The sequence below is a fragment of the Zootoca vivipara genome, chromosome 4, assembly GCF_963506605.1.
Source record: "Zootoca vivipara chromosome 4, rZooViv1.1, whole genome shotgun sequence".
Classification (NCBI taxonomy): Eukaryota; Metazoa; Chordata; class Lepidosauria; order Squamata; family Lacertidae; genus Zootoca; species Zootoca vivipara.
The window spans coordinates 49,368,531-49,656,888 of NC_083279.1; the positions used below are offsets into that span (position 1 = coordinate 49,368,531).

The window sequence follows — 288,358 nt, forward strand, 5'->3', positions numbered from 1 at the left end:
TACAGAGTTTCATTTATATACATATGTACAAGACAGAGCAACAAAAAGCATGACTGTTTTATCCCGAATCAGAATCCGGAAGCACCGCCCTTCGTGACTTCCACCCACGGAACACACTTGGCGTTCGGAATCTCCTCCTCTCTGTGCGCCTCTTTTCACCCCTCCGTTGTTGGGGTGATGGGGCTGGTGGAGAACCCACCCCACTGGAACTGCCCAGCTGGGGGGCTGGGGCTGTCTCCTCTGGCACCTCCCCTTCCTGTGCTCTGGTCCGAACCTCCAACGCTTCCTTCTGAGGACCTTCCCTCCTCAGCATCCTCAAGGCTCTGCACTGCTTCCTGAGGGTCAGCACCACCTCCTGTGGACGGCTCCGCAGCACTGCCATCCTTGGCTCTTACTGCATCAGAGAGCCCTTGTCCCCACTTCCTGGATTCTCCGCTGACCCCTGGTGGTCCCCTGACATTGCGTTACCATTTTTATTTCGATTGACTTGTTTACTGACCCAACAGTTGTACAGAGAAAACAGGCATGACTACATGTATGTTCATAGGGGTCTTGATAGTGCTCAAGCACATGACTTTTGTGCAGCATCCACACAATGCCATCCCATATTACTATGGTCCTGTTTAATCTGGATTTACGACTTCCATGGAAAATCTGGAAAGTTTATCCCCCTGCTTGGAAAAACAGCAAATCCCATTAAAACGAGCCAGCATGTCGATGAGGGCAACATCACTTGGATGCTGTACAAATCCCTCAGCATCCACAATAAATGACGATATGAAAACGCCCTAAGCTGCATAGGAAATGTGCCAATCAAAATTATCTGGAGAGCTTTGTGGCAATGTGGCGATAAAAACATGAGTCTCCCATGTCCAAGGCCAACACGCTGTGGTTGGAGACAGACACTTCTTCTTCTTCTTTTAAGGAGTTGTTGGTGATTTGAAAGAGGAGCCACTGCATATGGTGTGTGTATTCATCCATCTTTTACCTCTGGTGAACTTGGGTTTGTTTTTTTTGGTTTTTTTAAAAGATTCAGAAACCTGCTGGGGTAAAGTGTGTGTGTGTGTGTGTGTGTGTGTGTGTGTGTGTGTGTACTACAATAAGGGAAGTGATGCTTCTCTTAAACCCCTTTCAGCTTAGAAAACATTGTCTATCATCAGCTATATTTGTGGTGGCAATTTCTCCTTTTTTTAGGTAAATCAGATTGTGTTGTTGTTGTTGTTGTTGTTGTCATCGTCTTTGAGCATAATCATGAAATATTAGTCCACTCCTGGAGCAAAATAAAAGGCAGGCCTCAACGAGAGATGGGCAAATCTGTCAATTTCAGTTTCTCTCCATTTCTCTCTCACACACAGACACACAGACACAGACACAGACACAGACACACACACACACACACACACACACACACACACACACACATCTTGTGTTCCCCTTGCCACATTTCCATGCTGGAGTACTATTCTGTAAGTACTCCTGAACACTCATCAACACTTTAGTGTGCATTACTCCTAATACTCACCATTTTTGAATGCAAATTTTCCACACACACACACACACACACACACACACACACACAAGCAATTTACCTTAACAGAATGCATTTTTGTGTTTTCCTTAATGTATTAATTTATGCACACTATCCCATAATATACGCATTTCTTGGTTGGAGAACTGCATTGCATAATTTGAGAAAGGGTGCATTTTGAGGGACGGCTGTGCTTCAGTTCGCATACTGTTTCAGAAAGGGAGAACAAGGGAAGTTTGCATCAAAACAGGACCTACATTTCTCCCTTCCCACTGGCCTTGATGCAAAGCTCTTATCTTTTCTCATCTCACCTGCCCCTGCTCCGAGAAAGCAGATACAGAAAGGGAAAGAGAGAACATTGAAATGGGAGCACTCCAGAGGAATTACATCAGTGTAACCTCTGTGGTACGTTCCGTGTGTTGTTTTTATTCTCAAAATCAATAAACACTTTAGGGAAGAGAAGGAGAAGAAAGGAACCATACAGTAGTACACACAGTGTGTGGTGCTGGCACATTAAGCCAAGAGAGACGGAACCTGCAAAAAGCACGATGAACAAGTGAGTTATTTGTGCGGCCACGTGATCCAAAATGGAAGACATGTGTCACGCTACAGATCTGTGTGACTTGGCAGGCAGGCACCAGACAGGAGCTGCGGGGCCTCCTGGGTTTTCCACCACCCTTCATATTCTTGGCTGTCATCTTAATCCTCTTTTAAAAACCCACCCTTTCCAGCGATTTGATTCCCTAACATCTTTTTTTCATCTCTCGGAGCAGCCAGAAAGAGAAGCATCCTGTGCAGCTGAAAGCTGTTCGTATCCAGAATGGCAGAATAAGACGCACTCGGGAGGAGAAGCCTTGGCCGCTCTTGGCTCATGCCACCGGCCAAGAATGTGTCCAATGTGCATTGCCCTCACTAGCCCACACAGCAAGAGTCCATGATGGATCACCCCTTGAACTTGGATGTTCACATGCTCCTCCTTGCTAGCATTTAATTATGATGAGAAAATGTCATACTCTCTATGTGCCGATCTGAACATTGGCTCACAGCTAGATCTTATAGTAAGTGTCCCTATAGAATATTAACTGTGTGCAGGCACGAGTGCACGCACTGTGGCTTTCTTTGAGAAAACACCACATCTTGACTAAATCTTATTTTACTTCTTTGGCAGAATATCTTATTCTAACTGCCTTTCTCTGGTGTTTGTCGGATTTGCTATTAGCAGAGACTCGGTTCCCCCCTCTTTCATGAAGCAAGAAAACCTCACTAATCGAGTAGTCTCCATGCTGTGTTCTGAGAAGCACCAGAAGAGGTCCTTCTATTCTCTAATAGAGAATAGAAAGAAAGGCCCTCAAAGAAAGGCCCAGTAATGCCAGGCAATATTCTATGAAGCAAAGGCAGATCTAGGGCAGAGCAACCGGTTCCGCTGCTCTGGGTGCCGCAACTATGATCTACAGTTAATTGGGCAGAATGGAAGGCAAGAGATGGGATGTGCAGAATTCTGGCCTCGCATAGAGTGCTGCTGAAATTGGAAAAAACAAAGTCTGCCCCTGTGTGAAGGATACCCAATCTATAGTTGCAACTTGCCAATTGCCCCGGCTCCCACTCACGGACACTGTACTTGAGCTCTCAGCTTGGTTTTTGCCAAACGCTTTATTCCAAAATTCACCACACTGCCCAAACGTAGATCAGGCTACAGGTTACACAGTTCAGAAATTCACAGCAGAGTTCTAAGGTATGTAGCTAGGAAGGGGTGCCAACTTGAATAAAATAGGGGGGCAGGTAAGCCCCACCCCACATGATGCAGCACACACACACATGATTTGAATGGCAATGCCCATCAACTTTTTTTGGGGGGGGCAGCCTACTCAAATATTTTATTGGGGGACCGAAGGGACCTCGACCCCTTGGAGTTGGCTCCGATGTGGCGAAGTGTAAGCGAAGACCATATCCCAACACTTGACATGTCCCCTTGAGCTCACCTTTTGAAGAGTGGGGTGGGTGTGCAAAGAAAAGCTATGAAATCCCTGTTTCTTCACCTTGTCAGTTCATTTCAGTCAGAAAGAGGCAACCTGGAGCAGTAGGGTCACTTCTGAGGGTTTCAGGGCCAAACCAGATGAGATGCCCATCCCCGCCTCTTTCGAAAGACCCTTTACAAAGTGTAAGTAATCATGTATGGCCTCATATGGGTTAGGACCCTGGGGCCCTGGTGTAGGGGTAGGTGGGGTCTAATCTTCCCCCTTCCCTCAGGTCCTCAATCCAGATCAGACTGCATGCACCTGGTACTTGCATCAAATGGGAGCTTCTTAGAAACCAGTTTTAAAAAGCAGGGTCAGGGCCCCCAATTCAGACCAGGACCCACCCACCCCTTCCCACCAGCATCTTGATCTGAATCAGGGAGGCCCATACTTACTTTTAAAAAGCTGTTCACAAAATGGCTAATTGAATGAATGGCGTTGTGTCTAATTTGCCCTCGGTGCACAAGGAGGCTGGTAATGGAAAAGGCATTTCCTCTGGTAAGTTGGACCCAGACTGTTTAGGGCTTAAAGCTTAAACACAACACTGCTTGGATCTGGAAACAAGCTGGGAGCTAACTTTGCTGTTTTAGTACAGGAGTTAACAAGCTCTTTTCATCTCACTTCCAAAGCTGCAGAGCAAGAGGCCACGTTTTGTGGTAACTGAAATTCCCCGATAGTCTTCAGAAGGTAGTCCCACAAAGAGTGAGTTGCTGTGGTCTTCTGTGGAGACTATCAAGCCACAAAGCACCATGGCCAGATTGTCGTTCTCTAGGAGAATGGAAGCGGGTGGTGCTAAACCACTGAGTTTCTTGGGCTCGCTGATCAGAAGGTCGGCGTTTCGAATCTGCATGGCGGGGTGAGTTCCGTTGCTCTGTCCCAGCTTCTGCCAACCTAGCAGTTCGAAAGCAGTGTAAGTAGATAAATAGGTACCACTGTGGCAGGAAGGTAAATGGCATTTCCGTTCACTCCGGCTTCTGTCACAGTGTCCCGTTGTGCCAGAAGTGGTTTAGTCATGCTGGCCACATGACGGAAAGCTGTCTGTGGACATACACTGGCTCCTTCGGCCTGAAAGCGAGATGAGTGCTGCAACCCCAGAGTCACCTTTGACTGGACTTAACCGTCTAGGGGCCCTTTGCCTTTACCTTTTACAGTACCATTCTTTAGGAGTGGCTATAGGTGGCAAACTGGCCTAAGCTGATGAAAACAAACCCTGCTTGTCACAGCACTCTCAGAATAATGCTGGGTCAAGCCCCAACCCTAAGTTATGCACCTAATTCTTTGGGGGGAAGGGTGACCCCATCCTACAGAGGGGAATCACCACCTCCTAGATCAATTGGGCCCATCACATCTTTGTTTCATTTTGTCTGGGTGGAATTCCTCACCACCACCTTTGTAGGACAGCAGGATGGACAGCGTAGTTAGGTGGTAACACACCTATAGCATTATGGAAACCTCTTGAATTCATCAGCCTTAGGAGAGACAGGACATCATTACTGGCCCACCATCCTGCAGGAGCTACCCATCACCATAATGTATGTGGAGTATTATAAAAACACCATCTAGTTGCTGAATATTAATATGATTTTGGGAAATGGTTCCTTTCATCTTGATCCTGAAGAACCAAGAAGCATCCCTATGTTACAGTCATAAAATACACATAAAGGTAAAGGGACCCCTGACCATTAGGTCCAGTCGTGATCGACTCTGGGGTTGCGGCGCTCATCTCACGTTATTGGTCGAGGGAGCCGGTGTACAGCTTCCAGGTCATGTGGCCAGCATGACTAAGCCACTTCTGGTGAACCAGAGCAGCACATGGAAACACCGTTTACCTTCCCGCTGTAGTGGTACCTATTTATCTACTTGCACTATGATGTGCTTTTGAACTGCTAGGTTGGCAGGAGCTGGGACCGAGCAACGGGAGCTCACCCCATCGCAGGGATTCAAACCTCCGACCTTCTGATCGGCAAGCCCTAGGCTCTGTGGTTTAACCCACAGCACCACCTGTGTCCTTAAAATACACATAGCAGTGAACAAAATACATAAAAGCTGTCTTAAATGTAGCTACGAATCTCCATTTCAATTCATATCAGATCCTCCAAAAGCTTACAAAAATTCCTCTGGTATAACTCTTCACAAAAGCTCAGCCAGTGTCTGTCAAAAAAGAAAGGCCTTTCTTTGGAGTTTAATTGCTTAGATTGAAACATCACAAAGCACGCTTCCTTGGGAAGGACATTCCACAGTCTTGATAAGACCCTTATGCTGTTGTTTCATCACATTTGATTGGGCCAATGGCCATAGGTTTCTCATATTTAAAGTTGAAATGTCCCCTTAGGGACTTTACATGAGAAGTAACAGAATCATTCCTATGAAGCACTTTGCACAATTTAGGCTACACACATCACCAACTTACAAAGCAGCTAGGTCTCTCACCCACCACTGTGTTTAAGTTGAATTTGCCCATTGCTCTGCACATCAGCAAGGGTTGAGGTGTACTGAAGACACCTGCTATATGTACACACCAGGGAGCAGAGATTGCATGGGAATGTCTTCTCCTGGGGGAATTGCCTCACCAATTTCCTTGCCCCATCTCTGCCCCTGGAAATCCAGAAGGGAAGAAAGGTTTCTCCAATGTAGGCACACTTGGGATTCAATGCAACTTGAATAAGAACACCGTGTTCAAGTTGGATTGAAGCTGGCTTGAGGAAAGCCACATCAAAATGCAGTACCTCACTAGAAACTACAGGATAGCTCTGGATCCTGGATAACATTATGTGTAAAGGTAAAGGTAAAGGGACCCCTGACCATTAGGTCCAGTACATGGATTAAAAAATGAGCACTGGGAGCACACTGGAGCCAGAGGAAATGGTAATGTGTATGAAGTCTAAGACTGCAAGCCTAATTATCCTTCCCAGGAAGAAAGTTCCACTGAATGCAGCAGGACATATTCCTGACCAAGCTGATGGTCTGTTACCAAAAAATATAGTAATGTTTGGACACTAAGGTTGTGCTCCTATCCACACTTACTTGGAAGTAAGCCTCCTGAAAAGTAAGCAGGGCACTGCAAGTAACGAGAGCATACTTTTGAGTAAATATGCATTGAATTAAATGACATAGCTGCAATACTAGATGATCATATACAAGCATGGGAGAAGCACATACATACCTAAGGTGACCACTTCTGCAGTGTCAAGAAATAGAGTACAGAAATATCCCTAATTTGCATAAAATGTGCATATGTTAATCTATATGTATTTATCACCATCGTTATTGTTTACTGAAATTATATACCGATTTATACCTGCAGGTCCCAGGGCAGATCACAGGATAAAGGTGCAAGCAGCAGACTTAGAAATCATAGGTAATGTCCAGTCATTTGTGTGATAAATCTATTGAAATCAATGGCAAGTCATTTAAGTTCATCATTTTCAGTTGTTCAGATGTTCAACAATGGGCCGAGGACAGAACCCTGTGGCACCCCACTTGTTACTCGGATGATGATGAGCCATTAGTGAATACTCTTTGGGTTCAGTCAGTCCAGGGGCAGAGGAAGGGGGTTGCAATGGGTGCAGGTCGCCCCGGGTGCCACCACTGAGGGGGGTGACAAAATGCTGGGCGGCACTCACCGCGGGGCCTGCAGCGCGCCCGAGCCACACGTCTCTCCTGCGCTGCCCAAACGGTCCATCTGCTGCCTCCCCCCCAGCTGTAGGGTGGCAGAGTGGGAAGAGGCAGATTCTGGAGGCCCCGCGGCTTGCCCCGCCCCTTTGGATGGCTTGCTCCGCCCCTGTGTGTGCTGCCTCAGGTGCCTGAGCAGCTTCCTCCGCCACTGTGTCAGTCTACCTAACAGTCACCTCCTCCAGTCCACATTTTATTAGCATCAGGGACTTTGTCAAAAGCCTTACTTTTGATATACTACATCCACAGCATTCCTCTGATACATCAAGCTTCTAAGTAAGTCGAGAGAGAGAGAGAGAGAGAGAGAGAGAGAGAGAGAGAGAGAGAGAGAGAGAGAGAGAGAGAGAGAGAGAGATTCGTCTGGCATGTCTTGTTTTTGAGAAACCCATGCTGGGTCTTAGTAATCACAGCATCCTTTTCTAAGTGCTCACAGGCCAACCGTTTAATTATCTGTTCTAGGACTTTTCCTGGTACCTACATCAAGCTGACCAGTTGGTAGTTACCTGGGTCTTTGTTTTGAAAGCTTTTCCTGCAGCTGATTACCAAGCTGAATGGGCAACTCACTTCCTCATTTAGGTAAAACCTGCTTGCCTTTTTAACCAAGTGATCAACTGCAATGAAAACTTTCAAGACACCTCATGCTTACATTCCTCATGCCCGCACAAATGGCTGGTCTTGGATTGCAGCCTCAGTGTCTAAATATTATTCTGATTTCTGGTCTTGAATCTGAGGCCGATCCTAAATATGTCAACTTCAAGGGAATTTATAAGCAGCCTAATTGTGTGCAAGATTTCAGCCAAGAGCAGAAAAGACTTTTCAGTTCTGTCCGCAACATCTGAAGTCTTGGCTTTTCATTTAGAAATGCTTGAATTCAAATGTGCTTCATGCTCATCTATTAAAAGTTGAGTTTAAAAGACTCTGAATGTTTGCTGGATCTTTGGCTCTTCCTCGGAGTGGATTCCAAATAACAGAAAAAAGAATAAAACTTAAACAATGTTTACGCTTTGATGCCTTTTTTTAAATGCAAACATAGAGCAGGAAGCCCCATTACAATTCTCCCCTCTGAGACAAATAATCCAAACCCAACTCCGCAAGATTTGTAACACTATGATCTGCCAGATTTGTAGTGTAGTTTAGAAGCACATTTTATAAAAGTGTGAACTGGTGTTTCATGAAACCCCTGGGATGTTTCATTTTTATATATGTGTAGAGTAATACTGGACGAGCCTTTTGAGCTGGCAGTCTGCTGTTGAAAGGCCTTTTCTAACTCTCATAATAGTGCCTTTATATGAGTGTATTTGCAAAAATATGTTTAAAAACTACACTGTGTAAAAAAGAAAAATCAAAGAGCTATAGTTTTAATCTTTTTTTAAAAAAAATCTAATAATGAAATTTGAAATCCTTCTTTTTAAAAAAATGATTTCTGAACATGAGAGGTAGCAAAAATTTTTAAGGACAATGGGGTAGATTTAGCTGTAGCTGCAACCTTCAAACAGAGGAACCTAGCATGTCCCCATCAGCAAAAGCCCTTTGCAAGGTCTTCCACTTGCCTGCCTGTGCGCCACCTGTGCCCTCTGAAATTGTCTTGGGGGGTCAGGAAAACCCCCGGAATGGCATACTGGGGAAGGAGAGGGAATAATCACTCCGCTTGGCAAGCGGATGGAACATTCAGAAGAGAAAGACACTGAATTCCAGAGAAAATCTGAAAATTTTCAATAGTTCAGGAGCAGCTAAAAATAAAAAAAATTAAATAAAAGAAATTGGGTGAATTAATATATATTTTGGCAACTAACTGTGGACTCCTAACCTATAAAATGGCTGTGAAAATCCTATGATGGGGGTGGTAGCTTATTCTTTTTATAGAGAAAATAATAAACTAGTAGGAAGTCTGGGTGAATGGATCATTTCTCTGCTCCACCCAGCTCTGTAGTGTCAACACCAGTTGGCAGCAGCTCTCCAGAGCTTGAGAGAATGGACATTCCCAGCCCTACCAGGACATGCCAGGGATTGAACTGGGGGCCTTCTGCATGCAAAGCAGATGCTCTATCCCTGAGCTATGGCCCTTCCCCTTCTTTCCCAACAAAGATGGCCACAAGAAGGAGTTCCAGAGCACCTTACTGTAGGAGAGCTAAGTCTATGTCCATAAAAAGGCACTTTGAAAAGCTTCTTTTTTCTTTTGGTTTGCCTTATTTGTTACTAGCTCTGTCCTGCATATGCCCAGAAGATAAGATAGAATTAATAAGATTTGTTAAAAATGACTTAGCCATGGGCAGCAATATTATTACAGGAAGTGGTATATTTCCTGTGGTGGCTCCATCTCCCATGCCCCTGCCTTTTGAAGAGGAAAGGACTGAAAATAATTTAAGGTATACCATAAGGAACTCATTAATAGATTCATCTACATTGCTATGATAATATTTCCTTCATCATATGGCTCACATTGACATCCCATCACCAACACCACCTTTCACTAACAGGGTATTTAAGTTTTAGGCTCATATGTTTACGTATTTTAATTTATAAACCAACCCTAGTCCCAATTAGCCTTTATTTTTTAGGGGGGGGGGCTGCCTTTTATCACCTACTGGTTAGGTTTTCTCCTCTTTTCCTAAGGCAAGAAGGAGAGGGAAATTGGTCTAGAGCAGGCATCCCCAAAATGCGGCCCTCCAGATGTTTTGGCCTACAACCCCCATGATCCCTAGCTAACAGGACCAGTGGTCGGGGAAGATGGGAATTGTAGTCCAAAACATCTGGAGGGCCGAAGTTTGAGGGTGCCTGGTCTAGAGCAAAGGGGAAGGCGATTAGGAACTAGGTCTGTGAAAAGTTGGGAGAAAGACCCAACCAGTGATACAAGGACCAGTTCAGAGGAGGATTCTTCAAATTCTTGGGTAGTGACCAAGACACCAACAGAGAAGATGTCAGACAATCCCACCCCAATCCAACTGAAATAACACATGTGTAAGATGCAGATCTTACAGGCTAAACCAGGCATAGGCAAACTCGGCCCTCCAGATGTTTTGGAACTACAACTCCCATCATCCCTAGCTAACAGTGGTCAGGGATGATGGGAGTTGTAGTCCCAAAACATCTGGAGGGCCGAGTTTGCCTATGCCTGGGCTAAACCCATTGTCCCTGAGGGACAAGCTGTACCTTTTGTATGTTTAGCACATATGAGGAGGGATGCATATACATATTGATGTAAACATGCATTGTTCCTCCATGAGTGGGACCCCACACAGGTTCCCCTCTTATGTCAAGGGGCACTAATTGTGCATGTTCTGGAGGAGGGGGGAGTAAGAAGGGCTTCAGCTGAGGCAGCGGCCTCATCCACAAAGCTTGGATGTTCGCGTAGAGCAGAGGTGCACAGCCTGCAGCCCTCTAGGTGTTGTTGGACTACAACTCCCATCATCCCTGATCACTGGCTATGTTGCTGGGGCTGATGGGAGTTGTAGTCCAGAAACATCTGGACGGCTGCAGGTTGTGTACCCCTGGCGTTGAACTTTATTTCATAGACTTCTAGAGTTGGAAGGGAACCTGAGGGCCATCTGGTCCAAACCCCGGCAATGCAGGAATCTTTTGTCCACTATGGGGTCTTGAAACCATGACCCTGAGATTAAGCCTTTCATGCTTTACCAACTGAGCTGAAGAACCTGGAGGGACTGAGTTCTTAATGCCTCTCCACTTCAAATGGAGCTGAAGGGCATTCTAACGGAACTAAATTTAGGAAACATATTTAGTTTTAACTAAAAGCTAAAGGACCATTACATGAACTGGACCAAGTACTGAGATAAGTACTCCAGTGGCCCTTCTCCAGGTACCCTGCCATCTGAGGCAAGGAACAGAGATAGGACCTCTGTTCCCCTTTTAGCTCTGGGCTAAAAAAGTTTTTGGGCTAAAAAAGTTTTTTAAAAAAGTTTTTCAGTGCACACATGTTTAGAAAGCTGGTTTTGTTCCTATATTTAAATTTATCTGTTCTATCTTTCATTGCAAGCCACCCTGAGAGTGCAAATTGAATGGAAAGGAGGGTGTTAAAACATATACATGTACAGTATGTAGTGTATGTATGAGTGAATAGAGCAGTGATCCTCAAATCCACGGGCTCAGAGGTGGGGAACTTCAGGCCTGGGGGCCAAATGCCACTCTCTAAGGTTCTCTGTCTGGCCCGCAGGACACTCCCTAGTCACACCTGCTCCCTAAGCCATGCCTCTCACCAATGGGTTTCCATGACTTTCATGAGTGTTTTAGCCTGGCTAGACTATATCCTTGATAGGGATGGGTGAATCTGTCACTTCCAGTTCTTTCAGTTTCTCAATTCCCCAGTCTTAAGTTCACCTCCCTGCATTTCCACCAATGTGCTGTATTATTGCTGTCAGGAGGGCTGTTCTTGAGCTATAGCAGTATGAAAAATGTTCAGGATTTCAGTAGGAAGCGACAGGCATGCACCAAATGGAAATGAAGCTGTATGAGAGCAAAACTTTGCAGGCGTAAACAGTTTTGAAATTAGGATTCCATATAACTGCCCTGATGCCATCACAAACACAAATTGTCACAAATGCGCAATAAAAACAGCGTCCAGAGGGTCCTTCAATCAGCCCCAAGCACCCCTCCCAGTTTCTTCAATTTGGGAATTTTATAACTAGTAACCTTAATTTTGTATGTTTCACTGCGGGGCAAATAGCAAGGGAGGGATGTTTTATATCATGAAAGCATCACAGGGAAAGAGTTAAATATTGCCAGCACTTCTCCCCAGTCTGATCCCTACTACTACACAGTTAATTACAAAATCATCATCATCACCACTACCACCATTGAGAGCAACAGCAAACCAAAATCCAAGGGAGACCTGGCCATACATCTCCCACTACTCTACTAAAATGGTCGCATTTAGTGAGAAATTCAGTGTCTGGTGACAAACAAGGGTTATTTTAATTGTAAGTGTATGCTTTTGTTCACATCTTCTTCTTTTTTGCTCTAGTCTTATAGTAATTCTTTTTTTTTTACATTCCCTGTCTTATGTAAATTGGAATAGGTTTGGAGTTTTTATCTGACTCATTTTATTTTCATTTCTAATAAGCCATTTTCAGAGTGACTATCTGCTATATTTATAAATTATTATTTTTAGTAGTAGTAGTAGTAATAGTAGTCGTCGTAGAACTTTTTTTTATACAAAAATGCAATTTACTTTACCAACATATTGGGAGAAATGCATTTTAAAACACAAGACAGTGGGGGAGGGAGGAGAGAAAGGACTTTAGTTGTAAAATGTCAGTTTCTGAAATGTTCCAGTTATGTGCAAACTGCCTGTGTAGCTGTAGTTCACAATTGCCATCTGAACATCTATTTTTCCAAGCATTTAAGAGGAGTGATGTGTACATTTTTCATGTGTAATTAGGCAGTGTAATGTGATCCCCTTCTGCAGTCAAGCTGCCATGTGCTGTAGCCTCACTGAATAGCTTCCAGATTTCAACCCAATCTCTTCTGTCTAGACTCTACGTTGCTGGTTCTCCCCCCTCTGCCTGCCCCCTCCCTGCCTTCTGAGCCTAAAACAGGCTCCAATACAAAATGCCAAAACCAGAAGTTTTTTTTTGTCCGTCTTTCTCATAAAGATTTGGGACAGATCTCCCAGGCCCAGACAAGGGCTGGATCCCAGACTTCTTAAGACACGTGTCATCTGAAACTGACATTAAAGACTCTGCAAGCTTTTCAGCAGGTCATGCACGCACAAACAATGGCTTTAAAAATATAGTTTTCATTAAAAAGTGAGTATTTTTAGAGAGGTGTGGTTCAGTTCAGATGAAAAAGGAGGGGGTATGAATGGAGAGGGAGGGAGAGACTGGGGAGAGAGAGAGAGAGAGAGAGAGAGAGAGAGAGAGAGAGAGAGAGAGAGAGAGAGAGACTGAAACATTATTTACACTGCTGTAGAATTTATAAGGCTGCTTTGGGGACTGAAGGAAAATGAAACAATAGATGCTGTCCAAAGACCAGGTGCATCTCATGCAGAAAGTGTTTATAATCAGGGCACAGTACAGCTGATTTGAACAAGAAAGAAGTCTCTATGGAAAACCTTCCAACTTTATTATACTTCCAAACATACACAGTATGTAACTTTAACAGTAAATTTTATCCCTGGGGAGGGGGAAAAAGATTTAAAAATGATTTCACAGATCACTGGGGGCAGTTTTTGACATGGCAGCAACAGTTTGCTGCTGACTTATAGGCTTTCTTTTTCCCAGCATCTTTTATTCCAGCCGTGTCATTTATTTCCTCTAACGAAGAGATGCATGTATGCTGCAGGAGCAAAAGTTTTATTTATTTGAAATTGGATACTCCACATTGTTGCTTAGGCTCAAGGTGTCTTGCAAACATTAACAACTATCAAATACAATGTAACCCAATGAAATTCAGTTATTTCTCGGAACTGTCTTTCCCCCCATGTTTATCCCAAATCCTTGTTACAGTTTGAAATGTCGCAATGGCCATGACTCCCAAAACCACAGTCATATGTTGTTGCTTGTTTGTTTTCATTTTGGAAAACCAAACGGTGCAACCTTCTCTGTTTTCTTTTTGCCACTCATGAGCAGGGGTGGGGCACAACTTTTTATTTCCATTCGCTATAATGTTGCACTGGTCTATATGTTCATTACAACTGCAAAATTAGCCAGTTTCCAGGCTTTATACCTGGCCATAGTTGGCCATAGTTGCACATTGGACTGTGCATTGATGAGGTTCGAAACCTTTTGCCATGTTTTACTTGGAGGTAAGTCGCACACATAAAGGTAGTCTAAATATTGCCTTTACATTAAAGTTCCCCATCACCAACTTCCCACGTGCTCTAGACTACTCACAGTTCTACAGGTGTGGAGGCAGAACAATATAGCCATAGGCTGTACAACTCAACTCTCTAATGCTCTCTTAGGGAAGCTAACCTGGTACCTTTTCAGCTTAAGTCTCTTCTGTTCTCCCAGGCATTTTAAGACCTGGTTTTAGATCACTGTGGTCCAGTTGGCAGTTTTGATGTATTTGATGGCTTTTTTAGTCTGTGCTGTTTTTTGTTTTTTTTTACAGTGCTTGCTTTATTGTGCTGGGTTTCAATGCTTGTTGCCTCTTTATGGTGGTTTATTGTGATGTTCTTCTCTTTTATGTGTGTGACACTCAGAGAAATTATTTTATGAGACATTTCAAATATAATAAACAAGCAAATGTATGCTCAATTCGAATCCCCTCCTCTATCATGACTGGAGGAGTGTGGAGAGAGTTGATGTCTGAGGCTGTTCAGTCCAGTGGTTGCAATGGGTGTGGTTTTAGCCAGCTTCCTTACATGTTTTTGAACCAGCAAAGTGGGTGGAACCAGCCCTTGAGGAAGCATTCCAGCACAAATCTTAACTCAACCACTCCCCCCCCCAACCAACCACGCTCCATATTTGGCCAATGCAAACCTCATGCTAACATTTCATGACCACATAGCAAACTTTTCCAGTAGGGGGCCGGTCCACTGTCCCTCAGACCTTGTGGGGGGCCGGACTATATTTTGAAAAAAATATATGAAGAAATTCCTATGCCCCACAAATAACCCAGAGATGCATTTTAAATAAAAGGACACATTCTACTTATGTAAAAACACCAGGCAGGCCCCACAAATAACCCAGAGATGCATTTTAAATAAAAGGACACATTCTACTCATGTAAAAACATGCTGATTCCCAGACCGTCCGCGGGCCGGATTAAGAAGGCGTTTGGGCTGCATCCGGCCCCCGGGCCTTAGTTTGGGGACCCCTGACATAGGTCTATGGTGACTTGAAGTTACTTCAGCATGACATTGTTGTGCCATCATCCAATTGCATCAAATGATTTTGTTGTAATCCTATTCTGCTTTGCTGACAGGAGAGGAAAGGGTCACACAACTGGTTGCTTTCAGTTCAAACTGGCTTATTCACAGGTATTTACATTTCAGCTGTTGCAGTGTTCTAATTTCTCATGTTAGTCCCTTTCTTCTCTTCACAGCCCTTAAATTCTTTTCTTTGAAATTAAGCGTCTCAGGTATGCAGACATATCCATCTGGTCTGTGTTATTTCTTGCTGTTTTCTACCCAAGCCTTTGGTTTTATCATCATTTATTTCCAGGTTAATTCTTCTGTTCTGGGAGAAATATTGAGAAACTCCCCGTCTTCTGCTTCCAAACAGATTTCTGCCCCCTCCCCTGTGAAATGAAGATTATTCTTCTAATCTGCCACATTTTCCATCCAAAGCATTCTTCATCTTGAAAGATAGCATGATCCCCGTTGCCTCTGTTCATATGAGTCTCTTCTCATGCTTCTGAGAGCCTTCTTGCTCTATCTCTGACAAGCAGTCCAGCTAGTGGGAAAGAAAGAACTGGCCTTTCCCATCTCGACATCCAGGTTATAGGAATACTCTCCTGAATGGGGTTTGGCTGGGCCCCATTTTTAAAGGAGCATGAAACACAGCTACAATTCTTCTGATACAGTAACTTTCCACTGCAGGGAATTTTTCGTGGGGGAAGGGAGAGCATTATATGCATCCTTTTATACGAAATGGCACAGCCCCTCCATCTTGCTATGCAATTTATTTGCTTATTAAATATTGCATGTACTGTATTGTTATACTGTAATTTTTGAGACAATATTAGGGTAGAAATAATTTAATTATCCTTGGTAGAGAAAGTACATATCATGGGTTATATCCAGACTAGGTAGACCTATCAAAACCAACTTAAGTTAATCATATGCTCTCCAGATGTTTTGGACTACAAATTGTATCAGCCCTTGCCAGGATATGGTGATGATGGGAGTTGTAGTCCAAAATATCTGGACACCAGGTAGCAAAGACTGGCCTAACCAACAACATTCCTGCAATTACTAAAAAAAAAGGGGGGTATTTGTTTTGCTATTACATTGCAGTTAAAGTGAGAGATCAATTGACTTGTACTTGATTTAATTCTGGTGCAATCTGAAATGGATGGTTAACTTGTTTTATTTACAGCTGCCTGTCTTATTTGGAGAGTGCCATATTTTTGTTCTCTGTGCAAGCTCGTCATTGACTGCAACAAAGTATTCATTTGTTATCTAAAAATGTTAATTTGAAAAACAAAGTGTCAGTTCAATCCGGGGTCCAATGGCTGGATAAAATGTCCTCCTTGTCACACTGCAGTGTGAACACAGTAAGAACCAATTTATTGAACTTATTTTGGTGGTGGTTTAATTCCTCTGTTCCTCAGAGCTCTTACCAAGCCTGGAGGCTATGGTGCCAACATACCATGAAAAGAGTTCTTTTCATGATGATGATGATGATAATTTATTTATACCCCACCCATCTGGCTGGGTTTCCCCAGCCACTCTGGGTGGCTTCCAACAAAATATTAAAATACAATGGTCTATTAAACATTAAAAGCTTCCCTAAACATGAGATCTGTATTCTTGTTTTGATCACTAAGGAATCTTATGACAATTTAGATAAATCTCAGCCAAACATCAGAATTATCAGGCTGTTCCCTGGATTAAATGTCTCATACTTTTGAGGCTTTTCTACCATAAGTTTGAGACTGATCCAGACCGCTAGTGGATTCAGAAAGAATATATCTATTCACACCCACTGAGGTTCTTTTTTTACTTGAAAAAAGTCCCACTGAAATCAGTGGGATTCACTCCCAGATAAGTGTGTATTGGGTTACAACCTAGCAGCACATTATTATTTAGGTCTACTCAGAAACAACTCCCACTGAGTTCATTGGGACTTACTCCCAGGTAAGTGTGTACAGAGTGCAGCATAAGAGCTCCTTCCAGAGAGAAAAAAACATGTTATTCCGTTCCTGTCAAAGCAGCTTGGAGAAACTACTCAAATGTCCAACTCGTGTCAAAAAGGTTGTGAGCAGAGAAAGGGATGTGTCAATCTACTCTTCTCTGCTTTGGTTTAAAATGTCATTTTAAAAACTAGGGAATCTTTTTAATGAATGCTATCCAAATGTGTGATAGGTGACATTAGCAGGACTGTCAGATTTTCATACAATTGCTGGATTCTAGTTATTTCCACAGAGGAAATGTTCATTTCTTTGATTTTGATGGTGAAGGCAACTGCTGGAATGGTTATCTTACATGTAGAAAACAGACTCACCCCTTTCCCCTCACGAAAGCATGTTTGTCTTTTCAAATCATGATATGAGAGTTGGTGCTTTGTTTTCTTGGTAGTGCAATCTTTACAACTGATAGTTAATGCTTCAGGATTGTATTAAAGATACAAGGACTTGTATTAAAGATAGCTAATACTTTGGGCTTATATTAAATATGCTCTTTCAAAACCATTCTTTTTTCATAACCAGTATACAGATTTTTCTGAATTCTTCCTAAAGCAACAAATATGAGAATGATAAGAGAAACTGCATAGATATTCCTCTGAGTTTAGCAACTTTCTCTTTAGCCTTGAAGAGCCATCTTGCTACATATTAAGCAAAGAGAGGTAAAGCTGAAAGAGCAGTGAAACTTAGGTGAAGTATTTTCACCTAAAATATCGCTGTCCAATGTGGGAGGGGGCAACCCTGCTTTTTTTATATAGCAAACTTTAAGAATATTAGAAAAATGCTCCCATGTTTCTCATTAATCTTTCTGCAATGCTAAAACAAGCACCATCATCCTGAATCGGCTATTTCTTTCAGGCCTGTGGGCTTTAATGGGTACCCTGAACTCTCCCATCCTTAATCTTTCCAATAGCAGCTGGCAGGTTTGCACAATTTACTTGGCAGTGTGTTAGCAGATAGGGCTGAACACGCAATATACTGAAATTTCAGCCCGGCCCAAGGAAACAATTTAACAAATGGTTGTTGTTGTTTAGTCATTTAGTTGTGTCCGACTCTTCATGACCCCATGGACCAGAGCATGCCAGGCACTCCTGTCTTCCACTGCCTCCCGCAGTTTGGTCAGACTCATGTTCGTAGCTTTGAGAACACTGTCCAACCATCTCATCCTCTGTCGTCCCCTTCTCCTTGTGCCCTCCATCTTTCCCAACATCAGGGTCTTTTCCATGGAGTCTTCTCTTCTCATGAGGTGGACAAAGTACTGGAGCCTCAGCTTCAGGATCTGTCCTTCCAGTGAGCACTCAGGGCTGATTTTCTTAAGAATGGATAGTTTGTACTAATCACCTTGATGTTGCTGTTTTTTTTATACTGAGAATCTTTCCTGATCAGGACTGGATATAAATGCATAACAACTAACAAACGTGAATCCAGATTAAATATAATTTCAGCAACAGTTCCCTAGCCTCTCACTTTCCATTCTACAGTACTCAATTCACTATGTCAAAGTTGTGATGCCCTGCAGTGCCCCCTAGGCTCAAAACCCAGTATGGAGGAACTGGCCGTGCTGTCCTAAATCTGCCTTTGATTGCATTATGTCTTACAGGGTGATTTTAAACATAAAACGAAAACTATGAATCCAATAATATTGACTTCCTAGAACAATGATTGGCAACCTTTTGAGCTTGGTGTGTCAAAATTCGCCAAAAAACCGAGCATAACCATAATTTTACAATATTTATAGTTTAAATAACAACAATGTATAATTGTTTCCCCTTTTAAAAAAAGGCCGGCCATCAGGTTTGCGGGGTGGGGGGTGGGGTCCAGCAGCTCCCCGGTTGCTGAACTGGTGGCCCCCAGTGTCCGGCCGGTGGCGGTTTCGGTGGCTCGGGAGCCCATCCGGCAGCTCCCGCAGCGCTGGTCACTTTCAGGAGCTCCGCGGCTCCATGTTGACCGCCATCTTGCCTCGCTGGAAGTCCACAAGGCCCCCAGAGATGTGTCACCTGCAGCATTCCACCGCCGGCTGGAAGTAAGGTCTCGGCATGCAGCTGCGTGTCACCAAAAATAGCTATATGTGTCAGTGCTGACACGCGTGTCATAGGTTCGCCATCACTGTCCTAGAAAGTATGCATACAGCTGGAGCTTTAGTGGAAGCACACAACTAGTTATCACACATAATGGTATACTGATTCTCTTGGTTAAAATAATAAATATGTTTGTGATTCCCCTCGCCTCCGCAAAAAAATAAAAATTTGTTTCCTTGATTTATCCTGCGTAAATTTGTCACTAGAGCTCAGTGACAGATGTACAATGTGTTTCATATTGTCTTCTTTTTGCACACCATGCTAGTTGATAGGGGTTATGCATTAGGCAATTTTATGGAGCCCGTTGTGGTCGCCATGTGTTACTGGGAACTACTGTGTTACTGGGAACTACTTGCCAAATGTTTTAGACCAGGCATCCCCAAACTGCGGCCCTCCAGATGTTTTGGCCTACAACTCCCATGATCCCTAGCTAACAGGACCAGTGGTCGGGGAAGATGGGAACTGTAGTCCAAAACATCTGGAGGGCCGAAGTTTGGGGATGCCTGTTTTAGACAAAATCACGAACCTTTGCATTGAATTGTCTTTATCAAAATCTGCACTTAATGCCCTACAGATGATACTTCTAGACCAAAGTGGAACAATCTCAATGGTTAGATCAGACCGATGTAAGAATGACATGTCCTGAAGGGAATTTACTTTTGTGTTTTGGTGTGATGGCCAAAACAACAAACAATACAAATTATAGCAAACATAAGATGTGTCTGCTGGATCAGGCTAATGGCCCTTCTAGTCCAGCATCCTGTTCTCACAGGCTTGTGGGAAGCTTGCAAGCTGCACATGAGTGCAAGAGCACTCTGCTCAGCTGTGATCCACTGCAACTGGTATTCAGAGGCACATTAGATTACTTTGCATTTTCCACATTCTCCGCCCCCTCCCTGCAACTTCATGGTTTGGCTCACATGCCTGAGTTGCCTGGAGTGATTTGCTCTTCAGGCATATTTATTGTGATACACCTTTTCTTAGCTTCTGGCATGCTGTTGCTTGGATTTCACTGAGTGGGTGCAAACTAGGTTAGTTCTTACTGGAGATCAGTGCAATTTACGTCAAACTTTTACCAGTGATTTAAATGGGAACCAAGTATAATCTCCAGAGCAATCCTACTGAAGAACTAGGGAGGCACAGAGCAGTGGATATTTCTTTCTTATTTTCACTGGGCCATGAGGGGTCTGAGGATTAGACCCCTTGCAGGGTTCGTGGAGCTTTGAATCTGAAGAAGCCAATATCTCCAATCCTTTGCTACCACTGGAAGGAGAACCAGAGGCAATAACTTCTCATCTGCCATGACAAAGCTAGACCACAGTGGACACTGCTGACCAATGGTAGCAGAGAAGAAATGAATGCACTGCCCTGCACCCTTCCCACAGGGAGATTAGGATTACCCTCTATTTAACCTTGAATACAATACAGAGTGTCAATTGTGTGACTTGATTTTCTGGCTTTAATTTACACATGATGTCTTCTCCCATTCCAGGTTTGTCAGCACAGTCCCAAAGCCTCCAGAGTTTACCTTCAAACATTATCCAGCTCATTTTGTCATTGTTTTCCTCAATATTTTCCATTTAGAATCTGGGATGAAATGTTGCCAACGTCAGCGTGTCTCCAGCAGAATGTCCCAAATATATTTTCCAATGGTAAGGATCTCTGATAGAAGGGCCGAGAAAGACTTTGGAGAGCTGCTGCCAGTCAGAGCTGAAAAGGCATGGCTTACAGAGATCAGGAGTAAGACAGCTCCTACCTTTAGGCTTTCAATCTAATAGACATGACACATGAGGGGAAATAAATGGGGTGAGGAAGGGAAATAAAGTAAGCATAGGTACCAGTTTTTAAATTTAACAATTTTTATAGCAACCAGCTGGGATGGAAATGGTGCAGGTAGCCTGATGGAATAGCTGCCACTAGGGGACAGTTGAAGGAGGATCAAAAGCAAGGAGTCTCTCAAGAGAAGTGCTCAAATAGCGCTGCTTTTACTTCGTCTGCAGCCTGATAGAATGGCTGCTTTTAGGTAAAACTCCACAATCCCCTGATCAGCGAGAATTCCCAATAAAGTGCAAGTAGGTTTGGTTTCTTCTGGAAACGTAAACATGGGATTTATGGCATTTTTGCAATATTTTCTTTATTTACAAAGTAAAGTGTAAGCAGAGTCAAACAGCAGGCACTTCTACAAGGCACAAGGGTCTCTGCCCCACATCAGATCCCCAGAAAGAAGGCCTGCACTTTCACTAAAATCACTTATCCCCCACCCTCACCCTTCTTTCTCCGAAACAGCTGCTGCTTCACTTACATACACAGTGGTACCTCAGGTTAAGAATTTAATTAGTTCTGGAGGTCTGTTCTTAACCTGAAACTGTTCTTAACCTGAGGTACCACTTAACCTGCCACCATGCCACTGCTGCATGATTTCTGTTCTCATCCTGAAGCAAATTTCTTAACCTGAGGTACTATTTCTGGGTTAGCGGAGTCTGCAACTTGGAGCGTCTGTAACCTGAAGCGTCTGTAACTCAAGGTACCACTGTACCTTACATCAGCCCCCTCCTCTTAGCTAGTAGAGAAGCTCATTTCTAAAGGCCCTGACAGCTACTAAGATTAATATAAGGAGAGACCCTCTTGTTAGAAGGGAACTCTTCTAACAGTTAGCTCCCATGAAGAAACATAAACTGACCATTCTGAAGAATTAGACTAAGGAATCCATAGCCCAGAGTCATCACCTATTTAACAGAGTGCAAGAAATTAGGTGCCATATGGCTTCGTGTTGATTACATGACTTTAAACCAATGCCTTGCCTTGAATAGATGGTGGATCTGGTAGTTTGACTGGAAGCTAGTAGTTTTCAGGACTGGATCTCATGTGCAGCTACCATTAAATTCCTATGGCAGAAGGAGACAATGTGTAAATTGCCCTCATCTGCTTTCTGGGCATCTATCCAGTTTGAAAGGATGCCTCAAGGAGAAACTGGGGCTCCAGCTACATTTCAACAACTGATGGAGAAAGTTGTGGGAGCATGAAACGCCTTGAAGTACTTGTGTATCTTGAAGACTCAATAGTATTTGGTAGGACAATAGAAGAACATGAGATCTGTTTGATGAAAGTTCTCAATTGTTTGGGAGCAATGCACCATGCCAGTCTAAATGGCCATGGTGCAGTATAAAGACTATTTCGAGACAAGCCATCCTGCTGCATTCACAAGCAGAAAACTGTCTGGCTCAGAATGAAGCTGTGTCCAGTACATCAACAATAACTTTTTACATTGAAATGGTCATTGTTGGATGAGGTTCATGATCCTCTGTATGGGGACAGATTTACTGTGTGTAAAGATCTACTCATATGCATTTTACACATGCCAAACTCAATCCCATGGGACATTGATCCCATGCTGCTTGGTTGACATAGAGGTTTAATCTTTAGTATTGTGCTGGCAGGAACAACATAGGTATCTGAAGGAGTGTGCATGCACACGAAAGCTTATACCCAGAACAAACTTAGTTGGTCTCTAAAGCATACCTGCCAAGTTCCTGCCAGAAACATAAGGGATCGGCAGACTGGAAGTAGTGCTGCCGCCATTTTGGAACTGGGCGGAGCATGCTCAGAAGCGACTTTTGATGCTGCTCTGCCCAGTTCCAAAATGGCCACCGCGCCGGAAATCGCTTCTGTGCATGTCCAGAGACTCCAGACATGTGCAGAAGGAGCCTCCCCCGGCTGGTAAGTAAACCGAAAAATGGGGGTTTCCCGGGGAATACGGGAGACTTGGCAGCTATGCTCTAAGGTGCTACTGGACAAATTTTTTTATTTATTTTGACTGCGACAGACCAACACGGCTACCTACCTAAACATAGGTGTTGTTACTTTATCTTCTTGTTGTTTAGTCGTTTAGTCGTGTCCGACTCTTCGTGACCCCATGGACCAGAGCATGCCAGGAACTCCTGTCTTCCACTGCCTCCTGCAGTTTGGTCAGACTCATGTTCGTAGTTTCGAGAAAACTGTCCAACCATCTCATCCTCTGTCGTCCCCTTCTCTTTGTGCCCTCCATCTTTCCCAACATCAGGGTCTTTTCCAGGGAGTCTTCTCTTCTCATGAGGTGGCCAAAGTATTGGAGCCTCAGCTTCAGGATCTGTCCTTCCAGTGAGCACTACTTTATCTTAGCAAACACTTAATGGAGACATGGTGGTTTCTTGGACTGAGGAAACCATTGAAGGAATCAATGTGCTCTGTCAATCAATGAGAGTAGCAGGAATAGTTAATCAGCTGGCGCTTCTCCAGGGCAGTTGCTCAATCTTGTACTTCTGCCGCTAGACATTAAGATGAATAATCTACCTTATTTGAAGAAAGAAGATTTGCAGCATGTGCAACCAAAGGACTGTAACCCTGCTGATGCTTGGTGAACAAATCAAATCAAAAGTGCATCCCATGCTATAAAATTTAAGCATCCTCATGGAGGACTCTTTCTAAGGGAATAGGGTAGGCTAATTTTAAAATATGATTTACATCATCACTAAGATTTCAATGCCCAGTATCATCATGAAGGCTGTGCATTCCACAGTGGCACTAATTAGATTTCAGGAACGATACCTTGGCAGTTTATACCAGAAAGATATGGAGGTCTCGTACACCCCAGGTAGTGTGGTTGCTGACCTTGAGCCAGACATCTTGGAGAGTGAAGTCAAATGGGCCTTAGAAAGCACTGCTAATAACAAAGCCAGTGGAAGTGATGATATTCCAGCTGAACTATTTAAAATTTTAAAAGATGATGCTGTTAAGGTGCTACACCCAATATGCCAGCAAGTTTGGAAAACTCAGCAATGGCCAGAGGATTGGAGAAGATCAGTCTACATCCCAATTCCAAAGAAGGGCAGTGCCAAAGAATGCTCCAACTACCGCACAATTGCGCTCATTTCGCACGCTAGCAAGGTTATGCTTAAAATTCTACAAGGCAGGCTTAGGCAGTATGTGGACCGAGAACTCCCAGAAGTGCAAGCTGGATTTCGAAAGGGCAGAGGAACCAGAGACCAAATAGCAAACATGCGCTGGATTATGGAGAAAGCTAGAGAGTTCCAGAAAAACGTCTACTGCTTCATTGACTATGCAAAAGCCTTTGACTGTGTCGACCACAGCAAACTATGGCAAGTTCTTAAAGAAATGGGAGTGCCTGATCACCTCATCGGTCTCCTGAGAAATCTCTATGTGGGACAAGAAGCTACAGTTAGAACTGGATATGGAACAACTGGTTGGTTCAAAATTGGGAAAGGAGTACGACAAGGTTGTATATTGTCTCCCTGCTTATTTAACTTATATGCAGAATTCATCATGCGAAAGGCTGGACTAGATGAATCCCAAGCAGGAATTAAGATTGCCGGAAGAAATATCAACAACCTCAGATATGCAGATGACACAACCTTGATGGTAGAAAGTGAGGAGGAATTAAAGAACCTTTTAATGAGGGTGAAAGAGGAGAGCGCAAAATATGGTCTGAAGCTGAACATCAAAAAAACCAAGATCATGGCCACTGGTCCCATCACCTCCTGGCAAATAGAAGGGGAAGAAATGGAGGCAGTGAGAGATTTTACTTTCTTGGGCTCCTTGATCACTGCAGATGGTGACAGCAGTCACGAAATTAAAAGACGCCTGCTTCTTGGGAGAAAAGCAATGACAAACCTAGACAGCATCTTAAAAAGCAGAGACATCACCTTGCCGACAAAGGTCCGTATAGTTAAAGCTATGGTTTTCCCAGTAGTGATGTATGGAAGTGAGAGCTGGACCATAAAGAAGGCTGATCGCCGAAGAATTGATGCTTTTGAATTATGGTGCTGGAGGAGACTCTTGAGAGTCCCATGGACTGCTAGAAGATCAAACCTATCCATTCTTAAGGAAATCAGCCCTGAGTGCTCCCTGGAAGGACAGATCGTGAAGCTGAGGCTCCAATACTTTGGCCACCTCATGAGAAGAGAAGAATCCTTGGAAAAGACCCTGATGTTGGGAAAGATTGAGGGCACTAGGAGAAGGGGACGACAGAGGACAAGATGGTTGGACAGTGTTCTCGAAGCTACGAACATGAGTTTGACCAAACTACGGGAGGCAGTGCAAGACAGGAGTGCCTGGCGTGCTATGGTCCATGGGGTCACGAAGAGTCGGACACGACTAAATGACTAAACAACAACAAACAACAACAACCTTGGCAGTATTGTCACTGTGTAATGCAAAGCCTTCATGGTGACTCTAGATAGTTAGGTGAGAGCTGAGAGCAGAATGGGGACACAAGGTGGACAAACTGCTGTTATTTCTCCTATTCCCAATTAGGTAGCACACCCACACCATCTCCAAACTAAAATGACTGACCAGAGCTCTGTGCAGAAGGCAGCATTTATTTCATTTCTTTCCATTTGATCATTTGCTCTCCTCTTGAAGGAATGGTTTTGAGGCAGAAAAAAAGATGTTAGCTTATAAGAAAATAGCACAATTTATCCATGCCCTCCATCTCCCTTACTCTCCTGAAGTCACTTTGAATTAGATTTGCTTTTTATAAAGGTCTTTTGATTTGTGTGTATGTGTGACTGTGCTTTTCTCATTTGAGGGAACTGGAAAGGGTGAAATTCTGATCCTGCAAGAAATCAAGGGGATTTTAAAGTAATTGAGTATAGTGTCGTGTGTGTGTGTGTGTGTGTGTGTGTGTGTGTGTGTGTGTGCATAAGGATTTCACCTAAAGGGTTATGATCGCCCAGCATTTATTTAAAAAAGAAAGGAAGGAAGGAAGGAAAAAGGTCTCTCCAGAAGATGTTTTATATTAATTTAAGTATTTGTTACTGGATAATGTCAGGCTCTCTCTCAATGAAATGTCTTGCGTGGGCTGCCACACCTGCTAAATATAACCCCCTCTTTCTTTTGAAATTCTATAAAGAGGCCTTTAAAGGTTTACATCCTCCAATCTGGAGGTTTAATTGCTTCATTTATAGTTTTTTTTAAAAGGCCTTGTAAATTTCAGAATTTTGGATATTTCAAAGATGAAGCGGCTGTTCAATGAGGGCATGAGGACTGAAATTTGAAACAATTCACTGTGTTAAATAGAGCATTGATTCTATTATGAAGAGGGGGGGCAGGGGGGGAGCTCCTGTTTCTCATTCTATGAGTTCTTTGGGTGGATATTTTGTGCACTGATTTTATTGCTTATGGGCAAGTTCAATATGAATAAGTCGCATGGGCTCACCATGGTAAGTGCACACTAGGGAGGAAGTGATAGATTCTGTTTTATATAAGGTAGTTGAGAACGATTACATGCACTAATATACTTTAATCTACATAAACCATAAATCTAATATAAAGCAGACACCCCCAAAACAATTTTATTAACAGAAAGCAGGGCAAAACCTGAAAGTATATGATAATTTTCTACTTACCTTAAATCTTTGTCCAGAAAGAATAACCATAGCTGTTGATTAGATTGACATATAGAAAAATATATATAATATATGACATTCACAAGCAGTAAGTGTGATCTTTCTCTTTCTAGGGAACAGGCTGCCTCTGAGACTGCTTAACTACCCTGCATCAGCAAGGTGCCATTTGGAAGTTTAATCTGCCATATGTTGGAGTATGAGATTCATCGATTGCCACCACAACCTTTGGGGGCCTGTGAATGCATTTGCAAACTGGAGAAACTATTGTGGACACCAGTCTAATTTCAGCAGAGGAGAGGACCATGTGGGCACCAGGAAAAGCCTCTGGGCACTACGCTGGTGACCCCTGGCCTAACCTTAAGCTGGTGACCCCTGACCTAAACTTAAGCTGGCAAGACCTCCTACATCAGGACAGTTAAACCCATGGCAGTCAGAGGTGCTATGTCTCCCTTGCCAATACAGGCTCACTGTAACATCCAAGTAGGTCAACCAATGGTTCCAGAGAGCAATGAAAACAGAGCATTCAGAAGTCCAAATGGAAAGGCCAACAGTTACAGAGAGATCCCCTAATCTAGAATAGCTACTCACAAGCAACAGCAAGCCACCCAACAATGACACAAGCACAGGGACCAGATCCTGCTATGAATCCAGGTGCCGACTCTGACCCCACTCAGGTAACACCAAATTAGCCATTACATCGTGGGTTCATTCACCTGCTCACCTTCCAACATGATATATACTATCATCTGTCAGCAGTGCCTTTCTGCATTCAACACAGTACAAAGAGGTCTCTCTCTCTCTCTCTCTCTCTCTCTCTCTCTCTCTCTCTCTCTCTCTCTCTCTCTCTCTCTCTCTCTCTCTCTCTCTCCATGCACATACACACAGAGACGTAAATCTGAAATCAGAAAGGACAATATTCAGAAACCATTTCCACCTCCCAGAACCCTCTTTTGCTGATGTGACAGTGGCCATTCTCAGCCTACTGCACTAATAAGTCTTCAGTAGACTACCCATTAGAAACATTAGGTACTTTACTTGGCTTAAGGAAAATGGGATTGTTTTACAACATAATCTTATACAGTGTATACATGATAGCATGTATGCTTATTCATAAGTATCATTCAGCTCAACGGAGCTTATGCCCAAGAAAGATGATCACAGCCATTGTTTGCTTGCTTGCATTTTTTAGATGGTGTTATTTTATAATGGAAAGGCAAGACATAAGAGCCAAATAAATGTATTTTTAAAATACAGTATGTTGCATTTTCTGTTTTTGGTCTTTGGTTTTCATTGTGGTTTTATGTGGTTGAAGCTGCTTTGTGAGGGCTTGGACCTTACAGGGTTTTATTTTTTTATTAAAAAAACACACACCAAACAATTGAATATATAACACACTGATTATTATATTGTCAGGACAATCATCTAGCCTATGGCTGCAGTTCGGGCTGATTTCTACTTGGTGCCATTTAGGCTTGCATTGCTTGTAGTGCCTTCATATTTGAGCACCCCAGTGTATTGGTATGCCATCCACAAAATATCAACATAGAGCCTTCTAGGGCAACTTGATTTGGCTTTAAGGAAAGCTATCTGACAATTTGAAGGTTGTCATTATTCAGTGTCAAACACCTGTTCTTTCTATGTCACATATAAACTTGAGCTCATCTAGTGAACTTACCCTATTAGATTGGGAGAAAAAATGTGTGAAAAAAATATAAATCCTGCTTTTAGAACTGCTAGTGCATAAAGAAGATAACAAGGGCCAGACAAGCTGTGTACACTGGCGACCTGCTATAATATATACAGGATTCCCACCCACAGCCTTTTGTAGTATGGAAAATCGATGTGGAGAAATTTGCTCTTATTCAAATCCTTGCATGTTTCAGCACCATAGTGGCACACTAAATTGATCTTCCAGATGTTGCTGGTGCACATTGCACATTACAGGTGCTTCGGATCAACTCTGGTGCACAGTAAATACCGTAGCTAGCATATATGAGGAAGCTATATTGGGGCAAAATTGAGATCATTCATGTGGTTTGTCCTTTGTGAGACAAGGCTGTTGCCAGAAAGTAATACTGTCAATTGGTATAGGCAGAATTACTCAGAATTAGATCTGTTCTAGGGAGTGCCTAAAAATCACTACTTGTAGAGGCACTTAATCCCCCCACCCCTTTAGAAACAGGAAATGGAGCCCTGAAGGCTTTTGAACTAGAGAGAATGGGGAGGGGGTATACAGCCCTCTGCCTGACCCAGACTTGGGGGTCTATGTGTGCCTGCTTTTTTTTTTTTAAAGAAAACCTCTCTTTTTTCTGTTATTTTGGCAGACTTTTTGGAATGTCTGGGAGCTAAGGGCTTTGCTTCATGGAGCAGAATTCTGAAGCAAGAAAAAGAGAAAGTTATAGACTAAACCACAGAAATGTAAACATGTCTGCAGCTAAAATAACTCCACTTTCATTGAAAACACTCCTCGCTCACAATCAGACTTCTGTGTGCTATGCTCAATAAAAGTGCGTTAATAGCAACCAATTAATACATTATGTAACTCTGCTTTTTTATTCATTTTTTATTTTTTAAGAGAGCCCAAGACACTTTTAGCCGCTCGTTTTTTAATTAAGAGAGTACTCGAGTTTCTTCTTTGCTTGCTCGCCCTCGCGTCTGCCTGGACTGTCAGCTGGGATTCGTAGCAGAAGGAGGGGGAGAAAAAAGAAGAAGAAGAAGAAGGAAGGTAGCTTTCAGGGCTTCAGCCCAGGAGAAGCAACACATGAATGGGGTTTGGTGACGAAAACGGTCCTGAAAAGGGAAATGCGATGGCAACGATCGTGGGAGAAGAGGCATCACGGTAAGATCGCAGCCTGCACGGCTTTTCTTTCCCTAGTACTGGAGCTGATCTGGGAGTGGTGGTGGTTAAAATCGGACCGATCCCAGACGTTCTCACAGGGCACGATTGGCGCACTTAGTTGTTTACAACTCGAGCTTTCTCGGCGCGCTGCTGCATTTCCCTACCCTGCGTTGAACCCACGCTGAGATCTTTTCTGGACCTCAGGTCGTCGCTCCGGAGGCGTTTTCTGTCTAGGATCCGGCCGGGTCGTGTTTGAAAACCCTCCTCCAGCTGGATCTTCCTTAGCACGTTTACTCAGAAGTAAACCCCAAGAGCGCTCGGTCCCTCTTGAAGGGAGCATCTCTCAGCACCAAACGGTGCCCGGGCATCTTTTGCCTAGAACATTTAAAATCTATACAGCTCCTGCCCAGAACTCTGTAGCAAAAAACAAAACAAACAAACAAAAAACTCTAGGTTAGGTCCGTGGCTAGGCAGGGAGAAAGTTCTTCAAACTCTTGAAAAGTTGGCGCTTTCCCCTCTCGCCTCTCCATCTGAAGCCTTCTCTCTTCCAGTCACGTCGGTCCGTCCTTCCCACCGATGGAGCTTTAAAATCAATAACCATGGATGGTTGGCTATGGAGCGATCTCTGAGAGGGCGCGTGCTTTGTTTTTGAAGCGATCTTCCTGCCGTGGGCGACCTAAGGCGAACTGGGCCACGCCGCGCACCTTCCCCCCGTGGCGCCCTGTGCCGAGCGCGCTCTTCCCTCAGCCGCCTCCGCTCCCACGTGCGAGCCAAGGATCCCCTTCCCCTCTCGCCACAAAAATGGTGGGGACCGAGAGCCCCTCGCCGCTGGCGGGCGCGCGGCAAGCCACCTCCCACCGGAGCCCATGGCCAGAGTCCCGTGGATGTGGAGGGAGCCGCCGGCTCGCGCAGCCTACGCTAAGTCAACACAGGCGCCGCCGTCGCCTAGCGCGTGTGGCGCGCTCACTTCTGCCGCTTGCTTCTGCCTCAGGAAGCCTGACAGGCCGCCCTTGCTGAGGGAATCTGTCGGACCGCGGCGCTCGAGCGGGGGGGGGGGGGGAGGTGGGACGCTCGCCGAGCTATGATTGGAGGCTGCCGGCGGCTCTCTGAGGCCGGAGACGCCACACGGGGCTGAGCCCTGACGCGAGTCAGCGCGGCCGGGCGGAGTGGGGGGGGGGAGACGTCGTGAGAGGGGGGACGGGACTTCCCCAACTCCTCCGTCAGCCTTTCTTTCCCGCCAGTCCCGGTGCCGGACGCTGTTGCTGCGGGCGCGCTCCCTCCGCTTCGGGGCGGGAGGTAAGTTCTTTCCCGTGTGGGGAGCGAGCGAGTGGCCGTAGGTAGGTGGCGGGAGAGAGGAAGGGAGTGGGCGCCTGCGCAAGGCTAAAGCGAAGTGTGAGGGCGGGGGGGGGGGTAGGGTGGCTGCGCTCGGCGGGCAACTTCTGGGCGCGCTTCCTCGGCTCGCCAGCCGCCCTCGGCTGCCGCCGCCGCCTCCGCAATGGGAGGAAGGAAGAAGCTCAGCGGGCACCTCGGACGCCCCGCCGACCCAGTCCAGCCTCGGAGCGCCAAGGCTGGAGGTGGCTGGAGTGCCTCGACGGCGGCGACTGTCTTCGAGGCACGGAGATGTCAGTCTAGGATAGCTCAGTCGGTCGAGCTTGAGACTCTTAATCTTGGGGTCGCGGGTTCGAGCCCCACGTTGAACAAGAAGGATTCCTGCATTGCAGGCAGATGACCCTCGTGGTCCCTTCCAACTCTACGATTTTTGGCTGGCTGGGTTCCTGCTTGGACCTTTCCCGATGAGTCGGAGGGTTTGTCTTTATTTGAGGAGGGGGAAGGGAGAGGAGCTCTGCACATGCTCAGAAGTACCCCGGACGCTTATTTCTTCACAGACTGTATTAGCACTGAAAAGAACCAGGACAGTTTTGTGGCTTCTTGAAATCCTAGCACGATTCTGAATGGGGTTGTGTCCTGCAATCCCCTTCCTCAGATGCATCTGAAAGGAGGGCCTGGAGCTCAGCCCCAACGCAGTGTAGGGACCTGCTTTTGGCTTCCAGAGATTTTCTGGAATACTGAATTCCGAATATATGAAGAAGTGTGCATGCACATGAAAGCTCATACCAATGACAAACTTAGTTGGTCTCTAAGGTGCTACTGGAAGGAATTTATTTATTTTGTTTCAACTACGGCAGACCAACACAGCTACCTACCTGTAACCCGAATATAGCAAGGCATCTTTCAGGATGCGCGCGCGCGTGTGTAGCTCTTGCCCTAGATGCAGGACCCGAAGGGAAGAGGCAGGCTCTGGGGCAAGAGAAGGAAAGAACAGGACAGGGGCAGCATTGTGGTCTGGCAGAAGGTCCTGGTGGTCTCACAGCTCAAGGAATATAGGAGACAATACTTTTTGTGTGTGCTACTGTGCTGAATCCTAAAAGCAGTTGCTAGCTGCCTCTGAGGACATACTTGGATGGCTTGTGCTCTTCTTCTGTAGGACAAAATTAAGCATGACCACATGTTGTTGTTGTTTTAACCATACCTTCTCCTCTGCCCTTTCTCTCTTGGTAGTGCCGCTTGCTGAAGTACTTCTTAAAAGTTACCTGCAGAAGTCAGACTTAAAAAAAAATCATCTGAATGTAGTTAAGCCAAAAGGCACTGTACACATGTTTGGGCAACATCCAAGGCAGCTGTGAAAAACACACAGTTTACACATTCATTTTGCCACATGTGAAGTGCTAAAGAACATCCTGCACTTTTGAAGTTACTACCTGGTTTTTCTTATTAGTTCCCTCTGTGCCCCAATCTCACCCCCTTTTCCCTCAGCCATAATTTTTTTTCTTGGCTTGGCTCTACCTTCCTCTAAACTAATTCTTAAAAGTTTATTTGATGCTAAAGTGGAGAATGCTGTATGATATTGAGGATACTTACATTTACTTGCCTTAGTTCTTAAAACAGTATTTTTATTTTTTTCAGTTCTACATTTTGCTTATTTTATTTTCAGGATGGCTGCTGCATTTGAAACTACATATTCGGTCAGGATCTTTTGTCACTTAGGTCTGAATGAGTCAAATTAATCATTTACATTTAAATTCATTCATTTCAGTTATTTCATTTCAGACCCACCGCCACTCTTACTCCCCTTCTGCATCTCTCATATTGTACATAATAAACGCATACATGCACACACACTTTGTAGGTAACTACAAGACATCATTCAATTAACGGATACAATGGTGCCTTTTAAAATCTGCACAACCCCCTGTCCAAGGTAAAAAGACTCTTAGTTTTGTTCTCCAGCTTTTAAGTGTTTGAAGTAATATAATGAATAAGGGTCAGATTTGGGTTTGGTAAAAGGCTCAGATTTGGTTTCGCAAATGGCACACTCAGATACAGGAAATTAATTTCTGTGATCAGGTGATTGTCAAGTAAATATAAATCATTTTATCAGATGCTCTCAGTATGTGGTAAAATAAGCAAAGGCTCCTCTCTATTCATGATTGTATTAACTAGGAACCCCAAGTACTGTAATTGCTGTGTTTAAAACGAAAAAATAATAATTCTGGTTTAAATAGCATTCTGTGGAGTTAACAAAACCTTCAGTGTCGGAATAGTGGTTTGTGTGCTGCATTGTTTTCATGTAGTTTGGAGCCCCACCAGGGAAAGTGGAACAGTTAGGTCTATAGACTGCACATGGAGAACTGTCACATTCCTGAGTTTTAACCCTATAAGCACACATATATGGTTTGTTTGAAGCAACAGACAAAGAGCGCTTTGAGTTCAGATAAAGAACCAACCCTAAACTCCATTAAGATGTTTTTACCTGGTTTGTGAATATACTGTTATTAACTTAGGTGCAATTATGTTTTGCTTTAGAATCCATCTTATCATTGGCACGACATGATACAAAGATTATTATTTTTTTGACATCTTTGTGCATTTAAAAGAAATGAATGTAGCGGTTACTAGCTAGCTAATACTTTAAAACATGACAATTCTTTTATTGTCATAATAGGCAGTAATGGGCAGCAAGGTAGCATTGTTTGGGTCACTTTATTTAAACTCAGTGTGGGAAAATATACTTATGAAGGATTCATTGAATGGGGGAAAAGTTCAAATAGTATTTCATAGATTACGTTGAATAGCTCTTTGCTCCCCCAAATCAAACAAATTCCATAGTATTGCAAGAACTGTATGAATGATCTGTCATGGTTAGTTTTATACATAATTAGCTATTTATCTGAGGGTTTTGCTGTTTTTCAAGGTACTCAGTTTTGTTATTTTTTGCTGTCTTGTTTAATCACTTTGGACCTTAATATATTTCTTTATATATCTTTAGCAGGATTTCAGTTCTTTCCTGTGTTGAAACACTGTGAGAAGAGTTTGTATTTATTTTTTTTAATGGTTAAATATAACTGCAGATCAGTGACATGTTATAAAAGCAAAATACATACTGTATAGACACAAAGTTTGCCATTAATATTGTTGTTGGAAATATGTTACTTTATCTTAGCAGTGGGAAAAAGTCAATCAGTATTATAAATAAATAAATAAAAAATAAATAAAAAATAAATAAATGCACATTCAGACTTTGCTTCTTATTAGCTTCATTTTAATCAGAGTGATCTCCTGTGATAGTGATTATGACATTGTTCTATGAAATCTGTGCGTATCCTTTACCAATCAATTGAAACTTGCCACAGTTAAAGATTTATTTGTTTTACTGTAGCACTGTATTTTAACTGATAAAAAGTAACACTCACAGCACAGTCCTATATATGTCCTATTGTACATGTCTACCCAGAAGAGGTACTGTATAAGATTGCAGTCTTACAACCCAAACCTAAGCATGTCTGTTCAGAAGTAAGTCCTGCTAAATTCAATGGGACTTACTCTTGGGTAAACTGGTTTTGGATTGCATCCTAAATTTGTTGACATTCTGAATGCATCCCGAAAAAGAAATGCAATATGTTTACATCATTAATTGAGTTAACTGAGAGTTTTCTCTTTCTGTAGAAGCGTGTATATATAAATAATGTATTGATAGCACCTCATTTTTCAAGTAATCTACATTTGTAGCCTAACGGGTTTGAATTAGAAATCTGGAAAATATATAGTAGATGAGGCAGTCGACAAAAGCTATAATTAACTTTTAAAATTTAAAATAGGGTTTTGCACTTGACCAGTCAATAATGATTTGCTCACTTGGTCAAATCTGGTGAAATAATGGTCACGTATTTGTGTTATGAGAGTTACAAAGAAAATAATCAACAGGTTTTCTACATGCACAGATTACAGAAAGCAAATTAGATAGGTAATTAGAAATTACTGTTAAATTAATTTGAAAAAGTTGAAATGAATTATTTTATTATAAATTTATTCTGCTCTTCCTGCAACCCCCTCAGGGTGGCATACATCACCCACCCCACAATGACCATGTGAGACTTACAGTGGTACCTTTGGTTAAGAACTTACCTGTAATTTGTTCCAGAGGTCCGTTCTTAACCTGAAACTGTTCTTAACCTGAAGCACCACTTTAGCTAATGGGGCCTCCTGCTGCCGCTGGGCCGCTGGAGCACGATTTCTGTTCTCATCCTGAAGCAAAGTTCTTAACCTGAGGTACTATTTCTGGGTTAGCGGAGTTTGTAACCTGAAGCATTTGTAACCTGGAGCGTTTGTAACCTGAGGTATTAGGCTGAGAGTTTGTGACTAGTCCAATTTCACCTAATGCGTTTCGTGGCTAATTAAGGTTTAGAACCTGGTCTTTCTAGGCTTGGTCTGGAATATTGTTCATTAGACAGTGATGTTTGCCAGTGACGACTTTTTGTGTTCCTTTCTGGAGGTGCCTTTCAGGTAGCCCAGGGATGGGGGGAACTTGTGCCTCCCTCCATATGTTGTTAGATTCCAACTTCTGTGGCCAATGTTCAGGGGTGATGATGGGTGCTGTAGACCATCAACAACTGCAAATCCACAGCTCTCCCACCCCTTATTTAGGCAATGGAAGAAACATTTCTGTGCTACTAACTTTGCACTTTGTTGTAGCAGGGCCTTGGTATAAGCTGCCTTCACCCCTGCCTTTACTAAAAGATAAAACCATCATGGAAGTTAGCTTCCACCTATGGTGTAGATTCTACACAGTAGCATTCTTGCAAGTTATACAGTATTTGATGGTTGTCCAATATTTTCAATTGACCAGTCAACGGCTACCATGCTAACCCTACTTTAAAAAACTATACTCCCAAAATGCAAAAGAAAACTAGAGTTTTGCTGAGTGCACGCCCACCCCACCCCGATTTTGTTGTCCTGGTCAGGGAATGCAAAAGGGGGGGGGGAGATTTCAGAGGTTTTTAAGGGGGACAAAATGTGGGTCTTACAGGCAATGGCAGCAATAGCTCTTCTTAGTGGTAGCTGCTGGCTGCCAGCTTCCATCTTGGAAAATAATAGTAGCTACCACCCAGCAGCAACTGGGGAAAGTTATTCATGCTGCCACAAATCTGACAGCAGCAGCAGAAGCACATTTGTTGCTGAAAGTTTTCATCGGATAAATTTTGCTTCATCCGTATGAAGGGGGGAAAGGGTATTTTAGTTGACGCTGTTGATCTCTTTTTTGTTATTTGCATGTCAAAATTAATGGTTACTGATCACCTTTCAGAGATGAGCATATATGCACAATTCCCTAATAATGAAGAATAAATGCAGGTTAAGAACCTTGCTCCATCGTATTATGATCCTCAAACTATAGAGTAGCACCTCCAACCCTCTTGGATCTGTGTAGTAGGTTAACGGTCAGAAACCTTGACCATGCAGCAGACCATGGACATTCATGTGGCTTTTTTTTTTTGAAATTGCATATATGGCATTATCTGCAATATTGGACACAATAGGCCAAATCCAGCTTCCTCCTAATCCTTTAGTATATGCCTCATTGACCTCAATGGTTTAGTTCCACAGTGTAGATTTTTATACCATGCAGTTTATGGAATTCTTCACATCTGCTTAATTCAAGTAGGTTTTAGCGTTCATAAAATAAACACTGGCAGGATATTCCTACCATGTAGTATAAAGATATTTGTCCATAACTTGAGAGTTCATTCAGTGATGCTTTAATTCTATGATAATTTATTCTGTGGTTTACCTTTATATCAGGGAAATTATACTGGGTGCAGAGCCACTCTGGTGACCCTATCTTACTGTAGCTCCAATTCTAGATACCTAAGAAAGGCAGAGCAATTCAGTGATGCACATCAAAAACTCCCTAGAAGTTCTCTTTGTGTGCTGCCCATGAACTCATATTTCATTTGGCATTCTGTGAAAAGGCAGAAAAGAACAAAATTTAATAAGTTACTGGTAGCATAGTAAGACTATTGTAGGTATAGTGTTGGCAGCCTAAAATTACTTGGCTAAATATACATGCAAGTTAAAAAGCAGGGAATTGGGTGGGGGTGGGGAAATGAAAGGGCATATATCTAAATAGGGTTTTCTGGATGTATTTGTTGTGAGCTGCATTTTAACTTCTTCTATTTATACTTTTGTAGTGGTATGTATGTGTATAACCTGGAAAGTTTGATTGAATACAAGAAATAGTAATTTGACAATGAAAGCCGGGGGGAGGGGTTCATCTCTGGACTCAAGTTTGTTCTGAGAGCCAATTGTCACAAATGTGTACTTATAATGAAAAATAAAATATCCCCTTGGGTCTGGCATTTTTCACATTGACCGGAGAACTAAAAGGATACTTGATCTAGAATAAACATGAGTGGCTTTGCCAAAGGTTTGGGCCCCATACCATATCTGAATGAAGGCAACCCCCCCCCCCCCCAATTAATTTCAGTGGAATTTCCTCTGTTTGGGATTGTGCCCTAAAGGGTCCCCCCTCCAAAAAAAAAAAAAAAAAAGAGAGAGAGCCTTATATTATTACCACATTTTCTGTGTCAGTGTTTTTCTTCTTCTTTTTAAAGTGGATATTTGTTACTGGAAATATGTTGCATTTGAATTCTGCTTGTATCAGATAGATCTCTTTCTCAGCATAACCTGATTCCAAGAAGAAAACCCCTCAAGCTTATGGCCCCGATCCAGAGCACCAGGCAGCGAGCTCTGCATGCACAACAGGGCTTTTGAGTTTGTTCTTTCTGACAACGCACCCTCCCCCCCCCCGTGGCACCTGACAAGCTGGTCCTGAAAACTCAGGGAACTTCAGAAGTGTCCTTTGAGACACAGGCCAAGGAACTGCTGTAGGGGGTTGTGGGGGGTGGGGTGGACTGAGGGGTGGTGACAAACTCCAACACACTCTTTAAAAAGGGCTTCCAGGGTAGAAGCCTTGCTAGTTCTGTTGTACAAAACTGAACTCTTTATTTTATATGATGCATATAAGTGGGTTCCTTCAGATTTATGAGACACTCTTTGTGTAAGGAAATTTTTCCACCTGTACATTGCTTGTGTACTTACAGCTTTAGCACAACAACTAAAGACTGCAATCCGAAATGCATTTAATAGGGAGTGAGCACCATTGAACACAGGAGGACCTACACTTCTGAGCAAGTATGCATAGAATTGCATTGCTAAGCAAACTGCTGAAAGGCAAACCATGGAACACTGATGCAGGTGATGAACCCCCAGACTTTTCAATAACATTTTGAATCCCTGCACATTAGAACTAGCTTCCTCAGGTCAGGCTTACGATTAATCAAGCTCTTGTAGGCTTCATCAGCCACATATCTTTCAGTCTGCCCCAAACACTTTTAGGTGCTCTGCATCTCAGTGTATCTGGCCATTGGAAATAGGTACCGGTATTTAAATCTGGATTATATGGATCTGGATGGAACATAGCTAACCCATTTTTTAAATAAAAAAATAGTTGCTCCATGTACCATCTATTATTAATTAAATAATTAATTATATTTGTAGACCTGCCCATATAGTGATCCCAGAGCAGTTTCCAGAATATTATAAAATAAACAACAGTTACATTTAAAACTATTTGAAAGAGTTGCCAGAATTTTCTTTCCAAAAATACTGGGTAGAACTGTGGGCAGAACAAAGACAAAACCTTGCAGGGCAGAGACTGAACATGGGTTTGATAGCAGAAAATCTTGGTCAAACTAGATCAGATGTTTAGACCCTTCAGAAAAACGACAAGGATCATTTAAAAAAAAGTTTTGGGGAGACAGGAAGCACATCTGCTGAATATTTATTAGTTTCTTTCAAGTGTTCCTGAAAATAGATAGCTGCAACCCATGGCTTGCTTGAATAGAATAATCTTTGGAAGGTCAGCAATGCTTGAAGGACAGCAATGGACAGTTGGAGTGAAGCTGTGGTGCTACTGTCAAGAATTTCCTTTTCTGATCTTTATGAAATAGCAACTTATAAGGCACTTTTGTTGAACTCATAATAGAGACAAACTGTTGGTTTAAAGGTTTATGAATGGGACAGTTCTCCATAGGTACAAATGTTATTCAGGATTGCAGGGTGCTGCATATGTACTGGTCAGGTCTTGTGACCTAAAGGTCTGTATCAAATGCTGGAATTTCCGTGCAGCCAATCAAACGTCTTCCTGTTCTATTCTCTTCAGTCCCCCTATGCCCTCAAAAACAGTTCTTGAGAGTTGAGAGATGCTCTAGAGCAGAGTGCATGAGTGAGTGCTTGTGTATGTTGTTGTTGTTGTTATTATTTATTGAATTTATATATCGCCCTATACCCGGAGGTCTCAGGGTGGTTCACAGAATAAAATGTGTGTGTATTGGGCGGGGACTGGGAGGGGGGGGTGAAAGAGAAACTGGAAGATCCATTGCACCAGCAAAAACCACTGGTGCAGCATTGGGTATAAACCAATGTGTTTCATTACAATGTACAGAGCAGTTTCAAAATCCGAAGCAACTGAACTTAAAATAATGGCGTGCTTTCTTAAAAGGGCTTATTTCTTATTTGTGGCTGTGTGTCAGTTGGCTTAATTGGCTTAAAACATAGCTACATCATTCCTTTTCTCAAATCAGATTGATGCTGTTTTGGGGGGAAATTCATCAAAATACAGTATTTCCTAAGAAATGACAGGTATAGATATAGGACAGGTATGGATTGTGGCAAATGTTGTGGGTACACTGTTTTCCACACCAGTGGTGGGACTGCACTGTGCACAGCCCCAGACTGGTCAGAGCTGTGCCTCTAGTTTATCTTTCAGGGTTTCATTTGGTTGGTTCAAAAAACTTAATTCTTGAGTTCAAAATCAGATAAAGGAGAACTACTACAATGTTTTTTTTAAAATGAAGCCAATAGCTCTTTTATGCACATTCATCCTGTCTTCAGCAAGGGACAGAAGTAGCAGAAGTAGCTTCCAGGTTTGGGATTCCCTTCCTAGATTGAAACTGCAGGCTGGATTTGGATGTGCACCTGGATATTCACATAGTGATGTGCATTTTAATGCAAGGTGTCCTGTGTAACGAGGCCTCGTTTCATAAAATGATAGAATTGCAGAGCTGAAAGTGATTCCAAGGGTTATCTAGTAAAGTTCAACCGCCTGCACTACAGGAATCCTGCCCACAGTGTTGTATCTTCAGTATAGGTCTTCAGTATGGGAGGTTGTATTACCCATGAGATTCTGTGGAGCATGTTTCTCACGTAAAGAAATAAATACAGTGATGTTGTCCATGGCCATGATGTGGTCATTTAGTCTTGTGCCCCAGCTGAGTATCCCCTCAGCAGAGCCCATGTTCCTTTCTTAACCAGCATTGGCAAATAAAATGGAAATTGCAGTGACTTGACTATATATACCCTGTTTCTCCTAAAATAAGACATACCCATAAAATAAGCCATAGCAGGATTTCTAAGCATTTGCACAATATAAGCCATACCCCGAAAATAAGACATAGTGATAGGCGCCCCTACTGGAGGGCCCCAGGGAAGAGGCAAGGCTGGACGTGTAATAAAAAATAAGACATCCCCTGAAAATAAGCCACTGTGGGGGGTTTTTAAGAAAAAATAAATATAAGACGGTGTCTTATTTTCGGAGAAACATGGATACACAATATACACTAGCAGATATTGCTTAGTAATACTAGTTTTGAAGTATTTAGAAACTTACCATTTTATCTAATGCAGCAATTGCATTTAATTATTCAGTAGAAGCAGTATGCATAGTGCATTGCCACCATTCAGACCTTTGTGAAATATGTCTTGTGAAATACCACAGCGGGGTAAGTGATGGGCCAGTGCTATGATCGATAAATAACTGAGCATCATTCACCTGCCATTTTGTGTGTTTCAAACACCACTGAGCCAGTTGCTTATGTGGTCAATATAGTTTTACTATGCTACCACTGGTGAAATGAAGAACAATAGTAGGCAAAAATTATGGAAAAAAACAGCTCTATTTTAATATAAAAAAAGGAGAGAAATAGGCACACTTATGCAGGAAGCACAACCAACATGCCATAAGTTCAACTTGGATGATCTAAGTTGTTTATTACAACACAAGTTTTTGAAGGCAGAAGCACACTTCATGAAAATCATGAGGTTGACGAAAGTGTGTGTGTCTGTGTATGGTGGTATTCAGCTAAGTTTTACTCAAAGTAGACCTTTTAAAATTAATGGATCTAACATAGTCATGTTCATTCATTTCAGTTTGTCTGCTTTGCGTAAAACTTAGTTGCATACCACTGTATTTAAAAAGCCTGCTATTTTGCAGAGAATTTGTAATGGCAGATGACTTTGTGGCCTTATTCAGGCCCACTTGTTTTACTGCTGCTGATTATATTGCTTTATTTAGCTTTTACACATATTTTTAATATTGATGTTCAGGGCCGTTTTAAGCATATTGGGCACCCGGGCGCCGTGGTGCGAAGATCGCTCCGGAGCCTGGGCGCCCTGTTTCCCACCGCGGCTGTCTGGCAGGCGCAGCCGCGCGGCGCCCCCCTGGCGGCCCTGTGCCACCCAGCCTTGCCTTAGAGCCGGCCCTGTTGATGTTATGTTGCCTTGCAGATGTAACTATATCAAATAGAAACAAACTATTATATGTATGGATATAGGTACAGAGGTGTGTGTGGGGGGGAGACCAAATTAATAAAGTGAGACCTAAAAGATAACAGAAATGCAAAGAATATATCCTGCTTTCTGAGGTGTGAGACATGGAGTAGGTGTCTCTCAGTGATTTCCCTGTAATAATTTTTTTTTGTCCAGGTCTCTCTCTCATAAAAGGGTGATTTATTTAGTTAGCTGCCTTGCAAACGCAAACTGGGAATCGAATGCCGAGTTGTGTGCTTTTTGGCTCATGCAACATCACCGGGAGTAAAGATTTTGCAACAGCAACTTAGCTAACAAGTCTCTTGATGATGCGTTAGACTGAATAGAGGCCATCCAGCTCTCTCTCTCTCTCTCTCTCTCTCCTGTTTTGGTACTGCAGGGCTAAAAAGGAATGAAAAGTAATAAAGACCTATTTTGAGCACTAAAATAAGCAGACATGACTCAGAATACTTGCAGTGAATAGAGTGGTGAAGTAAAAAGGTGCCATTTTTACACAGTCATTTTTCTGACCATAATGGCCTTTTAAACTCTTACTAAAATAGCATATTTGCTCAGGCACTTTTCTTGGAAAACTGAGTAAAACGGAAGGGGAAAACCTTGCAGGATCTGAGCATTTTATTTTCAAAGTTTGATACAAGTTGTGCAAAAGAGACCAATTTGGGGTGTGAGTGTGTCAATTTGAGTACCCTTGACAAAATTAATATTTCCTTTGTATCTATTTTGGGCAACAGTAGTTAGATTTGGAATTGTTCACTGAATTCCATCTGCATTCCATGCCCCATATGGAAAAGAGAGTATACAGTGGCCATGATATGAAATTGAAAATATGCAGTGACTTGGTCTAATTTTAGCATTAATTGGGAAGTGCAGAGCAGAATCCATATGCACAAACTTTGAGGAAATGGCACCCCATGACTTGATGCAACCAATCATGATGCTTGATTAAAGGAACCTTCGAGACATCGAGACCTCTCCCATCTTGAAGGAGCAAACACCCCCTTCCATCACAGGTCTTCATTAGCACTGGCACAACAGGCCTTGAAGGACTGGTAAGGAGGCACTGCATTTGGTGTCAGTGCTTAGGAATTTCTAACAATTCATTCTAATGCAGACCAGAAAATTCCACTTTGGGTGGATTTTTTCTCTACAGGTGGATAGCTCAATGAAAACATTGATCCAGGCTGCATTCAGACAGCACTTTATCCTGTCTTCCTGATGTTTCTTTGCCTAATTTTTTTTTTGTATCTTATGTGATCTTTCACAGGACATAACAGCCACTTCTGGAAATCTAGTGGAAGTTTAGTACTCATTTCCATGTTGGTTGTTTCCAGAAAAAATCCACTTGCAGCCCCATTAACTCAGAAAATTGTGGGAGTTTTGTTCTATAATTTCCCCACAGTTTTCATTATCACACCATCACTGCTCACATGATGACATTTGGAGTGGTATCCCAGCATGCAGTTCTTTCCCACTGCTGAAAATTTAGTGTGACATGGGGTGGGTGGGACTCTTGTTATCATCTATCCTCTTGCTTTTATGACTTGGTTTGTTCACTGCTAGATTGTTGGTCACTGTTATGAGGTGGACTTCAAGTTCTACATTTGGATTTGATCTTGTGCTGCATTTCCCAAGCATCAACTTTCTGCCAGTGTCATGATAGTACCTTAACCATTTTTCTAGCCATACCTGTTAAAGGGGTATACAACCATGCTACAAATATAGACATGTTTCTAGCTCCCTCTGCAGCAATAATAATAATAATAATAATAATAATAATAATAATAATAATAATAATAATTTATTTATACCCTACCCATCCGAGTGGGTTTCCTCAGCCACTCTGGGCGGCTCCCAACAGATTAAAAACAGAACAAAACATCAAATATTAAAAACTTCCCTAAACAGGGCTGCCTTCAGATGTCTTCTAAAAGTCAGATAGTTGTTTATTTCCTTGGCATCTGATGAGAGGGCATTCCACAGGGCGGCACCACTACCAAGAAGGCCCTCTGCCTGGTTCCCTGTAACCTCACATCTCACAGCGAGGGAACTGCCAGAAGGCCCTCAGAGCTGGACCTCAGTATCCGGGCAGAATGATGGGGGTGGAGCTGCTCCTTAAGGTATACTGGGCCAAGGCCGTTTAGGGCTTTAAAGGTCAGCACCAACACTTTGAATTGTGCTCGGAAACGTACTAGGAGTCAATGTAGGTCTTTCAGGACTAGTGTTATATGGTCTCAGCAGCCACTTCCAGTCACCAGTCTAGCTGCCACATTCTGTATTAGTTGTAGTTTCCGGGTCACCTTCAAAGGTAGTCCCATGTAGAGCGCATTGCAGTAGTCCAAGCGGGAGATAACTAGAACATGCACCACTCTGGCGAGGCAGTCCACAGGCAGGTTGGGTCTCAGCCTGTGTACCAGATGGAGCTGGTAGACAGCTGCCCTGGACATAGAATTGACCTGCGCCTCCATGGACAGCTGTGAGTCCAAAATGACTCCCAGAGTCCCAGGCTGTGCAACCCCCTCCATGTAAAGCATGAGTCAAGTTTATGAAGGGTGAACTCCTATACACCTGATTTCTGTTACTTACAAGTATGATTTTGGCTTAGCTTCTGCTGGATATCCAGCCTAGAATTATAAAGTAGATTTATGTGTGTGTGTGTTGCAAGATGTTTCAATATACTGGATATAGCAATATAACATTTGCTAGTGTTATGGTCTGTTCTGGAAGCACCTTCAACAATGTTGGTGTCTTTAAGAGTGAGAGCTGAGACTTGCAATTGACATGCTTATGTGATATGTTTAGTGTAACTCAACTCTACGTGGGGCTGCCCTTGAAACTGACCCAGAAACTTCAGAGGGTGCAGAATGCCGCGGTGAGACTAATCACAGGGTCCTCGCCATGGGAGCACATTCATCCGGTGCTATACCAGCTGCACTGGCTCCCGGTGTGGAGCACAGGATCAAGTTTAAGGTGCTGGTTTAAACCTTTAAAGCCCTATACGGCCTAGGACCCTTGTTCCTATGGGACCGCCTCTCCTGGTATGCCCCATGGAGGACCTTAAGGTCTGCAAATAATAACACCCTGAAGATCCCAGGCCCCAGGGAGATTAGGCTGGCCTCGACCAGAGCCAGGGCTTTTTTGGCCGTGACCCTGGCCTGGTGGAATGGTCTCTCACAAGAGACCAGGGCCCTGCAGGATTTGACATCTTTCCACAGGGCCTGCAAGAGGGAGCTGTTCCGCCAGGCCTTTGGTTGTGGTTCAGTCTGATTCTTTTCTTTCTGTATAACAACAAGCATTAAAGAGGCCTCCTAGCCCACTCACAGGTCCTTTATAAGACCAGCAGTAACAGTTGGCCCTGGAGAATATTGACCACTCTCAATTTTACCCGTGGACTGCCATCTGTCCAGATTTTAATTTGCTCTTAATATATCTTAATTTTAAGATATATTTTAATTAATTGATTGCCTGTTTTTATGTTCTTATGTTCTTTGTATACTGTAAAATAAAAAAATTCCTTCAGTAGCACCTTAAAGACCAACTAAGTTTTTATTTTGGTATGAGCTTTCGTGTGCATGCACACTTCTTCAGATACAGTGAAATGATACTGTGTATACTTTGTATACTGTGTTAGTTTCCCGGCTCTGGCTGGGGAGGGTGGGGTACAAATAAAAATTAATTAGTTTTATTATTATATTATTAGTGCTGCCACTTTAAATTCCAAATGTGAAAGTCTTAATGTTTGAGTGATCTCCCTACATAAAAACTTCATACACATATAAGACCAGCATGCCAGGGTAAAACCTAACCCAGTACCATCTTCCCTGACATGCCTGTTTTGGATATGGAAGGAGCTTAATTAACCAACTAAATAATTGGAGGAGCATTCAAACACAGAGTGAAGCAATACAGTCCATCAACAAATAGAGGAATACTTTCACAGAGTCTACCTAAAATGCTCAGTGTGATCTCTGGTGGATGGGAAGGATGAGGCAGCAGTACTGCAGCACATTCTATGTATTCCACGTGGCTGCTGTCTCATTTAAATGCACTTCTGTGTGTGCCTGCTCATACATGTGCAGTGTTGGCAGTGGTAGTGGCTGGCACAGAGGGCTGGTGTGCACTCCTAAGAGCTGTATGACTACCACTTACCAATACGGTGTGTGGATGCAGCAGAATGGTGGTGCAGTCAGGACTATGCAGGCACACAGCCGGGGAATACTCCACATGTGCACCCACACAGCCACAACCTTGCCACTGCTCTCCTTACAATGCTGCTTGCCATAATGATCTGAGGGCAGGATAGGGCTGTGGCAAGGTTGTAGCTATGTGGGTTCACTGGCGGGAGCATCAGATTGGCTCTGCTGGTGTGTCCACACAGCTCTAACCATGCCACTAACCTCCCCTGCTTGTCCTGGTAAGCAGCAGCTGTTCTGCCCCACCACACTGGCCACTCCTGGTAGCAAGCTTTCTATACTATAGATGGCTTAACACACTAGATGCATATGGGCTAACATACCCTTCTGCCAGTGCTAGGCATTGTATTCTTAGTTATATTGTCCCTTAGTCTCTGCATTTAGAACTGTTTTAAATTTCCCTTTGTAGATCTGATAGGCCACAGAGCTTTCTATTATTATGAATCTGTTGGTTGTGCCTGTCTGGTACATCTAATGGTGTTTAGACCTCTTCTCTTCAGAAGAAAATAATAACCCACTTGGCCTTGTACTCTGCCACTCCCAAGTTGTAGCTTGAAGGGCTTGACTTTGCATTGTCTTTTCCCTTTGTCCATACCTTCTCTTTTATCTTAGTTAGTGTTGTGATGTGGGGTTCGTGATTTCAGCTCTCTTGACATAATATGCTGGAGAGAGTTCTCTAGTAACACTTCTTTATTAAAGCAAACAAGACTAAGCTCTGAGGAGAGGAAAGCTACATTTATAGGGACGGGGAACTAGCTAGAAAGGGATACATTTTGGAGGGAACAATATCAGGCAATCACAGTGCTGCCTTTTGGAGGAAACCAATAAGACAGAGGATCCAAATACAGCAGCTTGAAATGAACCAATAGTAGCTGTACCTTCTGGAACCAAAAGGCAGTTACTTTACCCTAGTGCAAATACATACAATAGTAATACAGATATAAAATCCTTTGACTCAATACACAACAGCCTTCTCTTAATCCTTCTACAGCTAATATTTTATCACCTGCATTGATGTGCCACTTGCTATTCGAGTTGTGCTTGTTATTGCTAAAGTTGAAGATTAGTTTACCTGAAAATGTGGCCTTGGTGTGAGTTTAGCTGACTAGATGGACTTAAAACCTAAGGGATTTTGAGACCAGAACACACATTGAAGGTGCCTTCAAACAAGACAGTGGGCATGTGGAATGTTTATACCTGCAGGGCAACAGGTTGCAGAAAACTGGATAAATGCTTTGATGTGGCCAGAAAAGAAAGAGATGGAAAGAGACTGACCTTCCATGACCATTTCCATATTTCTCTTATTTTATAAGCACACATAGAAACTTTCTTTTCCCCATTTTTCTAGCAGCAGAATGGGAACAGAATCTGTAGAGCTACTCAGCAGGTTAAATGGATATCATGCTATGTATATAGCTAAAGGCTTTGCTGGGCTTCAGAAAATATTGGATCAATCCCCTACAAATCACTGCCAATTTCATTAGGTTTTATTAAGTTTAATAAAGAACCCAGAGTCCATACACCCAAAGGGCATAGGGTTCATACATCTTGATGAATCCAACATGAAAATATAAAGTGGAAATGTAATAATTTCACCAAATATATTTGACTAAGTAGGGACAGAGGTATTTCAACAGTGTCTTGGATAGTTACTGCAGGACATTATATGCTATTCTCATAGTATTTTTTCTCTAGACGCAGATGTGAACTGGAGTGTTTTCTTAGGCTATCTGTGCTTATAATACATACACAGCCGGCATTATTGATGGTTTTATGCAGCTGTGTTAAATTGAATCTTATATTTTATATTTTTGTAAAAATAGAAACTTTCCCTCTTTTAAAATTGCTGTTGTGCCTTTTATTCAAAATGAAAATCAATCTAAGAAAAAACACATTGGGGTAAATGATGAGAGAAATAGAGCAATACAGGGTGAATTATTGCTCTCTGAACAGTACTCAAATGAAATGGAAACATAGATGCTTACAGATGGAGGCTTTTTCATGAAACACAGCATATGGTTCTACATCAAAAAATAAGAGTCCTAATAAAGACGTCCTTGCTTGTACTGGTGTGCTGTACATCGACTATGTTGCACCAGGATGTCTCTGCCCAGCAGATGGTCAGCACTGTGAGTTTTGACAGTGTATCTGTTATGGAGGGTGGGTAAAATAACTTCAATCAGTCCTTCTCCCTTCCAGACAAGGGGATTGATGCTTTAAGAACTGAGAGGTAGGGTGCTGACACTTCCAGACTGTTGCTATTTTCAATCATATACCAGTAAATTCAGATTGTGCAATTAAAGTTGATTAGGTGTTCTTGCCAAACAAACTTGTGTGCCAAAAGAGGGAAAAGAAAATTGGACTTTTTGTGATAAGGAAAAGTGGACGCTGGAAAGTGTGGGATAAGATTGCTTGATGCAACACTGTCTAACTTCCCTGTAAACAAATTGGAACAAACGCTCAATAAATAGAAGACATTTTCTAACCTCCCCACAAGCTTTATGTAAATTGAGATGAATGCTCACTAGATACGTTATGAAAGCAACCTTATGGACCTAGTTCAGTATGACACAATGTGAGTGTAGATGTGGCCTTGATGTGGTTAATTGCACTTCCTTTCCTCAAACAGCACTGTTTCGTTAAAAACTGTATGTGGAAAAATGTTTCAGCGCAAAGCTTTCCCCTGTGTTGGGGACTGCCTATATCCCCTCCCACCCATATTTTTAAATAGCAGGGGAGGAGATTGTTCAGTGCTTTCATTGTTTGTGATGCTAATTTTTCAAGAGTTGTGAGGTGGTCAGGCGGAAGAAGGGAAAAACAACAAGATATCGAGACTTATAGAATATATGACTTATATGATGCAGGTGGTTTCATGATACATTTTTTAAAGTCAAGTGTTACTTGTTAATTTGTTACTTTCAAACTAATTACCGGTATTACCTCTAGCCACAATTTTATTTACCTCAGTTGGTAGCAGAAGGGGAGGAAGAAACCACTGTTGCCAGGATCAAACCTATTTCATGGCAATCATAGTGTGCCCTTTGGACATCAGAGCAATCAACAACTTTAGCTAGAATTGGGTGCCAATGCCTTTAGCTCATATGTGTTTCTAGCCTAAAGAGCTAAAGTAGGGATAGGAAACCTTAGACCTGGACCCCAAATATGGCATTTAAGGCTCTCTGTTTGGTGCCCAAGACTCCTACTTGGCCATACCCCCTCATAACTAATATCTGTAATATTATGTGGCCCCTTGAAGGTTCCTCACAAGGAAATTTGACCCTGAGGTCAGAAATGGTTCTCTACCCCTGAGCTAAAGGATCTAATCAGAGGTGTGGTTCCTTTTGGTGGAAAGCTGTTGGGGGCCGCAGTCCAGTAGCAAGAGGGGCCAGAGCCACATACAGCCATACATCCTTAATACAGACAGAGCTATTTCTTATGGAAACAGAGGCATCCATTTAATTCCTAGTAGCACCACTCAGATTTCACCTTCCATTTTCTCCAGAGACTTTTTAAACAAAGTTTATTTTAAAGACTTTCCAACACCCTTTATTTATCTTGACTGTATAAAAGGCAAAAATAGCTCAATAATTCAAGAAGAAGAATGCAAATAATGCTAATGCACAGCTGAGCTGTAAACCCTGCCTTACAGCTATTCAAAACTTCAAACTTCAAAATGCAATTGCCTCTTGAAAATTGCATACATGCAGTTACAACATTCAGTGGCAACTTTTTGTTTTTTGTTTGTTTTCATTTGCAAGAAACATGGCTACCTCTCTGCTGGAAAATTCTTTTTCTGCTTTGAACTTCTTGCGATGGAAGGAGCTGCAATTGCCTAGTGAAAAAGAAAGACAAAGTGAAAGTTCTGATCCACCTCTTAAAGAAAACTGTTATGTGTTAGTTTGGCGTTTACCAGCAAATCCCATATTTGTATTTCTGTTCAGAATTAATTTAGACTTGGGAATGCCTTGGCTTATTAGTTCCATCATCCAATAAGAATCATCAGATGGAAATGTTACTGAGTATAAGCATGTGCACTTTGGAAATGCTGACAAATAAATTGTGGAAAGAAAGTTGACCAGTGTTCACAAAAAGGATAATTCACAGTCTCACAGTGCTAGAACTTGGGGCTGTCCAATGAAGCTGGATTTTGGAAGATTCATGACAAATAAAAGGAAGAACTGAGTGTTGGAGCACCCTAAAGACAAACAGATTTATTGTTATATAAATTCCATGGACCAGGGCTCACATCATCAGGTGCATGAACTGCTGGAGTCAGTTGACAGATATATACAGTATATATAGGGGTGGGTGGGTATGTATAGTGAGTCCAAGAATAAAATACAATGCAAATAAACGTGGAGTATGTCTGTGACATACATTGCAAATCCAAATTGTATTCAGTCCTAGAAGATAATACCAATATATTTAATGACATTTCCTACCTGCTCTTAAGCACAAGGTCCCAGGATAGATTACAACTCAGTAATATAGTATTGAAATCAGTTTTTAAAATTACATTAAAAACATATCAGAAAAGAGCAGAAAAAATAGGATAGGTCCTAAAAGTGTATCTCAAGTGGCCCAGGGAAAAAAGGCACATATTCAACATATGCCAAAACCTATACATTCATGGTTCCAGACATAGCTCTCACACAGCTTATGAACACCCTAAAGAGACTTGCAACCAGTGCACCTGTTTTGAAACCTTAAATGGAAACCTAGCCAGTAATGTGCTGCTGTGTTAAACTGGACCAGTGGAAGTTTCTGTGTTGTCTTCATGGCAAGTTCCATATAGAGTGTATTGGTAGATTTTCAACCCTGATTAATCAGGTTTAAATCTGTGTGCAGTCTAGATTTCAGCTGGGTTGACCCTGGGTCTGATTGGGGCTACTCAGAAGCATTGGATTGAGCTGTGAATTGGGGGCCCATGCACAACCCCAGTGTTCTCGTGCTGGTTTCAGAATATTCTCATATTTATATCAGACTTAAGTGTATTTGTTTTCTTTAGTAAAAAAAAAAAAAAGAGAGAGAGAGAGAGAGAGAGAGAGAGAGAGAGATTGGAGTCTAGGACCCTTGCTTGCTGTGGGCCTAGTACATTAATACCCATGTTTCTACCTCTTGGTGGCACTGCTGATGGGAGCGTCTTAGCAGGGATGGTGGAGTAGCCCTGCTTTTCTTATACTGCAGCCTAAAGGTTATTTATTGTTGCAATGAAAACCCTTTGATTTGGACAGGCACAAGAAGCAAAGGCCTTTTCAGGCTGATGCTCTATATAATCCGCTCCCTTAGGAGACCCATATGAACTCATAATTAAGCACCTTCTGGTAACAGGTGAAAATTTGACTGTTTAGAGCAGGCATCCCCAAACTTGGCCCTCCAGATGTTTTGGGACTACAACTCCCACCATCTCTAGCTAACAGGGCCAGTGGTCAGGGATGATGGAAATTGTAGTCCCCAAACATCTGGAGGGTCACGTTTGGGGATGCCTGGTTTAGAGGCTTTACTAGTGTGTTTTTTATGCCGATGAGCTGCATATTCTTGACTGCTCTTGTTTGTTTTGACTCTGTTTTGTTTTGATTATTTATGGCTAAACTGTTAGCGACTTTGAGTTTCCTAGTGGATAGAAAATTTTAAAATAAATATAAAGTTTATGGGCCAAGCCACTGTGAATAATATTCATGTCCTATAGGTGTTAGCTTCACAAAAATTACCAAAACTGCTACAACCTTCAGAAAAGGACAGATGTGTCAGCTGTCAAGGATAGCTGTGAATATGAAATTGATAACATGGTTGGGCTTTGTGGCAGAATTTTCATGAGTGCTGAGAAAGTAGATTGTTTTGCTTAAGGACAGCAGGTTGCTTTTCTGAAGGTGTTACAGTTTATCCCAGAAAAATAAAAGCTTATTTACAATGCCACTATTGTCTTTATATTTTGAGAACATAGAATAAAACTCCCTACAAAAGATATTATAAAGCATTTTATAGGGGTTGTGCGTAAGTGACAACAACCACTGCTACTTGCCCCTGAATGAACAAATACAAAGCTGAATTCAATTTGCTGTCATTTACAAATTGTTGAGCAGTGCTTTTGTAGTTTATGATGTCAGGAAAGCACTGGGGTGAATTACAGCCTTCTGTTTACTCAAGAGCTATTTGTTATACAATGTGTTAAAGACATGGTTTGCAAAAAAAGAAACAATTAATGTATTGTTTCTCCCAATGAGAAAAGTGGGGAAATAATGTGTTTCAGTTAAGTGTCTCTGCTCCTATTTCATACTACCTTGCGTTAAAAAGAAGAAGGGGGTATTGCATCTTTAAACTGATTTCCAAGGGCCTTCATTTTTCAGTGCTCTGCAGGAAAGGTTCATAGAGTACATTGAGAAAGATGTTTTTGTCCCCCCCCCCCCGCCGTGGGTTTCTGTCCCAAGAATGCCAATTAAATTATCCCATAAATCCTCCATTATAGGTAGTAAAACCTAATTTTAGATTTCCTGCCCTCTACAGTGTCTTGCTTGATTGCTACCAGTTGGCTAGAAGTGTAACCTGTTAAGCAGACAATTGTAGAGAATTGCCTGTTCCTTTCTTTGCCACATGTGGAGGCTTATTAATTCTAGGGATTTGCTCATAGGTTTCACTGGCAAAATTTACCAATGAGTCTCAAAAAAAAGTTTTGTAGCTCCTCAGCTTGGGCATCTTGTTTTAATGGGGGATATATTTGCTGTAGATACTTACGTCGCAACACATCTCAGATAAAAATATCTCAGTGATAAAAATATTTCCCCGTTATACAGTTCTCATAACCAGCTGTAGTGAGTAAGCACATTTAAACCTCTTTCTAAATTGCTGGCTGCAAAATTAGGTCATACATAGAGTGTCCCACTAAATCTTCCTCTCTACTCCTACTTTTGCAGTTCCATCCAGTCATTCTCCTCCCCCCCCTCCACCCGTCACCCTCTCACTCAGAGAGTGGCATATACGGTATGTGAAGGTCATACAATTTATAAAATAATTTAGAATATACTTTAGAAAATAAAAAGAGAGAGAATGTAAGATCAACGCCACAAGCAGGACATGAGCACAACACTCTGCCACACTAGTCAGAGTTATATCACCTCCAATACAGAAGGTATTATACAGCCATTATGGCTAATAGTCATTGATGGCCTTATCTTGCATGAATTTGTCTAATCTCCTTTAACAGCAATCCAGGTAAGTGGCTCTGTTGTGGAGGCAGCAGTGTTGCTGCTGTCAAGAAGTGTGGAGTAAAGCAAAACAACTACCACTGTACTGATGCATTGCCCAGGCTGTGTTACGGGTAGGAGAGTGCCTTATCCCATCAGCCCAGCCTGATGAAGCCCACTAGGGATTAGCTACGTATGTCTTTTGAGGATGTGAAGATGTGAAAATGTTCCTATATCCATGGAATAATAAAGAAGAGCTGTGATCCAAAGGGCCCTGCATGCACTCTATGGTTTAGTTTTGCATGGAATCTCCAAATTCTTCTCAGAGCATTTGAGAATTTTGAGGAAGATCGTTTTGAATGGAGACTGCTACTGCAGTGTTGCATGGTATATCCCTTGCCTCCCTGGTCACTCCCCAAACTGCTGTTGTGCTAAATCCCAAAATGGCTTTTCTGAACAAAGAGGAAGTTCAAAGTGTAGTTTGGGGTTCTGTGCAGGCAGCTTCTGAGCAAAAAGCTGGAGGCAGCTTCTGAGCAGGAAAAAAAATTAGATGTGCAATTGAAACATGATCCATCTGGCCAAAGCATGCAGACCTATTCATAAGATAGGGTAGAAAGGTAGTTGTTATTATTTTCTTCTGTAGAGACTATGATTACTTCTTACCTACCACAAATTGCTTGGAAAACTTTTTTGTCACTTTGTGCGTGTAAAAAACATTCATCACTACCACCTCTGGTGGTAGTGGTTGCTATGGACTGTTGAAATGACCCAAGAACTGCTGACAGCTTGGATCAATATTTTGAGAGCTGTGAATTCTTAAGCGCAGAATCCTGGCTGCCAGTTTTCTTGGCTGGCTTCTTGGAGCAGCTGTTTTAAGTGATACAAACAGCAAACTTGTATTATTCAGAGCTTTGGAGAACTTGTATTTTTAAACAGACAGTGGAAATAAGTGGCGTTCAATAAAACAGCCAGAGTGAATTGTATTACCATTACTCACATGACTTTTGAATGATACTCAGGAGTTGCATCCAAGCTGAAGGTTAGTAAGCCCTAACCATGGTTAAAACCAGAAAGGGATGTGGGAGATTCCCATTGGAATGAGGAGGAAGCACAAAGCAATGCAGCCTGCTCTTCATCCCTTAGCCTTGTTTAAGAGAATGGGAGTGTTATACCTGCACTGATGTTAGGGGATATTTATTGTGAGGGACTCGAGCAATTGAGCATTTGGAGTTAAGTGAGAGAACCTGGATCTTTGCAGTGATGCACCAGGAGGAATAAGATGGTAGGTAAGGAATTTGCAAAGCTAAGCAGAGTCCAGTATGGTTTCAGATTGGATGGGGCATTGCAGGGAGTTGGACTAGATGACCCCATGGGGTCTCTTACAACTCTACAATTTTATGATTCTAAAAGAATAGCTCTGTGGAAAGGAGAGAATATCCAAAATCAATTCAGCACTGATGGGAGATCTAAACAGTATATGCAAACTAGAATTTATGCCTGCACTGAGTCTGTGGGATATGCTCATTTCTGGATCTGGATCTTTAAACAAGAGAACATACAGCAATGTTTATATTTATTGTTTTATCTATTATCTCATTTATTGCATTGGAATTATTGTATTGCAGCTCACCATGATGAAGGGTGGCTTATGGATATTTTAAACAAATTAAAATAAATATTTGAAGGGGGTTGGGGAGGGAGGTATTCGTGAAGTGCTGTGGCCCTTCAGGAATAACTGTTGAAATCTCTACCCCCTAAATAAGAGGGTTGAGTGAGGTAGACAGAAAAGTGTGGAGGTTTTTTCCTTTTGTAGGTGCTCAATCAGATATTGCAGACTTCATGATTTATTTATTTTTTAAAAAATGTGAAAATATATGCATGTCTAGACACTTGTGTCCTTGGGATGGGACCAGGAATCTAGTTAAATAAATAATGCACTGATGTTTCCTCATAAGATTAAACAATTTTATGCCAGTTACCTTTAGTCATTTTCATTTTTCTTCGAATGCTGTTGCTGTTGGGAATACAGGACTCTCTCCTGTACTGCATGAAATCTGCTTAAACATGATTCAGAGCACATGTATACTATATAATAATCGAGTCTGCAATTGTTGCATGAGAAAACAGTCTCTAAGGTACTTTAAAAAGTGAAACGAGCTTATAATTTTTAGTGTTGCTGGTTCTCTGTTATTAATATATTAGTGAGATTTTCCCCCAAAGGCTCTTATGAGTCACAGCTATTATTACTAAGTGTTGCATGCTCATTTATTTATGCAATGCAATGGTATACTTAAGTATTTTCCACCTAGAAAGCATACATAAAGAGTACATAAAGTTGATTTTCAGAGGTTCAGTTCCATTTTCTACAGGATCTGATTTATAACATGCTAAAGCGGAATTGCAAAGTGGTGAAAGAGGGAGTAAACACTGCTTACTAAAACAAGCTGCACGTTCAGAACCAAATTAAATGATAGAGGTGGATAGCAAGAATTAGCTGGCAAGTTGGCTATCATCATAATGTTATTAGCTGAAGAAACCTAAAGTTGTATATCCACTCATATGGGTCAGGAAAGTGTAGAAGAGAAGGATTTTCAGTTGGATTTTTCAATAGGAAAAAGTAAGCAAATTCAGTGGGATCTAAAAGTGCTTCATTTTGGCTTGTTTACATACTGTATTCAGCAAAATTACTGGCACATGGGGACTGACTATCACACGAAAACTTTATTCTTTGGGGGCAATTTCTGTTAGTGAACATTTTGAGCCCAACAAAGCTCTCCCTCCAACAGAACCAATTGAAACTCAGCTAAAAATGCTGGCACATATCACCAGCTAGTTGTCTGATAAAAGCTGCTCATATTATTTTTATTGTTGACAAAAGCAGAACTCATCATATGCTTACTGGTACAGTCTGCAATACATTAAAATAATATGTTTTGTTGAGTACAGTAGTGTTGTTTTATTTCTATTATCTTCATAAACCTTCCTCTTAGTATCCATAAAGTAATAATTTCTAAAATAGAATACAGTGGTACCTCGTGTTATGAACTTTATTCATTCCGGAGGTCCCTTCTTAACCCAAAACCATTCTTAACCTGAGGCACGCATTTGCTAATGGGGCCTCCCGCTGGTGCCGACACGCGATTTCCGTTCTCATCCTGGGGCAAAGTTCTCAACCCGAGGTATTGCTTCCGGGTAAGCGGAGTTTGTAAGCCGAAGTGAGAACTCTGTGGATTATTATGAATGTGCCATGGATGGGACAATGGTCCTAGTGTGCCACAACTGTGTCACATATAGCAACTCTGAAGTCTGCTGTGGCATTTCTGTCAACAGTTGGGTCCAACTTGCGATACTGTGCATTCCAAAGTCTGTGTTGCTATATGTAACACCCGTCTGTAAACTCCATTTGGACTTCTAATTGTATACTTCTATTTTTTATTTTGAAAGTGTTGATATTGTTATTAAATAACAATGATATTAAATTTTCAATTTTATATGGATATAATATTGCCAATTCCATATGTACATTTGTGTGTACATGCATATATGTATAGTGATACAGTTTCCAAGCATAGTGAAACTGCATACTCTGCCTAGCATGGAAGAGCCCTATGGACCAGCTGCTGCAGATGCATTGAACATCAGATTCAGATGCTCATCTGGTCGCCATTGAATTTAATGGTTGTAAATGGTGATGAACATCCCTATCCAGTATCATTAGCTCCACACAGCAAAGCATGACTGGAGGAGTTGGATTGGTGCCAATGAAATGTAATCAGAAATACTTTGAAACTTGGAACTCTTAGGATATCCATTAGTCTCTGTTATTATGACACTTAAGAACTTGTAGAGTGACCTTTACTTTGCTTCAAAGCAAAAGCCCCACCTCAACAAAGCAGATGGAAACTGTAGCCTTACTTAAATCAAACTGAAAATTGAGTCTCTACTAGTGTAATCCTGGTCATGAGCGCCCCTAAATTCAGTAGGGTTTACTCCAGAGGTCAGCAAACTTTTTCAGCAGGGGGCCGGTCCACTGTCCCTCAGATCTTGTGGGGGGCCGGACTATATTTCGGGGGGGGGGGAATGAACGAATTCCTATGCCCCACAAATAACCCAGAGATGCATTTTAAATAAAAGGACACATTCTACTAATGTAAAAACATGCTGATTCCCAAACTGTTCACGGGCCGGATTTAGAAGGTGATTGGGCCGCATCCGGCCCCCGGGCCTTAGTTTGGGGACCCTGGTTTACTCCATAGTAAGGGCACGTAAGATTGCAGCAGAATACATTTATTAGCTGGAACCAGAGGAAAGCACACTATATGAGTGAATCTCCTTTGCAATTGGCAATCTGAATATAATGCAGTACGGGGAGTAATCAATTAGTATGTATCATTTGTGGACTAAAAACAACAACTTGCTAATTGTATTTGCTGAATTGATTTTCATTCTGGATATGGGATGAATAAGCGAACTTGAGCTATTTCCGCTTCCACTTCTTGGACATCCCTAGCCATTTAATATCTGCTCTGATGTAGACATTTCTTAGGCAGGGAACTTCCCCTACTATGTTGTCATAGATAGTGAGCACCCTTTCAAAGGACAAAGGAATTGACGAGCTGCATTTATACTTATGAAAATAATTATCTTCAAGGCCTTAGATTTTACACATCGAAAAGGAGAGCGATTCTATTCTTCATGTATGAAACTGGTTTAATCTCCTGGCAAGTGGAAATGATGTGAGGCCAAAATTATGCATTTGATCACTGTGAAGTATTTCTAGATATTATTAAGATGTACTGTACTTGAGACAAAATGAGAACAACACAGTAAAGTCCAGAAATCACAGCATTATTTATTGAGGATGACATGTTTTTCCAGCAGACATGGTTTAGGTGTGGACATAACATATTTTTATTTCTGCAATATATACCAGCATTTTATTAATTTTTAAATGGCAATGGGCAAAAACAGCCCTTTTATATACCTCCTCCCATAATTTTTGTAATAAAATGAACACTTATTGAAAATATATTTCCTTTTAAAATATTTGATGTTTGCACAGCTGTTATTTTTTCCCTTTTAAAATCCATTTTAAATGCAGGTGCCAACATCAAAAAATCCAAATAGAAATAAGGAGTTTATGCCAAAGAATAACATGGATAGAAAGCATGAAGTATTATAAATAAAAAGGATTCCAAGAATGTCAGGATTTCTAATGCAGTTTGCTTCAAATATTACAAGGTTCTTCACAATGACACAAGTTTCAAAATAAAACTTTTATTGGTCAAATTGTTGCTATTTTGGTGGCTCAGAGAATTATATTCACTATATTTCCCCAGCCACTCTGGGTGGCTTTCAGACCCAAACTATTATGTCCTTGCTCCAATAGCGAGCCATTTCTGTAAACTGATAAAATAGCTTTAAGATAGGAGGAACTCAGAAAGTAGCTTGTTAGGTTGCGAGAAAGTGATTCCTTCCCCACAGCAGATCCTGAGCTTCTGAGTACAATCATAACCAACAATCTGAAGTATGTTACTAAATAACAGAGAAGTAAATAACAGCATTGCTGCATACAGTTACCTTGATCCAGAGACAGCAAGCCACACAGAGGGACTGCTGTGCAGGACAGAGAAGGGAAACTACAGTCATCTTTACAAAACATCACAGTACACTAGCTGGAACTCTATAGGAGCCTAGGTAGCTGCAAGGCACACAGCCTAGTTTGGGCCAAGTATTAGTAGGCATTTGTTCGAACCAGAGTTCTGTGTTCATTTTGCTTCATAGATGTTGACTAGCTGTAAGTAGGGATGGGGGAGAAATACCATTCAATTCACATTTTCAGCTGAATTTGTTGAATTTACACTTTCTTGGACAATATGAGAACCGAAACACAGGCATCTTTTGTCACACTTACCTGAATTGTGTGATCTAGTTTTCCACTTGAACAGTGCTTACAAAAATGCATGCATTAGGAGAAAGTGTGCATAAAATGGATCTATTCATGAGAATTACATACATATTGCATTATATTAGGGGACATCATTTGCAAAAATGTGTATACTAATCAAAACTGAGCACAACAATGTATTTATTAGGAGAAATTTGCAGTAAAATGCTGTTGAATTTTGATGAGGCTTAAAAATAACAACCTCAGATTGCTGCAGAAATGTGAAGAGCTGCATTTAAGAGTGGCAAAATAAGGCACTGAAATTGAGTGAGGCTTAGAGGATGGTGACAAGAAAGAGGCCTTTTTGGTTGTGGCTCTCCAATTATGGAATGCTGCTCCCAATGAGGCCTGACTGGGGCTGATCTTTTTTTTCATTGCCAGATTTAAACCTATCTCTATTCCCAGACACTTGGTGTTGTGTGACAGGCCAATTACATTAGCTTTTGTCTGGTAATTGTGAATTGGTATTATGCAAAATCCTGGTTTTATTACAGTGGTGTCTTTTAAGCATTTATGACATTTTATTTTGTTTAAATTGTTATGATTTTGCTTTAATTTCTTTTGTATCATTAAAAAAAATTGTAAGTCACAGTGGGACTAATTTTGTGTGAGGCATCTTCTAAATTAAATAATAAATGGGATGCATTTTATTAATCCTAGTAGAATTTATTTCTAAATAAATGGGCCAAGAATAGAAAAAGTATACACAACTGAACAGAAGTGCAGTGCCCATTGGGTACAGCTTTAATTTGATCCAGCCTCCCTCCCTCTCACCCTCTCTCTCTCTCTCTCTCTCTCCCTGGTGTGTGTGGTTGTGTGTGTATTCCCATGGGCTGTGTGGTTTCCCACTAGGAATGCACAAATTTCTTTAACCTCCATTTGGTATCACATTCATGTATATGTGTATCCTGTAACAGGATAAGCATCAGAGATTAATCATTGGTGAACATTTTAGTACAGTATTGAGAGAGACATTTAACTCCTAAAATATGGAAAGCGGTCATTACAGTTAAATGTGTCAGATGTGACTCAACGGTCTCCTTTCCTTTCTTCATTCTTTTAATTTCATTTTAACCACATTTGCAAGTGGTCAGGATTAAAGATATACACTTTGGGGATACTGAGCTTTTTAATGCTATTTTGGGAGATCCAGGAATAGCTGCACTGCATTTCATATGGATGCATAATCCAAGTTATATAGCTTTGAATAAGAATGTGGTCTTCAGGGCGGGGAGGGGGGAGATAGATGAAAGGGTCTAATAATAACCTTTTACAGGTTGTTGCCTAAAGTTCCTACTGTAGGAGAATTGACTTTAGTATCATTTCCTCTCTTAAGATGTGAGGGTTAGAATATAAATAAAGCAATAGATTTATCTAACATGTAGTGTGGAAATTTGACTTCTACGCACACATCCACATTCTGAACAGGGATTTACGGAGCATCTGCTACACAGATGTAGTCATTCAGTGAACCTCTAGGAGCATGGCAAGGTTGCGTAGTTGTATTCATTCACATACATAAATGGGAATACTACTGAATAGCAATTCTTTATCACCTACCTGAAGAGTGTACTAACGATTTCTGAAGGATTTTTTGAAGGATTATCACTATTCACAGATATTGTAAAATGCTTTACTCTATCCTTTTCAGAGGATTCAGTATTTAGTTCACTGTTTATGTAGATAGCCCCAAGAGGTTCAGTATGTCCTAGGACAATGTCTAGATGCAGACATAGTCTAGATGAGGGCTAATAAACAGTGAGTGAATCCAACAAGATGGAGACCCCAGGGATGGATGGTGCCCAAGTCTGAAGATTGGGTTGTGTACCAACTCTGGATGAGATTGCGCTGAGGAGCAGGTGCATAGGTTGGGGTTGCTCCTAGATGCCAAGGTCACTAGAGGCCCAGGTGACTTCCAGGTGACTTCAGTGATGAAGAGAGCATTTCCTAATAAGGCAATTTATCAACTTGCATTTTTGGGCCATCTGAATCTCACTCCCACCCCTCCATCCAGTTAGCGTGAGGAAATAGGCTTCTGTGTATGTGCCTCCTCTTCTGTATGAATGACAAGCATGGCACAGATCGGGTAGCTAGTAGCTTTACCATCAGCAGTAGAAGATTATGGATCATGGCTCATTTGGTAAAGCATGAGACTCTTGATCTTAGGGTCATGGGCTTGAGTCTCACATTGGGCAAGAGATGCCTGTAGTGCAGGGGATTGGACTAGATGACCCTCTGGGTCCCCGTACAATTCTATGATTCTAAAAATAGAGGGACTACTATTCCACAACCTAAAAAGTGACAGGTGCCCCATCACCTTTCTACCAGAAGTACCACCGCTTTTCTTAGTAGTCCCACCTTTTGATATAAATAATATATCACTTGATAGAGGGAGCTGAAGCGCATGCCCATCCATCTTAAAACAAGGGACTAGTATTGTTCATTTAGTACTTGCATGTCTATTTGCAGGCCCAGGTGTGCTTTAAAGGATGGGAACAAAATTGTACAGTATTACTTTTGTTCTCCAAGTTGAATTGTCAGAAACTTTTCATGCTAACAATAGCTGAATTTGTATATGAATTCAGTTATGGTAACCCCCACCTGTCTGAAATACTGTTGGCCAGATTTGCCATGTCACCTGCTATTTGTGAGAGTTAGACCTAAGTCATTTCCTTTACGTGGAACAGACCTTTGTATTCCTGGCAGGCAGGAACAAGGATCCACTTAGTGATGCATGCATTATGGCTGTCTTCTCTCTAGTTTATTATTATTATTATTATTATTATTATTATTATTATTATTATTATTATTATTCCTGAGTAAACATGCATAGGATTGTGCTGATAGTTTGCCCCTTTTGGAAAACTGATTATTTGTTCTGAAGTCTCAACATCAAGCTCTTAACATGGTTGAAAAGATCTGATTGCTAATAGTAGGACGGCTTGTTTGAGGAAGACTGTGGCTGTTAGAAAACTGTTAGAAAACTTTGAGTCTAATGTGATTCCAGCTTAACGTCCTAAAGGCTAAGATCTTTGCTTGCATATTCTGGCTGCAGGTCTCACAGATCTTTAAAAAATAAATAAAAATTAGCCAATGAAAATAAACTGTTTCTTTTGAGTCTAAGAAAATGTCCCACCACTAGTTCCTGTATCATCATTATCTTTTTTATTTTTTCTAGAAGCAAAATATGACCATACAGAGTATCTGTAAAAAACAAAACAAAACCAGTTTTGTTTTGATAGCACCTCTACTTAAGGAAAGTCTTGGAAGGAAAGATTTTTCATCTCCTCCTCCATCATGCAGACCCCCGTGACCTCTGAAAAGCTACACTGGGGTGGTGGTTGGGGGGACCCCATGTGAACTACTGTATGTGGGATTAAGCATGGTGATGGGTTGGTGGAAGGAGGATGGGAACACTTCTTCCACGAGCTTACTTAATGTATTCAAGGTTTCAAGCCCAATTTTGAGTAATTATGCCTTCGTCTTAGGATCCTAGTCACCTAGACTTGGAGAGAAGACCTCAAGAAGCTTGCCTCCTACAGTTCTCTGTCTCAGAGATGCCTTCCCTGCCCCCCCCAATAACTGTGTCCTGAGCCATTCCTTGATCCCTGATTCTCTCCATTGCTGGCTGGGTATCAGGAACAAAAGCACAAGTGGACGGGATTTCACAGGATGAATGTGCTATAAACAGGGTCTATGTTGGGGGGACAGGTTTTCTCAGGAGGAGGAGATGAGACCTATGTAAGCAATAACCCAACTGGAGGTAGTACACCCAGCTGATAACCAGGCAGAGGCTGTGACTATAGAAGTCTCCCAGTCTCCTCTGATCTTTGCAGGACCAACAGTTCCCTTCCCTGATTGATGTGGAAGCTCTGACTAAATTGTTGACTCTGGCTTCTAGCCTCCGTGTTCCATCTCACATTGTCCCGGCAGGCCCACTGACTCTCCAGAGGAGCTTTATGGAGAAGTAGGTGCAGTTGTGTTGGGAAGGAAGGGATGATATGTTTTCCTTTGGTGAACTTCCTTAACTCACCTTAGGATGCAAACCAGTGTGCTGTTCAGAGGTACCACTGTTGCTCCACCTGAAAATGGTTTCAGTTGTTCCCTTTGTAGTGATTGCAAACCTGTTTGCAGACATTTCCAGTAACTCCCGCTTTCCATCTCATGCAGGCTCTGAAGATCTCTGTCAACTTGGGTAAAGAGATTTTCAGCAGCTTGCAGCACCAACTGTCACTTCCAATAGCTTCTTTATTGATTTTCTTTCAGTTGGCCTGTCTCTCAGGGTTCACTGGTTAACATAGCAACCACTGTTACTCATCCAGCTGCCTCCCTCTGACAGGGGTGGGCATGTTCAATTGTGTCTGAAGCCAGGGTTGATGTCATAGTACTGGCAAAACTTGAGGTTTTTCAGACTATTTTCCTCCTAGTGGGCACCTTCTGCCCAAACCTTTTTTCCTTTGTTTTTTGGTTGCATATGATGAGAGAACAGAAAGTGTAGATAGGTAGACCATAAAATAAGCACTCATTTTGAGGCTCACGTGGCTTATTATGTTTGAGACAGATACTATTTCATGTGAAGTACCCTTGTTTAGGTTTGCATAATATGCCAATTTATGACAAATTAGTCCATTTACAGCCACAAATTATGTATTTTATGACTGTGAAGTTAAGAAAGCCAATAATAATCTGGCCCAGGGAATTTCTGGCATACTATCAAGAGCACATATAATATATCTGAGCTCCTGAGGGTTTGTGTAATGGCAAAGTCTGAGTCAGATGAGTACCAGTTTCAGTCGGACTCTGGGTGCAGATCATCAGTTGTGTTGTTTCATGGCTTCATTCATTCTAGAAGGACTTATCTGAGGCTCTCTACTGTGTGTGGGTGTGTGGGGGAGATGTCTAATCCTTTCCGTACACACCAATTCTTCAGCTACCCACTCCTTATACAAAGGTGGCAATTAACCCTCTTGATGGAAAGACAGGCATGGTAAATGGATCTGCCCATTCACCCTAGCGTGGTTTTAGCAGCTTTGCAGAGAAGAGGTTTCAGTCAGGAAAATAATGTGGGAAGAAAAGGTAAAACAGCCCTCTCCACCCATTGCAACAGCATCATTGTTTTGGCGTAGTTTGAGCCCTGCGTTTGTACGCTTTTCAGGTTTCCCCCCTCTTCATTTTGAATAGGTTGAGAGGTCTAGCCATTATCTCCCAGGTTCTGTGTAGTTTGGCCATGTGATTCTAATATTTGATCCTATTTGTTGTTGTCATAACAGCTTACAGGAGCAGGCTATTAGAGCAATCATATAAACATATTGTTAAACACTACCCCAGTCTCCAAGTGATGAGATATTCCAGGGGTTGCAGGTGCTCACTCAGGGTTTGGTTTCTCAGAATGAGGGACAGTGGGGACTGTGGTGTCTTTATGATATGTGGTTTATTTACATATATACAACCTGAGTCTACAATAGAGGGGCTCACAGCATTAACAACCCAAGGAGGTCTTGCTTCTCCCACAGCCACAGTCTTAGATTCAAGCAAAGATCAGGCATGGCTCTGTCTCTCTGGCTTCCAAGACTGCTTCCTCCTGCTTCTACTTATAGCTCAAAGACCTCAACTCTTGCCTTTGTTCTTTCGAACTAACTAACTATCGTATCAGTTGAGGGAGTGGGGCTCCCACCCATTTGTCTTCTGCCATAGAGCCATTTCCTTTGTTAACTTACAGCCTGTACTTAGGGGGTCATTACCAAGAAACTTTTCTAGCTATGCCAGCAATCAAATCTTTGTTGGATCCAGGAATTAGAAGGGACTCAGGCATACAGCTTACCCCACCAAAACTATTAAAACTCATCAAATACATGTTTTCCAGGTGACCTAGGCAAAGTTTCAGGAAACTCAGCAACTTTCATTAGGCTAAGACAGGTTTGTAGGGACATGTATTTATAGTAATAAAGGTAGGAATGAATTTCTTCTGAACCGAGTTGATTTTAAAAAAAGATATTTAGAAAATAAATTATATGTACCTAATAATAGTGTGCATTATTCATCTGTGGGAATATTTGCACATAGTGTGATGACAAAAAATAAACAATTGTTCCTAATTAGGATTTTCTTTGTCACATTGTCACATTTTTTCCAGTGGCTATAAAAATGTTCCACACAACCAAGAAAATGAAATAAAAACCACACAGAAGTGTGCCTAGCTCCTCTTTCAACAGCGTTTTGGCATCATCTGTCAATTCTGGCATTTTCCAATTCATAAACTCTAATATTTTAATGTATGACATTTAAAGAGCTAAAAATAATCACTCTGCAAGAAAGGAACAATGGATAATATTGTTTAAATCCAGAAAAGATTTTGCAGTTAAAAAATAAATTTGGCTAATTTGTGAAGCAATCAATCATTAGAAAAGCAAGATCACATTTTTTGTGTGAAATTTTATATACCCAAAGAAGTCACACCAGTGGTCATATATTTTTTTTTTTGAACATACTTTTTATTAATTTTACAAAATACAAAAAAGCAAAAAAAAAAAGGTACATACTTAAACCCCTTTTCCACCTCCTTCCTACCCACCCACATGGGTCCTCCCCTGCCACAGAAGTATCCCATGTATGTGAACAGTCAGAGATGGTCCATTTTATGCTTGGGTTTCTGTCCTCCCCCCCCTCCCCTGGCCCCAAAGCCCCCCCCTGCCACCAGGGAGCTCCAGCAAACCAGGGCAGTACGCAGGAGGACATCCATCCAACCATCTATTGTCATACCAAAAAAAAAAAAAAGAGAAAAATAGAAATAGGAAAAAAGGGGAAAAAAAAAGAAAGGGCGAAAAAAGAAAAAACAATACAAAACAAAAAAAATTTTTTTCTTGCATTCATAGTTGTAAAACCATATTTTGTGGGCTTCCCCTCCCCCCCCCTTCCCCGGTTTTCATCCCTTTTTTATCATCTGCAACAGTTTCTTACTTTATAAAAATACACCTTTGCATCTTATACAACTTATAAATCAATTGTTAACATTTTCATCTAATATTCAAATCACTGAGAAATCAAACTCCCATTTTCTCTTCCCGTGCCTAATTTTTTGTTTTTTCTCCCTCTATAAGCCTCCATATTTTCACATTTTCCAAAATCCATTCACTTTTAAAACTATAACTATTCTCAATTTAACCTTACATCCCCGATTGCCGGCTTCCCCCCCCAATCCAGCAAATTCCAAAATCAGCAGACCAGTTATAAACCTGTTAATCCATCCTTAATCACAACATCACTTTCCCTTCACCCCACCCCCTGTTTACAGTCTTTTGTCATCCAGGCCACCATACAGGACCCCTGAATTTCTTCTCTTCTCTGCATATTTTTTCCTTCTTCCCTGTGGGCGTTCTGGAGTTCCAATGATACCAATCGTGCCCCCCTCAAAAGCAGGGCACTCCATCCAACTTTTTGTAGAGTAAAGTCATCATTTTTTTTGTGGTGTGCTTCATTTTGTGTTGAATCATCACAATCCTCATCTTCTTCTTTTCCTTCCCCATCATTGTCATTCTCACATTCATCTTTTTCAGCGTCAAAAGCTTCATCTCCTAAAAAATCATATTCCGCCATCACCTCCTGGAATTTTTCCTGTAACTCTTGCCGTCGTGTCTCCTCTTGACATAACTCTATTCTTGTTTCCCACATTAAGGTCAAAACAGACCGCTGGAACTCAGGGGAACACTTTTTTGTTGACATATTTCAGTCCTGCCAAGGTCAAAACTTGTCACGTGGGGTGGAATATGATCACAGTTTATTTTTCGACTCCATTTTAACAAGCTGGCTGCATTCTTCAAGTCTTATTGACAATAAAGTTCGAACTCACATTTCACAAACACTTAAGCCAAAAAAGAAATTCCACAAAGTCCAGAAATACAAAGTGAAGTAAAATTTGACTTATAAAACCTGACAACTCACTGGGTGGTCTGGGCTGCCGGCTCCCGAGTGGAAAGGTTTTTTTCTTAGGCTGTGCCTCTTATTGCAGGGCAGTCATAAACCGCAGTCTCTCTCCCCTTTTCACCCTGCATCAAAGGGGAGATTCTCTTTGATGCCTTTGAGGGATCCTTTGAATTGTAAATCTTCTGTTTATGGCTTCGGGTTTCTATTTACTGTCTCTTTTGTTGCCGTGGGGGGGGGGTGGCTTCCTCTTTTCTCCCCTCTCTCCCAGATCCAAATTGTTTTATAGTAATCCAAATCATGAGGTTACTTACAGTCTTTTCCAATCGTTTTATTTTCGGAAGAATCCAGCGCTCTCCGCCTTCGGCTTGAAGCTTCTCCCTGCTAGAATAACGTTGCCGCTCAAAATGGCCCCCGCGACTTCTACCCTCCTCGCTCCGGAGCTCTTATTAGAGCTAGCCGAAGAGTTGGGGAGTCCGGATTGGGTCTGTGCCGAGCAAATTGCCCTCGGGACGCCCTTCCCGAGGTTCTAAGGGGCGCAGCGTCGCTCTCGCTGCCCTCCCCACTCCTAGCAGAGACGGGCCGTCTCGGAGACGAGACAAAGCCCCGCCGATCGACGCTGGCGCTGAACCCGGAAGCCCACACCAGTGGTCATATAAGCGGGATTTTTGCCTGCACAGTGAATGATTGTCTAAAAACTGTGTTTCCTTTATTCTTTGGGATTAGGTTTGACCTAAGTAAAAGAGAGTTCTCCAAAGATATAAGACTTTGTCACAATAAAGTGATTTGTTTATTATTTTATTTAGAATGTTTAAAAACAGCTTAATATTTAGAAAAATCTCAAAGCAGTACCATATATATGAAATAAAAAATGCAATACATGATACAACAAAAGAGGTCCAACAGGATACTCAAATGTCAGTGGCAACCATAGCCAAAATGCCTGAGTAAACAAACAAACAAACAAAAGGTTTAAGCTGGGTGAAAACACTGAAAATACAAAAATGCTTACCTAATTTGGGGAGGCAGAATAATCCATAGAATAGGAGCCATGGCAGTAAAAGCTGTGCTCTAACTAGCCACCAAATAAATCTGTGGAACACATGGCACCACCGGGAAGGTCTCATCTGACAATCCCAGTAATTGAATCCATCTATGGGGAGAAGGCAATCTCTTAGGGGTCTTGGTACCAAGTTGTTTAGGGCTTTGTAAATTAGTAAGGTAAATTAGTAAGGATGCAGGTGGCGCTGTGGGTTAAAACCACAGAGCCTAGGGCTTGCTGATCAGAAGGTCGGCGGTTCGAATCCCTGCGACGGGGTGAGCTCCCGTTGCTCGGTCCCAGTTCCTGCCAACATAGCAGTTCGAAAGCACGTCAAAGTGCAAGTAAATAAATAGGGGCTGCTACAGTAGGAAGGTAAACGGCGTTTCAGTGTGCTGCTCTGGTTTGCCAGAAGCGGCTTTGTCATGCTAGCCACATGACCTGGAAGCTGTACGCCGGCTCCCTCGGCCAATAATGCAAGATGAGCGCTGCAACCCCAGAGTCAGTCACGACTGGACCCTTTACCTTTACCTTTAAATTAGTAAGAAAAACTTCAACTTTGCTAAGTAGCATATTGGCAGTCCGTGCAATTTTTTAAAATAAGTCGTTACCTGCCAGGCTTTCTGCTGTGTGCTCTGCACCAGCTTCAGCTTCCAGGTCATCCCTCCTTTGTCTCAACCTTAAGGACATGGACATGGACTATGTATGTAGAGACAGCAACAATATATCATTCCCCATAGCACCAGCTGATCGCCCTCCCAATAAGCTCAGACATCTTAGCTTTTGATACTGTACAATTCATCCATGGCTGGCCCCCTGAACACCTTCCAGGCCCCACTCCTTACAAGTCCTGTTTGCACCCTTCTTGAGTGTTTTTCTGGGCAGAAAGGTGTTCTTCAGTACTGACAATGCTTCCTATTTACTTGGAAGATAGAATGGATGGGTGAGCGTGCATAGAAACTTGTTGTTAATTAAATGTATATCCCACTCTAGCTTCCAAAGGATCCCATATATGCAATTTTATGAACACTTTAAGCTAGTATATACATTTTCTATCCCTTACTTGGCTGAAGAACTGCATTGTAAAGGAGGAGTGAATTTCAAAAGATGGCTGTGTTTCAGTTCACTTTTAGAAAGTGCAAATTAGGTTGATTCGCCTTTAAATGAAGTGAATTTAATTTCTTCTCCAGCCCTAGCTGTCATTGGCCTGCATCTCACCCATGTGTTTCCCTGGTAAGAGATGTACCTCCAACTCATTGCTAGAGGGTAGGATACTGAATACAGTGATGACATTTCACACTGGGGAATGCTTGAGGGAGGTTTTGGTTTCTTGAACCCCTTAATCATAAACCTGTGATTTTCACAGGATTTTGGAGGATCCTCCTGAATTCTGCCAATGAGTGAATGAATTATAGAATTATTCTTTGGAAAAAGATAATTGTTTCTAATTTATAAAGTGCTTAGCACAATATTTAGAGAGCTGACATTTGGGTGTTGGTGGAAATACCTATTTTTCACTATTCTATTACATCCTAGTTCCCCTGCTTCACACATTACAACAGAGATAACCTGAATCTGGTTAGTTGGCAAGGCATGGGTACAGACAATTTATGAATTGTCTTGAGTTAGATCAATGGATAAATTAAAATGAAAAGAAAAGAAAAGAATGAACCCAACAGCTCCAGAATTCTGTAAATGGCATGCCAATGTAATTGACATAATCAATATTGATTTTTAATATTTCTATGTACATAGAGCAGTTGGGTTATAAATGGTCTTATATTTCTCTACAAAGTATATTTTAAAAAAATCTTGTACTTACATGATTCTATCTTTTTGGCTCTACAGTTGCCTTGGGGTCTTACCTTCTGGTACATACGCTGGCTGTTAAAGGACATGATTCAAACTGTCCCAGATCCAGTAGCTCATATCAAGGTAAATTTCATGTTTGCTTACAGGTCTCTTGACAGCTGATTACGCATTAGCTAAATGTCTATCCAAAAGTGGTTATGGCAAGAGAAGGCCAGTGAAAGCGGATTGGGGAGATACTACACAGCTTCTGCTCCTCCTCCTGCTACCACGAGAGCTCCTTCTATATCTAATTTGTTCGGTGAGCCAGCCAGGACCTTCTGCCTTAGAACATGCCACCAACTGTGTCAGGGAGAGATCAAAGAAGGCCAAGTAGCTCTCTATGCTACATTACAGTGTCTAATTTTCTCAAGTCACTCATGGTGGCCTTGGCATTCTTTGAGTTTAATGCAGGTGGGAAAATACAATGAGATGAGGAGTTGAAGCAGCTCTGGACCTGCTATGCATATATTTATTTCCCTTCAATAGTGATGGAGCCTTCCAACAACTGCAGCTTATCTGGATGGTGCTGGGATGAGGAAGGGTGGCTGCAAAATTAGAGGTGCACAGATGCACCACTGGGGTGAATCTAGTGCTCCTCCTGATGGATCCATGCAGCCCCAATCTTGCCACTGCCCTGCCCCACCACAGTGTGGTCCAGGTAGTCTACAGCCACGCTAGTGTCTGGAGGGTGTTTCCGTCCCACCACACACCAGCCATTCTCCAGCCCTTCCATCATGCTGGCTTGTAACAAAGAGACAAAAGTGGGGAATAAGCTTTTTTATTTAACCCCCCCCCCCAAACCCAAAACAAACAGGCATGCAACACAACTGACATGGTTTTATCTTCCAAAGCTGTCCCTTAACAAGTGTTTTGAACTATTAAGGCTTTTTTCCTGGAAAGTATGGAGGTTCCAGAAGTTTAGATAGGGTATCAGTTAAATAAACCTCACAGAAAACTCCTGTCTGTGCTTCAGTTTGATAATATTCAAATTGTTAATCCCTATAGATTGAATACAATTTTTGCATACAATTTCACCGCCTACTAGAGTCACTGAATTTGCACATTTGAGTGAGAATTAGAAGATGTTCAAGATGTAGGTCAGGCCAAGCTGCAATTGGAAAAGAAAAATCACTGAGCATTCCTGCCACAAACATCAGTAGAGTTTGTATTTTAGGCAATTTACTTGATATCAGGCAAATGGTCGGGAGCCATGAACAATAGGAATTTTCTTAAGGGTGGGTATGCACTACATTTTGTTGCAGGTCCTGCTTTTGCATTTCCTAATAAAACATGATCCCATTGTCATTTTGCTGCACATTCCTGCATTGTGTCTTCCTTGTGTAACAAGGCACAGCCTGTAAAGTTACAGATACCACTAGAGAAATATTGTGAAAATGTAATAGTGTGATTGAAGCCCATCAGTACAGATTGAATTGAATTTCCTCTCCTTTCTTTGATTTCTTTTGATATTATAGTGCTGAATGTTTGAATGAGTGCATAGTCCTGGTAGGTCTAAACACAATGACTTCTCCTTTAAATGTCACTTTAAAGTGGAAATCTATGTGCTTTTATGTAACATGCATTTTAAAAAACGAGTACTTCCACGTGTTTATAAAACACCGAGCATACTAGATCCTATTCACTTACTTGGAGCTTGTATCACTACAGCTTTTTGAATGAAGATTGGGTTGCTTGTACTGAATCAAGATGTGCATTTTAACAGGGTTTGATTTCGCTAGTAAAGTATGGATCAAACACAAAGGCAGTTTAATGGAAGAACTGTAGGCCTGTTAGAAAAGGAAAGGCTTTGCCATTAGCGTATCTATTTTTCCTTTGAACTTCATTCTTAAAAAGGTAACCAAACCAGAAAATTTCTTAAACTTTTCATAATGAGAAAGAAGACTATAAATGTTTTTTTGGAAAGGTCAGAACTTGCCTTATTCCTTTTGCAAGTGCAATTCTAATTGCAGTTTATGTTGGCTTTCATGTGACTATTTTGTTCTACTGTTCATTAAAAACAAGGAACAAGTAGTGGTAACTATAGAAACACGTTGTACTAATGATAATTCAATGTGATGTTGTTCATTTGTAAAAGAAGGCAAGTTGTACCAAGTTCTATTTTCAGTGATTTGGTGTGGAAAATACTTTTTTAAATGGTACTTTTGGAGAGAAGCAATGCTCAGCATATAGCTAGTCTCTATCATTTGACCCTTCCTTTAGCTTTCTGTGTAAAGGAGGTTTGGTTTGGTTTGGTTGATATTGCTATTGATTAACCAATCCAGTTATCCTAGGTGCTGATGGAAATTTCAGGTTTCATTGAACTAAACAGGGCTTACATCTAAGTGAATATGTTCAGAACTGTGTTGTTGGATGGACTTGGTTCTCAGCAGGTAAAATGGATCATTCTATTGGCAATTTAAGAAATGGAACTGTCCCATGACTTTCTGTGAAGACAAGTCAAGGAATACAGAGTGCTTTGCTGCTTTGAGTCCAAAAGGATTCCATTTGGTTTGTGGGTAATAAGACAAGGGGAGATGGAGAACATTCATTCTGCCAGGTTCTGATATTTAGCTTTAATGAACAATTCTCAAGAATTGTGTTTGAGGGACTGGGGTAATGAAGATATATATTACCTTAGGTTCAGCTTCATTTATTCAAAGGTAAATTAATGGACCAAGTCATATTTATTAAGTTCAGTGGATTTACTCTGAATAAAACTTAGTTGAATGATACTGCCTGTAATTAACTGTGTATATGCGATTTCTACCAAATTATGGACTCCTGGTATATCTCAGAGGCTAGCTACTTCTGTGATAGGAAAACCCAGCAATATGCAATTTTTCAAATCACAGAAGTTGATGATGCAGCCTTATTTTATTCATCCCCTTTAGATGTTAACCTGAATCTCTCTCTCTCACTCACTCTCTCTCTCTCACACACACACAGAGATTTGAGCAGCTACAAGAGCCATTAATATATTGTTGAACACTGAACATATGAGAACTTAGTTTTTTGTGACCAACCAGCCATTACAAATATTTAATTCCTAGTTTTGAATTCTGACCCAGATGCTCAGTAGTACTACAGTGATAATAATACAGTAATAATAAGTTCTTATAACATGAGAAAGGTGTTCATCACCTGAATAAGTTTGTTGAAGACTTTAACAGATTTGGTAGGTTAGATTGCTAAATAATAGTATGGTTGCAGGACTGGCCCAGGATGTTTTGCCGCTTGAGGCAAAAAAGAAAATGCTGCCCCCCACTTCCTCCTCCTCTGCATCCTTCCATTGCTGACACCATTTCCCCTCCAAACTCCCCTCTCCTCCCCTGAAGGAGGTGGGGAAGTAAAAGGGGGCTGGAGAGAAGCAGGTGTCAGCATTTGTCAGAAGAGGCAGTGGCAGCAGCAGCAGTGGCAGCGAGTGGCATGCTTCTTGGAGGCCAGAGTTGCCACCTGAGGCAACTGTCTCACCTGAGCTCCTGGGTAGGCTAGCCCTGCTTGGTTGAGTGATTTATTTAGTTATAAACCATTTACATTTTGTGTTGTCAGTTTTGTGTATGTATAGTACAGAAGCACAATATTTATTGCTGAGAATGAACACTGGAATATTGATTTTTGGACCCTTTTGAAAGAGCAGAAGTGGCAGCCTGGCCATCATTTTGTTTCTGACACCCCCGCCTCTGACCTCATGTCATTCTGGGCCGTTGGGAGGGGGAAATGGTGTCCACTAGAACAAATATTGAGAGAAAATTGAGCAAAGTTGCTTTTTTCTTGCAGGATGATAAAAAGAAAAAAATCTCAGGTTTCATCACAAGAATGCCTTACAAGAAATTTCAGCTCAGCTCTACTTCATTTATCTTTGATTTATTTAAAAGTCTTCTTTTACTGTTATTTAAGTTAATTATGGGCTTATTCTCTCCAAGAAAAAAATCAGTTATGGATCACCATAATGCAAACTAACTTTCTTTATATGACAGCTTGTGTAGCATATGCTTTTATTTTTTTATTTGCTGTTTTTATTTGCTTTTATGAGTAGCAGAATAAAAAGTTTGCAGTATCTAACCCTATACATTGAGTTCAATGGCACTTACTCCCAGGTCTGGATATCCATATTTTAAAGCTAAATAAAATATGCTCAAACTTGACTGATACTGACATGGTTAATTCTGAATACTTATGGAAATAAGAAACATGGGGGGGAAATCAGGGTTGCTCATAAATATGCAGAAAGATTGTTATGCAATCAAATTTTTCATCACAGCGAACAAGTTAAAATGTGTGTCATTCACATTTATTTTGCTTTTAAATTTCTTTTGGTTCTGTGGATTGAAGGAATTTTTAGTAAAATTCCAAGAAGGAAATTATTGAATGCCATTCTGTCTTCTCTCTGTGTGTCAATTAAGACAGAGAAAAAACCAGCACAAAACCCATTGGTTTTTATTTAAGAAGAAGAAGAAGTGGGAAAGAACATTTTCTTTGTTTTATAAGTCAGGTTTTCTGAACAAATCCAAAAATCATTGCCAGCAGCCAGATGGAGAACAGTGCTAATGATGTGTTCAAAGGGCAACATGTTACTTTAATCTTCCCCCTGAATTTGATATGAGTTCGTTTATAGATTTTAATGATTTCTATTAAATATCCAGGGCTGGTGAGCATCCCCCTCGTCCCTTTCCCTGGCCTCCCACTGCTATCTATACAGGAATGGAGGAGCTGAGCTACCACACTAGGTTTCATCTTTACTATGGATGCTGGCATACCATTTAAAAAGCTGCAGAGAAATGCATTCCAAAAGTTTGTTGTCTTCCACGTCCTGTCTATAATAAATGGATAAGCTTTCCATTTTTTTTATGTCCTTATAAATGGTCTTTTTTTAAAAAAAAAGGAAAAAAGAGAAAAGAAAGGATGTTCTGAATTTGTCCCTGCTTAGTTGCATCAATTAGTTGTGGCTGAAATTATCCTTTTTGGATTCATAAACATCCTTTATAGATTGAAGGAATTTTAGTTTTTCATATGGGCTTTTGTTTTGTTTTTACATTTTCCCACTCAGTGAGCCAGTTCGTATGCTGGCCCAACATTGCAACCAATAATTTGCTGTTCTGAGCAGGCCTCATAACAACAAATGGAGTAAAAGCTTTCCTACCAGAGCTGATTTTACAGCAGCCCAACAAGTCACAGTGCTTTTCTGTTTAAAAACACATGTCAGGGACCTCATTGCCATAGGTATAGTTTTGGAGTAGGATTGGATGAGTGGTGCAGAGAACTGGTTGGCCAGAGAAGAGAACATAAATGAATTATAAAACGTGTGCAGGGCTGTCTTAAGCATATGTGGTGCCGGGGTGCAAAGATCCACCTGTCCCCCCTGGTTGCCCAGTCCCAGGCGTGCAGAAGGACAAAGCTGGCTGGCCATCTCAGCGCCTTGCTGGCTCAGTTGCCCCCAAACTCGTGGCACTCTGACTGATGGGCGGGCTCTTCCCTGGACTCAGCTCTCAAGCCACAGACTCTTGGCCTGGCTCCCCTGAGAGCCCGGCGCCCAGGTGCCCTGCACCCCTAGCGCCTATGGGTAAGACAGCCCTGAACATGTGGCTGTGGATTCTGAAGAGGATTTTTTTTTTAATGCTTGATACTTTCATGGGGATGATTGGCTCCAGTTGCCACAATGGACAAACCTCCATTGAAGCGGCCATTACAGATTCCTTCCCAACCTCCATAACGCCATACCCTCCAAGTGTCCCTATTTTCCAGGTACAAAAGCCACCTCAGTTTCTGATTTTATCCTGGAATGTCCCTATTTCCCCTATCAGTGCCACTGCCACTGAGCACGGGGAGGAGGATGAGCTGGTGGTTGTCCTGAGTGGCAGTAGCCGCAGTGGTGGCTACAAAGGAGCATCCCATTACCTTTCCATGGCCTCTCCATGACTGCTGCTGCCAGACTCCTCCCTTAGGCATATCATATTGGTTGCTGGAGAGCGGGCCAGGAGGAGGAGAGGCAGGGCTACCCTGGGCAGGAAGAAAGGGAGAGTAGAATGCAAGGAGTCAGGTTTTTTTTTAATGCTTTGTGTGTCCATGTCTAACCTTGCCCCTTTCTAAAAAATCATTTATTGGTGTTTTTCTTTTTGTAAATCTACCAAAGAACACAGTAAAATAAAATCTGGATCAATGGGTTTTCTCAGGACCGTGGAGGGTGCATGTGGAGGCAGAAATGCTCTGCTGGGGGTGGGTTGTGGAGGGTCAGTTGGGGGAGAGTAAGAAATGTCCCTATTTTCATCTGAGGAATGTTGGAGAGTATGTAATGCCTGATTGACCAACTTTCATTGTTCAGAAGCAGGAAGCAGGTTGCATTGCCATGTCTTGCATGGATTTTGGTCAGAGCTCTAAATCCTCATGAAACTTCAGGTGACTAGGCCCAAAGCATTGTAATGTTGCAAAGCCTAACCCAGAGTGAGAGGGACAGTTCCTCAAGTCCTGACAAACTCACGCTTTACAAGCAAATCCTGTGGAAGAACAAGGAAATCATACTGCTGCTGCATCTAGTGATAGCTGTAGTAATGACTGTTTTGTTTTGTGATTTATTTATTTTTGCTTGCTCAATGATATTCTTGTAATTTTTAATTTTATTTTAATATTCATAAATATGATGTATGTAACGCATGGCCAACCTAGTACACAGTGTATGTGTTCTTGTGGAAATAACCAGAGGCATTGGTTCATTCTAATTTCAGATACCCATAATTTGGGTAGAATAGAGACACTTAACAATATCTTCACCAGATGCTTTGAATCAATGTTCCTTGTATCATAGGCTGGTCACATTTAGAGCAGATAGGAAGAAACACATGTGCAATCTTAATAAATAAAAAGTAAGAAAAAGGACACAGACAGGCAGAAATGTAGACAGAGACAATGTGTCTGTCCTTAGGACCAGCAAAGTAGCAGCCACATTCTCTTCCACATGTGCATTGACTTGTGTGTGTTGTGTTAACCAGATGTTGGGATGGATCCTATATTTGGAACTATGAAGCCAAAATCCTAACAAAATGAAGCCAAATCCCTTCTAACAGAATCAAAGTTCAATACTGAAATTAAGGCCATCATGCTAGATCTTACTAAAACATTTCTCAGTGAAACAATTATGAATGCTCTTTATTTTCGTATTTGCACAGTACATATTTATTGTCTTATTATCAATAGCAGTCAGCATGCTGACTTCCTAGGAAAACAAAAGGTGTTTCTTATGCTTTAGCTTACATTCAATGTTTACCATGAGATGCTTTAGGATAAGCAACAACAAGCTTTTCAACTACACACAGTTTTAAAGCAATCAGATCTACTAGACTGATAAATAAGCTTTTCATCTGGTGCTATAAGAACCATAAATGGAAAAGGTATATGCTTTAGAACTGTATTAGATTTCCTATAGTAGCAATAGTAATTACAAATATTATCCCACATATTGTGGCTATTAATAAAAATATGCTTGAAGTGATGATCAAAGTAAATCACCATCTCTAAAACATGGCACTTATCTAATGAAGCTAAAACTGATGATTTGAGATAATGGGGTGGGGAATTAAACTTTTCAAGGTAGTTCTAATATATCTATGGTTGCAAACCAGTGGTATTTTAAGAGCAAGAACCTTAGATGTCATGTGCATGTACATACAAGTGTTTCAAATGGTCTCCCCTCCACTGATCCATTCCTATAATTTCTGAGCACTATGCTCATTAAGGTACTGTATTATTGATCCTTGCAACACTGTTGAAGTAAAAGGCTAGTTTCACAACAGCAATCATCCCCACTTTGTAGGTGTCCTGCACTGCTACTGGACTGCCAGTTCGAAAATTTTGACAGCATTTAGTGGGCAAATTCCCACAGTATCATTGTCTCACAAAATCTGTGCATCAACATGCAATATTTGCTGCCCATTGATGTCACATTTCATTAGGACCTTCGTAGTGTACTATGGTTAAAGGAATTGCTGCACCAGACTTGAAAGCATTTGTGCTGGCTATTCAGTGCCTAACCAGTAGACAAATTTGAATAAACCTGATCAAATTTAGCTAAACCGATATCTGGTAGGCTTTTCAGGCAACTGTACAGTATAGCTGCAGTAATTCATTTACAGTAATATGCTTGACTGTATGATCACTGGAGTCAAGGGAAATCCAAGCAATGCAAGGTAATTTGAATGCACTTAATGCTGTGGTAAACATTTCCACGTTGAATTGTTAAGCAGCTGCCTTACATTTTTGAATATAGCAAAAGTTGTCAATTTTTAGCTTATTCGCATGTCTTCATAGAGAATGAAGTTTCAAAATCTTTAATGTTTGTGGCATTATTTCAGTCTGGTAGCATTAGGTAGTATTAGAGAAAGATGGTGATTCATTCCTGTATTAAACCCATAACTCATAGTTCTGTAGGCTTTTAAAGATGATTTAAGATATTTTTGGATTTTAAAACATTTGCTATTGATTCATTCTGCTGTGTGTTTCCCCCCATTTTTAATGCTGATTCTGCTGCTGTTTTATTATTGCTGTGGTTTTAGAAAGTGTTAAGATCTTGTCTTCTTTTAAATTCTGGAAGTTGTTCTGAGAGCTCTTGGGCTGAAGAGCAACCTATTAAATTCTCACAATTGATAAGTGAATTGTTAAGTTTTCAAAATTAATGCCATTGTGAGCTATAGAACCTCAGGGGAAATCAGAGCAGAAAAATACAGTGGTACCTCGGGTTACGAACGCTTCAGGTCACGAACGCTTCAAGTTACAAACACTTTAGGTTACAAACTCTGCTAACCCAGAAATAGTACCTCGAGTTAAGAACTTTGCTTCAGGATGAGAACAGAAATCGTGCTCTGGTGGTGCAGCGGCAGCAGGAGGCCCCATTAGCTAAAGTGATGCTTCAGTTTAAGAACGCTTTCAGGTTAAGAACTTACCTCCGGAATGAATTAAGTTCTTAACCAGAGGTACCACTGTAAATGTCCTAATGAGAGATGCAGACTTGTCTCCCCTCCCTTCAGGTTTATGCCAGAGCTGGTAACTGCTATGGATAGGGAAAGTATTTTAAGCAGGGGTGCTCAAAGCTTCAAGCAGTGGTGCTGGAATATTAGCAGATATTGAGGAAGGCACAGATCACTTTAATAAACAAACCTCCCTTCTTAATTCTGCCTGAAATTGGCTGGTACAGGGCAGAAACAACCCAATGCTGCTCCTTGGACCAAGAGTCCTCAGTAGCGTGTTGATTTTTTTTGCCCCACACACCAGCCATTTTTTGAGGTGCCACAACTTTAGCTCTGCCTCTTTAAATCTATAGAGGTGCAAAGTTCCACTGACTTGGCTAGACAGAGTTAAAAGATGCTGTGTTTCAAAAAAAATAAATGACAACTGCAGGGAAATACATATTTATTTATTTTTGCAAGAATTCTTTTTCAGTACACACAACATTACCTTTCATGAAAAGGTAATGTTTGCAAACAACCCAGTCATTTCTGAGGCAAGCATAGAGATGATTGTGTATGCCTAGTATCTTGGATCCCTAATGTGTAATACGCTACATATTGAATTGTTGATAATATATGAGGCATAGCATTCTTGTTTACATGTGGAATAATTTAGATTGTGGCTTTTATCCTGAAAGAATTACTGAGCGTGCTATTAAAGAATGTTTGCAGGAAAAACTGTCCTTCATTAATGAATTGAAACCGATGCCTGGTTGAAATATGGTGAGATATTATAACTTAGGCTGTGCACACACTACCTTTCACTCTGTGTCCAGTGCACTCCGATGTGTTCATTTAGGGAGCGGCACGTGCATAAACGTAGTCACAACCCATACCCATCCTGTCATTTCTTATGAAATACTGCATTTTGATGGCATTTCCCAAACCAGCTTCAATCCAGATTGAGAAAAATAATGGTAATGTAAACACAGCCTGAGTATGTAGTGAAATGGCAATACAGCTACATTCCTAAAATTCTTAAGGACCTAATAGATTTTTTAGAGAAAAAAAAGAAATATTCACAAAATTGCAAACACCACTTTTTTATTCAGTCACTGAGTAATTATTATAGAGCTTGAATAAAGAAGCACCTGAACTGTAGCTCTCCCTAACTGCAGCATTTTACAGGCATCGGATCAAAGATAATAAATAGGAATTTTAACAACCTATTATTTCCTCTTTCGCATTTAGGTTTTTCTGATACTAAAACAACAGTTAAAAAACAACAACTAGTACTGCACTGACCATCTAAATGACTAATATGGCAGAAATATAAGATGGTATCTAATTGGTGTCCCTGTGCACCAAAAGGAAAGCATCTCTCTGTGGAATATGGAGGGAGGCAGTTCCCCCTCTCCCCTTCCTCCCCCCCCCCCACAATATACTTTGCATGGTTGTGTGATCACCTGGGGAAAATTTTGCAGCACACAGGGGGCTGTAGGGGGAGGAAGAATTGCAAAAAAAATGTCCTCCCTCCCTGTTTCACTAATGGGCGCCTTTGGTCAGTGAACAGACACCAACTGGACACACACACACCCCATAAAGAATTGGACTACCACATGTCAGTTTTTCTCTTCTTCCTGGTAATGCCATGTATAATACACATGTATAATGCGTGAGCTGATATTACTTGCTGGTAGGGAAGTGTGCAATGCAGCAGTACCCCTGTACAATATCAGGAAGCAGGAGGGTAAAGAAGCATGGAGTTGCACAGAACCACTATTTATTTGTGCATTGTCTGCTAGTCCTCGACTTTGCAGGATGGATGATCAGCTTGTATCATGTTCGGTATAAAAATGATTTACAATTAGTAATACACACACTTATTTTGCTGTGGAATTTATTGCTCTGATAACCCTGTTTTACCCAGCGTGTTGGATTTACACTGATTTCTCAAATCAGCTTATATTCAAGAACTTTGGCTTAATGGTCTTGTGAATCAAGCCATATAACAGAGGCCTGTTTTAGTGCCTCTGGCTTCAGAAACAGAGGAAAATTGTTCCATAGCCAAAAGTGTGACTGACTTGGCTGAGCAAAGAGTTTCCTCTGTATTCCCTTTTTTTTAAAAGACAGCATGTGGTTATAGTTTAAGATCATTATTTAGTTGAGAGGCAAAACCCTATCAGAAAATGCAAGGATATTTGCATGGTCTGTACAGCTAACATGATCTTTAAGCATTTTATTGCAGGAATACAAATTCTACATTCTATGACAGGTGAAGAAAATTCTGCATAAAAGGAGAGAAAGCTATTGAAATTCTTTTTTCTGAAATGCCTAGCTGCTGTCCATACATGAAAGGTTTTGGGTTTGGCATTTATAGAGTACCAAGTCAATGCTTATCAGTTTCATTGTATCATCTACTGTAATGTGAGGATACCAAGTTGCTGCTAGTGACTGAGGACTTGCTATTTGAATTATTATGATGTTTGGCCTAAACAAAAAGAAAAATGGAGTAGTACTTTGATAATAAGAAGCATATAGGAACATGTATAAAATTCTTTAGATTTGCTCCCTTAATTATGCAATAAAAAAATATAATAACCTGGCAAAATGCATATATTTTAGGAGAGTTGCATTCATAGCAAGATGTCTTAAATGAATTGCAAGTTAAATTGAATTAATACATTAAAGTCGGAATCATCCATTTTGTATTACAATTACTGAAGTGTCTACAACAGAAAATTCAGAATATAACAATTCTAGACAACTTTTTAAAATTAATATCCATTTTGTTTTACAATGCTGTGTTTTATAATTTTGCACATGGAAGAAGATAAAGTTTACTAGGGTCACTATCCCAATGACAGCAGAAGCTCATATTAGTTACCAACATGCTTATTGGTTTGTGCAAGCACACCACTTTGGGATCTACTGCTGGGTGAAATATGCAAAAATAGCCCTTATTTCCCGTGTCAGAAATGACAGGTGAATCTCTAGTAGTGCACACAGAGCTTACATAGATATTGTGGGGTCAAGACTCCTTTAGGGAGAAGAAATAGCCAGAAGTATATTAGAAATGAGCAGCAGCAGAAAAGGTGTGAGGAAGAACAAGCTGGAAAGTTAACTAAAGGCTACAAAGACAACATTACGTTTAAGTGCCCCTAACTTCTGGGCTCTTGACACAATCAAAAAAACTTGTCTTCCTTTCATAGTGCAATCAAGGTAAAGGGACCCCTGACCATTAGGTCCAGTCATGACCGACTCTGGGGTTACGGTGCTCATCTCGCTTTACTGGCCGAGGGAGCCGGCGTACAGCTTCCAGGTCATGTGGCCAGCATGACAAAGCTGTTTCTGGCGGACCAGAGCAGCACACGGAAACACCGTTTACCTTCCCGCTGTACCGGTACCACCTATTTATCTACTTGCACTTTGATGTGCTTTCGAACTGCTAGGTTGGCAGGAACTGGGACTGAGCAATGGGAGCTCACCCCGTCGTGGGGATTCGAACCGCCGACCTTCTGATCGGCAAGCCCTAGACTCAGTGGTTTAACCCACAGCGCCAGGATCAACCTCTTTTTCCCTTTCAGTGAAATTTAGCGATACGTTTGTAAACTGTGCAGGTTGGCTTATAAAAATATTAATACATTAATAACAGCATTATGGGGGGGAACCTTCAAAATATTGAGTTGGTTTTGGATTAGACTTTGTTGGAAACAGCTATTATTTTCTACAAATAACGTAATTATGGACTTCCATTAAAAAAACTAACAAACAAAAAACCCTACTTGGCTCTAAAATTCAGGTTTAATATTTCTAAATTTTGATGTTCACCCTTTCAAAAATGCAAATGAAACAATTTCTCATTGACTTGAATTTCTTGAAGGTTGCATTCATCCATAGTATTGACAGGCTGAAATTAAATTTTCTAAGTATGGCCATTTTTTTCATTCAAACTTTTAGAAATTCCTAAACAAACAACAACCAGAAATTAAAATTTGAAGAGTGATAATCTTCGATTTGTTTCTTCGAAATCAGTCTTTTCAATCAAATCCTCAGAGGCGATGTAATATGGCAGGCACATCCAACTTCCAAGAGACGGCGATTTACTCCCACTATAAATAAACTGGCAGTGATCTACCCGTCAAAGTTGTTGAGCTTTTTTGTGGGGAGGCTGAGCCAAAGCTGTTGAGCTTTTTTTCGGGGGTGGGTGGGGTGGGTGGGGGGGTGGGTTTCAAGGTCAAACGATCAAACAACCTTCGATCGACCGGTAGATCGCAATCGACCTGTTGGACACCCCTGTAATATGGTATGTAGCCTTAAGTTAAAATAGCTTTCCTTGCTGCCTTGGGCTCAATGCCGTCTTCTGTATAATTATGGAATGCGAGCAGGATATAAATTAAGGAAAACAAATAGTAAATGTGGGATCCCCTCCCTGAGTTTCTCTCAGTCCTCGCCCTCCTTCCTCACCACTGGCACCCTCTAATAGAAACTCATAGGGTCACAACTGAGCACACTGTAGCCAAAGCAGCAGCACTAGAAATCAAGAGGGGAGTAATGGACTCCACACCTAGGTTTGCCCGGGGGGGGGGACCCAAGGGGACAAGAAACAACTCACTAAGAACTGAACATGATCAGCATCCACAGAATGTTCTCCCATTTTCTTTCTTTTCCAACTGATGAAGTCGGAGAGTGCAATACCCTGCTTGAGATCCTTAGAACTTGTAGTATCCCGGAGGGGGACATGGTAAGGTGACAAGAGCCCCACATAGGAGCACTTGCGCAAGACGTTGAGGATACTTGCAACTTGTTGTTTTCATCCTCTCTGACCTACTTCTGCCAACTTACAGAACTCTAGTGTGTTTCAGATAATGTCCACAACTACTAACTGCCAGTATAGCTGCTTGATATTCTTCTTGGAAACCATTCAGCCTTCAAAGCTGGCAAGCATACCTTGTGTCATGATGCACATCCTTTCGCTTTGCATAAGTGTTTCTTTTAATGAGGTAGTGCAGTGCAGCTCATTGAAATAGAAAACACATGATATGCCCCAGGCGAAAGAAAGGCAATAACTGCACAGATTTTTGAAACGGACTCGTCATACCACAGGCTACCATTATAACAGAAAAAACAACAAGAATTCTAATATAGCTGTCTGCCCAAATATATTAATTTAAATTGAATGGATTTTATGATATTATAGCTGTGAGGCACAATGTCCTACTTGCAAGCATCTTCAAACCCCTTTTTGGAAGGCTCCCTTAAAATAATCTTGGTTTGCCATTTCGATGGCATGTGCATTTGGGAACTTTCCACCTCAGCTCTCCCAGAAAATAGCTTTTTATCGTTTGGGTGACATTTCATGGGATTAAACCCACAAGTGATGCAAAGGAACCGCTCAGGGTTCCATACTGAAAAGCCTAAATCTTAGTTATACTTTGAGGAATGGAGTAGCTAACTTTTCAGATGACGCTAAATTATTCAGGACAGTGAGAGCTGAAGTGGGCTGCAAAGATCTCTCCAAACTGGGTGAACAGGCAACAAAATGGCAAACGAGATTCAGTGAAAATCAGTGTGAAGTGATGCATGTTTGGGCAAACAAGCCTAACTTTTAAATATACACTGGTGGGATCTGAACTGTCTGTGACTCTCTGTGGTGGGTGGGTGGGTGGGTGGGGTGGGGCTAGTGGTTGCTAGTTACAGTGGATGTGAAAAGGGCTGATTCCATGCTAGGTATTGAAAATAAGACTTTCAGTATCATAGTTTCTTTATGGATACATGGGTAATACAATATAGTTTTCAGAGTGTTCCCTTTTATATTGCAATCTTGCCAAATGTACAGAAAAGTGCAAGTGATAGAGCTTAGAATAGCCTCCCTACAAGGAAAGTAACTGAAGTTTTTTAGTCTAGGGGGGAAAAAAGACTGGAGGGAGTCATCATAGAGATTTATAAAATAATGCATGGTATCTGCACGGTGATTAGGTAAGTTTTCTTCTTGTAGCATTAAAACTCAGGGACCCGTAATGACACTGATGGGCAATTGAATCAGGACGGTGAAACACTTTTTGATGCAATGCATAATTAACATGGAATTTGCTGCCATAATATTTGGGGATGACCATTAGCTTAAAAGGGTTGGTTGGCATCCATCTGTCTTGGGAGACTGGAAATTTGCACCTTCGGGGGTGAAGTCAAACTGTTGGAGAGTTACAGCGCCTGCTGTGGCTGTAGAGACCAATATGGGAGAGATGTGTTTTGTTGCAGCTGGGGCAGATGAAAATGTCTGGTTGTGTACGGTGCACTATGGCACAAATAAACATTTGTGGTATAAAAAGTTGTTGAATTTCAGGAGGAAGTTACAGGATATGCACTGATTGAAAGTAGAGCAGTGCAGCCACCCCAAAACCTTTGCGGGCACAAACACTATTACAAGTGGAATCACGTGTAACTGCCCCAGTAGCATCATGAACACAAATCATGCTGAACGTGCAATAAAAGGGAAATCTGCAGGGGCCCCGTGATTTAGAACATGGCAGCTTCCTGTGTTTATATATGTTCACCTAGAATACTTCTGTACAGTACTCTGTATCCTTTCACTGCCCTGCTGTTGACTCGTTTCTTGTATCTATCCTGAGGCTGAAATGGCATTCCATGAACATCAGCTTTTCATTCTGAGTTCACAAACTTTCCTTCTGAATACAAATATTCTGCATGGCCTCAAGTGCTAAGCACTTGCTTGACAAACACATTCAGTTCCTACTTGCCATCAATCCACTTGGCTTGCAAGTTGAACCAGAGGCTGTCTGCACTAAATATTAAGAAGTTACAGTGGGCTTCTCCATCAGCATTCTTACATCAGGGCCAACTGTTGTAATGTTTTAGTAGCACATTTCTTTAAGTTCAAATGTATTGTGCTAAAGCTAAGTGTCATCAAATCCAGAGACTCGTTGGACATTATCTACAACTTTTCTCTCTCTTGACTTCCCATGTCCTCTGTGCTTGTGTTACTGATCACTAGACCTGCTAGATGAGAGGCTTGGGAAAGTATGTGAATCGGCTGTTCTAAGTAGTGTTGGAGGATACTCAAGCTTGTGTTGGATCTGGGTGTTTTCCAACACAATGTTCTTGTTTATAAGGCCTGCTTGGCTTTTATAAAGCAGCAGCTTCTTTTTTCTATTATTGAGGCCTCGAGCTGTAACTCTGAATGGGCCACGTCCCAAGTAATTTTGAGGGCTTCCAGCAGCCACTGATTTGAGTGAGATCAGTGGAAAGTGCACAGCACACTATCTCGCTCAGGATTTAGTTCATGGTCTTCTGGTTCTAGAAAGGGAGTTTAGCAACACCACAGCACTTGCTGTATCTCTTCAAAACTCAGGAACCACAAAACCCAACCTCTTGGCAACCGATTAAAACCATTTAGCAAATTTTAATGCAATTATGTGGGTTAAGTCAAATATTGCATTCCATGTTTTTCCCTCCTAGAGAGACTTTGAGAGAGCAGGCAAACTTTGCTTTGGCTAGTTAGATTACATTTATAATATTGTGAGAAATGTGTTTGCTTAATAAAACACTGGCATTAACATAGCCTGCAAAAACATAGTTCTTAAAACCTACTTCTGAGCTGCTGCTGCCCCGACTTGGTGCTCATATTGGAGAGCATAGAGATGCTTGCAGCCACAAGGAGTTGCTTGTCTCCTCATTCTTTTGATGGAACTCAACACCTGACACACCCCTGGTATGGCAGGAATCATTAATTCTGCTGTGCTGGAACTCCCTCCTTGTATCTGCCCATCCAGGTAGCCCCAGAGTTCCTGAGCTAGCACAGCAGTGCTGCTCTTGTGGTTTTTAAAAGAAATGAAGTGGTAAGGGACTCTGTTGAAGCTCCTTAACAAAGAATTGCACTCTGGGTTCACAGCAATGCGGCATCCTGTTTATTCCTCTGCAGCTGAAGGGACCTGATAGAAAGAACTGGATTGCAAGAGAAACTGATGCATAATTTTTAAAACCGCCTATTTATGATTTGCATAACAGAAGAGTCAGTGAAAATGACAGAGGGCCAACTTTTTTATTGCAACTCTGCAAGTGGGCGGCAAACAAACAATTTCCTCAGTTCAGACATGATGCTTCTCACTCTCGCTATCTTTTATTAGGCAAAACATGCCATGTTCAAATTTCACGCTTTACTCCCACAGAATGAGAGAGGGTGCACAGAAGCACAAAATGCATACAAGATTGAAAGTTTTCCCCAGAGCATAATGATAGGATATGACCTAAGAGTCACATGCTCACCTCTTTGCCACCATATAATTTATTTTGTTATTTATTTTATTTTTTGCATGCATATCCCAGCTTTCCTCCAAGGAATTCAAGGTGACATACACACTCATCTACCCCCGTCCATTTTATCATTGCATTAACCCTGTGAGGTAGGCTAGGCTGAGAATAAGTGACTGACCTGAAGTGACCCAGTGAGCTTTATGTCCAGCTGGAGATTTGAAACCTGGTCTCCCAGATCCTAGGTCTTTTCAGGGCCAGTGCAATACTGCAGATTATGGCAATAGGCTGGTGCCACACTTATTATACACAAGCACTTATTTATCAGTGGAGAAACTTTCAAGACTGGACCATTTGCATTCACTGTGTAATTTATGAACTGTTTTTCTTAATCCTTCTTTCATTGCCCTGTCCCTAAGACTTGTTACAGCATCAACAGAGGAATCAAGAGAAGTATAGAGTCCCAATCAAGGGAAGTAATAATACTGCTCTATTTTGCCTTGGTCAGAGCACACCTGGCTGCAGTACTGTGTCTAGTTCTGGGCACCACAATTTAAGAAGGATACTGACAAGCTGGAACATGTGCAGAGGAGGGTGACCAAGATGACCAAACCAAGAGTTGGAATATATTTAGATAAGAGGAGACTGAGAGGAGATATGATAGCCTTCTTAAAATATCTAAAGGGCAGTCACATAGATAATGGAGCAGGCTTCTTTTCCCCTTCTCTGGATGGTAGGATCCAAACCAATGGATTTAACTTACATGAAAGGAGATTCCGACTAAACACCAGGAAAAACTTTCTGACGGTGGAACAGGCTCCCACAAGAGGTGGTGGATTCTCCTTCCTTGTAGCTTTTGAAGCAGAGGTTGGATGGCCATCTGCCTTGTATGACATAGTAGACATTCAAACCAAATTAATGAGAATTGGCACTCTGATTACAGTGCTAATAATAAGCAAAATAAACTATGGCAGTACACTGATTTTGCTTTGGTATTTGGCATAGTATGCATCTTTTACAAATCATACACTGCTTAGAACTGGATGGAGAGGAAGCATGAGAAGTGTAGAACCTTGTAACCAGTTGTGCTAGGCAAACCCTGTGTGCCTACTGTTTAGCAGAAGCCTGTTATAATGAACTTGCAGATGATCAGTGGCCAAACAGACTTGCCAAGCACATCAAACGGCTTTGTGTTGTGGAAGCTTCTCTGTATTCCATGGTAGATATAAATGATTTTGGGATCACAGCATATGAAGCCATTGGGAGATGTGACAGATCTGAAACAAATAATGAAATCTGAGTAAAAAGCAAAACAAAAAACAAAAAAAAACACCTAAATATGAGGGATATGGGGAAACTATTTTTTTTTTCTAATTTAGGCTTTGCTCTACTTAGTGCATACTGCTAGGGCTTTTGCTCTGTGGCTGGGGGGAGGGGACTGCAGAACAGATTGCATTCATGGCTCTTCACCTTTAAGCTGCAAATAGGAACCAGCTGCAGAAGCCCCTTACTGGACTGTAATAATTAGGGTACTGCTTCAATGTGGTACTTGAAGATGTAGTTTCACATTACTGCAAAGTAATTGTTTTCTAAAGCTAGCTCAGTGTTTCACAGAGTGGACAGTATGTAAGTGTGTTGCCTGGAATATACACTCCTTTGGAGAGTCAAGTTGAGAAGGAGCAGGAATAAGCCTTCAAGCAGCTCAAATTTAGGTCACGTAATGTGAATATTTTGTGTGTGTCTCAGAATTTGTGATGAAATAATCAGGATTGCTGTTTCACTCATGGTGAAACAGTTGTTAGAATGCTTCACTGCGAAAACCGTTTGTTGGTGACCTGGTGTTGAGTAGAGTGCTGAATATGACCAAATGGATTGGACGCTATAAAACCAGCCTTGGGCCAAAATGGTCTACTTTTATTTATTGGAATCAAATAAGCAGATTTGCTATGACTTCATTTTCCATCAAGATTACTAGGTGCAAATGCTATGAAGTTTGAAGCCAGTTTGTGGTCTCCTGTTCAAATAAGTCAAACGTAGAGCTGTTTTTTGTTGCTTCAGCATCAGAACAGGTTGCTGCGACAGAAAATAGTTTTTAACTATTTGTGTTTGGAAAGAGCACTGCTAAGCATACTTGTAGGAAAGAAAATTGGATCTGCATGTTCATTGCATAAGTTCCACAGCACGTGTGAGGGGGAGAGAGAGTCTTGGTGGCCAAAGGGTGACAGCTTTGAATTATTATGAATGATCTGGATTAGTCCCAGCCTTTCTGGTTCACTAGGATCTATATTCAAATATTTCACATCTGTTTCATGTTTTCAGTCACTAAGAAGTACAAACTGTATACTATCCCAGTATTAGACGTCTGTCTGCTCCCTTAAAGAATTTAGCTTGTTTCAAAATAAATGTGGTTATTCCTGGCCTCCAAATTTGCAGATTAAAGTTATAATCTTATGCAAACGTGGAAGCAAAATAAACTGAATTCATTAAGGTGTTACTTATCTGTAAATATATACATGATCCTGTATGTAAACCACACAAATATGAAAAAGGCAAACCCAGCCAAGATGGGTAAGGTATAAATTATAAAATTATTAGTTTTAGTTTTAGTATTAGTATTAATTTACTGTTAGAGTATCACTAACTTCCATAAAAGATTAAAGGGGACTTGGTCATGGATTGGTAGGAGGAGTCTAGCATGGAGGGATGTGTGTACTTGAAGTCAAAGACAAAAAAAAGATAGGGATGCTGACCCCAAACTTCTTTGCAGAGTGTCTACAGAGCATGGGGGAAATGATAGAGCATGTCATTTGCATATAGAAGGTCCCATATTCACTCCCCCACAATATTTAGGTATGGCTGAGAAAGAGTCTTGTCTGAGACCCTGTAGAGACAACCCTGAGCAAGATGGATCTATGATCTGTGTAAGGCAGCCTTTGCTGTTCTGAAAATGCAAAGGGGAATTAATTGACCCAGAGGGGGCTGGGGGATATGTTGGAAGAAGTCCGTACAGGTTGACTGTGTGTATGGAAGGCAATATTTAGTTTAGCAGAGCAGGCTGAGGGCAAACAATGGAGTCAAATGCCGTTGTGAAATAAGGGAGAATTTATATTCTCAGCCTGTTCCAGTGGCCTAATCACTTCAACTAAATCGTTCATTTTAGAAGAACACTGAGCACCATCTAGTGACTAAAACACATATTCACATTCAGATCCGCAGATTTCAAATTGGCTCCGATTCGGACAATTTCCATTTGAAAATACTTGCCATCTTTCTTCACTATTATGATATACAGACTGTGAGGCTAATCATATTTACTTGTAAGTAAGCACACCTGAAATTACCTTGAAACAGACACATTTAAATGGTTCCATTGTTCAGATCTTAAACTTTATTAAAACTTATTTATGAAGATAACTAGAAGAAAGTTCTTTTTAAAATTTATTTCTTTAGTATCACAGCAAATTATAAATTCTGATACTTTTAAGAAATGCTGAATCACAGTGTTTTTCTGTAAAAAAAAAGCCATTTGTTTAGAATAAAAGAAAAGGGCAGAGAAATAATAACCATGATAATTCACAGAAGTAGCATTATGAAAATAGAGATCCTTTTACTTGAATACAATGTAGTTAAGATAAAGGATTAACCCTGACTTCTTTCCAAAGCCAGTAATATTAAATTTACTTTAACTAATGTAATATGGCTTCATTTAGTTATTAGTAGAGCTTAACAGTAGTTTTTACTGTTAAATTAAACTTCACTTGAACTCTTCTTAGGCAGCATTTTCAGATTGGGGTTCCCAAATGCTGTTAGACTACACAGGACCTTGTCATCTCTGACCATTGGCTAAAGTAGTTTGGGATGATGGGAGTTGTAATCCAACAACATCTGGGGAACCAGAGTTGAAGAACACTGGACTAAACCAACCCCCGTCTACTTTGTCATCTTTCCACAGAGATGTGGGGATTGGACCATACAATTTTGACATGAGGATTGCTCCTCTGTGGAAATACTACAGAGGAGTAGGAAAAGGTTACCTTACCTTACCTTACCTTATATTATATGAACGATAAACCCTCAGGGACAACCTGGAATATGACTGTGTTTGTGAGAACAGCTATACTAGATCTTAAAGCTGTCTAGAAACAATCAAGTGTTTAAGTGGCAGAAGAATCTGACATGTTTGGGGAATAAGCTTGGGGAAAAGAATGGTCTAACTACAAGACAGTATCCAAAGTATGCAAAGAGGCCAACTCTCATGAAGCGGGTTGGACTTGGTCCAACCCTACAGATTCCATTCTACCAGCATTGGGCAGTGGAATGATGAAGTGATACTGGCCCTACTGCCATGCTAACTTCTACCCTGCCTGCTGCAGTCAATAAAATCTGGCCTAATTTCATCCCAACACTCAGTGTCCTTTCTGTTCCTTTGCTGCTCTTCTGGGTCACATAATGCACCTACCAGGGCAAGGATGCAATTATCCTACACATATTTAGCTCGACAGATATGTAAAAAGCCCAGTAGAACTTGTAATATATACACTGCTTTTTGTTTTGTTTCATTTTTGCTGTATTTAACCCCCCCCCAAAAAAGTATGTGAGTGGTCACTTGTATTCTGGCAAAGTATTATAACTGCATGCATTTATTGACATAAAATTAATACCTCCTAAGAAAAAACCCTAAAACAGTTTTGTTTTATTTTTTTATTTTTTTAAAAAAGTTAAATTGTCCCCAGGGGTCACCACATCTTCTGGAAACATTTGAATCTAAACATGCCTTCTCCCTTTAGCAATCTGTCACTAATTGCTTAAAGCCATTTATAAATGGAACTTTGAAAGCATAAACATTTACATTCTTATTTTTAAAAGAATAACACTTTACTCTTTAAAAGTGAATGTATAACTGTTAGACTGTTTTGTTTTGTTTTTTAAAAAAGTTTAATCTCTGAAACATAATAATAAAAAGAAAGGAAAAGACATCTCAGTTTCCAGGCTGGGCTTGAAACTTGATTAGAAAGTAAAATAAAAAAAATTCCTTCAGTAGCACCTTAAAGACCAACTAAGTTTTTATTTTGGTATGAGCTTTCGTGTGCATGCACACTTCGTCAAATACCAGGTGTCAGATACCGAAGTGTGCATGCACACGAAAGCTCATACCAAAATAAAAACTTAGTTGGTCTTTAAGGTGCTACTGAAGGAATTTTTTTTATTTTGCTTTGACTCAGACCAACACGGCTACCTACCTGTAACTTGATTAGAAAGTGTAAAATACAAAAATTAAAATCACCTTGCCGACAAAGGTCCGTATAGTTAAAGCTATGGTTTTCCCAGTAGTGATGTATGGAAGTGAGAGCTGGACCATAAAGAAGGCTGATCGCCGTAGAATTGATGTTTTTGAATTATGGTGCTGGAGGAGACTCCTGAGAGTCCCATGGACTGCAAGAAGATCAAACCTATCCATTCTGAAGGAAATCAGCCCTGAGTGCTCACTGGAAGGACAGATCCTGAAGCTGAGGCTCCAATACTTTGGCCACCTCATGAGAAGAGAAGACTCCCTGGAAAAGACCCTGATGTTGGGAAGGATGGAGGGCAAAAGGAGAAGGGGACGACAGAGGATGGAGATGGTTGGACAGTGTTCTCGAAGCTATGAACATGAGTTTGACCAAACTGTGGGAGGCAGTGGAAGACAGAAGCGCCTGGCGTGCTATGGTCCATGGGGTCACGAAGAGTCGGACACGACTAAACGACTAAACAACAACAACAGAATAGATTAAAAAGAGACTGTGTTTTGCAAGAGGGATTCAGGTGCATACCAGAATTTTAGGCATAAACAATTAAAGTGGATTAAAGACTCTGTAACACTAGAACAACAAAGTAAAGTAAGTGGACTTTTTGCAGTTAAGAAAGTGACAGGAAAATGCACTGAAAAATGTGGCATGAAAGAATAACTAACGGGAAGACATGTAAACACCCTTCAAGCAAATGAGGACAAATGCTAATTGTCGCAAGCAAATAAGAACAAATGGTTAATAAAAACCTGGTACTACCGGTATCTAACCTTCACATAGGGGTGGAAGGATCTGTCAGTTTTGGTTCTCTCAATTTCTCTTGTTTCCAGACTTAAATTCAGTTCTTCACATTACAGCAGCAATTTGTAATTTATTTATTTTTTAAAGAAATCCTCATGAAAATTCACCAGCATTTTAGTGCAAATTTCTCCTAAGTGTCCTGACTCCCATTCATGGATGTACCACCACCACCATTACTATTATTATTATTAATTAATTGGACTATTGGCTGGATTATTGCCAAAATCATTATTCCAGAAGTCACTAAATTGCCCAAACATAGGTTACATTGTATGCAATGAGTGGTTATGTCAGAGCTCAAAGATACAAGGTACAAGCCTAGACATTATCCTAACAGCTGGCATGCCCCCTGAACTCTCCTTTTGAAGACCGGGACAGTCAAAGTCATTCATGCAGTTGGTGTCCCGAGCCTTGGACTGGGCAATCAGGCATGCACTCTTGTGAGAAAGCTTGCACTGGCCCAGCCAGCATTTCATCCTTGGAGACAGGGTAGAGTCGATATGTCCAGTCTCGCCTGAGATAACTCCCTAGAGGTGGGGAATGCATCAATAATGGGAAGTGGTGGTGAATGTCAGGCAGATTCTCCTCTGTGCTTGGGATGTCCAACAGTCCTGAGGAGAGACTTCCTCCTGACAACCCGCTCAGCATACACCTCTTTCAAGCCCACGCACCCAACTTGCCTTTACTCTAAATTAAAAAGCTTCAAATGCTTCAACACTTACTCATTTGGGTTTCCCCTTTTCTGTACCTTTCCCAACTCTACAATATCATTTTGGAGGTGAAGCAATTAGAACTGTACAAAGACAAAAGAGCTCATGCGGTGGTTCAATGAAGAAACATAGGAATGGGGAGCAGGATTCAATGAATCAAGGCAATTTTAAAGGATTTTTTGTGATTTCCCCCCTCTCTCGTGCAGCACCCAGCCGCCATTATTCTGGAGGATTCCCAAAGATGTGAAGCTCACATCTGTCATCATTCCATTGCATCAGTAGAGGGACAGCAACTGGCTACAACTCTCTGTCTTTTATTTCTGGTTTTTAAAAATATGCTTTTATGTTTTGTGCTTTAAAATATTCAATTATTAAAAAATCAGTTATATTAGCTCCGTCAGATACTTTATTTAGAAGTGGAGGGGCAGTTGCATATCCTGAAAAAAATAAATGCAATTCAACAGTAGATACTTTTTAAATATTAAACAATATTTAAACAAACCCCTAGGACTTCTATGTTATTCTGTACCTAAAACAATGAGGAGACAGAGTTCCACTCGAGATTGAAGAGTAAGAATGCATGTTTTTGTTGTTGTAAATATTATGTATGTTCATCTACAAAACTGGAATGGACGTTTTATGTTTTATCTTTAGAGCACAAAAAGTTTCTTTTGAGTTTGGTGAAATTGTCTCAGGTCAAGTATTGTACAATGTTTTGAACTGGGTTTTCTTATCCATTGTGTAGAGATGAAAAGGGTGGAAAATAAACAAACTCCAAGAAATACCATTGTTCCCCATTCTTCCACTTTCTTACTCATCACAGTGAATACAGTTATACTACCTTTTAACTGTTTACAGTTTTCTTGATTTTTATAAATCGGTGATGCTTACTTTTCATAAGGTTTGACTTCTTTCAGTTATCTAGTTTGGTGAAGCTCAGGATCTGTTAAAAAGAAAAAAGAAAAAAACTGAAAATTTTAAAACTTGTTATATAGAAAGCATGACCAAAAATAGAAATTATGTATGAATTTCAAATATTTGGGGCTGACACATTTTTTAAAAAAATCTAAATGCTTGTCTCCATTCCAAATAGTTTGACGGATAATGTATACACTTTTCTTTACTTAAACTCTTTTTTTGTGTTGCCTTAAAACATGGGTTATTTTGTCATTCTAATTCTTTAGCACCGTTTCCATTCAAAGAAGCAAATGGATTCTCAATAAAATATAGAGGCTACTATGAAGGAAGGCTATTATGGGTGAAGTCTGGCTTCGCTCAGGTCTGCCTGCAACGTACAGTGGTACCTTGGGTTACGTACCCGATTCGTTCCGGGGTGCCATTCGTAACCCGAAAAGTACGTAACCCGGATGGCGAATTGCGCAGAACGCTTTTGCACATGCACAGACCATGTGTGCGGCAAAAAATACTTCCGGGTTTGCAGAGTACACAACCCGAAAGTACGTAACCCAAAGCAAACGTAACGCGAGGTATGACTGTATTTAAACCGGCTGCACTTGCATTCAGTGGCACAGTCCCACCTGCCCCACCCTGTACATTTTGGCCCTGCAAGCAGGCAGTGTGTGAATGTGACATTGCTGTGGAGTTACTTAGTCACTGTATTCCGGGCCAGGGAAGAATTTGCCTGCATGCAAATTGGGCCTGTCTGGGGGATTTGCTTACCACTTTATAGCAACTGTCACAACTTGCTAATGGGAAAAAGCATTGGGTTGGACCCGTTGTCTAAGCGAGGTAGTTGGGAAGGAGCCCTATCCCACTATTGATAATCAAAGTATCAGGGCACCCCAATAAAGGGGTCCAGGGGGAAGGTGTCTGTCTGAATGCCCAGACAGGCGCTAATGGGCCATAGAACTCCCTGAATGGCATACTGGAGGGATTGCCCGGTTGTTGTTGTTGTTGTTGCTGTTGTTATTTATATACTGCCCTATACCCAGAGGTATCAAGGCAGTTCACAGAAAAGATCAACATAAACCCACAATATATATAATCAAAATAAAAACAACAACCTAATAACACCCCCCCCAAAAGAGCCACATTTTAAAAGGGCATATTTGATGTGTGTAATGGAGGGATCCATAACCCAGGATTGACCTTGATGTATCCAGCCCACAATCGGGCTGGTTGATGCAGGATGCATACCCAATGCCTATGCCAAAGCCTACTGACATCTGTAATCAATAAAGTTGCAGCCATTTCAATCCCAAGGTGCGGTCTCATCTTCTTCTTTTTTTTACTGCTTCCTGCATCCCAGGCCCAGCAACCTTAGGCTCACTGTGCCTGGGTCTCCAATGCCATCTTCATGCTAATGAAGGGAAAGGCAAGTAAAATTAAGTTTCTTCTGTCTAGAATACACGGCTTGTAACTACGTTAACATCTCAGGGTGGATCGTTATTTTCACACGGAAATAATTCTGTTATACAGTACTTTCACTGTGAGGACAGCTCCATTGTAGCTGCCTATGGTGGCCATGTGTCCCACTTTATAGATGGCAGTCCTCTATTTGAAGACATCCTCTATTACAGGGGTCAGCAAACTTTTTAAGCAGGGGGCCGGTCCACTGTCCCTCAGACCTTGTGGGGGGCCGGACTATATTTTGGAAAAAAATATTAACGAATTCCTATGCCTCACAAATAACCCAGAGATGCATTTTAAATAAAATGCCACTTCCTACTCATGTAAAAACACCAGACAGGCCACACAAATAACCCAGAGATGCATTTTAAATAAAAGGGCACATTCTACTCATGTAAAAACATGCTGATTCCCGGGCCCTCTGCGGGCCAGATTTAGAAGGTGATTGGGCCGCATCTAGCCCCCGGGCCTTAGTTTGGGGAGCCCTGCTATGGTGGCCTTGCGTCCCACTTTATAAATGGCAGTCCTCTATTTGAAGACATCCTCTATTAGAAGGGCTGCCAATGGTGGCCATGTGTCCCACTTTATAGATGGCAGTCCTCTATTTGAAGACATCCTCTATTATTTGAAGGGCTGTTTGGTACAAGTCTGGCTTAACAATAAAGAAGCACAAGAAAGCCCTGAAGCTACCCATTAACATGTGTAGATAGATTAGCATATGAAAACCTGTAGTCTCTATTTTGGTGAGGTGATACATTTCCTATTTTTCTTTTTTGATGATGCAGAAGTGGGAGCAGACTTGCACAGCATGTACTGACACAAGTGTCTGGCATTCAGGATACATTTAGGCTCACTGAATCAGACCAGTGTACACAAAGCGGGTAATGTGTGAGAGAGGTGGAGCCAGCATTCTCTCTCCCCCCCCCCCGGCCTCATGGGAAAGTTTGATTATGATGATGCATGCGAGTCAGAAGATCCAGTGCGCAGTGCTGCTATTCATCAAACACTGGGACACAATCAAGTTGTCCAACTATGGTACATAAGCATTTGAATGGTTAGTACAATTTCCCTTCTGGCATTGCCCCACCCCATCCCCATTCATACACTTTCCTGACATGAGGCCAGCTTTATTGAAAATATGCCTATTAAAACAGATCTGGAAGGCTATAAACAGACAATAGCTATTGAGTTCACCACTACAGCGGCCAAAGGGAGCTGCTTCAGGGTGAGCTGAAAGCAGAGGCTGTAGTGAGTTCAAATTCTACCATACGTGGACTTCCATTCTTTCCCTTTTCAGGGGAAAGGGTCGCAGTGGTAAAGGGCATGCTTTGCACAAAACAGGTCCCAGGTTCAATCCATCACATCTGAAGTTAAAAGAATTTGGTTGCAGCAACTCTGAAAAGCTGCTGCCGTTTGGACGAGATGGACAGACCGTTTGACCTGGTATGAAGGCACTTTCTTATGTAACAGAAAAGTCGGTGTTGTTGGTATGCTTCCGTCCTCTGACATTAGTAGGGTTGCAGCAATTTACCCCGGACCTAAATTTGGCCATAAAAATTTAATGCCCTGGGGAGCCCCATATCAAATTTGGCCCAGTTCATGCGACATCTGCATCCTGCTTCAGTGTGGCACACCATATTTACTGCACATCATATCACACCTGCTGACACTGTCATAGCCAATTGACATTTATAAAAAAATAAAAAATCTTGTAGCTGCATATCGTCAAGAAAAACAACATTGTTTTAGGACCTCTTATCTCTTAGCTCCCAAATATCCTGTTTCTTCAAACTGCAGTAGCCAGGACCAATAGAAACCTCTTCCTGCCACTGGCTGACTTCATTTCCTAGAGTTAGCACAATCTCATCCGCTCTAAATAACTTCATCAAAACTCCTTTCTGGTCAGAGTGAAGCAATAATTATTATTGGTAATTATTAGCGATCAATAACCTAGATCACATTATGGCGAGTACTATTAAGGTAAGAAAGTGAATGCCTTTTTATTAGACTTTTTTCAGAATTGTTTTTTTTTTTAATTTCCTTTCTAAACACCAGTAAGGTAGAATTGGGCAACACCCCCACAGCCACAATAGAGGACAAGTAGATTTCCTTTGTACTGCCTAGTAAATTTCCTTTTTCCTACTCCCTGTCCACAAGCCTTAAAAACTTGAAACTCAGAAAAACTTGGGTGTTTTTTTTAAATTCACCATTCCATGCTCTGGATTATACTTGCAAAGCCCTATTGTGGGAAGAGCTTTTGAATTTTCTTGTTGCCTTCGTTTTTAAAACAAATTTTGGATATGTATCTGAATTGGACCTTGGACTGCTGTAAGGGAACGGGGGAGTAATTGTTGAAAAATTAAGTGATATGTTTTCAGATGCTTTAAAACATTTCCTTTATTTACCATATATGGAAGCAAACATATTTAAATAGAAATTTAAAATTGGATATTGTTGATTTTGTTTTATAGACATTTTATCTAATATTCAACAGCTTTGTCAAATGTCACTGAAATAATGATAGCAATTTAGTTAACTTTTTAGAATGCCTTTTTGGTTGTTGTTGTTTTTAATTTGAAGGTAATAAAAAATTTGTCAAGGTTTATGACTTCAGCCTGAGCATTATTCTTAACTACTTTTAGAACAAACTGTGCAAGGTGACAGTTTTGTGGAGGTTTCAGTTATTTTGTTGTAGAGATAAATAATCAGTTTTTGCCTCTGTAGTAAGAAGTTTTATAGCTCATACATATTGTCATATGGCAATAAGCTAATTGCAGAAGAAACAAGCCCTGTCTAATTAACACCCTGATTACAATGATATAGGATTTATATTGATGAACTCTCTTTAAATGCTTACATACAGAGATCCACTATTTCATTCACAGCATTAACTTTCTTTGTACTTTTCTGAGGCTTTACATAATATATTAGCAACCAAACCAGAATAAACAGCACAATCCTAGCCATGCCTCCTCACTCCTTCTGAATTCAGTGGAGCTTTACTCCCAGGTAAGTGGGGCGAGGGCTGCAGCCTTAGGATATTTAAACTGGTGCTTGGTTTCACAATAATGACTGTTTTACTTGGTTTGTTATTATTTGTTAAATGTTTTGTATCCCCAAGTACTGAAAATACTTTCATGGAGATAATATTAATTGTGCGGTTTGAAAACGCTCTTTTCTAGTCAGGGATGTTTTCATGATTCTGCCTAGAGATCAAAATCCAAATTTGCTTTGCATTGATGCATTGAAAATTAAATGTGTAGAACCCATATAGCAAAAGATGAAAAATTCAAGTATATCAACTTTGCTGTGAGCATCAAGTTTGAAATGAAGATCTGAAGTCTTTTAGGATTAGATCTACAGATGCATAGTTTGATCATGTCAAGACAAACAACTAGCTACAGATGGGATCTTTGATTGGGTCAACTTGTTTAAACTAAGCTTGTCAAATCTGTTTACTATCTCTACATTGTTGTTGCTTTAAAAAAACAACCACAATACACTAGTGCGTATTGTGTTTAAGGTTGATGACATGCTTGCCTGTTTCTTGACATTCAATTTGCTCTTGCTAGCTCCTATTAGTACTATATAGGACCAAACATGTTAACAATTAATCTAACAGTGCAATTGGCATTTTATTAGTCAGTACTTCTGCAAGTGTACTGTCACATGGTTCCGTTCCTTTTCTTTCTTTTCTTTCTTTCTTTCTTTCTTACAAAACTTTGGAGTTATATACCTAAGAGAGGAAAAGTTCTTAATTCCTCAGTAAACATTTTATTTACAGCTGAGATTGCATATAAAATTACACACACGTGTGTTTTGGTTTTACTGATGGTGATGGGATTATGAGGAGAATTAAATGTATTTCTGTTAGTTCAAAATTAATCTGTACAGTACTGTAAGAACTATAATAAGCTATATTCTCAGTTAATAGGCATTATTGTGTGGTTGTTGTTTTGCAAGATAACCTGATGATTATTTCTTCTAAGAAAAGATGAGAATTCTAGTCAATTTGCATTTAAAAAATACAATTTGATCTGTGTCCCAAAAAGTATGGGTATTCCAATTGATACCACTGTGCCTCTATTTACACTAATCTTACCTTCAAAACAAAATCAGTGTGTGTCGTGGTATTCCTTAATAGTCAATTTTTAAAGCCCATTTCAGTACCTAAGGCTAATACGACATAAAAATAATAAACATTGGCTTTATTAGTCAGTATTGACATCAGTTTATATAGGCATGCGAGCACATACATCATGCTTTAAATATGTGCAACCAGACTTTGTCATATAAGCATAAAATAAATTAAGTGTTGAACCACTGATCCTGAAGTAGTTTCATCCATTTCCACCAGGCTTTAGTGGGACTTTTTGCAAACAGTTTGCAAACTGCAGTCTTGCTAACATAATCACTACAGGCATAAAGCCTGGAGTGAGAGTCATATGTATTTTGTGTTTTTGAAGACTATTAACCCCAGTTGTTTTTTATAAGGGTGCAAACTGCTTTGTGGCAGAAGATTACAAAATTGTAATAGTTTTGGGGCGGGGATGTTTTGCCATAATTCAGTATGATGCATGGATTGCACCCCTATTCCATTTATTATATCTTATTCCCATCTCCTTATCCAGATCAATTGGATGTTCTCATTGCCATCTTTACAAGCTAATTTAAAATGTTGGTACAAACAGGGGAGTTTTTGTCTGGTTATCAAACTGGGAAGCTTACAGGCCCTTTTGTTATTATAACACTAATTGCAAGCAGAGGATTAGTATAGTGTACAGATGGCATATATAAACCCAGTGACTCTAGACACCTTGTAATCTGTAAAAGGAACAGAAAGTAATACACATCGAGCTTTCGTTTTCGTTTAACATAAAAGTCAATGTTGCTAGCTGATTAGAGTAAAAATAATTATCCTGATGTTTCTTTTTCCTTATTCAGAAATGGTGGGATGGAGGTTAAAAAAATATATGCCTGCCTTCAATTGGATTTTTTTTTTTCATCAGCAGGCTGTGCTACCTTGCTTCCCTTGGCAGATGCATTTACAGTTTTGTAATAAAACATATTTTAATGAGTACTGCATTTTCTGAAATGGCATACTGAATACACTTGTGGCTAGCTGGCTCAGTTTAAGCCACCCAGTATACCTTGGACCATGTAAATTGCAAGCTTTTAATTGCTAGTTTCCTTTTTTGTGGTTGTTTAGGAAGCTCTGCTATTTGAGATAAAATGTCTACGTAATTGGAATAGTAATGTTTGAGGTTTCAATAGTCGCTAGAGTTGTCTAATTTGACTTCTGCATAATTCCTTTGCTGACAATATCAGTTTATGTAATTCAATCTCAATTACAATAGCAACATTTGTTTATTTCTAGTATAAAAAAGAATGTCTTGTATTTCTTAGATTATATAGCTTATTCAATTAAGGAAAACCAGCCCATTCAGAGAATGGAAAACATTTCTATGAGAAGGTAGGTTTGATTACAATGCAATGGAAGTCAGAAGTATGCAATCCTTTTTGTTTCTCATCCCTTATTTTTGCTAACATCATTGTAGACCGTTTGCATGAAAACTGGAATTAAAGGTTTTCACTCCTTTGCTGTGTAGCTCATCAAATCACTTATGCATATCCTCAACTCTCATCTGGTAAATGGCAGTCCAATTAAAATGCATGAACACAATGGAGAAATAGCTAGTAAAGCTTAAGTGTCACTGAAATATATGGGACTGAGGCACATAGTTAAGAGGCATGTCTTTTTAACATTCTCTGTACTCTACCACTTGGTAAGGTCTTGGACACCCTGGAACTAATTAGCCATGGAACTAATTAGTCATGTGACTACATACTTATTAGGGGTTGGTGAGTGAATATTTCAGAAAGGTACTGCTACCTAGGCGCTTTCTCATTCTGCGTGTCTTCAACCAGGCCTTTGGCTGATTGACATCCGGTGCCCTTTTAAATGTATTGTGGAAGGGTGAGGTTATTGGTTTGTTTATGTTCTTATTTCTGTTGTGTATTTTGTGTTTTTCATTTTGTAATTTTATGTTGTGAACCACCCTGAGACCTACAGGAATAGGGTGGTATACAAATTTAATTCCAGTTCCTCACTCTTCCATTAGATGTGCAATCAACTGATGTTTGCATTGTGTGTAAACTTCTGAGGCCAAGAACCTGTAAGAGTTAAGAACATAAGAAGAGCTGCTGCTGGATCAGTCCAAAGGGCATTCTAAAGCAGCATTGTGTTCTCAGAGTGGCTAAGCCCAAAGCAAGACACTGGCAAAAATAGGCCTCTGCTCAGAAGACAAGTATTACTCATCTACATTGGTTTCTCTGGTTATTGTGCTTAACCTTGTTTAAGCAAAGCTCCCTGTCACCAATGTTCTCTAGACACCAGTGGGGGAGGTGGTGGGGGGATAAAGAAAGAAAGACATGTATGTGCTATGTTCCTTTGCTGGCTTCTCAATACTGCTGGAGCTATGATGTGATTGGCCACACTGGGATCCCTACTACACTATCACAATTTCACTATGCTATCATAACTTTGAGGTATGTCAGCATAGGGAGATTAGCATGCTCAATTAGTGTGACTTTAGGATAGAATACAGATGGACTCATGACCATGTAGCACATGTCTTGGCTTGCTTTGTGAGTCAATCAGACCTACTTTTTCTACAGGAACGAATGGTCTCTGTTTAGGGCTTAAGCAAGTCTGGATTGCCTGTTTGGTATTAGGGGAAGAAAGAGCAGAAAGGGACTAATGCATAGGTGGCATAATGTCTTTTCAGCTCATCCAGAGATAAATTTGCAATTTCAGCAAACAATTCATATAGAAAAATGAATGCTATTCTTCCACATTGCTAGTATTTATGCGCATTGATGTAGTTTTGGCATTGATGTAGTTTTGGCCTTGGACAATAAAAGATGTCAAAATAAGAAAGGTAATTCCTTCCTATGAGTTAAGCTCCAGATAGCAAGGATTGCATTCTAGTGATTGTTAAAAACATAGCAGGCTCCCCTTACTAACAAACACTCTTTTATATCCTCCTTGTTCCTTGTCATATCTAATAGGTAACACACAAAAAATCAAAATAGAATTTATATGCAGTGTCTACACTTCCTACACTTATGTAGTCTATACTTCCTACATAACAAGGTGGGAGCAGACCATAAAAATCTCTGCATCCTTTGTTTTCTGCAAGCTATTGTGCTATATTGTATCAAAAATCTAAGGGCAATGGCTAGCAACACACAATACTGTGAACAATCCACCCTAGTGTAGCTGTTGCCCATGAGTTCTGTAACCCCCATTTCATTGGGCTTTTTCATGAACCTCACTGAGGTGCATGTAGATTTGATGGTAGCAGCTCTCAGAAGATTACTTTCCCATGTCTTTGCTGTCTTAGATCCTCTCTTAAACTTCTAGATGTTGTTAAACAAACAGCTATTCTCTTGAAGAAACGGTGCTAAAAGAAGCATGATTAATGAGACTAATTTGATTAAAAGTGCATCTTGATTGAGTTATTAACCATGTTCAAACAAATGGAATTTGAACACTATCCCCCAAGGGAAATGTAATAGTTTTAAAGGGTCAAATTTGTTTCTTAAAAATTGCATTCATAGGGTAGGATGAAGGCCAAAACTTCCTATTCCCCTTTAATATAGACCAGCTGCAAATCTGGGTCTACTTAAGTATGTACTACACTATATAGCTTAAGGTTAACAGCAATTCAGTCATGCACCGATAAAGACAGCTTAACATGTGTACTTGTGAGCACTGGTGAACTTTGGGCTCTCAAATTTCAATGATGCCCCGTGTGACGCTAAAATTTGGCACTCCTCCTCGCCTCTGGTGTTCCATTCTACAGCCTTGTTTTGGTGATCTTTGTAGCACAGCACCCAGTGGGACTACACCAGTTGCACTACTCTAAAACTGCCTCTGTTTTGAGAGGGAAAGATGCATTTAGAGCAGGCATCCCCAAACTGTGGCCCTCCAGATGTTTTGGCCTACAACTCCCATGATCCCTAGCTAACAGGACCAGTGGTGGAGGAAGATGGGAATTGAAGTCCAAAACATCTGGAGGGCCAAAGTTTGGGGATGCCTGATTTAGAGTAACATCATTAATGAAGACTCAGTACTAATGGTAGCTGCAAATAATTGCCCAGGATTGAACATATGTACTACTGCACCCAGTGCAATGTTATAAAGCAACATTATTTGAGGGCAAAAGTAGATAAACCAGCATAAATTATTCTAATGGCACGTGAGTTGCCAGTGTGGTACACACAGGTGCATTCACCTGAACAGACTTTCCACAGAGTCCCATTCCTTCTGTCCCCCGCCCCCCCCCCTTGGCTGAAATTAGGCTTGAAAGAAGTCTTCCATTAGCTATGGCGGAAAGCCTTGTTGAAACTCAATCACAACATAGGAGGGGCGACCTTGGGGGTCCCAACTGCAGAGGTAACACTTCACTTCCCAGTTACAACCCCGCCTTGCTATAATTAGGCTTGTGAAAGCCTTTTACTGGCTCTTTGAGGGTGGTGATCTTCCAGGAGTTTGCATCATAGCTGCCAAGTTATCCCTTTTTTAAAGGGATTTTCCCTCATGCTGAATAGGCTTCCTCGCGTGAAAAGGGAAAACTTGGCAGCTATGGTTTGCATCTGTGGAGAGATGGATACAGTAACTCTTACTAGTTGTTCTCTCCTTATTATGCTTGGGAGGAGGAAAGCAAAAACAGTTTCCCCAAACCTAATTTCTGGTTTGGGAGAGTAAGTGTGCATGGCTAAAGTGCCCATGGCAATAAAAAATGGGCTCAAAAACTTTGGGCACCCCATTACAGTGTTTGTGCTGGGGAATATGTTTCCATTTCTAGCCAGTTTTCCAGAATGCCCTGAGTAATTTATCCACTTTATGCTTTCTGCAATTCCAAAGGACAGGGGGTGTCTAGATACACTGGTACCTTGGTTCTCAAACTTAATCCGTTCCGGGAGTCTATTCCAAAACCAAAGTGTTCCAAAACCAAGGCACACTTTCCCACAGAAAGTAATGCAAAATGGATTAATCCGTTCCAGACTTTTAAAAACAACCCCTTAAACAGCACTAGTTACAGGTAGGTAGCCGTGTTGGTCTGACATAGTCGAAACAAAAAACAAAACAAAAATCCTTCCAGTAGCACCTTAGAGACCAACTAAGTTTGTCATTGGTATGAGCTTTCATGTGCATGCACACTTCTATCTGAAGAAGGAATTTTTTTATTTTTTGTTTCCCTAAAACAGCAATTTAACATGAATTTTACTATCTAACAAGACCACTGATCCATAAATTGAAAGCAATCAACAATGTACTGTAATCACACAGTCAATCAATCAGTAGCTGAACTGGGTTCCACACAGTCACAAAAACAAAACAAAAAGAGCCGCAAAAAAAAAAATTTCACAAAAAATAATAATAATAAATCTGTTTGAGCATAAATACCGATAAGTCTTGTAGTGCATTTAGTCAATCTTATTGTGGCATATTTTTTGGGACTAGAGTAGGCTTCCTCAGTGTTTGTTGACTTTGCTGCAAAACAAATGAATACGGCTATGCCTCTGGAAGTTGTATGAGCCCAAGGGTCTTTGTGATTCGGGCACCTACATTTTGTAGAGACTTTGATCTATGCATACCGTGTTTCTCATATTATAAGACATGTCTTATATTTATTTTTTCCTCAAAAACACACACTATGGCTTATTTTCAAGGGATGTCTTATTTTTTCCTCCTCCTCCTGCCGTGGCCAGCATTGCTGCTGCGCCTATCACTATGTCTTATTTTTGGGGTATGGCTTATATTCCTTGAATGCTTAAAAATCCTGCTATGGCTTATTTTATGGGTATGTCTTAAAATATGAGAAACAGGGTAGTTTGTTTGCACATCAGTTCAGAGGAATACATGGAGCTTGCAGAGAGGCGAGCAAGCTCAATCCTGCTTAGCTCATGTGCATGCGGACACAGGATTCAAAATAGGAAAATAGCAAGCAGCGCCTGTTCCCCTATGTTGTTTGCCTTCATTCTCCGTTGGTTTTCCGTCCATCTTTGACTGAGTGTTTTGACTGGGCGTCTGGTTGCTTACTACATTTTGCTGCTTTTCAAGAATTGGAACGTACTGATCAGAGTCTTAAAAGTGGTACAGAAAGGCAACACGAAGATTTGGTGCCTAATTACAGTCCTTAACTGAGGGTGGGAAGGAGGGTGAAAGTAAGGGCAAAAAAGACACTTGAGTAACATTCTAAACAATGTGCCGTCACTGGAATGCTGAATGAAAACATCGCATCCTTTTTTATTAGACAGAAAGCAAACAATGCTATGGAATTTGAACAATGCTGTAGAGGTTTGTCGTAAATAAGATACTGTTCTTCATAGGAATTTGCCATTCTTGAGAGACAGTATATATACCGGTGTGTGTGTGTGTGTTTATTGCTGTGGTAAACAGTAAATACGCTGCCACAGCACTTATGATGATAATGAGCCCGTAGACAGATACTTCCTGCCTCCATTTCCTGTTCTGATAGCTCACCAGATCAGGGAGTACCAATAGAGGAAGTTCTTTGAATTGGAACTTCCTCTTCACTAATATCAGGTTGTATTCCTAACCCCACATACCTGAGAGTAAGCATCAATGAATTTAACAGGACTTAATTTTGAGTAGACATAGTTAGGATTATCTTGTAATTCATTGAAAGGCTGTTCAGAAAGGTCCAAAAGAAACTTCTCACTTCTTTAGATTTAGAGCACAAAACTGGAAACTTTTGTTGATCTGTAGCAATTTTTAAAAAATTATTATTAACTGATTTAGAGCCAGCTTTTAGGGCACAGCTGCCCTCCCAAGGAAAAACAAACATAGAAAAATATCCCACTAAAAACCAAACCACATAAGACCCCCTAAAAACTGAGCAGCAGTAATTAATACAATAATGGTAATTGATTTTAAAAAACAGTTAATAAAAACAGTAGCAATTAATTAAAAGCTAATAATAATAATAATAAGCATTTATTAAACGTTCCCAAAAATAGAGCCATGTGGAATAGACTTCGACAGACTTGGGGGCCTAGAACAATGTACAATGACTGATATTTTACTGATGTTGTATATGATTATGTTTATAAAATGCTTTTTGCTTCTGTAGTTTGGTATTAATGTATTTAGAGAAATTATGTTAAACTCGATGTTAGTGCTGCTCAGAGTAAACCCACTGAAATTATTGGAAATTACTAATTTAGGCCCATTAATTACACTGGGTTTACTCTGAGTAGGACTAACATTGGCTACAACTCACTTTTCTTTTATTTCCCTGAGAGAAAGAAATATGAAAAACATTTAAACTTAGGTAAAAAAGCAGTAAACTCAGATTCTGTAAAGTGAACACAATATTTGTTACTAAATGTTCTCATGTCTGCTGTATAATACTTGTCTGCACCACAGAACAAGGAATTCAGCTTGATTGTGTCTAAATTTGGCACTCAGTAAGGATAAAACCAAATTAGAAAGTGGTTCTTCATTAAACTTTTTATTTTCAAATTAGAAATAATTCACTTTTAGTAGCTGATGGGCTGAGCAATTTTAATGGTGTTTTTCATTATGCTGTTTGTGTAATATAAAATAATTATTCTAATGCTTTTGTTTAATATACATTATAGTCTTATTATTTTTTTGTTCAACATCTGGTGACCATTTTTGGGGAAGAGTGGTATAGAAATTCGCTCTTAAAGAAAGAAGAAAAGAAAATCCAATAGTTTGAGACCAAATCATGAAGATACATTTATTTAGACAGCACAACAAATAGAGATTGGAGTCATGTCAAAATGTTTGTAATTCTCAATGCATGTACAGCAGGGAGTATGCTTAAGATAGATCATGTTGGTAACCTCAAGTATGTTCCAGGAAAGTATATACCAACCTCAGCCCACTTTAAGCTGGTGGTAAGTACTTTCATGACCAATATATGCCTGACTATATCAGCCGACGGGTTTTTAAAAAGTACAACGAGTTTTAAGTTTGTCATACACATTGTTAGTCATGCTCATAGTAGACCCATTAATGGGCATTTCAATGGGTCTACTCTGAGAAAAGTTTGGTTGCATACAAGCCACAATTTGCAAAACACTCCCAGGATCACTTTAAATTTCCCTCTGGGACTTAACTGTTAGTAACCTGCTGCACATAGCAGTAGTCATGGTATTGAAATGTGACTGCATAGTATACACAGAAACAGGGGTTGCCTTTAATGTTGTTTATAACAGTTGGGCAGAACTTGTCAGGTGAAGGTTAATTGCACTCCAGTTAAAGCAGTTCTCTGCACAGATGGGTTATCAGGGCTGAACACTCATTACAAGATTAATCTCATTTCCGACAAGACTTCCCTTTCCTTCAACTGATTTTGCTCAGGCATTGGACCTGTCATCAGCCGTTAAGAGAAGGGTGGATTACCTCTGGGATATTTAATGCTTGTGTGCCATGAAACAATACAAAATGTGTGTCATATCGGCAAAGAACATCTTTAGGAGACAGCACATTTTCATAGCATTGTGAAGGTCGAGATTCATAAACAACTGAAACAATTGCAGTGCTTTGAATTAGCTCTTTTAATGAACCCAGGTTTAAGCAGATTCATCTTGAGATCTCCTTTCAGATGTCAGTGCTGTTCAAAACAGATTGTGGATTTATGAGTTTCGCTCAAAATATTTTGCCCTGATAGCTCACAAAAACCGTCGAACTATCCATTTTTGGAAAATGGAAAGCAGAACAGTTTCCGTTAAAAGTTGTTTTGGCCAGAAGCAGTTGTATAAATATGGAAATGTAAGGATGCCCAAGTTCATGCAAGCATGATTAAAAGGCACAGGAGCAACACTTGGGGAAATCGCACTCTGAAGAACTAAAGGAGCCTCTACATTATCTTGCACACCTGCTTCTTGAGTTTTATTTTCAAACTAGGTAGGCTTCTGTTTTCTCCACAGGCTGAATATATAACCCAAAAGCAATGTTGGCCAGAAAAGTAATGAGTAAAATAGACAAAACTCTCTCTCTCTCTCTCTCTCTCTCTCTCTCTCTCTCTCTCTCTCTCTCTCTCTCTCTCTCTCTCTCTCTCTCTCTCTCTCTCTCTCTCTCTCTCTCTCTCTCTCTCTCTCTCTCTCTCTCTCTCTCTCAGCTTCAGTCCCACCACCACCATGCCTATGTGCAATAAGGGAGACAATAATACTGACTTGACTGACAAGGTCATTGTTAGGATTAGAACTAAATAAAACAATATGCAAGGGGTGGGAAATCTTTGGCGCTCCAAATGTTGCTGAACTATGACTCCCAGGAGACCCAGCAAGTGTGGCCAGCAAACAGGGTCAATGTGAGCTGTAGTTCAGCAACATCAGGGGGCCAAACGCTCCACCCCCTGTAATATTCAAATGTTAAGTATTGTTATTTAACAAACCATCATAGATCAGTTTGCAATGCAGAAACAGCCCCAGAAAGAAGAAAGGTGAACTTTTTAAAAACAGCTTTTAGAGTTTAGTCTTCAGGCATCTTATTTCAATATGTGCTTTAATTTAGACACATATTTTCATGATTTTTTAAAAGCAGAATTCCTGAAAACAAAGCACCATAATCCTAAACCTGGTTCTGTAGTCTTCTTCTTCTTCTTCTTCTTCTCTGATCTCTCGTAACTTCCAATATTTCTTCGATGAAAATAGGGGTGTCCCATTCCATAATGATCATTTTACTATTTATACGCCACACATCTTATTGGGTTGCCCCAGCACTCTGGCCAGCTTCCAACATACATAAAAACATAATAAAACATTAAACATTTAAAAAACTTCTTCATACAGGATTGCCTTCAGGCGGCTTGGGGGTTGGATAACTCCATATCCTCCAACATTTTTCCAATGAAAATAGGGACATACTAAGGAAAAGCGGGACATTCCGCGATCAAATCAGAAACCGGGATGGCTTCTCTAAATCAGGGAGGTCCCTGGAAAATAGAAACACTTGGAGGGTCTGGCCTGCACATTCAATAGTGGGGGGTGCTTGCCCAGATTGAATATACTTAGAAACATACCATATTTTTAATATTACTTAGGTTGCAATACCCTAACCATTTACCTGGGAGCAAGCACCACTGAATGGAATACAACTTCTGAGGTGGCAGGTATAACATTGCATGGTTAATGTGCTTAGAATTAGAATGCCAGTCTCCCTATCACAGTGGTTTTGAACCAGTGTGCCGTGGCACCCTGGGGTGCCTTGAATAGCGGTCAGAGGTGCCACTGGCAGTACAGACCTCCATACCTCCTCCCTTTCCTCCCTCCTCTGATGCCCTCTCACACCAATGGCCCTGGCTACAAGATCTCGAGGCGAATGTTGGCTCTGGGGCCAACCAGGGGGTGCTGGTTGCCAGGAGCCGAGGCATCCTCAGAGTAAGCAGGCAAGTGGGTGAGGACCCCTGAGGAGAGGGGAGGGGAGAGGACGCTGGGGGATCCTTCTACAAGAGAGGGTGACCAAAAAGGGGTGAAGGACAGAAGGAGGGTAGGCAAGGGGTGACATAACTAGGCTGCTGTGACTCAGAGTGTGTTTCCTCACACAGAAAGATTGTAGTTGGTCAAGGGAGCCATGGACTCTAAAAAGGTTGAAAACCTCTGTCCTATCGTATTAAATCCTGAACACTGGCATTTATAGAAATATAGCAAAATAATAACAATAGCAATAATAATATCATTAGCTATACAGTCCTAGAAAAGTCAAATCATCCATGCTAATAATATAAATGTACATAATTTTATGGGTAAAATGGGGAAGGAAAACATTGCCCTGAAATCACTGATTTCATAGGTCTAGTTGATCAGCTACCTATATGAGAAAAATTGCAGGGGAAGCTTCAGGCAAGAGTAATCTATTACAGCAAATGCAAAGGGATTTGAAAGGGACTTCAAATGACATCTAGTCCTGCTGGTGCAGGGAATCCACTCATAGCCTCCTTGATATGGGGGGGGGCATCCAACAGCTGCTTAATAACTTCTAATGAAGGAGAATGCACCACCTGAAAAGGTACTGTATTCTGCTTCACCATCAAACAGCTCATACTACCATAGAAGAACACATAGCCTTATCTGGAGCTAAGTTTATTTTGGGCATTCTGATATAACCAAAATAACACAACTTGGCAAAGATCCTGCCTGCTCTGTAACTTCCATGAAACTTCAGTAAATTCCAAAACAGAAAACAAAATATTAATAATACCAATCAACAGGCTAGCAAGTATGTTTACACAGTACTTCCTGTCGTGACCTCTAGCCAGCAACTGTTATTTGCTTCTGTAAGAAGCCTTTCCATTGACTTTAAAGGGTTCTGGATCTCGCAAGGACAAAAGGGTAATAAGAGGAGAATTCTAGGCCGTGCCTATGGTCAGCTGCCTATAAATTATTGTGAATACAATGGAAACAAAGATGTCAGACCACAGCAGTCCACTGAAAACCTATTTATTGAATCAAAGTCAAGAATACCCTGGGTTATTCCAGGACACGCCAACAGATTTTTTATCATTTCCAAAATAGTGTTAAAGGCTCAAATCTTATCCTCATAAGCTCTGCATGTGAATTCCATATTGATTGTTCAATAGTGGCACTTTGCACAATTTTGGAAGCCGTGTTCTTTAAGGCTGCTTCCCCAGAAATGGAAATCTACCCTCTGGGCAAGTCGTGGAACAATAAGCCCCATCTCCATACCACACAAACATACACTTATACACTGGTCAGTTTTCGCACCATGCTAAACCAAACCATGGCTATGTGTGAAAGAGCAAATGTGCTGGTGCACATTTAGAAAATTGCATTTGCTTCTTCCCCAGGCCAACTGTGACCGTGGGTTAAGCTATGGTTAGATATACAGTAGTGCTATGTCCAAACTCAGACCAGTTTTTAATTTTGATTACATATCCTGCCCTTCCAAAGGACCCCAGGGTGGCAAACACATAAATGCTAAAACAACTAAAACAGGCATCCCCAAACTGCGGCCCTCCAGATGTTTTGGCCTACAACTCCCATGATCCCTAGCTAACAGGACCAGTGGTCGGGGAAGATGGGAACTGTAGTCCAAAACATCTGGAGGGCCGAAGTTTGGGGATGCCTGAACTAAAATATCTGAAAAGATGCCCAAAGCAATTCCAATACAGATGCAGACTGGGAAAGATCTTTTCCTTGAAAGAGGAAAGTCTTCAGTAGGTACCAAGAAGACAACAGAGATGGCACCTTTCTAACATTTAACAGTCCGTCTCACTACAAACCATGAGCTGTAACCAAGGTTTGTTCTTGACTTGCCAGTCATGGTTTGTCTGAGTGAGACAAACCATGAACTCATGTTTGGATGCAATGGCTTAGCTCCTGGTAGCACAGCAGCATCAGGCCCAAGGGAGGAGCAATTTTCTAAATGTTCGCCATGGTTTTAAGCAGCATTTAGAAGAACCAACTCCCATAGAAAACTGCCTGCTTCTGTTATCTTTTACTGAAGATCTGCTCTAGATGACTCAACCTTTGGAGGTGAAATTGATGACTACCTAGGACTGGGCCTTTTTTGTAGCGGCACCTCATTTGTAGAATTTCTTCCCAGTGCACATTTGTTAGGTATGCATTATCATTTAGATGCCACTTAAAAGATCTAACTTACCCAAGCATTTGGTGGCATTTAATTTAGAGATTTTTGCTGATTGTGTTCTGTTTTGACTGTTGTTTTTGAGAACTGCTGTGATTGTATTCTATTGTATTGTCTTGGCTACAGCTCTTGGTTAGTGACTCATAGAATTGTAGAGTTGGAAGGGATCCCAAGGGTCATCTGGTCCAGCCCCCTGCAATGCAGGAATCTCAACACACAGTCCCCCATCCAACTTGAAACCATACCAATCCCGTCTTAGCTTTGCAAATGTGCTAGCAGTTTTATTGCCATCTAATAAAGAAAGAGCTTAACCAAAAGCCTTGGCTTGGACAGCACACTAAGTCAAATCTTCACTTGGCCGAGCATGGTGTGGGGTCAAAAATGGCCAGGGAGGATGTGTAAAGTGGTTACAAGCTCCTCTCCAGAAGCCTGTATTGGTAAGCCAAAGTTTGTTGTGTTGTCTGATCAGGGTCATGGCTTGTTTCCTCCCAGACAAACCACAGTTGATAAGCCAAGAGGAATGGCACAACAACCCAGATGCTGGCTTGTTTTTGTCCATGGGTGGCACAGCAACAGCAAGATGAGCCCTGTGGGAATTTATTCAGCAGCATGCGTCCGCATAGTGCTTGTGCACACTAAATGATTGTTTTTTTAGCTCACTAAATTTTACAATATGGATGAAATTCAAACGAAGCAGAAAGTTAGAGCATATTGCCTGAAATCTTTTTAGTAATTGAGAGGTCTAGTTTGTGTCTATCTGTGTGTATCAAAATCAAAAGCTCATTTGTTTTTCACTGGACATTTTGAGTCATTGCTTATTATAGTAATCTGTATTATATACCTCTTGAGTGCAAAGGAATGCCCTAAATCCTGTGGAAATGAATGAGGCCCACTGACTATAAAAATATGTCAGCTTGCACAGTGAAGACAACTGAGGACTGAAGCTCATTGGTCCTCGTTTTTCAAATGTACTTTCTTCACAGTTAAAGAACATATATTTGACTTCAAAATTCACGTTCCACTGAGCTTGCTTGCGTGAAATAATCTGCTATATGACATAAAATGGCATGATATACAGTTTCAGGGTGCTTCCAGACAGAGGCTTAATACTGCAAATGGTTTTTTTCAAAAATCCCAAATGAATCACTGGCAACAGGCTCGATTTTCTGCAGAAAGGGTGATCCAAATGGGAGCAGGCAGCATGAGCTAACATTTTGATACTACTGCAAAAAATCTTATGTGCAATAGGAGTACCAATCCCACACTAAACACAAATCTCAGTAGTGTATTTAAATTGTTACTGTACTGGCTATATTCATGACATTAAGCACAAGCTGTTTATCACCCAGAATGTTTTGCTGGTTTCTTGTACTGTCATGTTCCTAGAAGTGTAAGAGCCCTAAGTGCGCTTCAGTTGGGTTTCTGGGCAATTTTGAAACCTCAAAGCATTTGAAATCACTGGCAAGATGCCTGCTGCATATTTACAGTTACACAGCTCTTTTGCTTTTAAGGTTCCTCCTTCCTTTTTTCTTCAAGTCTCTAGGCACAACCAAAACAGCGGGCTCTTTCTTTTTGGTATGCTGCATTGTTCTGTGGAAGTGGGTTGCTTGGAGTTCACACTTTGTTTTCCTGTTGTTTTTCTGGGAAGTTGGCTGTGCTGCAAAAGATATGGGACTAATTTGTAGGAAATGGATTTGTTTGGGGAAGCAATAAAAGAGCAACTGCTTACACGCTCCCCAAATGTATGTTTTAATGCATGGCACAACTGAATGCAGTAGCCTGCAGGAAAACCTGCAGTCCGCTGACCTCCATAATTTTATAAAAACTTTTCTTTGACCTTCCTTCCTTACTTTTGCTCTATTATTTTTAAGAATAGAAAATAAACAAAGTGGAGTATTTCCCTTCAGATATATCTTGAAAGTGGCTTGTTACATAGTAACAACAATTAGTCATGAATGGTTGCTACGTTGTGGCTGTGTTCTAAGATTTGAGGGAAAGCAGATACTGTATCTTCATAGTTGGTTGTGCAACATATGGCTGCTGTAGCCATCATCCATCAGTTATGATTGCCAATATAATACCTCATCTAAATATTCATTAAAAAGTACCATATACCTCTTTTAAGACTTTTCCACCTCAGAATGTCGTTAGGAAGATGATACATTTGAATGGAACCTCACAATTTAAAAGCACAGACAAATTAGCATTCCATACAAGGAGTTTTTTATATGGTACAGTCATTCAGTCATACAATTTGAAACCAGCATTCTGGAGTGCTACATTCTTGGTGGGGTGCTTTTTGTGAACACATACATCAGCCATAAGATAGGCAGATTTTGAATTCTTTTTTTAATTGGGAGAGTCACAAAAAGGTTATAAAATAGTTAAGATAGACACAGTATTCTCAGATAGATAGATAGATAGATAGATAGATAGATAGATAGATAGATGTACTATAAATATCACCAAAATAGAAAACTTGAGTACAAATACACAGTCCACCCTAGTACTCACACAGGACCAATATGAATCACCCCTCCCATTTCCCTAGGTATATAGCACATGACTGAGCCATTACAGATATTGGGTGATCTATGTGTGTCTGCTACATTCCTATCCATTCCTTTCTCACACCTCCCCCCAGCAGTTTTATATTGAATGGTGAATTATTTCTAAGTTCCAATTTTAAGTAGATAAGTTATATTTTCCAAAGCTGCCCTGTCATGGATATTGTTATGAAGTTTGTGTGCAGCCGCCACCCCACCCCCCCAAGCTCTGCTGAATGGTAGCAAGATTCCAGGGGGTTCCAGGGTTCTGTTTCCATTGAGAAAAAGGAAGTTCTAGTGTCTTCAAGAAATATGGTTTATTGTACACTCATTTACACCTGGAGTCTTCAATGGAGGGGGTGCAGAGTATTATACCCCAAGAGTGTCTCTTGCTGCCCCTCTCATAGCTTCAGCAGGCTTGAATCCAAAGCAGCAGTCAGTCATGGCTCCTGGTCTCTTGGTGCAGCCTCCTCCAGCCAGTGCCAAGGTGGTTCTGCCTACTTCCTCCTTTTTGTTCCCAGAACACCTTTAGATTTCAAAAATGACACATTTCCCTGTGACATCACACCCCACTGTCACCTTGACAACTTGCCAGTTCTCCTGCCTTTGTCCATTCCTGGGGTGGGTTGTGAGAAGGACAGTTCTTTTGCATTCCCAATGGCCCTTAATGGCCCAGTACTTACCAGGCCAGGCTGGTTTGCACAAGCTAACCTAGGAATTTCCTGCCTGGCACAGTTTTGCAGCTTTTATTTCCCTTCATATCCCAAATATTCTCTAAATGCTACCATTTTATTCATTTCTACCATTCATTCACAGATCCTGGTATACCCTAGATCAGGCATCCCCAAACTGTGGCCCTCCAGATGTTTTGGACTACAATTCCCATCTTCCCCGACCACTGGTCCTGTTAGTTAGGGATCATGGGAGTTGTAGGCCAAAACATCTGGAGGGCCGCAGTTTGGGGGTGCCTGCCCTAGATCTATGACAATATAATAACTTAGTGGTACTTAGTCTGATTTGATAAATCAGTTTCACAGAGGCAGAATACATTTCAGATGTATTCAACTCCTTACACAGGTGCTTGCATTTTAAGCTATATCACCTGTATACATACTGCCCATTTGCACAAACGATGCTTACATTTAATTTCACTTTTCATGTTTCTTTCATCTGTAAACCAAATGTAAAACCTGCATTGGCTAGAAATACATTGGATTTATCTCCTATTTTTCATCCTGCATGAACAATATCCACAAGTCAAGTGAGGTATTCCAGATTCAAATATACTCTTCATGCCGCAGGTCCAATTTTATTGCAGACCATTCTGTGGTTGCTATTTTGAAAATGGGGAAAACTGGGAGGAAGAGCTCAAGTATGCTATCATGTATGATGACAGTCTCATTTGCTAGGAATTTAATGCAACAATTAAATTGTTGAACAATTGTATGCATGCCTACTCAGAAGTAAAGTTCCATGAGACTTACTGCAGATAAGCAAGTGAAGGATGGCAACCTAAGAAATTAATTCATAGGCTTAGTTCTGGTAATGCAGAACTCGTGGAAATAATGTTTCCATTTAAGTAGATATTTACTTCCTCATAAAAATAGGTAGAATAAATAGGTATTAATTTTTAAATAATTCAGTTTAGATGGTTTCATTCTCTCGCCTTCATTTGGATAACATGTCCACATACTGGTACACACCTGCAACAAGGCTGAAACTTTGCATTCCTCAGTTTGCTTGAGGTCTGGCATTACTCATCAGAGAAGAGCTTTCAAAAGCTATGGAATGACTTTGTTTAAAAATGTATGTGCAGAGCAGCAAAAAAGCACACAGCAGCAATTCATTTTGTGGCTGCTCCACAGAAAAAGAACTGAAGTGATACATTTTTCATCTTGGAGAAGCACATATCCACCATCTGCTGCTGTTTAATTTACTGTTGTTAACACCTTCAGTGAAAGGATTTGCAATTTTCCCTAAAAACACTCCAATTTCTGGAACAAGGAGACCCAGCCTCTTCAGCTGGAATAAACTATGCAATTTAGAACAACTTGCACTACTTATTTTGCATACCTTTTGGCTTTTCAACTTTTCCCTTATTTGGTGGGGCTCGTTAACTTATTGGAAATTGTGTAGAGTTTTTTTGTGGTTTTGTTAGAGAGGAAATCATTCGAAGGACCATGAAGTGTATATTGTAGTTTACAATTATACACAATGTACAAAGTGTGTGCTGAGATCCCTATTCTCCGTATTCTCCACACAGAACTACAAATCGCAGAGTTCCCTGGTTGTTAAACAACTCTGGGAACTATAGTTCTGTGCGTGAAATAGGGGTATCCTAACAACTCTTAACAAACTTAACAAACTACAGTTCCCAGGATTCTTTGGGAGAATCCATGGCTGTTTAAACTGGTATGATACGGCTTTAAATGCATAGTGCAGATGGGTCCTTACTGTCGCTGCTGTGGATCAAAACCTTAACATTCTGTACAATATGCATAACTTTTCTCTCAGGTCATCTTGTTGCTTTCTCTTCTCTGGATTTCAGGAAGCATTATCAGTTGTGAGTGAAGACCAGTCTTTATTTGAGTGTGCCTACGGAACTCCCCACCTTTCTAAGGCAGAGATGACAGCCTCCTCTTCTAGTGAATATGGGCAGACATCAAAGATGAGTCCCCGTGTTCCCCAGCAGGATTGGTTATCACAACCTCCAGCCAGAGTCACCATCAAGATGGAATGCAATCCAAATCAAGTTAATGGCTCAAGGTAAAAAAAAAAAGTTTAAAGATTCTTTCTTTGCATCTGTTTGGGCAAGGTTTTCCACTGTGAATCCTCCTGAACTGAAGAATTAGGAGCAGGCCTCATACTTAGATGGTCCCTTTCCCCGCTGCCTCCTTTACCAGGCAGACAGGCAAACAACATCAAAACTAGGAGATCCAATGCTTATTTTAATGTGGGTTCTCTACTAAAGGAAGGGACCCAGGTGGCGCTGTGGGCTAAACCACTGAGCCTAGGGCTTGCTGATCAGAAGGTCAGCGGTTCGAATCCCTGTGACGGGGTGAGCTCCTGTTGCTCGGTCCCAGCTCCTGCCAACCTAGCAGTTCGAAAGCACATCAAAATGCAAGTAGATAAATAGGAACCGCTATAGCTGGAAGATAAACGGCATTTCCATGTGCTGCTCTGGTTTGCCAGAAGCGGCTTTGTCATGCTGGTCACATGACCTGGAAGCCATACGCCAGATCCCTCGGCCAATAATGCGAGATGAGCGCGCAACCCCAGAGTCGGTCACGACTGGACCTAATGGTCAGGGGTCCCTTTACCTTTACCTTACCTACTAAAGGAGGCTGATGGAAGGTGAAATAAATAATATTCCCAAAGGCCTGCTGTGCTTTCTAGAAAAGTGCCTTAATGCAGCTCAAATTATTGTAACATCCTAGTGCCACTTGTGGTATGGCAAGTGGAATGAGGGAAAACATATAACAGTAGGCTTAGTATTCAGTATATTGAACAAGAGTGCCACTTCTTTTTATCTTTTTCTTAATTAGCTGCAAATTTCGTGTTTTTGTATTATGGGCCCTTTTGCGGCTAACCTCCCATGCAGCCTGTTTTTCAAAATGATTTGCCATGAAGAAGGTTTGCATCAGCAGAGCACTTTCAAAATGAGGGTTTGAGAACACACTTCTGCTTGCCCCGCTGCTTCCCTCCCCCACCCCCGGGAAAGCCCACTCTTTACTGCTGAATTAAAGCAAACATCAATCAGTTTTTCAGCAGATTGACGTTTGCCCCAATTCAGTGGTAAAGCATGGGTTGTTTACCCATGGAAAGCAGTGCGGGAAATGGAAAATGACTTGAACCCATGCCTAGAAAGCACAAGACAAGCAAGAAACCCATTGAACCCATGCTCTGTAGACAAGGGACAAGCAAAAGTGTTGACAAGCCTCATATTTAATGTAGACCGAACACCATTCAAAATTATATGCTATCTTTTTGCTTTGGGGCAGAAGCATGGCATTTACAAACTTTTAAAAAATAAAAATGCTTTGGTCAATTTCCGCATATTAGAGTTATCCAAATGCAGCTTTAATCCTTATAAAATTATTTGTGTGCATTGGCTCTCATGTCTGAAACTGACTAATTGCATTGGTATATTTCCAGGTCATTATCTGGGCTGTATGTTGGAATTTTTTTTTGATTCTGCTGCCATGAGATTTTGGCCATAAATGCATCATGTTCTAGGTTACCAAAAGTTCATCAGTAATGCAGGCTGATTTCATTTTGAGTGGCCCTCAAATTCCCATGATATTTTAAAACGTACACTTTACAAATGAAGCTGACATGGAATGTATAGTAAACTGTTAAGTCCAGCTCTACGTACCCTTTTAGGTACAGTGAGGCAACCACTTCACATGATAGACACTTAGTGCCAGCAGGGGCAGCTCCTTCCCCCTAGTGATCCCTCCTGAGCCTTCCCAACAGGTTGCAAGAGTAATTCCTCAGAAGAGGGCAAAGCATCAAAAATAAATTCAAATAAAATAAAATCAGCTCTAACCTCACTTCTTGGCGTTTGGAAATGACGGGCATATTTGGCAGAGGCAGTTTAGTAATATAGATTCTGTCTGATCTACCTACAGATATGAAAAAAATTATTTCATTAAAGCAAATTCTGTGCATGTTCAGGGATATGATGCATCTTGACTGTGGGGGGCAGGGGCAGCAAAATGTATTGGTAGGTCTTTAAAGCTAGAAAAAATGTGAAGCTCTGGTGTAGCACAGTCTTCAAATATCCATGAGTTCTTATTTCAAGCAACAAATTCTCTAGACATTCAAAACCTTGGTTTGATGCCAGGTGTCTAATCATGGAGGGACTGTGCGAGTTTTATTTATGCAGCCTTTTGGTCTCAGTGGGCGAGCATAAGCTAGGAATTCAGGTGTTGGAGGGGCCCCCAAGGAAAGCTGTTGGTTCAGGCAGTGATTAGAATCCCTGCATTTAATAGACCTACTAATGTTGGAATTGCCTCAAGGAAATGTGATTTGTTCTCACCTAGTGGTCATTCTTCATGGAAGCAAGTACATCTCCAAGGATAACCTAGTTCAGCTGATATTTTGGTTCAGCTGAGCACAGAAAGTAGGGAATTGTGTTGGTTGGTTGATTCCATTTTTATCCTGATTTTTCTCAAATGATTTCTATGTAGGATCCCCACCCCCCACCCCATTTTATTATCACAACCATCCTGCGTGGTAGGCTAGACTGGGAGATAGTGACGAACCTAAAGTCACCCTATGAGCTTTGTGTGTGAGTAGAGATTTAAACCTGGACACTAATGCAGGTGTAGCCAAAGAGGTACCTTCCGGTTGTTTTGAACTCCAACTTCCATCAATACACAGTAGCATGACAATAGTCAGGGATGATGGGAGTTATAATCTAGCATCTGGAAGGCATTCCATTCGCTACCCCAGCTTTTACCACTACACCACACTGACTCTTATGTGGTTTACACCCACACCCACACCCACACATTTCTGCTTATGGCCAGCATGCTCTGTTTTGGCAGCTTCAAACAACATGAGATTTCCTACTCTCAGAAGCAGGCATAGGAGGGCTGTGGTTTCCAGCTCAATCTTTATTTTATGGAACCACAAGCACAATGTGCTTACAAGTTCTCGAAATGAAATACAACTTGGGAAATGTAATCCATTGCCATTATAATAGAATTTCTATGAAATAATAAAAGGAAAACAAGGAAAAAATGGATTTAGAAACTTGTAGGCCAACTGGGAAGCTATTGTGGTTTTGGTATTGGTACCAGCATATCAGATTTCAGAATTCTTGCAGCACCAATATAATTGTAAATTAAGTGTATAAGGAACATCATTTTGTAACTGCCAAGTTAGAGCTCCCACTCCCTCAAGCCCTTTCTTCACTCTAACCTCATACACAAGAAATATTGAAGTGTCTGCTCTAATGGAGAAAGGATCATGTGTAGTAAAACTTAAACCAGCTGTTTCCCTCCATGCAAAAGCAAAGAGCAGCGCTGGTAATATTTATAGCTTGCCTGGCCTCCAGTGAGCCAGATGCTGACTGCCTTAATTTGCTATGATGGCCTTAAGGCACAAAGCAGCTGGAATGTGCAAAGGAATCAAGGAAAGAGGGAGGGGGGATGAGTGGACGGCCTTCACATAACTTTATTATGGTGTCAAAAACGGAGAGTACAATATACTATGTGTGCACCTTGATAAACACCCATCTCTCATTTATCTGAAGTTATTGCTACTTGTCTGTAGCATTTTGATGTGTCAAGTTGGGCAAGGCACTGGTACCATTTTTGACCAGAAACCAGCATACAAGGAAGAATGGATTCCAAAACATATTGGGTTATAGTTTGGGCCCAGCATTGTGAATGAATTACAGCTAGGCTTCGCTCTTTGCCTGGCACACTTCCCTGTAGACTGATTTTCTGTTATCATCATCTGTCCCTTGGCTATTCAGAAATCAAACAGATTTTCCTTAAACAAGCCTTTACCTTATAGGCAGCTTCCTTCCTGATATTTGTCAGCTACCGGCTGCCTATATGTTAGGTTTTCATCTTGGTACTGTAGGTTTCCTTACAATGAGGATGAAATGTGGAGAGCCACGCTTTCCTCAACTTCTTCTGTGTCTATTTCAGGGAAATCAGGCCAATAAAAGAAAACATAAAATAAAGTGTGACTTGGCTCGAATGAGACTGGTATTGCTGTGCGTAGAGTTAAGCAAAAATAAGTGATTTGGCTGCATGTAAAATGAGGTATATTCATTTTGTCCATCTTTTCCCACATTTCTCTCTCTCACTACAGCTGAACTAAGTTTCAGAGAACATAGCACAGGTGCTTATTAGTTTGGATGTTGGGGGCAGGGGTTCAGATCTCCCACTGCACATGTGGAGTTCACTTTGCAGTCTTTGGGGCTGGGACCTCTACTAACCTGTCATTTTCCTCAGTTGATTATAAAGGTAAAATTCTTTAGCACATGCTTCTGGATTCCAGGGAGAAATGCTAATTTGGTCTTTTCTCTGTTTATATTCAGTTCAGAGACCCACCCTAGCAACTCCCAATAAGTGTGCCAAATACTGATTGCTACCACTCAATCTTTTAAAGAGTAGACTGAAAAGTGTTTATTGTACTTTTAATGCATGATTGCCCATGACAATAGTACAGACTGAAACTGATGGTATATACTTCATTGTTGCAGGAAGAAGTTTATATATTTTACATTCCATTGTTTGTTTGTTTCCAGAGGAAAGAAATAATGTAAATTTGTACAACGATCTAAAGCATGTTACTAGCAATCCTTCTCTTTTAAATTATTCAAAATAATTTTTATTTACGAAAACACAGTAACCAGACTGCACTGTCCATTTGGGTCCCATCAACATTACCAGTATTGTTATTTACCGGTAGCCCTTACCTTTTTTCTTGAGGATGTGGGTGTTTGTTTTAATGGAATGCTGTCACATTTAATTCTGTTTCAACATATGGCAGTTTCCATGCTTGCAGTTTGCTCTAGAATTAATGTAATCAGCTTTCTTTGTTACTGTGAAAAACCCAAATGATATATACCATTACTCTTTTTGAAGGCTTGGTCCATAAGCACTCAGTGTATGCATATCTCTGTATTGGTAGGAGTGGTGCATAACTGGAAATCCTTCCTCAAAATGGCCTGCCATATTACATCACTTTCAGGTAGCAAATATACCAAGACTTTGAGAAGAGCTGAGTGCATTAACTCTAGTCTGAAGTTTAGGCCAATTTGTCTCCTAACAGTATGCTATTTTTATGCCTGTTTTTATAAGGTATTTATGCTGATTTGCTTTTTTTGTGGTTTGCTGATTTGTGCACCAGTGGAGAAAGACAGTATGCATATTTTTAGAAGTTCAAGAGATGCAACAGTGTGTGTCCATCAGGCCTAAATCCAAACTCCATTTCCATTTGCAAAAATAAAGTAATATGGAGTCAGAACCTCAAGTTTTTACAGATCCAGCCTCCGCCAGCGGAAGGCATTTTAGTATCTAAAGTAGACTCCTGGAACAGCATTGCTTGACATATATAGATGAGAATTTCAGATCAGCATCTAGCAAAAATCCTCTTTCACTTGTGAACCTGCTTACTGAAAAGTATTATTCGGGAAATCTTAAATTGTCTCCTTAGGAATTCCCCTGACAACTGCAGTGTTGCAAAAGGAGGAAAGATTGCCAGCAACACAGAAAACGTTGGCATGAACTATGGAAGCTATATGGAAGAAAAGCACATTCCACCACCAAACATGACCACCAATGAACGGAGAGTTATTGTTCCAGCAGGTGAGAAGACAAATGTTTTTAAATAGCCTTTTTAGACTGGGCCCGCCCAGTCATTAAACACAGTTGGCCATTTAACTTAAACACCTTTAGTTCCACACTGATTTCAGCAGAAGCCTGGTGTACATATTTAGGAATATATCAGTTGCAGCATGCTTGGTGAGGTGGAGCTGCAACGCTAGCTTCCTGACCATTTCATTGGTTGTAGGGGTGTTGTTGTACCAAGACGGGAAGGGAGAAGGTGTTTGAGAGACGTCAGAGAATTCCACTGAAAACAGAAAAGGAAGCAGAAATTCATGCAGTTTGCTTGTTCATCCTGCAGTCTGAAATGGAAATAACTCAAGCCAATATGATTGGCATTCATTCACATACTGTAGGTGTGTTTCAAAGTCTGTAAGTAGTATGTAACTAATTACTTTTTAACATTGTTTTGATGCTTCATTTACATTGAAATCAATGTAAGTTACAAAAATCATGTAAATAGGTAATGTAACTTGCATTAAATCAGACACCCCCAAACTGCGGCCCTCCAGATGTTTTGGCCTACAACTCCCATGATCCCTAGCTAACAGGACCAATGGTCGGGGAAGATGGGAATTGTAGTCCAAAACATCTGGAGGGCCGAAGTTTGGGGATGCCTGCATTAAATAGTGGACAGTGAAGCAAATAGCGTAATATTTGGCAGGAACTGAACTGCAGCAGAATGGAAACAGCACTGATTGTGATGAATACAGCTTGGAAGAGAAATCGCTGCCTTCTGACATCCCTATAAAGGGTACAGTAATCAAGTTATGGATCTATGTGTGTGATCCAGCCCACAACTAAGCATTTCTAGTCTTCTGTAGGATTTTGTGAGAATAGGCAGGCCACATAAGCCTTATGGCAGAAGGAAAGAGACATGAACTGCCAGTTGGAATGAACTGAAGTTATTCCCTGGAGCTCTTAAGGTTATCAACACCCCATCGAGTCCAGATATATATCAACTGAATTCAAGCCTCCATAACTGCAATTTTGCATTTTCCTAAACAGGCAATTACATTTTGGATAAATATAAATTATTAGCTATACTGTGAATTGGTCAAGAAGGTATTCATAACCAAAGTAGTTTCCCCTACCCATGTATATTTTGTGGTAGAGCCCCTAAATATAAAGCAGTAATTAGTACACACACAATTTTTTGTCGTTGTTTAGTCGTTTAGTCGTGTCCGACTCTTTGTGACCCCATGGACCAGAGCACACCAGGCACTCCTGTCTTCCACTGCCTCCTGCAGTTTGGTCAAACTCACGTTAGTAGCTTCGAGAACACTGTCCGGCAAAAGATGTACAAGTAGATAATAATCTAGGATGGCTAGTGTGTTAGATATGGATGGGGGAACTAGTGCTCTGTTGAATTTTTGTTGAATTTCTGGAATAAAAGTAGCTGTTCCAGCTGATTATCACTGCTGGTAAACCTTGAACATCAAATGGGGTTGTTGGTTCCTCTGTTTTATGCACATTTTGGAATTGTATACATGTGAGTCAAAAACCGATCATAATATTCCCTTATCACTTGTGGTTTGCATCGGTATATGGGGCTAATCTTTAATGAAAAGAAGATTGACCTTTACTCACGGTACTCTAAAAAGGAGATTACACACACACACACACACACACACACACACACACACACGTGACATATATATACAGTGGTACCTCGGTTTATGAACACAATTGGTTCCGGAAGTCTGTTTATAAACTGAAGCGTTCATAAACTGAAGTGAACTTTCCCATTGAAAGTAATGGAAAGTGGATTAATCCATTCCAGACGGGTCCGCGGAGTACTCAACCTGAAGTGTACTTAACCCGAAGCATGGGTGTAATTGGTTCCGGAAGTCTGTTCATAAACTGAAGCGTTCATAAACTGAAGCGAACTTTCCCATTGAAAGTAATGAAAAGTGAATTAAGCCGTTCCAGATGGGTTCGTAAACGGAAAATTCGTAAACCAAGGTGTTCATAAACCGAGGTTCCACTGTGTGTGTGTGTGTATATATCATCATTCTACTTCTGCTGCATTGTGTACACACACACACACACACACACACACACACACACACACACACATACACACACACACGAATAATAATCATTCTACTTCTGCTGCATTGCTTAACTTTCCCACAGTTATGTAGTGACATGAATCTATAGGAAAATTAGGTGTGGCTAAAACAAGCTGTAATTTGTCAAGCTACACACTTGTTGCATAATCTTCTACACGTACTCAGATAATGCTTTGCTAACAAGCTGATTCAATGGATGATAAAAATGTTCTGAAACAAGCTACAAAGCAGCAGCACTTCCCAAGCAATCTGGTCCAAAAATGGGCCATTGATACATTTCCCAGTCTCTGAACCGTGAGTGATCATAAATAGCTTTCTTCTATCCACATCTGTCTTAAATACATTTGGAAATTGATGTAAATGTTGTTCAGGGAGCAAGAGGTCTGTAGGCATAAACAGCTGTTTGCTGAGATGCACAAGAAATATTTGAGCAAAGTCCTGCTATCTGACTGCCAGATGTTTTTCATTTATACACAGCCATTACAGATTGCAGGATGATGTGGCAAAGAAAAAAGAAAAAAGGGGTGGGGGGGCGAGATTAATAGTTCACAGCTAAGCTGGGTCACTGTGCAGGGCCTGGTGGTCATATGTCTTGCTGGACCACTTCCATCAATTAGAAGATAGTGACACTGAATTACTGTGGTTGCACTTGTGCCTGCAGAATTGGTTTCAGTGGAGGGCATTGGGTGACTATACTTCATTCTCTGGCTGTTAAGCTGAGCGGTACAGGAGAGGATCCATTCTGTCCCCTCTCCAGTGCTGCTCAATATCTGCATGAAGCCATTGGGAGCAGTCAGCAAAGGATTTGGGATGTAGTATCATCATAAGTCTGATGACACCCAGCTCTGTTTCTCTGTATTGCTGAATCAGGTGTGGCCATTCAACTTCTGCACTAGTGCTTGGACACAGTGGTGGGCTGGATGAGGGCTAATGAGTTGAAGCTGAATCATAACAAGCTGGAGGTTCTAGGAGTAGGTGGCTCCCATGCATAGCTGCCAAGTTTTCCCTTTTCTCGTGAGGAAGCCTATTCAGCATAAGAGAAAATCCCTTTAAAAAAGGGATAACTTGGCAGCTATGCTCCCATGCACTGGAATCAAACAGTTTACCTGTTCGGGACAAGGTTGAATTCTTCTTTAAAGAGCAGGGGTGTAGTTGGGGCTGCTCATTGAGCAATGGTTGACACTGGGGTGAGGGGGGCTTGCTTGCAAAGGTCAGAAGATGATAGGCTATGCTCCAGTGTCACAGACTTAAGACCAAGTTTGCCAGGCTTCATATTCAGCAGGAAATGAATGACAGCCTTTTCATTAAAGACGAAACTGATGGGACCAACATGGTGTGGGGCGGTTCTAAGACACAGAAAGGTGGGAACCTGACAAGCCCATTAGATAAGCAGGGAAACTGGTGACTATATCTTTAAAATAAGGAATGCAGTAGCAGAGGATTGGGCATCTGTTTTGGAACTACAGGAGTAGAAGCGAAAACTCAAGTCATTTTTTATCAAAAAAAATTGGGGGGGGGATCGTGGGAAATCAGTCTGAATTGCAGTTCTAAAAATTGTGATGGAAGACCTGTTAATGGCTTGGGATCAGTAGTCAAGAGATCAAGGGTCGAAAGTGTGCAAAAGAGGGAGCATCCTGACAATTTGCTTTCTGCAGGAGGACCACCAGCAACCGAACCCTGAGTTCCATTTACTGAAGGGTGTGTGGACAGGAAAACAGCTGTGCACACCCAGTTTCTCAAAACTGAGAGGAGTGACTATCCTAATGACTTGGAAATGTCCCTACATATTTGATCCTTCCCTGTCTGACCTGAATGGCAGGTTCCTCCTAGCCAAAGGTTCCATTGGTTCCTGGACACCATTGTTGGAGTGCTTCTAGGCTCCTAATACAGGACAGTATGGCTTCTTTCAAAAAAAAAATTGAGAATTGGCGAAACTTCAAAACCTATGGGTCAATATGATAGCTACTTTTTGAGGTCATGACCTGTCGGTGATGTTTTCTGCCATTTTTATTTTATTTTAATTTTTTAAACTATTGAACCACAGGTCACATTTTCAGCCACTTTTCAGGGCTTCCGGAAAATATATTTGTTCACCTAGATCAGGCATCCCCAAACTGTGGCCCTCCAGATGTTTTGGACTACAATTCCCATCATCCCTGACCACTGGCCCTGTTAGCTAGGGATCATGGGAGTTGTAGGCCAAAACATTTGGAGGGCCACAGTTTGGGGATGCCTGATCTAGATATTTGTGATTTCCTGATTCCTGACTATTGAGAACTGTTCTGGAAACTAACTTTATGGTTGTATTTTAAATTGTGTTTATTAAAATGTTAGCTTACTGGTTTTGCTTATTGATTCTCTTTTAAGGTTGTAATCTGCCTTGCAATCAATATGGAAAGTGGCTTAACAATAAATAAATGCAATTTATAAATAAATAATAAATAAATGGCATGCCTTGACTAAAGAGTACAAAGGGCTACAGTGGAAAGGGTAGTTAGTTCCACTTTAGCATAATGTCTTCTCACAATAAGCACTATTCAGGATACATGACGAGAAAAATGAATGCTCAGGCATGTTTTTGAAAGTGTGCCAACCACTCTGCCTCAGGCATTAGGTGCAATTTACATCCAACTGAATTCAGTAAAAGAGTTTCCATTGAGTTCAATGGGGATAGATGGCACACATCCAATTTTCCCCTCAGTTTTGGTTCCTTTTGATGGAATAAACAGATTCCTGGGACGAATACACTGAGCCAGAATAATTAATATTGGCTTGTAATCAGTGTAGCGCCAAGTAACACATTCCGATAGTGCAAAGATTAATGCTCTTATTCAAATTTTTACCCCCTTTCCTCTCCCCAGGTGCCCCCTAAATCTCCTCTGGGTTTCCCCCCAATCATTCACATTGGATTTGGGAAGGGTAACAGAGTGTGCATGGGGAGGGGAGAGGGGGGAAATCATATACCCTTGTGCTAATGGAACAATTGCATTGGGTACTACCCATTCTTCAGTAGTGCGTTTGCTATGCAGAAGAAGCTCAGTCAATTTTGTAGTAGAACTCATTCTCCATGTCATTAACACAATGAAACTTTCTGCTTTTCAAAACAGATCCCACATTATGGAGCACAGATCATGTACGCCAGTGGTTGGAATGGGCAGTCAAAGAATATGGCCTGCCTGATGTGGACATTGTGCTGTTTCAGAATATTGATGGGAAGGAATTGTGTAAGATGACCAAAGATGACTTCCAGAGGCTAACACCAAGCTATAATGCAGACATTCTTCTCTCACACTTACACTACCTCAGAGAGAGTAAGAACCTTTTATTTGTTGATGACTCCCCCCCCAAAAAAATAGTTTTGCCCACTGCAATTTCTACGGTACTGTAATGCTTATTTCAGATTTCTCTTTCAAATGCTATGCTCACAGAATTCTTTAAGCAGACTTCAAATCAGGGAAATTTTAACCATTTTAGATATTATGAGAAAACAAAAAATCAGTTCAAACATAATCTATATAAAAAATTGTAATGTTTTTTCTGGTCACATGCATTTTCTTTTTCCATTACTGAAATGATCATTCTAAATGAGATCATATACTGTACATAATGATTTGAAAAGAAATTCCAGGCATGATTTTAAATGTGTGTGCACAAAGGAGCAGTTTATAAGACTCTCGCAGAAATAGGTCTTGTATGATGTTAGGGTGAACAAAAGAGTCCCCTAAATATAGATAAAATTAAACTTATAGGCAGCATTCAAAGATGAGAGGAGGAGAAAGCGAATTTGTTATCTGTGGTATAGACAATGTTGCATATCTGAATAATAAAATGTCAACGAACAAATTCTGTTTTTAAAAATCAGGCAGTGCAACACCAATATGACATTGTTTTTCACAGGCTTTCTAGTTGTCAGTATTTTCTAAAATATTCTTAATTAATGCCCTGCTTCCAGCATTATTATAAACCCACTCCCACAAAGAGCAGAATGAATTGATGGGTAGACTGACCAATAAACAATCCTATCAGGATAAAAGAAAATGGTTATTAAGCTAATTCTGAATATATATTTTTTAAATTTTGGTGTTGCTTTTTGTTTTGTAGCTCCTCTTCCACATTTGACTTCAGATGATGTTGATAAGGCCTTACAAAACTCTCCACGGTTAATGCATGCTAGAAATACAGGTAATGCTGTCACCACTCCCCTCCCTATAGGCCATTTTTTTTTAAAGTTCAGGTTATCTATGTGACAAATGCATGCTAACTGTAAATTAAGAAAGAAAGGCAGGGTTTAAGAGTGTAATATGCTTCCTAGTATTGATGGGAATTGCTTTCTCTCTCTCTCTCTTGCTCACACACAGACACACAGAAGCCATGCACAGATAAACCATTTAGGCTCAGATACAGCCATTAAGTTTATTTGGATGAAGCTCTTCATGAGTTCTCTTAGAAGGAAATATGGCATCTGAGAAAGAGAATATTCATGCACCTACATCCTTTTTATGTGGATGAACACACACATGCAAGCATTCAGATAAATACTCTCACTGTTGCTTCTCATCCCAAGAGTGAAACATAAAAAAGAAGAAGAGCAGACATGTGCAGCTCAGCTGTGCCATTTCCAGTGGGAGGTTGTATCTTTGGTCTCCCTTGCTAGGAAAAAAGCCCCCATGTTAGAGAAAAGAGCAGTAGCCTAGTCTGCTCCCTAATCTTCAAATTTTCTGTGTACGGGAGATCTGTATAAATCTATTATGCAATTGAACATCTTACTGAGAGAAGAGTGAAACAGGTCATCTGGACAAACAGCCATGGTGAACCTCTCAAGCACTTTTGAAAGCTTAGCCTGTATCCAAGCAGAGCATAATTTAAATGTATGGATCTGCATTCAGTGTCTTTGATCGACTGATGCAGGTCTGGTGGTTTGCTGTAGCGGAAGCATATGTGTGTGGTGTATTGAGCTGCCCATCCGAAAGAGGGCTCTTTTGAATGTGCCACACCATGTAGGGAATGCCCTTACTTAGGATGCCCCCCTTGCAACTGCACTGCCATCATTTCAGAGCCAGGTGAAAGATTTTTGGTTGTTTTTTTTAATTCTCCCAGGCCTTCTATGTATTTTCAGGCATTTATGCCACTATTAGTTTTTGGAGGTTTTGGCTCCCTCATTTGATATTTACTGATTCAATTTGTTGCATTGATGCTGTTTTTATTGATTTTTTAAATGATAAATCATTTTTATTTGTAGCTGATTGATAGCCTCCCTGAGATGTTAAAGTAAATATATCTTGCAAGAAACACTGAACTCCTCAATTGCCTATATCCTAAAGGATATAATGGAAGGAAAGTACAGGGAATCATGCTACACAGGAAGCTGCCTTAGAGAAAGTCAGACCAGTGGCCCACCCAGCTCAGTGCTGTATACACGGATGGGAGCAGCTTCCCAGGGTTTCACATAATAAGTATTTCCCAACCCTGCCTGGATTGAACCTGAGACCTTCTGCATGCAAAGCAGATACTCTGCCATTGAGCTATGGTCCTTCAATGAGCTATGGCACCGGTCTGTTCCCAAACCATGTTCATACTGATGTAAGGACAGGGAACAAGCACCAGGCAAGCAGCCCATCTCCCCACTCTTGCAGAAGACCAAGAAGCATGGAAGGAATAAGTGTTAGTCCTTCACTTTCTGTTCTCTCTTGTGCCAGTTTTGTGGTTTGAGTAAGGTACCAGGCCACAATTTGACCAGGATCTACTTTGTAGCTCAGCAGATCAGGTTATAACTTGGAGGGAAAGAAACTTCCCATTGGTTCTCTGTTTCTAGAAGTAAATTTGGTTCGTATTTGTGTTATAGGTAAGGAAACAAAATATGAAGCTCTTGAAATTGTGCATCAGAAGACAATGTAGATGTATGAAATTTTTGTATCTTTAATCTGATTAAATAAAAGTTTGGGATATCTCATTATCATGCCTGAGGGTTTTGATGACTTATAGTGACCAGAAATAACAACTCTATAAGGAATAGAAAGTTTATTCTTCTCTCTCGACAATGTTAGAAACTAATAGGGATTTTTCACTGTGATATTGTTGTTGTTACATCTACTGTATATCTTCCCTATCTTCCACAATGGAACTCAAGGCAATGTATGTGGGGTTTCCCGATGGTCCCAAATCTAGGCACTAATTAAAATGCTTGATACAATTTTAAATAAATTGATATCACAACCCCCCTCTTTTGCTGTACACAAATGTAATCTCAGAACAGAAAGGATGTGCCATTTGCCTCACTGCATCTTTTTTAAAGACTCAGCTACACATACCCCTGATTTTTAAAGTAATATGGGGAGCAAGCCCTGTTGTGCACTGCTGTTCTGAACTTCTGTTTTGTTATTAAATTTGTTGTTTTGTGGTTTTATTTTATAATTATAATTGCACACTGTACTTATTTTAATTGTAATATATTTGTAACCTGCCCTTGGGACCATTTGACAAAGGGTGGGCTATGAGAACATATACATATGCATAGGGATTTTCCAGTATCCCTCTTTGTTCATTTTATTTATTCAGTTTATAGCTCACTTTTCCTCCAAAAAGTTATGAGTACTGTATGTGATTCTTTCCCACTCCTCCTTTTTTTATCCCCATGACAACTCCGAGTGGAAGTGGGAATGATCTATTCAATGTTCCCATTAAATGGGATTTGAATCTGGGTCTCCATGGTCCTAGTCCAAAACTGAAACCACCACACTGTACATTCTACATGTAAAAGGAATAGTAAGGAGTTTGTATGTTCCTTCCAACTCTACTTTCTTGTTCTTCACCTATTAGAATATTAATTTATCCAAGTCCCTTTGACCCTGAAAAAAGTTTACCTTGGGTACAGCAGTTGTACGTATTAAGTGATGGTTCTGTGGCTATATATGGCTTACCAGGCTTCCTCATTCTCTCTGAGAATAACCAGATCATAGTGAGTTACTTCATGCAATAACTAGGGATATGCAGGGTGGGGGAAATAATTGATATGCCTGGTAAACCTAACACTGACTTCCACAAAGACTGAATAAAAACAAAACAAAGCAAAAAAGCTTCTAATTAAATCAGTTGAAAGGTTACTACAGTGTCTTCTAATTGGAAAATATGAATATGTTTTCCTTTCCCCTCCTTGATTTTCTTTCAATGTACTGTCCTGATTTCAGCTGAATACCTGATAGATCAGATGCTTTATCATAGTCCACCTCCAATGCACATATAGTCATAAGTTTTATTCCAATACATATTGAAATGCAAAGTTATCCTTCTTTCTGTTTCCTTCTTGTATCTAGGAGGTGCAGCTTTTATCTTCCCGAACACTTCAGTTTATCCTGAAACAGCACAAAGAATTACCACCAGGCCAGGTATGCAAATACACCATCCTATTCTCTCTCTCTCTCTCTCTCTCTCTCTCTCTCTCTCTCTCTCTCTCTCTCTCTCTCTCTCTCTCTCTCTTTCTCTCTTTTTAAAGTGCTGCAGTCTGGCTGGCTGATCTTCTTCATACCCTGCTCTTTCCTCTTACACAGAAAACTAGTACTAGATATAAGACCATATATAATTGTATAGAAGATGCCTCAATTATAAGTGTTTGGGCATCTGATTGAGCATGTAAATGCTGTTATCTGTGGACAGGAGGCAGAGGTGCACAAACAAACCCTACCCCTGGTGTCTCCATGCATGTTGGCCACCCATGGCCAGTTTTTATTAAACAGGGAGGTTCTGCAGGAGGTGCTTACTCACATGAGTAGAATGTCTGGCCCAATCAGGGACTGGTTCCCAATCATGCAGAAAGTTTTATTTTAAGGTTTGGGTTAAAATAGCCACAGGTGTTGGATAGCCCAAGGCCATAAAAACACTAGACAGGAATAGAAGGAGAACATGTTTTAGCACTGTTTGTGAACCTTTGTGCACGTACTGGGGGGGCGGGATCCATCTCCAATCTAGCAAGTGCTATTATACTACCAACCTTCCTGTATGCTTGTGATACATGGACCACTTATAAACACCATCTCCAACTCCTTGAAAGATTCAATCAATGGTGTCTCAGAATTTTTTTACATATCACTTGGGAAGACAGGCAAACTAATGCCAGTGTAGTGGAAGAAGCAAAAATCACCAGTGTCGAAGCAGTGATTCTTCAATATCAACTTCGTTGGACTGATCATATTGTTTGGATGCCTGATTATCGTCTTCCAAAGCAACTACTCTATTCTGAACTTAAAAATGGAAAACATGCTGGTGGTCAACAAAAGGGGTTTAAAGACTCTCTCAAAGCAAATCTTTAAAAATGTAGTGTAAACACTGGCAATTGGGAAACACTGGCCTGTGAGTGCTCCAATTGGATTTTCTTTACCAAAGGTTCATGGACTTTGAAGACGCTCAAACTCAGGGCGAAAAGGAGAATCATGTTAAGAGGAAGGCACGCCTGGTAACCCTTCATCTTGATCAACTCCTGCCCAGAAACCTATGTCCCCACTGCAGAAGGACGTGTGGATCTAGAATTGGCCTCCACAGTCACTTACAGACTCACTGTTAAGACTGTGTTCATGGAAAACAATCTTACTCGGCTATGAGTGATCACCAGAGAAGAAGAAGAATGTATTTAGTTGCTGCAAGAAATTCTACCATGCAAACCTATACATGTTTGTAATGTAGGAAAGGAAGAAAAGATTCATCTGTTGGCAATGGCATATTTTTAATTCATAACTATGAGCAAGATGTGTGTGAACATAAAGAATTTTGAAGCTTCTTAAGAATAGCATAGGAGCCAACTCCTAGGGGCTGAGAGGGCTTTGCCCCTCCCCCCAATAAAAGGCGATGAGCCTACAAACCCTACCCCTCATTCGAATGGTGTGCATGCACCGTGTCATGTGATTATGTGGGGCAGGCCTTACCGGGGGGGCCCCAGGACATATATACAGAGCCTGCAGCTCCCTAGATGCTGATACCCATCATTCCCAACTATGAACCAATGCTGGCTGGGACTTCTGGAAATTGGAATTGGAATCCAACAACATCTGGAGGGCCACCGGCTCCGCATATGAGATCATTTTGCAGAGTGGCGATTAGACAGATCATTGCAGGAGTGATTTTGATTTTAGATTTCCTGCAGTGCAACTATCGACTACTGTGTGTTGAATAGTTGTCATCAGGAAAATTACTCATTTCAGAAACAAACATACATGGAGAAATTTGACCTTTGATAGTTCTTTCTCTCTCGCACAATTTCTTTTTTACCCAGATATACCTTATGAACAGGCCAGGAGGTCAGCCTGGACAAGCCACAGTCATCCTACTCCCCAGTCAAAAGGTAAAGTATCTTCTTTTTCTTTCATAACAGATAACATTGCCTGGAAATGCCATAGCTGCTTGAGAAGAATTTTGTTCTGGCAATTAAATTTCAGGTGCAAACCAGATTATTGAAGACCTTATATAAACAGGTTCAAATGATAGTTCATTTGTTTGCTGTTTGGACTTTGGCCTGATTAGAGAATGAAATATCCATAGCAATTATGTGAATCCCTCTTTAGCATCCATAGTATAATATGTAACTGTGAATAGGGATGTGATTTCATATGCTATAACCTGGGTGTTTACTGTTTGTTTGATCTTCATCTGATCCTGGTCCATACCTTGTTGTTTTCCATGACTTTGCAGCTGCTTCATTTTATTATACTATGACTTTAGAAAACTTCATAGTTGTTTTTGTATCATATTATGTGGGGGGGGTTGTGTGTGTGTGTGTGTGTGTGTGTGTGTGAGAGAGAGAGAGAGAGAGAGAGAGAGAGAGAGAGAGAGAGAGAGAGAGAGAGAGAGAGAGAGACTGTCTGAAATGTTGAGTAGGGCAAAAGTGGGGACAAGTTGGTTAGTTGGAGGGGTGGGGAAGTTGATAGGGAATGCAATTACAAAGTATTGGGATTTCAACTTTCTTGATAGGGACTCAGGTTCTACAAACAAAAGCCACTCACTGTCTTGATATGGGCACTCAGTTGTGTTTTTCCCCCCCTAGCAGCCCAAGCATCATCCTCAACAGTGCCCAAAACAGAAGACCAGCGCCCTCAGTTAGGTATGTCTACCTGCAGCTATTCCCCACTGGTATAAATCCCCTAAAGGGGCCATTCTGGGGTGTGGGGGGGATGGGAAAGGGCAAAAAGAGACTTATACCTATTCCAAACCACTTTCAGCTCAGTCACATGGTATAAGGCAAACTCATCCAAGTCCCATCTGAACTTAGTTTAGAATAGGGGTAACTTGAGCTTTCTTATAAGTTACACCAACTTTCTATAGATAAGATTGTTCTGCCAGGGGCAGCTCTATCTATCTTTAGCCAGTCAATATAATTCAAGATTAGTTTTGCATTGTAATATAGTTTAAGCATATATTTCTTTTAATCAATAAAAAAAATCCCTTATTTTTGCAAAATATGCCAAAGCTGTTTAACCAGATTCTGATTATACACTTTACTGTATAACCTATATTTGAAAAAGCTTTCTTAATATCTTTACAGCATTTTGGTTTATGTCTCTCTCTTTTTAACCTTTCTTTAGATCCCTACCAAATTCTTGGCCCAACCAGCAGCCGTCTTGCAAATCCAGGTAGGAAAAATTGTACTGCATTAGGATGTTTATCTAGAAAATTCATATAGCAAAGCATGTGGAAATTTATTGCACACCAGCGTGGTAGAAATACATCAGGGATGTGAAACCTTTAGCCCTCCAGATGCTGTTGGATTCCAACTCCCATCAGTCAATTGCTAAGGGTGATGGGAAATATAGGCAAGCAACATCTGGGTGGCTACAGACTCTACAAAACAGATATTGTATTCTTCTTTATTTCCTTTTTAAAGACCATTAGATCCTCACAACATATTACATCATCATAGAAACATAATGTATTGTTACTGATAGATGAAGCTGGCCTTAATTAATTGACTGAAATCTAACAGGATCAAATAGGGAAATAGAGGCATCTAAGAAGGTAATCACACCCATGTCACTGCTTGAAAGAGGTTTGCAACATAACATGTTGGCTGCTGCTTGAGAAAAAGAAGTAGATTCATATAAGCAGTAACCTGGTGCCTTAGATCATTAAAACCTAACGGTAGCAACAAAATCTAATTGTATCTTGCACTGGTAAAAGATGCTAAGCAACCCTAACACTATTGCTATTTATTATTATTATTATTATTATTATTATTATTATTATTATTATTATTATTATTATTATATCCAGTGATTGGCTGTGTTGATCTTACTGTGCAGAATTTGTTCAGATTTCTCTGGTCTTCAGAAGTAAGGAAAACAGTATATTATAACATGGCCTACAGAACCTGGTTAAATGTTCCAGTTTGATATGGGTTGATGAGCAGTCCTTCAAATACTTTCTCACCGGAATCTGGCACAGCTGAAAATGCAAAGCTAATTGTTTTCCAGCTATTACTCAATTCATGTTTCCTATTTTTTCCTCCTGCCCACAGGAAGTGGGCAGATACAGCTATGGCAGTTCTTGCTGGAGCTTCTGTCAGACAGCTCCAATTCCAATTGTATCACCTGGGAGGGCACAAATGGAGAGTTCAAGATGACTGACCCTGATGAAGTAGCCCGACGTTGGGGGGAGAGGAAGAGCAAACCCAACATGAACTATGACAAGCTCAGCCGTGCTCTCCGTTACTACTACGACAAAAATATAATGACTAAAGTCCACGGTAAGCGTTATGCCTACAAGTTTGACTTCCATGGGATTGCTCAAGCTCTCCAGCCACATCCTCCAGAATCATCCATGTACAAATATCCATCAGACCTGCCCTACATGAGCTCCTACCATGCACATCCCCAGAAAATGAACTTTGTTGCTCCCCATGCTCCAGCTTTGCCTGTCACTTCCTCCAACTTTTTTGCCGGACCCACTCCCTACTGGAATTCACCAGCTGGAAGTATATATCCTAACACTAGGCTCCCGGCCACCCACATGCCTTCTCACCTTGGCACTTACTACTAAAGGAAGAAACAAAACAATAAGAGGACATTTCTCCAAGGAATACAATTCATTGTAATGAATTTTATTGGAGGATATGAGCAAAAAGTGCCTAAAAGACATGACAAGGTTGACTGGGACCGAAAAAATGCCATATACAAATGCTTTTTTAAATAAAAATTTAAAAAAAAACGGATTACAGGAGAGTGTTAAAGAAGTTTAAAGATGCTATTATGTAAAATGTATGTTGACATTGAACTTACACATCAAACAAGGAAATACTGTTCTAGGTAGAAAAGTATGTAATGACAAACTATAAAATGGGTTTCAGGAAAAGTTTATAAGCTTTTGTTTCACAATTGATATGCTAATGCATATCGGGACTCTACTACAGCAATATAAGGCTAATTCTGTTACAGACTAGGATACAGTATATGCATTAAAAAACTACCCGCATTTTTTTTTAAAAAAACCAAACAAACCTACAGAACAGTGTCATAAATATTTGTTTTTCAGTGCAGCGGTTTCAGCTGGGGTGAACTTAAATACATTCCATTATTAAGAGGGAGGGATCAGCTATTTCAAAACTGTGAAGACAATGCAAGCTTTACGATTCCTTGACAGTGTTAAAGAGCTCTGAGCCAAATATTGGGACTGAGAATGTGCTGAAGGGCAAGTGTGTGATTGTAGACAAAAGGGCACATCACACCAGGAAGTCCTCTAGTGCAAGTTCTACTAAAATGAACTGGACCTGCACAAGAGCCCCTGGGTTGGATACATGAAGTGGAAAGGGGTAAAAGAAGGAATTAGTCATAAGAGTGAAGGAGAAGACATATCCTGTAGATATAAGGGGAACTGAAAACTGGACAGTGTTTGAACTATGAAGAATTACTTGTTTGGACTTGAGAAATATTCTGTTGACTATTATGCCATTTCCAGTATTATCAAAGAAAAGACTTGATTTTTTATTAAGTCTAAGAAGGGGAAAGTTGTAGTATCAGAGTATGCATCTCTTTATAAAATGTAAAACTGGAATTGTCTGATATTTAAAAGTGACGCTTAGGACCTCATTCTTCTAAGGGGAATTTGTTTTCTACTGGTTGAAGGTAAGAGACAATCCCCAGTTGCCAAAGTCTGAAATCATATAGATATTTTTGTTAGGCAGCGCCAGTTTTTCTTTTCCGAGTCGCGAACGCTGTGCGTTTGTCAGAATGAAATATACAAGTCAACGTTATTTTTTCCTTTTTATATAATAATTATATAACTTATGCATTTATACACTACGAGTTGATCTCGGCCAACCAAAGACACAGAAAGGGACAATCAGAAATATTGTGGCCTTGAATTTTAACTCTGTATGCTTCATGTTTACATTATGAACTTAACTAGTACTTAGAAAGCAGAATGTATGTAATAAAATAAGCTTGGCCTAGCATGGCAATTCAGATTGACACTGTAGTCTGCATTTTTGTGACTTTGGTGCCAGCTATGTTTTGTTCAAAATGCAATTTACTTTTTTATTATCTTCAAAAGTGTTATAAATGTGGGCAGTCTTGGAAAAGCTTACATAGTAAAGCAGGCATAGGCAAACTCAGCCCTCCAGATGTTTTGGGACTACAACTCCCATCATCCCTGACCACTGGTCCTGTTAGCTAGGGATGGTGGGAGTTGTAGTCCCAAAACATCTGGAGAGCTGAGTTTACCCATGCCTGTGCTAAAGGACAAGGAAAAGGGGGCACATTACCATATTGGCCTGAAGATAAGCCTCAGTTTTTTCCAAATTCTGACTGTGAAAAGTTAAAGTGCATCCTAAATCTGTGACCTTACAAAAATGGTTTTTATAGTATCGCTGCTCAAACAGACATATGGTAAAACGTAATGGGTGTGAGTGCCTGTAGAATTTTAAGGGAGCAGCTTATATTTGGGTATTGTCTCTCTCTCCCCCCTTGAATTTTAAAGGTGTGGCTTATATTTGGGTGCAGCTTATATTCGGGCCAATACGGTAATTGTTGATTCATTTTCCATGCAGTCCAGCTGTAGCAGTATTGAATGCAATTCAGCAGGTCAGAGGTTTGGATTGACAGATGTTCTAAAAAGGAATAATGTTATTTGTCATCTGCTTTTATTATTGAGTTTAGACCTAGAAACACTACTAGTGCTAGAAAATTTCTTCATGTCCAAATCAAAAAGAGTGCTATGAGCTTGTGCTCATCAGCAGTCCTTAGCCAGAGAATCAGTGTCTGATGTTCCACTGTAGCATATCACCTAGGGCAACTTATTGAGTTGATTGATTAAGTTGAATTGCAACTTATTAACAAACTTAAAACCATGAAGAGACCTGGTCTGAATAGAGACATTGGGTTCTTTTCTCATTATACATGATAAAGCTATTTTTAGCCATCTCACCCCTTGCTTTCCCCTGTAAGACCAATTGCAGTCGTTAACAGTCGTCAACAGGTTTACCACTCCTATCAGCCAATCACCCATTCCCACCACCCTTCTGAGTAATACCCCTCCCCACCCTCTGACTATACATAAGGGTCTGGTGACTTCTGTATCAGTATATCTGAAGAAGTGTGCATGCACATGAAAGCTCATACCAATGACAAACTTAGTTGGCCCCTAAGGTGCTACTGGAAGGAATTTTCTAGTTTTGTTTCGACTACAGCAGACCAACACGGCAGACCAACACCTACCTGTAACTAGAACCTAGGGCAGCAAATCAAGAGAAAGGGAGAAACCAGGACCATTTCAGCAAGGAACTGTTCTAGACTAAATATAGAAACAGACTCAGCACTAATTATTCTTTCTTTAATGAATATGGATACATTATCTGAAGCCACTGAGCATTCAAATCCTAAGGGTGGAATTAGATGGTACAGAGAATGCATGGCTGCCCTCACAACAAGCAGACCCACAACAAAGCATGGGGGAAAGTGTTCTGTGGTGTCATTGCTCTCTCGAGTTTCCCCACTCCATTTCATTAACTGCTGATTGCAACCATTGGGAAACTTTGAATGTGATGATATCATGTTGTCTATTTTGTTTTACTGGACATTATCAGGGAAAAGGGAACAAAGGAGTCAGGCTCCTTCTGAAAACAACCAGCCATGCATTCATATGTCAATTTCCATACTAGAGAACCAAAATACTTTTGAATCAGAACACTACACACACACACACACACACACACACACACACACACACACACCGCACACACACCGCACACCTGCTTCTTAACCTCCTTGTTCCTAAACCATCTTTCTTGCCTCTCACCAATAGTATACAACCTCCTCTGTTCCAAATCCTCATTTTTTTAATATAAAAAATTATTTGCCTAAACCAGCTAATAGGAAGGAACCAGCCAGTAGAAGGAAGGTTTTAAAGGGACCAAATATATTATTAACTGTCATTTCTTTTACTGAGTTTAAAACTTGAAAATTTGCGATATTGAACCAATCTTTCAACCATCTCTTGAAATATTAGAATGTGCAATGTGCACTGTATCATCATGCTTAACTAATGAAGAAATTCAGTTATTCATGTTTAAAATTCAACAAGCAACAGGCTTTAATCAGGATGTTTAAATTAAATTTAGACCAGAATTCTCTCTACATGTGGGACTTGCATCTGATATTTGTGAGTGCTATTAGAATTTGGAAAGCCAGGTGATAGCTCCTTCTCTTGCTTTCCCACTGAAATGACACAGTCCTACCTGAACTTCAGCTTTGTGTAAACCTAATTCAACAGCATTGGTTCATGTTTCACCTTCTGCATTAAGAGCTAATTTTGTACTTATTCTGGCCCTATAGTTCCTCAGTTTCAAAGCCTATTAGCTTTGTATTGTATCTTATTAAAATGAATGGATGGAGAATTTGCCTGGACATTCATGGCCGAGAGGGCAATCCTATACCTGCTTATTCAGAATTAAGCCCCATTGAGTTACTTGCTCCCAGGTAAGTATGTAGGCTGGCAGCTTAATTGCTTCTGTTACCTTTAAATTGCATCTTAATATGACAGCATTATGTTACTAAGAATTGTGCTGAAACTTTTCACTGTACCAAAATGCTTTTTCTAAAGAAAATAAATAAATTGCTTTCTGTTTGTTTTGTTTTTAAAAAAAACCCTGACATTTTAAATAGCTAATCTTATGAAACTTGAAATCTAAATATTAATAATCCAGGAGCCTCCCTATTTTAAATTTCTTTCAGTATAATCCTATACACAACTCCTGAGAAGTTCCATTGAATTCATTGAGGATAATTCCCATTTCAGTGGATATACCATAGGACTGCAGCCTTACTCTCTTTTTATTTTACTTGAGAATGGATACATTTTGAAGGGAAGTTTTGCTAATTTAATTTGCTTGTGGAAAAGAGATATATACCAGCACATTCATTTTTGGAAGTGGAGCTCTAAAGATCCTCTTGTGTTTCCCTCCTTCAGACTGCTTTGTTATATTGTTCCCTTTTGTTGTTGTTTAGTCGTGTCCGACTCTTCGTGACCCCATGGACCATAGCACGCCAGGCACTCCTGTCTTGCACTGCCTCCCGCAGTTTGGTCAAACTCATGTTCGTAGCTTCGAGAACACTGTCCAACCATCTCGTCCTCTGTCGTCCCCTTCTCCTAGTGCCCTCCATCTTTCCCAACATCAGGGTCTTTTCCAAGGATTCTTCTCTTCTCATGAGGTGGCCAAAGTATTGGAGCCTCAGCTTCACGGTCTGTTCCCTTTTGGAGTCCTATAAAAGAACTTTTTGCCTCTCCTCCTGGCCATATTAATGGCCAGAGTTCCATTTCATTCTGCTGCCATGGCTCTAGCCTTGCAATGGGTCCCTCCCACTGCCAAGCATGCAACCTGCCACAGCCATGTGTTATACGAGGTACCTAAGAGCCCGTATAGAGTCCTTATGTAGGTTCTCTATCAGTAGGAGAAAATAACAGAGGCCCACCAGAGAATATTGAGAAGCAAAGCAGCTAGTAAGCATGATCTTTATTAAACTGTTGCAACAGGGTTCCCCACTCACCCCACACAGAGAGGGGGGAGAGGAACCCAGAACATTGGTGTGCAAGCTACTATAAAGACATTTGAAAATTGCCTCCCTTGTAGCTCAAGACCACCCCCCAAAACATCATACAGACATCACTGAAGGGGCGGTCTACAGCAGAAAACCTGTCTGCCAGGATACCTGATAATGGTCACTGATTGCTTTACCTGGGCATCCTGGCCATTCTTTTGTAATGGTAAATACTTTAGTTCCTGAATCCGGGTCACAGGCTCTCACCCTATTCATACACAGATACACCCTTAGGATATGTGAGCAAAGAGACAATGGGGAAGCTTTCCCATTTCCTTCCTCCTTGCAGAGAAACATTTGAGGTCAAATTGGGAGAGTCAAAATCATGGCTTGGCAAACTAAGGGCCGCAGGCCAGATCTAAATCTGGCTCGCAGACGGTCCGGGAATTGCCGCATGGATCGCCAGCGCGTGGATCAACAGCGCGCACATTCTTTCCCTCTCCCCCCTCTCCCTCACACTGTGGTGGTGGCAACGGCACCTCCTCCTGGCTTCTCCCCACCCTGCCTAGAGGAGGAAAGGGGGCCAGCCCCTCTCCGGAGCCCTTTCACACACCGCTCATTGTCCCTCATTCATATATATTTTTTCAAAATATAGTCTCCCCCCCCCCAAGGTCTGAGGGACAGAGGCCCCGGCCCCCTGCTGAAAATGTTTGATGACCCCTGGTCAAAATGGTTTCAGGATTGTTCTCCTGTACTATTTCAGGCACGTAGTTTACATACTTATGTAATGTGTTTGCCGTGTAAATTTATGAATGTATGATTTGTATATAGGAGACCTTAGAATTCCTATAACACGTACCATTGCACATCTTCTGTCAGACCTTGTAGAATGGGCAGCTGGAAGATGCCTCAAGCTGAACATTGAGAAACAGGGACTGCAGGGTGAAGGTAAGAGAGTTGAGGGAAAGCTCTGGGGCTGATGAAGGGGAAGAAAAAAGAGGACTCGCATAAACTGTCTGCAACATCATTTGTTTTAGGTTGTTAATAAACCTTTGGCTATTATCACCCTCAGAACATATTTGCATTGCTGCTTGACCTACACTGCACAGTGCCTGTCTCATTTATTTTGATGATGGGTCTCATAACTTTGCTACTACGTTTTGAAGCTGATCATGTTTGAGAGTGACTCTCCAATCAAATTAAATTTGGGGTCAGGGCTGTTATCAGGAGTCAGCATGGTCATGGCCATACTGGGATCCACTACTGAGCCCTAGAAACCATCCCCTGACAAACATTGCTGCTACTACTTCTTACTGTTGCTGTATGTTCACCTGCCCTCTCCAAGTGTGCAAGCAGCGGTGAGAACAAGGAAGAGGAGGGACATTAAAATGTCTCCATGAAAATACTTAGGCTAGAGCACCATATTGGGCCAAATATAAGCCACACTTTTTTCTTTCTTTTTTCCAAATTCCGATTGTGTATATTTTGCAAACAAAGTTCCTTGATATAATACATTTTATGACTTACTTTCACTAATTTACTCATTTTTATGCACACTTCCCACCAATATGCACATTTCTTTACAGATTTCTTGGTTGGAGAACCAAATCACAAAATTTGGTGAAGTACAGTGGTACCTCGGTTTACAAACACAATTGGTTCCGGAAGTCTGTACTTAACCTGAAGCGTACTTAACCTGAAGCGAACTTTCCCACTGAAAGTAATGGAAGGTGGATTAATCCATTCCAGACAGGTCCGCAGAGTACTTAAACTGAAAATACTCAAACCGAGGCATACTTAAACCGAGGTATGACTGTATGAATTTTGAAGCATAGCAGTGTTTTAGAAAGTGTGAACTATGTAGGTTCACATTAAAATCTTAACCGGACTGGGCTTTTAGTTGTTATAGGAAAATCCTTGGGCTCACTTGGATTACCGAACAAAGACACCAGCCAGGGATATAGGACCAAAACAGCAGCCTGTAGGCCTGATCTTTATTTTAAAGGACTGTTGCAACAGGGCTTCCACTCACCACATGGAAGAAGCAGGAAGAAGCCCAGAAGCCCAGGGATGCTTCCTCTTTTATAAGTTTTCTCTTTTCCCATATACACCTTTGGTGAAGCATCATGCTTACATCATACATATGTCACAAATGGGGAGGGGTCTCTGGCAGAAACGGGTTCATTAGGTTATGCCCCAAACCCTCTCTTGCCCTCCACCTTATCCCCATCAAGTGATACAAAGAAAATACTTACAGTGGTACCTCGCAAGACGAAATTAATTCGTTCCACGAGTCGTTTCGTGTTGCGATAATTTCGTCTTGCAAAGCGCGGTTTCCTATAGCAATGCATTGAAATTTAATTAATGCGTTCCTATGGGGGGAAAAGAAGCGCAAAAAGGAGAGGCGCTGACACACCCGCCATGGCCGGAAGTCTTCAAGGCTCTGGGGAGGGGGAAGCAAGAGGAGGGCCAGGGGTCTCCTCCCGCTGCAGCCTCCACTCCTTCAGCTGCCGCCGCTGTTCCCACCAGCCCGCCGGGAAGGAGCCGCAGAGGCCATCATGGCTGCCGAGGAGGGCAAGGACGGAGCTGCGGAGGCCACCGAGGAGGGCAAGGCTGGAGCCATGGAGGCTGCCATGAGCGCCGCACCACTGCAGGAGGCAGAAGCGGTGGCTGTGGACGTCAGCGGCGGAGTCCTAAAGGTAAGCGGCGGCGGCGGCAGCTTCCCTTCCCCTCGCAAGGCTGCTTCGTCTTGTGAAGCATGGCCATAGACGGCTTCATTTTACGAGTCGTCCAAAAAAAAATCGCAAAACGCTTTCGTTTTGCTATTTTTTCATTGCACGAGGCGTTCGTCTTGCGGGGTACCACTGTACAAGTTCCTGGGTTTCCTGGTCAGGTAATCACACCTCTTTATCCTTAATCCGTTCTTAGGTTTGCTATTGTCCATGTGATGACTATCTGTCTGACACCCACCTGCCAAGATACCAGGGATTATATCTTGTGCAAGAGGCTGCCGAGTACATGTTCTCAGGCTTGAGGGATTATGGCTGCCCACATCCTAGACTCCCCGCCCTTGGTAGCCATTCCTTTCCTGAACAGAACAAAGTTGGAATGGTGCAAATCCATACTGGAGCGATTTTATATGACTTTCTAAAGTTTTCCCAATGAGCCAGTAATATGCAGCAAAGGCCCTTTGAATAGAGATAGGGGGAAACTGTGATGACATGTTTTGTGGGGACATTTGCAGGAGTGATTGTGTTGATTTTGGTAGTCGGGGTGTGTGTGTATGATGTCTGCTGGAGGAACACCCCCCCAAAAAAACCTTTACATAAATCCCTGTAACATAGTGTTCCAGCTCCAGCTCTCTAAAATTACCAGCTGAAATCAGACATGCACCTAGCATGAGAAAATGTTTAGGTGCTTACTGAAAACATTTTGTTTTAAAAGATTTTCCCTGAGGTGCAACCCAATCATTTATGGAAGTTCCAGTGTATATTTGGTGAAATTGTTTCATTGTTTCTAGAGTTTTTTATGAATGTTTTTTTTTATTGTTTTAGGGTTTGCTGGAAGTATTTTTATTGTTCTTAGAGCTTGTAATTTGGTGTTTTATTCTGTTTTTACTGTTTTATGCTATGCAGCAGTCTATAAATTTGTATGAAAATAAAAACATCACCCCCTTCCCTACTCAGCATTGAAGAGAATGTAGGCATCCTTAGTTGCAGAAAACGCGTTGAGAGCAGAGATTTGAGCAGGGAAGATAATGTGGAATTACATCTTACTGTTGTCTGCATCTTTATTTCTAAGTAATATAGTGGTACCTTGGTTCTCAAACTTGAAATTTTTTTTATTAAGTCTTACATTTTTATCATCAACATTTCAATCAAATAACGAAAAATGTCGTTCTTTTCAGCATACCTGCATGCTGGACGCATTCTCTTAGCATTTGTGTATTTCTTTCTAGGAAGAATTCCACAGAAGGCTCCGGATTAGTGAGGAAGAGGGGACCTAGGTGTACCTCTCTCTACTCACCAGTTCCAACTCACAAAGTATCCTTCAGGCCAGCTCCGTCTTTCAGAAGCTCCACCACAGTGCACAACACCCCACAAGGCCTTGTGCTAAACCACCCATCTAAAGAGATCCAAACACTTTCCCTTTTGAGCCTGAGGGGAGCATTGTAAAGCTACTTGAGCATGACAGCTGAATATGGCTTTGGACTGCTTCCGGCATTCACCTACCGTACCTGATGAAGCTGCCTTCAGGGTAGAAGTGAATAATGACTATTGGCTGCCTTATTACAAGGCTCTTGCCACCTGCTTGGCTGCTCTCTATCATTAGGGATGGGGCAAGATGCCCTCAGAAGTGTGTGCACTGCCATCTGCTTATAGGGAGAATAGTTCATTGGTCCCTAGGTGTGCAGGTAGGATAAAATGCATTTCCTTCCCTCCCTCCCCCCAGTTTTAAACTGTTGAAGACATAGTTGCATCCTGGAACCCGGAACTGTCTCCATCTTCTGCCTCACCTTCTTCTCATTGCTATGGATAGAGCTAAATAGGCATGCTGAGACTCTTCCTTACATAGCTGCCAAGATTATTCCATTGACATGTGGGCAGTCCTGATGGATGCTGTGCCCTCGCATTGATTTGACCTTTCTAAGAGTAATTCTCAGAAGCGCTTGAGGAACGCTCGTAGCTCAGAGGGCAAAGCGCATGGCTTGCATGTTGGAGTCTCAAATTCAACCCCGACATCTCAATGCAGGCAATAGACACCACCAAGCAAACAAATGCTGAGTAATCAGATTTATTATCTGGAAGCTTCTGATGATATGATGGTGCTGTGGGGTAGAAATCTGCTGGGATGAGATCTAACCCCCTAATAAATTTCATACCTGAGTGTACACACAATCTCTCCAGAACCATTACTTAGGGTGAACAGTGGTAGACCTTCATTTTGGAGGCCACTTTGCAACCAGCAACAAGGTCGGTGTAACCCCTGTTCTCTTCTTCAGTGGGGCTGTTCTACGACAGAAAAAGCAAAGTCAACCTAAATCAGGGAAAGCTTTGGACTCTTAAGCAAAAATTATTCTTCAAGCTGATTTGTCTAAATTATCCACTGTTGTCACCACTTTTCCCAGACACAGGACTGTTTCCTTCACTGCTTCATGGTTCTAAGAAAAAAAGTGAAAAGTATTCTTGAAAGTGTGGTTGTCTGTTTGCTGCCATTCTTGTAAACAAAAAGAAGAAAATGTATAGATTTTGTTTGGACAGAATATGACATTTGTGTTACTGTGTTACTGACTGTTAAACTTTGGGATTGTTGAAAGATATACAACAAAAAATCAATCAGAGTTGTGCTAGACTCTAGAGGCAAACTCGGCCCTCCAGATGTTTTGGGACTACAACTCCCATCATCCCTGACCACTGGTCCTGTTAGGTAGGGATGGCGGGAGTTGTAGTCCCAAAACATCTGGAGGGCCGAGTTTGCCTATGCCTGCTCTAGAGTCCACTAGACCCAAAAAAATTAAACAATATGGACTCAAGTTGTTTCTGGGGCCCCTCCAGAATTAGGGTCCCTTAAGCTGAAGCTTCATTTGTTTCATAGTAGATCCGTCCTGAGGGTGAATATGGGTTTCAAATATATGGAAGCACTGGGGCTCCACTTCTGTGTTTGCAAGAGAGAGGGTCTTTAGAATTAATGATATTGGAATCGGCAGGCACAAGCAGTTGACTTATCCCAGGTCTGATTAGCTGTCCTTCATTAACACCCCTGACAGGCCGCAGCTCTCCCATATCTCAGGCAGAACTCACCCCCAAAACCTTTTACCTGATCCTTTTAACCAAAGAAGCTGGGGGTTGAATAATGAACCTTCTGCAGGCAAGTACAGTAATGTGTTCTAATGGACAGTGAATGGGCCTGTGCTTTCTCCCCTAAATTTAGGGTTGCCAGACTCAGTAGAGGACAGGACTTCTGTGCCTTTAATTGCCCTGCTCTCTTTTGAGTCTGGAAACCTTAAAGAGAAACCAGCAGACCCTTTGCTTGGAAATTAAACAAAAGGTCTGCTGGTTTTTCTTTAAGGTTTCCAGACTCAAAAGAGAGCAGGGCAATTAAAGGCACAGAAGTCCTGTCCTCTATTGAGTCTGGCAACCCTACCTAAATTGCTTTCTTCAGTTTATATGACAGAAAGTCCCTCCAAACCAGCCATGCTTCTCACGCCTTTGTTCTGGGGTGGGGGGGGGCTTCCTAAAGTCTTCTGCTCAGCACATTATAAATATTATAAACCATTGCCAGTGATATGGTGCATTAAATTAAACTGTCTATGGATATTCCACTTTATGCCAACAGATGGCACTAGAATTCACCAGGAAAAAGACTGAAGATCTTTTGTGTGGAACAAATTCATTTTTATGCATCTCTTCAGCTCCCTTCTTATTTACTTACTTTAGCTCCTGCAATTCATGCAACCAAATAGTTCAGCTGAGTACAATTTATTTGTTTAAAACTATGTTGCTGCGAAACATGGTTCACCATGGGCGGGAAATGTATCCAATAATATGTCTCCCCTGCCCTGCCACAATCACTAACTTGACCTGGATCAACAGGCTTTCAGTTGCTACCTACTCATTCATTTTCAATCCTGGCATATGCGTGAATCATTTTCAAATTCTATTATAACAACCTATAAGTTCACATGAAGCAATTGGATTTGTGGCAGCCCAGTGTCCTCAGGAAAAGTATGTAGGAAAGCAAATATCCCTTGGCTTTTTCTTTCTTTCTTTCTTTCTTTCTTTCTTTCTTTCTTTCTTTCTTTCTTTCTTTCATGCCCCAGCACCACTAATTTATGCCATGAAACTGTTTCTGGACTGGTGATGACTCTTCCTGAGTAAGTGACCCGATTGTAACCAAACACCAAGTATTGCCCAATCACAAGGCATCAGTTGCTGATGTGGTCATCAAATTGCATATGAATCACTTAGATTTTCCTGGAAAGCCTCTGCAAAAATCCCCAGATATACCCAATACCCATATCATTAGAGGCAGGAATAACTCAATCAATCAATCTCCTTTATTGGCATAGAAAAGTGCGTCGTATACATGGATCAGAACCTGACACAGTTAATGAAACATAGTAGGAGATACTTTAGGATAAAACTGGCCAGACATTGTGAGGTACGAAAATGTCTCTTAGGACCTATGATGACGTTATTTCATAGTGTCACTCAAAAATCTTGCTCGAGCCATGAACTTTACAGCGAGCAACCGCACCGCTGGCGATTATTCATCTTTGGCAGGAATAACTAATACAATATGGATACAAAAAGCAGCTCGCCTGAAGAAATGTGAAGCCTGCAAAATTTCAAAAACAAACATATACTTATCTGTCCCTGCCACCCACCCCACAAACATTGACTCTGCCTAGCTCTTGTTTTGAAGTGTTTTATTACAGGATTTAAATCTTTGCAGGCTTCCATGATTTCCTATTAAGCATTTGATAATTCAGCAGGAGACACTCCCTAGGGGACTCAGCTAGACTGGTAAAGAAAAAGCAATTTATATGCATTGTACATGCGATATAACATTATGCTGCCAGATGGCAATGTAGAGTCCAGTTTTTCTCTACCTGTTTTCCCTCTTTAAATTTACAACACTTTAAACTGAGACGCTTATTTGATTTGTCTGGATCCAGCCCATGATAGGTTAGTAACTCTAGTGATGTAGTATCATGTATTGTACAGTATATAGAGCATCACTGTCATTTGTAGAAAGTATAATATTTACACTCTGTAAAGTATAATTTTTATATATTTTTCATTTCTTTCAATGGAACACCCTGAGCATAAACAACTTTAGCCAGCTTGGGGCAATTATATTTTTATTTACTGTACAGAGCTCTGAATTAAATTGGACCCAATCCAGCCAAAGTTATCCATGCTGTGAATGTCTCATTTAAACAAACAAATGATGCAAGTTTATCACAAACCCCTTTGCTTTCATTGAGACTTTCAGCACAAGTCCATGCATGTCTACTCAGAAGCAACTCCCATTGAGTTTAATGGGGCCTACAGACAAGTGAGTAGTACAGGATTCATAATGACAAACTTCATCTGGATCGGGACCTTTTAATGTATGTGTGTGTTAAAAAATAAACACTAGGTGGTGCTTTGAATTAGAACATTAGTTCTCAATTCTGGAGTCCTGCATTAGAGCCCATTTCAAAATGAACACGGATTACCACAGCACCTGTCCCTGGTTTTAAGATATACAGTGGTACCTCGACTTACGAAGACGATCCGTTCCGCGGCCGTCTTCGTAAGTCGAGGTTTTCGGATGTTGAAGCGTGCGGTTGTCGACTTCGGAAGTCGAAACCTTCGGAAGTCGAAGCGTTCGGATGTCGAGGTATGACTGTAGTCCCTTATTCTGATTCATCTCAGCTTTAGAGAACATAATCCCTTATATACCCTGCCAAAGATACCAGAATCCCACTCCACAGCAACTCAGGGCAGGGCTTTCAGTGTGGTTGCCCCTGTTCTGTGAAATACCATATCATTCCTATAGATATAAGGGCTCGCTATCTGTACTCTCCAGAAACAATCGAGGACATTTTTCTTCTGACAGGCTTTCTCAGCTGCCAAGGCCTTTAATTTTTTTGGGGGGGGGGTTGTTTGTTTTAAATGTATCTGCTGTTTTTTGTTTGTTTAAACTGTTGTGGGATTTTATTTTATTTTTGCTGTTTTTATTGTACATTGCCTTGAGATGCATGTGTGGAAGGCAATTAACTCATTAATATAATCATCAGTAAAATGAGGTGTTGCTCTTCACATCTCCCACCCCACCCCTCTTCCTGTGTCCCCTCCCACTTTGGGCCCAAGTTGTTTAGGACTTTGTGAATTAACACAAGAAGCTTGAAGCAAGAAGCAAATTGGCAACCACAGCAGCTCTCTCAGCAGTGGATTAATACGTTCCCAATAATCTGCTTCTGTGAGCAGTGTGGTTGTTGTCAGGGATGATGAAAGTCCAAAATTTCTGAAGAGCTTCGCGATGGCTACCCTTGTGTAGACTATACAGAGCAAGGCAGATCAATGGTCTGGACCAAAATGGTTCAGCCAGTTCAGCCAGTTCAGCCAGTTCTTGTGTCTTTCTGCCAGCAGAGGGGATGTTTTAACATGACCTCATGGGGTTCATTGCCAAGGCAATGTTGATACAATAGCACCAAATGGGCCAATTGTTAGTGTTGGCCTTGGCCATCTATCAGAGAATAGGGGTATTTTTTATCCCACAGATTGTCTGCCCTGCACGTTTGCAAAGTAAAAATACTATTTAGTAAGTGGAGTTCTTCCCAAACTGCCTATAGTTGTTAGTTCAAATTATGTCATTGCCTGCCTACCAGAGGGATTGGACACATTCCAATTTGCCTATAAAATGAAAAGATCAACTGAGGATGCCGTGGCGATTGCCTTCCATGCTGTTCTTGGACATTTGGAGCAGCGGGGGAGCTATGCCAGACTGCTTTTTGTAGATTTCAGCTCGACATTTAATACCATTCTACCGTGATGTCTGGTGTCTAAATTGGGAAATCTGGGGCTCCCACTATCACTCTGTGGGTGGACATTGGACTTCCTGTCAGATCGCTCCCAGAGGGTCCTGTTGCGCCCTTACACCTCTAATATGCTTAGGGCTAACACAGGAACACCACAGGGATGTGTGCTTAGTACGCTCCTTTATACTCTCTATACGTATGATTGTGTCGCTGCTCACCCTAGTAATAGGGTTGTCAAATTTGCAGATGACACAACCGTGATCGGGCTCATCTCTTATAAGGAGGGGGAAACGGACTATAGAGATGAGGTGGAGCGGCTGACAGAGTGGTGCAGAGTTAATAACTTGCTCATAAATGCAAAGAAAACAAAGGAGCTTGTGGTGGACTTTAGGAGACAGAAGAACGAGGTCCAGCCACTTTTGATTGACGGAATCTGTGCAGAGCGTGTAACAACGTTTTGATTTCTAGGCATTGAGCGACAGGAGGATCTGTCCTGGAGTGTTAATACAAGGGGGCTTATGAAGAAGGCGCAGCAGAGACTGTACTTTTTGAGAATTCTAAGGAAAAACCATCTTCCACAGAAAGCTGCTGCTTGCCTTCTATCACTGTGCCATACAGAGCGTGCTCACGTACGGTTTATGTGTGTGGTATGGAAGCTGTACTTCTCAGGATAGAGCAGGGCTGTGTAGAATTATTAAAACAGCAGAGAGTTATTGGCTGCTCACTCTCCACCTTAGAATAAATCTATACCACCAGGTTCCATAGAAAAGCACTAGACATATCAAGAGATCCAACGCACCCTGGTCACCATTTCTTTGAGCTCCTGCCATCGGGACGGAGATACAGAACAATGCAGGCAAGAACGAGCCGTCTCAAGAACAGTTTCTTCTCTAGAGAGATTTTGGCCTTAAATGGAAAGTCTGGACTTTGAAGTCATCTTATTTTACTTGTTATATTGTATCGTATTGCATTGTTTTAATTAGTGTTTTGTAGTAATTTTGGATTATGTGGAATATCTGAGCTTTATCTGAGTGGATGTGGTAACTGAGTAATTTCGTTGTTCCCACAAGGGGACAATGACAATAAAGATTATCTTATCTTATCTTAGGATAAAAGCTACCAGTTTGATCCTCCAAAACAGCAAATGTAAGCCTAATTGGCATCCTGATGTTCAACTGTAAGACTTCTGGCAGAGTCGCTGTCTCTGCAATGCCAGGACAACAACATGTTTTATGGTGCTCTGTTGCTGTTGCAGATGATTTATTTGAGTGGTTTTCAAGTGTCTACATTCAGCAAATGTAGTGTATGTGGTATATGAGGGTTTAGGGGGGAGTAGTACCTCTGGTGAGGGACAATGTCATGCTGGGATAGTTTGCCCACCTTTGTTCCCCACCCTGCACTCTGCTCTTACCTGTGGCTCCTAGAAGCTGTCAGCATGTGACAGTGGCCACACTCCGGGAACGGCTTCAACTGGTGGGTCATAATCCCTTGGGGCGTTAGGGACTTCCCATGGATGCAAAGATAGGCTCTGGCAGATTGAGTGGATGAGAACGATAGGGGGTCCAATGGTCAAGAAGGTGGATTCTGGACATGTTGTAGAGGGAAGTGAAGGACAGGTGGGGCTCATCAACCTCAGGAGCCCATCTAGGAGAAGGAAAACTCTTCTCCTAAACCTCTGCTGACCTTCTTCAGGAGAAGAAATGGCTAAGGAGCAAAGCCTCCACAAATCCGGAGTGGAGTCCCTAAGACGGTTGGATGGTGCCTTGAATGCCTCCTTCTGGCAACTCCTACAGCCAAGCTGGTGCCAAACATGTTGCTCTGCTCTGCTTTGGACCACATCAGCGAGGCTGGGAGTGGGGTCTTGTTGTCTGGGCAGACCAGGACCTCCATACACATTGCCCAGGCTTGTGCCCCGGTGAGGTGCTGCTAATGCAGTGGTTTGACTTCGCCCCCAGAGGCACACTCCATGGTCTCTCGAGATAGACAGATGCCCACAACAACATCCAATGAACTATTTCCACATCAGCTTGGGAACGTTACATCTATTATAGACTGGAAAGGGATCTTAAGCATATTCTAGAGCAAGGGTGGCTAACCTCTGCCCCTCCAGATGCAGTTTGACTGCTTCTCCCATCATCACTGACCATTGGCCACTCTGGCTGGGCTGGTGGGAGCTGAAATCCAATGAAATCTGGTTGATACCACATTGGCTACCCCTGGTCTATACTGACTGACAATGGTTCTCCAGGTTTCTAGTCTTTTCTAGCCCTAAAGGAGAAATGAACCTGGCTCTTCCAACAGGCAAAGTATGGCTCTGCCAGCTGCCACTCTTCACTGGTGGCCCAAACACTGTGATAATCAAAATAACATTGATCCAACTCAGCTATGGTAGTATATTAAAAGGGTAGGTGGAATAGTGAGCAGTTCTGGATCAATGCGTCCCATATGTCAGGCATATGATCTTGCTTTAATTAAGACAGCACAAGTTCCATACAGATCAAATGCTAGTATGTGTTCCTACGTTAGTACTGTACTTTTGGAAAGTACACTCTTGGAAATTTTGTTGCAAACAAGCACCATATGTGGCTGGTTGGAAGTAGTGGAGATTGGGGAAAGAGAAAAGACACAATGTACACAAAAAGGCATACCGTAGTCTTAGAAGTCCCAAGCATTTTCCTAGAGAGGAGGATGGCTTTCAAGGTGTGCAGTGGCTCCTGGAGCCAACATCCAAGAGGTTATGGTGAGATCACTAAATCAAATCAGCCTATGAAAACTTCCTTGTGCTACTTCTTGTGTTGCTGTCAGGCAGACCAACAGTAACACTGATTAAAGGCATGACAACAACAGCTTCAGTGCAACCAATTCATATTTGTATGCTTTGAGAATGGAAAACAGCAAAGGAGTGAGAACACAGTGCACCTCTAGACTATACCAGAGTCTACAACACATCAAGAGCTGGTGCCACCACTGGGGGCGGGGGGGGGGGAAGCACCAAAGCAACCCCAAAACCTGATAATTCAGACATCTCTCCAGCTCAAAACATTTCCAGCTACTCTTTCAAATTATACTTAATCCTTTGATGCGTACCTCTTGGTATGTATCATTTAAACCTCTTTTGTTATGTATGTTTCTAGTTATTACACACACACACACACACACACACACACACACACACACACACAACCTTTACTCATTATGGACCACTGTTGTTCTGCACAATTGTGACATAAAACAATTTGAGGGGTTTTTTGGGGGGGGAGCAAGAGCAAAAGGAAGAGGGGGACCTCAAACAGGGGCTTCAATTGCATTGATTAAATCTTCATGTTTTGCAGTTTCTTGGAAAATAGGAGGCTACTTCATATCATTAGTTCACCTTACTTACTGTCATCTTCCTACCTAGAATTAAACCAGGAATCTTTGGCATGCAAGATGTGTGCTTTGCGGTGGAGCTCTGGCCATTCTTCAACAGCAGAAATGTATTTTTGCAGTAATTAGTTTCATTGAGAGTGCCAGTGTGGTGTAGTGGTTAAAGTGTAGGACTAAGACCTGGGGGACCACGGTTCAAATTCCTACGCAACCATGAAGCTCACTGTGTGTCCTTTGGTCTGTCATTGCTACTCAGCCTAATGATGGTGTTGTGGGTATTAAATAAGGAGGGGGGAAACCACGTAGGCCACCTTGAGCTCCATGGGAAAAAGATGGGATAAAAAATGCAAGAAATAAATAAACTTTGCAGGCAGGCTATCTGAGATCATATCTATATTATTTCATAGGAGCATGATTTATTCAAAACTTTCTGGTTTTGTACTCAATGTGTACATGTAACAGACACAGTTGTCCAGGACGTGGGTGGTGCTGTGGTCTAAACCACTGGGCTTCTTGGGCTTGCCGATCGGAAGGTTGGCAGTTCAAATCCCCATGATGGGGTGAGTTCCCATTGCTCTGTCCCAGCTCCTGCCAACCTAGCAGTTCGAAAGCACACCAGTGCAAGTAGATAAATAGGTACTGATGCGACAGGAAGGTAAACAGTGTTTCCATGCGCTCTGGTTTCTGTCACAGTGTTCCATTGCACCAGAAGCAGTTTAGTCATGGTGGCCACATGACCTGGAAAGCTGTCTGTGGACAAATGCCAGCTCCCTCAGCCTGAAAAGCAAGATGAGTGCCGGATCCCCATAGTCACCTTTGACTGGACTTAACCATCCAGGGGTCCTTTACCTTTACCTTTTTACCGGGACTGCATGGAAACACGTTTTCACAAGATGCAGTTGTCTGTACCAGTGAAGAAATATTTGACTAGGAAGAGTTGGAGGCTGATACCTGTTTGTGGGTCTTGCTGGTCCTCTCCCAAACACACAGCAGTAGCAGGCTGCCCTGCAGAGATTTCAGCCAAAACTCACATGCAGGCTGACACGATGGGCACTCAATGAGCAAGTCAACGTTTTATTTGCTTACTTTCTCCCCCCACCCCCACTGCCCTCCAGCTGGGGTAATTTTAGATTCTAGAGGAAATGTAAAGAAAACAAGCAAAGGAAATGTTGGGAAAGTAGCTGCTCCTCATCTAGAGCCATTTGAAACTCAAAACTTATGCAGTTTTGCCAGACCGTAGAAACAGAATGGTAGAGATGTAAGAGCTGGAAGGAACTTGGGTGATCTTATCCAGGCCTCTGCAGAAGCAGAAATTGTATCTAATAGCTTATCTTGTCATATGAATATTTATTTATTGCATTTGTACATTTTTAGCACCTCTTGCCTCCAGTCTGCTTAGAGTGGTGTACATGCTTCACACATTCCACTTCAACAACAACCTTGTAAGAAGGTAAGAATGAAAGTTAGTGGCTGGTTTGAGGTCATCCATTGGTTTGAAATCAGATGCTCCAGTGCTCTATCTTTGTATATAATTTTTATTAAATTTTCCATTTAAAAATTTAAAATGCTCATTTTAAGATATCAATGACTTCCTTTCTTCTCTTTCCATGGTTCATTTTACATATCATAAATCCCTGCATATTTAATTCTGCCGGCGATTTCAGCTGCACACAATTATTTCCCATATATTCAATAAATGTGTTCCAATCTTCTTTAAACATATGTTCTTCTTCTTCTTCTTCTTCTTCTTCTTCTTCTTCTTCTTCTTCTTCTTCTTCTTCTTCTTCTTCTTCTTCTTCTTCTTCTTCTTCTTCTCTTATTCTATATGTTAAGTCTGCAAGTTGTGCATATTCTGTCAACTTAAGTTGCCAGCCTTCTTTGGTTGGGACCTTGCTCGTTTTCCATTTTGGGGCTAACAAAACATGGGCCACAGTAGCAGCATACATAAATAACCTTTTATGACATCTGGGAATTTCAGTCTGAATTATCCCCAACAGAAAGGACTCTGGGGTTTTTGTTTTGGGAAAGGACTTTAAAACTTTTTTTCCAATTCATTATGGATCATTTCCCAATACTCTTTTACCCTTTTACTACTCCACCAGCTCTATTAAACCACATCTCCTTTTTCATCTTCACTGATATACAGCATTGGATGTATTGCAATGTATTGCATTGGATGTATTGCCAGGTCTCAGCTTTTGGACTTCTTTTTGGGAAGCCAGGACACAGTCCTATAAAACATCACATAGACATCACCTTTGTTCAATGTGGACCATTATATGATGCACCTTGTATGATGATGACCTCTGTCATGAGAGAGATGGGGAAATGCGTCTCTCTTGATTCTCCTTGACCTCTCAGTAGCTTTTGATACCATTGACCATGGTATCCTTCTGGAGCAGCTGTCTGAGTTCTAGTCCTGTTTGGGTGACCATTTCCAGAGGGTGATGCTTGGGGAGTGCTTTTTAGCCCCATAGATCCTTCAATGTGGAGTTCCTCAAGGTTCAGTTTTATCTCCTCTGCTGTTCAACATCTACATGAAACTGCTGAGTGGGGTTGTTCAGAGTTTTAGGGTATGTTGTCAGCAGTATGCTGATGACACACAGCTCTACTTCTCCTTTACATCTGCAGGTGTGGATATGCTGGACCATTGTCTTGCTTTGGTAATGGACTAGATGAGAGCCAAGAAACTGAAGCTCAGTCTAGATAAGATTGAGGCACTGTTAGTGGGTGGTTCCCTAAACCGGATGGATGGGAGGTTGCCTGTTGTTGATGGGGCTACCCTCACTCTGAAGGAGTAAGTATGTAGCTTGGGGGTACTTCTTTCCTGTTGCTTAAGGCTCAGGTGGCCTCCGTGGCATGGAGTGCCTTCCATCAGCTTCAGCTAGTGGCCCAGCTGTGCCCCTATCTAGACAGGGATAGCCTAACTTCTGTTGCCTATGCTCTGCCTATCTCTATGTTAGATTATTGCAATGTGTTATATGTGGGGCTGCCTCTGAAGACAGTTCAGAAACTTCAGCTGGTGCAGAATTTGGCAGCCAGGTTGCTCACTGGGGCAAGATGTTGCAAATTAGTTTCTGGGCCCAATTCAAAGTGCTGGGTTTTTACCTATAAAGCCTTGAACAGCTCAGGACCACAATATCTCAAGGACCACCTCTCCCTATATGAACCATCCCAGACCCTGCAATCAGGCCCTTCTTCGTGTGCCTCCTCCACAAGAGATCTGGAGAGCTGCAACATGAGAACAGGCCTTTTCTGTGGTGGCCCCCCAGGGAGGCTTGCCTGGCAGCTTCATTACGTATCTTTAGGCACCAGACAAAAATGTTTGTTTTCAACTAGGCCTTGGGCTGATTAATATTCTATGTCCTTTTAAATGTGTTTGTGAGGGGGGGGGGGTATTAGTTTGCGATTGTTTTTGTTTTTATTATGTATTTTTTGTTCTCCTCTTTGTATGTTGTTAAAAGGTAAAGGTAAAGGGACCCTTGACCATTAGGTCCAATCGCAAACGACTCTGGGGTTGTGGAGCACATCTCGCTTTATTGGCCGAGGGAGCCGGTGTACAGCTTCCGGGTCATGTGGCCAGCATGACTAAGCCGCTTCTGGCAAACCAGAGCAGCGCACAGAAACGCCATTTACCTTCCCACCTATTTATCTACTTGCACTTTGACGTGCTTTCAAACTGCTAGGTTGGCAGGAGCTGGGACCGAGCAACGGGAGCTTACCCCGTCGCTGGGATTCGAACTGCCAACCTTCTGATCGGCAAGCCCTAGGCTCTGTGGTTTAACCCACAGTGCCACCCGCTGTTGTTAGCCAGCCTGTAATCTTTGGGTGAAGGGATGTAAACAAATTTAATAAATATACTACTACTAATACCACCACTACTACTACTATGGTATATAACTGGACATTTCGTTATAGATAGAAATACTGGCAGATGCAAATGACATACACAAGTTTAAGTTGTGAGAGCAACATGGAGATAGGGGGTTTTTTAACAAAAGGGAAAGGGAAAGCCATGCTGGATATTCATTCTTCATTATAATAAGTGTTATGGCCAATCTACTTCAAATGTTTCTTTACAACTAAGTTAGATCTAGCCAAAGCCTTCCATAACACATAACAATGAACATAACCTATTATTCAGTTGACTCCTCATCTAACACCCCCCCCCACACACACATTTATCCTTATTTGGCTTATAGTCATTTGTCATTTTGAATAATTGTAGATTTTAAAATTTAATAAAAGCTGCTCCCCTTCCTCATCTTTTATGCAATACAATGTTATTCCGTTCGGTGGCATGGCAGTTCTAAGTGGGGAATAGACAACTGGGAAATGATGCACCGATTTTTCTTCATCCCAATGAGGAAATGATGGTGTTTGACTTTGTCAGCCAAATGTTTGCTTTTGACAATCCAAAGGAAGGAGAGATCCTAATTCATCAGGGGAAACGAGAGCTGCTGGCCCTTAACTCTGAGCATCAGAAACAACACGGCAAGCGGAGATTAGGTTTGTCGGTCCTTCTTCCTGTTCCATTTACTGCACAGGAACTGGTGGTCACACTCTGATATGTCTCTGATATGTGGAAGGAATAGTTGTAATAATTTTCACAGGTTATCATCTTCAAATGCCCCATCCTGTTTCTACTAAGCATGTATAGTTTAAAAGAAATATCTAAACTCAACACTCCTCATTTTAGCCATCCAAAAATATCCACATCGGTTTGTTTTAAATGCGCAAATTCCACTTGGTGAAGGCAAGCCACGGTGTTGTAGTATTGGTTGCATGTTGACTAAACTCTGAGTTTAACTCATGAATGAGTTTAACTCATTCATGAAGCTCACTGAGTAACCTTAGGCTCGTCACTGTCTCTCAGCCTAACTTACCTTTCTTCCCCACAGCTGGAGGCATGTCAGCTCTCCAACCTCTAATGGGTATCTCATTCCATTTCCAAATACCAAGAGAGATCCTCAGCTATCAGGAGACCATCTACTGCCAATAGCTGCCATTGATGAAAATCCACTGATCATCTCAGATGAAGCTATCTCCGACTATTAGCCAGTCAAGAGAGAGGACCAGCCAGCAGCTGCAATGCTAAATTGACTTTACTCAGCTGTAAACAATTTGCAATGAACCAAGCCTCATAATTATGGGAACAAAATCTACTTTTAGAAATCATTGTGAGCAGATTTGAAAGGTTGTGGTAAGCCAGGTCCTACAGCCTTTTGAGTAATGAGGCCTTCTGTCTGACTGATGTAATCGGAGCAGCGGGCTCTCAAGATTTCTCAGAACTCGGTAGCAAATGATTCGAAAATGCATACAGTTCAAGCTAGAACAAGTCCTCCTCCTAATTAAGATCCAAATCTCATGGCTGAAGGTCAGATCTATGAATGGAAGAAAGGATATTCGGAGTAATGCAGCAAGTGTCTCCAAGAGTTGATGCTCAGATTCCCACTTAAGTATGAGTACTCTGGTATGCAGACTGCCATGTGCAAGATGATGATGATGATGATGATATATTTATTTATACCCCGCCCATCTGGCTGGGTTTCCCCAGCCCCTCTTGGCAGTTCCCAACAGAATATTAAAAGCACGATAAAACATCACACATTAAAAACTTCCCTAAACAGGGCTGCTTTCAGATGTCTTCTAAAAGTCAGATAGTTGTTTATTTCCTTGACATCTGATAGGAGGGCATTCCATAGGGCAGGTGCCACCAACGAGAAGGCCCTCTGCCTGGTTCCCTGTAACCACACAGGGAAGGAACTGCCAAAAGGCCCTCGGAGCTGGACCTCAGTGTCCAGGCTGAACAATGGGGGTGGAGACACTCCTTCAATACCTCATCAAATGTGAAGGCCCTCAGTTGGTTACGGTATGGTGCTGATAACACCAAGGCTGCAGGTTCAATCCCTGTATGGGACAGCTGCATAATCCTGCATTGCAGGGGATTTGACTAGAGAATCCTTAGGGTCCTTTCCAACTTTACAATTCTATTATTCTATGTTTTTATGTGCAATCATGTACATATTTCTAAAGTGGTCAGAAGCAGTGGGCCTCAGCAGCCTTTGGGTGACACACACACACACACACACACACACACACACACACACACACCCCTGAGTACGAGTGAGAACTAAACAGCCCTCAGGGACCAACACTTGGGTTTGTGAGGACACTGGATCAGGCCCTTAATTATATATTATAGTGTTTGAACCTTGCTGAAAAGAGTTCAGAAGGGAAAGTATAGTTCGAACAAACACAAGGCGGCTATTGGAAATACCTTGCAGTAAATGTGTATATGGTTCAAATGCCCAGGGTCACAACAGGCTTACAAAGGTCAAAAGAAAGTGTGTTTACTGAGATAGCACTTGCAGAAGTCACAAGGCCCCTGCCACCAGTTAAGTTGCTTAAATTACCTTCCTGTCTCAGAAGCATCAGCAATCCCTAGTACGCACCTTAAGCCCTCCTTGCTGAGCAGCTGGACATCTTTCCTCCCTGAGCTAAATGATCAGCATTTCTATGCATCTTCTCTGCATTCACATCAACAGCAGCCACCATGTCCTCAGGAATAAGCATTTGCTGCATTCCAGCGACAATCTTTATGCTTCCAAGACAGGGGGTGGAGACCAGATAAACTCTTAGAATGTTTTATGAGAAATAACTAAGCCCTTTCAAGGTGGCTAACAATATATCAATAACCGTAACATCATTAAAGAAGCCAGCAGCTGACATCCAGCCCCAAAATATTAAAATATAATACTTAGAATCATAGAATCGTAGAGTTGGAAGAGACCACAAGGGCCATCCAGTCCAACCCCCTGCCGAGCAGGAAACACCATCAAAGCATTCTTGACATATGCCTGTCAAGCCTCTGCTTAAAGACCTCCAAAGAAGGAGACTCCACCACACTCCTTGGTAGCCAATTCCACTGCCGAACAGCTCTTACTGTCAGGAAGTTCTTTCTAATGTTTAGGTGGAATCTTCTTTCTTACTTACTTAACTGAAACCGTCAGCATAAGAATAAAACAACTCAAGAAAAAGTAATTGGAAGCAATTACTTTTTTCAGGGCTGTCCTGAAAACTTGAAGTGATAGGGTCTTTTGCAGTGTTGATGGTGGCGGATTGAAGAGCTGGATTTCACTGCAGAAAGGACTCTCTTTTCTGCCCACCAGCTCAAGTATTGTAAAATGTGCGTATGAGGAGGGGAGCGTTCTCTGTTGTCAATCTTGAAGCGCAGGCAGCTGGTATGAGTGAAGGCAGTCTTTCAGATATACCAAAGGCAATACTGCAGAGAATGGTAAATACTAAATACTGCCATGGTTCATACACATCCTGTGGCATGAAGCCTGGGGTAAGAATAGTTCACAAAATAAACCCCCTGTGTTCTTTTAAAAATTGGCTGGTGGTGCTTCCTGGGATATGCTTAAAGCCTTTCTTTTGAATGCGATACCCCTGAAAGGCAGTGAAACACAGAAAAGAACTGGAAACCATTTGATGTTTGCAAATCTTGTGACACCTTGTTACAAAGCTTGCAGAATGCTTGGCAGCACATCCATAAACATCGAATGCTTCTAACGAGTACACATTTGCCCTTAAACCATAGCTTGCTGTCTAGAGATTAAACTTGAGTTTTTCTGTAGGGGTTTCTTCTGTGTGTTTTTCAGAAGTTTTGTTTACTATATCTAGGCAGAGTAGAACAAGTCACAGTATATAGTTAGTTATAAGTCAATTGTCTTTTTGTCATGGTTGGCTAATAGACTGCAGGAGTGTGAATGAAAGTATGTCGTAGTTTTGGACCAAGGCTGTTGATCCGATGAGCCCCACAGGAAATATTCTGCACTAAGAGGAAGAAGTGAGTTAGGAGGCAGCTGAGCCAGGGGAGTGGAGAGAAACAGAGAATATATCATCAGGACCCCCATCCCCTTGCAAAAGCAGCTGCCTGCCAAAAGGCACACAGTAATAATAATAACAATTTATTATTTATATGCCGCCCATCTGACTGGGTTGCCCCAGCCACTCTGGGCAGCTTCCAACAAATTATAAGAACATTAAGCCCAGTACACAGTAAAACATCAAATATTTAAAACTTCCCTAATATCAGGATTAGGCCCCACTGAGATTGTGCTCCATCTGTCTGAGCAACTAGAACTGTTCCAGGATACTCCCACAAGCCAGTACACTTTGCATCAGGGCGAGAGAAAGGGAGGATGTAAGCCATGTCTTCTGGGGGCAGCAGATTGCACCATTCAGGGGTGACCCAAAGGGCAGGGGCATAGCATGGAGGGGCCAGTGGACCATAGCCCCGGGTGCTCAATTTTGAGGGGGCACAAACCAGGATCTCTGTCCTGCCCTGCATGCCCCCAGGGGTCTCTGGACTTGGAGCCCAGCCTGGCCTTACCAACACAACACTACTGCCAAAGGGGGAACACCAAAAAGACTATCTTATTGGGGTCACTTCTTCAGGGTGGGGACCCCATTTGAATTTAGTGGGCATGGCTGTGCATTTGAAATTCTGGGCTTTCCCCTCTCAGGGGAGTATTACACGATTTCCTCCCCACTCTAGACCACTTCCAGTATGAGAGGATGGAAGTAGCCTCTAGAAGTGCAAAAGAGAAGTGTTTTATATCCCTTGAGTGAGGGTTCTTTTAGTATGGAACTGTGCCCTTCCTGGGTGGGAAACAGGAGAATAATTTTTTGTCCCCAGGTGAGAGCTGGGGGTGGGTTATGCCAGATATTACTGTGCAATAGGTATCAGCCAGATTGGCTAATAGAGAAGAGGGCATGTTGGGTAGGCCTCAAATGCACTCTGTAGCTCAGAGGCATTCTTCAGATTTCAGCATAATGCAACTGCAATAGGTAAAAACCAGAATAATAATAATAATAATAATAATAATAATAATAATAATAATAATTTATTATTTATACCCCGCCCATCTGGCCGGGTTCCCCCAGTCACTCTGGGCGGCTTCCAACAGTTACAGAAACATAAAGGAGGAAGGCATGAATGCCAACATCCATTAGTGGATTTTCTTTATTCAAATGAATCACACCATTGAAGTCAATCCATGGGTGAGTAATTGGTCTTCAGTTCAAGGAAATGTTGCATGTTGCATCATGTACAGTAAAAAAAAGGGGGGGGAAAGGATGAAATAGAATACCTCAAAGGGGGCTATCAAAGTAAAGGGCAGATTTAAGAAAGAAATAGCTAGCCATGAACTCTGATTATGTGCTTAGTTAATATTTATAGAGCAACAGAACAGGCATGAACTGGTCTGTCTGTCTTTTAATTTCTTTTTATAAAATTGTACACACATAAATAATAAAACATGGCACGACTAACAAAAAAAAGGAGCCTTGGGGGTGGGGTGGGGGCTAAAATACTAAACATATTATTTAACAGTACATGGTAATGAGATGTTTACATAAGATGAGTTCTTCAGATAGTTCTCATTCCAATGCATATGTTATAGGTACACAGGTTGTTTGAAGGGCTGCTTGTGCCCATATATGTCTGCCTGTACTTTAAAATCAGTTGCATTGGCAAGTATTGAAGACAGTGCCTTCTCAGTTGTGGCCCCTACCTTATGAAACAACCTTTCAAGGATTACTTTGCAGCAGCTGTGGCTTGAATTTATTCCAAGCCTGACATCATATATGACATCAAACCTGGTAAAGCTGGCTTACAAAAAAAGTAAAAAGGCTTAACGGACCAACTGTGAAGCCTGGAGGGGCTAAATGGCCATAATTGGCTGGAGGTTCTGCAGCACTGTGTTATGGACTGTTTGATCTTTAGCGCCATAGTGCAAATACATGCCACACAGATGGAAAGTCATACAGTCAGCTAAGCTGTGACAGAAGCAGGCTGCAAATTATTCAAGTACTGTATATCAGGAAGAATTTAACCCTTAGTTTGAACTACAGAGTCATACCATTTATACTCTCTTTCCATTTTATCCCATCCCCCAGTCCTGTTAAAAGTCACTATAGTGAGGTGTGGTAGTTGGAATATTGGACTAGGTCTGCAGAAACCCAGGTTCAAATCCCCGTACAGCTACAAACTATTGACTGGTCACTATCTTTCAACCTAAGCTACCTTGCAGGGTTGTTGTGAGGATAAATGGGAGCTGGGCATGCACATCCCCTCAGGCTACTTAAATTAAGGTAGAATAGGAATGAACGACTAATCAAACAAACAGTTCATAGAATCAGAGAATTGTAGAGTTGGAAGGGACCCTGAGGGTCATCTAGCCCAACCCCTTGCAATGCAGGAATCTTGCCCGCAGCCATCCCTGGGCGGGCTCAAACCACCAACCTTCTGGTTAACAGCCAGACACACTGACCCGGTAGGCCACTCCCACCCCAAAATCAGTTCTTTAAGAAGCTAGCTGAAATGATGTAACACTTGCTTTTTCTTACAACGGATATAATGAGGGAAAGGCACATGCATCCTCTTTTCCCTTTCCCTACCTTTCTCAAATTGTTCAAAAACATCGCTAGCTTTACCGGTTCAACTTAGCTGGGGGAGGGAGGGATAGATAGATAAATCCTAACTCCTATAACAGTCTCAATTTCAAAGAAATCCGATTGACAGCTCACTGATTATTCTATTCTATTCTATTCTATTCTATTCTATTCTATTCTATTCTATTCTATTCTATTCTATTCTATTCTATTCTATCGGCTGAGTGGCCAAATGCTTGCAAGCATTTTATGGCTCTGTCTGTACTTTCCAGACAGCCTTTATGTCAGACCTCCTTTTGGAGGAGAGAATCGGTGACAATTTCAAGCTCTTAAGGAGCTCTGCCAGCGAGAACCGCATTCATTTATAATCTTGGGCAGTCACAGTGATGTGGTGAAAGAAGAAAGCAAGGGAAGTGGAGCCAGTTGGCTCCCGGGCTCCAACATGCTTAATAACTTCCTAGAGAAGGAAGGTATTTCTCCACCCTTCCTTCTTCATGCACTTTAAAAGTTTGAGTCCTGCTTGCTACACAGAATACACTGCGGTGTGCCTGAAAATCTGTGAAATTTCAATAATCCTTTTTCCCTCCAGAAAACCTGGGCGTAGGTGGGCTTATAATGTATCCAGTCTGTACTACTTGAGGTTAAGTGAACTCAAGTGAAATAGGAACAGCAAGGTAGAAAACAAAAATCCCTTGGCTTTGGATCCATGTGTCTTTTTTTGTCTTGTGCTTTTGATATTTCTATTTTTATATATTTTTTAAAAACCTACCATATTCTCAGTGACAAAGTGATAACATTGTGACATATCAAATGCCCCTCCCCACAAAAAAAAACACACAATGGGAAAATAGAACCTAATTAAAAATAAATCCAATCCTATATCCTATGAGCAAACTCATTCTTAAAGTGTGAATCCTTATATACAGGGAACCAGGCAGAGGGCCTTCTCAGTAGTGGCGCCCACTCTGTAGAATGCCCTCCCTTCAGACGTCAACTACTATCTGACTTTTAGAAGACATCTGAAGGCAGCCCTGTTTAGGGAAGTTTTTAATGTTTGATGTTGTATCATATTATTATTATTATTATTATTATTATTATTATTATTATTATTATTATTATTATAGTGGCTGGGGAAACCCAGCCAGATGGACAGGGTATTAATAATAATAATAATAATAATAATAATAATAATAATAATAATAATAATAATTTTATTATTATTATTTAGTCAAAGTGGCAGCATCTTTCCTCACACACCAGAGAAGCAGCAGGGTGTTAGGGGTAGAGGAACCCCAAGGTTTGCAGCTGTACAAAAAGTATTTTTTGGGGGGAGTGGGGGGATATATCAAGTAAACAGAGAAAGTCCCAAACAGCTCAATAAGGACTGGGCATGCTCAGTAACTGCGGAATGCTGAGAGGCTGTTCGGGATAGAAATCAGGGAGGGAGGGAGAATAGAATGGCTTATCCTGGAAAGGTCATGGTTGGCTGATGGGAATACTGAGGAGGACTCTGCACATTGCACCTCTCATAACATAAAGAACACTTATCACATTTGTAACGTGAATACCTACCACCACTACTACATAAAGTTTCAGCACATCTTAAATGCTGAAAGGAAATAGGATAACATAAACTCTTTCACCAATATTTTACTGCTTGTCAAAATGTGTCTCCTCCGAGTTTACTTTCTGCCTTGCCCTTTTGAAAGTCTCAATTGATGTTTCAATTTTTCCATTGGCAATAGTTCCCAGACTCTTTCATATCAATTCCTGAAATTATGGCGAAGGAGTACCTTTCTGTTGTTAACTAGCTGCAGTTGGTAGGGGAGTGATCGTATTTCCTCAAAATTTAAACGGGTGTATACATTTATCCCTTTTGTATTATATCAAAAAGATTTAAGCATAAGGGAACTTGTGTGGAGTGATGATTTTGAGGCACAGGGGTTTTGCTTTTCCAGGAAAAGAAGATATACTTGTTGATCTTATGGTATGGTTTTAATTTAAGAGAACACGCCACAAAATAGAGTGTACTGAATTCTTTCCCCATGATTTATCAAATATATTATTAGCAGAAGAAGCAAGTGGAAAAACAATGCAGCTTTAAAAGGCATTTTAAAGATACATTCACTGGGAATTTTTCATAATCTATAAAAATAGAATGGGCTTTTATCACAGAGTAGCCAGCAAAAACATATGTTCATTGTAGATTGCACAATGCAATCTAATATACTTTGTCTCTAATACACACACACACACAAAATTTATTTTAATAACCTTGTACAACAAAGATGCAATAAATCAAGCGTCCAAGGCTAAATGGCAGTTATCTTCATTTCAATGCACTGTTACTTTCATCACAATTGAAATGATTTTATTTGCCTTAAACATTTCAACACAGCTCTTTGAGGCAATGCTATATACCGCTCATATATACTAATGGTGGGCAACCTCGTTTTCTTGGACCAAAGTTCCCATTGGTCATCCTGTCTGGGGCTAATGGGAATTGGAGTCCAACAACATCTGGAGTGCCAAAGACTTCCACTCAAATGTTATCTAGCCAAATACAGTTCCCAGGATTCTTATCCCTGTTAAAGTAGTATAAGAGTGCTTAAAATGTATGATGTGGCTGTGAAATAAATCTCCCTAAACCACAGGTGATTTGACACCACCTATTGAGCAGTAGAGACTTATAATAACCACGAGGAATAGCTCCAATTCCCCTCTGAGCTCAATCCGGAAGGCAAGTGAGGGAAACTGGTCCTCTCCTGTCACTGCTTACATTCGTCAAGTCAAGGAGATGCCTAGCATTGATATTAGACTTCATGCAGGACTGTGGGCCCCATCATAGATGATCCTCAGTGTCCCTTCCAACTCTATGATTCTATTGATTAGCTGTTAATCCCCACAGGTGTTTGATGACGCAACCCATGCCTGACACCAACCCTGGGTTATGGTATGTGAGGTTGATGTGCTACAAGAAATAACCAATGTACCAAGAGATACCCTAGTGTGGCCTCCTGGACAGAATCGAGCTATTCCTTCAGACCTTGAAGCCTCCTTTACAAGAATACCTCGGGTTGGGCTTGCTTTTTATTTATTTATTTAAAAAAAACCCCAGAGGTTTTCCAACCTCTCTAGACCAGTGGAAACATTTCTGTGTTGGAGAGAGTGTTGTGGGCACCAGTCACAACATGGCTGCCATGGGGGAGAGGGCATGGCATAATACAAAATGTGAGTACTGTCATGGTGAAGTTTTTCTCATAATTGTATTTCCATGCTAGAAAACCTTTGAATTCCTCTGTACAGCTGCTAATGGCACAAGAGCCCTGTGTCCTCCAATGCTAACTCAAAACCAAAGCCTGGTCAGCCATCCTATATCTACTTACCTGGGAGTAAGCACCACTAAACACAAAGGCCCGGATTCAACTAACCCAGTGTGCTAGTGGAAGACAGCACAAGGACTCCTGCTAATGCAGTGGGGCTTCCCCCTATCTCTTCCCTCCATGTGTTCCCATGTCTGCCCCAAATTCACCCTGGAGAACCCCCAGAACAACATGCAGGAGAGGAGAGGGGTGATTGTTTCATCCGACAAGCAGAAATGCTTGCACTGATGGAATGATAATATTAGCACAATTGAAGTCTACCAAAGAGTTATTTCTGAGTAGACATGTATACCTTTGCACCATAAGTTAACAGCGAATTCTTAAGTAGTGATTGGTCTTTAGCTCCTTAGTAAACAAGCCCAAGCCTCTGCAAAAATTTCACATCTTGCATTTGTCATATTTTGTGCAGGAGGGGATCTTTAACACCCACCCACACTTCTTGTGTGGTAATTTTTGAATAAAATAACTTCTAGGGAACCCACCACAGGAAAGATGTATCCTGGCTGCTAGAAAAAAAGAAGGGTGGACTTTGGAGTTTCCAAGGACTACTATAAAATAAGTTCTTCCCCTAAAGGGGAAGGGGAAATGACAGCTTTTAAGGACCCTAGGAATTCCTGTTACTGTTGCCAAACAACTCACTTATCAATCAGGGCCCTGACTGCACTCATTGGCTAAAAACATTGCTAGGTGGGAGCAACCAGGCTAATTCATTTCACATAAATCTTTTAGAGGGGGACCTGCACATTTTGCTTCATAACTTTCTTTCGACAAAGGATAGAGGCTTACTTTTTTAACATGAAAGCTCAGAGTCTGGCTGTGTCAAATGGAGACTTTCATGAAGGCCATGGCACCCATGGGTGTTGTATGGGCAACCTCCGGGATACAATCTATCAAAATAATTTTATCTGATAGATGAACAGTAACAACAGGCTAACAGTTAAAAATTAATAGTTGACAGCATATGTTTCTGAAATCTTTATTTAAGAATATTAAACAGTGGTCCAAAGCAAAGCAAGCGAACTTTTAAATACATGACTCTAATGCTTATACATGTCATATCATAAAAACAACGTTATCGGTAGCGTTTCCCCAATAATACATTTCTCTTTTTCCTTTTACAACTCCATCCCTATATATCCATGGCAGCTTTCTTTTAAAAAGGGGAGGAGGAGGGATTCAAAATAGAATTTCTGGCCAGACTATGACAGGCTGATCACCTGCATTGCTGTATTTATGATGGCAGATGGGGAAGAAACTATACTGTCCCTTGGAGCCATTGATTTTCTTTCTATTTTTTGGGGGGGGGGCAAAGAGTGGCAGAAGGAGCCTGTGAAGTGGGAAAGAGGGAAATGACTGTTTCCCTTAAGCCATTGTTGCAATATTTGTGTGGTTCCCCTTGAGGTTTTTGCTCTGCTGTGCCAGAAAGAGATAATCCAGTGCAGCGTGTCTCCAACTTGTTCCGTGGGGGCACAGGCACATTTAGAAATCTCAGATGCTGCTGTAAGCACCACAACATGCCCATTTCATAGAAGAAAAACTGGTGCTCCTCAGGGCCATCATCAAAAGAAAACGAAAAAAAAATACCTACAGTATATCCCCCAGCAAATAGAACACAGACAGAAAAACAGGCAAACTTCTCAACATACAACCAGAAAAAGCTCCTATACCCCAGGGCTTGCTTGTTGTTGTTGTTTTAAAAAAAGGGAGGTGGAGGCATCCTTGGTGAGTGCCAAGAGGGTGTTTTAAGGAGCTATAGAACCTATGGGTGCCACATTAGAATCTCCCTCTGTTCTTGCACTTCTGTTCTTCTGATGTGGTTCTCTAATCCTCCCCTGTAACACATTTACACTGGAGGCCAAGGGGAGAGACCTTCTGTCTGTAAGAGATGTGGATGCTTTTGGAGGGGTGGTGGTGCTGTTTTTTGTACAACCCCACACTCCAAGTCTGCATTGCACTGGGCAGTCATTTGAGAGGCTGCCGTCTACTGTCATTCAAATTGTTTCCACTCCGTGAAACTGATTTCCAACGACACAACCAGAATGACATTTTCCTTTTCTTAAGAAGCATGAAAATCTAGGTAAATAAACACTGACAGTGTAACTCTATGCATGTCTACTCAGAGGTAACCCCCCCCCCCCGGAGTTCAACTGCACTTACTTCCAGGGAGGTGTAAGAGGATTGCAGCCTCACTATACCAAAGAATATATAACCTTTCAGAACCTACTCTTTCATCCTATGTTATATCGCTAATCTATGTCAAATAAATATCGTGAGTAAATTTGTTCAATATACTGAACTTCAAATGTGTTAACTGAAAAATCAATCTGCTATGAAAATTGCCGTATGGCAGAGTGTTAAGACACAAGGAGAGGCCATGGCTCTCTCAGCAGGTCCAATATCTTGTATCTCCAGTTTCAAATCCTGGACAGCCACTGCAAGTCAGTGCAGACAATACTTATCTAGACAAACCTCTGACTCAGTAGAACACATTTCCTATGTTCCTAGAGTGGGGAAGTCTATAGCTGTGTATTTACAATGGAGCTGCTGCCTCTGAAATAAGAGACCTCGTACAGTTTAGGTTCACCAGTGAAGGCTGCGAGATACCCCCTTTCTGAAGCCCTCGAGAGTCATTGGCAATCGGTGTAGACTGAGCTCAATGGACTTATGGTCTGACTCGGTACAAGGCTACTATTCCTTAAAGATATTCATCTCAGTTACAGCATCCTATACATAAAAATCATTTGATTTTTTTTAAAAAACAAACCACTTTGATTAATGATGCAAAAGTGGTGAATGCGCCCCACATCTTAGGCTGTGTACACACACTAACCCATTTGTAGCACAAAAATGTTGTTTTTTCCCTTAATCTGGAATTGTTCTTGCTTGTCCTCAACATGCTGCTTTCAGTCTAGATTGAGTCTGGATCCTGCTGTCCACAAGGATGGTTACTTGACGCATTTGAAAACCCTCCCCTAGGTTGGGTTATCCATGCTTTTTTCCTCCCTTTCCTTCCTCCGCCCCAGATGAACAGAGAAGGGAGTGGTGACTGCTGTCTTGATTGGTGGGACCATCTATTTCAGGTGGACAAACAGAGGGGGGCAGATTCAATCTGCTATGACCTTTTCTTTATAATAAAATCAGTTTCTCAATAAGCCCTTTTCAGGGTTAAAAAATAGGAAACAGATCTAGATAGTGTACTTGGTTTTCATGGATTCTAGAATAAAATGTCTTATTTGTGAAGCCACCCCTGTTTGGATGAGTTTTTCATGCCCTTCCATTTTCAAGGGGGGGGGGTGATGATAATTCTTGCGGTATAAATATTTGTTGTGGTTGGTGTTGGGTGAGAAATCAAACATTGCTTTGCTGCAAAAACCTTGTCCTGCGCTCCCTTTCTCTTTCATCTTCTTTTCTATATTGCTCTTCTAGTTTTTGCTTTTCAGAGTCCATACTGTACAAGGTACAATCTGCACATCTTCTGATCTTCTCAAATTGACTAAAATCTGCAACGTACTTCCCATTCGGAGAGAGAGAGACTACAGGCATAAACTCAAAACCCCAGAAGATCTCCTCTGGGATATATGATGTTCGGCTCTGGCAGACGGCACTTGTTGACTCTACAGTGGCATTCAGGAGGACAACCAGTTCAAACTCTTTTTCTTTAAGGTTTTGGGGTGAAAGATCTCTTAAAGGGCTGCTCTCATCCAATATGTGGTAAAAAGTCAGAGGTAAAATCAAGAATGGGCTTTCTGCTGCGGAGTCAACGTGGAATTTAACAGTTGCTTGGTTAAGCAGAATCCTCTCGCCTTCTTTAGTTTCGTAGGACTCGAGAAGTTTCCCTGTCAGCTGGCACTGGATCAAGAGGCTCTTTCTCATGTTTGCCACTCGGATTACAAGGCACAGTTGCCCATTGTGCTTGGAGATGACAGCACAGTGGCTGAATTTAATGGTCTCGGCCCTTTTTTTGGGTCTAGCAATTTTGGCCAGGAAAGTCCCCGTGATGAAGATCTCGATCAAGGTGGTGAGAACCAGCTGAGCAACTAAAAGGAAGATGGCATGAGGGCACTCTTCTGTGATGTAACGGAAGCCATAGCCAATGGTAGTCTGTGACTCCAAAGAAAAGAGAAATGCTCCGGTGAGTGACCTCACATGCATGACGCAGGGGGCCTGGTTGTGCTGGTGTTTGTTCCCTTCCAAATCTCCATGAAGAAAGGCAATGATATAGTAGATGACTCCAAAAAGAAACCAAGTCATTACAAAAGTGGCAGCAAACAAGGTCAGTTTATATCTCCACTTCATGTCGATGACTGTGGTCCACAGATCCTGAAGATAAAGCAGGTAAATGCCATCGACCTTGTCAATCCTCACGTTGCTGTGGCCGCTTTTGGACATCACACGAGGTTTGCTCCTCTTCGGCTTAGCAGTGATGTTGCCGTTCACTAGCGGCGCTTGTGACATATTGATCTGCGTGGCTTCCATTGTCAGCGTCCTAGACCTAAATAGATGAATAGTTTTTTTTAAAGAACAGCAACAAAGCAATGATAAAACAGACTCTATATTTAAATCACCAGATTATGATTACATTCCATATTTATGGGCAAAAATCTGCTACACTTTGTAAGTTTCTGGCATCAGCATGCAATGTTGCACCAAGTTAATTTCATAAGCAGAAAGTAATATAATTTCCTCCCTGGCATTCATGTCAATATAAATGACCTGACTCAAGAGTCCAGAAAGTAATTTTTTCAATTCAGTCCTACATTGTATTAAAATATTTCTCATATTTATTATTATGGAAAGAAGACAGGCCTCTCTTTTTTAAAAAAAAACCAATAACAACATTAGTTTACTGAATGTGATCCACTCAGGAGACAAATATTCCATTAACACTAGACCAGTTTAACTATGACTTTCCAAATCAGTTCTGTAATTATGTCTCCCTTAGAAATGCTGGAGGGAAAGATTTTTAAAAAGAAAATCATTTCGATTTTCACAAGTCCTCAATGCCTAGCTGTGTTAGAGGGGAAATAAAAGCAAGCAATCTTGTGAATGCCTAGAAAAGAGCGTGAGAAAGAAATATTTGCACCTGAAAGCTCTTCAAGGCTGTTTACATCATAGGCCTCTCCAATTTCAAAGAGTCAGTGGAAAAAACAGGAGGCAATTCACAAATTCAGCTTTCTAGCAATGGGCCCTGCCCTTAGCAAACACAGAAGGGACTGGACCACAAGTTTCTCGAAGTTTGTTTACTGTGAATCCTAGCACAGTGCAGATGGAGATGAAGTGTGCCTCTGTCCAGGACTGAACAAAGCGCACAAAAAGCAGGAGGTGCCTGTCTTTGCCAGCTTGATGGGACAAAAAAAGACACGGCTTCCACGACCAGACAGTGGTTACGCAGCACAAGGCCAGAGCAAGTTAGCAGGAGTTTCCAATAACAAAACTTCCTGTGCTAACACCCCCCCTCCAACAAAAAAAAACAAAACCCATGCATCCTTTGTACTCTGGCAATTCATGCAGCTAGTATTGTTTTGTTCCATTGTTTGGCTTCAAGAGAGAACTTTAATAAGTGATTCATTTTTATGAACCACAGAAGAGAGAGAGAAATACTTCTCCCTTGTAACTCCTTAAAAGAACATTTCTGCAAATCAACGTACTTGTAGTAGACATGTGTGCCAACCCAGGATAACAATGTAATTATTCACTAATGCAACTTTCCTGTTTTGTCAGTAAAAGAATATTTATGTTTACACCCATAACTGAGTAACTGCTGGCAGGCTGAAGGTAAATTTGTGTTTATTTTCATTTCCTCAACCAGCTCACATATGACAACTCTTGAAAGTGCAAACGGAGACGGGGAAATACACCAAGGATCCCAGTAAAAGAACTTTTGTGTGGCAGTAAAAAACAGCACCACACACACACACTCTGCAACATGTCCGGAGGAAAAGACAAAGTGATGTGATGCAAGAACAATAAAGGGAGGAGGAGGAGGGGCAGTCCATCAGAAAATGGTATTGAGTTTCAACAGACTAACAACTGAGACATGGGCAGGAGGAAATGTAGCTTAGGTAATGGCATACAAATCCCAACCCGGAAAATCATTTGAGAAGAAATGTATGGTACTGTTTTTTTAACCAATGGACAGAGAACAGTACCAGATTTTCTCTCAGCTCCCCAAGGTTTGCCCTTCATCCTGCAGCTTGTTACTTTATCTCTGACGTACGAATGGAGCTTGGGTGTGAGTCACCCATACTTGCCACTGGGAGAAGATGGTAAATTCCTTTACACAAGTAGGAAATGAATGGAAAAGCCCCTGTGCTGTTGACCAGAGTGGGGGTGGAGAAGCTCCATCTGCAAAACAGAGCCCGTGAACCCATAAGGAATTGTTGAACGGAGCCGCCTATAGTCACGCAAGGGCAAGAATTAATTTGCCAAGGTAACTACTGTAACCCTCATTTCTTCTTTGAACATACCCTTTTGGGTGTTTGCAGTCCACCATGCAAAAACATGACTCAGGAATTACAAGAAATCAAGCCACAACAGGAGTGTGTAAATCCACTAATGAAGAGGGATGCAGCTTACCTCTCAAAACTGGATCCCTTCCTAGTGAACAGATCGTGGAAATAAGAAACCTTCTGGCCTAGTCAATTTCACACCTCAAGTATTGGAGGTGGAGGTGGTGAGAGACAGCCAGAGGGCTAGACTAACCGTGCATCCATTACAAAAGGCAGTCTTCTGTTTGAGGGAGTTCTCCATTTGAAGGGTGGTCTGGTATGAATCCAGTCTAAACACAAATAATTCTAGGAAGGGAGAGTAGGGACCTTGAAGGCTCCCAGCAACAGCAAGCACCTAGCTAGTGGACTGAACACACAAACCACCTGGTTATTGATCCATTATGGCCAAATGCATTGCATTGCTATTTAAATTATCACAATTATTTGTTAATTTTCATCTCTACATATAAATCAGCAAATGCATTCTATATTTAAATTGGTAGCCTCTCTTGTCATCCTATTGGTGATACATTTCCTCCTTTCTGACAATGCACAAGTGGCCACAATAAGGAGCATTTAGCCCATTAGAAGGGCAACTTGGACCCCAAGTAGCTTGCTGAGATCAGCTTGCAGGAGAAGAGTTGCAGCTTTGAAAAGACAGGGTGAAAACTCCCTTTTAGAGCATGTCTTCTGGTGAGGAGGCATCATGTCTGCACGGGTCTACTCCAAAGTACAAATCAAAACAAGTCATTCAAGCAACAAGCCACTTGGAGCTCCTAGCAAAACACATCTCCTGAAGTGCCAAGGAACATGGTGGCAGTGGGATCAACTTTCTAATTGCTTCCTAGCAGCAAATGACTCAGGAGCTCAGATTGGTGCAGAAATGGGCAGACAGAATTTTCATTGGTTCTGTCAGATGGAGTCCTATTCCTCCAATCCTAAAAGAACTACACTGAGTGACCATTTTGCTCCCAAATCCTATTTGACAGGCTGGTACTTAACTTTGGAGCCCTAAATAGCTTCGAACCCAAATATCTAAAAGAGGATCTTGCATACCAGCCAGCCCATGCCATAAGATCTTCAGTGGAGGTCCTTCTCTAAGTACCCTCCTTAGCTCAGATGCATTATGTAGGCACTAAGAAGAGGGTCATTCAATCATTCCATTATCTGCAATAGTGCCCCAGCTCTAGAATTCCCTCCACAGAAAATTCCTTCCTGGTGCCAACATGACAGCGACTTAAAACACTTTGATTTGCTTAGACATTATAAAGCATTATATTGCTTTAGTCTGGCTTTAGCTGTTAAAAGTTTTTGTTGCCTCCCAGTCTGTAATTGTTTGATGGACTTAAGCTTTACTGCAGAGCTTTCCAAATAGTTCAGGTTGCTGACACACTTTTTAGACATGCATCATTTTGCAACACTGTAATTCAATTTTACTGGCAAACCAGAGATTAAACTAACCCCTTTCCAGCCCCAGGAGCAGCATGGGGAGTGTTCGCGCAACCAGAGGTGGAGCTAGCTGCTCTGGCTGTACATCTGGGGGCGGGGCTAGCTGCTCGTGGGGCGAGCATCCCAGGGAGGTGGGGTGGCGATGTCACCCCCCTCAGGGATGACACCTGGGGCGGACCGCACCTACCACACACCCCACACCTCCTTTCTCTGCCAGTGTGTGCAACACACCTACACACTGCAGCTGACACACTAACGTGTTGTGACACACAGTTTGGAAAACTCTGCTTTATTGTATTTTCATTTTTTAAAGTAATGTTTATTTTTTTAAAAAAACCACCCTGGAATCCAATGGATGAATGGCAGTCTAGAAATCTTTTAAATAAACAAACAGACCTGGAACTAGAATGCAGATTGAAGACAAAATATCTCGCATAATATGTTCCAGGGAAACAAGATGGGGAAAGAGATATGGTGGGCACATCCAAGTCAGCTGTTTCCAACCTGGTGCCCTACATATGTTGTTGAACTACAGCTCCCATCAACATGGTCAATGGTCAGGGGTGGTGTGAGCTGAATTCCAGCAACATCTGGCGGGCACCAGGTTGGGGATTGCTGCCCCCAAATGGTTGGTGGAACACCATAATCCTGAGGCAGTGTCCGAGTGAGGCAGTTAAAAAGGTTATTAGGCAATCCTCAAGCAAACACACAACAACCACCCCAAAAAATGGACAATAGAAACACAGGAGCTGCCTTATACTGAATTATTATTATTTTTAATAAACATTTTTATTAGATTTTCCAATTTAAACATCTAATCCATTTTCAAATTATACAAATATCAATTAAACAATTAATCCAAATCTTCTGCCGAATTATACAAATTTAAATTTGACTTCCCATACTTCAGACTCAGAAAGCTTAGTTCTCTTATATTCAGTGCTTTCTAATCAATCAGGTCCAGATCTTATCCAATAGTCTATTAAAATCCTTCCATCTTCTTTCAAGCCCCTGAGTTTTTTCGAGCAAGCGAGTTTGACCAAACCATATATGTTTCTGTGTGAAATTATGCCTATGATTCCTCTATCAATTAACACTGTCTCTTCGCACACTGGTATCTTGCCAAGACTGCCTCAGATTGCTACTCCATATAGCCTTTCCAGGGGGAGAGCTGCCAGATCAAACCTATAAACACACATCTAATGCCTTATACCGAATTAGACCATTGGTTCATCACTGACTGGCAGCAATTTTCCAGGGTTTCAGACAGGAGGCATTCCCATCCCTACCTAGAGATGTCATGGATGGAGACTGGTACCTTCTGCATGCAGAGTAGATGCTACAGCCTTTATGGATTAGATATTGGCTTGTTAGCCCACATCCAATCCATCATTGCACTCACATGTCAGGCTACAGGAACATGTAACCATCCAGTGCCCCCACCCTATCCAAATGATCATAATAATTTATTATTTATACCCTGCCCATCTGGCTGGGTTTCCCCAGCCACTCTGGGCAGCTCCCAACAGAATGTTAAAAATGCGATAAAACATCAAATATACTGTATTGCCGATATATTTTTCCTTTTCCTTCTCGGCTTGCACAGACTCTTCCTGCTTCCTTATTTCGCCCCTCCATCTCCATCTATTGACTCTTAAGAACACAAGACAAGGTAGCTTGATCAGGCCAATGGTCCAACACCCTGTTCTCACAGTGGCCAACCAGATGTCTGTGGGAAACCCACAAGCAGAGCATTAGCAGAGCAGTTTTCTGCCCAACTATGACTCCCATCAGTTGGAATGCAGAAGCATACTGCCTCTGATAGTGGAGGGAGAACATAACTTCATGGCTAGTAGCCACTGGAAGCCTGGCCCTCCATGAATTTGTCTAATCTTTTAAAGCCATCTGAGTTGGTGGCCATCACTGACTCCTGTGGGAGTGAGTTCCACAGTTTAAACCATGCACAGTGCGAATAAGCACTTCCTTTTATCTGTCCTGAATCTTCCAAAATTCAGCTTCATGGGATGTGCAGGAATACCTGTGCCGCAAGAGAGGGGGGAAAGCTTTTCTCTATTGCTTTCTCCATGCCATGCAGCGCATTCTTTTGTAAACTTATACCAGGTTATCTCTTACTTGTTACTTTTCTCTAACCTAAAAAGTCCCAATTGCTGCAACTGTTCCTCACAGGGGAGTCGCTCCATCGCCTTGGTTGTCCTTTTCAGACCCTTTCCCAACTCTATCCTTTTTGAGGTGAGGGAACCAGAATGCAGCATTCCAAATGCGGCTGCACCACAGATTTGGAAAACAGCATTATGATGTGAACAGTTACATTTTCTATTCCAATGATCCCTAGCATGGAATACGCCTTTTTCGCAACTCTGGTATGCATCAGAATTTCCTGAAGCCTAAAGTCTAAAAGTCTAAAAGAAAGTGCACACATGCACACATCACAAGAGAAGAAATCCCCCCTCCAGCCATTAAACATGTCTAAGTATAATATTTAAAGTCTTACATTGTCTTGGGGTGATAAGCCAGAAGAAGAAGAAGAAGAAGAAGAAGAAGAAGAAGAAGAAGAAGAAGAAGAAGAAGAAGAAGAAGAAGAAGAAGAAGAAGAAGAAGAAGAAGAAGAAGAAGAAGAGAGCTCCAGGCATGGAGAGCAACCCACAAGTATGCCATTCAATTTGCCCTCGTGGCTTGACCTTTGATTTTCAATGTTATCAGGCCCTCTTGTCCAATTTAGTTGGGACCCAGGACAGGGCTTTTAGGGCCTTCACGTGTTTAATGAGCCCACATTCACCTCTGGCATAGCAGAGTGAGGATTAAGCTGTGAATTTCCAAAACAATGCAAGGCATTTTCCCAAGATTGTGCCTCAGGTGAAGTAGCTCCAGGCTCTCTCTTACATCCCAAGCATCAGCCTGCCCCTGTACAGAAGGACCCACAGCCTCACTCTTGGCCACTTGGCTCCTGTGATTTCAGCATTTTTCTCACTGTGTGTCAAGGCAGTGTCTTCTCTTATTATCGAGGTTATAAAGCTCTGCATTTCTGAATTCCTGACCTGTTAAAGAAGCATTAGAATAGCATCTCACCAGTCCTTGGTGCCTTCCTCTTTCCACTTGTGTTTCTTTATTAGGTAACATTCACGTATCCACTTTAGTCACTTCCTTTCTTATCCTGGAATGGATCCCATCCGATCCTGGCTTCCCCCCACCCCACCCCAACTTCCTGCACTCTGTTTCTTTCATCATCTCTCTTCTCATGTGATCCTGAATTCCTGTTGTTTATATCCTTAAAGCCCACAGAAATCCATGGAGGTTTATTTTTTTCCCTTGGCAGAAGTATCCCCCCTCCCCTTTTCCTCTGCCATGCTTGTCAGAATAGGGGCTGGTTGCCACAAGGGGCCATTGGATACTCAATTTTGTTGCAATGATGGTACCCACACTAGGAAAAGACCCTGAGGCAGGCAGTAAACTTATCCTCAAAGGCTAGTTGCATCCCCACCTCCTCCCTCCAAGCTTGACTGACTTCTGCCTGGAAGCATGAAAGATTGCATTCTTTCCAAACCTCTGCTTTGTTTGTTCCAATATTCTCTGTCGTAAGACTGGATATTCCAGTTAACTCGCAGAAATGTGCCGTCCACTTTCTTAGCCCTGTCAATGTCACTTGATGTACAGTGAGGCCAATGAGCTCTCCAGCCCAATTTTGAACTGAGATGGAAAAGATTTCCTTTTGCCACATCAGTCATCAAATGCTCCCCTGCTTTTTTGCTGTGACACAGAACAAAAATAAAAGAATGGATATCTCTTTTCCATGGCCATCTCATAAATAAATGAACTATTTGTGGGGAACATTTCCATGAAAATTGTGAGGTTGGGGCAGGACAGAGATCGCAATAAAATAGATGCCTACGTATATCCCTGGAAGATATGGGCAGGGCAGTGGTGAAGCTGGATTTTTTTGTACTCTGGACCTAATGGTCTGATGATGGTGTTGGTTAGAGCTATAAACAGCCGTGCAAAGCCCACAATTATCATTTCTCTTCCCACACCAACAATCCATATTTTACAACTGATACGTTCGGAGGAAGGGAAAGAGCTTGCCAACACTGCTTAAAAACAACAACAACAACAACAACAACAACAACAACAACAACAACAACTCTGAGCACGTGCAGTTTTGCATTTGAAATGCACTTGCTACAGGAGTTGTAGTTTGGCAAGGTGCTGAGAATCCCAATGCTTGCCCTGCCTGTTGTGCACAGAAACATGATCATAGAATTACAGTTGGAAGGGACCCCAAGGGTCATCAAGTCCAACCCCCTACAATGCAGGAATCTTAACTAAAGCATCCATGACAGATGGCTATCCAACCTCTGCTTAAAAACTTCCAAGGAAGGAGAGTACACAACCTCTCAAGGGAGTCTGTTCCACTGTCAAACAGCACTTGGGGTGATATATACTAGTTTACGGCTGGTGTGTCCATATTTCCTGAGCTGATTGTGTTTCTTTGAGCAAGATTTTGCAGTCTGTGGCTCAGTTACTTGTGCCACCCATGTCTTACCAACACAAGTGTTTGTGGCAGGTACTAGCTAACCTTAATCAACACATAAACTTCAATGTTTTAAAATACCTTCGGCATTTAAAATAGCTGTGCTTCCTCACAGGCATATAAATATATTCCAATTACATATTTGCAAAAAAAACAAAACAGTATAACCTCTTGGATATCAAAGAATGTTCATATAGTTCTGTTTAGCGCCTTCTGTTGGATAGAAGGTTGGTGTATCAAACAATATCTTTCAATGTCTTCATGGAGACTTTATGTACAAATAGGTTTAGGGCATATGGCTTGGCATCATAAACTATTTATTTTAGGAGACGTCCCTATTGATTTCTGTTAGATGTATGAATGGGCGAAGCTTTTAGAATTACTGCCACAATCCATACAACAGTGAAAGGCTTGCAAATTGCTATTGTTATTTAGTGTACCAAAGAGAAGGCTGTATTACATTTGATGTTGGTTGACCAGGATTGTTTTTTCATGGAAATCAAAACCGTTTTAAAATGTAGTGACTCTTACATCTGCTATTTTGTTTAGCAGCAGGAGTTCTAACAAAGCTATTGGAATAGAGACAGCACCTTACACAAAGAATCCCCCATTCCCTGCTGCGAGCGGATGATTTTTTCTTTTACGTTTTATTTTATGAATGACGTTTCCGGAGTTGCAACATACTCAGGCCTTTGGCTTCTCTATTGCCAACTTCCTTGAATTCAGACACCTTCACAGTGGATCTTCATTACACAGCTAGATATCCAAAACAGATCAGTGATTTTCCACTTCTCCCTCTCTCTCACCCTTGCCCCGGTTCATGCTGTGTGAATATTACCTGCCTTTTTAAGACAGAGCGTTTCAACAGGGCTAAACTTTCCATTCCTGCAGCTCCACGTGCCAGATCTGAACTGCAGGTCACCAAGAGATTTTATCATCTGCATGCCCATGCAAAAACAACACTGAGCATTTCAGCTCTGTATCAATTTACATCTTCAAAGTGCTAAGCAAACATTAATTAATCCTAACCACAGTCCTGCAGAGAAGGCAAGTATCTATATCCCCATTTTACTTACATAGGAGGAAAGGAGCCTAGTCATATGCAGATCCCTGTAATGACTGCCTAGGGAGCCAAGAACAAAACTCAGGCATCACTCCCAGCCTTTAGCTTTCTTGCAGTGGTCTAGTTTCAAGTTTCCCCTTTCCCCTTGATTTTTGATGGGCCTCCTGCCTGGCATCACTTTCTCCATACTCTAATCTCTCTTTTCTTTTCAATGCCTGCACAGACTCCCACTTATTAATTAAGAGTGACACAGAGACAAGTGCCTTGTCCTGCTACCCCCCCCCCCCCGGGTCTGGCGATCTGTTAAGCTCAGCATACCCATTCTCCTGTCAATTAAAACAGCTTGCCCAGAATGGTTGGTCTTTTCTACTGCTATCTCTCAGCGATCCACGGCATCAGCCTTCTCCGTGTGCATGAAGGCCCATTTGTTTATCGTTCTTTAAAAGCATATAGGGTAGCTATCAGTGCTACAAAGAATAAGGCCCCCATCTGCACTATATATTTAAGGCAGCATCTACTATATCTACTACTATAAGCAACTGTGGGAAATTGTAGAATCCCGGGAACTGTAGTTTGGTAAGGGTTCTCAGAGTTCCCTGGGGAGAGGAATTTACCATTAAACCACTCTGGGAGTTGTAGCTCTGTGAGGAGAACAGTGGTCTCCTAACACTCCTCAACAAACTATAATTCCCAGGATTCTTTGGGGAAAATATCTCATTAACAATATTCCAGCTGTTAATATGAAACCAACGCAGTACATGGGCTATGTATGGAAAGTTATTACAAGTTGTGTGCCAAGATGAATAATGCCAGGCTTAACCCTGCATAAAGGGGACATGGGTGGCGCTGTGGGTTAAACCACTGAGCCTAGGGCTTGCCGATCAGAAGGCCGGCAGTTCGAATCCCTGCGACGTAGTGAGCTCCCGTTGCTCGGTCCCTGCTCCTGCCAACCCAGCAGTTCAAGAGCACGTCAAAGTGCAAGTAGATAAATAGGTACCGCTCCGGAGGGAAGGTAAACAGCGTTTCTGTGCGCTGCTCTGGTTTGCCAGAAGTGGCTTAGTCATGCTGGCCACATGACCCGGAAGCTGTACGCCGGCTCCCTCGGCCAGTAAAGCGAGATGAGCACCGCAACCCCAGAGTCGTCCATGACTGGACCTAATGGTCAGGGGTCCCTTTACCTTTACCTAACCCTGCATAACTTGGACCTAAAGATTTATGCTGCACATCACCCCAAACTGTATTGTTATAAATATTACTATTAATCACTGCTTGATAATACTACAGTATAGGCATGTATAAGTAGCGCATACTTGTTTGGCTTAATATCTAAACAGTGTGCCAATCACACACACACACACACACACACACACACACACACACACACAGAGAGAGAGAGAGAGAGAGACATTCCTGTCTTTTTATAGCAGTTAGTTATTAATGAATACATTTCATGCTCCAGGACATTTTTGCATCAGCAGCTTCCAATGGCAGGTATGGGCTAGAATGGATCCAGGAGTTCACTGGATTCCTGGTTTGCCATCCAAAAATGGAACAAACATTGCATCATTGGGGGAGTTGTTATTTTAATGTGGATTCCCAGACTATTCAATCAATTTCAACTGAATTCAGTGGGACTTCCCAAAATTGTTTCATTGTTTTATTTCATATGCTGGCCAGCCTAGTGGATTCTTGAATCCAAACATGTATTTCAATAATTTTAGCACATTTTTGTTTTGTAGCTTTGTCGTAGATAGTATGGCATGGTATTTTCTGCAGTCTGCTAACAAAATTTGCAGTGATTAATCTTCCAGAGAGACTCTTCATTAATGAACTATAATTCATTATTTTGCCAGATCTGTTAGGCTTAGGGATGAGAAAGACATTCAGTATTGTTTTGTATTTAAATGTGAACTCACCCCATTTGCACTTTCTGCAACAATACAGTATGTGAGCCAAAACACAGCTTTACTTCCAAATACAGCCTTCTCATTTTATAGTGCAGTTCATCAACCAAAAAATTACAAACTAGAGAGGAATGTGCATAAACATTCATATTAGCGAAAATATAATTATAATGCTTTATAGGAGGGGAAATTGCTTCCAAAAATGTATTAGACAAAAATGTATAAAACACATACTAAGATGCTGATAAATTTTTATGAGAACAAAAAATAAAATAAAAAAATGAATTCACACAGTGACCTGGAAATGTGGTGAATGGAAGGTAAGACTAGAAAACTAAGAAACTGATCATTGGCAGATGGGGACCATCCTTAGAATGGCCACCCTGAGTTGTAGCAGATACAATTTTGGTGGGCTGCTACTTTTCATGTGTATGTGTCAAATTTCATTAAGTCTTTGTTTCGCTTTGTATCAGCACTGCTTCAGCGTTTTAAAAGGATGCAGATACAGTATATAACAGGATCTCAGAAATTATCACATGCAAATATAGGAGGAAAAACTTTTACCTCTTTAGCACACAATTTTACATCCTGCAGTTAGCGTTCATTGAATTGATTTTTGACTTCAAAACATATGAGCCATATAAAGCAATGCTTTTTGATAATGAGTTCCGATAACAAGTTTATGATTACTTCTGAATTGCACCATGGCATTAACACCCATAAAGGAAAAGTCATTGGAAAATGAGGGCCTTTTTGTACACATTAAATTAAGAGTACTGCAAATACAGTAGTGAAATGGATCTGTGGAAAACTACCTAAGCAGATTCACTGGAATGCTTTGTTTCATTAAATCTGGGGCACTTTCCCACCCCCTTCCTTAAGCCCACAGGTTTTTAATCATAGAATTGGAGAGTTGGAAGGGACCCCAAAGGTCTTCTAGTCCAACCCCCAGCAATGCAGGCATTACATTCGCATTAGACACTTCTTACACCAGTTTCAGTGGTCTGTTCATTCATTCCTGAGACTCGTCTTCACATCAAGATTTCATACACATCAGAAAGGCATCTATTTTCTTCTGCACTGCCTGTCAACTGCAATCTCAGTTGCCACTTCAGGCTAGACTATATGTAGTATCCGTGGGGATACACCAATATCACTGGATCCACAGTGCCCCAAAGTTTCAGTAACTGTTACAACAGCCTTTAAGATCAGAAAATATCAGTATCCCCATTTTACAGATGGAGAGGATAGCTACGCCAGAAGTTTGGCTGGTCTACCCAGGGAGTTTGCTATTAAGGTGACAATTGAACTGGGGGGTTAATGAGGACAATCCTCTTACAGCACAATCCAGTGCATGTTTACTCAGAAGTAAATGCCACTGTGTACAACAGAGCTTACTTCTAGGTACATAAGAATGCAGCCATATAATGCTCTAATGCTATAATGTTTTAGTGCACATCTGCCCTTGTGTCTAATCCTGCACATATATGCCAGCACTAGTTGGTAGGATCAAGCTGTTTCAGTTGCAATCCATCCAATTCCACACCCTCCCACTTCTATTCCTCACTAATTCCCCCAAATCACATTCTACTGTGGCTAATATCCAACTCAGGATGGTTGTTCCTATCCCTCTGCTTAACCTTCTGTGTTTATAGCTTTGTTGATAATCTCAAAGCTACCACTTTCTCTACTTTACACAGTCAGCCAATCCCCAGTAGTCTTAGTCATAGGACTCTCCCCTTGGTCCCCAAACTCAAGACTAGCTGCCCTTACATAACAAACCCATGAAGTAGATTATTTTATGCTGGAGGAATTAAGGCACAATGAGTTGTCCAGGCCCACCAGGAATTTCACCCTTCAGACCACAGTGTTTTGAATTTTTATGTGCCATGTGAAGGGCACAACAAGATCTGTATTTCAGCCAGAAGTCATCAGTGGCTAAGCTCCCCCTGGCAAGATACACAAAACGAAATGGATGAAATGGATCCCAGTCCAGAGATGGTTAACCATGACTAAGTCCCACGGACATCAGTTGGGTTTCAGTTGGTTACAACAGATAATTTGTCCACTGATTTCAGTGAGACTTGAGCATTATTAACTTTATCTAGATCTAGAGCCATTGCCTCTGAGCTCAGCAGCTCCTCACGGTGGGGTGAGTGGCAAGGCATCCATAATATATGGAGTGGTATATTAGCCTTGGCACACTTTCGGAAATTAATCTGAAGAAATTATGGAGGTATGGAAGCAGCAATTTCTGTCCCATTCTGTGTTCCTCACAATCAGCACTTGTTTCATCTCTCCACAATTGGGCTTCTGCTAAAACCTTCATTTTTTGTATTTCGAACTGCTATGGACAAAACTAACATAATTAATTATGCAATTAATTTCAATGCATTTCAGTGGAAGGGAAACATCAAAAACAGTTATAGCAAATCCTGCTACATGATTGCTTACATGATTTCTATTCCTGACCTTGGGTGAACATGTGAATTGGGGCCATTTCTGCCCCCTTGCCCATTTATTGAATTCTCTGACATCCCTACTCTTCACACACTTATCTTGAAACACACCCAAGGCATAAATACTCTGCATTTTTAAAAAACCAGCAGGGTTGTACCTTGGCATGGCTTTTAATTGAAAGAGAGACATTCAATCCCTTTGTATTTTTAAGAGAAGCCTTCCCAGTTCACGAGGCTAAACACACCCCTGTGCTAAACACACATCTTATGACACATGGTAAAAAATATGAAAATGTTTGCATTCATTTAACACATACGCTAAATACAAAGAAACCCAAGGAATGAATTACTGTTTATGTACACAAAGGAAAGGGAATGATTAACAATCAGCTGAAATAAACTTTGGGGTAGATTGTTAAAGCTTCAGCATGCGGCCTACACAAAATCTATGGCTGGTGCCCCTCACTCATGACCATGGCTCATTGCCAGCTCTCAATTTGGCAGAGCCTTTGGTCCTTTGGGCAAGGTCCCTTTCGATGCAGGCCTACCTCCTCCTTGCTGCCATTGTCACCTGCTGTTGCTCTCCTTGCCAATGTTGCCTTCTTGTTTGCCAAGGAGAAAACCAGCGAGCTAGTGAGCAATGGCAGTGGCTGCTTCCTCCTCCTTACTGCACTTGTTCATCCTCTCTGCAACAACAAAGGAGAAAGTGGCAACAGTGAGGAGCAGGAGCAGGAGCTAATGGGGTCTTTGCAATGTGACATCTCTGCAAACTGCTGGATACCAGCAGGTGCCTAAATACATCAGTCTCTGACACCAGCCTTGCCCCAGTCAAGAGAACTGCAGGTGCTCAAATGCACACACAACACATGCAAACACTGACTGGCCAATTCATTTCAAAGGAAGAACCTGAACAATATGTGCGTATTTTTATGCATGCACATATTTATTGATGCTGCTTCTGAAAGCAGTGAATCAGAGTCCATACCAAATCTTGTAACACACACACACGTGTTGAATTGTATTTTTTTAGAGAGATTTTTTTTTGGGGGGGGAAACCAAACATATTTAAATGTGACTTTTTGTGGGGGTTTTTAAAAGAAAAACAAAAGAAAAACAGCACAGTACAGTTTAATGCAGAAACAGGAAGGAATGGACTTATGATTGAACACTTACAAGAGTGTCACTGACCAGAAACAGACTGATTCATCTATTCCCATTTCCAATCAAAAAAAAATTCTGTTTACACATTCAACTGGAGTCTATAGCTTTCCTCCCTCCTTCTAAGAACTAATACAGCTTTGGGGATCCATTAATATAACTGAGCTTCACAAATGCCCATGTTGCTTTCCTAGGACAAAACTCTTTAAAAAAATCGGCCTGTCTTCTAGCAAATATTTCATGATCCGTTTCTAGATTATTTTTACATATATAGCTTTTCTCACCAATCTATGTATGTGGTCAATTTATAGTTTAAAATACTTTTTCACACGCACACCCATATATGTTTTCCACTGAAGTCTGTGCTTTTTCCGAGACCCACCCAAATTCCAGTACTTGGCTGGCGAATGTGCCAAGTTTTCTTGCTCTCTATGCAATGAACGGAAAAAAAATGCCCCCCTTTTTTCCATTTCTGCACATTCTTGGATAAAGGAAGGAAAATGCTCCAGTGGAATTTGGTTCTACCTGGTTCAAATGTGAAACATGAAAGCGTCTCAGAGCAAGTAGCCTGCAAGTGAAACTCTGTTCTACAAGAATCACTGAAATTGAGTATGATTTCCAGAAATAAGCAGAGGAAAGTGACCATGTTTCAAAAGAATTATAAAACAAGAAGAATGCAAGATGCCATGATTCTTTGTTCCAGTTCAATACTATGTCAATGAGTCCCTTGAATTCATTGATGTTTTATGAGGGAGGTGAAAACATCAAAGCTCAACAGGGAAAACTATTGAGTTTTCCATAATGAAATGATAGCTTTCAGCTGCAGCTTCACATCCTTTCTTTAATGAAAAGCAAGTTAATAGATTTCAGCATTTCATGAAAGGCAGAGTGCTTGGCTGTCTTTTCCTTATGCTTATGCTTGAAGCATAGGAGACAAGGGATGAATTTGTGGAAGCTGAGTTGAAGGAGCCCACATACTGGCACTGTTTTCAGGTGATAACTCCCCCTTTACCTCCAGAATGGCTTTGACTTTCCAGACCAGCATGGCTGAAGAACGACCAGCCCACCGACAATGATGCTTTTCCTTCTCTGCATGGACATTGCCTGCTGCTGGATGCTAGCTTTCGTTGTGAGCTTACCTAAATCTCTTTCTCAAGATGCAGCCAGCATGTCAGGGAAATAAAACAAAGAAAGATCCCCAAAGGCTTTCAACACTGCTCTAACCCATAGGTAAAGGGTAAAGGGACCCCTGACCATTAGGTCTAGTTGTGACCGACTCTGGGGTTGTGGCACTCATCTCGCTTTACTGGCCGAGGGAGCCGGCGTACAGCTTCTAGGTCATGTGGTCAGCATGACTAAGCCACTTCTGGTGAACCAGAGCAGCACACGGAAATGCCGTTTACCTTCCCACTGGAGTGGTACCTATTTATCTACTTGCACTTTGAGGTGCTTTCGAACTGCTAGGTTGGCAGGAGCAGGGACCGAGCAACGGGAGCTCACCCCGTCGCGGGGATTCGAACTGCCAACCTTCTGATCAGCAAGCCCTAGGCTCAGTGGTTTAACCCACAGCACCACCCGCATCCATACTTTCCCCTATTTTCAAAGTCCAGGGGCCTTCTGTAGCTAAAATGACATCCACTTGAGGGAGTTATCAGCCCACAAGAGGGAACCCCAAAGTTTGCTGGAGTACAACTTTATTTGGAGGATTGAACATGGTCAATAGCCACCATAGCTGCCAAGTTTTCCCTTTTCTCGCGAGGAAGCCTATTCAGCATAAGGGAAAATCCCTTTAAAAAAGGGATAACTTGGCAGCTATGATAGCCACACAATGCTCACCAGTTCTTGGTTGGAGGGAGAGATGGAATGCAAATAAGGCTGCAGTCCTATCTGGCTGTAGGTCCCATTAAATTCAATAGGTAGGTCTTACTTCCACTCAAAGCAGGAAACATGCTTCAGAGCAAATAGAAAAAGCTGGCTGGAGGTGCCAGGGGATAAATGGAGCATATTTATAGATGACCTTGAAGTTCTCGCTTAGATTAGGACAGGTTTAGCATTTTTTCCAGGACATAGAGAACACAGAATCAAGTGCAGGAATACCAGAAAAGGCAGTCAGGTTGTAGGGAGCCAATAGATTGGGGACAAATCATGGCTTAGGGTAGAGAGGGACACACGCACGGCCGCAAGCCCATCAAAGAAACAAGGCAAAGCAGGCTGAGGAAAACAGAGAGTGAGAGGCAAAAGAACTTAAACTCAGCAAAACATGCGCCCAGCTAACCAGCAGCCTCTTCCTGTTTCTTTTGCAGGGGTTGGTGAATGGGGGAGAGGGAAATAGCAGCAAATGCTGTCAGAGCCATCAAATAAAATTAGTTCCACCAGGTCTCATTCTACATCCTAAGAAGAGTTGAGTCATCTTTTTGCTTTATTTTGTGTTACACTACTGCTACTCTGCCTAAGGTGATGCTTCCTAAGGAGCTGCAAATTGTTGCTATAGGAGGCAGGAATACCTCTTCAACCTCCCAGTCTATGTGCAAATGGAGTCAGTGTGTTTATCCCCCCTTCTGAGCAGCATAACAGAGTGTGCCCCCTCCCCTGCATCTCTGGTGTTGGGTAGGACTGCTGACCAATTTGGGGCCAGGGACAGCAGGATCCTGCACATCTCGGAAATGTAAGGCTTTCCCGTAGGGAAGTTTTGCTAGTCTTCTGTGATAATATGTGCCATCTTCTTCGCTTTTCTTGCTCCACTTTTGTCCTCCAGAGCCCCAAACAATGCAGTAATGCCAACTAGGTGTTCCTGCTGTTGTTTTAGTTCAAACTGTGCCCATCTAGTTCAGCTTAGCTCCTATTAATGTAATGGGAAGGAGGGGTGGGATCTCTATAACAGCACACACACACACACACACACACCCATGGTTGTGTGTCAGTGAAGGGCTTGGTTCCAATTATTGCAGAGTTAAATGCATGCTTAACTGTCCTGAAGCATGTGAGCAACATCTAAAAATTAGAGAAAACAATGGAGTCCAGCACAGCCAAAATCCCTTCCATGGAATACACATCAAAGAACCTTCAGAATGCTTTTAGAAACATAATTTGGGGATTAGGTGGTAGCTGACTATCCTTTGTTATGGAAAGTTTTGCAATGCTACATTTCAAAAGAAGACAGATGAAAACCTCTGCATTATCAATTGCACATAACTTCTGCAAAATGAGGTGGTGTGGTGCTTGTTTATTTACATTTCATGCTATCTTATCTTTATTACTGTTCTTTTACAGTCCTGTCTCTGCTCAAAGGTTCAACGATCTTGAGAACGTCAAACGCTGAGTCCTGAAACGATTGTGCTAAATAATGTAGGACTGTTCACTGTCGCTGAGCAGATTTCTATAATCAGATCCAGGCAATGGTAATGTGACAATCTGAACACATAACTGTGTGTTTCATTGACTTTTCCAGGACTAAAGGAAGGTGGGAACCTACTATGGTGTTTTCCAAGTCACCTGTTGCAACAGAACAACAAATATTAGCCTTTGCCAAATACTTCAGTTATGTACTAAGGCTGATGATGGATATCAGCTGGGTTGAGACTGGTGGGAACAGAACATAAACACTGATATGGCAGTGCAGTTGTGGAAATTCAGCATACAAGGAGTGGCCATTAAGATTCTACAAATGATTGCTAAACCTAGATTCAAATACATATGATGAATTTGATAACTACAGTACCACAGTGTTGTTGTTGTTCTCACACACTGTATGTGGTTCTTGATTGGACAGCATAGGAGCATCCTGAGCTAGTTTATTTGTTGGTTTCCCACTTTGTTCATCAAAGGCTGCAACCTGATACCCACTTACCTGGGAGCAAGCCCATTAAACTCAGTGGAGCTTATCTCTGAGCAGCCACGTATGTTTGTACTGCAAATTTGGTAAATGTGCAGTGATGCATTGAGACCTAACTGACCACTAACCAGTGCTATCCAGGGAATTTTATTTTGACGTGTGTTTCAATCATCTGCATGACACAGGAAAAACAAAATGCAACTAATATGTATGAAGATAGGGCTGGCCGGCATTTTATCTTTCCTGTATTAGAAGCAATAGCTGCTGAAATAATCTGTGAGATTATATAGTGCCGTCTTGGGAATCTAGTTATCCTGTCTAGCCACCAAACCACATCCAGGCAATGGACTGGTAGTACCACAAGCAGAGAACAGGTGCCCTGATTTATGGTGCCAGCAGCACAATATCACTACAATATTGTGATATTTCAGCAAATATTTTGAGCAAATGAAGCTAAACAAAGCCTTCCCTCAAAGAAAAAAGTCCAACAACAAGCCCACAGCCACTCTCCAAGTCATTAGCTAGTTTGACCTGGTGGAAAATTCCTCCCCTGGCCTAAAATACGGCTGTAAGCCTTGAGCAAAAAGCCATTCATCAACATTTTTCAAGGGAAGACTTACCTAAGGCATTGCTCCATGCTACTGATCTGCCTCTAGCTATAGAGGACCTTGATGCCCTGAAACTCAAGGAACAGTCTAGATGAAGCTAAGAAGTTTTCTTGTTGTGATAGAAAGCATAAGTAACTCTGATGGACACCAAGGCGATTTAAATTTGGCTGGATTCTGCCCATGCATCATACTCGTAGGCATGCCCTATTAGACAAACACATGGGGCAGCAGAAGGTCACATCCACACCATATTTTAAAGTACATTTAAGGCACATAGCTCCCCCCAAAGAGTTCTGGGAAGTGTAGCTATGTCATAAAGCTACAATTCCCAGCACCCTTGAACCCCAAGGATTCTTTGGGGAAGCCATGTGCTGTAAATGTATGGTGTGGACAGTCAGAAATCCCAAGTAAGCAGAAAAATATCATAGAAAGAAACCCCAAATGGGAAGACTAAAGGATGTGGCTGGGTGATGGAGTTTTGGCAGTGTGAAGGCAGACAGCAGGTGCAAGCCCTCACTTAGGCTAACAGGGTGAAAGGAAGCAAGCAGCCTGCTTGTCCTTATTGGGTGGAGTGAAACAGGGGCCAGGAGTTGCATGCTATAACCATGCACCCCTGTCCTAATTCTGCCTCCTCCAGGATCCTTTAAGGCAGGCACCCCCAAACTGCAGCCCTCCAGATGTTTTGGCCTACAAGTCCCATGATCCCTAGCTATCAGGACCAGTGGTCAGGGATGATGGGAATTGTAGTCCAAAACATCTGGAGGGCCGAAGTTTGGGGATGCCTGCTTTAAGGTATGAGGGGGTCTGTCACCTTCAATCACTCATTTTGTGTGGATAATGGGATAGTAGTGCTTCCACCCATTCAAACAAACCTTCCAAAGGACTCTTGGAACTGCAAAAGGTGCAGAGGCCTTCAGAGCTTACAGCATCCTGAAGTGGGAAGAAGTTATGGTTGAAGATGTACAAATCATCTCTCCCTCCCCACGCTTTACCACTCTAGTTTGGGACTAGGTAAGGAGCTTAGCTCTTCAAATCTGAGTTGTTCAACAGCAAAGTTTCAATACGGTCAGGGCAGAGCTTAATTCTTTCCCAACCCTGAACCAGGGTGGTGTAGCTATGATCTAACAGGAGAAGGAAATAGATGGAAGATGAGTGACACACATCTCCAACTCCAGTTCTCCTCTCCCTGCAGTCCTTTAAACTCTTAGGGGTTGTCTGCCCCCTTCTTCACTTTCAAGGGTCCTTTGTGAGTGGTTAATGGAGACTGAAGTGGAAAGCACTTTCTCCAGCACAAATTAACCTTCCTCCCACAAGCTGTGAACAGAGGAAGCTGTCTTATGCCAAGTCAGACTCTCAGTCCATCTAGCTCAGTGTTGTCTACACTGAGTGGCAACAGTTTGAGGCAGGGGTCCTTCCCAGTCCTACTTTGATTTGCCAAAGGTTGCACCTGGGACCTTTTGACAACGAAGCATATTCTTTTCCACTGAACGACTTCTGTTTCAGTGTATCTGAAGAAGTGTGCATGCACACGAAAGCTCATACCAATGACAAACTTAGCTGGTCTCTAAGGTGCTACTGGAAGGATTTTTTTAAAATTTTGTTTGAACTACGGCAGACCAACACAGCTACCTACCTGTAACTAGCCCTTCACATGAAAGGGACAGTTCCATATAATAGCTTCTAGGATCCTGGAGCAGGGGGTCCCTAGGTTTAGGGGATGTGCACCCAACCCCAATGTTCCACCCGTTCTCACACAGAACTCGGGGAAACAGCAAATTGCCACACACACACCAACTTGCTGTACTGGAGGGTTTCAGGCAGGGGTGGCCATTGTGTTACCCTCCAGATTGTTGCTGGACTCCAATGCCCACCTTGACCACCGGCTCTGCTGATTGGAGTTAGTGTCCAACAACACCTACGTTCAGGGCACCAACATTGGCTACCCCTGGTTTGAGGAATGTTTGCCCCAGCCCCATTCTCAATGAGCAGGAATTTCTCCCTTATTTATTCTCCCTTCCCCGCCATTCCTCGGGGTCTCCCATGCTGTAGAAACAAAATAGTAAAGTGCTGCTTGCGTCTGTAGTAACTCATTCATGAGTGTTCCTTCTTTCCAGTAGGTTAGGAACAGAACAGCAGGGCAGCAGCCTTCAAGCACTTGACATTTAATGAGCTCTGTGAGACGGCAAACTTTGATTTTAACTCTTTAATACAGAAACTTGTATTTGGTATATTTCTGTGTTTAATTTCTGCATATAGAGACAAAAATTCTTTGGGGCAAGAGAGAAAGGGGAAATAATATACAAATGCCAATATTTTACTTAGGTGGATTTTTTTAAAGCCAAAAATTATTTGAAACACACAGTCTCATGGCAGTATGTAGAATAGTTAATTTCTGTTGTTTTTGGCTCAACACCTCAGCACCGTCTGGTACTTCAAGGTTTAAGCTCTCTCTTTCTTACCAGAGGCTGCCGGCTGTCTGTGTTAGCTAAAGATATCTGGGGCAATAAAGTGGAAGAAACAGCACTATCTATAAAATCAGGACAAACAAAAAAGAAGTTTGGAGTCCCCGAGTTTATGATTGCCACATTGACTTATTTCTTTGCTTGACTGAACAAGTTTAAAAGATCTGCTTTAACCTGTTTTAACCAGGATTGGATACAAAACCTGAACCTTGGACACATTTAGGTCTGTCCAAGCCAAATCTAAAAATGTGTACAGTCTTTGGATGTGTGTCTTGTGTACTTGTTAGAAGTAGCATAATTCTGAGTTGGCCAGAGACAATTTGTGGTACACCTACCATAATGGTTCTTGAACAATTTTGGGTTTTCCCCCTGGATTTTTTGTCACCAAAGGTTTACAAATTGCAATGCAAATTACTGTTATTTATTTGATTTCTTACTCTTCCCCCCCCCCCTTCACCCTGAGGTGCTGTGAGGGAAGCACATTTTGGACACCACCGCTAGTTAAAGGAACAGGGTTGCTTGGCATTATTTTTACAATTTTGTTAGATTGTGTTGTAAGCTGCCTCAGAGAACCTTTGACTGAAAAGTGGCATGCACAGAATGAAGTGGTCGATTTAGGTGGCAGAATTTTGGACCGTACCATTTCAGAATTCAATGGGGGTGTACATCTATTTGTCATGAATTTGATTGCTTTACATAAATGATTTCCTGCATGTATTAAATTCCCTACAATGTTAAAACTTCATAATGTGCTGGTTTAGGCAATTTTTAAAGTGCAGGGAGTAGTCCAAAATATTGCCTCTCACCTGCAACAATCTAAAGTAGTTTAGTCTAAAATTCTTAAACTTGGTATTCTGCCGTATTCTGTGTTATGTCTAGGATGGATCTTATTATATTTTCCCCCAGATACATCAGGATGTGCTAAATGTTTGGGATCAACACTTCATGCACACAAATTTTTCAATTGCATAGATATATCATATCTCAGACAAAACAATATATATGTAGTTAAAGAATTCAGGCCAACGATTACAGTTTCTCTCTCTAGGCCTTGTGTGGCCAAATAGATGCCTGGCCATAGCATTTTTATTTACAGTTTTTAAAAATAAACTTACAAATTAACATTGATTAGTGAGCTTTTCTCACTTTTGAAAGTATATCAGAAATCACAAAATGCTATTGAAAAAACCTAGCAAAATCAAAAGCTCTATATCTCACTATTTTTAATGGGAGAAATGTAATCATGTGCTTAATTCTGCCTTATAAATGAATGGGAATTGAAAGTAAGCTGTGCACTAAGATGTTTATCTAGTTGCGAACTAAGGCATTTATTTATTATGGTATTGTTTAATGTTCATTCCTCTGTTTAAGATTGATGGATTAAAACATGAATGGTAGAGATATTGAAAGTAAAGGCAGCAAAGGGACACAATTTATATCAATAAATCAAACAGAAAAAGGTTAACCCGTTTAAGTTAAAAATAGCATACATCTTCCCATTTCACATTAAACATCTAGATCTGTTGTTTTCTGGAATTAGCACAATGTGGAAAATATTAATTTTGCTATAAATCTGTTTTAAGGCGTACATTCTAAAAGTGGATATATGACCAAGTTGCCGCAAATTAGTGGTGGGCTTTGCAATTCTACCTCACTTTTCATACGCTTTGAAATAAGGCGGTCGTATTCTTCATGCAAGTGTTGTATATTTTATGCCTCCTTATAATTAGTACAAAAACTCTTGTGCAATACCTTCTTGTGCACATAGTTAATAGAGACATTAAAGAGTTCTGATCAAGTTAAGAAATACAGCAATTAAGTATGATTTTAAAAAAAATCAGAAGGAAAAGTGAACAGAAAAACAACACCAGGGTCTTTGAGCAGAATAAGCATTTGGAAACCTTTTTAAAAAACAAAAAAAAACCAATGCCCCAAGAAAAGGACTGGCAAAGTAAAGTTCAGGGACTTATCACCGTCACCATCCTGTAGCACCTCAGATTGTCAGGATAACCCATCAAGAACGACATACCTTTATTTTTCTTTCCCCAGACAGAATTTCATCAGCACTCAGCAAGCTTGGCTTCCAAGAGAGTTTGAGTAACTTTAAAAGGGATTTTAAAAAAAGAAATAATCAGGACAAGTCTTAACCATCAGCTTTGCATTTCTGTGCAATGTTGTTCAGCTATTGCTAAGGAACTATGCATTCCTCCTTATAATTTCCTCTTACCTGTAAAAGAGCAAAGTTCAGATTCCTTTCTTGAAGTTACTCTCATGTCAAGCTGGATGGCCCTTCCTTGAAGAAGTGTGTCCCTCAGGTAATGTATCTGTGTGTGCTTTTGAAAGCCCTCCTTCCCCTCCACACTCCCACCCAGCGTCCCCTCGTACTTGCTGTCAGTCAAAAGCAAGTTAGAAAGAGCCTTTTCTGAGTTGGAATTACCTGAGTGAGGAAGCCAGAGGGAGGGAAGGAATCTGAGAGGAGACTTTGTGATTTCAGCAGCATGTCTTAAGGAAACCTACAGCGAAGACCAGGAAACCGTATAATTCTAATGAATTCAACACCCTGTCAGGAGCTGAGCAAATACCTGATTGAAAAGAAACTGATGTACTTTCAGAGGATGTCAGTTAATCTTTGAAGAAACTTGATCAAAGTCCCTTCATGACCTTATTGCCCAAATAAACAAGTGTAAAAAGCTTTGAATAAATCTTGATATTATCCTTTTTAAAAAGAGAGAGAGAGAGAGAGATGGCTGAATATTCCTTCCTTTTAGGGAAATGGCAGGTTGATTGTGAGGGAAATACACAGCAGGTCTAACTTAATGTGCAGGTCTGGTAATAACCATGGACAGAGTCGATAGCCCAGAATATCGATGGTTCCCAGCTGATTGCTGGCACCGCTGTTTCTTTTTGATCTCTTGTGTGTGGCATTTCCTTTGTTATTTACAAGACATGAGAATTAAACATTGGGAAACACTGAGTGCTGAGAAAGAGAGCTATATTTTGCCACTCTTAATGGTTCCAGGATGTCTTGGGCATTATGGTTTTTGATGTGATTTCCAGAAGTAAATCAGTAAAATGTAGAGCGAAATAGGAGACATTCGCCTTTCAGAAGACTCAATCTGCTAGCCCTGGAATATGGTTCTCTGATATACATACCTTCACATAAAAAAAAATCACTTGTTTACAAAAACAATTACAATTGATTTGTGGCCCTAAAAAGGGTCCCCAAAGCAGCTTTAATAAAAACACAATCATAACCAATTCAAATACAATAAATCCGGGAGTTAGAATACTAACATAGCCACCAAGAGGAGAACAACAACAGGAGCAATAATATTCAGATTAAAAGCTAGTCTCAACAGTATGCCAAAATAGATGGGGTATGTAAAAGCCCCAGATGAAGCACAAACCTAAAGTGAATGGTCCTACTTTGGAGCTATTCAGAATACAAGGCAATTTGGATCTGAGGTGAAATAGACTGGTCCCAAAGATCTAGATTTGCCTCAGAGATTTGGAAGGGCATTTTAGTTTTTAACTTTTTCTGATATGTTTGATACATTTCTGAACCTCCTTCAAGCACTCCCAACCTAAAGAAGCAACTCCCCCAATATCAACCATCTCGGGTCCCAAGATCAGCTGGGCTGCCGCCTGATTGGTAATGGCCTGCGGCAGGTCCTTCTTGGTGGTGGCAGGTCCTTCTTGGTGGTGGCTCCCATTTGTGGAATACTCTCCCTGGTGAGGTGCTTCTGGCTCCCTCACTGACAGTCAGAAGAAATTCTACTGGACTTGCCCTGCCCCATCCAGAAGTCGCTGCAGCTCTTAATAAGTGAATGTAGGGAAATGGTTAACACAGAGTTTGTTGCAACATATCCACTAGACACCCACTATTGCTCCTCCCAATTCCCCAATTTTTTTTAAAAAAGTAAATGATGAAGCAAAAATTAGAAATGTATTATAGAGACTCGCTGTTGCTTGTTCACTCTCCCTCTCTCTAGAAAGGTCACACACACAAAAAAAATACTAAACCTAGACAGTAAGAAATGCTCCCTGTTGCTGCCCTGGCCTTCAGAGAAACAACTCTGAGCAGGCTTAGAACCAATGTATGATTCTAGGCTAATGGTACCACACATGGCTGCTTTTGAAGTAGTTCTGACTCCTCTCGTCTCTGCTATAGTAGCTGTGCAAGGCAGGCCTCATAACAACAAATTGAGTAAAAGCTCTCCTACCAGGACTGACTATCCAGCAGCCCAATCAGTCACATGGCTTTTTTGGGAAGAACCTCTTAGCTATAGCTATGCTTTGGGATTAGAACTAGCTGAGGGGTGCAGAGAGGTGATTGGGCAGAGAAGAAGAAATTCTTCTGTAAATTCAAGGAAGTATAAAATGTTGGGGAGACAGGAAAGTGTGTGTGGCTTTGAGGGGGGGGGGGCGCGAAATAGCCCAGTGACTTCTCTACTGTTTCTTCTCGGCCAACAGAATATGATCTGAAGCCATGTTGCCTTTTTAGGTTATTGGCTTATGAACCTTGGCTCGTTTTAACTATGATTTGTCATTATGTGCAAACCCAGTGCCCGTCCTTAATCATGGCTTGTTTGGCCTCCCTACCACAGACTCCAACCTACAAAGGCATGAGCGAAGAGCAAATGAAAAATAAAACCAACCAGTGACATACTATGGGAGAGGTCACTTTCTGTTCGCATGGAGAAGCCATTTTCAGTGGAGCCCAGTGATGGAAGTGCACTGGTGTATTGAGGTAGCACTGGGTGTTGAATTTTTTTATGCCCCTAACAATTTTGTGCCCAGGGCAACTGCCCCTGTGCCCCCCACAACCATGCTACGCCACTAAAATGAACTTTTGAGAAACAAAGCATGGTTTGTTCGATCATCTGCGGTAGTTATTTGAATGGCTAAATTTACTGTTCTGTTCTATAGTATCAGTGGACTGTGTGCAGACTTAAGCAGGCACCCAGATACAGAATTATCATGTTATCAATGCATAGATAGCCAGAGACCTTAGCTTTAAATTACCAGAGTGAACAATAAACTTTTATCTAGGGATGGTTCCTGGAGGCCAATAAAATGGCCTCTGACCCTGCTTCTGTTTCCATTAAAACATTAGCTAGTGGAGAAGGACAGGCTGTGGCTGGGCATCATTCCTTCTAGTAGCAAATGCAGGTGGTTTCGTGTCCATCAGTCTAGAAGCCAAATGAGGCAACTCCCAAATAAGGAGCAAGTTTCAACATACCTGGAGGGCCCCCTAGATAAATTGGTAAATGAAAAGAAACGGGAACTTAAAAAAAAACACCCAAAGGCCTAACAAGTACCTATGAGGGCCTAGACTTCCAAGAATGTTGATAGCAGTTGAGCCTGGAGGGTGTAAAGGAAGTTGGGCAGGCTGTACGAGAGCTCTTCCAGAAGATTGGGGTTTTTTTCCATATCCCCCCCCCAGTTATCAATGCAGAACATTCTTCTTTCGTCTCCTAGTACAAATAGCAGTCAATCCAATCCATTGGATGGATTGCATTCCAAATACAAATCTTGAGGAGTTTTCCAACACAAGGTGACCTTTACCATTGCAATGCCATAGGGCAGGCATCCCCAAACTGCATCCCTCCAGATGTTTTGGCCTACAACTCCCATGATCCCTAGCTAACAGGACCAGTGGTCAGGGAAGATGGGAATTGTAGTCCAAAACATCTGGGGGGGCCGAAGTTTGGGGATGCCTGCCATATGAGGTCAGAGGGAGTTACAGAGCAAGTATGATGCAGTTGTAAGCATGTCAGACCAGGGCCATTCATGAAACTCACTAGGTGACCTTGAGTCAGGTCAAGCCCATCACTCACTCTATTCCAGTGTTTGTTGGACCACAACTCCCATCATCCTTGACCATTGGTTAAACTGGCTGGGGATTATGGAAGTTGTAGCCCAACAACACTGGGGACTCAAAATTGAAGAGTGCTGCTTAGTCTACCTCACAGGGCTGTTCTGTGAACAAAAATGTGGAAACCATGCATGCTAGTCTAAGCTCACTAGAGAAAAGGTGGAGTAAAATGTGTGTGAAACACATTTACAGAGGTTGATGTAGCTGCTGAACATACAGAGGTTGATGTAGCTGCTGAAAGACCACAATTGTGGTCTGAAAGAAATCTCTTCCTATCCACCTTCAAGTGTTTTCCAACCTTCTCCCTGGAGGTCACAGGAACAACTGACTTTGATGGAGGTGGGGAGTAGAGATAATGGATAAGGACTATGATGAACAGGGCCGTCTTAAGCATAGCTGGTGCCCTGGCACCGTGGCGCGAACTATCCCTCCGGCACCCTCCTCCCATTTCCGAGCGCGGCTGCCGTGCGGGCGAAGCAGCATAGCGCCCCCCTGGCAGCCTGGCGCCTTGCGCCACCCAGCCTTGCCTTAGGGCCGGCCCTGATGATGAAGAGCTGAAGAGGAGCATTGAGTCCTAATGCCTTGCAACTTTCATTGTGCTGAACATAAGTAGTGTGTCTACAGACGCTGTAGGAGATGAAGCACACCACTGTGGAAGTCTAGCATAATCAAAGGACACCACAGCAGAATGGAATTCATATACGATGAGTAAAATGACTCTCCTTAGGATGGGTGGGAAATGTGTGTGTCTCTATATGCCATGTGTCACAACAGAGACCCATTTCAGCCTTCCTGTTGACCATCCAATGTCAGGAGTGAAAGGCAGATTTTCTCCTCACTACTTACTCTGACATTACTGCTTCCAGATAACACCTTTGATTATCAACTACCATGGCAACAAATCAACTAAACTTGGACAACTCTTTCATTATGCTAAAGGGTCATTCTTCCAGCAAAAGAGAATATTCAAAGCTACCTACTTAAAACAAAAAAAAAACTTGCTAACAAAAGACTATCTTCTTAACAAATGAAACTTGATATTGGATATTCTGACATAAGGTCTCAATGTAACTGTAATGAACAGCTGTGGTTGGGAGAGGACAAGAAACATTGAGATGGTACAAAGGGGTAAGGAATTTGGGCTACATGTTGAACAGTAAAATATGGATCCATACATCCATATTTATTATAGTTCTTAATCTTTAAGCTAGGCTCTGGCTCTTTCTGCGCTAAACTTTTAAAGCAGCATCATACCACAATTTAGTCATGATTTCCTCCAAAGAAGTCTGGGGACTATAGCTTTTTTAAGGTGTTGAAAGTTGCTAGGAGACCCCTATTCCTCTGCAGCTACAACTGCAGAGCGGCTTCATTCCTTTTTCCCAGGGAACTCTAGGAATTGTAGCAGAGTAAGTGCAGATGGGCCTTAGACCAGACATCAAATAGAGGACTTCTTCAAATAGACAATTATTCTCTAAACAGACCTTCAAACAGAGTTTTGTCTTCTGTAAACTGAAACACAGGTGATGTAGATTATGTTATCTTGGGCTACCATCTCAGAGAATTCAAAAATATTGACATACTATCAACAGACATTGACCTGCAGAACACCTACAAAGCCAATGGTAGGATGGGGCTGAAGATCCTTCAAAGAAGTGCAACTCTGCAAAGTTACAAGGACAAAAATGGACTGAAGGGGAACTTAATAAGCACAAGTAACCTCAACAACTCATCACAATAGCCGCTCAAATCCATACACAATTAAAAATATTGTGGGTTTTGTTTTCTGAGTATGTTCAGTTTCACCCCTTGATCCATTTTATAATGTGATGTTTTAATGCTAAAACATACAAAATATATAACTTTTCTATAAATTGTCAATAAAGAAAGAAAGAAAAATGGGTAATGGAACAAATGATCAAAATAGCAATGACAGCAAAAATGTTTCAAAACTAAGTTCTAATGTCATGAGAGCACTGAGAGTGCAAAATGTGTATTTGGGGCTTTATAAAGCTCTAGGCAAGTGACTTGGCAGGAAACACTAGCACTGTTCAGTTGTGGGAGGGCACAGCTTTTGCTGAGTTAATCAATTATAAAGCAGCAGACATTAAAATGTACAGAGCATGGATCCCACAACTGTTGTGGAACAATAGTGAAGCCCACATTCTACCTTGCCAAAAAACTGTACATACCTCTAAGATGCAAGAAGAAATCTCTCACATATCCCACAGATAACAGTGAAACTTTCCAGAAGAACGCGGCTATTGATCTATGGCAAAAATACTGGTAACACCAAAAGTCCCATTTTCTGGAGAGAAGATTGCAGTGAAGATGTCTGATTCTGTTTGCAACAATGATTAGACAAGAAACAGCAAAGCATGCTAATATTTTGGTGGGCAACTTGAGAATAATTGTTAGACCCGTCCGTGGACTGTTGCTTGCTGTTGTGAACATGGTTCTTGGTGGAAAATGCAGTGAAAATCATGGCATTATCTCCCAGCAAGCTCTAACAATATTGTAGGCTTGGTCCCTCCCACCCACCCCCACCCCGGTCCAGTTATAGGCCAGCTGGAAGCAGAATGAGATGTGGGACTAATAAAGAAACTCTTCATCATCTTAGGTTCCAGCGTTACTGAACACCCCCGAGTACATACTTTATCAGGGTGTTCAACGGCAATAAAAGAAAGAATGTTAAAGACCCACAGATTGTCTTAAGGAAATTTGCAGGAGGAAATGTCAGGGTTCCAATGGGCTCAAAGCAACATATATGGCGTCAATGTTTCATGGTCAAGATTCAACACGAGCAACTGAAGCAGCACTATGATATGCATTCTTATTGGCAAATTAGTTTTTGCTCAGTGGATATGGAAGAATGTGTTTATGAAGGTGTAAGGTGAGTGAGAGAGAGAAAAGAGCATCATGCTCATTGTTCAAGTCATGGATGTCATGGCTGAACCTCAAAATCCTGCTGTTCATCTTTTCACTCAGAAGAGGTACAATTCCATTTCAAAACAGGTCATCCCATGCTGTTGTTTCTCTTTGACCATCATCACAGCATGTTCTGACCACCAGCAGTGAGTCTGAAGCAGGAATGGGGAGCCCTGTGACTGACCAGATATTAATGGACTCCAACTCCCATCAGCCCCAGCCAGCATGGCCTATGGTCAGGGATGATGAGAGCTGTAGTCCAGCAATACCAGGAGGGCCACAGGTTCCTGATCTCTGATGTAAAAAAGGACCTGCAAGAAACAGAAACTGAATTTCTAGGTATCCATAGTGATCTTCAACTGCGGTCAGTTTATTGCTCATAGAAAAATGCCTGTTCTCAAGGATTCGCGAATCAACTAATGTCCAAGTCAATGGTGGTGTCGGGACAATGTGGCTGCCACATGGATTGTGTTTGGAATTGCTGAAACAGATAAATGTAGGTCTGCACATGCTATTGCCAAAGCCATATGAAAGGGCCACGAATGGGGTGATCTGAAGACAATTCTTGCTGCTGCTACATTATCTTCAACTTGGTAATGGATGGAGACTGAATAGCAACAAAGCTTTAGAGAGCACTCCCTGCGCTGACTACATAGTCAAGATGTCACTCCTGATTACTGGTCCAGATTATTTTATTTGTCCAATAAAAGTTTAATTGCATAATATTTCAAGAGGCTTGTGTATATGTTTGTTAAATCACGCAGTGTGGCAAAATTCCTGTTTACCTAATAGACTGCAGTGATTTAATAAAAACTCCCGCAAACTATCCGGTAAATAATGTATTTTTTATTTTATTTTTTATCAATACAGGTGCCAAAAATAATGAACTTCATTTATCCGTTTTGGCCTGCTGCAGATTGTTAGGAAACAATTATGTGGGGCTTTAAAAAAAAAACATTAAAATGTGGATCATATTCAATGGTATCAAGACTCATCTCCATTACAGAGGGCAGGAGAGAACCAGTGGTGAGGTTACATCCAAAAGGCTGTTTTTAATTAACCAGCACTTCACCTTTGAATACCCTTGCTGTGTCAAGATATTACTGCAAATATTGTTTCTGAGATCAGTTACTTATCTTGAACTGCAGCAAAGACTGACAACAAGGTGCTGGATTTTAATGCTGGAGAAAGTTCCTGTTGTCTTCATACTGTGCTTCTCCTTCCAAAGTCCTCACAAATACGTTTCACGCTGAATTTCTGCAGTTTTGGACCAAGTTGAATTTTGCAATTTGTATTTTCCCTTGAAAATGGCAGTTGCAGCAGCAAGTCATTAAAAATGAAAAACACCATTTTGAAACCCCTTTGCTCAGCATTTTGCCTATTGAATCCATATCTTAATGGTAGACACTTCAAGAGGAAAGATTGATAGACATGTCTGAGCAGATGTTTGATGATGTGTTAAGCCCTTTGGGAGGGGGGTGTCTAGTAAAACAAATAAGAGAAAATGGAGCATTATACTGATGTGGATACAATTAGTTTCTGCACAAGTGTAAGAATTCTGATACGTTGGATAAAATACTGCTTGTGAGCATGTTTATAAACGCCAGTTTCAAGCCTTATTTCAGTCTCTTTTAAATGGAATCACAGGCTTTACTGTACTTTACAATACTTTATCATACATTACAATGGCTACTAATCATGATGACTACAATGTACCTCCACTGCTGGAAGCAGATTGCTTCTGAATACTAGTTGCTGGAAACTGCAGGAGAGGAGACTGCTCTTGTGTTCAGGGCCTATTTGGGGATTTCTGATTGGCCACCATGAGAACATGATGCTGGACTAGATGGGCCATTGGTCTGATCCAGTATGCTTTTCATATGTTCCTAAGTACTTAAAATAGTCTATAAAGATTTATTTCCCCTTGGAAGTGAATGTGCTAGACCAGAGATGGTGGTACTTTTACATGCAAGGTTTTGGAAGGAACAATTGGGAAACCTCCAAGTGACACAATCTGTTCTTCATATTTACAGGACAACTCAACTCAAAATAAGTGTCCTTCAAAAATATGTTTAAATGAATGGGAAGTTTGCTTAATAGCAGCTTTTCATTACTGATTAGGAGTGGGGGTTTTTGTGTTTAATCCTGCTCCCAGATAAGTCCAATTAAGCTTCATTTAATTCCTAGGAAGTGTCGATATTTGGGCTTAAAAAGTGCAGTGCTTAACCAATAGTAAGTTAATTATTAGCTAATTTGTGCTAATTATGAAAGATAAAGCCTCTCGGTGGACAAGTACTTTATCTTGCTTTCAAGACTGGTTGCATAAACTCCAACCTTCAGATGGCTTTTAAAACTTTATAGCTACTCTTTTGGCTGATAGCCACTTCCAACATTTTGCATTTCCTAGCCAGAAACCTTCAAGCATTTTTTTTTTTGGGGGGGGGGAAGCACGCCGAGTGCATGCAAACTGCCACATGTGACCATCACTGCCACACTGTTAGGAGGTGGCCCAGGGGGGCACGAGACATGGGTTGTTTGCACTGGGCCTTAGGTCCCCTGTCCTTTCTCTCCCCTTTTAGATCATTTTAACTTTATTTTGCTAGCTGGGGATGATGGGAATTGTAGTCCAAAACATCTGTAAGGCACAAGGTGGAAAAAGGGTGTCACAGCCTTCCCCAGGATCTAGAACCTTGTGCAACTTGGGCCCCAGCTCCCAAGGAAGCCTGACCTGAAGAATTTTTTGTTATACAGTTGGTGTCTTCACTTTCCCCCTCTTTCTTTCTTTCTTTGCAAAATCTGCTTCTTCTTTTTAAAGGGAGCCTTGGTACATTGAGACTATGCACATAAGCATAGCATCCAAGTGATGTGTGCAATGATTCAAAATTAGGAACATAGGAAATTGTCTTATACAGAGTCTATCTAGCTCACTACTGTCTATACAGACTGGCAGCAGCTCTCCAGGGCTTCAGGCAAGCGTCTCTCCCATCTCTCCCTGGAGGTGCCAGGGATTGAACCTGGGACTTTCTGCATGTAAAGCAAATGCTCCTAGTACTGAGCTACACCCTTTCCCCACTGTGTCACTAATCTATTGCAATTCACATCACAAACCCGCCCCAGGTTCTTGGGCTAAGAGGAAGATTCCCTTTCTCTCCTTGCACCCTGCCAATTTTAGTTGTTCTGGTATAACAATGGTTTACTTTTCACAGTAGAATTAGTTACTCTGCCACAAGATGAATGGGTAGAGTTCTTTGGCTGCAGTCTTATGCTCACATAGATACTGAACACAGCGGAATGTAGTGCTGAATAAATGTACATAGAATCAGACTGCATGTTTCACCTGTGTTTGAAAAAAACATTGGCACCCTTCACATGCTTTAAGGGGCTGTACGCAATTACTGTGGAGCACGACTTCAGTGCTGTCCTTGCCCCAGCATCACCCTTGTCACCAGATCAAACTCTGTGACATGCACCTATGTGTACTCACTTGCCCATTCATAGGCACCTCTTTGAAGGCATCCATGCTCAGTGCATGGACATGGAGGGGGCAGGACCAGGTGTACACGAGATGCTGAGGGTGAACCCCAGTAATCATATAGTGTGTGAACAGGGAAATCATTTCAACTTTGTTTTTGCACTGGGTCCTCACCTTCCTATTTCTCCTGGAATTTTGATGCTAATTTGTTTGGTGTCTGGAGGTCAACTGTCTTTCCTAAGTAGGAGAGCAAATAATATTTATTTCTTGGTGCCATGCCAAGAGGTATTTTTATGAGCATGTTGTTGTTTAGTCATTTAGTCGTGTCCGACTCTTTGTGACCAGAGCACACCAGGCAGTCCTGTCTTCCACTGCCTCCCACAGTTTGGTCAAACTCAGGTTGGTAGCTTCGAGAACACTGTCCAGCCATCTCATCCTCTGCCGTCCCCTTCTCCTTTTGCCCTCCATCTTTCCCAACATCAGGGTCTTTTCCAGGGAGTCTTCTCTTCTCATGAGGTGGCCAAAGTATTGGAGCCTCGGCTTCAGGATCTGTCCTTCCAGTGAGCACTCGAGGCTGATTTCCTTAAGAATGGATAGGTTTGATCTTCTTGCAGTCCATGGGACTCTCAAGAGTCTCCTCCAGCACCATAATTCAAAAGCATCAATTCTTCGGCGATCAGCCTTCTTATGGTCCAGCTCTCACTTCCATACATCACTACTGGGAAAACCATAGCTTTAACTATACGGACCTTTGTCAGCAAGGCGATGTCTCTTCTTTTTAAGGTGCTGTCTAGGTTTGTCATCGCTTTTCTCCCAAGAAGCAGGCGTCTTTTAATTTCGTGACTGCTGTCACCATCTGAGCATAGCTGCAAGTAATAAACAAGAAATCACTTATTATGCTTAATCCTAATTAGTGCTTTTGCACTGTGCTCACCACCAAATTGCAGCTGTTTTGCTGGAGATTTATAGGCCATATAAATGGACACAAAAATGATGACACCACTAAACACAGAATACTGCGTCTCAAGCCAGGAGCTTGTTTTCTCTTGGTAATGACCTATAACAGATTGATACATTCCTGGCACTATATAAACACTCTATCTTGTGCCTTTGTGAATCTTCAAGATTTATTCTAATCTAGTATATTTTCATGTCTACCTTAAATTGCTTCTTAATCCCTGAATGAATTAAAACTCAAGTATTCACTTATACTCAGTATCCTTTGCACCAATGCATCCTGCTATTTCGACTCTGTAATGTGTTGGATTCACTTTCCTTGCCATTGTTGTTTAAAAGTTCCTTTATTTTCCATCCATTCCAGCCTACAAATAAGGACTACAACAGAGACAATGCAGTGTAATGCTTAGAGCAAGGTCAGTATCTGGAGGAAAAGTAACCACATTTGCTACTCCTAGAATAGTGTAAGGTTAGGAGCATGGGAAGCCAGATTCAAATGCCCCACTCTGCCATGGTGCCCTCTCTCTCCTAACCTGCCTCACAGGGTTGTTGTGAAAATGAGATGTGGAGAAGAATCTTGGATGCTGCCCTGAGATCCTTGGTGAATTTGTTTTTAATACTGTTTCTAATGCTGTAACCTACCCTGATACCCTAGGCTGAAGGGCAGGTAATAAATAACTATAAATTTTAAAAGAGAAAGTGGGTATGGATATAATTAATAGCAGCAACTCATCCCATTTCTCAGGTGAAGAACACATGTTCTTCAGGCATGAGGTTCCAGGTCCATCTTCATTTAAAGGCTCTGTACTAGGAGGTCTGAAACATGTTTCTACAGTGCTGCTTCTTAAGAGTTGAAAGGAGTAATACTATTTAGCATTTATACAGAACTTTAGAGCCCATATGAAATTACTTTATAGTGAGTCAGAACATTTGTCCACATAGGCTGCTCTTCTCTTGCAGACCTTTTCCAAGTCTTAACTGGAGATGCCAGCTGAGATCTTGAGATCTCATATATTTAAGACATGCACTCTAGCACTGGCCTGGGAACCTTCTCCATTGCTCTTACTTACCGTACAACAAGGTGTGGCAGTATTGTTGTTAGCTATGTGATGGGTGTGGAGTGGGTGAGGCTGAGAAGTGAGGCACTGGAGGCCGCCAGCATCTCAAAGGAGGCTTCTTCTTATAAAGAGCAGCAAAGTGGATATAACGGCAAGGTTAATCCAGTATTCATTTGTGCAAATAAACAGGATTCATCTAGTTTTTTTTTCCTTTTCTTTTCTGCAGACAGAAACATGTTTAGGACTTAATGTAGTTTCCACTTTCAAAAAAAACTTTATATTCCATACAACATGTAAGGAAGCTGCAGCGGTCCAGCTCATTTCTAAAGTAACCCTTAGTGCTGGACAAAGTGCCCAGTTCTGCTTTCTTGTAGAAATGACACTGGACCAACTATGCCTGCAATATTCATTCCACAGACCAACCAGTCCCACCCCCCCTTCTTTGTTCTGAGATCACAGGTTTATGTAATTTATGAAATCCAAGACTGAGCAATGCACTTGTCCAAGGGAGAGGATGTAAAATCCCACCATCCCACTGTGGATAGTGCCTGCTGTTCCATTGATTTTCATAAGGGTTGTTTATTCATAAGCTCTGTGTTTAAAGAAGACTGTGGTGCATGAATGAATGAATGAATGTCACTGGATGTTCCTGTCTTGAATATTCACAGGGAAGTTTATGGAAAGCAATACTTTTGATCACATCACACCACCTTTTGATGATCCCATGATGGGCACGTGTTGAGGAATTCAGAGAAATGTGAAGCCCGCTACAATTTCAGCATGGAAAGCTCACTCAATTGAAGTGTTCATCAGTATTTTTTTTATTAAAGGGTTTCTTGGTTTACAAAGATATGTACAATGTCTCTCATAACCAAAACACCCACCCACTCCACTCACACACAAAACAAAGACCACCACAGCCAACCATAAATGAACAAGCATATCCTAGGCCAACCCAAAGTGTTGAATGGATCAAGGTCGCTAACCTTCCCTATAGCTAAAAAGTAAAGTAGGAAAAGTTGTGCCTTTGTGTGGATAGGACTTCATCTGTTTTTCCTTTCTGTACCTTTGCCATCTCTTTTCAGGATCAGCTCTACAGTTTACCATTTAACACTTCATAATTTCTTCGCATACTATTTTTATACAATATGATTCTATGGTAATGATTCCCTCTTTTCCATCACCCATTTTTGGTCCTCTGCTTTACCTCTTTTATAGAGATGGCTTTATTTCTGCCATTCTGTCATTTAGAAGTTGTGTAAATGAATGGATAATGATAGGTTTTTAGTTGAGTGACAATTTATGCCGGAAACAAATAGCAATACTGAGTTGAAAAAGCAGAAGGTTGTCCTGGCTCCCATCCAGACCATGACAACAGAGGCTTTTACTTGAGAGTAAGGAAAATATCTTAATTGAGGCAGTGAAGAGATACAGGCTCAATAACAGATAAGAGTCAGAACTGCTGCTATGATCAGGCTGGATTCCATGAAAGGTGAGGCTAGCCAGTCTAGAAGAGGCAGCTCAAGTCCAAGAAGTCCAAGGTCAGGGCAAGGAGCTCAGAGCTGCACAGAAGCATCTGAGTTGTCCCAATGGGTGGGCACACCCACCCACCAAGTTTATCCATCTCCTGCCTCTGCTCATCACCAGAGCGCCACCTGCTTTTGACAGCCCCAGCTACCTCCAAGTGGACCCAATCCAACCAGGGGCAATTCAGGGCTGCCTCAACTCAATCCAGCTGAATCCTAAGTCAATATGAATCAGCCCAATTCAGTTTGGGGTCTGGGATCCGCTTAGCAATCCTATAAACCTATAATGAAGCCATAACACTCCCAAATGAGAGTACAAGAACCATGGTCAAATATTAAGGGACAAAACAGTGGAGAAAATTTCTCCCACAACAGACATCTCCATAGCTGCCAAGTTCTCCCTTTTTTTTAAGGGAAATTCCCTTATGCTGAATAGGCTTCCTCACGAGAAAAGGGAAAACTTGGCAGCTATGCATCTCTCAGCCCAACAACAAGAGAGACGTAGAAGCAGGATGAACTCTAGATTCCCTTACACTGAGTTCCGTTTGGAGATTACTAGACCGTAAGTGGACAGAACATTCCCATCAGCTTCCACAGGATGCAAAGCTTACATTTGGCTTCAATAAAGGGCTTCTGTTTAAGAGTACATTGGCCACTTGAGGATACATTTTATAATGTTGCAATAATTACCCCAAGTCAATTATTGTCATTTTTAACCATAGCAATTTGTCAATCCAGCTAGAAAAAATATTCTGATGTTTCAGTTACACTCTTATCAGTACTCCAGAGAAAGTTAAATGTTAATTTCCTTTTACTGCTGTTTTCTCTCCCATAAAGCCAACAAAGTCTCATGATTACATTATTTGAGTAGAAAGCAAAGTAGGTGCTGATAGGAGTAAGGAATGGCATTTCTTCAAACCATAAATCCCCTATCAATTGTTCACTACAGGCTTGGATGGGTAGTTAATTTTCTTAAACTCTATAGTAAGTGAACTTTGTTCCCCTGCAAGGCTGAACTTTTTCTATAGCTTAGCTGCCCAGCAGAACTACTGGGAAGTAGCCCATTATTGCAGATGGAAAAGTGAGGCAGAGGGATAATATTATAGAATCATGCATGGGTATGTGCTTCTACTCTGGATATCACAATATCATTACTTCTGATATGGAATTAATTATATTTTTGGCCTCAGGTGTTAAGGGAGGAAACAGGTGATGATGAAACCACCACCATTCACACATTGCAGGGAACACATTTTTTCTGTGTCCCAAAAATTGAAGTATAAAACAGATGGGGGGGTTAGTGTGATTGTGAGGCAGACAAATACAAATCTGTGCTGTCTAAATGTATTGTAAATAAGAGAGAACCATACCTGCAGATCCCATACGAGGAGCTCCCTCAGCTTCCATATGCCCTACAGCACTGGCTCTGAGCAATTACATAATGCAAAATGAATGTGTCTCTTTTCATCTCTTGGATCATGGGATGGCTGGTACTGAAGTGGAAAATCTCTCTACAGAGCTGGAGGGGCAATTTGAAGAGCTCTTTGATCTGTGACTATACTTACAAGGGTCAGGAAAGGGTTGCAGAAAGGAACTGACTGGCCCTGATTTGACACATTCCACAGTCGTGGGCCATCAGAAGAGCATGAATTCTGTTAGGCATGAAGAATTGAGCACCAGGAGAGCTTCAGTTCCCTCTCTGTTGGGACTTGTAGTAGCAGGAAAGGACCGAATTAAATTGGTTAAGATCCTTACCCATAGATCTTGACTGCCATGGACTGGTTGAATGCAGAGGAATCATGGGAGGAACCAGCTGGGGAACCACCAAGGGAAGACTGCTCAGAACTCGGGGAGTGGTGGTGGGATGACAATGAGCGGTCATAGGGAGAAGACTGGAAAGAGGTGTCGGAAGCTGAAAAGGTAACAGGGCTTAGTGAGCTGGGAGGATCTGTGGCAGGGAGAAGTCAAGAATCAGAGGCAGAAGCTGGCGAGTGTGAGGAGGAGAGAGGCCAAGAAGCAGAGATGAGTCAGGCTGGTGAAGAGTCACGGGTGTCTCTCCTCCCCCATCTCCCAGAACCAGGAGAGGCATGAAAAGGGTAGGGAAGAGATTGGCTGCACACAGGTACAGTCTCTGATTGCTTGGGGGAAACCCTGGAGAGGAGGAGACATAGACAGCTTCAGGGTAGGTGGAGCCCTTTGGACTTGGCAACTGATTTCATGGAGTAAGGCCACTGGGAATGATCTGCTGTGCTCATTAGGATGACACTCAGCCAAGTCTGTGGAGATTGTGTTTTGCCAATAAAGAGATAACTTTGAACTGTGTGATTACTGACCAGAACACTCTGTGACATTGGCCTTGGTCAAAAAACCAAAATCGCCACATGACATTCATCAAGCCTGATTCCATTATAGTGCAATACTGGGGCAAGTGGGTCACTCCAGAAAGGCATGATGAGATGCAGTGAAATTATACAATTTATTTACACATAATTAACAGAGTGTTTTCATAACATTTAATAATAATCAATAAGCATTTAGCATCTGGAATCATCAAAGCAAGGAACCTACATTCTGTTCTGTTTAGTTTTAAGAACAATGAGACTCTCCAGATTAGCGTTTCTCAACCTTGTGTCCCCAGATGCTGTTGGACTACAACTCCCATCATCCCTAGCCAGCAGGGCCAGTGGTCAGGCATGATGGGAATTGTAGGGCAACAACATCTTGTGGACCAAGGTTGAAAAAGGCTGCTCAAGAATCTAACTACATTCAGTAACCAGATGTACACGCTATCCACATTGGGTGTGTTGCATGACTTTGGTTCTGTATGCTAATTTCAAGCAATATTAGCAAACGATATTTTAGTGCGGTGATTTGCCTCAGTGCCAGAGTTTTTCAAATAAAGGTTTCCTCTGCTAACATGGGTAGATTTACCCATTTTGCTGGTGAAGGAAGAGTTAAATTTCCTATTTGTCCTTGGGAACACCCAGTATGTTTCATTTTAATCTCAGCTCCAACTTGCCTATTAATTATTAGCACTAATTTCAGAGTAGCACCTAGAGAATTTAACAAAGATTAGTGCCCCGTTGCCCTTGAGACAGTGTAAAAGCCATAGACAAGGGGAGGGCACAATCTTGCCTCAGTGCGCTTCTCCCGACTCACTTATCAACAAAATGGAGAATATATGAATTTGCTTGAAGTTTTTTTTTAAAAAAACTGCCCAACTGAACAACACAAGGATTACATGACTGCTTTTATCTATTTGCTCAAAAGAAAGAAAGGACGTCTTGCTGTTTTTCTTGCCTCACATGAACTCAAAAAGATGAACCAAAACCAGGGTCAGGCAACAGTTGCTACACAAGAAGCTGCCTTATAATGGAGTTGGACCACGGGTCTGAAGCAGTGTTGAAGCAGAGCCAGGATGGTTTATGCAAGGGCAGGTCCTCAAGAAGCATATAAAATAGTGGCAATCTGTTTAGTATAGTGTACAGTGGTACCTCAGGTTACACATGCTTCAGGTTACAGACTCCGCTAACCCAGAAGTAGTACCTCCGGTTAAGAACTTTACCTCAGGATTAGAACAGAAATTGTGAGGCGGCAGCGGGAGGCCCCATTAGCTAAAGTGGTACCTCAGATTAAGAACAGTTTCAGGTTAAGAATGGAGCTCCAGAATGAACTACTGGTAAGTTCTTAACCCGAGGTACCACTGTACTTGGATTGTCAAAAAGCTTTCGACAAGGGAGCTCATGTATTCCTAGTGGGCATGTGACAAGTTTACTAGGTTCTGGCAAAGCATTTTTTATGTTTGATGTTACTGGTCAATCACTGAACCCAAATCCTTCTCTGGCCTTCCTGTCACTAGACGCTGATCTAGACCCTCCCCTTATACATAAAGGCTTAGGTAAAGGTAAGGGGCCCCTGACCATCAGGTCCAGTCGTGTCCGACTCTGGGGTGGCGGCACTCATCTCGCTCTAAAGGCCGAGGGAGCCGGCGTTTGTGCACAGACAGCTTCCAGGTCATGTGGCCAGCATGACAAAGCTGCTTCTGGCGAACCAGAGCAGCGCACGGAAATGCCGTTTACCTTCCCGCCGGAGTGGTCCCTATTTATCTACTTGCACTTTTGATGTGCTTTCGAACTGCTAGGTGGGCAGGAGCTGGGACCGAGCAACGGGAGCTCACCCCGTTGCAGGGATTCGAACGGCCAACCTTCTGATCAGCAAGCCCTAGACTCTGTGGTTTAACCCACAGTGCCACCTGGGTCCCTACATAAAGGCTTAACTGTCCTACAATTTACGATGGCTCATTTAGAGATTGCCTCTCAATGGAATGAATCCCAAAGGTCCATCTCTGACAGAATGGCAAGGGAAAGTTGGGGACCTGGCTCTTTCTGAGCATCTATTGAAAGGCAGAAGGTTTGTTGGATGTCATACTAAACCTGATCGGTTTGACAAGGTATGGTCCCCTATACACCTATGTAAATAGAAGTGACATTAATGTTAAACCTCCAGCCACTCACACTTACTTGTGGACAGGCTATGTTATGTATAGGTTAAGCCTTAGCAATGCATTCAATGATAAATTGTTTGACAGCAGCCCTCACTCCACCCCAACCCCCTCCGAAAATCCACTACAATTATATCTTGTCTGGATTCATAACTCCAAACAAGATTTCAGCTGTATTTGGAGCATGATGTCGTCAATATGCAGGATCATACCTATTTCTCCATTCCATCTCAACCAAGAGAGGCTGTTCAGGTAACTGAACCAGAGTCTGGGGGCAATGAGGGGCTCCATGAGAGCCCACAAGCAGAAGCTAAATCCTGACAAGAAGGAGGTTCAAAATTTAGGAAATGCAAAGGTTTTTAAAACATTCTTTATCTAGGCTTTTCACTGATAGTTTTATGATGTACTGGTTTTAACTACAGTCTGTAATATATTATAATTATATTTTTAACTGTTCTGTGTAATTTTATTACTTTATTACTCTGTGTTCCCCTGAGGGAGGAAGGCTGGGTTTTCAATTTGAAATCTAAAAAATGCATTATAGTCATCCAGTCAGGATGCAATCTACAAGAGACCACCTTCTCCAAGTATGTTTTCTGTCACTAAGACCCCATCACCACACAGACATACCACAACAACCATGATGCCCTTCATTATCAAGGAGTTTTGTAAAAAAAGCCCCCATTGTAGTTAATAGTGCAAATTAACATGCCCCGGGAAAAGTTCGAAAATGTGTGTCATCCCGTCCTGCCCAATGCAATAATTTGCCACCAGGAGAATTGTGACCCCATAGTAAACCTGCCACTTCAAAAATCATTGTGTCTAGGTCAGCAAAAATCCAACCCGCTGAAATAAGCTCAGCAAATCTCCCTTTTTTCATTTAATCAAAGACAGGCTCTTGTGCTGTTACAAGCCCATTGGCATTTTTAGCATATCAGTATACAGAAAAGCTGTAGGTTAAGAATCTGCAAGGCTGCAGTTTGCTAAAATTATACAAAGTGCCAAGACAGATTTTAAAATTGCCAGCAAACCCACTTTTAATGGCTGCTCTTCATCTTGTCAGCGTAAGATGGAATATATATGTATAATCAGTGAAAGAAACATACAGGCTTCCTACACTTCTCTGTAGAATCATTCAGTCAAATATAGCACTCTGTCAATAGAGGGGAACAAAGAAGGAAAATGCAACGTTAAAAACAAACAAACAAACAAACAAACAAACACAGAAGCCATCAATCAGATTTCTATCAACCTTTTATCAAATCTATTAAACATTCTGAAATGGTTACAGAAATGGAAGAATATTGATTCAATCCAATTTTCTTCTGAAAAGGGACTCTGGCGCTCCTTTTCAGACCGTTCCTCTGTAGGTTTCTGGGCACTTCCAGGTGGCCATTGAATGGATTCTGCAACTTTCCCTTTTTATTATATCCACTAGATGGCGTCTCAGTTCTTCAAAACATGCCTTTTTATCTTCTGTTTTCCTGCTGTGTTTGTAATCTGAAAACAATATCCCATCATTTATTTGGTAAAAAGAAAGAAAGAAAGAAAGAAAGAAAGAAAGATAAATTGTTCTGCTTCTATGCAAGGATACCGCAGAATGCTTGTTGCATGGCTTCATAACACTGCCACACACATGAGCACTTGTGAACATTCTATCTAAAGGCCAAACTTGCTTGAATAATCTGCTTGTGTCAACTAGACAAGAAGTTGTGCAATTTGCATTCAACTCATACTAAAACCACCAATTCTAAGATGTGGTTATGCCATTCTTGTAATTTAAAATTATATATCTATCCTTTCATGGATTTCCTGATCACAGAATTCAGGCTGCTTGTACTGATCTCATCACAAACATTTGCATTTGCATTTATTTACAGTATATTTTAAAAACCCATCCTACCTCCTAATTCTACTTCACCATACAATAAAGTGTGACTACTGTAGGATATCACTCAGAGTCACAGAAGTCCATTTCAAAACGTCTGTTTCCAAACTGCTGGGTGCATAACTTAGTTGATTCTAATGTTTTACAATGTGTGATGTAAGCCACCCAGAGTGGCTGGGGTATAAATAATAAAATTATTCTTATTCTTATTCTTCTGCAGATGAAGAGGAAATTAAGGAATAAACAGCACCACATAAAACAACTTTTGATGGGCAGGAATTAATTCAACCATCTGTAGTTTCTAAAAACAAAGAACTGGCAATTATGTAGACACCTGATTTATTCTGCAAAAAAATTCTGGAGAGAGCTGTGCAGTGTAATATTACACATTTCCTCAGAACTCCTGCTGAGTTCCATGAAATTATTCCTGCGGAAGGATACAAAGGATAGTAGCTTTCATGGGAATTAAGCATGGAGCGGACATTGGGAATTTTTAATGTCTATGTTCAGGGCACTGTGCCACGGTGCCATATAAAAAGCAGACTGTCAAAGTAATGTAGCAAAATTCCTGCTATGGAACATTATCAGGAGACAGTGCTAACAAATTCCAGTTTTCCAGTGAACCTGGTTGGTGTACAGGAAGCCCTGCATTGATCCCAATCTTTTCCACTTGCTTGGAAATAAAATTTCCTTGAAGGGAGTCTGTTCCCCATTTAGCTGGAATTTCCCTTCAAATTCTACTTCAAACCAGCTTACTTCATCATAGTCTATTCCATCAAATTCTACTTCAAAGCAGCTCATTTCACCATCCTTTATTACAAGGAGCTGTGAAAAAGCAACACAAATATTGCCCGTCAAATTTCAAGGTTTGGGGAACCATGTATACATTCATTCTGTGCTGACAACATCTCTGGGATAAGTTAATTCTGCACCAATGTATGGGAAACTGGCAAAATGTATGGCTGCAATGCAGCCTGAACATTTTCTTGTTTTTTTTAAAGCAATTTCCTTACCCACAAAGCTGTGTGATGGTAGCAAATAATATAATTAAAGATCTGAAAAATTATTCATTGCCTGCTTGTTTTCTTCTAGATTAAAAGATCCCATCTAAAAGGTGCTCTTTTGTGATCAGGATCTGTGTCTCGAAGACTCTGTTAATTAATCTGAGTTTTCAAGAAAAGTCCTCACAAAAATTAGTAAGATAATGAAGGAAAATGTCACCATCTGGTTTCAAACTGGCAAGGAAAGGGAAGCTTGCTTTATATAGAGGAATTTATTCCTTAATGTGATTTATCATACAGTATTGAGTCAAAGATAAACCACTATTTGATTAATGAAAATGAATGTATTATTTAGCAGAGGCAGAATAAAATCCAGAGAAATCGGAGCACAGAAGTTGAGCAGGTTCATAGAAATAAATGTGGTAGACTGTAAAAAAAAAACCCAACCTCATTTGGTATGCTAATCGCTCCATAAACGCTACTGCAGAAAGTATTAGTTTTATTCTGATTAATTGCATTCTGGTTTTTTAGGCTACTGCCATTGTAATGAACTCCTTGGCTGATTTTACTAGAGTTTTTTAAAAATACCATCACTATTGCAGGGTCCTCTCAGCTTAAAGAATAAATGTGATCTGATATTGAACTTGACCGCATTTAAGGCCCATGGAAATCAATAGGGCATAGGCTTTTGTGTCCCCATCCTATCAGATTCAGCTAGCTAAGCCTCTTTTTAACTCTCTCTCTCTTGATTATGATTTTAGACCACAGTAGGGATTAACAGCTCTGACACATGTGCAGAACTTCTCAACAGCAGGAGGGACTCCTCCTGGTTCTCTTCCATGAGCCCCACATATACAGTAAAACTACCAGGTGATTTGCAGGAGATCGACAAGGGTTTCTGTCTCCCAATTGTTTTACAGTAACAACAAAATGGCTTTTCCCACTTAAATTAGGCGGCTGAAATGGGAAAACATGGAATGTTCAAAGGCACCTTGTTCCTTAATTCTAATTGTGGCGCTGTGGGTTAAACCACAGAGCCTAGGGCTTGCCGATCAGAAGGTCAGCAGTTCGAATCCCCATGACGGGGAGAGCTCTCGTTGCTCGGTTCCAGCTCCTGCCAACCTAGCAGTTCGAAAGCACATCAAAGTGCAAGTAGATAAATAGGTACTGCTCCAAGCGAGAAGGTAAGTGGTGTTTCCGTGCGCTGCTCTGGTTCGCCAAAAGCGGCTTAGTCATGCTGGCCACATGACCTGGAAGCTGTACACCGGCTCCCTCGGCCAATAAAGTGAGATGAGCGCGCAACCCCAGAGTCAGTCACGACTGGACCTAATGGTCAGGGGTCCCTTTACACACCATACATTTAAAGCACATGACTTCCCCCAAAGAATCATGGGAACTGTAGTTTATCCCCCCACATAACTACAACTCCCAGCACTCTTAACTACATTTCTCAAGACTCTTAAGGGAGAGGAATGCACTTTAAATGTGCTTTCAGTGCGTGGTGTGTGTGTGTAGCTTGTGTGTCTTTTGCACCTGGCTTTGATTGGCAGATTTTTAGGTCCTAGTAAAAAAAACAAAGCAGGTCCAAAGCTTCACCGCACCTCCGTAGGAAAAACTGTCTCTGCAAAATATTTCCCTGCCTAGAATAGGACTTGTTTACACAGACCCATTGTTCATGCCTTGTATTTGTTTAAACTTTTAAAGTCTCTTCTGTTCTTACATCTGCACTTGTTTTTATAGCTTTCATACGGCAGGTAAGCAAATGAGAAAACAAAGAGATACAGGTATGCTGAGCAGCAGATGGCATGAAAAATGCAGCCCTGGTGCGTTAACACAGTGTGTGCAAGCATTCATCTCCACATTTGGCAGTTAAGTAATTATTTTAATTCATGTCAGAACTACTATTGCATTAACAGGGACGTTGTTTGCATACATTTACTTAACACCATATTATTTGTTATGATACTAAGATACAGAACACGCTTTCAAAGATCTAGTTATGACTGCGAGATTCAGATCGAGATATCATGGAACTTCCAGGCTACAAAGCAAAGCAAGAGTGTCGCACAAAAGGTTGCCATCCCTTGTAAAACCTGTCCAGGTTTTCCTTTAGGACAAGAACAGAAAGGTCAAGAAAAGGGCTGGTTCTGCTAGGAAGGTTGTTCACCCGCAGATAAGGCAAGTTGTTCTTGTCCACATTCACCCGAGCTCTTGAGATGGAAATCTTGAGAGCCTTTGCTATCTTTAGCTGAATGTTATGCCTCTGGCTATAGACTGGCCTGGCATATAAGATTCCACAGTGCAAAAGAGAGAGAGAGCAAGAAACCTGGAAGCAAAAGTAAATTATGAAACCAGTTTGTTTCTTGACTTTAAGAAACCGACATAAGAAAATGAAAGAAACGAAAAGAAAGGGGACTGTGTGTTCTGGATCTTGAGAACCATGATTGCGAAAGGGGACTTTTCCATCCCCTCCTCACACTGCAGCTCTCTGTGCCCCCTGAAAATCTCCCCTGGAGCATGAGGAGACCTTCCTGAGAAGCATGGGCAGTGTGGCACATAGGCTAATCAAAGAGACCCCATGGAGCTCTCCTTGGGCAAGTCTCCCCCACTTCCCCATTCTGGGGCAATTTCCCCTTCCCACTTTTCAAAAGGGAGGCACAGGGACTGCAGCTGAGAGAAGATGATGGCCACCTTCTGTGAGCTTCCTGTGGTTCTCAGCATTCACGTTTTAATAGTAAATGCATATATAGCCACCTGCTTAGGGTGATTTTGTTTCATTTTTTTTAATCCAAGGGAATCTAGTTATATTTCCAAATGCCATAAGTCTCCTGTGACCTCCTTCCAAAAGAAACCAAACCCAGATAGACTCTCTGACTCAAATCTCTAACCACTCAGAGAAGCAAGCTAAGTGTAACGGGGCGTACAATGTCTCCACAATATAAAATAGAAGGGATTGTGGGAAATCCCCCAGGCCATTTGGAACGAGAAGCACAAGGAAGGAAAGAATTTGACTAGAAAATGAACACTTATATTAAGAATAAAAGAGGCATGCAGGGGAGCATAAGGTTTGCATTTTTTGAAGTAAATGATACTTTAAAATGCTTCAGATAAGATGTTCACATAAAGCAAATCTGCAGATCTTCTTGTCCACTTATTCCATTTGTGCTTATTATACCTCCTCTGAATTAATTTGATACAGCCGTGTGGTGTTGCATAGAAGCTTCTTCTGTTATTTCCTTAAGGCATCTTCGAAGCTGCTGTACCCTCAAGCAATCTCTCTTGCTCTACCAGTGCTCCATGTTTGGTATGCAACATTTCTGTAGATAACAGCTATTAGAGGGGATGTAAGAAAGGGAGCAAATGAAATATAATTGTATTTGGGGCATCGAACATGTGCTATATATATTTTTTGCTTTCCTCTATGTCGGGGGGGGGGAGTAGAACAGTGATAAGAAGCCAAAGTAATGGTCTTTTGGAAAGGCTTCACAGACACATTTTATTTTCACACTAAGATTCTCCTTAGCCATCTTATTTTAGTGTGGGATGTCATGTTTATCTGGGGTCAGACTGATTATTTTTCATGTCACGTGTACCTGATTCAAGTCCAAACTAGATGTGATGCTGAAGTAGTGTGACTGTTAATGCATCTATAATGTCTTCATTGCTGTTGATGTTAGTGCTGCTAAAAGCAATATGGATCAGGGGCCATAGTACTAGAGGAGGGGATTAATCCCCTGTGCCCATTTCCCTATGTCTTCCCCACAAAGCTGCTATAATTCATGGTGGCTTTCCAGTGTGTTAAACGCAGCAAGCTGGAGCAGAGGGAGAGAGGGCCATAGCTGATTTTGTTGGCATCCAAGACTGTGGCCAGGCGAGAAGCAAAAACCTCTTGGAGTGTAATGCTCATAGCTGCCAAGTTTTCCCTTTTCTCGCGAGGAAGCCTATTCAGCATAAGGGGAAATCCCTTTTAAAAAGGGATAACTTGGCAGCTATGGTAATGCTGTTTGCCCCTCCATTGCAGGCTCAGGTTGTATATATGTGTAAATAAACCATATATCATAAAGACACCACAGTCTCCACAGAGCCTCCTTTCCAAAGGCAACACAGACTCTGCATGAGTGCCTAGAACTCCTGGAATCTTGCACCACTCAGAGATTGGGGTGGAATTTAACAATATATAGTATGCTAACCTCTCCATTATAAGAATATTGCTCGCAATGCAGAAAATGTGTCTTGCATGCCACTGTCTTAAAGAATCAAACAATGGGGAGCTTTTGTTTGTTTTATAATTTTACTCAGTACAACTGTGCAAATCAGGTGCAAATGCTGTTGCTATTACTGTAATCATCTCATCAATTACCTGTATCACTTCAGAGTAGTCTTCCATTGCAATCACAGGTACTAATTTGTGGGAGGCACTGATTGCTTTTGACAGGCAACAGAGGTGTTAATTTAACAGAGGAGGGTTATTCTAGTACATAAGGGGTGTGTGTGAATACACTCACACACTCACATAAGTGCATATCCACAGCCCAAACTTGTCATTTGGCAATAAGTGACAATATTTATAGTGCTGTTAGTGCAGCTGTTTCCCTCCAGTGCTAATAGAAATTGGCCTATCAAACAGGTTGTGCACATAAACTGTCATTTAAACTCTGCTAGAATAATACTGATATTGAATAATACTGATATTTCAAGCAGGCTTTCTACCATATTCCCAACAAAGGCTTTCCCAACAAAGGCTTTCTGTATCTTGCAAAGCACTGTATGAGAAAGAACATAACATAGTGATATGAGTTGTAGGTGCTAGATTTCTCTTAAAATTCCCAGATCAAGCTAGTGTTAGAATTTAATAAAGGCTTAGTGTTAAAACTGTGCTAGACCTGTGTGTTATTAAGCTGTGCATTACATGCTTCTAATTCTCTGGAATCATCATGTGTGAAAAACTAACTAAACCAGGCTAGTGATTCCTGTAATGCGTGAAGAGCAAATTAAGCCAGGACTAGCCTCTTGGCACTGTGGTCTAAACCACTGAGCCTAGGGCTTGCCAATCAGAAGATCGTTGGTTTGAATCCCCACGACGGGGTGAGCTCCTGTTGCTCAGTCCCAGCTCCTGCCAACCTAGCAGTTCGAAAGCACGTCAAAGTGCAAGTAGATAAATAGGTACTGCTCCAGTGGGAAGGTAAACGGCGTTTCCGTGCACTGCTCTGGTTCGCCAGAAGTGGCTTAGTCATGCTGGGCACATGACCTGGAAGCTCTACGCCGGCTCCCTCGTCCAGTAAAGCAAGATGAGCACCGCAACCCCAGAGTCGTCTGTGACTGGATCTAATGGTCAGGGGTCCCTTTACCTTTACCTAGCCTCTTGCACAAGGTGATAGCCTGGGGTAACAGACCATTAAGACATAAAAGGGTCAAAGAAACTGGGAGTGAGATGCCAATGGAGCAGAGTCCCTCCCTCTACAGATAAAGAGAGTTTACAGTAGAGAGGGTGTAACCAAAAGAAGCAAAGCTGGCTGGAAGCTTAGTGTATGAGGTTAGGAGTAAGATAGCAGAGATAGTAAAGCAGTGGGCTGGAGTGAGAGGCAGAGAGCTCTATGTGGGATCTCAGTTTGGCTCTCAGGCTGTGCCTATGGAAGAAGCAAGACCCTCTTGGCGTGTAATGCTGGGAACCCCTCCATCGTAGGCTCAGGTTCATGGATCCAGGACTCCCCAAAATTTAAGGCACTCAGGCATCATGCAGGCTAACCCCACAAGCTCACAACACTAAGGGAATCCTGCTGCGTCTGGCTAAAGGCCCATCTAGCCCAGCACTCTGTTCTCATAGTGGTCAAACAAAAGCCTGTGGAAAACACACAACAGCACTCTTTCCTCCTGTGTGTTTTCAGAATTCAGAAGCATACTGTCTCTGACAGTGGATGGAGAACATAGCCATTAGAGTTAGTAGCCACCGAAAGCATTAATCTGTTGAATTTTTGGCAGTCCCACAGCTTCCAAAGGCACAATCTTTTATTTAACAAATGGCGTTAGCCCTACAAATCCTTTAGCCTTGTTAAAATGTCTAGTATCAAAAAGGCAGAACAAAGTGGTACAGGATGTGATCCACATTCTGAGGCATTGCTGAGGGTTCATATTAAGCAAGAGACTTCCTTTTTTATTTGTAGGGAGCTTCTGTCTCCAAATAGCCAGACCAGGCTGGCCGCAGCTGGGTAATGCGCCTCAGTTTTGCAACTGAGACGCATAAACTCACTGCACAGCTACATTATCAGACTGGTCTTGAAACAGAGCTTGCTTGCTTCAGTCTTGGCAAGCTTCACACACTACACTGGGAGAGGAGGGGCCCATGAAAGATTTAGCATGCCCTTGCCAGCATCCAGTAATGTGTGAGGTGGGCTGGTGCATTTTCCTTGACTCTGCACATTGCAGAAAGCACACTGCAGGGAGCTGCCATTGGTCCCAGTTCCCCGCAGCTCGTGTTTTGCGGCGTACAAGTTGGATTGCCAGCAGCACTGTGCATAATCGTCCCCACACAGGCTAATCTCAAAGTCCCTGATTCTTGAACTTAAGGAAATGCACGGGGCCAAAGAACTTAGCACCTCAGTGGCTCTTTCCCCTGTTTTCTTCAGGCTCCTTGGGAGAGACAATTAAAGCTGAGAGAACAGTGGAGTGCACAAGCAAATCCCGCAATTTGTAGGACAAGGCAGTGTGTTGCTGGAGACGAGGCAAGAGGGGGTGGATTTTGCCAATGTGCTGCAGCGCACTGCAGCAAGCTGCAAGGAGGGAAGTCTCCCCCCCCCAAGATCTGGAGATATGCATTCCCAAATGGCTTCACATATACTGACAGTAGAGCTCTTGAAAGATCAGATCAGACAACCAAGAACAAAAATGATCCTATATCATTCTGGGGGGTGGGAGGAGGTAAAGACCAATACACAAAGATTTTTCTTTTTGCTTGTAGGCTTAACTCATAGGAGCTCACCCAGACAACTAACAGAAGGGCCATAGCTCAGTGGTAGAGCATCTGATTTGCACACAGCAGGTCCCAGGTTCAATCCCCAGCATCTCCATTATAGGGCTGCCTGAAACCTTGAAGAGCTGCTGTCTGGCACTGTAGATAACACTCAGCTAGATGGACCAATTATCTGACTCAATAAAAGGAAGCTTCCTATGTTCCCAAGAACTCTCAGGTTTGTGTTATTTGTTGGAAATCAATGTGCCCACGCTGCCTGTAGCCTCTCATTCATTACACCTGTCCACAGTATAGGTTCCTCTGGACTACAACTGCCATCATCCCTGACCATTGGCAATGCTGGCTGGGGCTGATGGGAGTTGAATGCCAACAAGACTTGGAGGGCACAAGGTTGGGGAGGCCTGGTCTAGATGAAGAGAAAAGCGGTTTGCTTTTGAGCAGGAGCCAGTCTCACTCCTGCAGTACATTCATTAAGCTGGTGTCAGCTTTTCCCAATAAAGCCTTGTTTCCAATAGTTCGGAACTCATTGTAGCTAATTTGCTTCAGGCTGAAGTCCGGAATACAAAAAAATAAGAAAGCAAGAAAAAGGAATCTTGGCTGTCAAGAAATTACATTGCAGAAATGGTATTTCCAAGGGGAAGGAGCAAAAAAGAATACATGCAAGGCTTTGGGTTGCAGCCCAAAAGGGAGAGGAGGATAGAAGAAGAGGAGAAAGGCCAAGGTAATTCCTGAAAGCATTTTGCCTACAGCTGTGCCTTGGACCACAGTAGCATCAGATCTACAGTAGGATGGACAGTCCCAGGAAGGAATTTGGTAAAGGAAACAGGGCCCATTGCTAGGCATGAAAAGCTAATGTAAGGGTGGGTGGGTTTAAAAGAAAAACAGCTTCAGGACAGGTGGTTAACTCTTCCCCCACCACCTGGGTTTTCTGTTCAAAATTGTTTCCCTCCCCCAGCTGCTTTTTGCTACTGATGTCACTCAAGTTCATAATTACCTGGTCCGGAATACAGATTTGTATTACAAAGCAAGCTGTTTTTCTCCCAAAAACATGTTTTTCCAGCCTGGAATTTTGAACAAGGTTCTGCTCATATGCATTCAGCAGCCATACGCCCAAAACCAGATGCTGTATAGGCACCGGCGCAAAAGTTAAATCCCTTCCTCTTGCTGATATTCTCACAGATCACTGTGAAGTACTTGCTCAGACCACCCAAGCAAACAAGCCTGGTTTTTTTAAAGAACCCTCTCCGTGTGGGCCTATCTGCTCAGTCATTGGTTGTAAACCCCTTACATGGCAGTTGTTCCTTATCCCAATCAAAAACCCTTCTGGGGGGACTGGAGAGGACAATTTAATGTTCAGCTGGCTGGTTGCCACAATTTTGCTAGGAATTACAATTCCCAGAGAACATTATGACAAGGGGCATTTCCTTGGCACCATCAGTGTGCATATGCTTATATTAAAAACGGGGGGAGAACTCAGAAAAGAGATATTTCCCACAAATTATCTGTAGTGCAGTGGTGTTTTCTGAAGTGCAGAAGAACAGCATGATAGTCCCCAAACCATGCCCCACCCCCACCCCGTTTAAAAAATGCAGGGAGCTGTATAAGGATCACCTGACAGTCATAGACTAGTAAGCTAGCTAACATGTTACAACTTGAATGCCTCATTATGATTTCATTCACCTGCCATTAGGAATGGGGGGGGGGGAATTGAATTCAATTCATATTTAAAGAGGAATGAATCAAATTTACATGTTTCGAAACAATGCAAGGACTTAAACGTAGACATACTTCCAAATTCACATTTATCCAAAATTTATGACGCAGTTCTCCAGCCAGTGTTGTTGTTTTTTTTTTAAAAAAAAATGCATGTTAGGAGAATATGTACTGAAAAATGAACAGTAATAGGGAACATAGCACATTAAAATGCATTATATTAGGTGAAATTGTTTACAGAAGAATGTACGTTAGTCAAAACTGCCTACAAAAATATGTTGATTGGGAGAAATTTGCACTAAAACACAGAAGAATTTCCATGAGGTTTTTTTGTGTGTGTGCAAATTGCTGCAGAAACATGGTAAACTGAATATAAGATTGGAAGACAGGTCCTTCTATCCCTTACTTAACATAGCAAGGAGAACCCATCATTTCCCCAGGCACTCAGGAAAATTATATCACTTCTGCTCTGGGGAAAAGAAAAGAAAAAGCCCCCCTTGCCCTCCCCTACACCACTGTGAATAGTTATCAAGAAAGTGCATGATTTCTGATCCGATTCCAATTTGAGCTATTGCTACGATCCCCTTGCAGGATTCCGGAAATGTATCCAGTTTGATTTCTTCTTGGTTTACACAACAGTGCAAAACAGAATTGGAGTCCTGGAACTGGTATTTGCCAGGCATCCCCAAACTTTGGCCCTCCAGATGTTTTGGACTACAATTCCCATCATCCCTGACCACTGGTGCTCTTAGCTAGGGATCATGGGAGTTGTAGGCCAAAACATCTGGAAGGCCGCAGTTTGGGGATGCCTGGTATATGCACTGATGACAAACTAATCTCTTTGAAAGAGCTCAATAACATGGAACCGGTGTATTGCCCTAAAAATTCTGATTGATACACTCAGAATGTTTGCACCAGTCAGATGGACCAAGTCAGTGCAGATCTGACTTGGCCATAGAAGCGAACTTCTATGGCCAAGTAACAACAATTTGCCTGAGAGCATCTTTCCTAATGAAGACAAATTAAGTGTTCAGGAACAGCACAGCTGGTGGGAGGGGAATGTAAAGGAAATTCACCTTTACAAAATGAGCAATGCATGCTTCTTGGATACTCCTTAACTGGAAAGCGACCTGGCGTTTATTTCACAATTTTTGTGACTCAATCCTATTAAATAAGACACAATATGACATACAGAATGAAATAACATACTGTACAGCCATACTGAGAGGAAAACACAATACCATAGGAAGACTTACCGGTAGTAGCACTGTGGAGAAGTGGCAGAGTACTGGCAGGAGGATTTAAATGCAACAGCTTATTTCATCCATTTAATGCACCTTCTGCAGAGAACCAGGAGCTTCAAATAAGTAATGGTAGGCTTTACTTCCCAGCAGTGCTGGATTTACATATAAGCTAAACAAGCTATAGCTTAGGGCCCCTCTCTCTTGGGGGCCCCAAAAAAATTTAAAGGAAAAAAACCTGGCTGTACATTTCCAAAAATATAAGATAAAAAACAAATAAAATAAAACCTACATACAGCAACAGGGTTTTGTGTTGTGTAGGTCCATAAATTACCATATAGCATATACTGTATTCAACACAAAAAACAGTGACAATTTGTTGTTGACAAAGGACAGCTGGACATATAAAGGGCCCCATTACCTTCAGTAGCTTAGGGCCTCATCAAACCGAAATCCAGCCCTGCTTCCCAGCCAGTATTTATTCTTCTACCTAAGCCTGAGCAGCATCTTTGCATGATAGCAAGTGATGAAATGTGGGCTGGTATATTGACATGCAGTTCTGTCCTGCTGCATGAGGGAACAGAAGCATGCATGTGCAGAAAGGATGAGGGAATAGGGATGTTGTCCCATAATGCTCATTGCTGCATCACACCACGCTCACCGGTGCGAATGAAATTTAGCATGACATGCCAGTATATCAATGAAAAAGCCACAGTTCTATAACACAACAGGTACCGCAGTGTGAAGGGAACATTAGAAAGCAGGACAGAAGCACTAGTCTTATTAGCAGAAAAACTAATGCAATATTCCCCATGTTTGAATGCACCCACAATTCCACCCTCAAATACTTCTTAAAGCCAGAGTCAAAGGTTAGGCTGGGCCTTTGATATGAGCAGAGGATCAAGAGAGATCTCCTAACCACTTCTAAGGATTTTTATTATTATTTTAAAAAGAGCTTTAAGATAAAATAATTATTTCCATGCAGCGCCTTGAAGATGCCTGTTGTAGCAGCTTTATTTCTCCAGATAGTCCATAAAAACCTTTCATGGCACTGGCGCTATGTTTTTGTTGTTATGAGTGCCACCATTTCCTGTTTCCTATTCAAAAGCACTTGGGTGACAGCTAAAATTCCTCTGTGTGGGAATGCGGATGTGACACTGTACATGAAATATATAATAACCCTGTCTACTGGGAGATACAATTAGCAGGCTCACAATGGGAGTACAAGAATGTTTTGAAAAGCCATACTTATGTAAAGTCTGAGGGTAGGGATGAGGTTCACATTTGCCGCACGTAGGTTGGTTTCCACGCCTTTCGTAGTGTGTGCGTTCATTATTCCGAGAAACAAAGAAGTTATCGCAAGCCACCAGAAGGACCGTGTGTGAGGCAGACCTTGAGCAAGTGAGCTCCATCAAGCATGGAGATGAAGGGACTGGGATCCTGCCCACACTACCCGGAGTCTGCCAGAAGGAAAGTGACAGAGAGTGGGGAAATGATAGCGGTCAGAATACGCAGAGCAAGTATATTGCTGCCATATGCCTTGAAGCAGAGCGAGCCTACAAGGCATAAAGTCTATTTAAGTGGTATAAAGCAGCTTGAGGATAATAAAACAAAAGCAGTACCAGTATGTTCGCCCAATGCAGCTCAGCAGAGATGACTTAAACTGATGCTGTAGCAGCGGGTAAACTAAAAAGTGTATTACGAATCCCTAGGTATACTACTCTGTGAGCATTTATAGAGAGCAAAGTGATGCTCAACAGGGAAGCGATATTGAAGACAGCTCAATTAGGTTGTGTATTAATCTCATGTTCAGGCCTAGGGTCCTACTGAGAGGCCAAGAGGCTCTTCCCCCAGCTGTCATCATCAGGCTGGGTTAGTTAAAAATGCATGTTAGTTAAAACTCCATGTTTCAGCAAATATTCTTGTATGTTATCTTCACTCACATATTCATTATGCATTTTTGAAACGTTGTTTGGCTGGGGAACCACACTGCAAAATTCATATAGGTGTGAATTTCAGAGGATGGCTGTTTCAGTCCTCCTACTGTTCAGAATGTGTGAATTTGATAGATTTGGCTTTAAATGTGAACCAAATAAAATTTCCCCCCCATCCCTACTCCCAGGTAAGTGGTGTTAGGACTGCAGCCTAAAGCTATCCAGTTCCATTTCTCCACTGGGTTAGAGGGTGAAAATAGAATTTTTGAATAGGGTAAGTAACCCAATCAAATGCTGATTAACCTGAAACATAATTTATTTTCTGCTTTCTTCAGAGGTGTTGCTGGCATGTCCAGCTGCTATCTGTTTGCTGCAAGGGGTTTGTATGCTTTTTATCACTGCATGACGGGCAATATCTTCAACTAATTTAGCTTCCCTACCACTGTCCTTGCTAGAAAAGGTTGCATCTGTTGAATATCAGCCATGAAGTTATTAAAGCTTAATGCCAGAGAAGTGACAACGCTACCATAATTGAGCATGTTAAGAGTTCGAGGTCCTCCATGCCTTCCCATCCGTTCCCTGCCCTTCCTTTCCTGTAATCACCTGCTGAGGAAACAAAGACTGTGCCAAGGCAGCCATGACTGCAGAATGAGCCACAATAACAGGAAGCATTTTCTGCCTAATCTTTTTATAGCAGCTGCCTCCAATGATAATTTTTCTAAATACTATTTCATTTTGCCATTGAGAACTTCAGCCCTTTGTGGCATGTGCACAGGGTCGGATTTCGGTCCGATGAGGCCCTAAGCTACTGAAGGTAATGGGGCCCTTTATATGCCCAGCTGTCCTTTGTCAACAACAAATTGTCACTGGTTTTTGTGTGTAGAAAATATGCTACAGTATATGGTAATTTATGGGCCTAATAGGTATCTAAAGCCATTTGCACATAACAAAATATGTATTTTATCAAAGTAACTGTTGAACTGAAATACAATTCAGAAGAAGTATATTAATAGTGAAATACAATTAAGAAGTATATTAATAGTGGAAAACTTACTAAGCTCTAACTTAAAATGATTTTTTAATTCATAACAAACTTAATGATGCAAACACATTGACATTTGACTATAACAAATGTTCCTTTAGAAACACAGTTTTCCAAGACGCATAAAAAAATGGGGGGGGGGGGAAGAGAGCATGTCAAAGTGCAAGTAGATAAATAGGTACTGCTCCAGCGGGAAGTAAACGGCGTTTCCGTGTGCTGCTCTGGTTCACCAAAATTGGCTTTGTCATGCTGGCCACATGACCCGGGAGCTGTACACCAGCTCCCTTGGCCAATAAAGCGAGATGAGTGCCGCAACCCCAGAGTCGGTCACAACTGGACCTAATGGTCAGGGGTCCCTTTACCTTTACCTAAGAGAGTGGGGCCCTAAGCTATAGCTTGCTTAGTTTATACGTAAATCCGGCACTGCACATGCATATTAACGTATTGTGCAAATGTCCCAGTGGATCCAGTATGTCACTCCTGCCAGTGCTGTGCCAGTTTGCACAGTGCTGACCTCCCTGCCACCTCAGGCTCCTGCTCTTCTTCCCTGTAAGCAGCCCTGCTACCCCACTCCATCTCCCACAACTGGTCACAGTATGCAACTGGGGAAATGCTGAGATCCATAATACGCCAATCTAGAGAAGTTGCCTATTTTGTTGTTGTTTAGAATGAAGCTAAGCAACTGAACCAGAAGGTTATTCTGAACACCATCCCTGAAGGAGCTGGTGTCTGTAGGAAAAGCAGTGATGAAGCAAATCATTTGAAATGTTACAAATCAAGTATTCCCTTATGCCAAATTACTTGGCTTATGGAAGAGATTTAAGGTTAAGTCCTTGAGAGATTGCCCTGAGCAGGACTACTAAGGCATTCAAGAAGAAGTTTAAAGAAAATGGGAGGCATGGTTTTGTTTCTTTGCAGGCTCCACTGGCTCTTTGAGGTGAGTCTGGTGGCCTCATAAATTAGCCACCTCCACACCCTGCATTAAAACAAACCCTTATTGTCACTTAACAATCCTGGTCAAAAAGTCCCCCCAAGAATCCTGGGAGTTGTAGTTTGTTAAAGGTGCTGACATCACAGAGATAGGGTTCCTAACACCCTTAACAAACAATTCTCCAGCATTGCTAAAGTGGTATCAGAGTATTTTAAATGTATGATGTGGATGTGACCACTGCGAGTCCTCCACTGCATATTCTGTTTCTAAGAACTAGTATTTTTATCCACTTTTAGGGCTGACTTGAACATTTCAGCCAGCTCTTTTTCAATCATTTGTGGGGTGGGAGCCAAACATCCCTTCCTCCCCTACAGAAATAAATTCATCCAATGCTTGGAGGGTAGTATCTGCTTACTACACTTAACCTTACAAGATAGCTGTGGGTTTTCTGTGTTTTCTTCTCTTGGTTTTTTAAAAAACTTTTTTTAAAAAGCCCTGCACCGCTCACAATGGTCCAACAGGTCTTTCAGAAGCTTTCCACAGGCCACACTACCTGGAATGTCTGGGAAACAGTGACACATCATATTACATCACTCTCAAGATATTCTACGGAGAACAGCCAGCAGGTATCTACATGTTTATAAATGTAAGGGTTCTGTACTTAAAGTAAGGAGAGAGATGAGAGGAAGTGAATGGAGAAACAAGAAGAATCTGGAAGTGGCATTTCAAGTAAATTCCTTACCATCCAAAGGAACATTGCAATCATCTACATACTTTCATTGTTTCATATCAAGGGGGAATAATTCCTGTCCAGGTATCGATGTCTTAATGTTCTGTAAGAGTAAGAAAAAGTGCATCATTATCATTTTGCTAGAAAAGTACTGTAGCAGTAGAAGCAGTAACAGTATTCAGTGCTTCCTAAATCTTTCTGAGGTTGTTCATAAAGATCTTCCATCTTTTATACAAATCGAAAGGAGCAGTTGGGTTTGTCTGCTACAGCAAAACCAAAATAGAACACAACAAAAAAAGAGACTTTCGGCACCTTAAAAACTAAAGAGTTGTAGTCAACAACATTCTACTCAGTGTAAACCCACCGCAAGTAATGACCTAAATTAATCATGTCCTTTAGGGCCCCTCCGGACTGTTTCATTGTGGATATATTCTGCCACATGTTCTTGGCATAATATGGTGAATTTGTGTTGGATTTATTGTGCTTTAGATTCTTCAGCGATGCTTCCCCAATGCTACCACATTATTGCTCTCCAGACAGGATATAGCACAAGAAAAGCAGGACAAAGTATCCCAGAATATTTGTGGTATAAAGCTACAGGATTTCAGCAGGAAGTTATTGTTAAAGTTACAAGTTTAATGTACACAAAATGCTGTGTTTGAATTCATTGTATTTGGAATGCTCTAAAGAGAAGTGAGAGGTTCCACTCTGGGTGAAAGCGGAAGGCTGGTGTTTTTTCCCATTTCAGTGAGTTAAGGTACCTGATGACTCATCCGGGAAACCTGAGCTGCAGCTCTCACAGCAAGAGAGAAAACTTGAGAGATGGCTAGTACCGGTAGCAGCAGCACTAGAAGAGAAGCTCTGTGATGATGTACAAGCTTAGGATCTCTCTCTGGAACCAGAGAGTGGAAAGTTTACTCAACTGCAGTGCTTCTTTGCAATGTTACATTGTTATTTTGCTCATGTAATGTTTATTTGTAAACTAGCTTAAGACTGTTCTGCAAAAAAGCTTTGAAATTCATTTTGGGGGTAGGAAGTTCATTTATTTCTACACAAGGTCCAGATCAGGGATTCCACTGAACAACTCTAGCAGTTATGGGATATGCAATGATTAAAAATGAAACAGTATAACCACCCCAAGACTTTTGCAAGCACAAACACAGAGTTGGCTCTGGCTATGACTAATGTTGGATACAATCCTAACACCTTTATTATGGCAGAAATTCATGGAAACTTTTTATACCATATGCAATCTGTTTGTCTTTAATGCCTGTAAGATTCTTTCTCACCTATTTTTTTTATTACAAGAATTATAATCAGTACAGATCATTTTCCCCCTACTCTTGCTAGGCAAATAACAAAGAAATTTATTAGTATTTATTTGAGGACAAGAAGGAATATCTGGACATACAATACATATTCAAAAATAATGTTCTGTAAATGAGGCTGTTGATTTCTAGTGATTAATATCCTGGCATAAAAGTCAGGAAATATGATGTTTTGTGGTAGTCGAAATCTCACTGGCATTTTCTAATGTCATCAGATTGCCAATAAGATGTCTCGCACTTGCAAAAACTGTAATCACTTTAAGATTAACATTTATTTTCAAGATGATTCAGGCTACAATCTTATTCACACTTACTTGAGAGTAAGTCCTACTAAACTCAGTGGGACTCATTTCTTGAAAAATATGAGTAGGATTATGTTGTAAGATATTATACGATATAAAGGTTTGAGGAAAGGGAAGAAACAGAAATACTTCCCCACACTTCCAGTCAAAATTAGCCAGATCAGGTGGCTTAGCATGTCTTCATGAATCAACTTGGGACACTGAAGATTATTTGGGATGGAAAGGCAAGGAGGGAGCCAGCAAAAGCTCTTTGTTAGTCACTAACATTCAGTTGCCCTGACAACCAGAAAGCTCTCTTGCAACAGCCACTGGCTTGATAACCCCAAGGTTCCTTAAGCTAGTAAATAACACCTATAGAAAACAAAAACATGCTAAATGCCAGCTCTGTGCATTAGAAAAAGGAACTCTTAATAAGTATGATTTTTTTAATCAATGCCCAGTGGCTAAGAAAGAACAGAGCTTTACAGCTCTATGAGGAGCACTTCCAGGTGCACAATTTTGATCGCAGGAATGCAACCATAATTTGACTTCTGTACCTTAGATCCAATTGTCATATCATAGACAGGAAAAGTACAAAAGAAGAGGCCCTTCTGAACAGGGCCGTCTTAAGCATATCTGGTGCCGTGGCGCGAAGATCCCTCTGGCGCCCGCCCCCCCGCCCCGTTTCCCAGCGCGGCTGTCTGGCAGGTGCAGCGCGACGCCCCCCTGGCACCTTGCGCCACCCAGCCTTGCCTTAGAGCCGGCCCTGCTTCTGAATCAGATGAAAGGCCCATCTAATCCAGTGTTCTCACACAAACCAACCAAACACCTGTGGGAAGAGCACAAGCAGGAAATGAATGAAATAACTTTCCCCACATGTGATTCTCACTTGTGACCTTAGTGGCTAGTAGGCATTTAGCCTCCATGAATTTAGCTAAACCCCTTTTAAAGCCACGGAAAACAGCCTTAGCCAGGGAAGTTTTACTTATATCTACTCACAGGCAATGCCAAAGCATGCCAACCCATTCTCTCTTTGCCTTTCACATAGACACATGTATATACCATTCCTCCTTTATGATCATATATATCAGAGTAAATTGTGTAAATGTGCCCATGAAGATGGCCCCAAGTTAGTCTATCCACTCCAGTCCAGCACAAGGAGTTAATATATGAGGGAAGATTTCTCCGGGGTTAATATGGGGTGTGCTGGAAGGGGAGAAATGTTTTATGTCTGTTTTTTAACAAATGTTCCACCTTTAAAATGCCTTTTCTCAGGGTGGCTTAAGTAATCAATTCAATCAACACCCTAAAAATATAAAACACTAAAATAGCGAACACCATACCATAAAACCTATTCGTCATAACTAAATGTTTTGGCTTTTTAAAAAATTTTAAAGTCTTGGAAAATAAAACCTGGCACCCCAATCAGTGGGAGGTACCCAGAGCAGGAACTATGGCATAATAATAATAATAATAATAATATATTATTTATACCCCGTCCATCTGACTGGGTTTCCCCAGCCACTCTGGGCGGTTTTCAACAGACTATTAAAATATAATAATCTATTAAACATTAAACATTAAAAGCTTCCCTAAACAGGGCTGCCTTCAGATGTAGATGAATAGATTAGCCTGGAGGTGGGCAAGTCTCCAACTTCTCTGATCCGAGCTGTGAAAGGTGGCATCCGGCTATTCACCCATAGCTTTTGCAGTAGGCATTGTTTATTCATAGGCACAGGTGGTCTTCTTTTGTGCCCAAGGTTCTCTAGATTTGAATCTACGGTATCACTGGGAGCCACAGTCATTCTCCAGTTACATAATCAATTAGACTTTATTAGGCAGGTGTTGTAAAAGAAAAAAAAACTTAACTCCCTTGAGGCCCAGGGCAATGCTTCCACTAATTGTTGAGGTAGCACAATCAATCACACAGTTTTCCCCAAACTAGAAATTCATGCTTCCCTCCTCTCATCTCATCTGCATGTATAAATGGCAACAGATCCATTTAAATTACTTATTGTTAAAATAAGAATTGTTCATCAAATAACAAAGACTAGCCATTTTATCCAATTCATTTTTTGTTAATAATTAAATACTAAATCTGTTTCTTCCAGTGAAATCCTAATAATTCTACTCGATAAATCCAAATGCAGAGATATTTAATATATGCCAGGTTTCTCTCAAAACCAAAGCTAGCTTTAGTCATGGGATTAAAGACTACAAAAGCAAAACCTCAAATTACTGCCAAAATCATTTTCAGAGTGAGAGGATGTGCAAATCTATTGGGAAAAAGATTCTCACATGGAAGTATATTTAGAAATGTATCTAATTCTTAATTTTTAAATTCAATGCTTACCTTTTCATCATTATTATTTTCCATTTATAAACCATGCACATAAAGAAACAATACAGTTACAGGGAGAGGGGACAACAGAAAGAGGTATTTTCCTGTCACATCAAGACAGACAGATAGTGCCATCACATCCACAGCTCATATGTTTTCAAAGAGCTAATCTAAACATTGGAGGGGGGAACCTGGGAATGGAAACTGAGACGTGTAATTACAAAGAACAAAAATACCTCCACATATGCAAAACTACCCAGTCATGGTATGATAGAGATAGATAGATAGATAGATAGATAGATAGATAGATAGATAGATAGATAGATAGATAGATATGGGAAATGTTCAAACATGCTGCAGTCTGATGTGTCCAAATGGGTTGCACCACATATTTTTTTCATGTATGAATTAGTCCCTGGGTATCATCAGTATTTTCCAACTTCTGATGTTGCTTCCACAATTGCTAGTTAAGATGTACTGATTACCAAATGTGCTGAGAACTATGGAGACTGAAGTGGTGCGGTCAACCTCAGAATCAGACATATATATACCTGTCTGCATTATATAAGGGTGGGGTCAGCCTATGAGAAGTGATAATGGGATGGGTAAGGTTCAAACAGAAATGGAAATGCGATGGTAAGAAAGGTACCGTCTGGGCTTTGCAGTTTTTTGTAAAGCTTGTTAATGAGAGTCCTAAAGCACGAGAGAGACGACACTTGACAAACTGATGAGCTATTTCATGGGCAAGCAGTTGCAATATCACAGGTATAAGATTAGATTCTGAAATATACTAAAGACCCAATCTCGGCACTTGTTACCTGATAAAATAAGCGCTTGAAAGGTCTAGTTCCTAGAGTTCTTGGAGAATATTAACTGCTGTTTCAATGTGTGACAAAAATGACAATCCAACAGATTTTGCAGGGATTTTGCAGCTGCCATTAGAGGCATTCTGAGCCAAACTTGGGAAAGTACCTTGAGGGGCTCATTAAAGTCTACCTCCAAAAATAGGAGAGCTTTACATCTCCAGCTCACATTGAAATCTGAAACAGAAAAAAAATTGCTAGGTTTACTCCTTAAGAATGTCTCTCATACCTACATATAAACGCACCCCCCCCCCCCATGCACACCCTTGCTTTGGGAAGGGGGACCCATCTAGTAGTAAAATCCGAAGGTGGTCATCTCTCACTGATGATTAGCAGGGAGCCTCTTCCCAGCTCATAGAATCACAGAATAGGAGCATTGAAAGTGACCTCAAGGGTCATCTGGTGCAACCCCCTGTGATGCAGGAATCACAGCTAAGTACAGAAATCTCCGCTCAGATTTAACCCCTTTAGGGTTCCCTCACTCAAAGTAAGCTAATAGAGGAAAGCTGCTCCATTAGCTTGTATGGGGGGCAGGGAGATGGAGGAGTAATTTTTCTAAGCCTTTGGAATGGTTCAGGGAAATTGCCCAGGGTGGAGACGGCAGGGTGGTCTTGAGTAATTTCCTAGTTAATCTGAGGCAAACTTCAGAGATCTTGCCCATCTCCCATGGCTATTGCTGCTGCTATTGATTTTGCCACTGCCATTGCTGTTGTTAGAAAGCTAGCAATGGGATTCCGTTTTTAATTCCATTTTGCAAGAAAAGCATCGTCTGGCAACTCATCCTAAACTTAGGCGCTCATCTTAGAAGTTCCTAGACATCTTCCATTTCATGGCTTCTTGTGGCTTCTGAATATATGAAGATGTAAGAAGATCTAGGTGCCACTTAACTGTTTGTCTTAATTATTTAGCCAAAAAGACTCATGTAGAATTTTCTGGGTGTAGCAATCTAACATACCCTAGCATTACATTTTAAGAAAAGAATGAGGACTTCAAAACCATGTGTGTTTTGTTGAGCAGTGCCACCTGGTGTCCCAGACCAGACACTTCTGTTTAAGCTTGACAAGCCCCATTCAGTCCCTACTGGTCCCTTGCTCCAAGTTTTCAGAAATTAAAAGATAAGGCAGATAAGAACTGTTGTGGCACATTTGTGTTTTCACATGGCTTCAGAATGGAATAGCTCACTGCTGTTTCTACTCCAAATCTACACTCTATACACACACAAAAGCAGCATCAAACTTGCAAAACTATATCTAAACCTAACAACCTCACCTGTTGTTGTCGTTTAGTCGTGTCCGACTCTTCGTGACCCCATGGACCATAGCACGCCAGGCACAACCTCACCTAGGAGAAACCAATCTGATGCTACCCAGACCTTTTGGACTACAACTCCCATTATTCCCTGCCAGCTTGGCCAATGATAATGGATGATAGGAGATGTAGTCCCCAAAAAATGTTACAGCATTTGGGACTACTACTACTTCTTCTTCTTCTTTTTTTTTGATTAAAAGGAATAAGAGGAGACATGATAGAGCTGTATAAAATCATGCATGGTGAGAGAAAGTAGCTACATAAAAGTTCTTTCTCCTTCTCTCAATACTAGTATTTGAGGTCATGCAATGAAGCTGAAAGTTGGACAAATCAGGACAGATGAAAGAAAGTACTTCATGGAGTGCATTGTTAAACTATAGAATTCACTCCCATAAGGTATAGTGATGGCCCACAACTTGGATGACTTTAACAGAAGAATAGACAAATCCGCAGAGAACAAGTACCGGCAGTTCATGAAAAGCTTCAGAAAACAGCAACCAAAATCAAAATCAAAATCAAGAGGATTCAGTGACTCCCCATGAGGAAATGTTGCCTTTGTTCTCATCAGTAGTGTTTTCCTTTTGTCTTTATGATCTGGAGGAAAGCACATTGGCTACCCCTTGCCTATGAACCACTGTACTTCAAAAGTGACTTCCGGGTTCATGAGTCCAAATCCCTTCACTAGCACGAGTAGGCAAATTGTCTCCCTGCATCAGCAATTTCATCCAATTTCATAGTGACTCAGCTCTCCATCATGCAACTCAGCCTGTGTGTGGCTCAACTGAGTCATGCAAAATGCTTTTATTACAGGGGGAAGTCAGAAGCAGGGCAGCAAACTGCTTTTTTCACATGGCATCTGCAAGCAATTTATTTGTCCTGGGCAAATACTGTTGCTGTTCCTTTCCCCTGCTAGAGCTACAAAGTCTGAAGCTCATCAGTAGGAGGGATACAGCTGTCCAAGTATTTTAAGGAAGTGTCTGTCATTAGTCTAACACCTCCATATTTTCAGGTTCATAATCTGCCTTGTAGATTATTGGCCCAAGAAGCTCACATGAGTCATTCCTCAACATCCAGCCTTAGATGGCTTCAGTCATCATCATATCAAAATTTCAATATGTTCCACTGCTGTTTATCCCTTTCGTAGTTTTAGCAATTACATGGCACTTGCTTTCTGAAAACTGTATTTCCTTTTTCACAGCGTTCTCTTACCTATCAATTACCCATTTACCCACACAATATATGTTCATTAGCAGGCAAGTAAACATTATCATGCTGTCATTTTCCTGGCTCCTATTTATACGCCTTATATTCTTAACACATGTATTGTTCATCAGATAAAAGCTGTCATGGATCATGAAACAGAACAGACAGTTAAACGGAGCTTTTAATTCTAGCTTTTAAGATAAACCATTTCTATTTGATTTAGGGCCTTAAAGAGTGCATAAATTTTCCATTCAAGAACAAATGGGACACAACAAATTTCTCTTCATTTTGAAGGGAGCTCCATAAAAGCTGATAAAATTCTAGCAAGCACAGTATGCCATAGAGAGGTAAATGCCAATGAAATCACTGTGGTGTATTATAGATCGTCTTGATTCCTTGAGGGGATGGGAGATTTTGATACCCACGCAGAGCTCCTGTGTCTGCAAGTGTTTCCTCATTCACTTCAGTGAGGTAGCAGTAGCTGTACCACACATAAAAAGGATGTGCTTGAGGCATATGGGTGAGCAGTGAGCAAGGTGGCTGCTTAGAGATTTGTTCCTGAGCCCAAGTAGACCTACTTCTTAAATGCAATGAAATAATTAAGGAGGCAAAATCTCTGGGGGAAAGAATTGGCATCTCCACTTAAATTCTTTTCAGAATGGGGCAGGGCCAGATTTCGGTTTGATGAGGCCCTGAGCTACTGAAGGTAATGGGGCCCTCTATATGTCCACAGCAACAGCAAATTGCCGCTGTTTTTTGGGTTGAATATATGCTATATGCGGGCCCATTACTTACATCATAGGAGCCTACAAAACACTTGCTGTATGAGGTTTGGTTTTATTTTATTTGTTTTTTATCTTATATTTTGGAAATGTACATCCAGGTTTTTTGCCTTTAATTTTTTGGGGGGTCCCCAAGAGAGTGAGGCCCTAAGCTATAGCTTGTTTAGCTTATACGCAAATCCAGCACTGGAATGGGGACCTTCTGAAACTGATATAAGTAAGTTATATGAACACATCCATTTCATCCAGAGGTGGTTTTTTTGTACCTCATAACACAAATATTTGTTGGATTCAGCTCTGCAGGATCTTCTCCAAAGCAAGGAGAAGATTTAGAGTTAAAACTCTACCTTAAAGTTGCACAAACAGCACAATCCTATGCATGCTTACTCAGAAGTAAGTTTTAATGTATTGATTGGGGTGCACTTGCAGGCAAGTATGCCAGATCCTAGGCATGTTAACTGAAGTAAATGGGGCTTATTCTCAGGATAGCAATCTGGAATCCTATGCACAAATACAAGGGGGATCCCATTGAAAGGAGTCAAGTTAAACATGGACAGATTCAAAATGTACACGCCGTTAATTTCAACTGGATAAGCACAGGTAACTTTTTTGTTGTTGAAGGTCACTCAGCCCATTCCTGATAGAAAATGCAAATTACAAAATTTACATTAACATCCTGGGAAAGTGTGATTCTGTGTACCCACTTAGTGTTTATTTGCAGTTTGAACAGTTTGTTTCTGGAAGCGCGTTTTGCAGCCTTGTCCATTATATTATCCCACCAGCTGTCACCTTCTAAACATAGCTGCCAAGTTATCCCTTATTTTAAGGGATTTTCCCTTATGCTGAATAGGCTTCCTCGCGAGAAAAGGGAAAACTTGGCAGCTATGCTTCTAAAAAATCTGCAGTTTATTAATAGAGTTGCATCAAGCCACTCTCCAAGCAGACAAAAAACAAGGGGGGTGGGGTGGGACCTCCTGTCCCTCTAGGCTTCTTTGGAAAGTTTCTCAAACTTTTCAACATTTTCAAATATGCAAGACCTGCAATGATGAGCTTCTAGAGATCACAGAGAGAGAGAATACCTGAAGAATCTGGCAGTGGAATTATCTCGCTAAAGGAAATTAAAGTCATTTTATACCTAATCGAGACTGCCTAAAGTTGGCAGGTTGTTTGCCTGAACAATTTACAAGTTTTCCTAGAAGAAATGCTGCAGATTTTAAAGTGGAACTCAGAGTAAAATATGGCTAAATATTGAATATTGTCTGTTTAGTGTTATTCATGAGGTATTATTTCTGTGGAAGACAGTGGAAGACAGGAGTGCCTGGCGTGCTCTGGTCCATGGGGTCACGAAGAGTCGGACACGACTAAACAACTAAACAACAACAACAACATTTCTGATACTTCTGAACCAGTTGGTATCTGTACTGGGTGTGAAGTTATTTTTATATTTGTAAGTGTTTTAATTGGGTTGTATCCCAAGTAGTGCTACATGAATGTTCCATCAACTTGAGGCACTATTTCTCCCTCCATGCTGCCCCAAAACTGTTCTAGGGGTTCTCTCAACCTTCTGGAGCATATTTGAGGAGGGCAGGAACTGCAAAAAGGAGGAAGACAGGCAGTTTCCATTGCATAATAAGCAGTGGTATCTAGTGGAGTTGGAGGGGGGGGTTATAGAAGGGAAATGGTTTTGTTAATTCCAAGTGATTCATCATAACCTGAATCTGATTAGATAAAACTGTGCAATATATGTTACAGTATTTTACTGTGGCAAAATCTCATTTGCAGCTCCTCGGGGTTTTTCTTTTTCCTTTTACTGATAATGTGTCAGACATCAAGTCCATACCTGTTCAGACCCACCCAATACTGAAGAGCAGAGAAGTGGCAAAGCAATCCATTTCGGGTTCAACAAATTAATGACACTTTTAGACTGCTCCAGAGAGAAAGCTTGTTCTAATTTAAGATTACATGCACAGTAGAGATACTGTGGGAGGAGCATGTGAAAGAAAAATATTCTCAACAGATATGCAGTGATAAAATCACCATGGAGCACTTTATATCACTGTAATGAAAGTGGTTCGTATGCATCATGAATTTGCACGCATTTGCTCAGATAGAAAGGTTTAAAGACACATTTGAAAGACTGAAGGTCTGTAGAGGGTGAGCATGTTTGCGCACAAGAAGCTCAATCTCGGGGATCTCCAGGTGAAGTGGGAAAACCTCCCATCTCCAGTGCTGGAGAACATCTGCCACTCAATGTAGAGACAATAATGAAGCAGATGTGCCAATGGCCTGACTTGGTATAAAGCACTTTCCTATATTCCTGAGGTCACTTCACTCCTAACAACTTCCACTTAGCTACTTTCACAATGTACATACTGTTCCAATATGTTCTTAAAAGATGAGCTCTTCCCACAGTGAAATAATAGCCATTTAATAACTCTGCCTTCCTTTGCACAACACACACACACACAGATGGTGATTCCCAAGACCCAGATTACATTTGTCCAAATCAGCATGCACTTTGCCTTCAATCACACCTTTGCACAACACATAAATGAATAATACACAACAGCTATTCAATATATTTAAAGGGCCATTGTGTGAATCAGACCGTAAGCTTAAACAATGGGCTGGGCAGGATCAGGTAGGCAAGCATGGAAGGGGACCAGATGTCTTACAATTTAGTAGGATACTATTATGCTGGGGATTTCCTGTGTTCTCAGTATGGCAAATGGCAAAAAACCCCACAAAACCTAATGATGGTGTATGAGAGAAAAGAAGGTACAAGATGGACCAGAAGAGTCACGTTTTGATGTCACTGTTTCCTGGGAGGTCTCTACTGCTCATTTATAACCCAAATGTTTTGCATTTACAGTGCAAAAGGCACAGTTCATTGTGTAGCTTGCAGCCAATGTGTGCCTCTAGGACAGAAAAGAACCCTGAAACAATTTTTTTTAAAACGTCCGGGTTTCAACCGAGCTATTTCCCTGACACCTTTAAATATGCTAGCTTTCCCTGCCAATACCCTTCCACCCCCACCCGCCCCACCCTTTATCTTTAATGGTCAGGACTTCAGGTCTGTAACACCCATAGGTTACAATTCTAATGGTCACAATCTTTGCCTGCAAAATGATGATTTGCAGGAGAAATGCTACAGTCTCTTTACAGACATCTGGCTCCAGCACCCTGCTCAGAAAAAGATGCCAAACTTCAGTCTACACATCAATAGACCGTAGGTAGGAAATCAGATCAACCAAACTTTAAATTAATGCATCTCTTTCATAAAAGATAGCTGTTGGCGACTGTTAACGACTGCAATTGGTCTTACAGGAAAAAGCAAGGGGTGAGATGGCTAAAGATAGCTTTATCATGTATAATGAGATAAGAATCCAATGTCTTTATTCAGACCTGGTCTCTCCATGGTTTTAAGCTTGGTAATAAGTTGCAGCTCAGCAACTTCTCTTGGAGGCAGCCATGCTTCTGAATACCAGCTGCTCGAGACCACAGGAGGGGAGAGGGTTCTTGTGCTCGATCCCGGCTTGCTGGTTCCCCAGAAGCAACCATTCAGTCCCTGTGAGAAAAGGATGGTGGAGGAGATGTCCCAACGGCATGATCCAGCAGGCTCTTTTCATGTTATTACTGCTTTCAGTGTTTTTACCTTAAGCAAATAAGTTTAAAAGTGCCTCTTCTTAAAGCAAAGCATTTTTATTATTTTCTTGTTACATTTGTATATGGCCCCTTATCTGAAGATCGCAAGGCAGTTCACAATATGAAAATACAAAATAAGAACACTAAATACACCATAAAACAAAAATGAAACAAACCAGTTACCCCTCTACCACAAACACATTTAAAAGGCATAGAATGTTAACCAGCCCAAGGCCTGGTTGAAGAGAAACGTTTTTGCCTGGCTGCATTGTTTTGCTCATTTACTTTGACTTTTGCAATTTTATTATCCTGCCAAGTTAATTAAGTCTTATGGTTTCCAAGAGATGCAATTAGGATGTTTCTTTTAAAAAACAAAACTTGTCAGTTTGATCTTTGCCAAGAATAGTTGAGCACATGTGAAACCGAAGAGAAACTTGCATAACCACAAGTTAAACTGCTAAAATGGTAGCTTGAATATTTGAACTTTTAGGAAGAAGTAGCTGGGAAAGGGTATGTAGTAAATACATTAGAAAGAAAAAATGGAAATGATTGTATAAGTTGAGAAACTGACTCTTCTAGGGTTCCATCAAATATACCTTTCTTTCCCTCAATTTCCTCTTTATTGTCCATCATTCTTAGCTTCCTCTGTCTTCCTAATGCTATGCTTTTCCTGACATCTAGGGGTGTGCGGTTAAGGAGTCCCTTCTTTTTACAATTAAAACTTCACTGATTTCATTCCTATGCTTTTTCAATCATTTTCATAACCAGTTGATTCATGTCATTGTTTCCATCGATTTGAATGGGAGACTTCGCCAAGTTAGATTATTGCAATGCATCCCTGCACATGAAGCAGGGATGCGGGTGGCGCTGTGGTCTAAACCACAGAGCCTAGGGCTTGCTGATCAGAAGGTCGGCAGTTCGAATCCCCATGATGGGGTGAGCTCCTGTTGTTCGGTCCCAGCTCCTGCCAACCTAGCAGTTCGAAAGCACGTCAAAGTGCAAGTGGCGGGAAGGTAAACGGTGTTTCCGTGCGCTACTTTGGTTCTCCAGAAGCGACTTAGTCATGCTGGCCACATGACCTGGAAGCTGTCTGCAGACAAATGCCGGCTCCCTCAACCTTTAGAGCGAGATGGGCACGCAACCCCAGAATCGTCAGGAGTACCTTTACCTTTAAACATGAAGGCTGCCTTTGAATACATGTTACATTTAGCATTTTGGTGTTCTGGTGAGAGGCTCAGATGCTTTGCTTTATGTCAGTTATGCCTTATGTACTGTGATGCCGATGGAAATTGGCCAAAAGGTAGGTTAGGCTGAGAGGCGGTGACTAACCCTATTTCTCCTGCCTTTGGTGCAATAGTAAATATTGTATTTCATCTCACATTGGCGTTTTCACCAAAACATAATAAAGGATAGACGCCACAAAATTAAAAGTATAGATGTGTTTTTATCAACCAAGCGGTTCATTAAAATCTATGTATGTAGGCACTGTCTGATAGAGCACTGAAAATTAATGTTCACGAGAATTAAAGTCTCCTGGAAGTAAGAACAGTAACAACAACCCATTGCTGGCTCAGTGAAGCTACGTTGGTATACAAATGGGCTTATAAAGAACATCATTAGGCATTCCTTCAACCCAAACAACACCTAATCGAAAAACAAAATGAAGAAAATGAATTGCTTAACAACTCTTCTGCGGCAAGGATTAACACCTGTGCCAAAAAATCCCACAAAAAACTAGAAGAAAACATACAGCAGTCTAGATAAGAGGAGATATTGGTGCATTGTGCATAAGATACTATTATATATCCATTTGGCATTCTAGTTCTACTCAAGATCCCCCAAAGCCACCACTATATTATGCAAAAAGCAATTTGTGCTTAAAAGAAAGAAATTCAAAGAGTTGGGGAAATATTTTGTGCAGTTTCAACCCCCACAGCCCTCTGTAAGAAATCTATCATGTAATGTGATGAAGCAGAGGCATGGACAATGTTAAAATTAATTGCATGCATGCATGCAAAGGAGTCAGGCACCCAGAGGAAGCAATATTTTGCTCTGGAAAAAAGTAATGCCAGTGGCTTCTCAATGACTTCTCTTGTTTTTTATTACATTTTTCCACCACTACAACTTGGATTTTGATCTTGGCAAAGACAATAAAACTCAGGGCCATTTGGCCTGGGTGAAAAGGGGCTGTATGTCATCTGAATAGGTTTGCTAAGCATTGCTGCCACACACCATAGAGAGTGTGTTTACAATACAGCTTACATCACATCCAGTGTCCTCCCACTGCTTATTTTTGAAGCTGCATCTACATGACGTTAGACACAATCCATAACAATCCTGCTGTTTTGTGATAAGTACTGCTGATTTGATGCATGTTTTCCCGAACTAGCTTCAATTTTATTTCAAAAACATGGATGTGAAATAAATGGTGACATGCATGGCCATACCCTAACAGCTGTTGGGCAGGCACAGATGAAGGCACAAGTGCAGATGACAGACAGTGCAATGAATAGGAATGGGGTGGGGATTGGGTTGCGCAGACAGAGAAACAAACAAACAAACAAACAAAAGCACCAGGCTCAGCAGGCAACGACATCCCCGCCCACTCTCTGATGTAAACTCCATGCAAATGAAGCTTGAAATGCAGTGGCAGAGGGGCGACCTTGCTGTGTTCCACGTTGCTAGTGTAAACATAGCCTGAGACCCATAGTGTTCCCCAATAGCCTAAGACTACAGTAGCAAAGAAAATCAGGTCTCTTCTGCATTCTGTTCATTTTCTCAGAACTGATTCATTCTTTTAGATGTCCTGATAGGCTCACAAGCCTGCTGACGTTATCCCGGCTATCCACAACTTGCCTGACAGCGGCGGGCAGCCTCTCAGTTCATTCATCAGTAGTTTCCCCGCACACCCTTTCACTGGCTATTTATTTCCCTTGTTGCACTTTATCAGAGTTCTACACTTGGTGTTTGCTGGAGGGGGGAGGACCCTCAACCCAGTGGAGGCTGGTCCATTAGGAAAATTAGGGCACTGCCCCTTCAACCCCATCTGCCCTCACCTCACCAGCTCCTTACAACTAGTCCAGCCTGTCAGCTTTCTTCTTAGTTTCAGCGCTGGCCTGGTAGAACACAGCAGGGAAGGGTACAAAAACTAAATTAGCTTTGCCTGTGGTTTGGGCAGTGGTGGAGCTTCATGCTCCGGCACCGGGGGGGGGGGGGAGAGAAAGCAGGTGGGGCGTGGCTGGCACGTACCCCAGGGGTGTGATGTGCATCCCAGGGGCATGGCACACCACCCATGGGGGCGTGTCCTGAGGGCATGACGCCCACCACGGGCACGGGGGCAGCAGCGATGGCACCCCACCAGGAACACGCTGCCAGGGGTGGTGCACTCCCCCCGCCCCCCTCTTCCTCCGCCAGTGGGTTTGGGCACTCTGTGCTACTAGCCCCAATGGGTACCAGCCACAGCAACCTCAATTCCTAGCACACTGGATTTAACTATTCACTTCATATAGGCTTATTTTTCCAGAGGTAAAATGACCTTGACGGGGAAAGCGAAGACAGTTTCAGGAATAAAATATTGTAAATTCTGTTTTTATCTGCAAATGCCTCGTCTCCCCTCAAGAAAGTAGTTTAAGAGTTCCTTGCCACTTTCTACATGAAATACTAGAGACTGGTTTATTACACTCTTTAGAGAGGTAAGTCATGACTCCTGGATTCTGTTCCTTTGGTTCAGGTTACCACTTTTCTCATGTGCCTAGAGACCTTTTGCTTTCAATAGCTGCACATGGGGATGGGCAAATGGGTCAATTTCAAGCTCTCTCAAATTTTCATTTTTCCAGTCTTCAGTTCTCCACATTTCCACAACAGTCCGCTTTTTTTTAATGTCCTCATGCAAATCCACCAGCATTCTTGTGCAAATTTATCCTAATATACACATGTGCATCCTATTTAGGTATTTTTGGTAATAGAAGCATTTTTATGAATACTTTACCCTAGTACACACAATTTTTGTACCTCTTACTTGGCTGGAGAACTGCATTGTAAAATAAGGAGAAGTGCCAGTTTCAAAATACAGACATGCTTCACTTCTCATATTGTTTTGCAAAGTGCAAATTAGGTAAATTTTCCTCATATAATTTCTCCCACATCCTTAGCTTCACAGCAGGCAGAAAACCAAGAGGTGCAGCTTTTCCCATCACTGCTTGTAGTAATCAATTACTACAGCATAACCCAGGCTTTACTTACCAATACTTGGACATTCTAACCTGTTTAACATCACTGTTACGGTAGACTGAAGCCCTGCATATACTTGCAATGGGATGTTTTCTATGTAGTCAACAAGAAGGAGTTTAACTGAATTGGCTTAAGGCAAAATACATTTTTCCATATTTGGGTTATTTGCATTAGATTGAACTTAAATTAGAAAGAGCATGAACTCCAGCCTTTGCTGTTGCTTTTTGCTTTAGGGTGGACACACTACTGCCCAATCACAGCTCACCACAACCTTGGATTTCTCCATTAATTTTTCTGGGCCACAATAACTTCTTCTCCCAAAAACACCTTCAAAATGTGCAAGGAAGTCCCTTAACTTTTTTTCTGGAGAAAAGACTTCCTTGGTCATTCTGAAATGATTTTTGACTTCTTCCCTTGTGCTTGTATGGCTCTAATTTCTCTGTGGCACTCATCAATCAAAGTTCTGGTTTCACTTATTAACTAAAAACAATGGCAGACGGCAGGAAGCTCATATCTCACAAAGCAATTTCTCTGAATGCTGCCTGAACATTTTGCTTCAGGCCTTTTGTTTGATGAGGGCTTGAGACCTACAAATTCTTGGAACTCTGCTGGCTGTGGACAGTGATACCTACTAGGACCCCCCCCCCCCATTTTGGTGGCCCTGTCTGAACCGAGCGAGTCCCCACTGTTGTTAATTTGCTCCCAGTTTGAGATCAGTGGAACAACTCAGGATGAATACAAGTGCTCCGGCTCATAATTTGCATTTTCAGTTATTTTATGTTTAGTTTTTATCTTTAAATTTATAGCTTCTCTGCCATGAGCCACTCAAAGCAGCTGTGCTCCAATAATTAAAATATATGAGCAGACCCTTTCTATTACTCAGATCAATACAAACTATAAAAATAGCCTGGAGTACTCGTGTCTTTTTTATAATAATAAAAAATCCAGTGCAGATGTAAAATAACAGTATTCAGCAAATAAAATATAGATGAAAAGTTGTCTGGTTCTCAAAGGGGGGGGTGAGATTAAGTTGGGTGCAACTCAGAACAGCTTATGGTGCCCCATGCTGACTGCACCAGCTATGCATGCTAGCTTACTGGAGGCTCAATAACCGGGTTTGTTTGTTTGTTGCTGTTTGCCTGGGATCACAAAACTGGAGTGAAGGCAGTTTATTAAGTATCTGACAGGCTACAATACATGGCTAGCGGGTTGTGTTCAGTTGTTTGAGTCACAAGCTGTGCAGAAGGCTTTTACCCCATTCCAGCTAGACTGATTTGTGTATGATTTCCCTGCAGGAATGAGAACCCTGTGTGTGTGCATGCCCTTCTAGAAGTCATAGGCTTATGTGCACTTGCTGAACTGGGGACTCCCTAATACAGTAATGAATAGATGGTTGGTGCTGGCTGCTAGGACAGGCATGGAATGCCTGTTTGGAATAAGGGAGATTGCTGCCTCAATACAGCTGTGGGCTACCGTTGTGGGGCTCCATTGAAAACAGCTTCTCCATACGAACCAGGAAGTGACCTCTCCAGACAACAGAATGACTCTTCTTTTCTTATTTCTGTGGCTGTGATCTCCTGGGTGACGTGGGTGTCCTTAGGCAGTTGAATGCGCATGCATACTCTGCCTGTTTTCCTCCCAAACCCCGGGACGCCCTTGAGTCCTTATGTATTTATTGTATTGAAAATGTTTCAAGACCCCTCTCCAAACAATACCCAGCTTACAACAACAGAAAGGGCAAAATATCTTAATGAAACTTTTGCATCTATCTACCTACTTACCTATTGGTGTCACAGGGCATGAAAGCTCTGTGAATATGCTGCAGATGATGATGATGATGATGATGATTTATTTATTTATTTTTATGCCCCGCCCATCCGGCTGGGTTTCCCCAGCCACTCTGGGCGGCTCCCAACAGATTAAAAACAGAATAAAACATCAAACATAAAAAACTTCCCTAAACAGGACTGCCTTCAGATGTCTTCTAAAAGTCAGGTAGTTGTTTATTTCCCTGACATCTGGTGGTGCTAAGACAATTCAGAGAGTGCTCAAAAACATCAGTTTAAATTATTGCCAATGGTATGGGATAATGGGAGTTGTAGTCCAGTAATATCTGGAGGGCCATGGGTTAGTTACACTCCACCATACTGTTCTGCAGGGCCGTCTTAACCATATCTGGCGCCCTGGTGCCAAGATCCCTCTGGCGCCCCCCATGAGTGAGGCGGGCAGGAGGGGCGCGCGGGGAGCTGAGAGGCGCGGAGGAGGCAGCCCCAGGCTCGTACTCCCTGCGTGCCTCCGGAGAGTGGCCTGAAGCCACTCAAAAACTGAGAGGCACGGAGGAGGAGGCCCCAGGCTCCCACTCCCTGCGCGAAGCGTGAGCCTGGGGCCGCCGTGCTGCGCCTCTCAGCTGTTAGGCGCCCCCAGGGCAGCGCTCCCCGCATGCCTCTGGAGAGCAGCCTGAAGCCGCTTAACAGCTGAGGCAGAGGCGGCCCCAGGCTCACGCTCTCCGCGCGCCTCCGGAGAGCTTCCTGAAGCCGCTCAACAGCAGAGGCGCACGGAGGCAGACACCAGCATTCGGTGCCCCTTCCACGCCCCTGATGGCCAGGCGCCCTGGTGCCTTGCGCCACCCAGCCCGGGCCTAGGGACGGCCCTGCTGTTCTGCTCAGATTTTCTCCCTTGCCAGTCTCCATGGATGCTTAGTGCTCCTCTTTTAAACCTTGTTGCTGCCTCTCTTTTCCCCCTGCCTCAAATCCAAATATCATGCCATAACTAGGATTTCCTAGAAGCCGTGGGTATTGATCTCTGTGCGAGGCGGTGGCACCCTCCTTATGAGGCACTGAGTAAATCATTTTTCTTGCTGGAATGAATGCTGGAACGATTCAGTATATCATCCTGCTTGCTGGGTTGTCACTCATTCAGTCAATCAGATAGAAACGTGAAGCAATCTGATAGCATAATCTCCCAGTCTCCCCTGTCATACCTGCTGTTTATAGAGAGTTCTGCAGCAGGGGCAAGGGCGGCAGTGCTGTAAATCTATAGCAGATTGTAACTTGTCAGCTTGTTCCCTGGAATCCTCTACAGGCTCCTGCCAAGCTTCAAATGTAATCAGTAAATCATCATTCACAGCAGTCCAGCGTATCTTCAGTCCATCTAACACTTTCTTGTTTTCTTTGTTTTATTAATCCCTAAGAGTGCTTTGTGAGTTTGCCTTGGTTGCCTTCCCAAAGAGCAGTTCAGGCAGGCGGCCAAAAAGGAATCTCAGCACATATGGGCCTCTTGTGCCCAACTTGAGTATGTTCCCACATGCCCAATTAATCGAAAACCACAGGCTGAGAGTGTAGTGATGCACTGCCGGAATCTGCTGAGGTTGCTGCCATGCACACATTGAAACAAAAATGTGTTTTTTAATAGGAGTGGACAGTGACTCAAGATTTGCCTTGTATCTGTAGCATTTGGGAGCAGGTGGATCTGCTTCAGATAATCTCTGTGCCATTCTCATTCAATTCATTATTTGGGTCCAAATCTGATCTGCCAAATCTGAAACTCTGTTTTGTCTCCATTCACTATAATGGGGAATCTGAAAATAACTGTACATTTTTTTTGTTCCTTTTCACATATGTAGATGATATTTTCAGGCATAGCAGCCCATCCAGAATGGATTAAGTATGCAGATTCAGGCATATTCATCCACTGGAGAACCTTTAAATGTATATTTTATTTTAAGAAAAAGGTAAAGGGGCTAATTTTAATTTTCTGGCAGAACTGAAGAAAAATTGCCGGTGTGATCACCCCTTCTGAGGGGATTAAGCCTGCCATTTTTCAGAAATATTGGTGCAGTGGTTCTCCTGCAACAGCAGACCATTTTGGGGGGTGGGGAAAATATCACATTCTTTACCCTCATTTTGGAGGGCAATCAGTTTGATAACTAGAAACATGAGGCAGGTGGAAAGGGGTAAGAAGCCTGCCACAGTTCAGAAAAACAGGCCCAGCAGATATTTACCTTTTTTTAAAAAGAAAGGAAGAAAGAAACTAGAAAAGTCACTGTTTTTCTGACTGTCTCCTCCCACCTTGCCAGAAGAAAGAGCTATGATTTTTACTTGGTTGCTAGACAAAAGGGTACAGTAATTGGGAAATGTGCAGGCCACTTCAGTAGTCCAACTCCATCACTGCTTCACTGTGCTCAGAGTCAAAAGCAAGAGAAGGATAGGAGCCCACTTAAAAAAAACACCTTTGTTCATTAACTCTACGTATTACAGCTACTGAGCATGTTGGTTTTCAGTGAACTACTTTTTATACTTTTGCAATGCTTACACACAGCTTTGTCATTCTTAAAAGAAATTTATAGACCCTTGCCTCAGGAAGCCATCTCTGGATTGTTGTTTTCCATCCTCTAACTTCTCCTGATTTTTTCTTTTTAAATACACACCAAATCATAGTGCTTATTCTATGGGTTTCTCGGCACAGCTGCTCAGTGGAAAAAGTGTTAGCTAAAGTATCTTTCAAAATGATAAAACAAATGAATATTTTCACAGGAGAGTTTACAAATTTGAGGTTCCCCAGGGTAGTTTGCACCTAGCAGTAGGTGATCTGTTTGAATAACCATCTGTGTTCCATGGATAAAAAAGAAGGGGGGCTTCAGATGTCCTTTTTGTTGTGCATCTATCTTGATTTGGGGTCATGGTGGTATTTGAGTAGTTATATGCAACCCTGCTTTTGATACCTTTAGTGCATACATACTGCTTCAGTTCCACGTGTTGCCGGTCTCATAGCTTGCTCCTTTTCATACCACAAACGTTCCAAAGTTTTGTTTTGGCCCTGTTGTTGTTGTTGTTGTTGTGCTGTGGTACACGAGTGCCTCTCAAAATGGCAGTAAAGCTGTAACAATGGGGGAGCATCACAGAAGAACTAATAAGATGGAATGGTGCCTGGACAGGCCGGTATAAATCCACTTCTAACACACAATTATTGCAGCAGTAACATTTTGTGGAATACACATGCACACAAAAAGCACCTGTCTCAAGTGGGCAAGACAGACAAATGATAAATACATAGCAGCCAATGGGCTACAGGAAGACCAAGAAACATGAGAAGAGGCTGCTGAATTAAGCCAAGGATCCAGCTAGTCTAGCATCCTGTTCTCTCAGTGGCCAAACAGATGCATATGGGAAGTGTACAAGCAAGACCCAAGAGCATAGCTGCCAAGTCTTCCGCTGAAAAATGCGGCATCAGCACTGGTGCCGCACCGGAAGTCGCTTCTACGCATGTCTGGACATGCGTAGAAGCAACTTCCAGTGCTGGTGCCACCCAATTTCCGGTGCCCATACATGGGTAGTGCGGCACCGGAAGTCGCTTCTGCGCATGTCCGGACATGCATAGAAGTGACTTCCAGTGCCATGCTACCTATGTCCAGGCACTGGAAATCAGGCGGCGCCGGCACCCAAAATGGAGCCTCCCTGGCAGGTAGGAAATCCAGAGGATTTACAGGATTTTTTTCCAATCCAGGCTGCCAGCGGGAAACGGTTTAAAATACGAGGGTTTCCAGCGAAAAACAGTAGACTTGGCAGCTATGCCCAAGAGGAATAGCATTCTCTCCTCCTCCAATTTCCATAAACTCTGGGTGTGGAGGCAGAACATAGCCAGTTTGGCTAGTAACCATGAATGGCTTTATCCTCCAGGAGAAAACCTGTGAACACAATCCAGAGAAGATCTCTCTTGCAGAAGCCATGAGTTGTGAGCTCTTGCAGTTCTTGTATTGTCTTTTGCCAGAAAGATTACTAATGTTGAAGTTGCCTTACTAAATGGAAGAGGCTTTAAGTAAATTAGCCATTTTATCAAATCAATTGTACAGTACCTGAAAAACAAAATGCAAGTTTAAACTAAGAGTTCTCAGTTTTGACCATTCTCAAGTTTTCCCACTTGGGCACATTCAACATTTTGCCAGTTGGTTATCTTATAAAAACAGCATTTTTCTTCCTGTGCCTTTGGAATATTTTCTTTTTCTTTGGGCGTCTATAATTATGCTCAGTGAAGTTGCTTAACTCATGGTTTCCTGCTCCCACCTTCTCTCTCAAGCGTTATTTCTCATTATGAAGAAATAAAATAAGAATGTTCTTTCCCCCCTCCATTGTAAGACAAGTTTAGTTCAGCATGATGCCTATTACAGAAATAGAACAAAAGAGAAGAATTGAATCATCAGTTGCTACTAGAAGCCAACAGTTGGCCTGCATTTTGTTTCCCTAAAACAAGGGGTTTCTCACATACTACTGAGAATTTTTTTTAAAAATTAAAATAATCTGAGATTTAAACTGCATACCAGCATGGTGCTTTTCTACAGATAAATATACCGTAATATATTAAGTTTCAGAGGAGAAACTAGCTGGAAGCTTCCCATTAATCCTGGACTTGCAGGTGGGGGAAAAACCAGAAAATAAGTGAATGTCTTTATTTATTTTTTAAAAAAACCATGGTTACTGTTCCTAACTGCTTGTCCAGATAACAGATGCTGCTGAGGATTTTGTGTTCCATCATTTCTAGAACAAGTGAACCAGTTCCAAAAAGAGGTTTTGCCTCACCTGGCAGCTGCATACAAGCAAAGAATCTCTTTCAAGAGGCATGCCTCACATTTTGCGAACAAGAAGGAATTAGAAATGCCAGCTGAATTTCTGCTGGGCTAGAGATATCTAAGAAAAATAGAAGGCAAACCTCTGCAGTCTGTCCTAGGCTGCCCTCGTAGTTATGTAAAGTTATGGAACAGTTTGGCTTGCTTTGAAAAACAGAGGGGGGAGCTGCAGTGCTAAATTGCACAGGAGCCAAATGAAACAGTTTGAATACTTGTAGCGAATTGTTGCTGGCCTCTGTAACCAGGCAGACTTCATGTGTCACATTTTAAGAGAGATTTAGAGAGAGAAAAGTGTAACGGTGTAACAGTGCCAGACTTTATTTTTAATCGTCTTTTATTTGTGCGCACACACCCATCACAAGAATTAATACATTAAATAAAGGACCACTTTATTAATGCAATGTATGAATTGGGAACAATATATGAACTATTTAAACTCTCCTAACAGTTGCCTATGTCTAAAGTGAGACCTAGGGATGGACAGATTAGACTATGCTCATTCCATGCTTGTTTGCATGTACTCAACCATAGATCCATAGCTGCCAAGTTTTCCCTTTTCTCGCGAGGAAGCCTATTCAGCATAAGGGAAAATCCCTTTTAAAAAGGGATAACTTGGCAGCTATGCATAGATCTGTCCCATTCCATTTTTGTATGGTTTTTAAATGGTGCATTTAAATTGTACACATTTTCCCCAAAAATCTGCAAGTTGGACATCACATTGTTGGTATCCTCCCCCTAAAATACAAATTTGTGTATGGTTTTAGTGCAAGTTCCTCTAAAAGCCACACGTTTGTGCCCATTTGGGGGCACATGTTTTTTTTTAAAAAAAATGAAGATGCATCTCAAAATATGGAGAAATCCATAATCCAAGTGAGAGTCGCATTCTGATCCACAGACGTGGGTCAGGTCACTTAAAAATGTGAACCAAACACATTTCTCCTACATCTCTAATTAAAGCCTCCTGTCTTTACCTCCTTCACTTGCCCACATCCTGACTCACACCTGGACCTCTTCAGCAGCTTCATGTCACATTCCAAAAGGAGTGAGTACAAAGAGTTAACCCCAAGATGCAGGTAGTAAGGGATAAAAGGATAAAAACTTATTTCATACATGTTTCCGGTCCTCAGAATTATGGCTTGGATATCAGGGATGTGCTACACGCCTCCCTGCTCTCATTACATGAATTATGAGGACCCTGTCCTCCAGATGTTGCACTCCAGCTCCCATCATCCCTGACCACGATGCTGACTGGATGTCAGGCTTCAGGGAATCAGTTCCCTCCCACGGTGGCAGCCAAGAAGCAGACAAATGATCACAGTTCTTACCAAGCAAGCAATTGATTCAATAATTCACAGAGAGCGACAAAGGAATGCAGTCTTCCCTAAATAATGGCATTGCTGCAAGTAAAGTCCCACCCCCCTATGTCTCTCTTATTCTATGCCACCCCTGCATTGGCTAATCTGAGCTTTCTGCCTCTGAGCTCTCTGTTCTATTACCCTCAATGCATGTCTGGTCCTGGGAGAGGGGGTGATCAGGAATGCTTTCCAGGGACACTGAGTCTGTCAGCTGTCTTTCCCCTGGTGCTTCTTCTTCCTGCTGTTCCTCTTCCAATATTTCCCGGCTTCTGCCCTCTACAGCCTCTGAACTATGCCCTTCTGCAAACCACTGTTCGAAATCTGTACTGTGCTCCTCTTCTTGGGAAGCTTCTGGAGAAGGGGAGCGGTCCCCACTAGTCCTCCTCAGTCCAACCTCTGATACTGGGACTGTTGGAAGTCAACAACATCTGGAGGCCCATAAATTCCTCTTTCCTGCTTTACATACCACTACTTATATCTACTATATAAGTTCAATGTAAGTATCTACAAATAAATAAAATAACAAGTAAAAGTTTAAGTATGCTCCCCAAAGTGAAATCTATGAAGTTTGACAGTATTCAGTTGGGCTAGGCTCAGGTCCTTCAGGCGTCAACATTTTGTGTATTCTAACTGAACACTTGAAAAGCCTTTAACAAACTTCATTTCCTTGGGCTCTTTAAGGAAAGCTATGGCTGTGATACTGCTACAAATATACATATAATGCAGTTGGAGCTGCAGAGGCAGGTTGTGGGCCCAGTATGAACCACAATTCTCTTTTGTTGTTAGTGTCCCTGGTTATATTGATAAATTGGGTATACTTCAAAGTCTGAAACGCTGTGGTCTAATGTCAACCAAGCAGTGGTTCAATCCCTCCTCCAACCCCAACTCCAACCCCCGAAATTGCTGACTTGGAAGTCTAACATGCCTAAATATATATATATATTAAAAATTCCTTCCAGTAGCACCTTAGAGACCAACTAAGTTTGTCATTGGTATGAGCTTTTGTGTGCATGCACACTTCTTCAGATACACTGAAACAGAAGTCTCCAGACCCTTATATATAGTGAGAGAGTGGGGAGGGGTATTCTCAGAATACCCATTGACTCAAACACCCATTCCCACCACCCTTCTGAGAATACCCCTCCCCACTCTCTCACTATATATAAGGGTCTGGAGACTTCTGTTTCAGTGTATCTGAAGAAGTGTGCATGCACACAAAAGCTCATACCAATGACAAACTTAGTTGGTCTCTAAGGTGCTACTGGCAGGAATTTTTTAATTTTGTTTCGACTACAGCGGACCAACATGGCTACCTACCTGTAACTATGCCTAAAAAAGTTAGGATAGAAATGTTAATGGTAATTACTTAATTAGTATTACACTGCAGAATTTGCAAATGATATGTCTTGCCAATCATTCTGATTTTGACCATGATGATTTCCATGTGTACTGGTAATATAACAACTAGATAGATGATAGATAGTTTTTGTTCAGCTGTCAACATTGGGAAGCAGGCAAAAAGTAATGAAGCAAAACAGTTTATTGTTGGTGTTTTATGTGTTGCCTTCTACCCAAAGGTTTTAAGACAAAATAAATACTTAAAAACAAGCAATAACTCAATGCAAAAATCCCACATGGAGGAAAAATGGACAGAGCCATGTCAGATTTAGTATCGCAATGGGAAATGGTGAGGTTACTTACTTTTAAATTGATAGTGTGTCCCCAATGATGTACACTACAAAATTGGTTAGTTGTTAAAGTACTTGATAGATGTGAACTTAATAATGTTTTCCTTCCAGAATTCATCACTGCACAGTGGTCTGCTCCCACTTTATTTCCTTGCATGGAACAGTCGCTAAATGAATACCTGACAACTTATCCCATGTTATCATTAGTAGTGAGTCCTATGAGAGACTTGGGGTCAGAGCAGCTGCCTGAAGGTTCTGGGTGCTGATGGTTTGCCTGGTGGTTTCAATGTTTGTTAGCTGCTAATAACTATGGTTTATCAAATGCCATTGCTTTAGAGATCACAGCCAGCCAGCCAGCAAGCAAGCATCATTCAATATTATGTCTGAACCGCCTTCATGCCTGTGTTCAGCCAGAAATTTTGCATGTATTTGGTTTCTAGAGCCAGTGTGGTGTAGTGGTTAAGAGCGGTAGACTTGTAATCTAGGGAACCGGGTTCGCGTCTCCGCTCCTCCACATGCAGCTGCTGGGTGACCTTGGGCTAGTCACACTTCTTTGAAGTCTCTCAGCCCCACCCACCTCACAGGGTGTCTGTTGTGGGGGAGGAGGGGAAAGGAGATTGTTAGCCGCTTTGAGACTCCTTCGAGTAGTGATAAAGCGGGATATCAAATCCAAACTCCTCCTCCTCTTCTTCTTCTTCTTCTTCTTCTTCTTCTTCTTCTTCTTCTTCTTCTTCTTCTTCTTCAATGGGGATGGGAAATGTTAATTGGAGGTGAATTCTTTGACTGCTTAATTATTTCAAAGGCTGCCCCTCCCACTCTTTAGCAAGAAAAAAATAAAACATTCAAGACAAGCCATTGCAATAGATCCATAATCCAACCTTTTCTTTGGGATTCTTATGTACAAAGACTTGGTTTTATATTGCTTGAATAAGAAAAATGAATATCAAAAAAAGTATGATAACCACATTGCATAAATAAATAATCCCTGTAAAGATTGCTACAATATGCCAAGTTCATCTATAGACATCAAGAATAAACTTCACATCCCAAGCACTCCTAAAAGACCCAATTCACCCCATCCTCGTAAATAGAACCACACTGCTCTATTCAGAAACATAATTTTACATCGCTGGTTATGTCCGCTGGTTCCATAAAATATTTCCTTCCTTTTCTATAATTCATAAGAACATTTGGAGTCAGACATTATAAATGAGCTCGAGCCTACATTTATTCAACGTGTGTAAATGATGGAACCAACTCTTTATGCTACTTTAATAGGAAAATCCTAACCTAACAGCAGTTTTCATAGAACATTAACTTTGCCTATGTATTCATTAATTCTGCCTTCTGACGTCGGCATCACAGAAAGACCTTCATCTATGCTATGTTAAATCTGGCAAGCTGATATTTTCCTAACTTCCTGGGTTTCTCAAGCTTGGCACTTTTTCCTACTCTTTCACTCCACACACACACACACACACACACACACACACACACACACACACACACCGGCTTAGTAGAAAACACTATTCAGGCTAAAAAGCATTGCATTTTGCAGTTGTTTCAACAGTCACTCCAGCCACATCCCCACACCTACATTAACTTCTGTATCACTAAGTGTAGCTGAGGCTTGGACTGCAGATGCAGCAGAATCAAACTGTAGAGTCCTTTGCTGGAAAAGTGGCCACTACTGCTACAGATGACAAGTGGAGAATACCATTCTTAATGCTTCCCCCCATTTGTTTCTAGCACACTAGGAAGAAAAGCTCTCATCCTGTTCTTTCCATGTTGTGCCTGTCTTCTACACGCTACTTCTAGCTTTTTCATTGGCGCTAATTTAGCTACAGCTCAATTGAGAAGGGCAGTCATAGCTGAGAGGTAGAACTTCTGCTCTGCATGAAGGAAGTCCCCGTTTCATTCCCTAACGTTGGGCTGGGAGAGATGCTTGTCTGAAACTGAAAGAGCCTGTCAGTGAAAACAATACTGGGTTAGCTGGATCATGGTCTGACTCATTATTGGGGGGGGATTCCATTCACATTTAAAGGCAAGCCAATTTAATTCACACTTTCCAAAACAAGAGTAGAACCAAAACACAGCCATCATTCCAAATCCCCACTTCTCCAAATTGTGCAGTGCAGTTCTCTAGCCAAATATAATTAGTATAATACAGCTTTCTGTGTTCCTAAATGCGATCCTACCTACAGTCTGAAATCGACTGTAAACCCAATGGCCTTTCCCTGCAACCCTCCACACTTCCAAACTGGCTGTCTGCAGCAGGAAGCCAATTCTTGACTTCTTGTGTGATGTAGAAGATCATGCAGGGTTCTACCAGGCATGTCAAACCTGCGGCCTTCCAGATGTTTTGGACTACAATTCCCATCTTCCCCAACCACTGGTCCTGCTAGCTAGGGATCATGGGAGTTGTAGGCCAAAACATCTGGAGGGTCGCAGGTTTGACATGCTGGTACCATCAATGCAAGAAGGAGGGGCCACCCAGTGGAGAAGTTCCACTCAAACATGTGAATGGCTAGCAGGATGTGCTGTCAGGAGAGCAGTGAGAGGGAGGGGCCATTGAGTGCAACCAGCTCTCCTCCCTCACATGATTAGAATGGTGTGAGAGGGAACGACCAAAAGGGGCTTCATCCTGCTGCTTGTGTCGACCAGGTCTGGAGAACTGGTTTTAAATTTTAGTCATATTGATATCAGATGTGTGGCCTAGCATGCAGATGACAAGCTTAAGAGCTAAACAAGCCATGAATAGGTTCTTGCTCTTCTTAAAATGAGGGTTGTAGTTGCAGGTTGATAGAGCAGGATTTAAAAATGTGATGCTTTGGTGCAGGGAATCAATTTTTCCTCTATCCTATGTTCCAGGTTGAAATTACACATGCACAAATCACTATTCCCCTGCCCAGGCAAAAGATGCAGGTATGATACCTGTGGTAAACAGTGAGCAGTCCACATCACCAGGCAGCTCTCTTATGTGATAGACCAGGCATCCCCAAACTGCGGCCCTCCAGGTGTTTTGGCCTACAACTCCCATGATCCCTAGTTAACAGGACCAGTGGTCAGGGATGATGGGAACTGTAGTCCAAAACATCTGGAGGGCCGAAGTTTGGGGATGCCTGTGATAGACCAAGGGCAGTCAATGTGGTGCCCTGCTGGACTACAACTCCTATCATTCCTGACTTTTGGTCACATTGGCTGGGGCTGATGGGAGTTGGAGTCCAACAACTTTTGGATGATGGTATGAACACAAAATAAGCAGAAGAAAATAATGTAACCTCTACTGGCATAGAAGATAAAGTTTCACAATACAGTATAATAACCATAAAAATGTCTCTGTGCTTGTTTACAAATCCGATCATCTTTCAGTAAACCAAATTGCTTCTCATTCTGCTAGTGGATGACTTATTCATTTCCTTCTTTCATAACCCAGGGTTCATTTTTAATAGAATATGATACAGAAAGAGCATGAAAAATCTATATTGGTCTGGACCAACTTTCACAGAAATCCATGGAAAGATGTCCACAGTCTTCATTGATAATTGGATTTGTATTTGGTCTCGATATCTGAACCTCAAGTGAAAAGAAACAGCATTCAGAATGCCACACCACAGGATGACTGTACAAACGATAACTTGACACAATGTTATTAAAGCAACTGAAGCATACGATGAATAATCTGTGCTGTTCATACACAATCCGGGCACTGAGGTGATGCACACTCTTCTGGCATTAAAGCTCTGGGTTGCACACAAAGCTGAGAAGTAGAAAAGCAAACATTCTCTTTTTTGCTGCTCTTAAAGAAATCTGTGATCCTGCAATGGCTGTGTAAATGATGACAAGCACTTCTAATCTCCCACCTCAGATCTCACCCATCTTCCTTATCACATACATGCCTCTATAGATTTAGCTGCCTGGTCCCAGCTCCTTGAAGCAAACCAAGATACGCCTTGCACAGTGTCTTTCACAAGTGCAAAAGATCCATTGGAGTTGGCTGCTGTGTTATGCTAAGAATGGGAAGCAACATTTGATGCCATTTCCAGGTTAGTTTGTAGAGGATTGCAACCTACAAATATTTATATTTGAGAGCCCCAATTCTCAGAGTATTTTTTTAACAGTCAAACTCTCTTCCCAGACAGCTCTGGGAATTGCAGCTCTGGGAGGGGAATAGGGAATCTCCTAACAACTCTCAGCACCCATAACAAACTAGGATTCTTTGGGGAAAAACCATGCTTATTTAAATTAGCCCATTTAAATGAATAGTGCAGATGGGGCCTGAGTAAACATGCACAAAACTCTGTCACATGCGCTATCTTTTACTTGCTCCTCTGCCCTGCAGGAAGGATTCATTTGACTCAGCTACGCAGCTGCAAATAAAGTGTTTTAAATGTGTTGTAAAGTGTTGTAAAGGCATTTGGCCTGGATCCAATCTGATTCCCTCCCCCATTTTCCCTTTCTTTTCCCCATTTATATAAGGCTGCATTTTTAATTTTTAACTTAATTTTGATGTATGTAGTCTTGTTGTTTGAGTTGTATTTTAATCAGTTGTTTTATATTTGGTGTTAGCTGCTCTGAGCCCGGCTTTGGCTGGGGAGGGCGGGGTATAAATAAAAATTTATTGTTATTACTATTATTAATGGTGAAAGTGAGCTATGCAAAATTCAATGTATTTTTCAAAACATTTTAAAAGCATTTTCACAGTGGTTTTTATATGTGTGTAGATTTCACCATTGTCTTGTGCTCTTGCCTTTTGAATAATCTGTGTAGAGGAATGCTGTTAAATAAGCAGATATAAAATCCTAGCTATAGGAGGGTGTTTAAAGTCTTGAGCTCGCTGTTAAGTGGTCAAAGCCATTCCTTTGTTTTGTCCATTGTAGAATTAATATGCTGCTTAATATGAGATTGTGTTCAGAGAATGGGGAAAGGATTAGTGGTAGCAACAACAAAAACAGAATGTGGACATTTAATTTACAGATGAGATCACATTCCAATAAAGCCCATTCAAAGGAAAATAAGACAAACAATTATGGGATTAATTTCATTGGGAAGAAGTTGCTGTGTGGTTAAAAAAGATAAGAAGCGAGAATCCAAATCATTCTCTGAGTAAATGGGATTGCAAAGCTGTTTTTTTTATAGATGACCCATTAGGAAAAAGACATCACTTCCAAAACCAAATCTGACAGCTTCTTTACCAGGAGAAATAGGTGAGAGGGGTTGCCTTTCTAGGGCAAATATATTCCCTGTCCAACAAATGTTCATCTTTGTGCACAATAATTTCTTGTTTTTGAATGCTTCAATGATACATAGTGGATTATAGTGACATTTCCTGAATAATCATAGCCTAGAGGCATTTATATACTCCTGGAATCATGGACAAATTCCTCCTGAACTCATTATTTTGGCTGCTGGGCCCACACAAATAGCATACTGAGCCAGTAGAATAGGCTCAGCCACTTCAGACTACAGGTGGGGTGTACCATTTTTGAATGGTTAGGTTAGGAAAATCTAGAACTTGGGGGGGGGAGTTCTAGCCCAGCACTTTGCCTGTTGGTTTTCTTTTTGCAGAGTATGTTTAACATGGGGAAGCCATCAAAACTGTCACACATGCATGCCCATTCACAGTCTGAAGCAGCAACTTCACCCACTCCGAAAATTTTTGTGTTTTTTCTCATGGACCAACACTGTGGTTTTTTTTTGCTCTTTGTGTTTTCTGGAGCAATGAGTTGCTTAATCATTAATATCTTAGCTGAGTTCTCACACATGAATAAGACTTCAATCCAAGACTTGCCTAGGAATAAGTCCCTCTGATATCTTAGTTTAGTTCTCCAAATCAGTTTGTGATTCTCAAGGAAATTGATCAGTGTTTTAATATGAATTTCTCCTAATATGCATATTTTTGTGCATTTTTTGCCTAATATGCACATTTTTTGCAAAGCAATTTTACCTAACAGCTATGCATTCTTGCATGCTCTTTTCGCTAATGTATTCACTGATAGTCACATGCTACTCTAGCATATACATTTTTGTACACATTACTTGGCTGAAGAACTGCAAATTTCAAAGTATGGCTGTGTTTCGGTTCACATCTTGTTTCTGAAAGTGTGAATTGTGTAAACTTGCCTCTGAATGTGAACTGAATTGAACTGCTCCCCCATCCCTCATGTGAGTCAGCTATGCCCACCACTGGCAAGCAGCCTCCCTGGAGAGTTGGTCAAGAACAAATCAGACCCTTGGACCAATAATATTTCCAACACCTCCTTTAAATGCTACAGCAGATGTTTAAATTGTCCCTTTTTAGGATTAATAATTCTCTGATATGTTGTTCTCTTGAGCCAAAAACTTAAGCATGAGTTTTGATTGATAGAGAGAAAGGAATCTATACAAGCCAAACCCTCCTAAGTTCCAAAATAAATTTTCCAGTTTTTGTATTTTATAAAACTGAAAATAATAGAAACCTTGCATAGGGTAAGCAGTGATCAATTATGCAGGAGAGACAACTAACAATCAATCTTTAGAATCACGAATGCTAACGCAATACTTCTTTATCGCTGGACTAAGGCAGTTAACACAAACAATTAATTAACAGCTATAAATAATTAGAGAACAGAGAAACAGATGAACCTGACACCTTTTAATTACTTGACAAAAGTATTGTCAAGATTATTCATTACTAATTGGATAGCAGACAGTCTCTATAGGAGAAAGTGTTTTAATAGTTCCTTTTCTCCTGTTCCATGTCCATAGTTCTTATTTCTGATGGTCTTGCTCTGTTTTCTTCTCATCACCTTCTCTCATCACCTTCTCTCACACATTCAAGGGTCGACAAATTTGGGCTGCCCTTGGTCACCAGAACATAGCTGCCAAGTTATCCCTTATTTTAAGGGATTTTCTCTTATGCTGAATAGGCTTCCTCGCGAGAAAAGGGAAAACTTGGCAGCTATGCACCAGAACTATCTCCTTTCCTCTTGTTCCCCAGCTCACAGTATCTCTCCCAACACAGTGTGAATTCAGAGATAATCCCCTACTAAGCTTGAAGCTGAGGAGAGGGGGGCAGAGAGCTCCCCACAATGCAACACAAAATTCTTTTCTTCCCTATAGTGCAGGTGTGGGAAAGCTTTGGCCCTCCATATGTTGCTGAACTACATTTCATGTCAGCCCCAGTAAGCCAACAGTCACATATGATGGAACTTGTAGCCCAGCAACATCCATAGGGGGGAAGGATCCCCCATACCTGCTATAGTGAATCAGATCTCATCTCTGCCATCACCTATGCTGGTTCGGCTTCAGCAAGGCTTATTCTTCTATATGCTTAGTTACTTTATCATTCTTCCACCCACACCTGGCTCTCCTTCCTAAGCCCCATGCCCTGATAGCCCCAGATCACTCTGGGCTTCACAACCCAACTTGAACAATACCTGGATTTCACTTGAATCAGCCCTACTAAAAAACTAGATTTAATGCTATCTGTTGATAATATTGTAGAGCTCCACATGTGTACTCTGAACATTGTAACTCTTGAGGATATATTTATATGGTTCAGAATATTCAGGTTGGAATGTGACTCATATCTATAATGACAGCTTTTCCTGTTCAGCTGCTCTGTAATATGAGTGTCAGGTATCCATTCCAGACTAATAATTGTAGTCTTGCAGCAAGACATAAAGGAATACAGTGACTTGTGTCTGTGCATCCAAACAATATTGTGTAGTGAGCAAATCCCTATTCAGCAACCTAAATCTTGAATCCCATGTAGCACTAAGAAACTGTTGGGAATTTGATATAAGATAAACACACAGTGGGGACGCGGGTGGCACTGTGGGTTAAACCACAGAGCCTAGCGCTTGCCAATCAGAAGGTTGGCGGTTCGAATCCCCGCGATGGGGTGAGCTCCCGTTGCTCGGTCCCAGCTCCTGCCAACCTAGCAGTTCGAAAGCATGTCAAAGTGCAAGTAGATAAATAGGTACCGCTACAGCGGGAAGGTAAATGTCATTTCCATGTGCTGCTCTGGTTCACCAGAAGCGGCTTTGTCATGCTGGCCACATGACCTAGAAGCTGTACGCTGGCTCCCTCAGCCAATAACGTGAGATGAGCGCCACAACCCCAGAGTCAGTCACAACTGGACCTAATGGTCAGGGATACCTTTACCTTTACACACACAATAGAAGTTGGATCTCGCTTGCAGTACCAGCCATCACACACAAGCAGAAGTTGTAGAAGTAATAGGCCCAGCGAACTGTTGTTGTAGAAGTAATAGACTCAGCAAACTGCTTGTAGGCTTTTTGGATACAGATTTATATACATATATGCAGAGACGAAGTATCCCTGTTGCTCTAACTGACATCTGCCAACCAAGACACAACACTGAGCAACTGAACTAGCTGACATATATTAATCACAAATATAGTCAGGGCTCTGAGTCGTTACTACAGCAACTGGCTCCTTTGACCTTGCACCTCTGATTACCTCGTCCATAGCATGATTTATGCTTATGAAGGAAAACAACCCATTCCTATGTCCAGCTACGCCAACAGTAACTTCTTCCAATAGTGCAAGGATTGGGCCTCAGCACCCATGTGCCCCCTAAATCTGTGCATGCACACACACACACCTCTCCATCATCCCGACCAGCAAGCCATTGTCCCAGTACAGGGACACATTCCAGGCCAATAAAAACCTGTGAAGGGAAAGGAAGGGAGTGGCCTCAAGAGGTGTGGCCTAGAGTCCTAAGACTTGGAGGAATGCATGGCCTCTGTCAGGCCTCATATTCCACACCCCTTCTTGCCCTTGAAATTCTAGTCTAAGCTCTGGGTCCTCACAGTCTTTGCCTGCAAAGTCTTTCTTAATGCACAGCAGTAGAAAAGAAACAGATGGCAGAACACTCAATAACTGTGATGCACTGAGATGAACTGAGTAGTGGCATTATTGTGCCAAGATAAAAACTTTATACTATCCAGTTATACTTTGTTCTATTTAGGAGCAAAGCCAATGTGAAATAAATCCACTTCTCATTATGGATGACACTGGTGCATAATTTCCTGAATAATATACCCAGGAAAGAAGTACAACTTCATTTATTAAGATCATTGTTGTAATGTTGCCTGAGCCAAACCAGGTTAGTTTCCGCCAGAGAAAAGAATTTAGCAGCACATAAAGCCTGTTTAGTGGTAATTGAGAACCTTGATTTATTCTGAACCATGGCTCCTGTTCAAAATAAGAAGAAATGGCCAAAAGGCATTGTATGGTTGTATGATTATTATTCTTACCATGATAAACATCCACCTTTCAATGCAGGAAAATTCTTATTTGTGTTCTTTGGCCTAAGAGGGGACTTCAAATGAATGCATAAACTTTTTGAAGATATACCGCTGAGAGTTTCCTTAATATGGAGGCAGTGTTAATTGCCTCCCCCATGTGAAAATAATAATAATAATCCTATATACCACTGACAGGCTAGCTTTCTACAAGCCTGGATTTTTTGGCAAGGAGAAGCAGTCAAGCTTCCAGTGCTGTAACTGCGATCAGAAGTAGTCTGGTGCTAGAAGCGACATACCACATAATAACCCTCTATTTGTAGCTTGGATCCTATATTGTGGATTCTAAAGTGGGCCTCTACCAGTACAAAAAATTATATGCACACTGCCCATTGTATATTTCTTTTGTGCGTGTAACTTCAGATGTGTTGTAGTCATAGAAAAGCACATAAGAAGATGTGTTTTAGTGAGAACAAGATCTTCTATCTCTTTCTACCACTCTCTTCTATCATTTATCACTATAAGAGATAAACAACCAGTATGGTTCCTCATCCCACCCAACCAAGACCTTTAGCAGGAAGAAGAGGAAGAGGAAGGAGAAGAATGCTAAAAGTTCCCTTTTTGGTACTCAAGCTTAGCCAGAGGCTGAGATACAGAATTCTCAAATTGGTTGTCTGTATTATCTAAATATCTTTCTTATTAATTAGACAAGGCTTACACACAATCTGCAGTACATGCTTAGCATTCGATTGGTAGTTACAGGAAACTAGAAGCTTCAGTCTCAGAAGAGCAAACCATACATTGTTCACCGGCTCAAGACTGCCGGATAAATAATAAATCATAAGGCACATAGACTCTCACGTCACCATGTTTGCTTATTTAAGCCCATGTCACATTTACTGAAGCAATAAATTATATTTAAATTATTGGCTATCAAGCACTAGTGCCTAGATTTTATGTTTCTGCAGTTTGTAGCATATCTGCAGCTACTGAATCCCTAAACTATATTCAGAGATGCTTCATACTTTGGGATGCCTTTAAAGGATACGGGTTCAGATGTCAATTTGTCCATTGCTACTCTGGAGTTATGTAAACAAATGGTCCTCCTTGCACTGAGAGTTACCAGGATTGTCAAAGGCAAGTGGTTGTTTATCCTGAAAGCCTATGATCACGCTGTTCCCATTAAAATAACAACTTGTCGTAAGAAGACTATAGCCACACACTTCCCAGGCAGTTGCTAACACCCTGTCAGTCATTCTATCTGCTGCTTCCAAAAACGGCTTATAACCATGGAGAAAGAAATCAAATCTTAGGTATTGAGCCCCTTTTGAGAATGTATCCTGGTGACTTCTTTAATCAAAATATGCTCCACATCGGTGGAGAATAAAATCAAGAATGGCAGGATGATGTGTTGAATCACTGTTGGGAAAAAAAACAGTTTCTTCCAAAGGATAGGCAGTGTAAACCTTGCTACTCCTGAGTTGTGGAACTGAAATTAAAGCCTTCCGAGCCAGGTTTTTATCCACATTCATGTCCCTGGTTATCACTTCATGGATGAGATAATCTGTCCATGCAAAGTGTTTCCCCACATCTATGGATAATATTCATATGTTTGTTTTGTTTTGTTTTGTAAGTGTTGTTGTTGTTTAGTCGTTTAGTCGTGTCCGACTCTTCGTGACCCCATGGACCATAGCACGCCAGGCACTCCTGTCTTGCACTGCCTCCCGCAGTTTGGTCAAACTCATGTCCGTAGCTTCGAGAACACTGTCCAACCATCTCATCCTCTGTTGTCCCCTTCTCCTTGTGCCCTCAATTTTTCCCAACAGCAGGGTCTTTTCCAGGGAGTCTTGTCTTCTCATGAGGTGGCCAAAGTATTGGAGCCTCAGCTTCACGATCTGTCCTTCCAGTGAGCACTCAGGGCTGATTTCCTGAAGAATGGATAGGTTTGATCTTCTTGCAGTCCATAGGACTGTGTATCCTGCCACATATAATTCATGCAATAATAGTGGTGGATTTATACTGAACCGTCCACACACTATTCCAGTTTATTAGTTGTCCTATGATGCTTCTCCAACTTTATCACATCTGGAGGTACACTCTTGCACTCTGATACTAAAACAAAAGCAGGATGAAAATAAATAAACCAAGACATTAGCCAATAATGCGAGATGAGCGCGCAACCCCAGAGTCGGTCACGACTGGACCTAATGGTCAGGGGTCCCTTCACCTTTACCTTTTAAGTTACTATTATCTCATTACAAACTCATGCTGCTGCATTTGTCAGACAAACCAATGACTTGCACCCAGAATATAGGAACTCCTTCTGTTGAGTAAGAAGTCATGACTCTGATGTTGCATCTGTAGTTTCACACATTCAGGTCATCCCTTGAGGCTGTAATCACATACCGGTATGTGTGAATTCACCCTCAGTACTTAAAGCACATCAGAGTGATGAGGGGGGAAAGGTAGATCTTGCCAGATTTTGCAGCTGAAAACAATTGACTCTTTGTCTTCCCACCCACCTATTCCAAAACGTGAATCAGGGACTTGTGTTCTTTGTACCATCAATCAACAATGCCAGCACTGATGTAACCTTTCCTGTGATTTCATGTTTGTGGGAGTGGGAGCAGAGTGTGGCATCTCCATTTTTCAGGTCTGCATCTGGGATTCAGGTTTCACTACCAACAGTTCTGAACCAACGGCAGGTTTATATAGTACCATAATGGGTACTAAACGAGAAGAAATATGCAAGCCAAGCCAGCGGTAATTAAATCAGGCATCTAACATATACAACAGAACCTCACTAATCCCTTTTAATGGGTGGAGGATGAATTGCAAATGGCTTATCTTGTAAATTGCTGAATAAACGGTCAAGAAATAAGCAACTGTAATGCGACACATAATGTACTTTGCTCCTTTCTTGTGACAGCCATTGTTTAGCTTTGCTATTTATGTCACTTATCTAGAAGACTATTCTAAAAAGCACAACATAGCACATTTCATTTTTAACTATTTTAAACGATAGACCTCTTGTTGCTATCATAATGTTTTGTTACATGTGGGGAAAAGTAGCCTGGAGGCCTCCTTAGGTGGTACCGCAGGAGATGTTTGGGGCAAGTGTGCCTCCCCACCCCACAAGTGTCCCATTAAAAGATGTGTAACAAGTTAGCCATGACTACATTGCCCCATTGTTTTCAGTCCTAGCAATACTTATCCAGGTGTAATCCCAGTTGAACACACTGAGACTTACTTCCAAGTAAACACCACCAACCATATGCATATTTCCTCAGAAGCAATCCCAGTACAGTGGTACCTCTACTTATGAATAACTCTACTTACGAATGTTTCTACTTACGAATAGAGCTCCGTCCGCCATCTTGGATGCGATTTAGATAGGATTTTTTCTACTTACGAATTTTTAGATAGGGTTGCTTCTACTTACGAATTTTTTCTCCCGATGCATTCCTATGGGATTCGACTTACAATTTTTTTTGACTTACAAATGTGCGTTCGGAATGCATTAAATTCATAAGTAGAGTTACCACTGTATGTTAAATGGGGATTGTACCCAAGCAAGTGATGCATAGAATTGCCACCTTAACCATAACTAACTTGAACTGGATTGGGGTTATCCAGTTCACTAGCTCTGAAAAGTTTCAAAACTAGAAAAACTTCTACCTGCAGTTAATCTTATACTTACAACACAGCAATAAGCGCGGAGGTATTTAGCTGCCACTGTATTCATTTACCAACAGCTTTCATTACCTCACTTTAAGGTGAATGTGTTACAAATTGCTGTAATATTCTGCACCTCCCACACTGTAAACCGAGATACTCTGAAGACTTTGTTTGTTTTTCCACTTCCCACAGCCACATGTTGACCTCAATAAGTTAGCAAAGCAGTATTAAAGTTGGTAAATCATCACTGGCAATAAAGACACTATGTAATTAGTAATTCTAGACGGTTTGTGAGCAGCAGATGTTTAATCTCCTATGAATTTATCCATTGGCTAAGATTCTCACTTAAGTCTGGCTCTGAGCCAAGGTCTTCATCTCAGCTATTTCACCACTTTGTGCGACATATCCTAAAGATCAAATTCAATTTCTAGGGAGAGAGGGGTTATTGCCTTTTAAATTCCAGGTAGCCAAGTATTTCCTCCATTTTTTTTAAAGGGCTTGACACTTCAGTTGGTGGGTTGGCAGGCCATAGCCATTTGCTGGTGTTCCCAGGACAGAATCCTCCTGGGAATTATACTAAGATATGATGCAGCATCATTATGATGTAAGGCGTTATTAGAAGCAGGGAAGGGGCGGCTTCTTCCACAGGACATATTAAGCTCAGGGCCATTTTGGGCCCCATATCATTCTCTCAAAAAACCATTTTGAGACACTAAGCTGAATTCAGAAAGCATGAACTGCGTAGGCACTGTGCTGAATGGCACTGCCTCCAATGTCATACAGTTCTGCTTGAGCTTGGGGCTCACAGGGGAGGGAGAAGCAAGGAAAGGTGGGGTATAAATGCAATAAAGAATAAGCAACAGGTCAACTAGGTCAAGTCCAATCAGACAAACAGGTCAGATCAGATCAGGCAAAAAGTATCAAAGTTAGCCCATGCAAAAGGTCAAGGCAAGTCTCTCTAAACAGATCAGGACCTTGGAGAGTTCCCTGTTGGCTAGGCATTGCTACACATTGACTGAGCCAAGAGCTGGGGCCATCTGAGGCCTTATGTAGGCTGGCAAGGCTTCTATTAGGGTTTTCTTGGGTCAGCATGGGCTACAACCAGGCCTGTGCAGAGCTTGTCTGACACCCAGGGTGGAAGTCTTGTTCTTGGCATGACAGTGTAAATCCAGCAGGCCCCTGGCAGGGCCCCCCAGCTGGCTTAGCCCTCCAAGGCCCAGGGCAAGGGTACCACCCCGCACAGGCCTGACTACAACTCTCATCAATCCCAGCCAGTTTAGTCAATGGTCAGGGATTACAGGAGCTGTACTCCAACACCATCTGAAGATCCAAGCTGAATAACACTGGCCTATACTACCACATCAGCAAGGTCAAGAAGAGGGAGGTCTTGTTGTCTGGGCAGCCCAGAACCTCTATACACATTGCCCAGGCTTGCACCCCAGGGAGAACACTTCAGTGCTACTATCACAGTGGTTTGACTTAATCCCCAGAGGCACACTCCACTTTCTCTCGAGACAGACAGATGCCAACAACAATTCTACAGTGGACTCCACTTCTTTGAAATGCCAACCGTGCTGACTTAAAAGGACCCTTCCCTGATTCCACAGACACTGACTTCTGCAGTGGTAATTGATGGGGTTGCTATTGGGGTTTGTGTATGAGGCAAGTGGTAGAGCTATATCTCCTGGCTAGGAGAGCCCAGGGGATAGTGCTGAGGAGCAGCTTGTATTTCCTTCTCATCTGTATCTTCCCCAGGGTAAGGGACAGTTGTGTGAGTTACTGGTCACGACAAATGTCCCTGCCTGCTCCACCCCAGCTTTTCCCTGTTGATATTTAGTGGCTGAAGGGGATTGCTAAGTGTGATGAGACAGGGTTGCTAATGATAGTGAGGCTTTTAAGCTTCCGACCAAATGCACTTAGAAGCCCCCTTCAGAGTTTCTTGTTCAGTGGTGGAGGTGGCAGGCATGGGGACAGTGGGGTCAGAGTGGCATTTGACCAAATGAATGGGCAGGGCTTATTTCATCAGGAACAAGATGAGACCTGCCCTCAGTCCCCTTGCTATTTGCCACTTCTCCTGCTGGAATAAAGGAATGTGCCTTATATTGAGTCAGACCATTGGTCCATCTAGCTCAATATTGCCTGCACTCGCTGGCGGTGGCTCTCCCAAGATTTCAGGGAAGGTTCTTCCGCAGCACTACCTGAAGATGCCAAGAATTGAACATGGGACCCTTCTCCATACAAGGCAAGATGATCTACCATTGAACTACAACTGCCACACACCCACACCCCAATAATGGCTGCCTCCAGGATGCAAGCATGTTGCAAAGGGGGAGAGAAGCAGGCCAGGATTCTGCCTTGGCTTGAGACAAGATGTATCTTTGCACTCTCCAGGCTCCACCTCCTGCTCTGCTACCCGTGTCACCATGACACCAGCATCTCTGCTCTGCTCCTCGTGTTTCTGCTGGCTCTCAATTCCCACCCAAACATATGCTGTGACATTGAAAGATGTGGCAGACAGGACCAAAGAGGCAGCAGAAATGCAAGGAACAGGGGACGGGGAAGAAAGAAATTTTATATATATAATCGCTGAAATGTGGAAAAAAGCAACGTGCCTATTTAATCTAGTTTTAACCTTGTTAAAAGAGCAGAAAGAAGATTTAACACTGAACACTGAGTCAGACAGCTGGGGGCAGCCGGTTTCTGCAGCTGCTGTTTTCCCTGTCTTGCTGCCTACACATAGATTTGAATTTTAGACATGTGAAACTTTCTGATTTTAATAGTCCAAGTAACAATACTTTGAGAAAAAACAATCATTAAAAGAAAAACCCATCTTCCCACAGCAGGCTGCTCTTCCTAATTTGAACTTTGTTTACTTTTATTTGTTTGGGATCTCATTTTTGTTCTAGCTGACAAATACGTAACAGGGACAACCATATCTTTTGCTATGTCTTATGCATAAGCTTCATAAATGCTTACCAGAAAACACACAATTGTATTGGTACCACTCCAGTCCCAGTTGGAGCTGGATGTTTCCAAGCTAATGAGAGTTGGCTTCCAAGAGATATGCCATTATTTTTTTCCCTTCCAAACGTTTGGAACTCTGTTGTTTATTGCAGTGTGAAATTTTCAGCACTGGAAATCTAATTCATAAATTAGATTCATAAACATCAGCTTTCCAGTAACTTTGTAAAATGTGTACAATATATGCTCAAAAAAGTACTATAGGTCCCATTTCATGAAGGTGGGGTGGTAAATGCTTCTGCATTGTGTAAGAAAACAAGTTTTTATGACTTTCCTCTGGGATCTGCAGCCTTTACTTTCCTCACAAGTTTGTTGATAGCTCTTCTCAAATCTGTTTCTTGTATTCCAGAGTTAGCCAATGTGATGCTCTCCAACTAGAGCCACCATCACTCCTGTCCATTGGCTGATGCTGCCTGAGGCTGATGGGAGTTGTAGTCAACACCAACTGGCACACACCACATTGCTTATCCCTGTTATATTCTGTTCTAACATGAGCACAACTAGGGGCCCCTCCAGACTGTCAATATTTTGCAAGAACAATTCAAATATATACTGGGAAATTTTGGTTTGCACAGTTAAAGTGGATTAAAGTGGTCTGTCATCCTAGCACAAGAAATCCACTTTAAAGAAGAAACTTCTTGCCATTAGGAAAATGACGGGGAAATGCATTGAAAAGGTTGGAATGATTAATGGGAAGACTTTGAAACACCTACAAGCAGATGAATGCAGGATGAATGCTCACTGCCATATAACTGTCCTGCAAACAAATCAGATCAAGTCCTCAATAAAGAGCAAATATAATCTAACCTCCACAGAGTTGTGCAATCAAATTGAGTGCTCAGCAAACAGGTCACCTGGAGGGGTCCTAAGTCAATCAAGCTTTCACACCATAGTCTCATTTTGGTTGATGTCACACCCTCCCGAAGAAGATGCTGGTTTCTCTTTGCAATGATAAGACAAGTGGTGGATTAACTGGCGAGGTTTCAGTTTCCTCCCAGCTTCACAGTGTGCAGACATCCACACCAAGCAATCATATGCTAAGTCATCTGTCAGTCTCATCCCTCCCACCCACCCATGGTTCATGCAGGCTGAACTTTTTTTGCTTTTAAAAACACCAAACGAACATTTATGCATGTGTTTCTTCATATATCAGCAGAGTAATTTCAATTAGGAAATGTTTTTAAAGTACAAAACTGCTGCAGGGATTGGGGAGTTCACATCACAAGGACCTACCAACCAGTGCTGCATTGCCAGTTTTTGCTTTAAATTGTGTCAGGCTGTTGGTCCACCAAGCTCAGTATTGTCTACACTGGCAGCATCTCTCCCGGTCCTATTTACACCCCAGCCACTCTGAATGGCTTCCAGAAGGATGTTAAAATACAACAATCTATTAAATATTAAAAGCTTCCTGGGCTGCCTTCAGATGTCTTCTAAAAGTCTGGTAGTTGTTTTTCTCTTTGACATCTGGTGGGAGGGTGTTCCACAGGGCGGGTGCCACTACCGGAAAGGCCCTCTGCCTGGTTCCCTGTAGCTTGGCTTTTCATAGTGAGGGAACCGCCAGAAGGCCCTCGGTGCTGGACCTCAGTGTCCGGACAGAACGATGGGGGTGGAGACACTCCTTCAGGTATACTGGACCAAGCCTGTTTAGGGCTTTAAAGGTCAGCCGTCTGCTTGCAAGGCAGATGTTCTGCCACTGAGCTGTGGCCCTTCCTTATGGAGTTGCCTGCTTGTGTGCAGCCTGCACTTGAACAGCTGCTTGCAAATAGGCATGTCAGAGAATTCTGATGGAAACAGGAGCAGAAATTGATACTCTTAGTTTTTTTTATCCATGTCTGGAATGAAAATCAATCCAATGAATGCAATCAGTATTCACTGTTGATGCTGTTTACAGCCTACAGACAATATGTAATTGATTACCCCACCACCACCACAATGCATTGTGTTTTCCTTTGAATGAATGGTGTGAGGTAGCATAATGATGAATGGCATCACCTTTGTCAGAAGCCAAACTGCAGCAGAATGGAAACAGCACTTCATGCAAAGAAACTGATTCCTTCTTACATCCCTTGCAGTTGTTTTATTTGCAGGTGGCCACAGAAATGTGTGTATATCTAGAGGGGCCAGACAGTATGCTAAACACTAGGCGCAGCACCAGGAGCCTGGTCCTGCTAACCAGCACTAGCATTATGCCCCCTTTATAAGATGTGAAGAGAGCTATTTCCCTTTATTGGGGATGGGGAGCTCCATGCCGTTGCCACTGTATGAGGTGAGAGAAGCGTTCCTTACTGTATATTGAGGCGGGGGGGGGGTGAAGACTTGCATCTGGTTAGCCACTCTGTAAATCCTGCTATGGTTCTTAACCTTTAAAGGTGTTCTTATCTAATTTATTGTATTGGCTCTTTATCCCATTGACTTCTGTGACTGATATGTTATGCACTCTCAAAGAGAGAGAGAGAGTGAGCCTTACTAGAAAAGAGGATGTTTTAAATCCTGGCTGAAGATTGAAAGTTAAATTTTTAATTCTGTGCTCTCTCGCATTGGGTATTATTTTTATTACTGCTGTAAAAAAAAGTTTCCTTCTTTTTCCTGACTAGAGCATATGTCTAAACATGCTTTACAATGTGCACATTTACAATCAGCAAAATGACATGTTTCCATATAAGCATTTCTTTAATTACAGGCACACTTATGCTGAATACAGTGGTACCTCGGTTTGCGAACACAATCCGTTCCGCGGAGGCATTCACTCACCGAAGGTATGCTTCTGTGCGTGTGCGAAGCACTGATAGAGCGCTTCAGCGCGCGCACACGCTGCTAAGATCACTTCTGCGCATGTGCGAGCTGCACAGATCGCGTCTGCACATCTGATGCCGCAGAACCCGGATGTAAACACTTCCGAGTCTGCGGCGTTCGTAAATGGAGGCGTTCCTAAATGGAGGTAGTGGTAAACCGAGGTTCCACTGTATGGATTTCAAGACTAAGAAACATTAGTGACCCCTTGCTCAAATGAATCCATAGGAGAGAGCCAGTGTGGTATAGTGGCCATGGTATTGGGAGACCAGGGGTTCAAATCCCCACTCATCAATGAAGCTCAGTTGGTGACCTTGCACCAGTCCCTGCCTCGCAGCCTAACCTAGCACACAGGGTTGTGAGGATATAAATAGTGTTCTTCTTCCACTGTTTAAGGCAATATACCTCTGAAAGCCATGTTCTGGGAATCACAAGTGAAGAGAGGATTGATGCATTCAGGTCCTGCTTGTGAGCTTCCTGCAGGCATCTGGTTGGTGATAGTGAGAACAGGATGCTGGGCTAGGTGGACGATTGGCCTGATCCAGCAGGGCTCTTATGTGGAGAGGGAAGCCCACGAACACCACCTTGAGCTTCTTGGAGCAATGGTGGGATAGAAAAGTATTAGATTAATTAATTAAGGGCAAATGAAAATTGTGGCCTTATTATTGACATGTTGATAATGATGGTAGTCAGAACTCTAAAGCTCTATAGGGAAAGGGTGAAGCTTAAAAGCTAAAGGTCTTCAAGAAAATTCCCTTCTGCTGCTGGGGATCAATCTGAAACTGCCGGTCCTTTCTTGCAACAACAAGAAAAACCAGCATATAGATAAGATTCTATTTCAAATAACCCTTTTTTTTGTTTCAAATTACATTTCTAAAGCCAAAGTTGAACAAATTGTGTTACTGAAACGATCCATAAAATCTTTGACAAAAGTGGAGCCAATAAACCCTCTATTTTTATGTAAACACACTCTGTGGTTCTGATTCTGCTGTCAATAATGCAGAAGACTTTCAGCACAAGAGTTGCAGAGGGACCACTATAAATCTTTCCTTGTATGATAACAGGAATACAGGATTAATATATGGGAGGAAAAGAAACAGCCTAATAGCATTGTGTAATTTAATTGCTAGGGCTCTATTTACATGAAACACAGCCCTGGAAGCAATCAGATTTAATCAAGCTGAATCACGAGTGGCTCTCATTTTATATGCCAAAGGTAATTAACAGGGGAAATGATATATAGATTCATGCTTTCGGGAATTCAAAATGTTCAAATATCAAGCTGAGCATTTAGCAGTTTAAATAGGTTTTCTAATCTTCTTTAAATAGGGAATCGCATATTTTCAGCCTAATTCAGTTGGAAACCTCATCCTTATGCAATACAATCAATGGCGATGAAATTCTGAGAACTACCTTATCTTTATTTACATAAAAACAGAAATGTAGATGAGATTTGTGGGGTGAGTGCTTTGCAGACCCACTTCAGTTGAAAATGTTCCCCATCAACCCTCTTTGCACACATTCCCTGTGGTTGTTGTTTTTGTTTAAAATAGACAGTCAAAAAGAAATGAACTAAGAATAGTCTTCTCAGTGTTTTGTTCCCATTCTACAGTCTAATTAGTATAACCTTAGTAACAGAAGACCAACACTGATATGAATGCAAAATTCCTATGGTGATCATTAGGATAAAATCTGGCACTGTCCCTAACAGTCAGTCACAAACATTTAAAAGCTGGTATATTCCCCTCCAATAGGGTGTGAAATGTCTCATACTCAAATCAAGTACAGCAAAATAAAGATGTTAAATAAATGGCAATTTGTGTATGAAAGGCTGTGTCATTTGGGGTAATTGGAGCTGGCAAGCAATTCCCCTTGGTATATCCAGTTAACAAAAGGGAAAATAATTCAGTTTTCATTCACTATGTATATGACAGTAAATCCACAAGGACTACGTGTTAACATTGCATATGAACATTTATTTATTTCCAACTACAATTTATTTCAAACGACCATTTCAGAAAATAAGAAATAGATTGCATACACATACTGAGCAATTCAGCATTGTCATTGTGACTCAATATCTGTTATGTAACAATCTTGTATCTTCCATTTTAATGGAAGCTCATAGCAGCAGGGGTGAAACAAATTTTTGCTGCAACTTAAAATTCGTTATCTGGTGGATATTGTCCCTGGGAGACTCTGCTGGGTGGGTTGTTGGTATCAACCAATCTTAGCAATGATGCAGTGTTGGGTGACCAGGAGTTTGCAGCCAAAGATTTCACTGATTATTCTCAGATAAATATGTGAATGCTAGCCTCCTCCCTTCAGCGCCTTGTGATGTGTACCTCTTTATTCTGGCCATTCCCTCTCCCTGTGATGGCCTTAGGCACTGAATTAGACATCAACTCAAAGGACAAGCAAGCACCATCTCCACTTCCCAGCCCATACCAGGGCTCCAATTTGGAAGACTAATTTGGAAGACTCCATGACTGCATTCACATGACAGCTTATTCCATTTCCCCAATGTTTCCCTGCCTGTTAATTTCTGCATTATATGTGAGCTTTCACATGATATAAAAGCTACTTCTGGATACATAGTGCAAATTTAGAGCTCATTTCTGCATTACTTGCCCCCAGAAACTTTCTATTTGCAAATAACACAGAAATTAACACCCAATGTGCTATATTCTGTTACATTTCCAGAAGAGATTTTTACATTACATGAAAGCTCACATATAATGGGGAAATTAACTGTTAGGGAAACACTAGGGAAATGGAATAAACTGTCATGTGAATGCAGCCTGTCATTCTCGTCTACCTCCACAGTCACAAAGAGGCTTGTCACTGGGGTGTAACATTTTACCTGTTCATTTGTTTAGTTATTTCCATTCATTAATTGCTTCTCATAAAATACCTCAAAGCAACTGCACACAAAAAATGCACTAGCTATAACAACAATTATACTATTTTATAAAAACAATTCTAACAACTTAAAGCAATAAAAATATTCATATGTAAAAACAATTAAAGGCAATTTTCTTTGTAAGAGCAAATTCAAATCCAATATTGATTTGGACTGGAATAAAGATCTCCACTTCAAAGGCTTGGTGAAGAAGGAAGGTCTTCAACAGACAAAAAAAACCCAACAACACAGACAGTACCTTTCTGATAAGTATCTGGAGGGAGTTCCAAACGATGGATGCTATCAGATTAAAGGCCTGATTTCTGGACCTGTTGAGGAGATGGCATCTGCAGGAGAATTTCTTCTGAAGAGCATAGTGATCAGTTGGGTATTTAAGAGGTGAGACAATATTTTAGGTATCCTGGTCACATTCAAAGAGGGCTGCCATTCAGTTATGGGTGCTTAATGAAGTTTATTAGAGTTTTAGCCTTAATAATTTTGGTGCTGTATGTTTGGGTTGTGCTGCTACATTCAACTCTCTACAAGCAGTTCCATTTTTAAAACAGAAGAACCCAAGCCCCCCCCCCCTAACAATCGCTTTCGTAATGGAGGCTGCCCCTCTGAATGAATTGTTTGAACATTGTTATCTGGGTAGAAATGAAGTTTGGAAACAGCTCAGGAAAAGATTGTTTCTGAAGTGAAGCTCCCACCAAACCACAGATTGTAGGCACATTTGAAGTCTGTGAAGGAGGCTGAATCCATAGCTGGAACAGACACAGCCTCTTCTTAAGAGATGGGGTGAAACGCCAGTGACTAGAAGTTCAACTCTACAGAAAAGGTCAAAGAAACGGATGAGAGCAAAGCAATAAACCCAGCTAAAAAGGAAAGCTGCTTCCCATATTACAGTTTAGAAGGCAAAGTTACACTCTCAAGAGTTTTATGTGCCTAAAAACCATGGCAACCTCATGCCAGGCCTGTGAAAAATCTGTCTATTATGTCTGTAAGACTCCAGAATTAACTCTACATTTTCTCACAGGAGTAATTCATGAGTGCATAGCAGAATCACTTATGCCAATTCTACACATGGGGCACCAACACATGCACATTTGCCCATTCGTTTCAATGCTCCTTTCAAAGAGCTTTGAAGGCACCACTGATCTACTGCTCAACGGTGCCAGAAACCCCCTTTTTGGCCCATGTATGATGTCATGGGCTGAGCGGGTGGGTGTGGCTTGTCCAAAATGGCCTAGAGGGTCAAATGGAGGATCCAGGTGGGCCTAATTTGGCCTGCCAGCTGGAGTTTCTCCAGCCCTGCCCTAGAAGGACTGTACAGCTATGCAGCCATATTTAGTCTGCTGCAGCAGAAACAATAAAGAACCTTGTGGCACCTTAAAGACTAACAGACTTTATTATGGCATAAACCTTTCATGGACTGTAGCCTTGAGGCATGCATGAGCCCCAAGATTTGCCTTGTATTCATATCTGTATGTGTGCAGGAGGGCTTTAAATTCCCATCTGTTTCTGAGTTGCTCTTAGCAGTCTCCACTTCTATTTGTCCTCTATGTTCCAAGCCACTTTATGTTTAATGAAGTTCACTATAATGAGGAATCTTCAAACTACTATATATATTTTCCCTTTTGACCAAACTGGATAAACTTTACAGGCACAGGAGTCCCCCCCCCCCCATAGTGGATGAAACCTGCCAGATTGCTGGCAAATAGGTCCTGGGGCTTTTTGCAGGAAAAGAAAAAGGAATTCACTCTCCTACAATCCCTCATGGGAAGGGGTAGCCGGGGGGGGGGGTTGTCTCTATTATGTATTCAGTGGTCTGTGTTTGCCTGAGCTTGAGTCTGGACTAAGGAATCTGAGCCCCTGTGTTCTGATTTGATACATGATATCCAATCACAGAACATTTCAGGCCCTTAAGCTCTGAGTTGTGATTCACAGTTTGGGAGTTTAGACAGCCAATCACTTTGACAGTGGGAGTGGCCCAGGCCTTCAGAAATGTATATAAGCAATTGCTTTGCCCCTGTTGTCCAGTTCTGTTAGTTCAGTAAAGGTTCTTGCTGTTACCACTGTGTCTTGCTTTGAGGGAACCCACCTACACTTCAGTCTCTTTCTTACCTTAGATAGGTAATATTTAAAACCTGCCTGAGTGTTGTGCAGCTCACACCAGCCTTTCTTTCTGATGTTTGTTTGTTACAGGTCTCTAACAGGCCTTACAACATGAGGCTGTCTAGAATGCTGCCCAATGAGTTCTTAAGAGCTCTGGGCTTTGCTTAATTTTTGTTAAAGCAGAGCAATGTAGGCTTCTGAAAGCTTTTTAAGAAGCTTAAATGGTGCCTTTGACTTCATTTCAGTGCTTTATCAACAACAACAACAACAACAACAACAACAACAAATCCAGAGATCTTATGTGCATCAGCAACATTTTGGACAGCCTCACTTCTTCCACAGGCCTAAATAAACATAGATATATATGAGAAACAGAGTGGTGAGTTGCCCTGGGGCTTTGTGAAGCTCTGATCCATAGATGTTTATTGGCATCATATTTCAACTCAGAAAGGAGAGAGGCTCCCCCATCACCCCAATTTTCCTCATTTAGCTAACACAGAGAGCCAAATGCACACACCTACTGAAGTCCACTTCATTTGATGTATTTCATGTGACCACAATCCATGAATATGATGAAAAGTCCATGGAAGCTTACTACAAGTCCTGCAATTGTCTGCTTCCCCCACCCTCTTACCATTGCTTAGCCTCATGCTGCACAGAAAAGCTCTGCAAAGCGCCCACTAAAGAACTGCAAATGAGAAAAACAACAAAAGCAACTGCTCGCATCCTTCCGAGCGATTCGCATGATTGAAAAATCAATACGAGGATTGTCTTGGAGGTCTCCTTCATGATGGCTTGGAGGGCCACTCAGGTGCTTTTTGCAGGCCATCGCAAATGAATCAAGCAAACAGAAAGCTGAAACCTGAAAAGTTGAAAGCAAGCAAATGGGTTTTGAGAGAGATTGCATTCACCAGCAGCCTGTAGCAGGCATATTGCAGCACTGTGTGGGCGGCTGCCTGGCTGGCTGCCTCTTTTGCTTTCCTGCCATCCCTCACACACAAGCTGTACAATTCAAAGTCCCTAATACAAGGTACTCATGCTGAGTGACAGAGATTGTTACAGACTTCAAGGAACCTGTACAGCTTCACTGGGCTGGTAGACAGTTTGCGTGTCTCTGTGCAGCTGATTTGGCCTGCATTTTTATATAACCTCATTGATGAGGCTTCTGCTTTTTTAAAAAAATAATGGCTTTGCTCAAAGGAAGTAAAAATAGTACTTCATTTCCAGGAGAGAAAGGAACATTGCAATAAGAAAACATTATTTTTGCAACACTATAGCTTTCTTATAGTTGGCACTGGAAGACTAAAGTGTTCCCATTATGAGACATTTGCAGCATTACAGCTCCTCCTACTTAGGTTTTCACAGACACGCAGAGAATGGTATTATGACTAATTCAAACACAATGAACCAAAGAACGGCCCCTATTGGATCAGGCCAAGTTCTATCTAGTCTACCGTTCCATCTCTGATAGTGGTTGGCTCAGTGCTTCTGGACTCCTAGTGAAGTGTGTGTTGGTGATGGTGGTTACTTCTTCTTATTTACTCCCAAGTACAGTATGTGATTGTGCAAATCTGCCCTATGAATACATTTGCCAAAAAGCCCTGTGTTACCCATTTTTAAGGAAGGGGTGATAGAAATTCCTACCCTAGCTTCTAACATGAAAAGCTATGAGATTTCAGTTCATCCTTATTTTCCCATAGTAAAGCTGTCTTGGGATGTATCTCACATACAGTGAAATCTAATATTTAACACATCTGGGAAAACATCCCTCCCCTACATGCAATGTCGGGCATAAGAAAGCCCATCTACAGGCTCTGCTCAGTTTACATTTAGCAGGCTCCCATGCATAGTAAGGGAAGAAGTAGCAAAGGAGAAAGAAAATGCAGATCCCTCTCTCCAAGGTAGCACTTAACCCTTGTCTCACACAGGATGGAGACTCTTCCAGCTCTCACCTGGGAGCTTTCCCAATCTCTCACCCTGGGAGCTCTTCCCCTCCCTGCCTCTCACTCATGGTCCTTCACCAACCATCCACTACTTTCCTATGTGTTTGTGTGTTGACCTGCACACAGACTATAGAGCCAGAGGAGAGCTCTAGGAGTTCATGATTCTCAGGAGCGCCAGGGAAGGAGTCTAAAACACCAGAACGATCAGTTCTAATGCTTTATTAAAGAAGAGAAATAGACTTACAGCATCATTAATTTTTCCGGCACCCCCAGAAAAGCGGTGTGGGATTCTTGTGCAAATAGGGTTTTGATCTACAAAACCCTCTCTTCCGAAGTAGTGTGGAGGGGGAGGAGAGATCCCCTTGAACTAAGGCTCACATTCTGAAGCACAATGAGCACACAAGTTATTTGGACAATGAAGTGTGTGAACCGTTTGATGTGCTTCTTTTTCAGTAAGGCTAAATGAAGGCTTTCCATCACTGGAGCCATCAGTCTCTCCTCCTCTGGAACTCATTTGGAAGGAGAGAAGGCTGCTGATAGCTCTCAGTGATCTTTGACCATGCCACTTTGAGTTTGTGATACCTGCGGAAGGGAGAGTGAGATCATCCTATCCCTCTCAGCTATGGGTGGGGAAGAAATTCGGTTCGGTTCACATTTTAAGGCAAATTTGCCCCAATGAATCCTCCCTGAAATGACACAAAATGCAGCCATCCTTCAAAAGGGGCACTTCTCCAAATTTGGCAGGGCCAAGTCGTGTCTACCAAAATTCATATGCTAGGAGAAAGCATGCATAAAAACATGTATCTTAGTGAAAATAGCGTCCCAAAATGCATTATAGTAGGGGAAATTGCTGGAAAAAACATGCATATTATGCAGAACTGAATTCAAGCTAAATTCAAACTAAAATGATGAATTTTCCTGAGGGGTGTGTGTGTGTGTGTAAATGTGGAGAACTGAACTTACGATTGTAAAAATGAGAAGCAGGCTGCATACGCAACCATACATTTAAAGCACATTGCTTCCCCCACCCCATTGTTGGAATTATAGTTTATTAAGGGTGCTGGGAATTGTAGCTCTGTGAGGGGTAAACTACAATTCCCAGGATTCTTTGGGGAAAGCAGTGTGTTTTAAGTGTGCTTTCAATGTTTCATGTGGATGGCACCATGGAGAGAAACCAAAACTGACAGATTTGCTCACCCCTACCCTCAAGACATATGCACATTGTTAAATGTTAGAGCAGATGAACCTGTTGTTTCTGAATTGATCTGGTGGCCAAAAAAGAGAGAGAGAGAGAGAGAGAGAGAGAGAGAGAGAGAGAGAGAGAGAGAGAGAGAGAGAGAGATTAGGAAGAATGAACTGGATAAAATTGCCATAAATCGTAAGGGGGATTTGGAAGTCTAAACTGAAACTCAGTTAGTGTAGCCATGGCCGTATCCCTGTTATTGATTATCTCGCAACATACGGTCACTGTTTTTATTTGCAGCTGTTTGAGTTCTATTTTAAGCCAATTGTATGGATTTGTCATGGCCTGTGGCAAGTACAATCCATTTATTGATGATGATTACCTGACTTTTGAATTAGCCCTCTCACCAGTCCCTTGGTGGTCTAACTGGGATGCTTAAACCCATTTTTCCACTTGCCTTGAACATTTCATAAGGTTGGCTGGGAGCAATCCCATCATGTGCATTTTTACTGCATTGTGCAATACAGTGGAGAAGAGAAGTAATCAGCTCTGGCTGCCTCACAGCTGCTTTGGGGTGCAGAACCTCTGGAGCTCAAAGGCTAGTCTCATTCAGGAATGTTTCTGGGCTGGCTTTCCTTTTGCTTGGCTCAGGACTTAGGGAGGGGAAAAGATCACAATGAAATTACTATAACAAGTGGTAGGAAGAGAGGACATGTAATGAAAGGGTCAAGCGTGAACATCCCCAGCTATGTCACCTGCATGAAACAATGACTCCCTCCCTTCCACCAAAGCAATTTCCCCATTTAAAAAAATTAAATCTAAATCCAATTCAGATTTTATGTGGGCTATTTGCTTTAATTGAAATGCCCACATGAAGCCTGAATGCCAAATGGCCCACATAAAACCTGAAAGGAACTGCTGCAAGTTTGCAGAGGGCTCCTCATTCAACACATACCGTGCTTGTTGAGTTAGATCAGGGGTCAGCAAACTTTTTCAGCAGGGGGCCGGTCCACTGTCCTTCAGACCCTCTGGGGGGCGGGACTATTTTTGGGGGGGGGTGAATGAATTCCTATGCCACACAAATAACCCTGAGATGCACTTTAAATAAAAGGACACGTTCTATTCATGTAAAAACACGCTGATTCCTGGACCATCCATGGGCTGGATTTAGAAGGCAATTGGACTGGATCCGGCCCCCGGGCCTTAGTTTGCCTATCCTTGAGTTAGATGGTTGGGGTGTTTGCAAAGGGAACTGTAATGTGTGTTTTTTTACGCTGCGATCACATGCCTCTGTGTGCATATATGCCTGTACTGTTCATGAGTGTGTGGGCACAAGGGGGTGGGGGGGTGGCAACACCAACTGAGGTCATGTGGTCCCCAAATGGTTGGCCAAGGGTGAATGTGGCCCTAGGCCTGGGGAGTGGGAGGTTAGCCACCTCTGAGCTAGACAGTATATATAGCAGAAGTAATTTCAGGTTTAGGAATGGTTTTTACTTTTTTCCAAGGGGGTGTGCGGCGGTCATCCCTCACCCTAACCCCAAGGCTTCATCCCATGATCCTCCAATAAATTTAGAGTAAAAGGGGTGGCAGGAAAGGAACTAACTATAAGGTTGCCCAGCACCGCCCACCAAGAGTAGAATGCCTTACTCCAGGAGGGAGATAATTGGCACAGGAAGGAACAACTTTGTTGGCTCAGCCCATGTGATCTCCAATTCTAAGTTTACCAGGGAACAGGAATATTGAGCTAAGGAGGCATTATCAGGCATGCCAGTCTATGACGTAACAACTAGCCCATAGTGACTAGTCAAGCCATTATGGACTCTGGTGAAGTCTTTCCCTATAACAGAGAATACAGCAGGATGCAAGCTGATGGATTCCTTCTGGGTAAGTATTAGCTTATCCTACATCAGGCATCCCCAAACTTCGGCCCTCCAGATGTTTTGGACTACAATTCCCATCTTCCCCGACCACTGGTCCTGTTAACTAGGGATCATGGGAGTTGTAGGCCAAAACATCTGGAGGGCCGCAGTTTGGGGGTGCCTGTCCTACATAATGTTTCAGATATGTTTGTGCATGCTATTTCTTTTTGAATCAAATAAAACACTCGAACCATATCTTCTTACATCATCTATTATATACTTGGAGCCTCACCAAGAAAAGGAAATAAGTTTCCAAGTTTTATGTGGCAACAGATTAGTGGAAGGGTGAAAGGTAGCTGCTTAAAAGCATAATTATCTGTTTTGACTGCTTTCTAATTGCTACATTTGAGGCACTGCTTATGCAGTAATTCCTTTTATTATTGATTTCAGATTTCCTGGTGGTTAGAAAAAGAGGCTGTTTTGATAAGGTGTGCACTATCTGTGGTTTCGCACACATCTGATAACAATTTTAAAAAGTAGGTGGCAGTGGTGGCAGCCCAATGATCTGTGTGTTTATTTGGAAGCACATTGCAGTGAGTTCGACAGAGTTTACCACCAAGCTGGGGAAGGTGCCATTAAGAAGACATGCAGTGCACCAAACAGCCATCTTGGGGGCAAATCACCACCATCATCCAATGAATGCAGTGAGTATTAGTAGTTGTATTTTAATTTTATTCTTTTTTCAATGTGGCAGGCAGGACCTAAGGCTTTGAGCCCCCACTGTTAATATGCTAGTGCATGATGAACCACAGAACAAGAAATTAAGTTGGGGGGTGTGAATGTCTGGGAGTCAATAAATTAAAGGCGAATAGATTTGGGGGGAATAAATGGGAAATTGAATTGGGAGGGTTTGAGTGGGATCTGAATGTTGTGAGGGTTAAACTAGCAGAAAGTGGATAGCTATGGGAGATCTGGTGGGCTCTGAATGCTTTAGATACAATTTATTGGAAAGAA

The 288,358-nt window shown here is 41.6% G+C and overlaps 2 protein-coding genes across 11 annotated transcripts; one reads left to right on the forward strand and one right to left on the reverse strand.

Annotated features, from left to right (window-relative positions):
• The first annotated feature begins 30,543 nt into the window (after positions 1–30,543).
• On the forward strand, positions 30,544–141,636 carry ERG (ETS transcription factor ERG). 5 transcript variants are annotated; one of them, XM_035115087.2, is made up of 11 exons: positions 30,544–30,635; positions 69,462–69,548; positions 117,601–117,818; positions 123,234–123,385; positions 128,586–128,789; positions 129,580–129,660; positions 132,789–132,860; positions 134,738–134,806; positions 135,509–135,562; positions 136,044–136,091; positions 136,973–141,635. In XM_035115087.2, exons 2-11 carry the CDS (start codon positions 69,510–69,512, stop codon positions 137,491–137,493), a joined length of 1,458 nt encoding a protein of 485 aa, XP_034970978.1. In that variant the 5' UTR covers positions 30,544–30,635; positions 69,462–69,509; the 3' UTR covers positions 137,494–141,635. The 5 variants fall into 5 exon arrangements, with proteins under 5 accessions (XP_034970978.1, XP_034970977.1, XP_034970981.1 ...); XM_035115086.2 differs by having other exon boundaries at positions 135,506–135,562; positions 136,973–141,634; XM_035115090.2 differs by lacking the exon at positions 129,580–129,660 and having other exon boundaries at positions 136,973–141,636.
• Positions 87,036–197,944, reverse strand: KCNJ15 (potassium inwardly rectifying channel subfamily J member 15). 6 transcript variants are annotated; one of them, XR_009557478.1, is made up of 4 exons: positions 197,630–197,944; positions 197,222–197,293; positions 94,356–94,407; positions 87,036–87,945 (listed from the first exon to the last, which is right to left on the reverse strand). XR_009557478.1 is itself a non-coding variant. In XM_035115895.2 (4 exons), exons 3-4 carry the CDS (start codon positions 187,695–187,697, stop codon positions 172,572–172,574), a joined length of 1,161 nt encoding a protein of 386 aa, XP_034971786.1. In that variant the 5' UTR covers positions 187,698–187,818; positions 197,222–197,293; positions 197,630–197,929; the 3' UTR covers positions 170,529–172,571. The 6 variants fall into 6 exon arrangements, 5 of the variants coding, with proteins under 5 accessions (XP_034971786.1, XP_034971787.1, XP_034971788.1 ...); XM_035115895.2 differs by lacking the exons at positions 87,036–87,945; positions 94,356–94,407 and adding exons at positions 170,529–173,715; positions 187,681–187,818 and having other exon boundaries at positions 197,630–197,929; XM_035115896.2 differs by lacking the exons at positions 87,036–87,945; positions 94,356–94,407 and adding exons at positions 170,529–173,715; positions 187,681–187,818 and having other exon boundaries at positions 197,420–197,929.
• Positions 197,945–288,358: the final 90,414 nt, after the last annotated feature.

Excerpts from the sequence above, each read along its gene's own strand:
- ERG (XM_035115086.2), top strand. The coding sequence starts at position 69,510 with ATGATTCAAACTGTCCCAGATCCAGTAGCTCATATCAAG. Across the intron at positions 117,819-123,233 it reads AATCAAGTTAATGGCTCAAG|GAATTCCCCTGACAACTGCA; the intron begins GTAAAAAAAAAA and ends TTGTCTCCTTAG. Across the intron at positions 134,807-135,505 it reads TCCTACTCCCCAGTCAAAAG|CAGCCCAAGCATCATCCTCA; the intron begins GTAAAGTATCTT and ends TTCCCCCCCTAG.